At 49.0% G+C, this 253,581-nt stretch overlaps 14 protein-coding genes, 1 long non-coding RNA gene, 1 other non-coding gene and 1 pseudogene across 44 annotated transcripts; 6 read left to right on the forward strand and 11 right to left on the reverse strand.

Moving 5' to 3' along the window:
- Positions 1–1,819: 1,819 nt before the first annotated feature.
- Positions 1,820–20,790, reverse strand: CCDC47 (coiled-coil domain containing 47). Of its 2 annotated transcripts, none has more exons than XM_081576668.1 (13): positions 20,617–20,790; positions 15,226–15,494; positions 14,682–14,789; positions 14,000–14,174; positions 12,288–12,409; positions 11,859–11,924; positions 9,975–10,076; positions 9,660–9,770; positions 8,653–8,738; positions 7,298–7,356; positions 6,887–6,996; positions 6,488–6,655; positions 1,820–3,524 (listed from the first exon to the last, which is right to left on the reverse strand). In XM_081576668.1, the coding sequence occupies exons 2-13, from the start codon at positions 15,487–15,489 to the stop codon at positions 3,444–3,446; spliced, it is 1,452 nt and encodes a 483-aa protein (XP_081432794.1). In that variant the 5' UTR covers positions 15,490–15,494; positions 20,617–20,790; the 3' UTR covers positions 1,820–3,443. The 2 variants fall into 2 exon arrangements, with proteins under 2 accessions (XP_081432794.1, XP_081432795.1); XM_081576669.1 differs by having other exon boundaries at positions 3,096–3,548; positions 6,467–6,655.
- A 630-nt stretch (positions 20,791–21,420) lies between these two features.
- Positions 21,421–56,386, forward strand: DDX42 (DEAD-box helicase 42). Of its 4 annotated transcripts, none has more exons than XM_081576652.1 (18): positions 21,421–23,099; positions 30,326–30,562; positions 32,492–32,642; positions 37,863–37,924; positions 39,246–39,282; positions 40,125–40,274; positions 43,561–43,665; positions 45,127–45,246; positions 46,323–46,499; positions 47,054–47,182; positions 48,073–48,172; positions 48,770–48,817; positions 49,328–49,425; positions 50,564–50,840; positions 51,592–51,818; positions 53,000–53,110; positions 54,224–54,325; positions 54,768–56,386. In XM_081576652.1, the coding sequence occupies exons 2-18, from the start codon at positions 30,342–30,344 to the stop codon at positions 55,494–55,496; spliced, it is 2,844 nt and encodes a 947-aa protein (XP_081432778.1). In that variant the 5' UTR covers positions 21,421–23,099; positions 30,326–30,341; the 3' UTR covers positions 55,497–56,386. The 4 variants fall into 4 exon arrangements, with proteins under 4 accessions (XP_081432778.1, XP_081432777.1, XP_081432780.1 ...); XM_081576651.1 differs by having other exon boundaries at positions 21,421–21,618; XM_081576654.1 differs by lacking the exon at positions 39,246–39,282 and having other exon boundaries at positions 21,421–21,618.
- Positions 56,177–63,992, reverse strand: FTSJ3 (FtsJ RNA 2'-O-methyltransferase 3). The gene is made up of 20 exons (XM_081576655.1): positions 63,766–63,992; positions 63,484–63,589; positions 62,503–62,549; positions 62,300–62,379; positions 61,772–61,871; positions 61,485–61,679; positions 61,289–61,404; positions 61,064–61,168; positions 60,881–60,981; positions 60,565–60,645; positions 60,327–60,473; positions 60,066–60,201; positions 58,737–58,918; positions 58,487–58,601; positions 58,140–58,402; positions 57,814–57,902; positions 57,626–57,725; positions 57,360–57,543; positions 57,181–57,275; positions 56,177–57,098 (listed from the first exon to the last, which is right to left on the reverse strand). The coding sequence occupies exons 1-20, from the start codon at positions 63,830–63,832 to the stop codon at positions 56,906–56,908; spliced, it is 2,502 nt and encodes an 833-aa protein (XP_081432781.1). The 5' UTR covers positions 63,833–63,992; the 3' UTR covers positions 56,177–56,905.
- A 389-nt stretch (positions 63,993–64,381) lies between these two features.
- PSMC5 (proteasome 26S subunit, ATPase 5) lies at positions 64,382–69,027 on the forward strand. Of its 2 annotated transcripts, none has more exons than XM_081576726.1 (12): positions 64,382–64,805; positions 64,971–65,042; positions 66,554–66,623; positions 66,929–67,026; positions 67,193–67,249; positions 67,326–67,556; positions 67,850–67,976; positions 68,060–68,250; positions 68,354–68,452; positions 68,533–68,643; positions 68,735–68,821; positions 68,924–69,027. In XM_081576726.1, the coding sequence occupies exons 2-12, from the start codon at positions 64,971–64,973 to the stop codon at positions 68,975–68,977; spliced, it is 1,197 nt and encodes a 398-aa protein (XP_081432852.1). In that variant the 5' UTR covers positions 64,382–64,805; the 3' UTR covers positions 68,978–69,027. The 2 variants fall into 2 exon arrangements, with proteins under 2 accessions (XP_081432852.1, XP_081432851.1); XM_081576725.1 differs by having other exon boundaries at positions 64,382–64,435.
- Positions 69,028–69,106: 79 nt separating this feature from the next.
- On the reverse strand, positions 69,107–78,458 carry SMARCD2 (SWI/SNF related BAF chromatin remodeling complex subunit D2). 6 transcript variants are annotated; one of them, XM_081576664.1, is made up of 14 exons: positions 78,392–78,458; positions 78,232–78,280; positions 73,651–73,835; positions 73,422–73,464; positions 73,143–73,265; positions 72,252–72,407; positions 71,745–71,840; positions 71,502–71,603; positions 71,193–71,354; positions 70,947–71,044; positions 70,647–70,782; positions 70,352–70,474; positions 70,133–70,234; positions 69,107–70,040 (listed from the first exon to the last, which is right to left on the reverse strand). In XM_081576664.1, exons 1-14 carry the CDS (start codon positions 78,445–78,447, stop codon positions 69,987–69,989), a joined length of 1,485 nt encoding a protein of 494 aa, XP_081432790.1. In that variant the 5' UTR covers positions 78,448–78,458; the 3' UTR covers positions 69,107–69,986. The 6 variants fall into 6 exon arrangements, with proteins under 6 accessions (XP_081432790.1, XP_081432787.1, XP_081432788.1 ...); XM_081576661.1 differs by having other exon boundaries at positions 69,107–69,738; positions 78,232–78,458; XM_081576662.1 differs by having other exon boundaries at positions 78,232–78,458.
- A 9,409-nt stretch (positions 78,459–87,867) lies between these two features.
- On the forward strand, positions 87,868–96,197 carry LOC145541123 (intercellular adhesion molecule 5-like). Its single transcript, XM_081576729.1, has 6 exons — positions 87,868–87,965; positions 91,068–91,334; positions 92,203–92,523; positions 93,581–93,850; positions 94,488–94,730; positions 94,924–96,197. The coding sequence occupies exons 2-6, from the start codon at positions 91,139–91,141 to the stop codon at positions 95,196–95,198; spliced, it is 1,305 nt and encodes a 434-aa protein (XP_081432855.1). The 5' UTR covers positions 87,868–87,965; positions 91,068–91,138; the 3' UTR covers positions 95,199–96,197.
- A 7,674-nt stretch (positions 96,198–103,871) lies between these two features.
- LOC145541124 (somatotropin) lies at positions 103,872–117,456 on the reverse strand. Of its 5 annotated transcripts, XM_081576730.1 has the most exons (7): positions 117,325–117,456; positions 113,746–113,834; positions 110,534–110,630; positions 105,187–105,347; positions 104,843–104,959; positions 104,452–104,613; positions 103,872–104,177 (listed from the first exon to the last, which is right to left on the reverse strand). In XM_081576730.1, the coding sequence occupies exons 1-7, from the start codon at positions 117,377–117,379 to the stop codon at positions 103,977–103,979; spliced, it is 882 nt and encodes a 293-aa protein (XP_081432856.1). In that variant the 5' UTR covers positions 117,380–117,456; the 3' UTR covers positions 103,872–103,976. The 5 variants fall into 5 exon arrangements, with proteins under 5 accessions (XP_081432856.1, XP_081432858.1, XP_081432860.1 ...); XM_081576732.1 differs by lacking the exons at positions 110,534–110,630; positions 117,325–117,456 and having other exon boundaries at positions 103,873–104,177; positions 104,452–104,616; XM_081576734.1 differs by lacking the exons at positions 110,534–110,630; positions 113,746–113,834; positions 117,325–117,456 and adding an exon at positions 105,597–105,609 and having other exon boundaries at positions 103,873–104,177.
- A 72-nt stretch (positions 117,457–117,528) lies between these two features.
- On the reverse strand, positions 117,529–120,976 carry CD79B (CD79b molecule). 4 transcript variants are annotated; one of them, XM_081576737.1, is made up of 6 exons: positions 120,875–120,976; positions 120,177–120,227; positions 118,898–119,209; positions 118,544–118,662; positions 118,250–118,291; positions 117,529–118,125 (listed from the first exon to the last, which is right to left on the reverse strand). In XM_081576737.1, exons 1-6 carry the CDS (start codon positions 120,939–120,941, stop codon positions 118,027–118,029), a joined length of 690 nt encoding a protein of 229 aa, XP_081432863.1. In that variant the 5' UTR covers positions 120,942–120,976; the 3' UTR covers positions 117,529–118,026. The 4 variants fall into 4 exon arrangements, with proteins under 4 accessions (XP_081432863.1, XP_081432862.1, XP_081432865.1 ...); XM_081576736.1 differs by having other exon boundaries at positions 120,177–120,230; XM_081576739.1 differs by lacking the exon at positions 118,898–119,209.
- Positions 120,977–125,502: 4,526 nt separating this feature from the next.
- SCN4A (sodium voltage-gated channel alpha subunit 4) lies at positions 125,503–178,112 on the reverse strand. Of its 3 annotated transcripts, none has more exons than XM_081576742.1 (25): positions 177,840–178,112; positions 158,656–159,379; positions 158,448–158,566; positions 158,209–158,298; positions 157,796–157,924; positions 157,239–157,330; positions 154,686–155,000; positions 152,931–152,994; positions 152,551–152,692; positions 150,827–151,036; positions 150,067–150,220; positions 147,726–147,964; positions 145,576–145,749; positions 144,382–144,738; positions 137,300–137,788; positions 135,529–135,661; positions 134,698–134,852; positions 134,014–134,187; positions 133,778–133,900; positions 132,050–132,328; positions 131,701–131,754; positions 131,359–131,500; positions 130,725–130,822; positions 129,798–130,068; positions 125,503–128,783 (listed from the first exon to the last, which is right to left on the reverse strand). In XM_081576742.1, the coding sequence occupies exons 2-25, from the start codon at positions 158,926–158,928 to the stop codon at positions 127,558–127,560; spliced, it is 5,502 nt and encodes a 1,833-aa protein (XP_081432868.1). In that variant the 5' UTR covers positions 158,929–159,379; positions 177,840–178,112; the 3' UTR covers positions 125,503–127,557. The 3 variants fall into 3 exon arrangements, with proteins under 3 accessions (XP_081432868.1, XP_081432866.1, XP_081432869.1); XM_081576740.1 differs by having other exon boundaries at positions 158,656–159,328; positions 177,840–177,954; XM_081576743.1 differs by having other exon boundaries at positions 158,209–158,289; positions 158,435–158,566; positions 158,656–159,328; positions 177,840–177,918.
- On the forward strand, positions 175,093–180,931 carry LOC145541128 (uncharacterized). Of its 2 annotated transcripts, XR_014078790.1 has the most exons (3): positions 175,093–175,306; positions 179,651–179,749; positions 180,178–180,931. It is a non-coding gene; the product is annotated as an uncharacterized LOC145541128 (long non-coding RNA). The 2 variants fall into 2 exon arrangements; XR_014078789.1 differs by lacking the exon at positions 179,651–179,749.
- A 4,485-nt stretch (positions 180,932–185,416) lies between these two features.
- Positions 185,417–189,197, forward strand: PRR29 (proline rich 29). 5 transcript variants are annotated; one of them, XM_081576750.1, is made up of 6 exons: positions 185,417–185,504; positions 185,765–185,840; positions 186,021–186,127; positions 188,136–188,347; positions 188,506–188,576; positions 188,767–189,197. In XM_081576750.1, exons 1-6 carry the CDS (start codon positions 185,445–185,447, stop codon positions 188,790–188,792), a joined length of 552 nt encoding a protein of 183 aa, XP_081432876.1. In that variant the 5' UTR covers positions 185,417–185,444; the 3' UTR covers positions 188,793–189,197. The 5 variants fall into 5 exon arrangements, with proteins under 5 accessions (XP_081432876.1, XP_081432874.1, XP_081432878.1 ...); XM_081576748.1 differs by having other exon boundaries at positions 188,506–188,587; positions 188,767–189,014; XM_081576752.1 differs by lacking the exon at positions 188,136–188,347 and having other exon boundaries at positions 185,417–185,556; positions 188,506–188,587.
- On the reverse strand, positions 189,193–201,293 carry LOC145541129 (intercellular adhesion molecule 2-like). Of its 3 annotated transcripts, none has more exons than XM_081576744.1 (5): positions 201,168–201,293; positions 193,898–194,173; positions 192,161–192,418; positions 190,610–190,930; positions 189,193–189,938 (listed from the first exon to the last, which is right to left on the reverse strand). In XM_081576744.1, the coding sequence occupies exons 2-5, from the start codon at positions 193,956–193,958 to the stop codon at positions 189,751–189,753; spliced, it is 828 nt and encodes a 275-aa protein (XP_081432870.1). In that variant the 5' UTR covers positions 193,959–194,173; positions 201,168–201,293; the 3' UTR covers positions 189,193–189,750. The 3 variants fall into 3 exon arrangements, with proteins under 3 accessions (XP_081432870.1, XP_081432871.1, XP_081432872.1); XM_081576745.1 differs by having other exon boundaries at positions 192,161–192,461; XM_081576746.1 differs by lacking the exon at positions 201,168–201,293 and having other exon boundaries at positions 192,161–192,461; positions 193,898–194,247.
- On the forward strand, positions 198,740–198,812 carry TRNAV-UAC (transfer RNA valine (anticodon UAC)). The gene has a single exon. It is a non-coding gene; the product is annotated as a tRNA-Val (tRNA).
- Positions 201,294–203,151: 1,858 nt separating the features above from the next.
- Positions 203,152–213,548, reverse strand: LOC145541130 (intercellular adhesion molecule 2-like). The gene is made up of 6 exons (XM_081576747.1): positions 213,435–213,548; positions 209,787–209,890; positions 208,051–208,308; positions 206,503–206,823; positions 205,481–205,562; positions 203,152–204,069 (listed from the first exon to the last, which is right to left on the reverse strand). The coding sequence occupies exons 2-6, from the start codon at positions 209,857–209,859 to the stop codon at positions 204,042–204,044; spliced, it is 762 nt and encodes a 253-aa protein (XP_081432873.1). The 5' UTR covers positions 209,860–209,890; positions 213,435–213,548; the 3' UTR covers positions 203,152–204,041.
- A 3,845-nt stretch (positions 213,549–217,393) lies between these two features.
- LOC145541132 (intercellular adhesion molecule 2-like) lies at positions 217,394–226,605 on the reverse strand. Its single transcript, XM_081576754.1, has 5 exons — positions 226,513–226,605; positions 222,874–223,138; positions 221,135–221,392; positions 219,585–219,905; positions 217,394–218,933 (listed from the first exon to the last, which is right to left on the reverse strand). The coding sequence occupies exons 2-5, from the start codon at positions 223,109–223,111 to the stop codon at positions 218,818–218,820; spliced, it is 933 nt and encodes a 310-aa protein (XP_081432880.1). The 5' UTR covers positions 223,112–223,138; positions 226,513–226,605; the 3' UTR covers positions 217,394–218,817.
- A 2,160-nt stretch (positions 226,606–228,765) lies between these two features.
- Positions 228,766–238,515, reverse strand: LOC145541135 (intercellular adhesion molecule 2-like; annotated as a pseudogene). Its single transcript, XR_014078791.1, has 5 exons — positions 238,398–238,515; positions 234,750–235,025; positions 233,016–233,272; positions 231,466–231,786; positions 228,766–230,621 (listed from the first exon to the last, which is right to left on the reverse strand). The product of XR_014078791.1 is annotated as an intercellular adhesion molecule 2-like (transcript).
- A 1,861-nt stretch (positions 238,516–240,376) lies between these two features.
- LOC145541133 (intercellular adhesion molecule 2-like) lies at positions 240,377–249,981 on the reverse strand. 2 transcript variants are annotated; one of them, XM_081576755.1, is made up of 5 exons: positions 249,868–249,981; positions 246,211–246,485; positions 244,476–244,733; positions 242,931–243,251; positions 240,377–242,269 (listed from the first exon to the last, which is right to left on the reverse strand). In XM_081576755.1, exons 2-5 carry the CDS (start codon positions 246,446–246,448, stop codon positions 242,082–242,084), a joined length of 1,005 nt encoding a protein of 334 aa, XP_081432881.1. In that variant the 5' UTR covers positions 246,449–246,485; positions 249,868–249,981; the 3' UTR covers positions 240,377–242,081. The 2 variants fall into 2 exon arrangements, with proteins under 2 accessions (XP_081432881.1, XP_081432882.1); XM_081576756.1 differs by lacking the exon at positions 249,868–249,981 and adding an exon at positions 247,545–247,585 and having other exon boundaries at positions 246,211–246,475.
- Positions 249,982–253,581: the final 3,600 nt, after the last annotated feature.

Raw genomic sequence — 253,581 nt, forward strand, 5'->3', positions numbered from 1 at the left:
AGAGACTTGTTACAGCACTATGACAGCACCTGGGTCGCAACCCACAAACCCAGAACTCTTTCCTGAAGCAGAAAACTGGCTTCAATTCTAGCTTTGTTTCAACCTTGGTAAGTAATATAAGTACATGCAAGAAAAAGGCAAAAGAAAGCTATTTAAGCATTAAGGTTGAAAATGTGATAGGAAAGCAAAGTTGATACAATAACCTAAATACTTACATGGAACTAAATACTTTAAAAGGCCTGGGTGTCTTTTAAAGAAATAAAAGTAACGCTATTTGGAAAAGCAAATAGATGGAATTAAAGAGGACAATTAATTTTAAAAGGTGAAAATAAAACCCAGTAATAGCCTTTAAAAGCAATACAGTAATAGACATGAAGTTCTTCTTTTTAGGGGGAAAAAAAAACACATAAAACCTTTTTCTGAAATTTGTGTCACTTCTCAGGTCACAGCTGAGATGATGACATTCAACTTGCACTAAGATAAAGCCATCACACTTACCCAAATGCAAACAAATCTTTGGCCCATCACCGAATTCCAGAAACTAAGAAAAGCAGTATTTTTCACTATTGTTTTAGCAGTCTGTAATAGAAGCCACTCTTACCAGTGTAACTGTCTCCTCTCTCTTATCTCTTTTCAAATCATTTAAAATGAGTAGAGGCCAGAACTTAAAAAGAAGCTGGAATGATAAAGTACAGTATTTCGCCTCTTGCACCAAAACCAATAGGTCCTTGTACAACACGGCTCTAAATAATCTTCCTATTTCCAATTCCTATTGGATGGGTGGAATGAGAATACCAATTGTCCCATTGAAAGAAAAGTTTCACATTGGTGCCTGACAAGGAGTTTCTATCATTAAGGAAACAGAATTGTAAACTACCCACCCCCCACCCCAATAAACTGTCATGTTTTGTGTAGACACACGTTATATCTATAACTTAGAGAACTCGGAAAGGATCTGCTTGGTTTCCACTGAGAGAAAGAAAAGCAAAACAGAATAAAGCAAAAATACACCACTTGGAGAATCAACCTAGATGATACACTTTTATAGTGCTATCATTTACAGGAGAATTTTGCACGTATTACCTCTTAGTGTTGACCTACATGTGAGGCAGGTAGAGAAAATAATTACTATCCTTACTTTGTAGAAGGAAGAACGAGACTCAAAGAGGTTAGTGACTTACCCAAAGTCAAAGGATTAGTAACTGGTTTTGCTGGCACTAAAAGCCAAGTCTTTATCTTCTAGTCCAGCACATGTTGTGGTACTGCTAAATGCCCAGGCAATGCAGACAAGATTGGAGGGCTTAGTGGTTTTCTAACATGTGACAGTCAACAACATTCTCCTTTCTTTGTCCTCTCAGTCACAGGAGAGACAATGGTGTCTTAACTTTAGTGGGGGACTTTGGGGGAGAAGCTTATTAATAGGGCTCTAAAAATAGAAAACATTCTATAAACAACTGGTGGGAATTAGGAGGAGGGTCCAGTGGTTAGGACTCCATGCTTTTGCTGCCAAGGGCATGGGTCTGATTCCCAGTTGGGGAACTAAGATCCTGCAAACCGCGTAGCAAGGCCAAGAAACAAAAACAAACTCCAAAACCAAAACCTGCTAACAATTACAGGGAAGCCTGGTGTGCTGTAGTCCATGGGATCACAAAGAGCTGGACATGATTTAGCAACTAAACAACAAAAGAATTATTGTCAGTGCCAACTCTTTTGAGGGAAAAGCATTTCAGTGCTGACTTTTACTGAACAAGAAGGACATTCCTATGGGCTTATACTCTTGTAGGGAAACCCCAGAAAAGTAAAGGCGGCACTCTGAGACTTTTGTCAATTAGTTTAATATATGTCCATAGTAGTTCATATTAATGCTTAAATTACAAAATTAGCTGCCATGGTCCAAATGAGTGGGACTTTAAGAAAGCTTTTATTAATCAAAAGATAGCTAAGCATATCAACTTTGATTTCTAAAATGCAGGTTAAAGGTTTGTAAAACAAGGCTAATTTGAGAATTATAAAGCATTAAAGTAATTAAACTTTATCTTATTTTTGTTATCTTTAATAACTTAATTTCATGAACTGTTAAAAAAAAATATTACATTTGCATCTCCCAGCTTACACATTTCTGCATTGACCTACAGAAAAACCCATGTGGAGAGTTTCCATGCAGTTACAAAGGCAGCAGCACATGCTGTTTTCACAGCAACTTGTTATTGCCTCAGAACACACCGGCACATAAAGCATCAACAAAAAATACCCACCCACCCCTCTCCCACAAAAAACCCAACCCTGTCCCAGCCCCAGCAAAAATTACCTGGTACAAGCAGTGACTTAAAAAAATGCTTTCTTAGTAGGAAGCATTTATAAAATGCAGAGATCTGAACAAGCTAACTGCTCGTGCAGAACAGATGGGCCTCTCCCCCAAGAGTTCCTTCCTCAAGAGGCAGGAAGAACTCTCTATAGTTTAGGAAAGCTCATGTTGAAAAGTGTATTTATGCATATTCATGGCTACTTCTTTAAAGAAATATACCCAGCCTCAACTGTGGAAGAAATAAAAGCACAAGAAGCACAGGGACACAGCCATAACAGAGTACAGAGTTTCTCCATGAACATCCGGCAGGTTGCAGCAACCAAGGAGAAAGTTTGTTGACTTCACGCAGACCACTGATCTCACCTAGGCGAAGCAGGTAATTTTTCATGCATTTGTTACTCAGGAAAACATACAGCCACTTAAAATACAGCATTCACATTGTCATGAGCTCATTGTATCAGGTAAGGAGAAAACCGTGCTCCTATTCTTCCTACCCCTAGAAGTTTCCATGTACATGTAAGTATCCTAAAGCCTACAGATATCCTATGATACTGTCATAAGCACCTCCCACCTATAAACATATACTGAACTAGACTGTTGAGTCCCTGAAATTTTAATACCACATACAGTGTTCAAAATTTTTTTTTTCACAAGTTTAATGTAGACACAGAAGAGAACACCAAGAAATGTTTATTGTATAATTCCAATTGTTATTTGTGGAATTGCGGTTTATAGTCAATCTTCATAGCCATTTCATTTGCCTAGCTTAAACAAAAAAGCAACAATCTAATCATATATCTATAAATTTAATGATATTTCTTCAAATATCAAGCACTAAAAGTACTGATGATTCATGTTATAATTTTTTAAATGTTTTAAAACTACACAGATTTCATATATCAGTCCTTTTATAAAATAATCAAAATAATTTGATTATCTGGAAGAAAATGACTGAAACAGACTCCTTCCAATATATCTATAACCTCTGTAAAACTCCAAGCCAAAACAGAACAGGTGATGAAATAAGGATTTCTCAGTCACTGGGAAACTTTAAGATGAGAAATGAACTGGTAGCTTTTGTTTCCTGTGAAGTTTGAACTTAAAGGTGGCATCAGGACTTAGCTCTCTGGGATGGCTATTACATGGCTTTCACTTTGATTTGTTTCATCTTCATTTGCTTCTTCTCCAATTTCTTTTGCTCACGTCTCAAAGCAGCTTCCTAAAGAGAAAGAGGGAATCCAAACTAAGATTTAAGTACTTGTTAAAAAAAAAGTCAGAACTGAATAATGCCTATACTGTTTAGGCTAACACCACAAATAACATTTCAGAAGATAGTTATAAGAATTGCTAATACGTATGTTGGTTAATGAAAATTAACTTGAAGTAAAGGTAACTAAAATCTTTAGAGCGAAATTAGACAGTACACTTATGCAGACTTTGTTATTCTGATTTTTCCCAAATACAAGAAACAGTAGTCCAACTTTCATCATAACATATGTATCCGCAAAGGATTTGTATTTCAGTTCAGAAAACCTTACGATCTTGTTTGATTGGGTTATTAATTATAAATCTCTTATTGGCATAGCCTTTACACTGGAGCCCAACACCTTTCAATCCATAATGTCTGATTGAGAATTTTTATCATATTTTTATTTAGGAATTAGGAGTATGCTTGAGTGTGTGCTCAGTCACTTCAGTTGTGTCCGACTCCTTGTGACCCTATGGACTGTAGCCCGCCGGGCTCCTCTGTCCATGAGATTTCCTAGGCAAGAATACTAGAGTGTGTTACCATGCCCTTCTCCAGGGGATCTTCCTGACCCAGGGATTGAACCGATGTCTCTTGAGTCTCCTGCACTGGCAGGTAGGCTCTTTACCACTAGTGCCACCTGGGAAGCCCCAATATCTGTGTATATGTTTCTCTATATTTTTCATCTTAAATATGGAACAAAACAAAACAAGCAAAGCTCCACCAGCAGTGGCAAAAAAGTCAAGATCATATGTATACATGAGCCATTCAAGTCAGAAATTCATTACAGGATTTTTTTTTTTTGGTGGGGGAGGGGGGTAAGTCCTTTCCCATTATTTGTAGATTATTATTAATAATAATAATTATTATTATTAATAATAAGATCATTGGATCTTCTCACAAGATACCTAGGCCTAGATATTACAAAGTGATGGTTCTAAAAAACACATGGTTTATACCGACAAGCAACTTAACAATCTGACTTAAGTTCTGTGCCCCCCTTTATCTTAAGCCTATTGTAGTTTCAAACCCTAGAAATATTTGGAGAACTTTTTTTTTTTCATAGAAAAATGAAAGGCATTATCTATTAATGAGTCCATGTAGATTCTTCCTGTGTATCTATTAAAAGCCAATTATATTTATAAAGAAGATTGTACAAACACAGAGCTCTATTTTCAGGGGAAAAATACCCATCAACTAAACCAAACCAAATCAAACAAAAAATGATAAGAAAAGATAGGATGAGAGGAGGCCTGTGGTATTCTGGTCACTTCACTCGATGGCATGACTCTTACTGGCAACTCAAGTACCACATGAGGGCTCACTTTTTCTTGGCAGCTCGCCTCCTACACTTCCAAGTATTTTCTTCAATCCTTGAGGTTATTCTCATTAAAATTCACGTTTCCCAGGACTCTGTTTTTCTCTTTTTTTGACTAGCATTTACAAGGTTTAAAATTTTAGAGCTGGACTATGGCATCCTCACAAAATATGAGAACATGCTAATGTTTGAAACACAACATACTACAACCTAAAAACAGACATTTCTCCAAAGAGGACATACAGATGGCCAACAAACACATGAAAAGATGCTCAACATCACTCATTATTAGAGAAATGCAAATCAAACCTACAATGAAGTATCACCTCACACTGGTAAAAATGGCCATCATGAAAAAATCTACAAATAATAAATGCTGGACAGGGTGTGGAGAAAAGGGAACCCTCACGTACTGTTGGTGGGAACGTAGATTGATACAGTCACTACGGAGAACAGTATGGAGATTCCTTAAAAATCTAGGAATAAAACTACCATATGGCCCAGCAATCCCACTACTGGGCATATACCCTGAGAAAACCAAAACTGAAAAAAAAATGTACCCCAATGTTCATTGCAGCAGTATTTACAATAGCTAGTACATGGAAGCAACCTAGATGTCCATTAACAGATGAATGGATAAAGAAATTATGGTACATATATACAATGGAATATCACTCAGCCATAAAAAGGAAAGCAATTGAGTTAGTTCTAGTGAGGTAGATGAACCTAGACTCTGTCATACAGAGAGAAGTCGGAAAAAAAAAATTTCATATATTAACACATATATATGGAATCCAGAAATATAGCACTGACAAACCTAATTTCAGGGCTGGATAGAGACACAGACATAGAGAACAGGCTTTGGACATAGCAGGGTAAGGAGAAGGTGGGGCAAATTGAGAGAGTAGCACTGAAACACATACATTATTGTATGTGAAATAGGCAGCTAGTGGGAAGTTGCTGTATAACACAGGGAGCTGAAGGTGGTACTCTGGGACATCCTGGCAGGGTGGGATGGGGGTGAGGGAGGCTCAAGAGGGAGGGGACATATGTATACTTCTGGCTGATTCATGTTGTTGTATGGAAGAAGCCAACATGATACTGTAAAACAATTATCCTCCAATTAAACATAAATTTTTAAAAATCCTAAAAAAAAAGCTTAAGTTTGAGATTCTAGTTGTGTACAAAATAGAAAACAAAATACAAATAAAAAATATTAGAATTCTCTAATCTATAATCAAAATAGAAATTTTATAAAATAAGTTTATTTGGACCATAGGTGCATGTATTGGCGTCTATTAAAATTCCTAATTTGTTTCTACCTCAGTACGTGTTTGGCCTGAAAGATGATAGTGGAACTTTCAGAAAGGGCTTGTGCTGGGAACAGAATAATTCATATCATTCACCAGGATCAAGACTCAATCTAACATGGTTTGAACAGGGAAGATTATTCCTCCTTTTTTTTTTTTATAGCGCTAACTGTCCCAAATGCTGAGAAAATGCTAAGCTTTTAGCCTGTGCACATTCCTACACAGAATTACATTTAACAGCCAATATGGCGCCAACAGGCATCCCCTTATAAATGTTTTACGCCAGCAATAAGAAAAGTCTGTCTTACCTCCAGCCTGCGCTGCTTCTCAGGATCCTCCTCATTCATGATTCGCTCCTTCTCGGCTCTCTTCTTCTCCTCCCGCCGAGACTGGGCTGCCTCCTGTCTCTGCACGTGTGTCAGCTTCAAGAAGTTCTCCTCCACTCGAGCTCGGTTCTTGTCTGCTTTTTGTTTGCCCTTTCCCCAGGAAACAAAGCAATTCATCAGAAATCCATTTCAGTCCAGCAGAAACAAAATCCCATTCAGTATTCTTTCATAAAACCACTCCCACCAAGCAGTTTCAAGCCAGCTAGCAAAGATAAAATCAGTGAAATAAGCAAAAGATTACCCCCTCCTCCCCGCTGCCTCCCAACAGGGGGAGGGCCCAACAAAAAGAGGCTCTAACTTATAATAAAAATAAAGTCTTACTTCTCTGTTGAGTCGGAACTTTTTGGCTTTATCAATAGAATAAATCACCATGTTCATCAGGGGTAGTAAAGCCTCCATATCCTTTGGGTAAGTGTTACCTGAGCCGGGCACTGGAAAACAAAACCATTTTCTTACTGAGTTAATGGTAGCATTCAGACTTCTGGTATTAGCTGTTTCTTTTTATATTAATAGGCTCCTTTCTCCAAGTTTCTTAGGCAGCTAAAATGCAGCAGAAAATAGAAATTAAAATATATAAAAGGATCTCTTATTGAAGAAACCTAATAACCAAGATGCTGGCATGGGGTTAGTTCTAATGTAGTGTTTTATTACTGTCCTTTAGAAAGAAACGATTCTCTCCTTAAGATCATCTCATAGAAAACAAAGAACTCAGACAGGATGCAGAACACTTACCATTAAATGTAAACAATAGTGTCCTCTTAGTGTCAGGCAGCTTTAAAGGCTGACCCTCCCTGTCATAAAAGAAAAGGCTATTTAGAAAGAACATAGGAGAGAGACTTTCCATGCATTTAAGTCACACAATTCACTTAGATGAACAGATACCTGCAAATAATCAGCACAGTATTTGTCTTGGCATCCCCAAGTCAAATACAATCTCAGAGACCAAAGGCGCTTTACAGGTCATCTGGTCCTCCCGTCTATCTGATGGATGCATTCCTAAGTGATCTTTATCCTATCCTTGAACACCTCCAGTGATGTCCCCTCCAGGCAGGATATATTCCATCTCACCTGGGGAGCCAGAAATGAGCCTATATTTAAGTATGAGGCCCATATTTTAAAACCTTTTTATTTTGATGGATTTTTAAGTTTTATTTCCAACTCTTTATCTATCTTCCTATAAGGAACGCTATTGTTTTTGAGTCAGGATCAGAATAAATTTAGAAATAATCTACTTAACATATAATAATTTAGTTCTGACTCACCAAAGATTCCTCTTGTAATCTTTGACTTTCAACCTTCCATACCCCCACCCCATATAAGATGCTCCATGAATCCACAATGTGATACTTTGCCCACAGTATTATTATTGAGTTGAGCAAGGTAAGGATGATGTAATGCTATCTAGAGGCATAAGCAATTTTGATTATCTTGGTGATTTTGACACAAAACTAAAATCCAAACTGGCTTTTTAACTGTACTCAACTCCACAGTCCTTAGCCAAAAATTTAGGTCAGAACCAATTCTACACCAAGGGTAAACTTAAATGTGCTCTCCTGAGACAAGGTATGAAATCAAACAACAAATTTAAGTCCTGAATATGTATGTCTGAACAATGTTTTTATAAAGCCAGAAACTTTGCAAGCATTAAGGGTGTCTGATAATATACTAGGAAGAATATATTCACCCAACCATTAAAGAAAGAAGCCAGAAAAGGCTATGAATTACAAAATGCTTACATTTGCAATCAATCAAACACAAGTCAGACATCACAGATTCACATCATAAATTAAAAAAAAAAACCCTAGACTATAAAAGACAGAGATTACTAGTTGTATTTTCTTAGTACCAGCCCTTCTGTAAGATTCTCCATTACCTCACTGAGTGGGTGATGTGTACATGCAGTGATACATGCAAACAGAGGGGGCTTATTTGATTGTTTCCCATAGGTTTTCAATTACCTTCACGATGCATGCAGTCAAAGCAAAGGAAAACTCATTTGGGAAGGGTAATTGCAGAAGCACCTTGCAGGTATTTCAACACAGAAAGCTAGTGAAGAAAACTGATCAATATTTTTATCTCATACGTACTCTTGCATAATTTTTGGACCAGAGAACTGGTCTGAAAAATGAATGGATTCAATCTTGTCAGCATAGTGTGTAAGAAAGTGAAGCATCTGAAATAAAGAAAATTATTTTTTTTAAAGTAGGTTTGATGCAACTCCCTTTTTTCATAAAGATATTCATTCTTTAATCCTCCTTACTTTTGCACAATGTCATGAAGCCTAAAGCTTTACAATGAAACTAGTACCTTTTTTAGTCACACCAATGATCAAGTCTTCCTACTGAGCAGCTGAAAATTTATCCAAAATAATGTTCAAAATACAAATGAAAAAAGCAACCATACCCCACCCCCCAAAAAAAGAAAGAAAAATACGAATGAAAGCATGAACATAAAATCTAAACTATTTTCAGGGATTCTTCACAACCATGTTACCCAGAACTTACATTTAGAACTGTCTTTCAGCTATCTTATATTTTTATGATAGTAAGATGTGCTGCTACCATATACGACCAAGAGAAAAAAAATAGTTTATTTTATTTATTTATTTGGCTGTGTCGAGTCTTAATTGCTGCATGCAGTATCTTTAGTTTTGGCGTGTGGGATCTAGTTCCCTGACCAGGGATTGAAGTCAGGCCCCCTGGGGATTGGGAGCACAAAGTCTTAGCCACTGGACCACCAGGGAAATCCCTATACCCATTTTCTATTCTAACTGAAACTTAAAAAAAAAAAAGGCACTAAATGACATGGTGATAAGGATTAAAGTTGTAGTTCCTTTCCAAAAAGCCTGCATGCCATTAGCAATCCTAGGGACAACTGATTCTTGGTTTAGAGAGAACTTCTTGGCTAATAAAATTGCCTTTTTGACAAGTGACTCTAGTGTTAAAGGAAAGTTGTTTTTTTTTTTTTAAAGGAAAGTATTTTAATGGTTGTGTGGGAAAGGAAGATAAAATGGTGAATTTGTACAGTGTAACTTTCAGGGAGAGGGCCCTGTACATGACCAAGGTCTGCAAATGTATGTTTCTGTTGTCTTTACCTTTGTGTCCATCATTCCGTCTGTGACTTCTCCCATCTCTGACAGGATGGCCAAGGAGTCAGGCAGTCCATATTTTGCTCCTGACTTAGGTTTGTCACTACAAAACTCACTCTAGAGGAAAAAGTGGTTGAAAGTAAGACATGATATTTTATTATGCACAGGAACTTCTTTTCTCAAGAGAACAGGTACTGATCTGTTTCAAAGTGATAACAACTGTTCAAGTTATATAATTATCTTATGCCCTGAAGTTGAACTTTTATGTAATAAAGAGGCATAGTTTCTACATATTATTTGAGTTAGAAGAACCTGACATACCAGATCCTGCATTTCTTTCTGTAGTCGCACCAAGGCTTTCCGAGTACCAACAGCAAACACGTAGGTATCCATGTCTTCATCATTCATAGTTACTTTTATTTGCTTAAAAAAAAACAAAGAAACCTCACCTATTAGGCTCTATGATAGGCAGATTTCTAAGACAGCCTCCAAGATTGCTGTCGACTGCCACATCCTCCCCTTGAATATGAGCATGACTTGGGAATGTGGTATTATTGCTCCCATGATATTGTGTTACTTGGAAGATGGTCCCTAATCAGCCGACTCTGAGTTAATCAAAAGGGACACCACCACCCCCCCGCCCCGCCCAGGTGGACTGAAATAATCAAGGGAGTCCTCAGAAGGGACTGGGCCCCACTTGAAGAAAAAGTCCAAGTGTGAAAGGGCAATGGGGCAGGGGGGTAGGGGTGGGAGCCGGACAACATGGCAAGTGCCTGAGAATGGCCTCGAGGAGCTAAGAATGGTTCCTAGCAACAACTAGCAGGAAAATGGGAACCTACAACCACAGGGAGCTGAATTCTGCCGAAGCCTGAATGGCCCTGGGAAGAGGGGCCTAAGCTCCAGACGCACGGAAGCTCTGTGCGTCACCCCACCCCCATGCCTTGCCCCACACCTCTCTTCCATTTGGCTGTTTCAAACTTCATCCTTTACAATAAGCTGGCAAGTGTAAAGTGTTTTCTTGAGTTCTGTGAGCTATTCCAGCAAATTATTGACTCTGAGGGGAGGGCTGTGGGAACTCTATAGATTTATAGCTGGGCAATCAGACGTCTGGTGGCCTGGGACCTGCAACTGGCATCTGAAGTGTGGGCAATCTTGTGGGTCTGAGACCTTTAACTTATGGATCTGGCACTAACTCCAGGTAGACAGCATCAGAACTAAACTGAATTACTGGCCACCCCGCTGGCATCTGGAGAGTCAGAGAACTGGTTGCTAGTGTTGGAAACACCCCAGAAGCAAGTTAAACAGTTTTTAATACTCTACATTGGACCAGAGAGATAACGTTATAAACCTGAAGAGTCTGGTATGATAAAACATGGTTCTGTTTCTTTTATTAACTCTTTCTTTAAAAGTTTAGGTCAAAATTTACCAGTATATATGAGGATGAAGGAAATGTTAATGGAGGGAGATATGGCAAAGATCCAACAAGACGGCAGCTGCTAAAGAAAAGGTTTTCTACCCTTTGATCACTGAGGGGAAACTACACAAAGTAACACCTTAAGCAGAACCCTCCTGATAAAAGGGCTTAAAAATATAAAGAACTTCATGTTTGCTGAGGTTGTTTATCAGTGCAGGGGGAAAAATAAAAAAACAAAAAAAAACAAAAAAAGGTAAAAGGCTGCCTGGCTCAGAGGAAAAGCAAAGATTAAATCTACCTCAGGAAAGAACTAAAACTGATTAACACAACACAATAAAGAATAATTTCTACGAAAAAGATGCTGAAGATGCAGCAAAACTTCCTCCTTTGAGTTTTAATTGATGAGGCTCTAAAAATGTGTGGATTAAATCATCTGTGGCCATATTAGAAAAGTTATATAAACAAACAGGTTTGCAGCAACAACAAAAAAAAGAGCTCTTAAATAACAATTGAGTTTCAGTCCAATAAAAATATACAAAATATTGTATATTACTGATACAGCCCTTCTTAACCAGATATTATTTGTAGCTCTTGGGTCACCCCCGCACCCCCAGCTGCAGCTGCACATTGAGTGGAAGATGATCTGTCTAAACGGAAAAGGTTCCACTACGGAGGGGACAATGGATACCAGTTGTCACAAAGTCCAAATATAATCCAGGCAAGAAATGGAACAAGCTCTAAAACGTGAAGAAGCCAATCTGTACAGAGAAAACCAGGGGACGAATACCTACCACTTGATCACTCACTGGCCTCATCATCCGGGCCAGGACATTGAGTAAGTCCTGCCTCTTGAGGAACTAGAAAACAAGAAAAAAGAAACCCAAAAGAACCATTGCAACTTCTACTTGCTATAAAAAGGGAACTCACATGCTTCATAAAATATACGCTACATTAGCCAGTCAGTAAAAAGACAATACTTAGTTATTTGTTTGCACAGATTGCACGATCTTAGCTCCCTGACCAGGGACTGGACCCAGGCCCCCTGCAGTGGAAACATGGAGCCCTAACCACCGGACCCCCAGGTAATTCCCCAAAGATGATTTTTAGATCTCATTTTAAGTCAAGCATGAAGAAACCGAGACACTGAACTCACAGGCTTTGAGATCACGCTGGAAAAAATGACAGGAATACATACACTGCACCGGAAGTTCCCCACTTACCCTCAGCTGGATAAGCATCCCCTCACAGCACACCCGGCCAGAACACCACAGGTTGTAAATGTGCTCATTCTCCTGGTTCAGCTTTCCTGTGCTGGTGGCTTCCTTGTTGGTTCCATCATCCCCTGGGGGTAAAACCACTTACCATGATCTGCTGGAAATGTTGGGCCTAATCACCACACTCTCTTCTACTCTGACCCCGACATGACAGTAACTTTAGATGAGCAATACTTTGCTATCTTACAGAACTCTCCTTTACACATAGATTACAAGAGATGGGCATTATTCCTTTTACTTCTTACTGTCGCCATTAAAAAATTATGGATCTAGCATTACTTGTGTGTCCTTATCAGTTAATAACACCCAGCTTGGAGTATAACTATCTCAAGAATAGGTACAAAAAGGAACAAAGTCAATTTAAATGTCTGCCAAAGGTTTTTTAAAAAGAAAAAACAAAAAACAAAACCTATGTACTGAATAAAAAATATCAGGAATACTAACCAGTCAGCACTCCCTCATTGTGTCTCCTTTCAGTTAACTTTATCCAAGTTTGCTTTCTCAGCAGCAAAATAAAAGTGGTATTGAGAGTTGTATTTTAGAGCTAGTGTGTGTTAAAGTGTTAGTCACTCAGTCATCTCTGACTCTTTGTGACCCCATGGACTGTAGCCCACCAGGCTCCTCTGTCCACAGAGTTTTCCAGGCAAGAATACTGGAATGGGTTGCCATTTCCTTCTCCAATTTTAGAACTAAAAAAGCTCAAATTCTAGTCATTTCCTCTGTTCATTTAATTCATTAAGTGTACCAAAAAATGTGTCCAACCTTACAAGGTAAAGCAGACTGCTACACCAACTAAAAACACACCAGAGGAAGTGAAGACATTAAAGGCTGCTTGTCTTTTTCCTAATTTCCAGGTCAAAAAGTTCTGAAAGAGCATACTATTGTGGAGAGCATGGATTTTGGAAGTAGGTAGACTAGGTTCTAACATATCATGGTGCAACTGAATAGCTTAGACAAGTTTTAACATCTCTGGACTTCAGTTCCCTCTTTAGGAAAATAGAAACTGTATCCAACTGACAATTTTGTTCTAAAGATTAAATAAGAAACAATGCATGCAAAGCACTCAGGAAACATAATACACAGTCCCACTAAAGAGCAGAAGAGATGGATACATGCTTACTATCAAAGGGAAATAAAGTGTTTAAAGCCAAACAAAGGTGAAGGTGGGTGAGTCCACCTTACCCCCTACACCACACAATGACAGGGCCTCCTCTAAGGGACTCCAGTGTACACCTCTGCATGCATGCATGCATGCTAAGTACACCTCTGCAGTGGATCTCAAACCAAAGTGCCTAAAACCTTAAGGAATTCTGAAGGACTTCTAAAAGATGAATTGAAAGCATTTCACAAGCTACCAAAAATGTCAAAACTCTTTGCTGTTGGCTAGATTTTTATCAACTTATTTTGATAACACTGATTATCTCAATTCTATCTGAAGCTGCATAGCAAATGATGAATAACAAAAGATGAGAAAACTACTTCATAAATGCAATGTACTCATTATGCAAAATCTAACAAAAAAGGGATCCTTGAGAGAGGAAAAAAAGCATCCTCTTCACAGTGCAGGAAAGCAGTTAAATGCTGACACTGACAGCAATAAGCAGTTCTTACCACACAGTTTTCAAGCAGATGGCTAGACCTGTATTAGCTTAACTTACCTACTAAGGTAAAGTTGCTCTCCAAAAGATCCCTGTGAGTGTTAAACCAGGCCTGAGCAAGGCGACTGTTTTTATTCTTCCCGATGATATAATTCATGATGTAGGCAAGCAGACCAGTCACCATCAAAATCTCTAGATAATAACTCTCCCAACTGTTCTGGAGGTGTGCAGGAACCTGAGGAAGGACAGTCATTCCATTTAATGGTGCCTGAGGCTTTGAAGGACAAAGTTAACCCATGGGATGAAGGAGAAGGAGAATATCCATACATGGAAGTGGATACTTTAGATAACTGTCACTGAATATGGTTATACTTTGAAAAATAGGCCCACTTCAGTGTTCCAGGTCATTTTTGTAAAAGATTCTTTAGGGAAATCTGAGGATAATCAAACGGGATGAAAAGCTAGAAACCCCTCTGTATTTATCTTGATTCTGAGCCCCATAACCCAAATAAACTCAAAGCCTATCCTCTTCATCCCTTGGTAAATAAAACTAGGAAGGCTAAAATAAAAACAAAGGGGTTGCTTCTCTATGCACAGTGTTATCAGAGGAACTGATGTCAAACTCTTTCACGGCTCCCAGGATTACATCAACACCAGCTGCATGTCACTAATTATATTTCTGAGATTAATGACAGCAAGATATTTTGTTTGTCTGTTTGGGATTCAAAATCTATATACCTACATCAACAATTGTTATTGGGTCTTTACTCTTGCTAGAAGAAGTATCTGGTTTGTCTTCATAACCTTCAAATTCTTCATCATCATATGGTTCACTCTCGGTATCTCCCTCCTACAAAAACGAGGCACAATCTGTTTCCCCCATAAATGTCACGGGCAATTTTATCTCATTTTTACAGGCAACATTTGTAGACGAAAACAGAACATGAAAACAGCAAGCACAGGACACAGAGATATGACATATTTTAAACAAATGACAACTCTCCATGCATTTGAACCATGGGTTCTAAATGACACAATTTCCATCCACCCACACACCAATACACATCTAGCCCACTCCTTCCCCCATCCGGGCTTTCCATAGAGGAGAAAAACACAATTCATTCTTTGTTGAATATAAAAGGTGGCAACAAACCACAAACATTTACAAGAGCTCCACCTGCTGAAGAAAAACAAACATACCAGAGAGTAAAGGTCTCCCTAAGTGCTAGTTACACCATGTCCCATCCTTCCAATTTCCCGAGAAATCAGTGAAAAAGCAGCTTTACCTGGGTATCTGCATCTTCAAAGTCTCCTTCTTGGCTTTCATCCTGCCCTTCCAACTCCACAGTGGTCTCATCTTCATCATCTTCAGTGGTGATCACCCGCTGAGGAGATTCGGTGACAGAATCTTCTGCAACATCCTCAAATTCAGCAAAGTCATTATCATCATACTCTACGATGTCTTCCTCATCCTCAAAATCATCAAACTTGGCTTCAGAGACACTCCCAAATATCAAAAGGACAACACAGAAAGCATGGAAGCCTTTCATGGCACCTTAAAAATGAGTCAAAAAAAAAAAAAAAGACAAAACCAAAAAACCCTTAATGGATTGCTTTTCTACATATACTGATCACATTTTGTAAATAGTTAAAAAATAAATCTAAGATTCTCCCACTCTTCTTATTGAATACTACTCATTTCATATAGCATTATATAAACAACAAGAAGGTGAGGCTCAAGAGGCCTGGGTTCTAGTCTGGGGTCTCTCACTAGTTATCTGTAAAATTTTGGACAAGTCATTTAATTCCTTTAGGTTGGGTTTCCAATTATGCTGTGTATTCAGGAAGCATTTTTTTGAGTGTCTATAAAAAGTTTTATATAGAAACTGGGAATAGGAATAATAAAAGAATGAGATGCAACTATTTATTAGTTGTAATAAAAATAATAAACAGAAAAGCTCTTCAGTGTTAAATCAACTTTATATGCGCAAATCATCATCACCATCAAAGCAAATGCTTACGACACAAAGTGCTATGCACTGTCCTAAAGGCTTTACAAAGAGCAACTAATTTAATCCTCTTAACAACCCTCTGAAGGAAGCAGCTTTATTAACAGGCCTATTTCATATAATGAAATCTGACTGGCAACAAAAATGTGCCAAATGATATGAAAATATGAAGGATAATGAAATCATCTTACCAAATGTGTAAGGTTTTACAAAAAAGGGGAGTGCTTGTGAGGCAGAGTTTGAATAGTAGCTAGATTTCAACCACCAAATCTATTTAGGGTGTATTTCTAGTCCTCTCTTTTTATCTAAATACCAGCCCTACATCACCAAATGTCTAACAGACACGTCCACTTTGAAGCCTTACAAACTTTTTCTGTATAGTGTAATAAATATCAGGTAGTAAATATCATGGGCTTTGTGGGCCACATACCTATCTCTGTTGAATATTCTTCTTTTTTAAAAAAACAACCCTTTAAAAATGCAAAAACAATTCTTAGTTTGCAGACTGTACAGACAGCCTGCCTCTCAGGCTGCATTCTGACCCTGCCCAAAAGTCATCTCAAAATCAACAGGCACCTGAATTTCTCTATTTTGATATTAGTATCAATCCCATATTTCTAGTTCTTACTTTTTGAAAAGAGCAAGATACCTAATTTCTCATCTTCTTTTCCCTTTGAAATCTAACCAATCACCAATTTCTGGTGTTTCCTTCTTAGATTCCCAAAGCTACCATGATAACCCAAGTTATCACCACCTACTCAAGAAGTACAGTATTATCCTAAATCGTCTTCCCTGTCTCAACTCTCTCCCTACTTCTCTCTAAAAACTACCATTATTCTTCTCGGACATGACTGTTGTTTTATAAGGATTCAATAATCAACGAAGGCTAACCAGTTCCTGTAGAATAACATAAAAACCCCCCTGGCTTTCACTGCTTTTCATAAAATACTCCTACCAAAGCAAATCAAACATACTGTCAACGAGCACAATCACTGTTTCAGATGCCAAGAGAATCTAGCTTTAAGGATATGTGTTACAGCATGAAAGGAAAAATCTGAAACTGGCTAAACCATGCATATATACAAAAACAAGCTTACTTTTTGTTCATTAATGAATGAAGTTAGAACCCAACCCATGTTGTTTTAGAAGCAAACACTCAAACAGAAAGGTCTGGAAGGTTACACATACATCTACATATAAATAGTAGTTATTAAGTATGATAGGAGTATAGGCATTCTGCATGATTTTTCTAATTTTTCTATGATGTTTTTGTAATAAAATGTTCTTTACAAAATAAAAGGATAGTTCTCACACTCAAGAAAAGGCACTGTAATGTGAGGAACAGCTATAGCACAGAGGCAGGAAGCAGCACATTTTAGCAGTCTGGAAAGACAGAACATTGGGTTTGCAGACCCAAATGGGATAAAGGAGGCTAAACAGGCCAGCACAGGCCAGATCGTGATGATGTTCCTATTTAGTGGCTAAGTCGTGTCTGACTCTCTTGCGACCCCATGGACTGTAGTCCACCAGGCTTCTCCATCCATGGGATTTCCCAGGCAAGAATACTGGAGTGAGTTGTCATTTCCTTTTCCAGGGGATGCTCTAACCTGGGGAATGAACCTGAGTCTCTCGTGTTGGCAGGCCAATTCTTTACCACTGAGCCACCAGGAAAGCCCAAGAACATGATCGTTCTTATTTAAACACCACACTAAGACGTGTGGATAACGAGAATCAACTAAAGGATTTAAGTAACAGAGTGCCACAATCAGATCTGCAATTTCACCCTGACAGCTCATACACAGGTGAATCAGAGATGGGCACTTGAGGTGAGAAAAACTGGAAGTGGCTGAGATAGACAGAAGATAAACTATGACTGAACTGGCAGTGGTATTGGGAATGAACAGGAAATAGATTTGACAGGTATTTAAAAACTATATTTGTCAATATAAAGGGACTGAACATAAAGAATGTGGGAAAGGAAGATCTTGGGTGATTCCAAGTTTTGGCTTGATTAACGGCTGGACCAAGCCGTCCTTGAGAAAAAGAACAACAAAGGAGGAAAAAAAAATGGGGGGAAGACAATAAATTAAATTTAGTACCAGCTGAAAGGTTTGGAGTGTTTTCAAGCAGGATGTTAAATGATTAACATTTATCTCTTAATTTTCACAATCCCAAAAGGTATTATAACTTGTTTTACAAAAGAAGAAAAGGAAGCAGTTTGAAATATAAGCCTGGAGTTCAAAATATGAGCCTAAGTTGGAAATAAGATGGTGTGAGAATGGATCAGATCCCCAGAGAATATGAAGAGTTAGATTTTTTTAAAAAGCGCCAAAACATCTTGAAACAAATCATAACAGCTAAGAGGCGGGCGTAGTAGGCAGAATTAGAATGGGAAACGAAGGAATGGATGGAGAAAAAGAGACTTTGCTTCAAGTGCTATCATATTACAGAAGCCAAAGGAGAAACACATCTCTAAGGAAACAGAGGTTGGTTTCAATTGCAGCAGAAAGTTCAAGTAAAATATGGACCAAAAATTTCCAAATGTTAATGAGGAAGTCATTTTGCAACTGCAAGGAAGTGGTACAGGATGCAGGGAGCTGAGCACTAAGAGTGAATGGGTGGCAAAAGGGAGTACAGACTAATCTCTCAAGGTGCTCGGGCATCATGGATATTCTGTATCTCATATTTACAACACCATAAATTCATAAAGGAAATTGGTTCAATATCAAAGGCTATTGCCCAATACCCTCCAACTCATGGCTACTCAAGCAATATTCTTAGAATCGGACGAAGTTCATAAATTTTGAAAGGCACAAATGATTTGAGAAATGCCACCAAGGATAGGTCAATGCTCTATCCTTTCCAACATTTGATCTTTGATGTTAGCACCAGGGGACATTTTACAGGAAAACACAGGTGCCTTCTTGACAACAGTCTCGAAGAGGTTTGTGGTGTGTCTCCACACACTCTTCAGCTTCATGGGCAAAAGTGGAAGAAGGATGAAAAGGAGCACCTATGTTAGTGGAGTTAGATTTGCTTTAAAACATCAGCTCTGGGCTTCCTTGGTGGCTCAGTGGTAAAGAATCCACCTGCCAATGCAGGAGACATGGGTTCAATTCCTTATCCGGGAAGGTCCCACATGCCTTGGAGTAACTAAGCCAGTGCAGCACAACTACTGAGCCTGTGATCTAGAGCCTGGAAACTGCAACTACTGAAGCCCACAGGTCCTAGAGCTTGTGCTTGGCAACAAGAGAAGCCACCGCAATGAGAAGCCCAAGCACCGCAAGCAGAGAAAAGCCCTCCCAGTATCCAAGACCCAGCAGAGCCAAAAATAAATAAATAAATAAATAAAATTAAAAGCAAAACAAAACATCAGCTCTACCATTTGCCAGCTGTAAGATCTTGGGCTAACTACTTAAATCCCTGTTTCCCAGGTACAAAAAAGGGATGTCCATTCACTCCATGCCTCGTAGGGCTACAGTGGATGTGACAGGAGATAGGTGCTTGGCACATGTAAGGCCCGCAATAAATAGCAGTTCCCATTACTTCCTTCCACTGTGCCTTATGAACGCCCTGTAAGATGCAAAAATGCTTCATCTTTAGTATTTCCCTTTTAGATCTACGTTTGAAACTTTTCCAATTAGAGAAGCAAATACAGGTTAACACTGGCACAGTCAGCCTGACTGCCTGCCTGCCAAAAAGTCTGTGAATTTCCACTTAGAATGTTTACACCACAAAAGCACTTCTAAGATAACTCAGCACTGTAACAGAGCCCCTTTAAGGGTATTTAGGTTAAAATTATCCAAGCCATCTGTGCCTTGGCCTTCAGTCTCAGAAGTCTCTCTGCAGGCACCTGTCAACTCATTTCTCAAATGCACAAACCCTGCCAGAGGGGCAGACTCAAGACTCCCTGGACAGGGCACACCGGCAGTGACAAGTCCTGCCTGATTTCTTCTCCTAGCTTATTCGGCAGTCTCAGCGGTTGGTTTAGTCGCTAAGTCCTGTCCGACTCTTTGCAACCCCATGGACTGTAGCGCCAGACCCTTCTGCCCATGGGATTTCCCAGGCAAGAATACTGGAGTGGGCTGTGGTTGGGTCAGGACTTAAAAACGAAAGATGAGTGTTAAGTGTGGAAATCATTCCTTGTTGGGATTTTAGGGTGCGCCTTTCTGACAATGGCCAGACCCTAAAGCTTCTGGGGATCATGGAAACATTCCAGCTTGTCTCCTTCCAAACGCTGGATAAAAATGTCTTATGTTAGAAACCTGCAAAGAAGATTCAACATCGAGGTTGCTGTTTCTGTTAAACCAGCTGGGTCTAGTCTCTCCCCAACACGGAGAATCAGTTCTCTGCTCCATTATTCCTGCTGCACGCTCCAACTTTGCTCTGCGGGTTGGCATTTGCTCAGAGTTCTGGAAGTTGCCCAAAACCGTTAAAGTCACCCGAAAAGAACTCCCAACAGAAAACAGGGACTTGGGGTGGACAAAGTTTGGTATGTTCTTGAGAAAATCGGGAAAGGCGAGAAGGCGCGGGAACCGAAGGATGTCACCAAAAGGCTGGACTTAGGGGTTGGACTGGGAATAGGGACCCGGGTAGGCCACGCAACTCAGCGTCACCGCTTGGCCCGGCCCGGCCCCACCGACCAGCGCGTCACGGCCCGCGCCCTACCTGCACCGGGGGCTAGAACCCGTTCCACTGCTCCTGAGGCCGCCACCTCTATCCCGCCTGCCTCCGGTCCCGGCCACCACCTGCCGGGTCACCGCGATCTCACTGCCCCCCGACGCCTCTAGGACACAACCTGAGCAGGCAGCTCAGTCACGCCGCGCCACTCTTCACGTAGTCTCCGCCAACCGTTACGTAGAATGCGTGAGGCCGGCCCGCGCCTGCGCGCGGCGCGGGGCCGGGACATAGCCCTGGGGACTGCGCGAGACCGCCAACTCCCCAGCCCCGCTGAGGCGAGGTGGGGCGGCCGGGAGAATTACATAAGCACCGCCCCTGGGCCGGAGCTGCCGGCGCCTGTCCCAGTGCTCTCCGCTAGGGTTCAGTCTAGTTGTCATCACGCTGAACCCGTGCTCCGGAAGTTAAAAGTCACCATGCTCTACAAGACCACGTGTCCAGGGGCACGCGGAGAAATGTCGCCCAGGTCGTATTTGCTAAGCAGCCGAGTTTAGGGAATCGGCAATTTCATGTGGATGGGTTTTCCACTCGAGCCCCTTTTGGGGGATTTTTTTTTTTTTTTTTGGTGCTCCCTGCCACTACTACTTTCTTCACTCCCAGACCCACTCCCTATACGGGCCATGAACACTCCTCATTCAGCAACAGTGGCTGTAAGGGTCTGAGGCGTCTGTGAGGTATCCGGGAGCCTTAACGCCCAGAGCCCGCGGCGCCTTCCGGGAGCCGTAGACCAGGCTCCGCCCCTCGGCCCGCGCTCTCCGCACTGCGCATGTCCGGTTTTGTTCCCAACCCCCCTCCGTCAGCAACGGGCCAAGAGGCGGTGGCGGAGGCGGCGGCGGCGGCGGCGGCGGCGGCGGCGGCAGCAGCGAAGGGGGCGGAGAGGGAGGAGCGCGGCGGGACGGGGCCTGGACCGCGCGTACTTCGGGCCGTGAGGTTCTCTCCGCGTCGGCGGTAGTAACAGCTGCCTCTGCAGCCACAGCAGCAGGTTTGCGCGAGGTGGGTCTGGACGCGGGGCCGTAACCCCTTGGGGGCACCCCAGGCAACTGCGGGGCCTAGTGAGGGCCAGGGAACCGCGGCCTCTGTTAACAAAGAGTCGGCGGAGCTTCCAGGAAGCCGAGGCGCAGGGGCCCGGGGAGGGGTAGGAGTGCGGGACTGAGGAGTCGAGGAGCCTTTCGAAGCCTCGTCGCCCTCCTCCGGCTCCCGCTTCTCCCACAACTCTTAATGAGGCCCAGTTGGCGGCTTTCCGGAGGCGGCGCTCGCCCGTCCGGGAAGGGATTCGCAGGGTGCTGGGCTTCGGGAGGCATAGCCACGGGGAGGATTCTGGCCCGAGCCAGCAGCAGTTAGCAGATGCTAGTCTCCAGATCGGGGGACCTGCCAGGCCAAAGTTGCCAAATCTGAAGACAGTGAAAGGTATAGTCGGTGATCTTTGTGTAGCTTTGAGTGTATCTGTGACTAGCGTCAGCCTCCTCACAAAACTTTTCTGCGGCCTACTAAAGAGCCTTTCTGATGTGGGTAAATAATTTATATGGAGTTGCAAGCTTACGCACCAATAATATAAGGAAGAACAATCATACTAGTCGAGAGTTCGGGGGAATCGTAGCTTTCTTATCATCTTAGCGGAAGCTTTGCCCCCTCATCCCTTTAGGCGGTCGTTCAGATTCCTCTGGCTTCCCATACATTTTATTTTTTTGTGAATGATCTTTGTATATATCTATTTTCTGTATACACGCCACCGAACTCCTACAGAGCAGAGATTCTGTTTTAATTCACTTTAACTTTCCAGACCCAAGCCCAGTGGAAGGTCTTTCAGACCAAAATTCATTTTTAGACTTTAAGTGGTGAAGGAAAAAAAAAATGTATGTTGTATTTTCCTGTACCCAGACGGGTCATACTATGGTCTAATCTGCAGTTCATTCACTCAAGAAATATTTTTGTTGATAACTTCTGTGTGCCTGTTCCCTACCAGTGTTCTTGGTTTGTGACCTGACCCTCATGAAACTTGGTAGTGAGGGGAAGAGAGAAAACAAATATATAAATTATACTATATGTTAGAAGATGATTAATGCCTTAGGTGAAAAAAATAAAGCTGAAGAGAGGAATGGGGAAATGTTGCATTTTTAAACAAGCATGGTCAGGGAAGTGTTTACAGACAAGCTGATGTTTAAGCAGACTAGATAAGGAGGTGAGGGAGTGAGCCCAGCTAGTTTCTGGAGGAGTGATCCTTCCAGGCAGAGGAACCAGCAAGTTTAGACCTTGAAGAGGACAATGCCGGCTTGTTAGAGGAACAATTAGAAGACCAGCATGCTTGGAGTACTGTGAGCAAAAGGAGGGATTATTAGAGATAAGGTCAGGGAAGAACTAGAGGAACAAGGCGTTGTGGGGAGCACACCAAACAACCAGGACCTCTTAGGTTGTTGTGAAGATTTCACTTTTCTTCTGCCTGAGATGGAAACTGAAGAGTTTTGAGCAGGGGAATGGTAAGATCTGATCTACACTGTTAATAATTTAGTGCAATTTGTGGAAGAGTACAGTTCTTTATGTTTTAGTTTTATCAGATCTTTATGTAATCAGCTCTTAGTTTCTTTAAGCCAGCAGAGAGAAAAGAGATGCTTCTAAAACAAGTGTAATCTAGCATTTACTTATTTTGGCTTTAGAAGAATGTGTTGAAATTCTTGGGTTTTGTACAGAGTCTTGCTGAAGAATCGGATTTATAGTGTGTGAGTTATTCTCAAGGCAGATTATTAGAGTAGATGGCGATCAACTGTCACTAGAAATTTTTCTCCTACTCCAAAAACACAATGTTAATGATAATGAAAAAGTAACGTGGTTTTATAATCAGTTGTTTTTAGTCCACTATTTTTAAAGTCATTTATATCTTATTTTCCACCATTTCTCAAAACATAAACTAGCTAAATTATCTTCCTTATGTTCCTACACTTATTCAAATTTCCTAGACTTTGCTGTTTCTAGCTTTCCTCCCTTTTTAGCTTTCCTCTTTCTTGCATCATACTTCTCTACTCAGCTTACATCTTTCCATGTAAAAAAACCTCATCTTCTGGGTTCTAGCTCTCTTTTGAAGCCTGTCCCCATTTGTCAACTTGTAGTGATCTCTGACATCTTCAGTGTCATGTGGCACCAAGGTATGGAATCTGTAAGTTGAAAGAAACCTGAGAAGTCTTAACTTGATATTCTCCATTTACCAATGGAGAGATTGATTTCTGGAGAAACAATAATAATGATAAACATGGTAGCTAATACACATTGTGCACCATTTGCCAAGCTTTGTTCCAAGTGCATTTTTGTATGTGAATTCAGTTTTTCACACCAACCCTATGAAGTAGGTGATAGTCGCACCATTTCATAGATGAGGAAAGTAAGGCCAGAGAAGCTGACTAACTTCCATGAAGTTCGCATCAAGTTAGTTGGCAAAGCCAGTGTTTAAACATAGGCAGCTTGGCTCCATGGTCTGTGCTGTTTTACTGTGCTGTTAAAATTTTCTACTAAATCACATTTTAATGCCTAAAACAGTAGCAAGCAGGTATTGATACTTTATACTGTCCTTAATTTTTCTCGGTGGCCAGGTTGTGAATCTCCCTAGGTCTCCGATATGTTGAATAAACATGAATGATGAGTGTATTCTCTGGCAAACAAAGGAGAGAAAAAATGAATAAGCCTGCTTTTTTACCCATAGAGCTTGTAACATGGAGCTGGAGAGAGAAAAAAAGAACACAGATAGTTTTGAATAGATGTTGGGTGTTTTAAGATGAGAACGGGAGTTTGATGAAGGAAGTAGCTTTTCTCTGAGGAATCACATTTATGTCATAGTTCTAGGAGTTAGTATTTGAGACGGGATTTGAAGGATAGGACTTTGGCAGATAGATATAAAATGAGAGATCTGGTGGGAACGGAATGCAGGTAGAGGGAAGAGCATTCACTAGAATGCATGTAAAGCAGTTGATTGCCACAACGGAGAGTCTCATTCCAGCCTGATTGAGTAACTGGAGAGCTGTTAAATTGAAGGGAATGACAGGATCAGAAGTGTATGGCCAGAAGGTGAGGGGCCAGGGTCTGGAGAAACCCCGAAGGAGGTTTGAGTACTCACCTCCTTTGAGTGTGACTTTCCCTAGTTCCAAAATATTAACAAACACCTGCCAAAAGAGGTGGGAATTCTTATTTTCTCTTATTGCTATTTATTTCTGACCCACTGTTAACTTCATTTAATACTTTACCTCATAGGGCTATTCTTGTAGGTTAAGGGAAGGAAGAGATGTTATCCCTTGATGCTGGGCACATAACAGAAAGTGATTATTGGTCTATATAAAACATGTTTATTTCTGAGACCCAACTCACATTGTTTTCTTTAAAGCAAATGCTCATACATTTTGTTTATGGTTCTATTAGCTAATTCTTTTCAAACTAAATGTTTTATAACTGTTGTAAAATAACATGAAAAATCGAAACCATTTTCAAGTGGACAGTTCATGGGTGTTAAGTACGTCCACATTGTTTTGCTACCATCAGCACCATGGTGTCCACAGAACTTCTTTCATGTTAGAAAACTGAAACTCTCCTCCCTTTAAGCAATAACTCCCCATCCTCTCTCCTCCTAATTCCTGGCAACCACCCTTCTACTTTGTCTCTGAGTTTGACTAAGTACCTCATGTAAGAGGAATCATACCATATTTGTCCTTTTGTGACTGCCTTATTTCTTTTATTTATTTTTGGCTATACTAGGTCTTCGTTGCTGTGTCTAGGCTTTCTTTCGTTTCTCTAATAGCAAGGGCTACTTTCTAGTTGTGTGTGGGTTTCTCATTGCGATGACTTCTCTTGTTGTGGTTCCCAGGTTCTAGGCACAAGGGCTTACTTGCCTCAGGGCATGTGGAATCTTCCCAGACCTGGGATCAAACCTGTGTCCCCTGCATTGGCAGGTGGATTCTTATCCTCTGTACGACCAGGAAAGTCCAGCTTATTTCCTTAACTGATGTCCTCAGGTCTCATCCATGTTGTAACATGTGTCAGAATTTTCTTCCTTTTTACGTCTGAGTACTACTGCTATATATTTATCTTGCCACATTTAGTTATCCATCCATCTGTGGACACTTGGGTTGCTTCCACCTTTTGTCTTGTGAATAATGCTGCTTGGAACATGGGTGTAACAAATGTCTGTCCCTGTTTTCAGTTCTTTTGGGTATATACTCAGTAGAGGAAGTGCTGTATCATATAGTTCTATGGTTAGTTTTTTAAGAAACCACTATAAAGGGAGCTTTGAGAAGACCCATGAATGGTGGACTACATTAATTTATTAATATCCTCACTATGTTTTGACTTCCTTATTATCTATTGAGTAGATTTCTCTTCTCCAGTGTTTGCCTAAAGAATGCAAATTACTTTTCATAGACTTACAACCTAAGCAGAGGAGGGCTCATTAAAAAAAAAAAAAATGATAAAACCAAATAGAGATTAGCTTGGCCATCTTGTGATTCTTATACCTGCTACAGTCCCTCAGACCTCTGATTGTTAAGGACCTGTAGCCATACACATGGACTAATAGTAGGAAACTATTCAAGAAAGTCAAAATCAGTGGTGTCTGAGGATGACCTGGCTTAGATTTCATCAGGACAGCTGGTTGGCTAGATAGCAAGGCTTGTAATAATAAGAGATGATGGATTTCACAGATAACTGGGGTGAATTTTGAAGAGCCTGATATTTATCCATTCAACGAAAAATTTTTGAGTACTGTATACACCAGGCATTAAGGATACTATGTTGGACAAAACAAGAAAGTCCTTGCCCACGTGGCGCTGACATTCTAGTCAGTGGGTTGTAGAAAGCACAGTTGTTTGGCATTGCTGGAGGCAGTTAATTGGGGAACATGGGCAGTGTGACCTAGATCACACTAGTGAAAGGTGTGGGGGGACTTAAGGGTTCTCAGCCTTTTGGTTGACCCACATCATGGAAGAGTTAAAGTATTGCATATTTTTAAGCTGTTAAGCAACTCTCACCTGCCCAAGGTCACGCTGCTTGCCTGTCTGCAGAAGTTGAATTTTTAAAACCAAGTATTTGATTTATTTCTCTTGTAATTTGAGCCCTTTGGTTATTTAGTAGGGCTAATTTATGCCCATCCTTTTCTCCTGTTCTCAGCCTAGGGGGAAGTGTTATTTACTCCTTGTTTAAGGTTTTGATCTTTTCTCTTCAGCTCTCGGCCACACCTTGTTCCTGTGATTTTTCCTGTCATCCTAAATCTTCAGTTTTTCTATTTGTGTTGGCCTTTCCTAGCATATAAACATGGTGACATGTCTTCCTTAAACAAAAAGCAAAATTCCTCTAGTTAACACCTCACACTCTCTTTCACATTGGTAAATGGCCTAGAAAGTAATCTGTACTCCTCTTGGCCTTGTCTTCAGCCTCTACCCCTTACCGATCATCACTTAACTTTTTCCCTACTGCTTCAACAGGGGCTTTTCAGTTCTTACCCCACCTGTCTCCTCTTTTGTTATTAACATTGGACGTTTCTTTCTGCCTGTAAAACTTCTCACCATCTATGTCGCTGTTCTCTGCTTTACCCACCCACCCCCGCTCTTTGTCAAGTTTTCACGTGAGCTTCTCTTTCCCTGACCCTTCCGAAGTATGGACCTCTGCTAAGATCGTCTCACCTCTTTTCTCGCTCTCTGCCCTCTGTCTTCTGACTTATCTACATCAGTAACCTCAAATGCGAATATCTCATGTGGGACCTATAACTCCTGCACAGATCTCTCTCTGCAGTTACAGACCTTACTTGCCAGCTCTGCTCCCATAGGTACTGTGAACTGATCTCACTTTCTACCTGCTTCTCCACCTGTGACTTTTCTGGGTTTCCATCTCTGTTAATGGCACCATCATTCATCCAATCTGTAAAAGCCAGAACCCTCCAAAATTATTCTAGACTCTTCCTTCCTCCTCAGCTTCCACGTCTGATTTGGTCATTCTCCCCAGTTGATTCTTCCTCATAAATACCTCGGTAAAACATCAGATCTACACCCCACCCTTCCTCATAGCCACTTCCTTAGTTTTGTAGTACCTTGATGTGGTATATCTGTATTTTTATAATAATGTCCTAACCACTTTCCTTGTGTCCAACTTTTCGTGCCATCTCTCATCTCATCTCTCTAAAATGGTAATCCAAAACATATCCCCTTTTTTTGCTTAAAATTAATGATTCCTTACAGCTGGCAGAGTATATTTTTGTATGGTGTATTCTTAGCATAGTATACCAACCCTATATCTGGGCCCTGTTTGTCTTTCTGAACATGTGCCCTGCAACTTTCCCAAATGTCCTAGAGAACTCTAGCTGCACTGAAATATTTCCTGTCCTCTGTGGTAGCATTTACAGTGCCTTTGATCCAAAATTCCCTCTCTGACACTTCTTCCCTGGTCTAATGCCTCTTCAGGTTTAAAAAATTAACACCAGTGTCATCTCCAGAAAAACTGCCTTGTCCCCCATTCATGGTAGATTGAGTACTCTTCTCCTGGGCCATCGATGAATGCACTTTGTGTAATACCTCTACACATCATTTCTTTTTGTAAGCTGCCTAAAACTACACTGAATTCCTTGAGAATGGGACTGTAGATTTCATCGATAAATGCCCAGCACCCAGTACAATGAACTTTCTCAACAGGCTTTCAATAAGCCATGAGATTGTTCATGTAATTCTTAAAATATACCAACGTTTGTTTTTTCCATCCTTTATCTACCTATTTCAATGGATTATTTATTATTAGCCTTTTATTCATTATATACACAAGGAAAATGGATAAAATTCAGAATCCATAATTTAATGGCTTAATTATTATTAGCCTCTTATTATGCATTATATACACTAGGAAAAAGGTTAAAATTCAGAATCTGTAATTTTTGTTGCTTAGGAACAGCTCTTGGAAAGCCAGGCTCACAGATTGGTTAAACAGTACTCTCAGATGCTAAAATTTTCTGGCTTGTAAATCTTCTAACTAAATATCGTCTCACTAGAATTATGTTGATTCCTCTTAAGGGATTCCAGAAGAAGGCAGGAAATGGTCTTAATTATGTTTGAGTAAGCTATTACTTATTAAGTGCTCACTCTAACCGTGAATATTTTCTATGAAAGGTCCCAAATGAGTAAAGACAGTCCCTGCCTGGAACTAAGGGTAGAGATTGACATAGCATAAATCAAATTTAATACTAAACAGACTGAACTAAGTACTGTGTAACAGTGGTAAAACAAAACCGGTGAGCGGGGCATAGACCCAGAAGAGCAGAGCATATTGTTCCTGTTCCCGGTCACTTCAGCAGGGCCATCATACCAAGCAGTTTTTGGAACTCTTTTCACATTGACTTCAGAGTCTTTTATAAACATTAAACTTCTCTTATTAATGGTAAACTTTAATACAGAGGAAAAAAAAGTAAAAATCAAGTAATTGGTATTAACATTTTGATAAACAGCCCTCCAGCTATCTTGGTACAGGTAATCTTTTTACAGCTAGGTACAGCTATCTAGGTACAGCTATAGGTACCTAGTAATCTGGTACAGCTATCTTTTTACATTGAATCATACCACCTACCTTGTTTTATGCCCTTATCATGTTACTCAGTGTATAATGAAACTTAAAATGTACCTTCCCCTTTGATAAACAGTTGTGTTTTAAAAAAATTGAGCCTAAGGAAATAACTAAGAGTATGGACAAAGATACATGATATGTTTCACAACTTAAAAAAAAAAACAGAAGTAGAGAAATGTATTTATTGACATAGATAGTCGTGTATCATAAAGTGAAGAAATTAGTAAAACAATATGTACAGTATGGTTTCAGTTTTGATCTTAAATTTGTGCGTATGTATACACATGCATAGAAAAAATAGCAAAATATATCAACAAAATTGTGTATCTGGGAGAGGAGTTTCAGGTGGTATTAAATTTTGTTCTTTTTTGCTTTCTGAGTTTTCTGCTATTCTGTGAAACTTAGGTAACTTGTGTCATTAAAAAATGGTTTTTTGAAACCAAGGCTAATAAGATAAAAAGTTTTATTTTTCAATGAGTTTGATTGATGCTCAGGAAATTTCTTTGTAATCTTTAACAGTAGGCTAACTGAATAAGATATTCAACTGGCAATCAAATCTTTTTGAAGGGTATGATATTAAATACTGAATTCCTGTTCTGGTTGAGATCTCAGTAAAATGAATTATGATGTCTTCCATGTTTCAGAACATGTGACCGTTTCAGGAGGAGAGGAAGGGAACCCAAGAGGGAGGGGTGTGTATGTGTGTGTAAAATTATGACGGATTCCCGGAGAGAAAGGGGTCTCAAGATGGAGGGGTGTGTGTGTGTATGTGTGTGTAAAATTATGATTGATTCCCGTTGTTGTACAGCAGAAACCAGCGATTTTGTGTACAACTTTACACAAAATTGTAAAGCAGTTTCCCCCAATTAAAAAATGTGTATCAGAAAAAAAGAAAATGTGACCTTTATTAAGGTTAGTATATTGCATATCTGAAGTCCAAAGTTAAAATTTTTTTAATTGAAGTATATTGATTTACAGTGTTGTGCCAATCTTTTTTGTACCAAAATTAAAATTTTAATTGAGAGGCAAATGTTTAAAATTGTAGGTAAAGGTTAAAAGAGACATAAACATCAGTGGGCTGTTCACTTTATATAAAGTTAAATTTGTATGTGTGTCTTGTTCCTAACAGATCAGTCACTGACACCATGAACTGGAATAAAGGTGGCCCCGGCACTAAGAGGGGCTTTGGCTTTGGAGGTTTTGCCATCAGTGCTGGAAAGAAGGAGGAACCGAAGCTCCCACAACAGTCCCATAGTGCCTTTGGGGCAACCAGCTCTTCTTCTGGCTTTGGAAAGTCGGCTCCACCACAGCTCCCTTCTTTCTACAAAATTGGTTCTAAACGGGCCAACTTCGATGAAGAAAATGCGTAAGTGGTAATAATATCTGGTAATTTAGCAAGGTTAGGGTTTGAGATATTCATTCCATCAAAAAAACTGAAGCAAAGAAACCATTTGTTTCTCAAATAATAACATGACTTCTTAAATTGGATATCTCACTGAATTGCATTGTTCCTAACAAGTTAAATTGTTAAGTTCACTCATTCATAAGGAATGTAATACTTGGGTGGTCCTTTATTTTTCCTTGTTCCAAAACAGATTTGAGGCCATTGAAACCTAAATATGGCTAAAGTGTTTTATTTAAAATTAAATTATATAATTTACATGGCTTTTGATGGTCTTTACTGAAGTTTTTTATTTACACCATAGAAGTTGTTTGGAGAAGGAAATGGCACCCCACTCCAGTATTCTTGCCTGGAGAATCCCAGGGACAGGGGAGCCTGGTGGGCTGCCATGTATGGGGTCACACAGAGTCAGACACGACTGAAGCGACTTAGCAGCAGCAGCAGAAGTTGTTTGGTAAACACAGGCAGTTGTCAGAACTGGTAGAGACATAGTTTGACTCAACACCAAAGTCCTTAAAACTGTTAAACTGTTGTGTTGTAACATCTTATAGTGGTAGGAAAATCTCAGATTTTTGCTTACAGTTCTCAGGAACAGTATTTACCAGTTACTTTTTCTAACTTGATTGTCTAATAAGGTGATTGTTGAAAAGCTGGAGTTTGAAAGTTTTTGAAAGTTTGAGCTCTAATTCTTTACAGATTTTAAGTTTTTTTTTTTTTTTTTTGCCAGGTCTAAAGAAATCTTGTACTGCTATTATTTCTATCCTGGTCGTTACTGTTGAGCTTTTTTTTTTTTTTTTTAATCCTCAAGATCACAGATTTTAAAGTATTTAGCAGCATTTTAAAAAATTGGTATATTATTTAGCAATTAAGTTCATAAGTAAGTGTTTAAGATTCAGCAATGTCCAGGATCATTATTCTAGAGAGCAGTTTACCAGCTCAGGGATACACTAAATGAAACCACCGTATAAATAAATATGCATTTGTGTGTGTGTGTGTGTGTGTGTGTGTAGCACATAAGAATGGTTAGAGGTTTTAAAATGAAGACTTGAAATGCTTTGAAGTTTAGGCTGTAGTTTTGATCTCTTTAATATTCTGTTGTATTACTCTTTCATTTAATTCTGAGGTAAGCTTTAAACAGTGTTTTGTTTTAGTGTATAGCTATATGGATATTCTTTTCTGGGCTATCTGTTAGAGGGAAAGTGGTACTTTTCCCAGATGTCAAGTTGTTTTCTGAACACTTAACATAGTATGGTGAGAAAGTGTAGTTCTTGTACAATGTTATATAAGTTTTGAGTGTACAACAGAGTGATTCACAATTTTTAAAGGTTATACTCCTTTTATAGTTATAAAATATTGGCTGTATTCCTGAGCATTTATTTTCAATTCTAGAAGTTTTTTTGTTGGTTCTCAGAAAATAGCCCAGAACTTTTTAAGAAAATCTCTAGCCTTACGAATTTAATCTCTTAAAGTTTTTCAAGGGTCGTGAAGAATAAACTCAGTTCAGTTCAGTTCAGTCGCTCAGTCGTGTCCGACTCTTTGTGACCCCTTTGATATTTCATACGAGTATTTTTTCCATAGCATATGCTTTAATATTTGCTGTATCTATTCAACAGTGATATGCAGTTGATAATTTTGTACTGGAAGCTCATCCCTTTTGACAGAACTGGAAATGTAATTTTTAACAGATACTACTGAAATGGAGAATCTGCTGTGGTTTTTTTGCAGTATTAGAATTTGGCGTATATCAAGTGATACTTAATAATTAGGTCCTAAGCCAAAGAACCAAAATCTCTTAATGGTAACATATACCATAATAAAAATTTTGTTAAATGAAAGATTCACCCACCCCCAAATTAAACATTCACTTTATCAATTGTGCATCTTAATTTTCAGATATTTTGAAGATGAGGAAGAAGATTCTAGCAACGTTGATTTACCTTACATTCCTGCTGAGAACTCACCTACCCGCCAGCAATTCCATTCCAAGCCAGTAGACTCTGACAGTGATGATGATCCCTTAGAGGCATTCATGGCTGAAGTGGAGGCAAGTATCAACTCTGTTACGTTAACATTTTTAGCAATTAGAAACAGGTCAAATTAACCTAGTGCTTTAGTCCTCAGACAGAAATTGTTTATTGGCCCTTTGTTGAGAGAATTTTGCCCTTGTATTCCATAGTTTCTTAAATGTACTTCCATGGCCCTGTAGCATTTTCAGAGATGATTGGTGCCTAGGAATTTGAACTGTAACCCTTGAACATAGTGGCTCAAGTGTGTGTGTGTGTGTGGTGTGTTTTATTTTAATAGTCTTGGTATAGTCTTGAATGAATATTATCTTATTCAGTCTAGCTTTTATTGAATACATATTTATGTAAGGTAATTAAGGGATTTGCTAAAATTACAGATTCTGTATTCAGTACTTTTAATGTTTATTTCTTTTTTATCCATGTTCGTGACCTTACTGTAGAAATTGAAACTTATGACCTCTTCCTCCTTAAAACTCTTCTCACTGGGCTTTTTTGTGATTTTGTGTTTTGTTCTTTTCTCCCATGTCTCTGACTTTTCTATTTAATTACTTTGTATTATGAAAAATTTCACACACATAAAGTAGAGTAATAAGATGAGTTCCCATATACCCTTCACCCTGCTTTGTCAGGTAACACTTTGGCCAATCTTTAGTCATCTGACACCTCCTACCCCCTTTTACATTATTTAAAGTAAATCTCCGACATATCATTTCATCTGTTGGTATTTCTATGTCTTTAACTCTTAAAAAACAACTACCATATGATTACACCAAAAAAAAAAAATCCTTACGTAGCCATGTGACTGTTATCTGTCATTCTTGTGATTCTCTTCCAGTTTCTCATATGATGATTCGCCTACAGTTATCTATACTATTGTGCTATCTTCAGGCTTTATACATTCCTTAGTGACCTCACCCACTTCCAAAATTAACTTCTGTGTGAATAAATTAATATATTTAGTTCCATAGACTCTCTTTAGTTTCAGCTCTGCTTTTCCAGAAACATATTAGCCATTTTTATATGTGTGCGTCCCCCTGGTCCCTGTAACTTTTTTTTTTGGCCCCAATGATAACACAGCTTGTGGAATTTTAGTCTGTTAACCTAGGATTGAGCCCTGGCTTTCCACAGTGAAAACACAGAGTCCTAACCACTGGACTGCCAGAAAATTCCCACATTGGCTTTAATTTCTTCCTTTAAAAAGCCCCTCTCTTTTATTCAATTTTATATTTACAGTGTTGTGTTAATTTCCTGTGTACAGCAAAAAGTGACTCATTAAATGACTGAAAAATTCCATGTGCATAGCAGTCTGGCGGGCTATAGTCCATAGGGCCATAAAGAGTCAGATGCGACTGAGCATAGCACACAGCACATATACTCGTCAAAGATACTGGCCTATACTTCTATTTTTTTGGTAGTGTCTTTGTCTCGTTTTGGTTTCAGGGTGATAGTGGCTTCATAGAATGTCTTCAGGAGTGTTCCTTCCTCTTCACTCTTTTGGAAGAGTTCGGGAAGGATCAGTGTAAGTTCTTTGTATATTCGGTAGAATTCCCCAGTGAAGCTACCTGGTCCTGGACTTCTGTTTGTAGGGAGTTTTTAAATTATAGATTATATTTAATTTCTAGTGTTTTGGTCTGTTCAAGTTACCTGTTTCTTTTTCATTCAGTTTTGGTGGGCTGTATGTTTCTAGAAAGTTGTCCCATTTCTTCTAGGTTGTTGAGTTTGTTGGCATCTAGTTGTTCATAGTATTCTCTTATGGCTTTTTTGTTGTTGTTATTAGTTGTGATTTCTTCTCTCATTTCTTATTTGGGCTTTCTCTCTTTTTTTTTTTCTTTTTTGCTGTGTGGTATGTGGGATCTTAGTTCCCTGACCAGGGATGGAACCTGTGCCCCCTGTATTGGAAGGCAGAGTCTTAGCTACTGGACTGCCGGGAAGTCCCCTCTTTTTTTTTTTCTAGTAACTGATCAAGCATGTTCATGACTTGCTTCATTTGTTCCTCAGAATAACAAAGGTAAATAAGCAGAAAAACTACATAAAACTTCTTAACTAATAAAAAAACTGAACCCTAAGATAATTCAAATCACTTCTCCAAACCACATTGGTACTGTGTGGCAGAGCTGGGATGCAAATTTAATTTTTCTTGCTTAGTAGTCCTGAGAACTAGCTCTTGTCCAGAACCTAGTGCTGCCTTCCTCTCATCATCTGCCAGGTTCTGTCAGTCTTTACAGTATCTCTTGCATCTGTTTCTGTTTCCATTATGGTCATCTTCCCCTCTCCCTTAACTCTCACCTGATCTAAATTAATTCTTTCCCTTCTTTAGGCTCTCTGCTCTCCTGTTCATGTAGTATACAGCTACAGAGGAATTGGACCGAAGCATGTTTCTTGTCATATTACTCCTCTTGCTCAGAAACTGTCACTTCATTGTTTATGAAGTAAAGTCCTTCTAGATTCCTCAGTTACTTGTTACCTGAAGTCTTCAGCCAGAATTCATCTCTCCTCTAAGGAAGTAGGGGAGAAAAAGAATCCAGTAAAGATGTGTTTTTGTTTGGTGTAAACGATGCTTTTTAAACATAGGAGCCAGCATTTTTAAGATCCGGAGATTTTTGTCCAAAAGATCAGTCTCCTGAAAAGTGAAAAATGTGGCAAGACTAGGACTGCATTCTTGTGTGGCAAAAAAACAGGCTGTTGCTGACAAAGTAACTGCCTACTTTGGGCAAGGCAAGCTTTTTCTACTTCGCCCATCAGTCCCTATTGTCTTCTTGACACTGAGGCCATTGCTTAGAGCCTTTTACCATCATATTTTTGTTGTGATTTTCTTATAGCGGAGTAGTTTTCCTGAGCGTGGGTCTGTTGTCAAATATCCAAAAATAAAACTCAGGGCTATGTGTTAAAAGAAAAATTAGAGCATGCTTCTTTAGAATATTCAGGGCTTCTTCTGGTGGCTCAGTGACAAAGAATCTACCTGCCAAGCAAGAGATGAGGATTTGATTCCTGGGTCAGGCAGATCCGCTGGAGAGTGAAATAGCAACCCACTCCAGTATTCTGGCCTGGGAAATCCCATGGACTGAGAAGCCTGGAGGGCTACAGTCCATGGGGTCACAAAAGAGTCGGACACAACTTAGCAGCTAAACAAAAACAACTTACTAAAATGCAAGCAAAGCATGTGTGTGTCAGAAGAATAGAACTTTCCTTATCTTGGCTCACTTCATTCATTGTGAAATTGCTACCCGTTGAGTATTTTGGGTTTCTCACCTTTGATTTAGAATAAATCACTTTCCGAAGAACGTATACCTAAAAAGTAGCAGAGCCAGGATTCTACTCCAAAGCCCATGTTCTTTTTGCTGTATCATTCAGCATCTGAGTTCTTGTGTTGTGTATTTCTGCATAATGCTTACCAGAACTACTCAGAACATACCTGTGCTTTGCAAGATGGTAGCAATTTTGTAAATACAGTGTGTTAGGTGATTCTCTCTAGAAGTAAAGGCAATGGATAGATGGTTTGTTTTGCTTGAGATGTCATATACATATTGGTTTAGGTTTTTTTTTTAATCTTCTTGATATATGGATATTTCCCAAAGGGCTGTGTTTCTCATTATTTTTTCAGATCCCTAGTGATGAATTAGGATAAAAATCAACCCTTGGTTTTTGAAGTTTAAATTTAGATTTAATTTTTGGTAGTGCAAGCTGGCATAGCCCTTTTTGAGTAGGAGTATCCAAGAATGGTCCAAATTTTCTTGCTTGGAATTTCAAGTAGTTGAAGCTGTTTGGAGGTTAAATCTTTTTGATTTAGCATCATTCTTCCAGTTATTTTTTGCTGTAGTATCCAAAGGCATTTTGCTGATTTTCGGACAGAGAGATTGGATATTATCTGATCTTGGGGAGAGTGTTGTTACCACGGTATTGCATTAATCCAAATCAAAGAAGTCAGAAAAACTCACATTGCTTTACAACAAGAAACAGTTATGCAGAATGTGTTTCAACCTTGGCGAAAAGTAGTTAATTCTTCTACCCTTGATTTTCACGTGTATAAAGCAAAAAATTAATTTAAATCAATAATTATCAATTTGCTGTATAAAAATTACCTATGAAAAATGGAAAAACTACATGTATTTAAGTCCACCCCAAAGGGTTCTGATTTAGTAGATTTATTTGTTGTTTTTCACTCTCTAAGTCATGTCTGACTTTGCAGCCCCTGGACTACAGCATGCCAGACTCGCCGTCCTTCACTGTCTCCTGGAGTTTGCTCAAACTCATGTCCTTTGTCAGTGATGCTGTCTGTCCAACCATCTCATTCTCTGTTGCCCCCTTCTCCTGCCCTCAGCTTTTCCCAGCATCAAGGTCTTTTCCAGTGAGTCAGCTTTTCCCATCATGTGGCCAAAGTATAGAAGATTCAGCATCAGTCCTTCCAATGAATATTCAGGGTTGGTTTCCAGTAGGATTGATTGGTAGTCTTGGAATCCAAGGGACTCTTAAGAGTCTTCCCAGCACCACAGTTCAGAACACCAGTTCTTGGGTGCTCAGCCTTCTTCATGGTCCAGCTCTCACATCTGTACCTGACTATGGGAAAAGCCATAGTTTTGACTATACGGACCTTTGTTGGCAAGATGATGTCTTTGCTTTTTAATATGCTGTGTAGGTTGGTCATAGCTTTCCTTCCAGGGAACAAGCGTCTTTTATTTCATGGCTGCAGTTTATTTAGTGCAAGGTTTTTCAACCTAAGGGCATTTAGGGCTGGGTAATTCTTTGGTGGGCTGTCCTGTGCATTGTAAGATGTTTAGAGGCATCTATGGCCTTCTCCCACTGGATGTTAGTAACAGCTCCCCCCACCCCAAGTTGTGCCAACCAAAAAACGTCTCCTGATATTGCCAGATGTCCACGGGGGATAGAATCACCCAAGGCTCAAAACCACCTTTCTAGAGCCAGATACAGAAATTGGCATTTTTTACTAGCCCCTTTGGTAATTATATCATTAACTCTTTAAAAAAAAAGTGATCAAGCATTTTTGCTAATTTTTCCATACATGGTATATTTGCAGATAAAACCTATGGAATCTGCATATATAGTCAAGTTTTTAGAACATGGATTTTCTCTTTAAAAAATAATTTGATTGCATCAAAGTGCAGTTGTCAAAATGCATAGCTAAAACTGTGATGGTGCTTGTTTGAATCTAAAAATTCTTTATAAAGAAATTTTCCTTTCAGTGTTTTTAGTTGGTGATTCCATACGGCCTTTTGTTTCATTAGGATCAGGCGGCTAGAGACATGAAGAGGCTTGAAGAAAAGGACAAGGAAAGAAAAAACGTAAAGTAAGTTGTTTTCTTCTCCTTCAGAAAGGTTACATGAAAATTGCTACATTATTGCAAAGCCTGTTCCCCCAAAGTTTATAAAGAAAAATTAAACTACACAAATGTCCTGACTTAAAGTTATTACCTTAAATAATATTTCTGTAGGTAATAGAGATGACTGCATTTGCAGTAATTAAAAAGCATTCTTTTTGGTATTCAACTGTAAATAGTTTTTAGTAAACCACAAGAGTGAATTACACAGGGAAGCAAGAGAGCATCATTACTAGTTTGGGTTCATTTTTCTGAGTTTTGTCCCCATAACTAATATAAGATAGGTGTATGTGTATGTGATTAATTTTTAAGATGTAACAGTAATTATATACAAAAACTATGTATATTACTGATGATAAAACCTGATTTGAGGGTGACATGCTTTAGCAACTAGTCAGAGCTTGAAATACTTTATTTTCTAGGAAAGAGAATTCTCCTCTTTCCTTTGCTGAATATACTTTTCTTAAGGCTTTTGCTACCAAGCACAGGAAGGCAGGTTGGATTTTTCCCTCTACTTGGCAGTCAGCGCTCAGCCCCTCCCCAAGGTTCCTGTGCCCGATGAAGGGTCTGCGTCTCTGGGGTGCTTATCGTGTGTTGTGTTCCCTTCCAGCTACCCTCCACTGGTGGTGTTGCTTGCCTTAGGAGTAGCAAGTGCTCTAGGGTAGGCAGAAAGTCTGATTAAAAAGCAATGGTTGTGGGAATTAAGCAACTATACTTTTCATAGTTGCTGAGAGATGCAAGTGGTGAAGGTCCACTTCTCCACTTGAACTGTTTTAGTCCCAGATTTTAAAAAGAGTTGATGTAGTTTTTCTCTCTGTCCCTGAGGATTTTGGCTGAATGCAGTTACTCAGAGCTACAAACTCTGGGGCACATTAAGACAGTTGAGACCATCTTTAGTGTATACCAAATACAGGTGTTCTTGTTTCTGTTTTTAACACAAAATCCTTTTCACAACTGCACTGTGTTTGTTGTGTGGGATATACAAGGCTAGGGCCCTTGGGTAGCTCTCTTCCCAAGTTTTTACTCCCTATATTCTTGTTAGTATTGATATATTTGATGTTTCTAGGGGTACTACATCATCCCATTCAAAAGAAATGCAAACTGCAGCTTATAGTGTGAAATCAGACATACACGGTGGATGGATGGCTTCCAGTGTGCTTACTGTTGCTTTGTTATTGTTAGTGTTGAGAGTTCCTGTCCTGTATGGAATTCAACACTAATGTGCTATAAGTATGGAGCTGGGTATGTGGAACATTTGCAGGGAAGTTTGTTTCTCCGCTTGTTTTTCCAGGGGTATTCGAGATGACATTGAAGAGGAAGATGACCAAGTGAGTTCCTATGCAGTATTTCTATCTTTTACTTTCACCCCACAAAGTCTGTCCTGGGGACAAGCTAGAGCTTGTCTTCACTGAAATGGCCATTCCTGACGTTCAGCAGGGAATGTCATTTGACTTGCTCCTTTTCTACCTGTGTGACCAGTTGGTAATATAAAGATTCATGTGGCTTTCCCCCATGTTGAAGATGGAAATTTTGGTCAAGTACGATATCAAAAACAAAGATGAGCTTACTCAGTGTGATTTTTTTTTTTAATCCAAAATTAATGTTTATTCTGATAAATCAAGAAGTAGAATAGTGTGGAATCTACAGACGACCTCTAGTACCACCTAACCTTGACCTGTTTCTAAGGGTTCTGTTTGTGATTCTTGTGTTTCAAGGTGGAACATTCGTTAAATGACAGTCCTTTAATATTTTTTTTCCCCATTCAGTTATGGGATGGAGAGAAGGGACCCAGAGTGAGCCGTTTCTAGGTTGGTGACCCTTCTAATCAGTGTCAGCTTCCAAACTTGGATTGGTAAAGCCACAGCATGTGTTCCACAGCTCTCAGCAGGGTAGGTGGTAGACACTCCACCCCAGGAAGGCTGTGTAACAGACAGTTTTATAAGTCTTCTGTTAAGCAAGCTAAATCACTTTATGATAGTAACTGTCTCATTTCCTCTGATTGTCCCTCTGAATACTGCTATTGTTAAAGGAATCATTGCTAGTAAGAGTCTTGTCTTACTGGGTAGGTATGTAAACTGTGCAGTCATCTGGTACGCTGTGCGCACTAATTACAGGAGCGAAAATGTTCTGTTATACTTGGGTATGATTATGATCTTGTGCTTTCCTGCAGGAAGCTTATTTTCGGTACATGGCAGAGAATCCAACTGCTGGTGTGGTTCAAGAGGAGGAGGAAGATAATTTGGAATATGATAGTGATGGAAATCCAATTGCACCTTCCAAAAAAATCATTGATCCTCTTCCTCCCATTGATCATTCAGAGGTACAGTATTTCTTGCTGAATTTGACTCTTCTTTCAAGCTGATGCAGTTTTCTTCAGCTTTAATATTTAGGTTTTCCCAATATCAAGAGTACTCTTGATTAGTACTCCTTATTATGTCATGAGAATATTTCTTTGGGATTTTGTCATATTTGCCAAGTGATTGAATCAGAAGGTGACTGAATGGCTGAGACTTTGTAGCCTGTACTAGTCAAGGTACAGCTGAGTCTCTTGCTCACATTCAGTTTTAGGTGAAGAATTTTTTTCAAGCAATTGTACTTGTTTTCCATACCATCACTTACCATCTTCCTTTCACTATGGGTCCCTGGGCCTGCATTTGCTTTTTAATTGCTGTAAATCTTTACTATATCTCCCAGATCTGGGGCAGATGAAAGGCTGTTCTTAAATCAGGAAAAGGAAATGAGGATATCAGTGTACTCACTTGGGGGAAAAAAATCAGTATTTCATCCAGGTTAATATCAGACTAGAGCTTGCATACCCTAGTGATTCTAGATCTAGAGCAGTGGTTTTCAAAGTGTGGTCCAAGGACACCTAGAAGGATCTTTTCACGTAGTCTACAGAGGCTAAAGAATTTTCATGGTAATGCTAAGATTATTTGTCTTCTTCACTGCGTCAGCATTTGCACTGATGACTAAAAGCAATGCTGACCCATTAGCCTGAATCAAGACAGTGGTACCACTTGTTACAGTAGTCACTGCATTCTTCCCTGCATGACTATCACAGTACCAAAAATAAAAGCCAGCTTCACTTAAGAATATCCTTGATGAAACAGTAAAAATTATTTAATCTTGACTCTTACATTACTCTTATATTCCATGTGACAAAATGGGAAAGGGCAGATAAACATTTTTATTACATGGCAAGATATGACAGTTGTCTCAAGGAAAGACGCTTAGGTGTTCAAGTTGTGAACTGAGCTAGCTGCTTTTTTTCATAGAACACCATTTTCACTTGAGAAAATGAATGACACATCAAGGAAAAGTGTCTCTTGTCAATGATAGAAACTCAAAGTTTTCAGGCAGAAATTAGAATTTGGGAAACTGTATTCATCACAGTGAGTTTGACAGCTTTCTCCCTTCCAAGTACTAACCAGGCCCGACCCTGCTTAGCTTCCAAGATAAGACACGATTGGGTGCTTTCAGGGTGATGGCTATAGGCGACAGCTTTCTAATACTTAAAGTCTGTTGATAACCAGCCATGAAATGTGTATTTTTTTAATTACATAGTGAAATGTTTCAGATGATCTTCAAGCCGTCTCAGTGAACCAGTATTTTCAGATAGCCAATACGTGATGTTACAGAATTGTGCATGAGTAAAGGCTCCATTCCAAGTGCAGGATAGACCCATGAATTACAGTGATACAAAGTGTGAAAGTTCATCTATATGGTTTTGGATTACCCAATGAAAACAACCTTTAAGAAATGTGCACTTGTCAAGGTTGAGTGTAGTGTCAAGAGTAAAAGTCCGCAAGCATCTGAAAAGTTATTAAGAAATACTCTGTTCCCTTTTCCAACTACATATATTTGGGAGGCCAGGTTTTCTTCTTTGACTTTAATCAGAACAACACATTGCAGCAGTTTGAATGCAGTAGGAAATATAAGATTTGGAAAAATGTGAAACAGTATTATAAAGTTATCTTTATTAAAGCATATATGTTAAAGTGTCATGGGGTTTGTTATTTTAACATGAATTATAAATTTAAAATTTTTCATGTTTTTAATACAATAACACTGCTGCTGCTAAGTCACTTCAGTCGTGTCCGACTCTGTGCGACCCCATAGACTGCAGCCCACCAGGCTCCGCCGTCCCTGGGATTCTCCAGGCAAGAATACTGGAGTGGGTTGCCATTTCCTTCTCCAGTGCATGAAAGGGAAAAGTGAAAGTGAAGTCGCTCAGTCGTGTCCGACTCTTAGCGACCCCAGGGACTGTAGCCTACGAGGCTCCTCCGTCCATGGGATTCTCCAGGCAAGAGTACTGGAGTGGAGTGCCATTGCCTTCTCCGACAATAACACTAGATATAACCATTTTTTAAATAAAATCTCATTGTATTTCTGTTAAGTGTAAAGGGTACCTGAGACCAAAAAGTTTGAGAGCTACTGGACTAGAGTGTGGGTTGTATTCAATTTTTAAAATTTTCCTTTTGTGCAGCTGTCACCACTTAAGGAGCTGGCATTTTACATGTGGCAAATGAAGCTAAATAAATGAAATTTATCTAGGAGGCTGCATCCGTGATAAAGAGTGAAAATATAATAAGGAAAAAAACACAAGTATTTGAAATAGTTGTCTAATAAAATATTTGAGATACTTGACAGAGTCCTCAAGCTTCATCCTGCCTGGAGTGTATCCCATAGTTGTCCTAATGTAATGAGAAGTCTCCCAGGAGAGACCAGAAATGAAGAAAGAATACCTTTTCTTCACATTCTTCTTTTTTTTTCCTCTTATTTGGAAACCAAAAAAAAAGTGTGTGTGTAAAAAAACTTAGATATTTGTAGATTTTTGTGAATAAAGACAAAAATTGTTACCCTCATGGAGCTTCTGTTTTGATAAGAGAACTGAAGAAAAGGGTTTGGTGCAGCATTGTGGGGAGTGTAATAAAGGTCCTGTTAATAATGCTAAAGGAGAACTTAGTTCTTTCTCTTTGTTGATAGTACCATAGAACAATAATTAATTTTAAGCTGTATCTAGAATTATGAAATTTTTGACCACCTATCAAAGGCTTACGTTCTCCTTAAAAAATAAACAGATTTATTATAGACATATCATGTCAGAAAGAGAATCATTTAGCCAGATTTATATATGGTAATATGCTAGTATTTTGTATTCTTAGTACAGTAAGCTATGAGAGGAGTAGCAGAAATGACTTATTCCCTCTTTGGAACTGGAAATGCCCAACAGTACATTTTTTTAAAGTTAACATAAACATTTCCATGTTTTTGAAAAGAAGGGAACTCCTTAGAAATACTATCAGAGGCCTAGATCTAGGTGAACAGCTGACTGCAAAGCATATTTACATGTTACAGGGTAGAATATCTGAGTCCTTTGGCATTAGAGATTCCTTAGTCTGCATCGAGGCTGTTCAAACAGGAATGGGAAAAAGTTCTGGTTGTACTTGCAGGATTTGTGTCATGAATAAGTGAATTCCTTTTTTCTCTCTAGCTGGTTATGGCTTTACTTGTATAGTATTTGTGAAAGGTGATTTTGCATTAAAATCAAACTTACGGGATTGAATCTTGAATTCTAGACTAACTTTGAATAATTGGACCTGCAGATTGACTATCCACCATTTGAGAAAAATTTTTACAATGAACATGAAGAGATAACCAACCTCACCCCACAGCAGCTAATAGATCTCCGGCATAAGCTCAACCTTCGGGTAAGTCAGCTATTAAGGCAGAGATTCATATTAATGCTAATTAGTCCAGGGTTAGTATCATTGCTTATCTATATTGAAATAATCTTGAATTTCTTCTCCAACAGTCCCTGAACTGTCTTTGATAGAGTAATAATCAGACCCCTTGGACTCTTGTGTCTTGATTTTGTTTTTTTAGTTTTATAGCTATTTTAGGATAGGATTTTTTTTTATTTGATGTATACGCATGAGTGCTATGTGTGTGTGTTCAGTCAACTTTGTGTAGTTTTTTTTTTTAACTGTGTGTTGTGTTGGAACAATAGGTCATATGACCTTAAAACTAATCAGTAAGTGTTTCTGATTGCCATGAGAGCAGTGTGCTAATTAAGAACTGTGTTGGGTGGGCTAAAGGCAAGTGGTCCCCATCTTTAGGAAGAAGAGACAAGATTAACTGATGTGAACAATATGGGAAGTCTTAAAATATTTCAAGATTACGATGCACTTGCTTTTCACATTATATACAGCACAGTTTTTTAATTAGGTGAAGAAATTAACAACTTTACGAAATATGCATGCACTAATATCAGAATAATAGTTTTAAACTGTCCACTAAAAAGCTTTGGGTTGTACATTGGCCACATTTGTTTAAGGTGCTGCTAGATATTAAGTGAAACACACAGGTAATACAATGATGTCTGTGCTGGTGTGGACAACTTTCTGGCCGTACCAGTTGCTACGTGATGTTTGAACTTGTTTCCTGAGGGGTAGGTGGTTGAGTGGTTTTGTGTGTGTGTACATACTTAGTCTGTTTTCTAAGAAGTACCCCTTTAAAAAAAACTTCTAAATGAAACGCTGATTGGAAATATCAGTATCACCCCAGAAGCATTGAAAGCTTAGCACTGTTAGAGTCAGCATGGAGGTCGAGGCCCATTTTTCACCTGGGTACCATTCAGACAGATGTTTTCAGTGTCTGCATCAGCACTAAGCAGGACACTGTCTCTTCAGGCATGACTGAGATTGGAGACATAGATGATATCTTTATAACCAGTGGGTTATAGATGTGTCTGAATTTGGAGCTCATTTGTACTCTTATTTCAAGAGTAAATTTTATTTTTTCTACCACTTGGTTAATAGTTATACACATGGAAAAAATATATTGACTTTTTCCAGTTTTTTGAACATGACTTTTTATTTTTTATGAGAAAATTAATTGTGATTGAAGAGATTCAAGGCCCATAATCATTTAAAATAACATGACCATTATCTCAGAAATATTTATTTTGGAGTTTTTTTAATGTGAGATTTAGGTCCGTTACTATTTAAATTTTACTTTTTCACACATTGTAAGCTATTAGGTATAGACTTAGGTTTTCACTTCTTCATATTCCAGCTAAACACTGGAGAGCTACAGGTAAATACTGTTGACCTTCTAGTGCTATTTATTTTGAAATTCAAGTCATTCCTGCAAGTCATCTTTATCTCTAGGTTTCTGGTGCTGCACCTCCTAGACCAGGAAGTAGTTTTGCTCATTTTGGGTTTGATGAACAACTTATGCACCAGATTCGGAAATCTGAGTACACACAGCCCACTCCAATACAGTGCCAGGTAAGTAAATATGGGTCACAAAGAGTTGGACATGACTGAACGACTGAAGTGAACTGAAGTAAATATAATGAAAGAAAACTGAAGTAGAATGACATTGTGATCTTTTTTTAAAAAACTGACAAAGCAATAAAACACTTTAATACAGAACTGTATTGACATGGATAGAACTTTTGAAACCTTTAAAAATTAAAAAAAAAAGAAAAAGCAGAAGTGAATATTTTACAACTCTTAAGTTACTGACTGCTATCACCTTCTGATGGACCACATTCTGTCCATGGAATGTGAATCTCTCTAAATAAACTGCTTTCACTTCACTATGGCTTGCTTTTGAATTCTTCCCTGTGCAAAAGCCAAGGGCCCTCACTTGGTGACCTGTCTTAGGAACTTAACTGAGACCTAGGACATGAGGTGGTCTTCTCCCCTTCATCACTGTTCTTTGATTATAAAAATGTAGCCCACTCTGTTCTCGGGGCAGAACCCTGTTATCTGACCACTTGTATCTTTCTCTAGTGTGCTGTATTAATCTACTTCTTACCTATTTTAAAAAGTTGCTAAAGGACTAAGAAGTGTTCTTTTGTGTCTGATAAATGTCTTGAAAATATGATCTGAAGAAAACTGTTCATTAAGCCTAAACTAAACAAAGTTTGTGTGTGGAGAAATTTAGTACTGTCAATTAAGAGGATTCCTTTGTCCATGGCCTGAAACTTCTCATTTATAACTGAAAGTAATAGCTTCTGTTTCCCACTTATAAATGGATTTTATTCTTTTCCACACAGTTCAGCATGTGGATGAGACATTCTATACCTTCACGGCAAGGGGGGACAAATTTTTTTTTAATTTTAGCAATGATAATGTTTCCTACAAATGAAGTTAATGGGAATCCAGATGTTTCATTCCCCCCCACCCCCCCACCAGGTATTTCTTGTTATTCCATAACCAATGTGCATAGCCTAGGACATTTTTGTCCCATTGGAAATAAATGTCATTGTTAGTCATCTACCCTTTCTCAAGGTGGCCTTCAATTCATCTTTAAAATTGAAAGTTTAGAGTGGATACTACTTCTCTTTTTCCTCTAGGGTGTACCTGTGGCATTAAGTGGTAGAGACATGATTGGTATTGCCAAAACAGGCAGTGGGAAAACTGCAGCCTTTATCTGGCCCATGTTGATTCATATAATGGACCAGAAAGAATTGGAACCAGGTGATGGACCAATTGCAGTGATTGTGTGTCCCACTAGGGAGCTCTGCCAGCAGGTATGTGCTTTATGTAGAGTGCCCCCTTCCTTATATCAACTAATGAGGACTAATCAACTGGGTAGAATCACCAGGAAACTTTTTTTTTTAACAGTTGTGTGAAATACAAAATTTACCATTTTAACCATTTCTAAGTGTACAGTTCAGTGGCATTAAGTAGATTCACATTGTTGTGCTCTCAGGAAACTTCCAGAAAGTACCACATGTTATGTATTTTGTATATAACCAATTGATTTGGGAACTGGATTGTAAGCTCCTAGTGTTTTCCTCCTAGGTTACTTCATTTTGTTCGGTGAAGGGCAATAACAGGGTCAGGAAGAAAAGTGAAAAAGAATAATCACAACAAGATTTTAGATATCCTGTTAAGATGTGATAATGGTACTCTGTTCATATTTTTTATGAATAAAATTGTGTTTGTATTTTCTGGCTTTTGATTTTCTATTGACATCTCATTTTGTGTGTTTTTCATAACTCCTTTTTGGACTGTGGCAGAGGTATTTATACGTTAGTGTCACAGAGGTATTTGTTCATATGTCATTATGTTACCTTTGTAGATCCATGCAGAATGTAAGCGGTTTGGGAAAGCATACAATCTTCGATCGGTGGCTGTGTATGGAGGAGGGAGCATGTGGGAGCAGGCCAAGGCCCTTCAAGAAGGTGCAGAGATTGTTGTTTGTACACCAGTAAGTATGACTTGGGTTTGAATAGCTTATCAGCGTCTCTCGGTATGGAAAAAATGTCAGTTGTTGGAGGGCATCTCCCCTGAAATGTGGTGAAGCAGGGTTGAGAATACTCTGAGGCAATGATAGCTTGTGGCTTTGGTTTAATTTTGGTTGCTAGACTAAAATAGCAGTCTAGTAAGATTCTTTATGTGCTACAAATTTCTATCTGCATCAGAGTTTTTCTTAACCCTGTCCTGGAAAATGGATCCATGCCTATGGAGAGCCTAAGTTCAGAGTATGGTCAAAACTGCCTTGAAGATTGTAGTTTAAACATTAAGACCCATCAGTAAGGCTTTAATTTTGGTCATTTCAGAAAGCCTCACAAAAAATGGTTCTCACCATCTTTCTACAGTTTAAATCACAGTTAATGTAAAGGAAGAACCCAGTGAGTTTTCAGGTTTTCTGTTCTTTTTGAGCGCCATAGTGCATAAAATCCAAGGCTGTCAGACTAGTGTATATTGCAGTCTGAAACTGGAGTGTTATCATTTTTGCCGGGAGCAGAACTCTAGAAAGTTCTTGTAAATACATTTAATTAAACAGCCCTCAACATTGGCAGGTCTCCCTGTGGGATCCACCAACCAAGGATTGAAAATATTCAGGGGAAAAAAAAGTCCAGAAAGCAAACTTGAATTTTCCGTATGTTGGCAACTGTATGTAGCATTTACATTGTGTGTTATAAGTAATGTAGAGATGGTTTAAAATATACAGGAAGGTATACATAGATTGTATGTGCAAATACTGCTTAATTTTGTTTAAGGGACTTGAGCTTCCTCACGGGGGATGAGGCTGGAACCAGTGTCCAGCAGATACTGGGATGACTTGACTTACTGTTCATTTTCTGGCTCTCATAGGGTCGACTGATTGATCATGTGAAGAAGAAAGCTACCAACCTTCAGAGAGTCTCCTACCTTGTGTTTGATGAGGCAGATCGAATGTTTGACATGGGGTTTGGTATGCTCTGAATACCAGATTCTTCTGTCTCTGTATTAATGACACTAGTTTCTTCCATGTCTTTCTAGACTTAATTTTTTCTCTGTGTGACAAGCTAAAAATACTCCTGGGTAGGGTTGGACCATAGAGATAGAGCTAAGACATTAGCTATTTTTAGGAGTTCTTTCAGGAAAAGTATGTTAGGCTTAACTGGGTTGAGGACATTTGAAAGTGCCTGTGAATATAGGGAGAATATTCTAGGCTTTATTTTTATTCATTTGCCTTTGATTGTGGACGTCAAGGTCTGTGTTATTTGGGAGGTAGGTGTCTTATCCTTCAAGGCCTTTGCTTTCCTGTCCTCTTTGACTTAACCAGTTGTGTGAAAATTCTGAATAACTGTCTTTGTTGGTTGGAACACCACTGAGCCTAACCCAGCTAGGTGTTGGGCTAAGTGTTTCTGAGTTTCACACTGAGTGATAGGTCTGGGAGTTCCAGAACTTCCTTAATTCTTATAATGTCTTTATAGAAAGATTTTTCCTATTAATAAAATGACTTTCCAGGTATCCCAAACTGTCACACAGAGTTATAACACTGATTTTATTCTTCTACTTCTTTCAGAGTACCAGGTGCGGTCCATAGCAAGTCATGTCCGTCCTGACAGACAGAGTATGTATGAAACAGTTTCCTCAAGCCACATTTGTACTCAGAGTAAACGCCTATTTATTTTATAACTCACACTTATGGCAGTAAAAATAATCATGTTTGTACTGGTAAGGAACCATAAAGGGGAAGATAATGACAATTTATCTGAGCTAGACAGGACCTTAGAGATCACCAGATAGAACGCACTTATTTTTACAGATTCTCAAGACTGAGAATTTAATGATGTGCCACACAGTTCATAACGTTTTATCACTGGCTAGAGGCAATACACAGTGCAGATCTGCTGACTTGAAGTCAAGAGCCTTTTTTGAACCATAGTGACAGCAACATCTGCCTTAACTGAAAATGTGTAAAATTAAAAGGAGGGTAATTTTTTTTTTTCCTTAGTGAATTAATTTTTAAACTTAAGGGGGCTTTCGTTTTTCCAAAACTGAGCCGTGAATGTCAGTAGGAAGCTTAGTGGGTATTCAAAAAAGAAATGATGCTGTTTCTTTAACATAGTTTACCTTTTAGCTCTCTTATTCAGTGCAACTTTTCGGAAAAAGATTGAAAAGCTGGCCAGAGACATCCTGATTGACCCCATTCGTGTGGTGCAGGGAGATATTGGAGAGGTAAGCCTGAGCAGGGCAGATGGAGTCCCAGTGGGTTATTTTTCACACTGGTGACATGGATTTCATTTCTCACTATTGAGAGAAAAAACATTACGCACTTACAGATGAGGCACCGTGTTTCAAATTTGCTTTGAAAGCACAAGGGTTGGGGGCAATAGGTGGAATATGTTTGGCAAAACGTTAATAATTGTTGAAGTCTGGTGATGGTTACATGGGAGTTGATTTTGTTCATTTTATTCATTTTGAATGTTGAAATTTTTTCCACAGTAAAAGGTTTCTTTTAAAAAATTTATTTCGGGGAAAAAGCAAGTCTTGTCTGAAAGATGCTGGTCGGTTTGCATGGAAGTAACATCTTCAGTGATTGTGGGAGGTGGCCTGCACAGTGTGGAGTGGGGAGACTTGAAAGGCCTGTTGAATTACGTTTTTGTTTTCCTCACCTGTACATATGCCCTATGTGGAAAATTTCTCTGAATTGTGGTTTGGAAATCAAATAAGGCAGCCCTGAGAATTCCTTAATGTGCTTATTATGCTAGTAAAGTTCTGTGCAGTTAGCTTTTAAACATTGTCCACTTTTGATTGCTGAGTGCCTTCTATATGTGGGTATGAATTGTACTAGGAGCTCTTACTCTATTGGGAATAATCTGAATAGGCATGTAGAAAAGTATTGCGGAGCATTGGGGCTTAGAGATTATTTAGATATATGTACACATGTCAGCAGAGGGCTTCCCAGGTGGCACAGTGGTAAAGAACGCGCCTGCCAAGGCGAGAGATGCAGGAGATGCGGGTTCAATCCGGGATTGGGAAGATCCCTTGGAGAAGGAAATGACAACCCACTGCAGTATTCTTGCCTGGGAAATCCCAAGGACAGAGGATTCTGGTGGACTACAGTCTGTGGGGTCGCAAAGAGTCAGAAACGACTGAGCATGCACGCACACACATACATCAGGGGAGGTGGAGAGCGCTGTGATTTGAGAAGGGATATAAAATTTGAGTTGCACTTGACTTGCTGAAGGAAAGCCCAAGGATACGGGGGATTATTCATGGTTCTTCTAGACACAGGTGGAAAGTGTGGTGTCAGGTTCTTACTCAGGTGCACTGTGGCACAAACGTTGCCATCATCTTTTTCATTTCTTTTCAGGCAAATGAAGATGTGACTCAGATTGTGGAGATTCTCCATTCTGGACCTAGTAAATGGAACTGGCTCACCCGGCGTCTAGTGGAGTTTACCTCTTCAGGGAGTGTCCTCCTGTTTGTTACTAAGAAAGCCAATGCTGAAGAGCTGGCCAATAACCTTAAGCAGGAGGGTCATAATCTTGGCCTGCTCCATGGTGACATGGATCAGAGTGAAAGAAACAAGGTTATTTCAGACTTTAAGAAAAAGGACATCCCCGTCCTAGTGGCCACAGACGTTGCAGGTAGGGTATGCATTTCCCCAGTAACCCTTGGTTCCTATATTGTATGGGTTGCTCCGTCTGGCTATGTAGACCTGTAATATCTGAAGAGGCCAGTTGAAGGCACTCTGCTGGCCTGGCTGTGCACGCCCTATGAGGCAGCAGTTCCGAGCATGGTGATCACGGTCTGGAACTCTTGAGTACCACTTTCCACTTAATATTCCTCTCTGAAAAAAAAGAATCCCTGCTGTTGGAAGATACTTGAGGATGAAATTGTTAACACAGTTAACATCGTAGGCTGTGTCCCTGAATATAGTAGATATCTTAGTTTGATGATGTAGTTTGACATATTTCACTCAAGATCAGAAAAAAATTTTGAAGTGTGATTTTTGAGTTTGTTCTGATGAGTTTTAATAGCTACACGTAAAAACTTGGTATTTTCTCCCAGAAAGGTGATCACTTCTCAGCCTCAAGACACATTTGATGTTGGTTGTAAATTTTTTTTTTTCCCAACGTATTTCTGGTCAAGAGAGAGGCCACGGCAGGTTACTGGTAGTAGAAGATAGACGTCCCTACACACTAAGTTTACCCAGTGTTGTAGAATCTATAATAGTAGCGTTCCTTTTAGAAGGGTGGCTCACGTACCTATATCTCAGCACATCAAACCATGTGCTTTGCTTAGATAAGAGGAATGCGTCTTCTTAGGCGGTAAGCATTTTGGGTGACTTTGGTGTTTTGACTTCTGATAAAGAGTAAAAGAATTTGTTTATTTCAGCCCGTGGTCTGGACATCCCTTCAATTAAGACTGTCATTAACTATGATGTGGCACGAGATATTGACACCCATACTCATAGGATTGGCCGCACAGGACGAGCGGGTGAGAAGGGCGTGGCCTATACCTTGCTGACACCCAAGGACAGCAATTTTGCTGGTGACCTTGTCCGGAACTTGGAAGGAGCCAATCAGCATGTTTCCAAGGAGCTCCTAGATCTGGCCATGCAGGTGAGGGACTGGACGCACTTCAGTGAAAAAACTTCAGTATGCCAGAGACAGGTAACATAGAAACATGACAGTAAAGCTGGGCAGGCAGCACTTACAAAGTATAGGTTGGTATTGTAGGACATTAAAACTCATCTGATTTGCCTTCTCATTCTCTCAGCAACATACAAGTTGAAAAGCTATTCCTTTCTTGTGCTAAAATCTGTCCCTTAAATTTCTTCCTTCTTGCCATTTATCACACTTGTGAGCAATTTTACTGTCAAAGTTACTATTCCCCTCACTGCCCTTTCCCCAGTTTTTTCTATTGGGGGCTAAAAATGTATGATGTCTTTTTAAAAAAAGCATTTCACTACTTCTCAGACCTTTGACTACACCTTGTTGATCCAAAACTGAGTGACGCATTCTGCTGAATTAAATCTTGAGTCATCTTGATACACACAGTTCCCAAATTGCCAATGTGTTGGGGATACATGTTCTGATAGTAGAGACTTCTGTGTTTTTCAGATTCATAGGTCAGCCTACGGAGCTGTTCACCCATAAAGCAGTTGTACTGTGGTACTACTGCCCATGCTTCCCACCCTGGGAGTAAAGGACCAGCATTTCAGGGGAGAGTAGAGTGATGTTTCCTTCCCTCTCCTGGAGAGCCAGTCCTAAACTAAGTTTTTGAACCAGATATATTTTGTCTTTGGCATTTTCCTACATCTCATTGTGCTTCAGGCTTTCTGTGCTCTCAGATTGATCAGCTTCTCTGGTCAGCACCTTGCCGCCTTTCAAGTACTTTTGACTGTAACTTGTGATAGTCAGATAAAGCTCTAAGCTCCCTCAGAGATGTTTCATATAGATTGTCTAAGAAATAGAAAATAAATTCATTTTCCACGAGGAAGTTAGAAATGGCCAGAAGAACTGCTCTGCATTTGAGGTGTATTATAATCATTTCCCTTCCTGGAAGCTCTGAAGGAAGAAAGGAGCAGTAAAAGGAAGCCTTAGCTAAACGCTGCTGACAAATCTGATGGATTAAGCTACCAAAAGGAAGCTAATCTGTGATTCCTGTGAACAGTTCCTCCTTTGCTATAGATACATTGGCTAAAGATTCTCCCTCCCGTTTAGTTTCCTCTTTGACTTTGTTCTCTTCCTCTGGGTGCCTCTTCCTCCCATGACTTAACTTTGAATTGTGTTTGCTGCAGAATGCCTGGTTTCGGAAATCCCGCTTCAAAGGAGGGAAGGGGAAAAAGCTGAACATTGGTGGAGGAGGCCTGGGCTACCGGGAGCGGCCTGGCCTTGGCTCTGAGAACTCGGTGAGTCCAGACTACAGCAGTGTCCTTCAGACTGGTCCTGCGTCTTTCATGACATTAGGACTGTTCTCATTTACCTGAGTCTCAGTGAGTTCAGAACGCTGTGATCTGCTGACTTGAGTCAGTACAGTGCTGGTTCTTAACGTGACTTTATAGTAAAGAAGTAACTGTGTGTCCTTGACTGACTAGGTGTGCTCAGGAAATCAGTGTAGATTAGCATTGGTTCTCAAAGTGTGGTCCCTGGACCTGCAGCAAATGCAGTCTCATGGCCCACCCTAGACCTGGTGAATCAGACTCTGGAGGTGGGGCCTAGTGGTCTTTCTACTTGCCCTCCAGCATTGGCCTCGATCCAGAGGGTCCCTCTATAATTCAGCTGTATCTTGTAACTAAACGCACAAACAATACTATACTCTCTGGGAAATTGGTTCAGATACGAGAGCTAATTTTTCTCACAAACCAAGTAACAAAAGCTCCCCCTGCCTGGCTTTCTTAACTTTTCTTGTCACTTTGATTCTTAAGCCAAGGAAGAAGGCTATCAGTCTACGTGTCTGGATCACTGTAGTGAACTTGATGTCTTGGTGAAGTAGTCTGTCCCCGTGTTACAGTGATGCTGCTGCTATGGATCATGCAGGTGATAGTGGTGATACCGAGCACTTAGTATGTGCCCAGCCAGTTCAAGCAGCCATACGTGTTAACTCAGGCTTCACAGTCACTCAGAGTAAATACAGCTGATACACCGAGGCACCCAGGGTTACACTGTGGGAAGCGTTGAAGCTGAGGTTAAGACTTGTCAGGGTTTGGGTGTAGAGCCTGAGCAGTTATGTATGTGCTGCGCTGCCTTGTGGCCTTTTCAGCTCTAACATAATTTTTACAGTTACATAAAGGTCATGTTTATGGCTATAAATAATACCAGGCGATCAGCTTTGGGCATAATCTGACCGCATTTCTGATTGTTAGGGTGGGTTCTCAGAAATAGAATTAAGGGGTTGAAAGGCATAAAAAAAAATCCCACACCTATTTCACCTCCCTCTTGAGTTTCCAGCATATTGAGGCCCTTCTGTGGCAGTGGGCTTCCATACTTACTCTTCCTTTCTCATGAGTGTGTGTATTTTTTAGGACCGAGGAAGTAACAACAATGTAATGAGCAATTATGAGGCCTACAAGCCCTCCACGGGAGCCATGGGAGACCGGCTGACGGCAATGAAAGCAGCTTTCCAGGTGTGAAATCAAGCACTCGGGGCAGTGGTGAGGGGCCCTGATCTTCCTGAGATGGTAGCTGGCCTCGTAGACTAGATGCTGGATTTCCCGAGGGCCTTCCCCCATTTTCAGTTCTGAATATCGGCTTAACTGCAGCTTACCTAGCGCTGCAGGTGTAGAGGCTGGACAAACCCCTGTTGCCGGTCGTCTCCTTCAGGCATGCTCAGGGCCCTCGTCCTACGACGGTATCGGTGTTCCCTCCCTGTTCTAACAACCATCAAGGTGCCAAGGCTCTTGTAATCTGGTTGAGAGTGATTGCCGTTTTTTGGCTAAGTAAGACAGGTTTGGTTCTGTGTCTCTTGTGCCCTGAACTGCCCCCCATCCTTCTGTACCTCGTTAGCCAGCTGGGCCATTAGGTGTCTTAAACTTACTGTCTCACCCACTGCTGTTGTCTCTCTCTTAGTCACAGTACAAGAGTCACTTCGTTGCTGCCAGTTTAAGCAACCAGAAGGCTGGAAGCTCTGCGGCTGGGGCAAGTGGATGGACTAGTGCAGGGAGCTTGAATTCAGTTCCAACTAATTCAGCCCAGCAGGGCCACAGCAGTCCTGACAGCCCCATTGCCAGCGCCACAAAGGGTATCCCAGGCTTTGGCAGTACTGGGAACCTCAGCAGTGCCCCAGTGACCTACCCTTCTGCCGGAGCTCCGGGGGTCAACAACACAGCTTCAGGGAGTAACAGCCGAGAAGGGACTGGGGGTGGCAATGGGAAAAGAGAGCGATACACTGAGAACCGGGGTGGAAGTCGTCACAGTCATGGAGAGAGTGGCAATCGGCATGGCGATAGCCCACGTCACGGAGATGGGGGTCGCCATGGAGATGGGGGTCGCCATGGAGATGTATACCGCTACCCAGAGAGCAGCAGCCGCCACGCTGACAACCGCCGTCATGCTGATGGTCATCCTCATGGAGAGAACAGGCATGGAGCAGGCGGAGGCCGACACGGGGAGAGCCGGGGTGCCAATGACGGTCGGAATGGTGAAAGCAGGAAGGAAAGTTGTAATCGTGAAGGCAAGATGGACCCCAAGGTGGACAGCCCCAAGGTGGACAAGATGGACAGCAAGACGGATAAGACTCCTGATGGTTTTGCTGTCCCTGAGCCACCCAAGCGCAAGAAAAGTCGATGGGACAGTTAGAGGGTATGTGCTGAAGTGTGAAATCCAATTGTCTTTAATTTTATTTTTAGATTTGGTAACTAGGTGTCTCAGGGCTGGGTTGGGGCCCAAGGTATAAAGACCCTGGGCCCTTAGTGCACAGCTGGAGTTTGGAGACGTGACCCATTCACCTAGGGAACGTTTCAGGTATTTTCTTGGGAAGCTGCTTTCGTCTTAGAAGCAGCCAGAGTCGGCAGCTTCTTTTGGCTCTGGGTGAGTGTCACGAGGGTCAGTTAAGGATACCTTGGGAGAAGGGGCCTTACAGGGCACAAAACTCACTCTAGGTTTATATTGTATGTAGTGCATATTTTTTACTAAAATGTCACCTTAAAAACATCTACAAATTTTTCTGTGGCCAGGCAGTCCTCATTTGAGGCTGGATTGATTCTGCAGATCAGTCCTTGGAGGTGTTGTGGATGTGCTCTGAAGCGCTTCCAAACCTCTGCAGGGGAGGTGGGGGGAGGGAGGGGCCTGATTCTACGTGAGAGTTGATGCTCAGGTTTCCCAGCCAGGTTTGTGTCCAGCCCTGAGACAGGAAGCAGCAGCCTGCCAGACCCAGAGTCCCTGCAGCTGAGGGGTAAAGACGATCCTGGAAACAGGACTGCTCTGGGCCTAAACTGTTACTAAATTTAAAATGAAAAAAACAAAAACCCAACAACAGCTTTTAAAGTGTCTTCTATTTCATTGTATTTTTTTTAAACTTGCCACAATGGTAGAAAAATCTTTTGCTGAAATGATTTTGATGATTTTTGTTTTATCTTGTTTATAAAAGGAAAAGAAATATACATACTTCAAATTTTGTGACTTTGTGAAGGTTTCTTTAAGATGTGCATTCCTTTCTGCTTGCTCTAGTAAATGTTTTACTATTGGGACCTGTGGATTGCTTGTCATTTCTACTTCACCATGAGTTGGAACATACAAATATGATTTACAACAGTGCACAGGGTGTGCACACCCAGCTGTTTTGGAGCTATCAAGTTCCCAGGAACCGAGCTGTCAGAAAAGACATCCATCCTCCTGGTTTTATTCAGATGATAATGGGGGAAGACTTGAGAGAACCACTTGCCCAGGCATAGACTGCAGTGACTGCCACTGTAGTATGGAACTCCCCTTATGATTTAAAAGTGGTGAGACTTCTTGCCCAGTGCCCCACGTCCTTCACAGAAGGGTTGTGGGCTCTGATAGCACCGACAGGGCATTTTTAGCGGGGCTTTGATGGGAGCCCTTTCTTCCAGTCAGTATGATACCCACCCCTCACTGCCCAGCACCACAAGAGTGCAGGTAGCTGGAACCTGTCTTGGCAAGGGCAGGGCTGGCACCAAGGAGGCCAGAAGGGGCACTGAATCCCTCCTCATCCTCACACAGTCCCTCGGAGACCCTGGTGGCCCTGCTCATTTCCGCTTGTGCTTTTTCTTCTGCTCCTTCCTCTGCTGTGCTCTTTGGTCCTTCTTCATCCTCGAATCCACCACCTTGAAGTGACCTCTGACCCCAGCTGGCCGGCGCACTTTGCGGCCCACACCTTTTTTGGCTACAACATAGGTGACCTGGCGTTTCTCCTTTCCAAGCCCGGCTTTCTTGTAGAGACTGTAAGTGGAAGACACAGGTTAGAGGCTTCCTGCTGCTCCCTGATTCCATGTACCTTTGTGGGTGACCCCTGGCCCCTCACCTCCGAAGCTGTGCCACTTTCTCCCGTTCTGAGATGTCCACTGTGTTAACCACAGCTTCTGCCTTCTTCTTAGTCTGCTCCAGCTTCTTGAGCATCTGTCAGGGGACCTCACAGTCAGGCCAACCTCTTCTCCTACTCCTGCCCAGCCCACCCAGCACGTCAGGCAGCCCCATGCTCACCCTCCGTTTCTTCCTGGCCTTGGCCTCAGCCACTTTCTTGATGGGCCGTGCATTGATTTCCCGCCAGCGTTTCCGGTAGTGTTCCACTTCCTTCTTATCGACAGGCAACTGTCGTATCCTGTGCTGCTTTTCCTCCTGCACAAACCAGTCTGGAAGCTCCCCCTCGTCCTCATTGAATGTGTACCTAGATGGAGAGACCACCAGATCAGGCTTATCACAGAAACCATCCCTCCCAGGTCGATTCTCATGACTTCCTGACCCCTCACCGGCTGAAGGAGTCATCTATGAGGTCTCTCCTGGCTTTTTTGGAAGAGGCAATCACCGCACCTAGAGCAAGGCCTTCAGGGTCCAGGATCCGATGTTTCACTAGGGAGGGAAGCAGAAAGTCACAGCTCAGCCCCCAACACCCACATCTCCAGGTGGCCTTCCAGCCCACCCCGTGCAGAGCTCTCACCTGGGTCCTTGATAGGCACCACCTCAAACCCATCGTCGTCGTCTGACTTAGGCCCGCGGCCTCGCTTTGTCCCGCGCTGTGATTTCCAGCTGTGGAAGAGGGGAAGGATGTGCACCCACGTCCCACGGTAACCCATGCCACCCAGACCCAACCCTAGTTCTTAGTTAAAACTGCCTGGGGAACTTCCAGAAACCTTGCCCCTCAGGCCGTACTGCAGATCACTTAAGCCAGAACCATCTGTATTTAGTTCTCCATCTCCAGCTTACAGAGGATGGGTCAGAACCACTGCTGCTCCTTGAGCCCCTCTGTCAGCTGCCACCACTCACCTCTCCTCATCCTCGCTGCTGCTGTCGCTGTCGGAGCTGCCATCGCTCTCTTCCTCTCCAGGCCCAGGGGCGACCTGTGACCCCTTAGGAGCCCCCACCCCCTTAGGGGCCTCACTCTGGCACGGGGGAGGCTTGCTTTCAGTCTCCTCACTGGAAGGTGGTGGCCGTGGAGGCTGCCCCTTGCGACGGCTCTCATACAACAGCTGGGCCTGACTGATCTCCAGGGCCTCGTCGGCGTCGTCCTCAATCCCGCTGAAGCCGTCCTGTGATGGGGGAATCGTCAGGCACCCCTCTCTCCCCCAGGGAACGCCAGCCCTGGTCTGTCTCAGCCCCCAGCCTCTGTTTACCTTGGAGAACCACAGGCTGGCCTGTTCTTCCTGCAGCACCGCCTTTTCCTCCAGTGGTACCAACAGTGGATTCTCTTCCTCCTCTTTATCATCTTCCACCTCAGCAAATCGTACACTGGAGCCCCAGGGTAAGTGGGTGGGTCCGTGCCCTGGAGGGCTTGCTGCCCCCACTGCCACTGGGGACCTGAGCTGAGGGTGCCCTACAGACACCGTCCCAGACACGCCCCTGACACACACACACACTCCTTACCACTTTGGGTCCTTTAGACTTGGAGGTTCTTTGACTCCTGCCAGCTCCTCCGGATCCAGGTCACTATCCAGAGATGCATCGTCGTCGTCCTCGCCATCTGATATGTAGATGTCATCTCTTGGCAGTTCCGACAAAAATGTGTCTGCAGCACTCATGTCCCCCTGTGTTACCTCCTCTAACAACTGGAGAGCAACAGAAACGGAGGTCGAGGGCACTGACAAGGAACATACTGCTGTATTCCTCCCTGTTCATCACCTTCGTTTATTCTCAGCAACATTAGAAAAAACACTGTGGCAAGGACATTATCTCCTTTTATAGACAGGGAGGTGATGGGGTTAACTGTTTAAAACACCCCATTGTAGGCCACGTCACTCAGCAGTCTCTTCAACAGTAGAAGGAACAGGTTTATGGAAAAGTACCCCATGGCCTAACTGGTGTCATACTTTTAAAATATTTTAAAATCACTGGTTTTCAAATTACTCAGAGGCACCTTATCACTGGAGAATATCTGTAACTGTTGTTTCCATTGAATAAAGGAGTCCATGCAACATACGTCTAACAGGAAGAATTGTTTTACTTATAAACCAGTTGTCAACTCCAAAATCTGTTCTCATGGCAAAGATAGCTACTATTGCCTGAATTATACACCAGGAATCGCACCTAACCATCTTTGTTTTATTCCTTCCTAACACCCTAGTAGGTAGTTTCTGTTACCATGTTTTACAGATGAGGAGACAGGCAAAGCATGCGTAAGTGGTGGTCCGCTCCAGGACCACTGTGCTCTCTGGCTCCCGTACGATGTGACCCAGCTGTTACCTTTATACACAAGAACCACAGAAGCTCATTTTATTTGTAATGCTGCTTTCACCAGGAAAAGCAGACTCTCGAGCATTCAGCAGAAAGCACTGTCCAACAGCCTGGTGCTGACTTGGTCTCAGTGAACTGAACAACACTGTGCCCCACCTCCCTGAGGGGAACCCCCAAACATATGCGCTGGTAACCCAGGCACCCTGGTGCATCACCTATCACCTAATCTGGCAACAAGAGCCTTGTGGTTCTGATACTCTAGTTCTACAAGGATTAAATCTGTACCACACTCACAAAGCTTCCCTACTCTACCATTATTTTAGGCATATGTCCCCTCCTGCTCTTTGAAATACAAGGCTCTTGTTTTTTCCCAGCCTCCCCTCCCCAAGTCATTTATGGGTGAGGACAGCAACCACGAGCCATGACCGTTCAGCGTACTGAACCAAAGGCCTCCAGGGCCCCCACCTCCAAACGCCCACACTGGTCCTCCCCGTCTCCTGCGTGGGCCCCACCCCGCCTCACCTGGTGACCCCGGATGGTACGCAGGGAGAACATGCCAGTCTCCCCCTCGTCTGCGATGGAAACCCCGGGAAGATCCATCTTCAGCTCCACGCGCTCCCGCTGCTTCCTCTGCTCGCGCAGCAGCTTCTTCTTCTTCCTGAGGGGCCGGGTTGAGGAGTCACAGCTGCCCAGCTCTGGAGATTCCCCAGCCAGGCCTTCACACTCTCCCACATCTTCACCCACCGAGGGACTCGGCCGTGGTGGTCCCCCAGCTCCCCTCACCTCTTTAATTCTGCCACCTCCTGGGCCTTCATCTCCGCCAGGGTCCGGTTCAGCTGCTCCTCCTCCTCCTCCTCCTGAGATGGCTGCTGCCCAGTCCCGGCTGCGGACTCCTCCTCTTCTCCTTCCTCTTCCTCCCCGGAGCTGAGGCTGACACAAGTGTCCCAGGAGCTGGTTATCTCCCCGGACACCTCCCGCCAACACCCGCTTAGCGCCTGCCCTGGCTTAGCTCCCTCCTCACCTGATGTCCAGCGCCTTTGCTTGCTCTTTCAGCTTCTTGGCCACGTATCGCCGAAGCTTCGTCCTCCAGTTCAGTAGGGACCTGCCTCAGAAATACCATTCCTGACCCTACTGTCTCCCTCTGTCCCAACCTCCTCCTGGTTTAGGTCCACATCCCAAACCTCACGTGTGAGCCACGTAAGTCCGAGGACTCAGGCCCCCACTCCGGACTTCCACCACAGCAGCATCCTGTTCCCCAAGATCCAGCGTCATGTCCCTCCCAGGACTCCCCACCGCATTCGGGGCTCCCAGAACTTCCGCCCATTCCCAGCACGAACCTCAGCTCCTTGCGCCCCAGAACTTTGATGTCCTGACAGCACATCCGTATGTCCTCGGTGGTGGCTGGATGCTGTGCCAGCTCTTCGTCGTCTAGTGAGATCTGTTTGGGGGGGAGAGGGGTGGGGAGATGCTCAGGCCCTGCTTCCGGGGCTCCCCCACAGCCCTCGAGTCTGGGGACTCACTTCACTGGCTTTGGAGAGGAAGTCAACAGGGTTGGCAGCTCGGAGGAAGTCAGTAACGGAGGTTCGGTGATAGAGAGTGAGGTCACCCTCAGCATAGCCTTCAGCCTTAAGAAGGGAAATAACGAAGGTTGAGCATTCAGTCCCTTCCGGGGTGTCTGTAGGACCCACCAGGCCCAACCTCCCCCAAGTTCCAGGACCTGAGAGTGGCCCCACTCCCCTACACACCTTTGGCTTCTTCTTAGTCACCAATTCTGTAACAGTCTTAGCCTGAACTTCAACTTCCTTGAAGGCAAATTTGGGGTCAAAGAATTTACTGTCAACCTTGTCAGGAGCCAGGAAACCTAAGGCAATAGGATTCATGAGCAAGTGTGCTTTGGTAGGTAGGAGACTGAATCAAGAGAACAAAGGAAGTTACACCTACCCTGGCAGACTACAAAGATCTCCGCAGATTCATGACGAGAGGCTTGGGGCTTGGTGGCCTGGACACGGCGGAAGAGCTGCTGAAAGATCCACAGTAAGGGCTGATAGTCACGAGAACGGAAAACCTTTGTGATGAAGCAGCCACCACGGCCCAGAAAGTCACAAGCCAAACGCAGAGCCATCAGCGTCAAATGGGCTGTGGGAGAGAGACGGTAAGCTGAGGACCTCTGCAGCCTGAGAGGGCATGCCCGCCTCCACCCTTATCTCCATGTCCTCCGACCCCAGCACCTTGTGAGTAAGCATCATGGGCCCAGCTAGCCCCGACATTGGGGGCCCCATCATTGAGCACAACATCAACTTTCCAGGTTTTCAGCTCCTTCCTTAGGGCCTACAGAGAAGGAAAAGATTACCGCAACTGAAATACAGACATGGCTATGAACAGAATCACTGGTTTAGCCATCTGTCCACCCAATCATTTGTTGAGTGCCCGCCACAGGCCAATTCCTGTGCTGTGGACAGGGGATACAACGATAAGGAAACCTATCTGTCATCATGGAGCTTAGTCTACTAGAGAACCTGCTGGAAAGGATTTCATGGAAATCTCTGCACTTCCTCCAACTCCAAAGACCTCTTTCCCGAATAAACAAAGGCTGGATGGACCCACCGTCTTTTGGGCCTTGTCATAGAGACAATGTGTGGGCACTGCTTAGGGCATGGTAAACAGGAAAAATGTGCCTTCAGGGGATCAGGGTGGGAAGAGGGATGGATGCAGATGTCTACATATAAAAAGGACAGGAAAAGGGAGGTTCCTATTACCTGCCTACAGCGTTCAGTTGTGATGTCCTCCTGGAGTGTCACCACATTGGGAAGAGGCTTGATTGGGACCAGATCCACTCCTGGAAGAAAAGAAAGCAGAGGATTCCAAAAGGCTGCCTCAAGCAGGGAGGAAGGAAATGCATAACCACAGTGTCTCACTCTCGCACCCCCCTGGAACACCTAAGAGACCACGGGTCACTCACCCACAATAAGGCTGGATACAGGCATAAACTTGGCAGCCACTTGCAGCCTATAAAAGAGAAGTAAAGATTAAAATACCCTCGGTCACCCCTCCCCCTCCCTAGACAATCTGATCTCCCACCCCTAGTGTTGGGAGTCTCTGGGACCTGGGACCTTTTGCTGCAGTGTTTGCAGTTGAACAAACAATTCCTCAAGTAATAAAATACAAACAAACCACAAATGACTAAAAATAACTGTATGCATGCCCAGCTGGGGTGAATTTTGGACAAGAAGATACAAAAAGACCAAAAAACAAACAAACAAATCCACTGCCACTTATGAAGAGCTAGGAGCAAAAGCAGGGCCCTGCACTTGCCCACGACACTCACCATCACCAAAGGGGTGAGCAAACCACCTAAGCTACTCCTAAGGCTAGGCTCCTAGATACACAGCAACCCTCACCCCATATAAAGAATCAGCTCACACCCTCTTTGGGAGCTAGCAAGCAAGGGAACTTGTTACTTGTTCTCATGCCCTCCTGCTGCAGCAGGGGCCCCAACAAAGCTTTGCCTGAATTTCCTGTCTGGCCTCTAATCAATTTCTATTGATTGGGGAAGGCAAAAAACCCTGGTCTGGGAAAGATTGAAGGCAGAAGGGGATGACAGATGATAATTGGATGGCATCACCAACTCAATGGACCTAAGTCTGAGCAAGCTCCAGGAGTTGGTGACAGACAGGGAGGCCGGGTGTGCAGAAGTCCACGGGGTCGCAAAGAGTCAGACACGACTGAGCAACTGAATGGAACTGAAGAACCCTAGTCAGTACCAGCCAAACATATGTACACGTTCCAAATCTTCCCTCCTGAAGCTTAAAGTTCTGGGGAGTACAGAAATTTGAGACTGGTATTACTGTATCTCTCCCGCCACTCAACGCCCTTCTCAGTCATCCAAGGCTGGAACCCAGAAAGTTTCCATAAGGAACGTCAGATGCCAGGTGTTACCCACCATCCACCCGGTGCAGCGCACAGGTCCAGCAATGCTCGGGCTTTTTGCAGAAATTGAAAGCGGCGATTCAGCTGGATCAGCTTGAAAGCAGAGCGGGACCGATAACCTGGAGGCGGCGACAAAATACTGTAACAAGGTCTGCGAAGCGCTTTCCCAACAGGATTTCTGCGGCCTCCCGACCCACTACCCCTTCTGCGGAAGAGAAACTCAGTATTCGGAAAGCGGGGCGAGCCGACCGAGGTCGGTGGCTCGCCTGCTCTGACAGCACGAACCCTGACTCACCGGTCTCCTTCGCCAAGTGATAGAACTTGTCTCGTCGGCTCTTCCCGACTTTGCCCTTTTTGCCCATGGTGTAACGTGGGGGCACCACTTAATCAGGAGAGAAAGCAGAAGTTGGAACGTCTCTTTCCGGAGCACTAGATTCCGCTTTCCGTTTTTCACTCGCCGTCGCGGAGACACTCAAGAGTCTTACTCGACACCACTCACTGGTAGCCAGCACCGTCTTCTCCACCCTGGAGCGGCACATGTGGGCAGCAAACGTACTTCCGCTTCCGCTTGCGTCGCTCGCGTCCCGGCTCCAAGTTTTCCGCCATTTAGAGCGTGGCCACTAATCTTTTCTCTGTAATCCTTCCCCAGGTTTTATAAGTTGGAAGCTGGCACCAGGAGAAATGGCGCAAAAACCGAATTTCTAGAGAGTAACTTTAGCAGTTCTGTGCCTTTTACACCAAAGATCCTGACCTCGCGTACCCCCTCACGGCCCTTGCTATTTGTTACCGTCCGTCCTCACACCCCGCCCATTGACCCGGAACTGTTCTCTGCCCGAGTCTTTGGTTTCCCGCACCACCACTCCCAACCCACGCCGAGGGCCGGCTTTGCGCCTGCGCGCCAAAGTAGCTCTGATGCCGGCGGTTTCCGCGGAAGAGGGAAGATGGCGCTTGACGGACCAGAGCAGGTATGGCGGCGGCGGCCGGGCGGGGACCGGGGCTGGATGCGAAGCAGGTGCGATCCGAGGTGGGCAGCCGGCCGGGGCCAGAGGGTGAGGGGAGTCCGGGGGGGCAGGGGGCCAATCTAGACTGGGCCCTGCCTGGGACCGGATCTGCTGTGTCAGCGCCGCCCGCGGCGGGTCACTGCAGGGCCGGGAGTGGAAGACTGGGTGGAAGCCGATTGAGTGAGGAGCGGTGAGAGCAGTGGGAGCGGGAACCCACCCTTGCGGTAGTCGGGGGGCCCGTGCTCCCAGCTGGCTGCTCCTGTACCAATAGCATCTCGGGTTTGTGAAGCGTTCCCGGTGCGCCGTTTCTTGATCCTCCTGAAAGTCTTAAGAGGTAGGCAACGTTCTCATTCAGTTTTAGTTTAGTCTTAAGGAAATGGTTGTGAAGAGGTGGAGTGAGGGATGAGAACACAAATCTTAAATCTCCGAAATCAACGTGGAAGTAGCTTTATCCCTTGGATGTTTAGCCTTTTGGTTAATAATTACACTGTGTCCCCAGATGGAGCTGGAAGAGGGGAAGGCAGGCAGTGGACTCCGCCAATATTATCTGTCAAAGATTGAAGAACTCCAGGTAAGAACAGACTTCAGCGGTCCAGAGGGAGCTAGAAGGGGGATGAGCGGATCTCTACAAATCCATGTAATTCCACTGGGGGCGCAGTGGAAATAGTAGTATTGATAACAAGTTAATAGTATAAAGTATATGAAATTAACCGTCTCGTGTTCCCCTCAAATCCCACCTTTTTGAAGATAATTAATATTCACAGCTTCTTACACATCTTCAAGAGTCAAATTTTAACATAAAAGTACCCCCCAGCCAAAAGTGGTTCGTTTTAGAAGCCCGAATGAGACAGTTTCTCATGAAGGGAAGACATAGGGTCAGGAAATGACATTTATCAGAGAAGGGTTGGGACAGAGTGAGAGAAGACAGAATTGAGGAGTCTGGAAAATGCTGATTCCATGGGACTGAATGAAAAGAAACTGAACAGCCCAGTGCTCTAGCCTAGAGAAGCAGCAAGGACCACAGAAATAAGGAAAATAACGCAAATTGGATGGAGGCGAGCCACAAGGGAAAATTCTGAACTTCAGGTACATTTGTGGGTATCGTATTTGGCTTGTCATTTTTGAAATGCTTTACCTGTGTGACAAAGGTCCATATAGTCAAAGCTGTAGTTTTTCCAGTAGTCACGTACAGATGTGAGAGTTGAACCATAAAGAAAGCTGAGCACTGAAGAATTGATGCTTTTGAATTGTGGTGCTGGGGAAACTCTTGAGAGTCCCTTGGACAGCAGGGAGATCAAACCAGTCAATCCTAAAGGAAATCAACCCTGAATATTCATTGGAAGGACTGATGCTGAAGCTCTAATACTTTCGTGACCCGATGTGAAGGGTCAGCTCATTGGGAAAGACCCTGATGCTGGGAAAGACTGAGGGAAAGAGGAGAAGAGGTGACAGAGGATGAGATGGTTGGATAGCATCACTGCCTCAGTAGACATGAATTTGAGCAAACTCCAGGAGATCGTGAAAGACAGGAAAGTCTGGTGTGCTGCAGTCCAAGGAGTCACAAAGAGTCAGACACGAGTTAGTGACTGAACAACAACAACGTGTGCTTTCATTTGTTCCTCATATTAATCCTGAAAAGAGCCAGGGTAGGGGTGCTATACCCACTTGCAGTTTGGTAACAGATCTAGACCTTTCTCATGGTTTTCATTGGCTTTACTCAGCTGATGATTGCCAGCACTTCGGTTGGAACTTAGGATTCTGACTCAGAAATCTTCCCTCAATACCCAAGTTCCCACTCTGAGAAACTGTGGATCAGCTGTTACCTTGTCTGCATTAGGGTTTGTTATTCCTAGACCGGTATTAGACAAGCAGCTCCCCCCCCACCCCGCCCCCCCGTGGTTGTCCTACACTCAGAGGCACTCTTGGGGGACAGGGTAAAGGTTAAAGTCATACTGGAGAATCTGAAAGGGGAATGCAGGTGCCCTGTGCTTTCCTCACTCAGCTCATGTCAGCCTATGAGGGTCTTGGCCAAGATTTTAATCTCCTCCTGTTTTCCACCCTTTGCTTCTTGTTCTCCAATAGCTGATTGTGAATGACAAGAGCCAAAATCTCCGGAGGCTACAGGCACAGAGGAATGAGCTTAATGCAAAAGGTGACGGGGGGGAGATGGGAGGGCTGCATGGAGGCAGTTGGTGTGAGGTCTGAGTGTTCAGTCTCCTTGAAGCGAGTCTTCACCTAAGTGCCCATTGCTTCTCCCAATCCAAGGTGATGCTCTGTTCACCTGCACATCTCTCTCCTGAGTTTCATTGTAATCTCCTTAAAGACGTGAATCTTGACTTTCTTTTTGAGTCCCTTCCTTCAAAACTTTAAAATGGTGTTTAGTTCATGCATGTTGAGTCGAGTCACGGGGGAGGGACATCAGAATCTGAGTGATCATGGTGTCTGCTTCCCACCTAGTTCGCCTGTTGCGGGAGGAGCTGCAGCTGCTGCAGGAACAGGGCTCCTACGTGGGGGAAGTAGTCCGGGCCATGGATAAGAAGAAAGTGCTGGTCAAGGTAAAGGCAGCAGGACCCCCGGCACCAACCGCCTGCCTCTGCATTCCCGTACCTTTGTGCACCGTGAGGACATTGTTCTCACCCTAGTGTAAGACTCATGGGTCTTCTGGGTGAGGTTGGTGATTTGGTAACTGTCGGGGACAGTCACGCACCCTTGTTTCTCTAGGTACATCCTGAGGGCAAGTTTGTCGTCGACGTGGACAAGAACATCGACATCAATGATGTGAGTGCAGCCTGGGAGGTGGGGTTGGGGGTCAGCTCTCACGACACCACTTCCTGAACTTCTGTCCCTTGCCCAGGTGACACCCAATTGCCGGGTGGCCCTCAGAAATGATAGCTACACTCTGCACAAGATCCTGCCCAACAAGGTGGATCCGCTGGTATCCCTAATGATGGTGGAGAAGGTGCCAGACTCAACTTACGAGATGATTGGTGGACTGGACAAGCAGATCAAGGAGATAAAAGAAGTGATTGAGCTGCCTGTGAAGCATCCTGAGCTGTTTGAAGCACTGGGCATCGCGCAGCCCAAGGTAAGCAGGGCTTCTGTGCGAGGGCCATGCTGCTACTGTACACCTGCCCCAGCCAGGTAGACTGGAGCTTGCTTCCACTGGTCCTCCTCACCCAGGGGCTGGGGGAAGAGATGCTACCAGGCCATCGAATGGTTTGGGTGTAAGTCCAGAAGGGACTTTGACGTTCACTTTTTTATTTCTAGCATGGGATCCCTCTAACGTGGGATCTAGCACGGTGCAAACACTCAATAAATATTCCTTGAATGAAACATGGGGGCCAGCTTCCTTCCCTGAGCCCCACCCTTGCTTTCTAGGGGGTACTGCTGTACGGACCCCCGGGCACGGGGAAGACACTGCTAGCCCGGGCCGTGGCGCATCATACAGACTGCACCTTCATTCGTGTCTCTGGCTCTGAATTGGTACAGAAGTTCATCGGGGAAGGTAACTGGTCAGAAACATGAAAACTAAGGAGGGGAGGGGGTGGAGCTCATTAGCTCGTTCACACTCGCTTGGCCTCCGCACAGGGGCGCGGATGGTGAGGGAGCTGTTTGTCATGGCCCGAGAACATGCTCCGTCTATCATCTTCATGGATGAAATTGACTCCATTGGCTCCTCGAGGCTGGAGGGGGGCTCTGGAGGGGACAGTGAAGTCCAACGCACTATGCTGGAGCTGCTCAACCAGCTGGATGGCTTTGAGGCCACCAAGAATATCAAGGTACAGTGGGGTCGGCTGGGGGAAGGACCAAGGGAAGGCCCTGGGTGAGGGGCTGCCTGCCTTAGGAAGGGCTTAGCTGATGCCACCTGCTTTGTCCACACAGGTTATCATGGCAACTAATAGGATTGACATCCTAGACTCAGCGCTGCTCCGCCCAGGGCGCATAGACAGAAAAATTGAATTCCCACCCCCCAACGAGGAGGTTTGTAATAAGCAGCACTGGCAGTGGCCCCAGCTGTGGGGGTAGGCCTTGGGCTCAGGCTTTTCCTCTCCCATCGTTAGGCCCGGCTGGACATTTTGAAGATCCATTCTCGGAAAATGAACCTGACCCGGGGGATCAACCTGAGAAAAATTGCTGAGCTCATGCCAGGAGCGTCAGGGGCTGAAGTGAAGGTAACAGAGGAGTGCCCAAGGGAACGGGGGCAGAGGCAGGAAGCACTGGGTTCAGGGCACAGCAGCAGCTCCGCCTTCTTTCCCTGCTCAGGGCGTGTGTACTGAGGCTGGCATGTATGCACTGCGGGAGCGCCGAGTCCATGTCACGCAGGAGGACTTTGAGATGGCAGTAGCTAAGGTACAGGGCCACACCTTTCTGCCTTTGCCGGTGGTGGCTCTGGAGCAGTGGGGTCAGGCACATGTTCACTGGGTCTCTAACTCAAATGCTGTCTCTCTCCAGGTCATGCAAAAGGACAGTGAGAAAAACATGTCCATTAAGAAACTATGGAAGTGAGGCGGATGTCCTTTGTGTGGATCCCTCAAATAAAGCACTGCTGGTCAAGACCTTGAGGACTTGAGTCTGTTAATCAGTGGACTTGAGTCTGTTAATCAGTGGCCGCGCTGTTCAATCACCAGGTCTGGGTACCACCAATAAACAAAGATTTATTTGGAAATTTCCAAATCTGCCAGAAGTGGCATTTGCCAAGCCCTCGGCCCACCCTCCTTACCAGGCTCCAAAGGGCAACAACAGTCCTCCCTATCTCCCACTGCCCTCCACCAAGCACACACACACCCATGCCTCGGGCCACATCAGAGAATTAGGGTGCCCTCTCCCTAGGAGTGTTACCCTGGGCCCAAGAACCGGGGTGGCAGCCCTCTGGCATTGCAGGAGATGATGGCGGCCAGGGCCGCTTGCATAGACTGAGGAAAGAAAATAAGGAGAGACCCCCAAGTAGGGCTCCCTGAAAACCCCCAACGCACCCCCATAAAAAAAGTGGCTCCCGCATAGAAAATCCTGCTCCACAAATAGTGCAAATAACCCGAAGGAAAGGAAATTACCAGCAGCAAGGCTGGGCTGGTAGGAATGGCAAAGAACTTTGGTTTGGAAAGGCTGGGAAGAGGGAGCCGTGCCCCTCTTCCTCGCCCAGCTCCCTGGAGCCAGCATGGACACTCACCCTAAGGGGGTCTGTAAACAAGCAAAGCCAGGGGCCTTTGGTTCCGAAAGGTCTCGGTTACAATGTCAAAGCAGAGCCTCCAGGTCCTTCTCAGGCCTGCCTGCAGGGAGCACAGGAGGCCTCTCTTGTGAACCCAGTTAAAGCCAATGTGTAAGTAATAACGCTTTGAGGACCAAGCAACAAGGAATCCTATCACTACACTTAAGAAACTAAAGCCGGGGAGCTGAGAGTGACTGGAGATGCCCCTCACCCCCTCGTTATCCTACATGTCTGCGCCCCAGAGGGTGGTCCCCTTCCAGGCTGAGGAGGGCGTGGCTCCAGGCTGGGAAGAAAGGGGTCCCTGAGCAGTTAGGTCAGGCGGATTCCCAGCACCTGTTCCAGTTCCTGCCTTCGCTGCTGCACCTGGAGGACGGACAGACCAGCGGCTCAGGCCTGGTTGCCCACCCAGCCCCTCTGGTGTGCCCTCCAGTTAAGCCAGGGCAGAGCCACCTCACCTTGGCAAAGATGTGCCTCCCCACTGCTTCCTGGGCCCAGGGCTGGTGGTAGAAAGCTGCTCGTCTCTCCTCCTCTGGGTTCCCAATCACATCAGTGATGATCTGTAGAGCACCAGGGGGAGAGCTGAACGCTATTCCCACCCCTGAGCCGAAGAACAGTGCTGGGGGCAGAACCCCTAGAGCTTAACGTGGGATCACCCTCAGGAAAAAGGGGCACACCTTGAGGTCCCGGCGCTGGGAACGGAGCCACTCTTGGATGAAGTCCTGGGGGTCAGTGCTAAAACTGAGCATGAAATCCCTCTGGGTCTTCAGCTGGTTGATGGACTCAATGGTCTCGTGGATCTGGGCAAAGGGGTACATGTGTCAGACTGGCTCCCACCCCTACAAGGTCTGCTTCCAGCCCCAATCCCAAAGGACTCAGGTCCCATCCCAAGGTGCGATATAAATGGAAATGCCCGACACCTGCCCATGCTCACTGGGGGCCCAGAAGAGGCTGGGGAGGTTGAGGGCCCACCTTGACATCAAGGGAGGCGATCTCCTGTTGATTGGTGGTAGAGGCCAGAAAATTGCTCATCTGGGCCTTGAGCGGGTCATCCACCTCCACGTCAATGTCGTAGCAGGCTGTCTTCTTCTGGTCGTTAGGGTCCACGCTACAGAGCACATGGGAGAGGGAGCTACTTCCCTCCCACCCGCCTGGGCCAAACCACACACACCCAGGGAGCAAGAAACCAAACATGCTGCTTCGCTTTGCCTTTAATTCAAATCAAAGGTAAACTGCCCTGAGAGCAGCCTTCCTCCCCCTCTTCCCGTTTACCTGATGACGTGGTTGATGACAATGGGGTCTGGATGCTGCAGCAACCCCGCCAGCTTCATGGGAATCTCAGAGAAACGGAGTCGGCCGCAGCTGAAGATCTGGGAAGAGCGCCAAAGGGTTGGTGACGCCCTGGCAGGCACACGGGGAAGTGGACCGTCCCGGGGCGGTGTGGAGAACGTGGCCAAGGACAAGCCATGGTGGGGCTGTGGAGCCGGGAGATAAGAGGGGGGCGGTGTCCCTGCTAACCTGGCGGAAGTAGCGGTTGCAGTTGATGTACTCGCGCTCGTGGCCGTCCTGCAGCTGGTTGTGTTTGATGTAGAGCCACAGGGCTTGCATGATGGCAGCCCTCGTCTGAGTGTGCACCCCCAGCAGCCTCGCCAGGCGGGGGTCCAGCTTGTACTGGGGGGGCTGGGATGGCCAGACAGGAGTCAGAGAAGGAAAAAAAAAACCAAAGTTGACTAGGGCAGGGACAGGAAGGGTTTACAATAAGCACCTGCCCCCAGCCCCAGACGGGAGTCCCCGTGACCCCAGATGAGGCCTCAGAGCACTTGTCACCTGATGATCCAGCATGAGCAGGAGGGTGCACTTGACGTTCAGGTCTCCGGGCCGTTTCACCTGGAAACCGTCTGTCTCCTGGGTGGTGGGCATCCGGTGCCACTGGCAGGAGGAAGGGGAGTCAAGCTCATCACCAAAGGGGTGGGCAAGAACATATGCACCTGGTCCTGCAAGGGGACTGAGGCCGTTTCTCTGCCCACCTGGCGCTCACCTTGTGCCCCCGAACCCCAGGCCCGCGCTCACCTCCACCAGGTGGTTGTCAGGCCCGTACAGTTCCTTGTCCAGCTCAATGACGAGGCTCTTAAAGAATGAAGAAAACTTCCTCTTCTGTTTACTAGGCTGGGGAAGTAAAGGGGGTGAGACAGGGGTGCCGCTGAGGGCTCAAGCCTAAGCCACATACTGAGCCCCAAACAGAGGAATATTGTTTCAGTCCTAGAGCTCAGGGTACTGAGGATTCTCAGGCCCTGAAAGAAGCGGGAAAAGTGAGACCTGAGGCACGGAAAGGGGCCCTAGGCAGCCCCACTGTCAGCCAGTAAAGGACCGGAATTAGCAAGGGCACCCTTTCCTCAGGACACTCTATTGCCATCTGCTGGAAAAGCGTTGCAACAACCACACAAACCTCCCACCTCTTGACTGGGAGCTGGGTCCTCTCCCTCCAGCAGGATGACCCCGGAAGTGCCCAAGTGTCTGGCCCAAGTCTGAAACCCACACAGACCACTGCCCCTCCAGACACCTCCTCCCCCAACTCACATCGTCCAGCAGTTTTCCCTCTACTCGGAGCTCCCAGGAAGCCACCTTGTCCCCTGCAGGGGTTCCTCCGGGGGTCCCTGTGGTTCCTGCACTGTCACCTTCTGCCTTGCTGGGACTGAATGTATTGGAAATATAGATCCGCAGCTTTCGTTTTTGCTAAAGAAAGACAACAGGTTAACTAGACAGGGACCAGCTGCTACCCAATCTTCCCATCTAAACTCATTTCACACCCATACAGAGTGCTGTGGGCCAGGTCCCTAGTGAGGCCCTTGGAACTGGGTGAGGAAATCTCATCCTTGACCTTCAAGGGATTCACAATTTTATGGGGAAACAGATGCAATACCAACAGGTCCAAGACAAGGGGATCGGTGGTGTGACAGATACACAGAGGATGCTATCAGAAGTCGCTGGCTCATAGTTTAAGTGAAACTCAAACACCCATCATGGCCACAGAACATCGTCTCCTGGAAAGCCTCCACCATTCAAGGAACTGTTCTCTAGATAAAACTTCTCCAGGGATGGGGAAGAAGACAGAAACTCTCCTTATCTACCCTCCAGCTTTGCCTTTCAAACTTCTGACCATGATGTACAATATTAATGTTTTAAATCATGATCCAGGATCTGCACATATATGCAAATATATGAAACAAAAATGTCATAATTCCTTTGCTACTGTGAAGAATTACCATTTCTACAATCCTAATGTTCCATTAAAAACATATTGGCCCCACCACATTAAAGTGAATTCGTGCTCAATGGGCTGTATCCTACAGTGTGAAACATCCCGCTCTAGCTAGTCCATCAGAGAACCCCACTTGGCCCCTGGAAAACAAGGCCAGGGAGAGGCAGAGAAGCTTGGTGAGGCCCAGGAGCAGCTGGGGCTGCACTCACCGTCAGAGGCTTTTTGATGGCCTCCTGGATCTCCATCCGCTTTCGAGCAATGGTCTGGTCCAGCTTCCGTTCAAAAGCCAAGAGGTCCATATACGCCTGAGACTCTGGGACAAGCTCCCGGATCTGGAGGTGGGGAGGGAGCAGGGATCAGCTTGTTTCAGCTGCAGCTCTGGCTCCTTCCTCGCTTCCTCCCTTGCCCCAGGGTGAGGGGAAACTGAGTCCACCCTCAGCCAACCAGCCCCTGGGTGGGCCTCCTAGGCCCTCTCCCAACATACTCACTCGCTGAGGTAGAACTTTATCTGCCATCTTCCTCCTCTTTAACCTGAGAAGACAGAAACCCAATGAAGAGGTCAATGGTCCAAAGGACCTCCCCACCTCTCCAGTCCCCAGGACCTTCCCAAGACAACCAGGAGTCTTCCTCAGTCATTGCAGCCCTTAAGACACAAGGAAACCCTCTGTTACTGCCAGAGCTACTTTAGACAGGGTGGAAGAAACAGAATGGTCTTACCCCCGGCGCTGGGCAGGCATCGGGGGCTGGGCCTGAGGCACGAGCAGGCGTTTTCGGAATGGGTCCATCATGGTGGGTGGCATGCCAGGTCGAAGTGGAGCAGCTGTGCCAAAGGGGGAGCCGGCAGGGGGTCCCACCTGCAAGCCAGCCATGGGCATCCTGCTCCCTGGGGACATGCCAGGCCGCTGGGGGAAGTGAGCCAATGGGGGTGCATAGGTCAGGGGTGGGGCCCAACGGGGCCCGTAACCCATTCCTTCCATCCCTCTCCGCAGCCGGGTCCCGTCCTGAGCAGCACACGGCGGGGCCGCAGAGCCCGGGCAGGAGTGCCAGGAACAAAGGGGAGCAGGCGCCTGAGAGCAGAAGTGTAAACCACACCTGCCCCGCCCCCTTCAACCGCCCTGGCAGCCGTGCCAGCGAATGAAGCCTGCAGAGCCCAGGGGGTGGGAGGAGAACCCTGCCTTCAGGGAGAAGGGCCTGGGGGAGTTTTGCAGGGCCCATCGCCACTTGCAACTACCTTCTGGCCCTAGCAACACTCTGCCTGGCTCCCTGGACCAGCCGGCCTCAAGGCTCTCAGACGGTCCCACAGAGCACTCCATCCTCTCCTCCCCCAGCTTGAGGCAGAAGCCAGGGGCAGTGTCGTAGCCAGGCGGTGGGCTGTGGCTGTGATGCAAGCAGGCTGATGGGGCACAGCCCCAATGCCCATCCCCGATCGCTGGCCTGGTGGTGTGGCTGAGCAGGGAACAGCAGTCCAACAGGCTGGCAGGCCCATGGGCAGCAGCACCCCAGGTGAGCAAGCTGCAACAGGATGGCTTGGAGCCTGTCCCGACGGGTGGGGGCGGCCTCAGGCAGAGTACACAGACCATCTGGTCACCATATGGCCCCTACTCACCACCCAGAACTGGACCCTTCTCTCACCTCCCTGCTGCCCAGCCCCCAACCCCTAGGCCTGAAGACCCCAAGGGGAAGCTGTGGCTCCCCAGTGGCCTGCGGAAGGGAGAGCAGCTGGCACCTGGCCTCTGCCTGTGGTCTGCGCACCACCTGGTGGCTGGGGCTGGCTTGGCAATGCCAAGCTGAAGAATGGAGATAAGATTAGCCTGGGATGCAAGGATCAAAGTCTTAGGATCAGCAGAGGAAGCTGGGTGGGAGGTGGCTTCTTTGGAAGCCTGCAGAAGGGATTTCCCACAGAGGTCCGGCTCCCCAACATTACTGTGGAGCCCACTGGGGAGAAGCCCCCGCCCCCTTCCTCGTGGCTGCTGCTGCCTGCAAGGCCTGTTTGGCAGCTCTGCCTCGCACACACTGTCCCTGGCAGCTTCACAGGGCTGGCCCCAGGGCCCAGATTATGCAACCAGCACAACCAGCCAACCAAGCCAGGCTGGGTGGGGATTCACACCAAATCAAAGGACCCCTGCCCCCCCCCCTTTTCCCCACCAGCATCACAGAGATGAGATGAGATTCCTACTCCAACTCTTCATCCAGCACTCATTCCACGTTCTCACCAAGGAGGGTCAGATTCTTGACCAGAGGCAGACACAGAGAAAAACATGAGAAACACGACCCAAAGATGGGGGAGGGGAAAAAGAGTGGGGTGGGAAAGAAGCGTTTGGGAGGATGGGGTTCAATGTGGGGGGCTCTGTCTAGGACCTTTGGAGTCCTGCCACAAGTCTTCTCATCAGGAAGAGACACATCTGAGCTGTTGAGAGACAAAGACAGCCTGCTTCTCTGATTTAATGAGCCACAGCTACACAGCTAGAAATGCTAGAAAAAAACTCAGGGTAGCCACAGCTGAGAGCCTGGCCCCCTCGCACCCTAGACCTAGTGTTTCCCACCAGTGCCTGAGCTGAGGGGGTGGAACGACTGAGGCAGGGAACCCGCAGAGCGGGAGGTCTTCAGCACCACGCGGCCGCCTAGGCAGGTGCTCCCGGAACAGGAAGTTCCCAAACCAGGCGGCACAAGCTGGGCCTGGAGGAGGCCTGCGAGGCCCCCCGGCTCGCCCAGGGCCCCAGGCTTCTCCCGAGGGGGGAAGGGGCCCAGGGAAAGGCGGCTTATAGTTCCTGCAGTCCCAGCTCAGCCTGGCCAGGCTCCATACCTGGGCTCTGAAGCACCAGTAATTCCTTCTCTTCTAAAAAACAACCCAAGAGTTAAAAAAAAAAAAAAAGCACAGAGCCCTGATCTCTTAGGCTCCCTGACCCCTTTCCTGCAGCAGGACTAGGGAGGCCTGGCTCCACGCCCTGAGCCTCAGAAGTGAGCAGTAACCTCCTCTCCCTCAGCCCAGCACAGTCCATGTCCTCAGCCGGACTCTGGCTCCATCACCCAGGACAGCAGGGGTGGGAGGCCAGGCTGATGTTGCCGCCTCCAGTCTGGACCCTGGTGCCTCTGAAGGCTGGGCCTAAGGACCAAGGAGAAGAGAACCTACCTCTGCAGACATAGAAAATATCTTCAACTCTCTGGCGTGAACCCAGCAATCTGTGTTCTTTGCGGGGGGGCGGGGGGGAGGGGGGAGCGGTGTGGTGGTTTTTTTTTTTTAATATTTTGTTTTCTTTAAGCTCCTTAGTAGACCGTGACCCACAGCTTGAAACACTCCGTAAGGAGGTGGGGTCATCACTTCCCTTCCACCACTAAGCTCCCCTATTTGCCCCACGTGGGCTTAAGAGCCTTGCTCCTCCAGCTCACCTCACACTCCCCAGCAGAGACACACCCCCTGCTCCTCAGATCTCAAGTCCCTTCTCCCAGAAGTCACATAACTGGACTTGGAAAGAGGCCACACAGGATCCTCCTTGAAGTCAGCAGAAGTGAACTGGGTCCTCCCTCCCCCTACATCTATCTTTACTTCTGCACCCCTCCCCCATACACGTACACACATCCCCCTTCCCTGGAAGAGGAGGAGGAGAAGACATGAGAAGCCGGCAGGGAAGCCCAGGGAAGCAGAGGCTCAGTGCCTTCCTCAAGGTCCCCACTCCTAGAAGCCTGGGGTACCCAGCCAGTTAGCTCAGCCTTGCCACCAGTCCAAGGCCACTCCCTCCAAATCACTCTGGAATCCATCCTCTCAGGGTTTTCCCCAGGCTTAGGAAATTACAAAGGCTCCTATCTGGTCCTTGGAGCCTTCCCCGGGGCCAACGGCCCCCAGGGAGGCTCCTCAGCTAACTCACCTAAGAGCTGGAATGACAGACACAGGGATCCCTCAGTGACACCATGGGCCCATGAATCCCTCAGAGTGAGAGCAAGATGGGAAAGATGAATCCCAGCTGGAGTCTTGGGGACCAGGTCTGTCTCTGTCAATACCCAGATCCTTGGTTTTCTTTAGAGGGAAGAGGGAACGTGAGGAGCAAGAAGGAAAAATCACTGTCCCAGGGAAGCATCTCACCACAAAGTGGGGACCCAGGCCTCCTACTCTATGAGGATCCACATGGGGGACCTCTACCTGGGGGCGAGAGGTAGAGACATGAAAATCTCCCAGCTGCCCTGAGAGCTGAGCAAGATGTCAGTGTCAAGTGCTGGGTCACACAGACTAGGATATGTCGTTGTTTAGAACCTAAAGGCTAATTAAAAGTGGAGAGGAGGGCGGGAAAAAAGATGAGGGCAATTCCCAAGCATTCTGGGGCAACCAGAAACAATGAACTTGGGGACTGGTAAGCCCCACCCCCAGTGTCAGGCTGAGTTCCTCACACACTGACCCCACAGCCTCTCAATGGCCTTTGAAGCTGCAACCCGAGAAGTCTTCTGCAAAGCCAAACCCAGAAGGGATCAGACAGAACCCTTTGAAGCAACTCTCTGCAGGCTCCTCCAGCCCCAGACCAGCAGTACTCAGTGGAGCCTCTCTGTTCCTCCAGACTAATCAACTCCTGGACACTATGACACCAGGCAGAAAGCCAGAAAGTCTGTCCAGAATGGTCTGGGCTTTCCTCCTTCCTCAGGCCTGTCCACCACCCTCTCTGATCTAACCCAGAGGCATCCCTGTGTGAAGGTGCCAGGGCCTGGCCCAGGAGTAGATTCCCCTTGCAGGGGCTACAATCCCCATCCTCTGCCTTCTGTGTCCGTGGGAAGCCAGGCCCTTCTTCCTCCTCCTTAGCAGCTGGGAGCCATCTCAGACACGCTAAAACTCTGCCAGTTCCCAACCAGAGGGAGAAAAAAAAAAACCCAGAGCAGACTTGGAGTAGGATCAAGACCAATGCAGGGTAACCCAGCTTTCTCAATGAGGGCTCTTTCCCAAAACTTTCTCATCACTTCCCAGGACCCCTTGCCCGATAATCTACACTAGATTTCTCATTCCACCCGTCTACAACTCACTAGCTTCAACTACGCCTCCATCTCTCAGTTACTCAGAATCCCTGTTCCAAGGAAGACCCCCAGACGCTCCCAAATGCTTCAAACCCTCCACCCGAGTCGCTCTTACCTTCTCCCTCAAATCCTCTACCACCACCTGGCTGAGCCCGAGGGTCCCTGGCCTTGCCCCCCACCGTGCCCCGTGAAATCCGCATGCAGAGCCTCTGTGCCCCCTATTCAGGAGGCTGCCCCAGGGCCCTCACTCGAGGCCCCCTGCCCCGGGCGTGCTCGCGGCGCCGCCCGCCCATCCGCCCTCCTCACCTGGTACTGCGCCGCGGGGCCCGCGGGGCCCATGGGGCGGAAGGCGGCGGCCCCGGGGCCCCCCACGCCTCCAGCCGGCCCGGGCCCCCTGAGCGCCGGTCCGGGCAGCATGCCGGGTCCCGCTGGCGGAGGCGGCGCTCCCAGGGCCGCGGCAACCGCGCCGCCGCCAGGGCTCAGCGGGGGCAGCGGGAACCCGCCCGCGCCACGGCCCGACATCGCTCCGTCCCGTCCGGCGGTGTCTTGATCCGGACTCCGGGCTCCGCGCTGAGTTCGCTCCGCACTCCGTGCTCCGGGACTTTCCGATCTAAATTCCGGGTTCTGGGGTTTGTTGATCCGGATTCCGGGCTTTCCTAATCCAAGTTCGCGAGTTCCTCAGAAACCCACTTTGGGGCAGGGCCGATCCTGATTCCGGTCCTGCCCGGAAAATTCCGGATCCGGGATCTGCTACGGGCCAGCAGCCTCCCCGGGCCTCCGGAGGTTTGGCCGCCTGCGTCCAGTTACCCAGAGGCGGTAACTAACTCCCTGCCCCGCCTAACCCAGCCCAGCACTAAGCCCTGCCTATACGCAGTCGCCCAATGAGAGGATGTCTCCTCAAATCCCGCCCCTCGCTAGACCCGCCCCCAACAGGCACCGCCCCTAACCGCCGGCCCCCGAAGCCCCGCCCACATCCCTAGGGTCGACCCTCCACCGGAGGGGCGGGAGCGGAAGCTGCACACGGAAATGCTGGGGGGGTGGGAGGGGTGGTCAGGGGTCGAAGGTCAGGAGGTAAGAGTACGGTGTAAGAGTAGTTGCTGATTTCTCCTCGGTGCAGCCGAATCCCCGAGGTACCGGGTCACGCTCCCTGAAAATAGTTTTGTCCTCGTTTCTACGTTTTTAGCATTAAAGACAACGAGCTGCTCTCTACGCCAGAGCAGCTGCCAACTTGACTTTAAAAGCCAGAGCTGCCAACGGACTTGGCTGCTCCGGACCCGTGTGTGAAGGGTTGAATCGGCCAAGCGCCGAGTTCTTATCGCATATTTTGAATGTGCCTCTGCCTCCCATTAAGGAAGCCTAGTAATACTTTACTCCACAGGAGATGTTTCTAGGCAAAGGAATTTTGCGTTCCGAGAACCCTCCTAGAGTTAAATAAGGTCTTTCTCCAAGATTTATAGCGACTTTCAAAAGTTCGGTACCTTTTCAGAAATCAGCCCTACGTCGGAGGTACTCAGAAGTGCTTCAGCCTTGCCAGGTGTTCTGTGATTTTCTCTCCATGTTACAGACCAGTGCTCCTCAAACTCTAAGAAGCATAAGAAACACCTGGGCTTTTGTTTAAAATACAGACTGTGATTCTGTAAGCTTGCGTTCTAGGCTAGGGATCAAGATTCTGCGTTCCTAGCAAGCTCTCAAGCAGTGCTGTTGCTACTCAGTACTCTTTGGAGTACCGAAGATAAGACTTTTTCATTATATAAATTGTTTTATGTTTTCATCCCCAACCAAGTCTTGCACCAAAGCACCCCAGATCCTGTTCATAGTGCAACCCTTTTTGATTAGTTCTGCCCATCTCTACTTCCTGGTATCTTTATCCTTCAGTGATTGACCCTGCTGTTGCTGCTGCAGCTCTCCTGTCTTCTCAGAGATCCCTCTCCTTTTTCTCCCTAAAAGTGGGTTACCTGCGAGTCAAACCACTGGAATTGTTCCACCAGGGCCCCTACCCACCACTGCAAAGTGGGTAAAGAATTCTTGACAATGCAGTTGCTGTCCATTTCAGCCCTTGCAAGCTGCTACAGCAACAGCAGTTCCAGAGGAAGTAGTAGGGGTGAATTCCCTGGGGAGCTATTCCAAACTATTCCTGCCAAGCCACCCCCCTACACATACACACACACAACCACTGGATCCCTGTGCTGTATTTAAAGACCTCCCAGGTAATTCTGGTACAACCCTCTGTGTATGTGTAAACAAGTGAATGATCTTTAAGTTCCACGAGATAAAATGGTAACGTCAGCAATGAGTTAATTGCTGTGAAAAAATTTCCTCAAGGTTTTAAGGGGGAAACAGATACCTAAGACATGGTAGAAATTGAGAAAGATTTCCTAGAGAGTAGGCAGAGAATAGCTAACATTTATTAAGCATTTCGGAGAAGGCAGTGGCAACCCACTCCAGTGTTCTTGCCTGGAGAATCCCAGGGACAGGGGAGCCTGGTGGGCTGCCATCTGTGGGGTCGCACAGAGTCGGACACGACTGAAGCGACTTAGCAGCAGCAGCATTAAGCACTTACTACACATTACCTCATTTAATCCCTACAATGTATATAATGTAAATACTACTTTAAACTCTGTTTTAGAAATCAAGGCAGAGAGATTCAGTTACTTGCGTGTTCTTCCTGTGATGGTGCTGATATTCAAATCTGGTTCTAATCTGGCCTGAGAATCCACAATCCAGGCACTTACCCACTGTATTATGATTTCTTATTGGTAGTTGTTATTGCTCTATTACCTCTGGTCTGTTATTACTTGCAGAGAAACAGTGCTTCTACATTCGTGTCTTCCATCACCTTCACTAGTGGGTTTTAAACCCACTGGGGTCCTTTGGGTTTCTCAGCGCTCTTGTGGAGAGCTGAGAGTGAGGTTGAGAGGGCTGAGCTAGGAGTTCCTCCCTTGTTCCACCTCCATATCCCTGCTGTAACCAAGGAGCTCTACTTTTATTGTTTTTTTATGTTGAGTGACCTCTTTGGCAGAAAAGGTTCCTAAAATGTTAAAAGCCAATGGCTTACAGAAGAGTCTGTAAACATGGCACAATCGACTCTTTATTCTCTCTCCTCCTCCTATCTCTATAGCTTTATTGCCCACCAATATCCCATGAATTCTACCATCAAACCACACTGAACCTGCCCTTCCCTGAACATGCCTTTCATGCTGTGGTTCTTCTATGACATCACTAAAATGTAAGCTCGTTTGAAGTGGGGACTTTTTCGCTGCTGTGTCCCCACTGCCTGGAACTATAGCTGGCATAGAATAAAGTACTCAATATATATTTATTAAGTGAATAAGGGTTCTTCCCCAGTTCCCTGCTATGCAAGAATCTGTTTATTCTTCAAGACCAGCTCAAATGTCACTGCCTCTGGAAGTCTCTGTCATTTCCGATCCCCACCCACCAACTGCCATTGTCAATTTGCTATTCTCCTTTCTGTTTTCCACAGCGCTCTAAATCTAAGAGTACTCATCCTGTTGTGCTGTGACTGTTTTGGGGGGCTCTGTCTCCATCTACACACTCCTGCAGTGTGAACTCCAGGACCGTGCAGAAACAATGCCTGCTCAGGAAATAACTCTGATAAAAGTTACCTCTGCTTCTGCATCCCAGAACTCTGTTTCAAGTTGTTTCCAATCAGGAGGTAATCCGTCAGGACAGAAGGTTAAAACTAGCTTAACCATAACAGTTCTGAAGGCAGGAGGAGAAGGGGATGACAGAGGATGAGATGGTTGGATGGCATCACCAATTCCATGGGCATGAGTTTGAGAAAGTTCCGGGAGATGGTGAAGGACAGATAAGCCTGGCATGCTCCAGTTCATGGGGTCACAAAGAGTTGGATATGACTGAGTGACTGAACAACAATCATAACAGTTAACTTTGACTCTCAAATCTTTCTTGAGCTTTACACTCTCACTCCCTTGGACTTATTGTATTGATTATGACCCTCCACCTGAATTCCTGGATTTTTCTTTGTTTACTCCCTACTCAGATCTTATTCCTTACCATGACTCTGATGGGTCGCCAAGGTTGATTCATTTCATACTAACTCCTGATGTTTAACCCTTAATCTATAAGCTCTTCTGATTCTGGTTAAGGATATATTGATCCTAACTAGCTATTTAGCCTCTATTAACAAGTTGCCCTGAGTCAGGTATTGCCAGTCCCAGGAATAAAAAGCAGGTAAGGGAGAAAGGGGGGGGGGTGTGTTTCCCAGGTGGCTCATTGCTGAAGAGTCTGCCAACAATGCAGGAGATGCAGTTTCAATCCCTGGATTGGAAAGATCCCCAAGGAAATGGCAACCTACTCCAGTATTCTTGCCTGGGAAATCCCATGGACAGAGGAGCCTGGTGGGCTACAGTCCATGGAGTCACAAAAGAGTCAGACATGACCTAGCAACTAATCAACAACAAAAGGAAGAGAGAGAGTCTTGAGGGATCAGGGAGGCAGCAGATTTGGAGAACGCAGAAATCAAGTAAAAAAGTAGTCAAATGAGAGATACAGGTACAGAAAAGGATAGTTCTCTAGCTGGGCTTTCTTCAGCTTTTGTCAGGTTCAGACCTGCTGCTTCTATAACCCAGCCCCATGACCATGAACTACCTGGACCAAAGCAATTCTACATCTGAAGGAATGACTTCTCCCCTTCCCTAGGAAAGCACCATTCATAAAAAGAAAGGGTGGGCTGGAGTGAGCTCACTTGCCAAAATTCAGTTCATTAAGTGATCATTTTATAAAATTATCAGAACTTTAAAAACGAAATTTTTATATGATACAGCCATTTTTATTACATGGGATTATATAAACAGCCTTAAACATGTTGAAGCTTAAAATTTTAACTGAAGAAATGAAAGTTAAGGATGATATGCTGCTGAGGAACTAGAAAAAGCATAGTAAAAATATAAGCATATGACAATATAGAAAATGACATTCAAAAGTACCTGAAAAAAATAAGTAGCTGAAAAAAATTCTGCCAAATATAAGTGCTTAAATTTTTATTTCTCACAAGCAGTGATTAGGATGTTGACTTGGTAGCACTTTGCAGAAAGAGTTAACATAAATGAGCAAAACTATTCAAAACCACAAACGAGAAATGAGGGAGGCTTGAAGAGGTTACTGTGATAGAGCTTATGAACTAGCCTTACATTTGATATGCATTAACCAGGAAAATGAATTTGTAAAGGACCAAAAAGAAAAAACAAAACAGTGAACATGCTAAAAATCAGGTAAAGCAACAGAAGCATCACATCACTAATACATTTCGCTAGAAATCACACACTAAGGTAATGTATAAAAAAATCCTGGAAAAATAACATTCTCACATGAAACTGAAATTTGTTTACTAATACTGAAAAAAATTAAGAGTTTTAAAGTAGGATATTAAATATTTCTTTGTGCTAAGTCACTTCAGTTGTGTCCTATTCTTTGCGACCCTATGGACTGTAGCCGGCCAGGCTCTTCTATTTATGGGATTCTCCAGGAAAGAATAGAGTGGGTTGCCATGCCCTCCTCCAGGGAATCTTTCTGACCCAGGGATCAAACCCGAGTCTCTTATGTCTCAGGCACTGGCAGGCAGGTTCTTTACCACTAGCACCACCTGGGAAGCCCCAAATATTTCTATAATGACTTTAAAAAGTTTTGTTGAAATATGATTGGCAATCAACTGCGCATATTTAAATTGCACAGTTTGATAAATTTTGATATATACTCTTTTCATAAACTCTTTAAAAATACTTATTTTTTAAAAAACTTATTTATTTAGTTGCACCAGGTGTTAATTGTGGCACAGGGGATCTTCGATCTTTGTTGCCTCATGCAAACTCTTTAGTTGTGGCATGTGAACTCTTAGTTGCAACATGTGGGATCTAATCCCCAACCAGGGATTGAACCCAGGGTCCCTGCATTAGGAACGCAGAGTCTTAGCCACTGGACTACCAGGAAAGTCCCTATTTTCATAAACTCTTTAAGTTATTCTACAACTTCAGACAAATGAAATATTTCTTAAAATATTCCCATGGAAATAAAATAGAAACCTATCAATTAAAACTTCTCAGAAATCCCCAAACGCTTTTAAAACTAGCCTGTACAATAGTAATTGTTGGGAATTTTATGAAGAGGTACAAGAAACACTTTTTTGAAAAACAGTGTTAGGGGTCATCCCCATTTTGGTCTTCTGAGTCATCTGGGGTTACGATAAGTTGAAGGTATGTGTCTGACAAGCAACAAATCTTCCACTCTCTTCTACTGATAGAGGATGCCAAGGGTGGGGATGACCCACCAAGCTTGTTGCCTAAAAGAGAGTGGTGGTGATATCTTTTCTGGACAGATCCAAATTATCATCCTCACCCCTACCTTTGCTGACAACGGATGAAGAAGCAGAAGGAAAATGGAAAGCAGTCAAAGGGGCTGGCATCATAAAACTAGAAGTCTCCTGAAGGAGTTATGTCACACCTCCCCACAAAGAAAATTAAGGTATGAAATCACCACTCTTCACAGACTCCTAGCTCACTCAATTACTAAATATTCATTTAGTGCATGCTATGTGCAATCATTGTTCTGTGTGCTAAGGAGACAGCAATAAATAAGATAGATGAAAATCATGCCCTCATGTTTTGACACAAGATTCTAGAGAGAGGAATTCCTTAGTGGTACAGTGGATAAGAATTCACTTGCCAATGCAGGGGACATAGGTTTGATCCTTGGTCTGGGAAGATCCCACAAAGATTCCACATGCCACAGAGCAACTAAGCCAATGCACCACAACTACTGAGCCCTCTCTCTAGAGCCCTCAAGTCACAACTACTGAGCCCATTCACCACAACTAATGAAGCCTATGTGCCCGAGAGCCCATGCTCTGAAATGAGAAGCTACCACAACGAGAAGCCCACGCACAATGAAGAGTAACTGCAACTGGAGAAAGCCCTGGTGCAGCAATAAAGACCCAGCACAAACAAACCAAAAAATAAATTATAAAAAAAGATTCTAGAGAGAAAATGATAAACAGATAAACAAATAGATATATACGGTGGTGTACTAGTGAATGTTTACCAACCATTTATCAGAAAAACAAAATCAAACCTGTAATTTTTAACCTCTGACAATTTCAGTGATATATATATATATATATACACACACATACACTTATATGCTGGTCAGGAAGCAACAGTTAGAACTGGACATGGAACAACAGACTGGTTCCAAATAGGAAAAGGAGTATGTCAAGGCTGTATATTGTCACCCTGCTTATTTAACTTATATGCAGAATATATCATGAAAAACGCTGGGCTGGATGAAGCACAAGCAGGAATCAAGATTGGCGAGGGAAATATCAATAATCTCAGATATGCAGATGACACCACCCTTATGGCAGAAAGTGAAGAAGAACTAAAGAGTCTCTTGATGAAAGTGAAAGAGGAGAGTGAAAAAGTTGGCTTAAAGCTCAACATTCAGAAAACTAAGGTCATGGCATCTGGTCCCATCACTTCATGGCAAATAGATGGGGAAACAATGGAAACAGTGACAGACTATTTTCTTGGGCTCCAAAATCACTGCAGATGGTGACTGCAGCCATGATATTAAAAGACGCTTACTGCTTGGAAGAAAAGTTATGACCAACCTAGATAGCATATTAAAAAGCAGAGACATTATTTTGCCAACAAAGGTCCGTCTAGTTAAGGCTATGGTTTTCCAGCGGTCATGTACGGATGTGACAGTTGGACTATAAAGAAAGCTGAGCGCTGAAGAATAGATGTTTTTGAACTGTGGTGTTGGAGAAGACTCTTGAGAGTCCCTTGGACTGCAACGAGATCCAACTAGTCCATCCTAAAGGAGATCAGTCCTGAGTGTTCATTGGAAGGACTGATGTTGAAGCTGAAACTCCAAAACTCCAGTACTCCAATACTGATGCAAAGAGCTGACTCATTTGAAAAGACCCTGATGCTGGGAAAGATTGAGGGCAGGAGGAGAAGGGGACGACAGAGGATGAGATGGTTGGATGGCACCACCGACTCAATGGACATGAGTTTGAGTAAACTCCAGGAGTTGGCAATGGCCAGGGAGGCCTGGCGTGCTGCAGTCCATGGGGTCGCAAAGAATGGGACACAACTGAGCGGCTGAACTGAACTGATACTTACATATATATATACTTCCACCATTATAATAAACCATAATGGAAAAGAATATGAAAAAGAATATACATATAGTTTATTCTCCATACATGACTATGAATATATCCAGAAACTGCTGCTGCTGCTGCTGCTAAGTCACTTCAGTCGTGTCCGACTCTGTGCAACCCCACAGATGGCAGCCCACCAGGCTCCCCCGTCCCTGGGATTCTCCAGGCAAGAACACTGGAGTGGGTTGCCATTTCCTTCTCCAGTGCATGAAAGGGAAAAGTGAAAGTGAAGTCGCTCAGTCGTGTCCTACTCTTAGTGACCCCATGGACTGCAGCCTACCAGGCCCCTCCGTCCATGGAATTTTCCAGGCAAAAGTACTGGAGTGGGGTGCCATTGCCTTCTCCATATCCAAAAACTAACACATTGTAAATCAACTATACTTCGATTAAAGAGTTTTTGGTTTTCAGGTAACCAGACAACATCACTAAATGCAGACTTTGGAAGAGAACAGTTCACCCTTTAAGTTGGTTACTGGATATTTAGCTCAAAGTCAGGTAGTGATAAGCAGTATAAAGAAAAATAAAACTTGGCAGTTTTAGAGTAATCAAGAAAGGCCTTTCTGAGACGGGAAAAGGAAAAAACTGATGACCATTTATTGCACACTGATTTTTAGTGTCAAAAACAGTGGTAGGCACTTTCATATAAACAAACTAAATGCCATTCCTGTTGGCAGAGGAGGACACTGTAAGTTATCTACATTTCCCATAGTCCTAAAGCTAATAAGACATTCATAGACAAAACTGTTTAACCCCAAAGCTTCTAGTCTATCCAACATTCTCCCTCAAACTGTGAGTAGGGAAGGAGAGGAGGCAGTGGTACTAGGGTACTAGACAAGCAAGCACTCCAACACACCTTCCAAATCTTCAAATTTCACTTCATCTAGAAACTCAGCCCACGACTCAGGAACAGACCAGCGGTTACAGGAGAGCCAGAGCCCCCAAAGGACGCCGAAGCAAATGGCCTAATTTCGGCTCAGGGAAAGGGTTTTGAGACATGACCCTCTGGAGACGTTTGACGTGGAAGTTGACAAAAGGGTCTCAGGGCGAAAAGAGGCAACAAAGTAGGATTTATTAGCTCACCCCAGTTATTATGGCTTATTGATAGGCCCTGAGCGGGGCAGGGTGGGGAGCAAGGGCGCACGCCGTAAGTGAGGTAGGAAGTAAGGCCTGAACCGCTAGTTCTCTCAAGCGTGTTGCTTCTGTATGGGAAGCAGGCTACAGAAACGAGGGCAGACAATGGCAGGGCATCCCTTTCCCAGTCCACCCAGAAAGAGCCGGGAAGAGTTCCAGTTAGACTTAGTGCGAGTCACTAACTGAGACCCAACCCCAAGCCCACACTGAGGCCCAAGGCAGGAACAAAGCTGCGCGCGCAGCCCACTCCCGCGCGGCAGTTTCACGTGTTCAGGCCGCACCACCCCCTCGAACAGGCAGGGGTGCCTACAATTCCTTGTTTTCCTTATAGAGCCATTATTTGCTACAACCACCACTACCTTTTGTTTTCACGTTATTTTATGCAATAAGCATTACGTTGAGTCAAATATGTGCTCTCTGCCAAGCAGGATACAGGCAACCCTACTCTCATCTTCTCCGTAACCCCCTCCGGTCGTCTTAGCTTCCTGCCCGCCCCCCCTTGCCTCAGCCAACCCTCGCTAAGCTTTTGCGCAAACGTCACGAGTTTCTAGGCAGAAGAGGCAAATCCTCCGGCTGGGAGCGTCTTCTTGCGCCCCCGCCCGGCAGTGCCTACCAAATGGTCTGAGCGCGTGGCCGGCTCTTGAAGGCGTAGCAGGCGAAGCCGCGGAGCGGATAGAGGAGCGGCTGGAGCAGCGAGCAGCGGCCTTCAGTGAGATTTTAGGTCTTGTTTTCTTAGTTTAGATTGCTGCCGGGGTCTCCACCCTGCTTTCCTGTCAAATCTGTGGGCGTCTGATCTCTTGGCGGGCTTTGGCTCCTCACGTTCCGGAATTGTTGAGGAGCATTCATTGAAGTATGTTCCCCACATAGTTAAATGTTTAAAATACTGTCCGCTTTTAAAGGTCTTCAGGGCCTGTGGGGCAGTACACACGCTTCTCGGGAAACTCCATCTGAGGCAGAACTGACCTTTATACTCTATCTGAACGATGGGCACAGCTCCTCACTCATATATTTGTCAATATTTTATTTAGTTCGTTCATTCATTTTATAGTCGTTGAACGTCTGTAACCGTTCTGGGTGGTTGGCATCCATCAGTGAAAAAGGCCCTGCTCTCAGAGGGGCCTTACAGTCCAGGCCAGAAGTAGACCAGACTCCCAGGCCTAACGGATAAGGAGTGTGTTAGAAGGTGGTGCTGCTGAGGGAGAAGATGGCAGCCGAATCGTCCGAGGGTGTGCTGGGATACGGCCTTGGAAGCTCGGGGTTGTGAGCCTTGTTGCAAAGATACATTGAACTGAGTGAAGCAGTGTTCAGGGAGGAAAAAGTGAATTCCAGGCAGAGGCGAGAGACAGTGATCAAAGAGTAGGATGTGACTCAATCTGTATAAGAAACTGCAAATACCCTTGGGATGTAAATAGATAGTAAGCATCCCAAACTTGGGAGGGAAGTCCAGTTCAGCCACACTGCCAAAGGCATCCAACATCCCTGAAACCCTGCACTGGAAGGGCGGAGTTCTAACCACTGGACCAGGGAAGTCCCGCCCACCATTCTCCTTGCACCCTTTCAGTGGCTGGAGTACCTGCCTGTTGTACTCCCTCCCAGTAGCGCCCAGCAGAGTATATTGTTATTTGTATTTACTTTTGTCTTTCCCACTAACTCCCAGGAATTCTTATGTAATAGGATAAATCTTGGTAACTTCAACACCTTGCTACAAGCCTGGCTCAATAATTGTTGCAGAAAGAATGTGTGAATATAAATATAAGTAGTCCCAATTGGGGATTTTGTACTTTTTTCACAGAACTGTTATTACTCAAAACTCTTGTTCTGAGATTTCCTTCACAGTCTGCTGCTGCTAAGTCACTTCAGTCGTGTCCGACTCTGTGCGACCCCATAGACGGCAGCCCACCAGGCTCCGCCGTCCCTGGGATTTTCCAGGCAAGAATACTGGAGTGGGTTGCCATTTCCTTCTCCAGTGCATGAAGGGGAAAAGTGAAAGTGAAGTTGCTCAGTCGTCCGACTCTTAGCGACCCCATGGACTGTAGCCTACCAGGCTCCTCCATCCATGGGATTTTCCAGGCAAGAGTACTGAAGTGGGGTGCCATTGCCTTCTCCGTCACAGTCTGAGGTTACTTTATTATCTCTTTCGTGATAGATCTTCCTTTGAAAGAGACGTTAAGTCACTCAGAGTTAAGTTTGGGGAATAAGATGAGTGAATAATATCACTTTTGCACAAAGAATAATAGAATAGCTTAATAAAAAGACTGATTTTTCTTATGTATCTTAAAATCCAGTTCTAGATCACTTTCCAAAAAAGTTTTGAATAATGGTGTCGTTACTGGATTAAGTTTATAGCCTGCAGAAGTGATTGTTTTGAATGGTAGCGTTTACTTGGGAGGGTAAATTTTGATATGCCTATTGTTTTATGTGTGAATAAAAGAGACCAAAAAAACCCTCTTTCAGACCAGCATACAGGTAATAGTAGTCTTGTACAAAACCTAATGTATGAAAAAATGCAGAATTATAGGGCTGTCATTCGTTTATGGAATACACATGATATGCTAGATACTGCGCTAGGTGCTGCAGAAGCAAGGTAATAAAATGATCTTTTGTTCTTAAGGAATTCCTAGTACAGTTATGATTACCTCATTAAAATAACCCACTGAGGTGAAGTACATTTTAAGGTAGATAGCTTCAGAAATCACTTTTGGAATCAAGTGTACAGATAATGTGTAATAAGTAAGGGAGTATGAAGTGAAATAGCATTAGTCAGGAAATTCCTTTCTTAAAAGAAATTAGCTCGAATTGGATTTTGAAAGAAACACTTGGTATATAGATTGGCAGAGAAAAGAAGTGGACATTTAAGACTTGACTCAGCCAAAGTGTAATCCAAGTGTTGCTTGGTGAGCCTGGAGGCAGATCAGAAAGATGGATTATTTTGAGAGATATTTCATGAAGCCTGATGAAACATTTCTCCCAGAAGAGAACAAGGCTCTAGTGAACGTGTTTTCTTGATTGAGGGTCACTTTCCACTGGACAGTGCCAGATAAACACTGCCAAGTTTCATCTCTCTAAACCTCATTTTTCATATTTCCATGCTGACAGCCATTTTCTATTGACTCAAATAGAAGCAAACATGTAAACAGATAAGTGCAATACAAACTTATACAGGAATCTCACTGAATCTAATACCCCTTCGTTATTTCCCATATTTTCCTGTGTCTTTTTGCTGTGCACATAAACCAGACTGAAATGAATACATGAAAGAATTTCGTTTAATACAACCACAGCATTGATACTCTTGCTGCAGTTTCTCCAGACCATGTAGGTTTTCAGGAAAGGAGGTAACTTTTAACAGTATCAAAGAAAGAATTTCCTACTTCCTTTTCCTCTTTATTTGGTCATTTTCTCCAGCATTGCTGCCTTCTTTCTTCCTCTCCAGCTTTTGGCCCTTCTCATAAGGATGGAAATGCTACTGTTTGGTGTCTGGGCCCTGCTGGCCTTGATCCCTGGCCCAGGTGAGGCTCTTTGGGAAGGTTTCTTTAGCATCTATGGGCATGATTTTTAGCAACGCCATAGTTTCCGTAGGGACACTAATGGAGAAATCAATCCCCAAAAGATGACGAGAGGGGTAATGGTGGTAGAGTCGGGATTCTAACTTGTCCTTTCAGGGCCCTTTTCTTGTCCTGTCCCTCGTTCCTGTTTATTCAGAGTGGGTTTCCTATTCTCTAACCTGTAGATAGGTAGATTAGGCTCTGTATTCTCTTTAAGTCTTGTGGTCCTCACCTGAGACTTTGGCATGTGTGGTTGATCTTTACAGGAGCTGCAGAAGAGCGATTTGAGGTTTCTGTTTGGCCAGATCAGGCCCTTGTAAAGTATGGACAGTCCCTTATGGTCAACTGCAGCACTACCTGTCCAGACCCAGGACCCGGTGGAATTGAAACTTTATTAAAGAAAACTCAGGTGGGCAAAGGGCTTCAGTGGAAGGAGTTTCTGCTGGAAGATGTCACACAGAATTCCATCCTGCAGTGCTTCTTCTCTTGTGCAGGGATCCAAAAGGACATAAACCTTGGCATCACTGTGTACCGTAAGTGGAGCTGAGGGCTGGGGAGGAAGGGAAGCGTGGGGGAACATGACTACTATGCCTTATACAGGGAATCATTAGAAAGAGAATTTCTTTTAGGGGAGAGAATTGGGGCCTTTACTAAAGATTTTTGTCATACTATAGGGATTCTCAAGCCAATTGTTTCTGTTTCCCTTTGGTGTAGGCTTTTAAATTAGGAGCAGACCATAGAGTGCATCCTGGCATCTGGGCTTGAGAATATGTTCAGATACAGAAGGCATATGATAATGATGCTGATTTGTAAATTACCAAAAAAGTGTAAAATTAGTGTTGAATTGTCACAAATTCTTAGAATAAATAGGGATTAGAGAAAAGAGGGTCTTTGTAGGCTGGGGTAGTTGGAGAAGTCTCCACAGAAAAGGAGGCTCTTAAACTTCACCCCTGCATATGGTTAGGATTTGAAGTGATGGGAATGGGTAAGGAGAATCTTTCAGGTGAGCAAGTAGCATTGGCAGACATGTAGCCATGAGTGACCTCTGGGGTTGGAGCTTGGTTAGCTATGGTGGAGTCTTCATGTGATGCTCAGGAACTTCTCAGGTGGTGCTCACACCTCTGAAGCACTTCTGGTAAGAGAGAAAAGCTCTCCAGAATGGCAGCAGCAGTCAAAGCAAGGGGCCCCTCAGCAGTCACAGGTTTTGGCTATGACATTAACCCCCTTCGATGGGAAGAAGAAGCCTAACTCATCTCATCCAGGGCAGAGAGCTGATGCTGTTCATCAGATGGTTTAAGAGTAGCAGTCCTACCTTCTATCACAGGCTTCCTGTCCTTTTACTCTTTCTCTCTGGAGAGGTGAGTATCTTTCTCTCATCGAACCTACCTCTTTGTCTTAAAGAGCCACCAGAGCAGGTGATCGTGGAGCTGCAGCCTGCGTGGGTGGCCGTGGATGAAGCTTTCACAGTGACATGTCATGTGCCCAGTGTCACACCCCTGGAGAACCTCACCCTTACCCTTCTCCAGGATAACCAAGAACTACACCGAAAGAATTTTAGGAGCTTAGCTATGGCTTCCCAAAGAGCTGAGGTCACCATCAATGTCAAAGCCCAAAGGGAGGATGACAGGTGCAATTTCTCCTGCCATGCAGAACTGGACCTGAATTCACATGGTGGGGGGCTCTTTCACCGCAACTCAGCCCTCCAGGTACTCCAAATCTTTGGTGAGTCAGAGCACAGGTGTGGAGGGACTCCTGGGGCTCATTTTCCTCATCTTACCTTGGCCTTTAGGACTCATTTCCCATAGGGTTTAGGATGCGGGTGGAAGGGTAATTGAGCTCCTTTACTTGAGTTTTAAACTCATTGTGGGGAACAAAGAGCTTTTAGCCCCACTCCCTACATTGTGGGGTCTTATACGATTTACCATGGCATTTCTCCTTTCTTCCCTTCTCCTCATTTCTTGGCAGAATTTTCTCAGAGCCCCCAAATCTGGGTCTCTTCACTTCTGGAGGTTGGGATGGCAGAAACGGTGAGCTGTGAGGTGGCTAGGGTATTCCCAGCCGAAGAGGTAATGATCCACATGTTCCTGGGAGACCAGGAGCTTAGCCCCTTGCTCTTCTGGGAAGGAGACACAATATAGGCCAATGCCACCGTTCAGGCCATGGAGGTTGGGGATCAGGAGCTGTCTTGCCTTACATCTCTGGGTCCAAAGGAACAGAAAACAAGCCAGCCAGTGCATGTTTATAGTAAGTGACCTGCCTCTTCCCTTCCCTTGAAGGTTCTCTGCCATTGAAAACTTCCATAGTAAAGGCTTAGTTATTCAGCTACAGGTATTCCCATGAACCTTTGCTCAGTATACTCCAAAGTGAACACTGGTCTTCACCTTTCTCAGATAAGTGCAGGGATGCATTGAGGTAGTAGTTCTATCCAGCCTCACCCTGTTTCCTTAGACCGTCCTACTGACAGAGTGATTATGGACGCTTGAACTTAGTTCTAGATACAGTGATTTGAGGTGAGAAAGAAATCTGTAAGATGAAAAGACATCCTGTTCTCCTTGCCACAGATGCACAGCCAAATAGGCTCACGTGGCATTTGTTATGGAGAAGCTCTCAAATTTCCAAAACCATCTCATTGCTCCTGCCAGTCAGCATCGAAGCAGTAATGGTATCCAAAGCCTTTCCCTTCTTGTCTGCCTACCCGAGAGGTACCACCAGCAGCTGAGTACAGAAGTCGCTACCAGTTTGAGAAATATGTTTGATTCTCTTTTTCCTTTCCTTACAGGCTTCCCTCCACCAATCCTGGAGATAGAAGAAATGTACCCATTGGCAGGGACAGAAATTAACGTGACCTGCTTGGGGCATATATTAACATCCCCCAGCCCTACTCTGCGGCTTCAGGGAGCCCCAGATCTTCTTGCGCCTGGGGAGCCTGCCTGGCTTTCACTCACTCCCAGGGAGGAGAATGATAGCCGGAATTTATCCTGTGAGGCCTCTTTGGAGGTTCAGGGTCAGCGGTTGAGCAAAACCACTGTGATCCAACTCCATGTCTTGTGTGAGTAGAAGCCTGATCTTTCTTGTCAAAACACGGATTATTAGTCTCGTATTTCCAGAGATCTTAGCCAATAGCTTCATTGTTAGAGTTGCCACGTTTTTCTCATTAAAAAAGAAAATCAAAGGAAAAAATAAAAAGTAAAGCTCTGCAAGCTTACCTTACCCACGGGAAAGTGAGTAGAGAGGAACCTGGGGGAACTGGGAACAAAAGAGAAAGTGATCAGACTGAGGGCCAAAGGCTGAGAACGTAGGGAGTAAAAACAGCTGGAGCCTGTGCTGAGGAGGGTGATTTCTCCATGAAAACTTGTATTTTGAAAAATCCTTGTCTCTGGGTTCACGCCTATCCATGTTCTCCCTCACAGAGAAGCAAAGATGAGGAGCAGGGACCCCAGGACCACCACTGAGCAAGCTCATTTAGTATTAACCCATTAAAATGCCCTGTCGCATCTCAGATTCATCCAAGGAGGAAAAAGTGTAGTTCAAAGCAGGGAACTGATGGTCCTCCCCTTGGGAAAGGAAGCTGTTGGGTGGAGGGGACACATCATTTGGGTTAGGGGAAGAAGAGGGAGCTAATGCATGATGGTTATGAGGAAACGTGGCACCCTGAACTGACTCCTCTGGGGACTCTCCTTTTCCAGACAAGCCACGATTGGAGGAATCTAGTTGCCCTGGCAACCAGACCTGGCTGGAAGGGATGGAGCAGAGGCTTGCCTGTGTCCCAAAGGGAAACCCGACACCAGTCTTGATGTGTACCTGGAATGGAACAGTCTTTGACCTTGAAGTACCACAGAAGGCAACCCAGAACTACTCTAGAACCTACTGCTGCACAGCCACCAACCAGCTGGGCTCTGTCAGCAAAGACGTTGCGGTCCTTGTTGAAGGTGACTGAGGCTCCCCTGCTGCCAGACCCAGGGTGGAAATCCCTCAAGGGATTGGGATTCTTAAACAGGGAGATGAGAAAGATCTCAGTGGGCTGGGGAGGGTGAGGCTGACACATAAGCCTGGTGGGCTGAGGCAGGGTGATTCTCCTGCCTGCTAACCCTCCCAGTTCTTTTGTCTTCTGTGCTTCGGCAGGACTGGATGAAGGAGTCAGTTGCACCATCTTCGTGATTATTATTGTCGCCCTTGACATGGGTGTGATCACTGTAGCACTGTATCTAAGCTATCAGCCCTGCACAATGGAGAGGAGGAAATTGCCCTATAGGCAGAAGGAGAAGAACAAAGAGGAAAGCCAGTTTGCTGTTCAACAAGCAAAAAAGCACAATGACCCTAATTGTTTATTAGAAAATTACTTGGTTGAAGGCAATCTCTACCACTGGGGTTTCCTAAGGGAGGGAAGGAGGGGGTAGAAGAGAAAGGGAGACATTATCTTCTGTTCTGTGGCCCCACAGAGCAGTATTTCTGGTCCTCACATCCTGTGGATCCAATCCAACCACAAGCCCAACTCCTGTAAGAATCCAGTCCCAGTGTTAACTAGTGAGCGGGCCTTTTGCTCCTTGGGTGTTCTTCATCAGTCCACTCTCAGATTCAGAAAAGAAGTGCCTTGTCATCCCCATTCCCACTGCCCTTTGCTCCCAAACATCAGATGGAAGAGGTAGCCAGAAATATCTTTGAAATACAGTGCATTTCTCATGGTTTCCTCATGACTAAATGGGAACCAACTTCTTAGTCTAGGGACCAGAGTTTGAAGATAGTCAGTACCCAGCAAAGGGCTAGGAATCAAAAGCCAGTTCCCACCTACATATTACACATTCTGGGCTCCCCTAATGGGGAGTTCTGGAATACTGGCTCCAGAGCTGAGCTTGCTAACATCATTAAGGCTCAGTGGCTAGTTAGGCTTCAACTCCTAACCATCTGTTGTGTGCCCTAGAGGAGTATACAGATCATAAGGAATTCCACATTGGGTCAGACAAGCAGCTTTCCTAGCCCCGTGTTCTGTCCCTGAAGTGGAAGGCAGAGTTCCTCCTTGAAACTGGGCTCTAAACATCTCTGAATTACTCTTTAGTAATCCATTATGGAGTAAATCATCTGAGTTCATATTAAACATATTTTTTTTTACCTGTACAATCTCTTAGGGTGGAATCCCAATGTTTATTCTTCTTTTCCACATAGAAGTATATACTTTTATATGTCTGCAAACTGTCCTTTAGGCTTTAGGAGGACTCCTCGTATGACAGTGTTCACCATATGGTTGAGCTTCCTTTTCTGTTCATTGGAAAGATTATATTCAACCCTTAGAGAAGACATAAAGATTTCTAAAACCAGATCTTTTCTCCCAAATCAGTTATGTATGGGTCATTGAAGTGTTGGATATGATAAAAATAAAAGTGATTTTATGTTATCTGAAAGTAGTTTTCTTCTGTGTGCGAAAGTTTTTATTAAGTCACATAGTTGCACTTTGAGTAAAATTTCTAAGAAAAGAATGTTCATAGCATAACCAGCCAGCCCAAGGCAGGTGGTGCAGTAGTTCAGGAAGTAGCATTTTTGACTTGCCTTCAAAACTAAAGTTCAGACTTCCAGATAGAGGGCCACAGCCTTCCCCAAATTGGAAACACCACCTAGAAAGAATACAGCAACAAGCATTAAAGTAAAAATAGTCTCCTTCTTCCCAGACCTTCCCTGAGTCTGAGCTGTGGGATTAGGTATAAAATAATCCTTTGGTTTTAATACACACAAAGCAGCGGGGATACACTGGTGAACAAAGCCCTGTCCCTGCCGCTAGAAGCTAGAGCTTGTCAATGGCAAAGCACAGTCCTGTGAATGGGGACGCACAGACCCTTGGGAGAACACCTAATTCAGGATCAAGGAAGGCTTCCGGGGGGAGCTGGGAAATACCTTGTTTGAATTTGTGCAACAGCAACCCTCCAAATGACCTCCACTTCCATTTTTCTAATTAGTAGGCACTGCTCTGTGATCGTGTGAGTAATAGCAATTATCCACTTTTCTGAATTGAGCGCTTGGGGAAGTAAGTTAGAAAACAAATTCGAGAAAAGAGTACAGAGTTACATCATCCAGGAATCTTTACCCACTTCGGTGTCTTGGCATCAGCTGCGTCAGGTCTGTAGCTGTCATGTGCGAACCCCACCTCTGGAGGCCAGAGCTCCATGGAACAGTGAATCCTCAACAGGAGGGAGGAAAGGGTCTTTCAGGCTCTTTGGTCCACCTTAGCTTGGAGGCTTAGCCTGCTCCTGCCTTTGCTTCTCACTGCCACGTGGTGTCACTGTTGACAGCATCCTACCCAGCCCATACAGAGCCAGAGTCCTGGTGGGCTGCCACTGATCCTCCCGGGAGGATGATCTACTGTTCAGGGCTTGATCCAGCTTAGGGGACACCTTGCATGGGGTTCTTAGAGCAGGGTGCTTTGGATGGTTTGTTCCCTAAGTCTCCCCAGATTTGGGTAGGTTCTTCCCCTTGTAGAGCCAGAACTTCTATTTCCTTTCTCTCCCCAGAAGAGGTGGTCCCTCCTAGTCAATTCTTAAAACACAAAGGATCTTACATTTCTTTTCCGGAACAATTGAGCTCTGCTCACCCAGCTAAAGGCAGTGTCTCCAGGAGACCCACTCCCTGAAAGGTTTTGATCATACTCCTTTTCTGAAAATAGAGCAACTGCAGTTGTTCTGATTTTCTCCAGGTAAAGAGCTACCTTTAATACTCCAAAAGTTTATCCTCTTAGAAAAGTCAAGGCGACTTTCTTTTAGACCTGAGAAAACATAAATCTTCATGGGATAATAATAACATTTACGTAGTATACAACTATATTTGGAAAGAAATGACTTAGTACTTATAAATACACTAGCATGGTGTCATATATGTGTATTTACAAGTATTAGTTTGTACTATGTAATGATGGTGATAATCATAATAAACTGAAAGCAAGAATCAGAAATCCATGACAACCACTGATAATGTGTATGAGCAAAAGTCATACACATCATCAATACTTCCTTACTCTTTTTTTTCCACTGTATCCTCTCTTCCTCTTTTTCTACTCTGTTTTTTTTCCTCTCCTTTTTCCTTTTTTTTTTAAGTTTATGTTCCCTAAGATTTAGGACTACTGGTAGGATGACCAGTTGTCCCAGTTTGCATAGAGCTGAGAGGTTCCTGGGACATGGGTCTTTTGACGCTAAAATTGGGAAAGTCTCATACAAACTGGGAAGAGCTGTTCATTCTAATACTGGTATCCCTCAAAATGTTTCTCAGCTTTGCCAGGGCATTCTGAATCAAAGAAGTCACAAAGCAATATCATTTTTGCTTATCCCAGAAGCCCAGGGCCTGTAAATCTGAGGAGCATTCATGAAAAAAGGGGAAAGGGTCAGTTCTCTCAAATGTGTATAAAAGGACAAAGCTCATTGTATGTATTTCAGGAATAATGATGGAAAAAATTCAGGATGGACATTTCAGGTTAAACTTAAAAGATTAAATGAAGTCAGAAAAGCATTATTCCAAAGGGTCTAGAATTACTGGAGCTCTGTCTATTGAATTCTTTCTTATGCACGTCTCACTAATCTTATCGTAGAGAAGTTGTTTTCATTAGAAATATTTTAAAAATTTTAAAATTATGCATTAGGATGTAATATACAACATAGTGACTATATTTAATACTGTATTGCATATTTGAAAGTTGCTAAGAGAATGGATCTTAAAAGTTCTCATAGTGACTATATTTAATACTGTATTGCATATTTGAAAGTTGCTAAGAGAATGGATCTTAAAAGTTCTCATCACAGGACTTCCCTGGGGGTCCAGTGGTTAGGAGTTCACCATCCAAAGCAGGAAATGTGGGTTTGATCCCTGGTTGGGTAGCTAAGATCCCACATGTCTAGGGGTCAAAATACCAAAACATAAAACAGAAGCAATATTTTTACAAATTCAATTAAGACTTTGAAAATGATCCATATAAAAAAAAATCTTCAAAAAAGTTCTCATCACAGGAAAAAAAATTTTGTAATCATGTATGCTGACAGATATTAGCTAGACTTACTGTGGTGATCACTTCACAATATATACAAATATGAGATCATTATATGAAACATACATATAGCTTATGTATTAAAAAATATATAAACCAATACATTATATGAAACTAATACAATGTTTTATGTCAATTATACATCAATGTGAAGATTTAAATTGAGGTAAAATACACATAACATTTACCGCACACTCATATTGTTGTGTAACTCATCCCCAGAACTTGTTTTCATTTTGCAAAACTAAAATTCTGTTAAGCAGCTCCCTGTTGACCCTCCTCCCAGCCCCTGGTAACCAGCATTGTACTTTCTGTCTCTACGAATTTGACTAAGTACTTCATATGCGAGGACTCATCCAATATTTGTCTTTTTGCTCCTGGCTAATTAGAACTTTTAAAATTGACTGGTTATGGAGCTTCCCTGATGGTCCAGCCTTCCAGTGTAGGGGGTGCGAGTCTGATACCTGGTCAGGGAGCCAAGATCCCACACGCCTTGTGGTCTACAAACCAAAACATGAAACAGAAGGAATATTGTAACAAATTCAATAAAGACTTTAAAAATGATTTTAAAAAAAAACCTTAAAAACTTAAATAGAAAATAAAATTAACTGGCTAGAACTGGAAACAGAAAGCACCAAAACTGGCCCAGGTCTCTCATCTCCTTTTGTTCCTTTTTACCAAGCGCACATATGGACATGTGCAATTCGTCTTTGTGGTCCCAGCTCAGTGATTCTCAGCTTTCTCACTCGGGGAGAATTTAAAAATTCTCTTGTCCAGATCCCACCCCCAGATCCTTTAAAATTAGAATCACAGGGAATGAAGGCTACTGCAAACATCCCAGGCATTTCTAATTTGCATTCAAGATTGCCATCCAGTGCCTAGCTGGAGAGCTGAAAGGCAGATGTGTGTGTGTGCTGTGTGCTTAGTTGTTTAGCTGTTTGCAACTCTTTGCAACCCCATGGACTTCAGCCCGTCAGGTTCCTCTGTCCATGGAGATTCTCCAGGCAAGAATACTGGAGTGGGTTGCCATGCCCTCCTCCAGGGGATCTTCCCAACCCAGGGATCGAGACCAGGTCTCCCGAATTGCAGTCGGATTCTTCATCATCTGAGTCACCAGGGAAGCAGATGAGTAGCTGGCAAATCAGAGAGTTTAGGGAAGATGATCTTCAAGGTCTCTTTTAAAAAAAAAATGTTATTTATTTATTTATGGCTGCACTGGGTGTTCCTTGCTGCACGGGCCTTTCTCTAGGTTTGGTGAACAGGGGCTACTGTCCGTTGTGTTGTTCCGGCTTCTCCTTGCAGTGGCTTCTCTTGCGGAGCACAGGCTCTAGGAGCGCAGGTTGAGTAGTTGCAGCTCCCAGGCCCTAGTAAGTGCAGCGGACTTCCAGTAGTTGGAACATTTGGGCTCGTCAAGTTCTTTTTAAATTCAAAAATTTTGCAAAATCAACTAGCATCTTTGTAATTCTCAACCAGCAGTGGTTGAGTTGCTTCAGCTAGGCTTAGAAGGAGATGAACCAAAGCTGTCTGGAGTGTGGCTCCCCCTACACTTTACTGCTGTCTTGACAAGCCCACTGTCCTGTCCTCCTCTTTCCCACCCCATGGACTGTAGCCCACCAAGCTCCTCTGTACATGGAATTTCCCAGGCAAGAACACCGGAGTGGGGTGCCATTTCCTACTCCAGGGGATCCCCAACCCAGGGATCGAACCCAGGTCTCTTGTGTCTACCTGTGTTATCAGGCGGGTTCTTTACCTCTATCGCCACCCAGGAAGACACATAGGGGCCTCTTTACCGGTGGCTGTAACACCCCTCTCCTGCCACATTCATTCAACACATACTTCATAATATGGCTCACTTTCCCTTTAAAACACTTAAATACTGGAGTGGGTTGCCACGCCCTCCTCCAGGGGATCTTCCTGACCCAGGGATTGAACCCATGTCTTCTGTGACTCTTGCATTGCAGGTGGATTCTTTACCATTGAGCCACCAGGGAAGCCCCTGTGAGGCCCTCCTAAATCCAAAATTCTGTGATTTTTATTTATTTATTTTGGATGCACTGGGTCTTAGTTGTGGCATGTGGGATCTTTTTAGTTGCAGCATGTGGGATCTAGTTCCCTGACCAGGGATCAAACCCAGGCCCCCTGCATTTGGAGCTTGGGGTATTAGCCACTGAACCACCAAGGAAGTCCCCAAAAGTCCATGATTTTAAAGTCAGACAATTAAAGATTGACCTGAAGCAGAGGGATGGTTTCTGAGCTAAGAAATGGAGTTCCAGAGTTCTGATTATTCCAACTTTCAACCACTCCCCAAGTATATTTACATTAATTACTAAATGTAAGATATCCCAAGTGAATACACATGTGTCCCACTTGGAAGAAAATTCATTACAGCATGTAAAAACTTTCTAAAAGCTTTTTAGGAAAATTTGCTGATTATTTTCATTGTAAAAGAATTATTGATTTTGTAACATCATGTTTTATAAATATGGATAGAAATAACAAAATGTAAGAGAAAAAAAGGAGAGATAAATTAATCTGCAATTTTAGTTGGAGATTTTAAAATTCATTTTTCAGTACTTAAGGAAGTAAATAGGCTTCCTCCCCGAAAATCGTCTTTGTTGTTAATTTCTTAATTTTCAGTAGAGGACATCCTCCATATTAATTCAATTGTTGTTAAATGCTTTGATGCTTGTTTTATGTTCCTGAAATACTTGGGAATTAAGCAACATAATTTTAAATTGCCATAGTCAAAGAAGAAATCCCAAAGAAATTTGGAAAATATTTGAACTCGAGGATAATGAAATCACATAATATCAAAATTTGTAGCGTGTAGCTAAAGCACTGATTAAAGGAAAACTTATACCTTTAAATCTTATATCTGAAAAGAATAAAGCTCTAAAGTTAGTAATCTAAAAATCCACTTAAAGAATATAGGCTTTTAAGGAAGAAAACTTAGAGTGAGTAGTGAAGTAGAAATAATAAAGATATGAGCAAAATTTAACGGATAAAAATAAAATTTAACAGAAAATAGAGTTACTTTGAACATCTAAGCAATTTAATTTACAGATCACTAGTTACTTAGCCAAGGTGCTTGGGTGACTAAAAACTTTAAAACTGCCCTTTGAAGTGTATTTATAAAGAAAAAAGAAAGAAACATTCAAGTTGCCATTAGGGAAACAGAATGTGATTCAATAACGAGCATTTAAACATTCCTTTGGAAAAACACAGAGCACCCCACAGTTGCATGCAAAAATAGCTGAAGCTTCTTGAGTGCTGTAATGTGTCAATCGCTTTAGAGACCTCATTTCATTTACTCCTCACCCAAGCCATATAAGGCAATACATTATTATCTCTATTTTGTAGGTGAGCAAACTGGGTCTCAGGCAGGTTACGTCATTTCTTCCTGAGCATAAGTTCAAGTCCAAGTCTTTCTGATTCTTTCCCTTATTCCCAGTTATCCCAATCCATTCCTCTAATAACAAATTGCTCACTGACAGCTTGAAGAGCAAATGTGTTTGGGTTAAATTTTGCCCTTAAAATGTTTTCAATATGAATTAGTTGCCAACGTTTAAACATTCAATTGTACATGAAAGTCTGCATACCCTGTCTGTCTCGAAGAATCAGAAGGTCTGGCAGCCCTGCACCTAAGCTTTTTTCTAAAAAAAAATTTATTTGTTTGGCTGAGTCAGGTTGCAGCACTTGGGATCTTTAATTTCAGCATAAGGAATCTAGTTCCCCAACCAGGGGTTGAACCTGGGCTCCCTCCATTGGGAGCACAGACCCTTACACCAGGGAAGGGAACCACCAGGGAAGTCCCCTGAGGTCTTTTTACAAAAAAAAATATATTTAGTTTTGGCTGTGCTGGGTGTGGTTGCTGCAAGAGGGTTTTCTCTAGTTGCAGCGAGTGAGGACTACTCTGCTTTCTAGCTGTGAGCAGGCTTCTCATTGAGGTGGTTTCTCTTGCTGCAGAGCGCAGGCTCTAGGCACGAGGGCTTCGGTAGTTGTGATGTACAGGCTTTGTTGCCCTGAGGCATGTGAAATCTTCCCAGCTCAGGGATCGAACCCATGTCCCCTGCATTGGCAGGTGGATTCTCAACTACTGGACCACCAGGAAAGTCCTCCTGCAGTCCTGAATGCAGGACAAGGCAATGTAACAAGGCTGGATGGACCGCATCCTTAGCTGGGGCCTGAGTCCTTTAGGCTGCCCTGGTTACCACCCCTCTGTGCTGTATCCTTCACAAGCAGGCTAAGGGCCGGTTGCTATTCCTCCCTTCACATGCAGCCCTTGCCACTTGTGTATATAACCTACCTGGCACCTGTTGGCACTGAATTTGTAACCCGTCATTTAGAATTGGGTTTCCCAGGTGGCGCTAGTGGTAAAGAACCTGCCTGTCAATGCAGGAGACATAAGAGATGCTAGTTCAATCCCTGGGTTGGGAAGATCCCCTGGAAGAGGAAATGGAAACCCACTCCAGTACTCTTGCCCGGAGAATCCCATGGACAGAGGAGCCTGGCGGGCTGCAGTCCATGGGGTCACAAAGAGCTGGACACAACTGAGTGACTAACACACACACATTTCCCAAATGGGTAGTTGGGCTGAGCCGGTAGTCACCTTAAAATTTCTGCACAAAACTAATTCTACGATTTCTCTCATTACTTCCTCATGTGCTGGAGGCATTTTCTCTACTTCTGTACTTAATAGCCTATCTTGCTTTCATTTCTTCCCACTCTTGGGGGCTCGGTTTGGTTTGGTGGTGCTGATGAGGGAGGGAGAAACCGCTCCAAGTACATTAGCGGGTGAGATTGAAGGCGGAGCCCTTCTGAGCTATGAGTGTCCTATGAGTGGGGCTGTAACTAAGGACCAGGGGCGTGGACAGGGTGTGTCACAGAGAAGGGATGTGCCTGCTTCTTTCTGGCCCAGGAGGAACCGGGTCAATTATTCAGCATCTGGGTACCCAGAGAGCCCACAGGATCCCTGCTGTTGTCTTCCCAATCCTCCCCCTTGCTGTCCTGCCCCACTCCAACCCCCCAGAATAGAATGACACCTACTCAAACAATGTGATGCAACCTCATTTTATTAGGAAAGGACAGTGGGCACTGGAGTGGCACCTTCCAGGGTCTAGGAAGGCACAGGAGAGGGGTAACAACAGATGGCTGGCAACTAGAAGGCGCAGCTGGCCTCCCCGAAGCGGCGACACTTCATGACCCGCAGGTACGTCTCTGTCTTGTGCAGGTCCTTCCGGAAGCAGGAGAGCAGCCCGTAGTTCTTGAGCAGCGCGTCGTCACTGCGCATGTTCGTGTCAAATTTGTCATAGGTCTGCTTGAGGATCTGCCCAGCCCGGGGGGTGCCATCTTCCAGCTCCTGCCAAGGGAGGAAGAGACAGAGAGGCCGAAGAGCCCTCAAGAGCGGCTTCCTCCTGCCCGCTCCATTTTCCACCCTCCCCTCTAGGCTTGGAGAAGGGCGAGGAGGGAGGACTTAAAAGGGGAAAACGTTTCTCCTGGGTCAAGGCTGGACTGCTAGAGAGAGAGCAGGTTTCTCTCTCCCCCACCCCACGTGCGTTCCCCACCCCTGGGCTAAGCCAGGAGAGGGCGGGCATGGCCCCCAGCGTGGAAGGGACCCACAACGCCATCCTCACCCGCATCAGGGCCAGGATGCCTTCTTCCAGGTCCTTCAGCTTCTCATAGACGCGGTCCGAGGTGCCAAACACCAGGCTGTTGCTGAAGACTCTGCTGAGGAACTGCAGGGGTCCGAGCCACGACTGGATGAGGAGCAGTGAGATGCGAAGCAGCTCCAAGTCCTGCTGGCAGATGGGTGGTCGGTGGGTGCTGCGGGCTCGGGGCGGCCCTGCAAGGTCGGCCTCTGCCGGAGGACCTCCTGCCACCACCACCAACCGTCATCCTCCACTGCCATCCAACACCCTCTGCCACCTCGGGGAGAAGGCCGCCCCAGGCCCAGTGTGGAAAGCTGGGGCAGCCTACTTAGGATGAAGGAGGTCCCCTGCTCCTCGGTCCTAGGTGGCCACTCACTGATTTCTGCTGGGCCTCGTTCTTGCCCGTGGGGGCCGGGATGGTTTCGGAGAAGCAGAAGGCAACCTGGGTGTTCTGGATGGAGTATCTCTGTCCCTCTGGGATGTAGGTGCGCTCCTGGGGGAAGAACACACCCACCCAGGTCTAAGTTGGTGCGCGGTTCCCCTCACTGCCTTATTTGAAACCCTCCCCACCCCACACAGCCCCATTTCTGCTCCCCTGACCGCATCCTCATTTGGATAAAATACCTCTGAGCTCCTCAGTTTCCTCCCACTATGTGGAGGGGGCGCGGATTCACCCCTTCCTGCCTCCCCACCCCTAGGATGCATCCCTGGGGAGCTTACAAACTCTTTGAAGGTGTCAGCAGCCAGCTGATGCAGGTGCTGAGCCCGGAGCACAGCGTTGGCAAACAGGCCGGACAAGGACATGGCTGGGAAGGCGCCCACCATCTGAGTCCAGGGCAGGCAGAGCAGGGCGAAGGCCAGGAGCAGGGAGGTCCGGGGGCCTAGGGAGAGACCAGGAGGGCCGTGACAGAGGGGCCCAGGGAGCTAGACACCTGATCTCTTGCCAGCCCCCACCTGCCCTTCCCTCCAGGGACTGAGAACATTTAAAACTTGGCCAAACGTCTGAGTGTAGATACCTATGTTCACATTCAGAAGCCCTAAAACCCAGAGCTGTGTCCCCATCCATCAGCAGGCCCCCCACATCACCCCTTTAGGACACGTTAAGCTGGAGGGGATTTTAGCGAGCTTACCTGCAGCCATCATAGCTGGTGAGCTGTCCACAGGACCCTGAGTCGTCTGGTGAACTGGGTCCTTGGATCCTGGAATTGGTCCCTGCTGGGCCCTTTTTATACCCTTCTCTCTCTCCCTTTCCCTCCACCTGTGCGCTCTATACATTTATGCAAGGACCACTGGTAGCCTGTGCTAATGGATAATTTAGAACGTCCTCTCACTCATCCTGTTCCTGTTCCTTCTCTGGGGTCATGTACCCCAGGCTTGTCATCATCCCCTCCTCCTCCACTGCCACCAGCCTGAGGGCTGTGCACACAAGGTCTCAGCTTGAGAGACCGCGCCATTGGTTTTCTTTTTAAGCGGGAAGTAGCAGAAGCGAATGGGCTTCCCAAGTGGCTCAGCGGTAAAAATATCTGGCTGCCAATGCAGGAGACTCAGGTTTGATCCCTGGGTCAGAAAGATTCCCTGGAGAAGAGAATGGCAACACACCCCCAGTATTCTTGCCTAGAAAATCCCAAGGGCAGGGGGGCCTGGCGGGCAACAGTCTCAGTTCAGTTCAGTTCAGTTGCTCAGTCGTGTCTGACTCCTTGCAACCCCAGGAATATAGCACACCAGGCTTCCCTATCCATCACCAACTCCCAGAACTTGCTCAAACTCATGTCCATTGAGTGAATGATGCCACCAACCGTCTCACCCTCTGTCGTCCCCTTCTCCTGCCCTCAATCTTTCCCAGGACCAGGGTCTTTTCCAATGAGTCAGTTTTTCGCATCAGGTGGCCAAAGTATTGGAGTTTCAGCTTCAGCATCAGTCCTTCCAATGAATATTCAGAACTGATTTCCTTTAGGATTGACTGGTTTGATCTCCTTGCAGTCCAAGGGACTCTCAAGAGTCGTCTCCAACACCACAGTTCAAAAACGCTTCTTTTGAACTTCGGCGCTCGGCTTTCTTTATAGTCCAACTCTCACATCCATACACGACTACTGGAAAAACCATAGCTTGGATTAGATGGACCTTTGTTGGCAAAGTAATGTCTCTACTTTTTAGTATGCTGTCAAGGTTGGTCATAGATTTTCTTCCAAGGAGAAAGCATCTTTTAATTTCATGGCTGCAGTCACAATCTGCAGTGATTTTGGAGCCCCGCAAAATAAAGTCTCTCACTGTTTCCTCATCTATTTGCCATGAAGTGATGGGACCAGATGCCATGATCTTCGTTTTTTGAATGTTGAGTTTTAAGCCAACTTTTTCACTATCCTCCTCACGTTTAGTTCTTCTTTGCTTTCTGCCATAAGGGTGGTGTCATCTGCATATCTGAGGTTACTGACTTTTCTCCCAGCAAACTTGATTTCAGTTTGTGCTTCATCCAGCCCGGCATTTCTCATGATGTACTCTGCACATAAGCTAAATAAGCAGGGTGACAATATACAGCCTTGACATACTCCTTTCCCAATTTGGAACCAGTTGGTTGTTCCATGTCTGGTTCTAACTGTTGCTTCTTGACCTGCATACAGATTTCTCAGTAGGCAGGTAAAGTGATCTGGTATTTCCATCTCTTGAAGAATTTCTGACAATTTGTTGTGATCCACACAGTCAAAAGCTTTGGTGTAGTCAATAAAGCAGATGTTTTTTTTCTGGAACTCTCTTGCTTTTTCGATGATCCAACAGATGTTGGCAATCTGATCTCTGGTTCCACTGCCTTTTATGAATTCAGCTTGAACATCTGAAAGTTCATGGTTCATGTACAGTTGAAGCCTGGCTTGGAGAATTTTGAGCATTACTTTGCTACCGTGTGAGATGAGTGCAATTGTGCCGTAGTTTGAACATTCTTTGGCATTGCCTTTCTTTCGGAACTGACCTTTTCCAGTCCTGTGGCCACTGCTGAGTTTTTCAAATTTGCTGGCATATTGAGTGCAGCACTTTAAAGCATCATCTTTTAGGATTTGAAATAGCTCAACTGGAATTCCATCACCTCCACTAGCTTTATTTGTAGTGATACTTTCTAAGGCCCACTTGACTTCGCATTCCAGGATGTCTGACTCTAGGTGAGTGATCACACCATCATGGTTATCTGGGTCATGAAGCTTTTTTTTTGTATAGCTCTTCTGTGTATTCTTGCCACCTCTTCTTATTATCGTCTTCTTCTGTTAGGTCCATACCATTTCTGTCCTTTATTGTGCTGGTCTTTGCATAAAATGTTCCCTCCATATCTCTAATTGTTGAAGAGATCTCTTTCCTATTCTATTATTTTCCTCTATTTCTTTGCATGGATCACTGAGGAAGGTTTTCTTATTGCTATTCTTTGGAACTCTGCATTCAATGGGTATATCTTTCCTTTTCTCCTTTGCCTTTAGCTTCTCTTCTTCTCTCAGCTAAGGCCTCCTCAGACAACCATTTTGCCTTTTTGCATTTCTTTTTCTTGGGGATGGTCTTGATCCCTGCCTCCTGTACAATGTTATGAACCTCTGTCCATAGTTCTTCAGGCACTCTGTCTATCAGATCTAATCCTTTGAATCTATTTGTCACTTCCACTGTATAATCGTAAGGGATTTGATTTAGGTCATATCTGAATGGTCTAGTGGTTTTCCCTACTTTCTTCAATTTAAGTCTGAATTTGGCAATAAGGTGTTCATGATCTGAGCCACAGTCAGTTCCCAGTCTTGTTTTTGCTGACTGTTTGGAGCTTCTCCATCTTTGGCTGCAAAGAATATAATCAATCTGATTTCAGTATTGACCATCTGGTGATGTCCATGTGTAGAGTCTTCTCTTGTGTTGTTGGAAGAGGGTGTTTGCTATGACCAGTGTGTTCCCTTGGCAAAACTCTGTTAGCTTTTGCCCTGCTTCATTTTGTACTCCAAGGCCAAATTTTCCTGTTACTCCAGGAAACAGCCTTGTCTAACTCATGAACCACAGCCTTGTCTAACTCAGTGAAACTATAAGCTATGCTGTGTAGGGACACCCAAGACAAACAGGTGGAGAGTTCTGACAAAAATGTGGTCCACTGGAGAAGGGAATGGCAAACCACTTCTGTATTCTTGCCTTGAGAACCCCATGAACAGTATGAAAATTCAAAAAGATATGACTCTGAACAATGAGCTCCCCAGGTCAGTAGGTGCCCAATATGCTACTGGAGAAGAGTGGAGAAATAACTCCAGAAAGCAAGAAGAGACGGAGCCAAGGCGAAAATGGCACCCAGTTGTGGATGTGACTGGTGATGGAAGTAAAGTCCGATGCTGTAAAGAACAATATTGCATAGGAACCTGGAATGTTAGGTCCATGAATCAAGGTAAATTGGAAGTGGTCAAACAGGAGATGGCAAGAGTAAGCATCGACATTTTAGATATTAGTGAAAAATGGACTGGAATGGGTGAGTTTAATTCAGATCACAATTAAGTCTACTACTGTGGGCAAGAATCCCTTAGAAGAAATTCAGTAGCCCTCATAGTCAATAAAAGAGTCAGAAATGCAGTACTCGGGTGCAATCTCAAAAATGACAGAATGATCTCTGTTTGTTTCTAAGGCAACCCATTCAATATCACAGTAATCCAAGTCTATGCCCCGACCAGGAATGCTGAAGAAGCTGAAGTTGAACGGTTCTGTGAAGACCTACAAGACCTTCTAGAATTAACACTCAAAAAAGATGTCCTTTTTATCATAGGGGCTACAGTCTATGGGGTCGCAAAAGAGTCGGTCCCACGACTGAGCTACTAAACAGCAACAAGCAGAAGGAAGTATCCTGAGCCCAGGCACAGCTCTGGCAGGATGTCATTGTGGGCTTGTTCCCCAGGGTGGGGAGGGCCCGAGCTGGTCCCCTGAAGGAAGTGGCATCTCAGGATGGATGTACCTTGAGAGCTATGTGGATGCTTCCTCACTCTCTACCCACTTCCTCCTCCCTGAAATGCTCCTTTCCATCCACCAGAGAGAATCTGTGTTTGGGGAAAGGGAGCCAAGGATGGCAATAGATTCTGGGGTTTCTGGGCACAAGTTCCTCCTTCGCTCCATCACCTTCCTCCTGCCACCTGATCCAGACTGAGGTGGATGCAGTGCTAACAGTGACCGTTAGAGGGCTTCAGCCCCACATGTCCCTTTTCCTGACCGTCCCCGCTCTGGCAGGTGGGTGGGGGCAAAGGACAGAAACTTGAGACATTGCCCCTACTCCTCGGCTGTGCTGCAGAAATCCCAGGAACAGACATTGCCCACGAGTGCTTGCTCCTGTAGCCCTGTTACTGTCAGAGAATCTCAGTTGGAAGAGCCCTTGAAGGCTTGAGTCCCACCCCCGGCACTGGAGCATAGCATCCTGAAAAATTGCTCTCTCTAGTCATTGTAGTCTCCTCCCAGTCTTTCTCCTCATCCTTTTAGTATCTGTATAGAGCTTATCAGGCTGTAAAAAGCATGCCCATGCAGTCCCACATTAGACCTTAAGGACCATCTTGTGAAGGAGGTATGGTTATCACCCCATTTTACAGAGGGGGAGACTGAGGCTCAAAGCGGTATACTTACAAGAGCTACCTCAGCCAAGACAGCAAATCTCCAAACGCTTACTCTTCTCATGTTGCACCACTCCAGGTCCATCCTTCAAAGCAGACTGAGTGGACGCCACTCTGTTTTTAGCTTCCTGATCACAAGGATCCTGCCTCTAGTCACAAGAGTCTCTTTGCCTCATTTTGTCCTCCCTTCAGAGCTTGTTTGTCATTTTCCAGGTGAGACCGGCCCAGAGACACGGGATGTGTGGCAGAGACCACACAGCAGGGCAACGCCCGCGTCAGGAAGGCTAGAACTACAAACTTCTTGCCTCCCAGTGCCCAGAGCTGAGGCTGTTTCAGCCTCCAGAAGTCACCAGCATCAAACTGTCCCCAAGGATAAGAGCAGGAAAGAACATATTCCCCTCCATTGAAAGCTTCCACCCCTTGAGTCTAAATACATTTAGCGCTTGACCCTGTGGGAAAGCAAGAAAGAAGCAAACCTTTTTCGAGGTGGTTGGTGACAGTGTTGCCAACCAGTGTTGAAGAGTTACAACCTCCTGGTCCAGAACTTGAGGGCTTGCACCTTGTGATCTCCCCCTTTTAAGACCAGAAGATAGAGATCTGTTTTTTTCCCATTATTCCTGAACCATCACCCAACTGTGCCCCTGATTCTTTATCTGCTACCAAGGGCACTGGGACCTGTGGGAACTGTCCCAGGCTCAACTGTAGGAGGACCAGAGGGGAGTGTTACGAAAGAAACAGTCTCTGGGACTTCCCTGGTGGTCCAGTGACTAAGACTCCATGCTCCCAATGCAGGGGGCCTGGGTTCAACCCTTGGTTGGGGAGCTCCATCCCACATGCTGCAACTAAAGATTCTGCATGCTGCAACTACGACTCCGTGCAGCAAAATAAATGAAAGAAATCTATTTAAAGAAAGAAAGAAAGAAACCGGCTCTGATGAAGGTGGGGCCACAGGAAAACTGTGTGCTCAGTCACACAGTCATGTCTGGTTCTTTGCGACTCTATGGACTATAGCCCGCTCATCTCCTCTGTCCATGGGATTTCCCAGGCAAGAATACTAGAGTGGGTTGCCATTTCCCATTCCAGGGGATCTTCCCACCCCAAGGATCGAACCCACGTCTCCTGCATTGGCAGGTGGGTTCTTTACTGCTGTGCCGCCTGGGAAGCTCACAGGAAAAGAGAGGACGCCCCTTTCCTCTACTTCCGGTGCCACCAAAGGGGAGGAGCCAGGCGGAAAGTGGGGAAGGGTCTCCGAGCCCCACACAGCATTTTACCTCTTCTGCCACTTCTTCCTTCTAGGTCACCTGGGGGAGGGGACACTGAGGTGGAAGCTCCCATGACGGGCTTCTAGCTAATACTGGGGGGACTAGTATGTGAGTTGTGAACCACAGGAGAAGCCTCAGGCCTCCCCTAGGACTGAGGGTACAGGAGCCTGAGTTGAGGGTTGCTTGAGAGCCACACAAGTGCGGAGTGGTGACTCCAGGCAGATGACTGCCAAGGACCGTTGGGACCGGTCAGAGCAGGGGAGTGTCTCCTCTCCCCAACCCGCTTCTGGTTGGCCCACAGAATCCTGGGGACCCCTGGGATATACCTTTCTCAGAACTGGAAGGTGTGGGGGTGGATACTGGCGAGCCTCCTCTCTATAAATTCTTTTTCAGGATCTCTAGTGATGAAGACACACACGTAAGTCATTGCTGGTAGAAGATAAATTTTGAATTAGACTTTGGATTTTCCTGCCCATGCTAGGGAGTCACTCACTCTTTCTTGGGGCATGACCTGGGGCCAGATCCCCAGCTTCTCCAGTTTCAGAGACTGCCAGGAAATGGCCTCTGCATGGTGGCCAGTGGGGAGAGGCTGTGATCAGCATCTCCAGGGCCAGGCCCATAGGGTTAGAGATGAATTCCCCCATCATCTTGGAATCCATGAATTTCAGCGTGTTTGGTAGCCCTTCATATTTTCAGATTCGATCATCTCTGGGGTTCTCTGTACCCATCATGGATACTCACAGATTTACTCTTGATCTGATTGTTAGTCGCTCAGTCATGTCTGACTCTTTGCAACCCCATGGACTGTAGCCCACCCGACTCCTCTGTCTGTGGAATTCTCCAGGCAAGAATACTGGAGTGGGTTGCTATTTCCTCCTCCAGCAAATCTTCCCGACCCAGGGATCAAACCCGGGTCTCCTGCGTTGCAGGCAGATTCTTTCTGTCTGAACCTCCAGGGAAGCCCACTCTTGATCTGAAGGTGGCCTCTTTCAGGTTTCAAGAACCCCTCCAAGGTTCAAGTCCACATGTCTTGGGGCCATCTCATTATTTAGAGTCATACTTGCCCTAGTCTTCGAGAGATCCACAAAGGGACCGGAGGTAGCCCTCTCCATTTCCCTCTTGTCATTTGAGGTCCATGCTTCCCATCTCTAGTTCTGTTCAGCCTTCCTTGAGTCCAGAGGCTGGGATTGCCCCCAGGATATGCACCACTTCTTCTTTGATTCCAGCACAAGTCTGATGGCTGAGTGGATCACAGCTCATTGGGTCAACGTCTTTAAGAAAGTTATGTGGGGATTCCCAAAGGCTTCTCCAGGGGAATGTGCGTAAGGCCAACATTTCTGAGCACTTTCCATATGCCAGGCGCTGTACTGAGTGATGTGGGGAGGATTGTATGAGGATATATCCTTCATACAAGGATACTCAGGCTCAGAGATAAGCAGTTTTCCTGGAGTCTCTCAGCTCCTAAGTGATAGCAGCCCAAGGTTCCAGTCTTTCACGGTGCCAAGCTCTTTAGAAACCTCACCTAGGAAAAATGGTGGTGCTGCTGGCCATGGACAGAACTATCCTTAGCGCAGAGCTGGCAGGGCGGGATCAAGTCCCCACTCAGAAAATGTTCAATAGGACTTCCCTGGCAATCCAAGTGGTTCAGTTCAGTTCAGTTCAGTTGCTCAGTCATGTCTGACCCAGTGGTTAAGACTCCCTGTTTCCAGTGCAGGGGATGTGGGTTTGATCCCTGGCCAAAGAAGATCCCACATGCCGTGTGGCATGGCCAAAAAGAAAAAGATGTTCAAGAAGCTTCAAGCCCAGAATGAGGTCCACAGGTACAGGCACCAAGAAAAGCAGCAGAGAAAAAACAACCTGATGCAGCCTGATTTAATGAACAAGTCACATCACCCTTCACATTTGTGTTGCACGTTTCAGCGTACATCACATTTTCACTTCCTTTATCTCATCAGACCCTTGGGTTTGCCAGAGGATTCAAGCATGGAGGAAGGGCCCAGGAGGGCTCTGGAGTGGGGGTGGGGAGGATGAGGGCCGGCACCCCTGTGAGCTGATGGAGGTGTTGTTTACAGTGGGTGAGGATCTCTGAACAATCTAGAAGTGCAAAACAATCTACTTCGCTGGACCTACTGGGTAATTTCACTTTGGGGATGACTCCCCAGGGAGACAAGCCCATTGAGAATGAAGTAGTAAGTACTGGGGTGTGTCCAGCAGCTGTGGGAAGTCTGAGGTGCTTTCCTGATTGGTGCTGTCAACTGGAAATAACCTCTGCCTCCTTCTACCTTATTCTGTGGTTGTTTGTGAACATCTTATTCCCCTTAGGGGAAGGTAAGCTCTTTGAGGCTGGATTCATACCTTTCATCCCTTCATTCATTCACTCATTCTCTTCTTTGTACATTAACCAATTGAATAACCAGTTGCCGTACCTTCCATGTGCCAGGCATCCATGTACCTGGCAGATGGGCAGACTTCGATAAACAGAGGACATCATCTTTTCTCTGCTGGAGTTTATGGTCTATGGGAAAGAGAGACAACAGCAAACAAATAAATACCTAACAGTAACATGTATCCAGAAATTTCACATTGTGAAAACTACCATGAAAGAAAGAGCTAAGAGGTGAGAGTATAGCTCTGGGGAGAGGGGAGGGACTTGGCAGCTGGAACCATATTCCCAGGCCCAGGAAACTCAACAAGCATCTGCTGAGTGGATTGAATGGACGGAAGGACAGTGTCAAGGAAAGAAACTCAAATATCCCCCCGGCCAGGAATGGCCAGGCAGGCCACGCTGTGTCTGTAGAATGAACTTCGCATAACAAGTGTGGAAAAAATGATAACGTGGGATCTTGCAACACACAGCAATACACACCTGAACAAATTCAAATGTAAAAAGGGGACGGGGTGGCATGCATATGCTGAGGGCAAGCACACAGATGTTCAGTAGACCCACAGCTTGCAGAACCTGAGCCCCAAACGGGACCTCACGAGGCGTCTGGCCGCCCACTCCTGCCACGTGAGAAAGTGATCTTAGGGCCGAAGAGAACAACGTCTTTTATTATTATTGTTTGAAAAGTGCATTAGGATCTGTATTAATGTGTTTTAACACACTACACTCTGAATTCAGGGTTTCAGGCTTGCTGTTTTGTGTTCTCTGTGGAGTCAGCTAAGTTTCCAAGTAAAGGCTCTGGGCTGGGAGAGGGCCGCCGAGGTCTCCCCAATGGACGGGCTGTGCTGGTTTTGGTTTTTGTTTGTATCTGAGTCAATAGTGGTTCCCGAGGATGCCATGACCAGGTGCAGCAGCGTGGAGAGCAGAGACAAATCCAGAAACTTTGCAGTTGTGTGGACTCTGAATCTAGCTGCTGAGGTTGCCTGCGGAGAGCAGAACACAGCCATGCAGGAGTGCTGAGCCTCCCACCCCCACTCCCCCAGGGCTGAGAATGGGGATGAAGCTGTCTCCTTCCAGGGTTATGCTGGGGAAAGATCATGTAAATGAATACGCAGGCGCTCCATAAAATCTTACTGGCAGTGAAGAGATGCTCCATATATAAAAATCTGGGGGACCCAGTGAGAGAATCTGATTCCTGTTTTGTATTTTGGATGTGGTGGTGGTTATTCAAATCTGTACACGTGCTAAAATTCACGACAAGAAAACTTTTTTTCCTGCTGGAAAAACACCCAAACCCTCTGGCCAGAGCGCCCCTGGCCTAGCAGCACCTGCAGACAGGGGGCCGGAAGTCAAGCTAAAATGGAGGAGGAACCAGCTTGTGCTTCCACCAGGCTCCCGGGGGACTGGGCTGGATTCCCCCAGTGGGCAGCGGGGCATGTGCCCACAAAGGGGGCCTCGGACTGCATTCTGGGAGGAGGAAGGCTGAGGATTGGCTCGACATCCGGGCCTCTTAGGAAGGAGTGGGGCCTTCGGGACTCATGAACAAGGGAACACATTTGGAGATGGTTCCCCAGGACAAAGCTGTCCCAGGGTTCTCTCCCGATGGCCCTCCTCCTCCTCCTCTGGCTCAAAGCCTCTGAGCTGCAAAGTCGTTCAGGGGAGGCAGCTGTGATGTAGTGGAAAGAATGCCACACTTGGAGTCTGAAGGTCTGTGTGTGACTTGTGGCCAATTATGGTAATCGTCTCCCTGGGCCTCGATTTCCCCTTTTGTAAAGTAGGGATGAAGCTGTCCCCTTCCAGGGTTATGCTGGGGAAAGATCATGTAAATGAATACGCAGGCACTCCATGAAATCTTATTGGAAGTGAAGAGATGCTCCATATATAAAAATCTGGGGGACCCAGTGAGAGAATCTGATTCCTGTTTTGTATTTTCAATGTGGTGGTGGTTATTCAAATCTGTACACATGCTAAAATTCACGACAAGAAAACTTTACTGTAGGATAATTTTCTAAAAACCAGCATCTGGTTCAACTTCTTTCCTTTGGACAAGTTTATGATTCCGATTTTGTAGAAAAAGCAACTGAGATCTGAAATAATTATCACTTCCACCAGCATCACTCATCTTTGTTTCTACTGCCTGTCAGTTCTGGGGGCCAGGGCCCCATAGGACAGACATGGGGACACCCATAGTGTAAAAGCCTCTAAAACAGAAGAACAGGACATCGAGGGTTTCTACATCGAAACCATGAAATCAGTGCACTTTAGGGGTGTCTGGTGGACAAGGCAGTCCTCCCTGCTTAGATGACTCTCTGTCAACAGTACCTCAAAGCATTAGGAAAACAGATATTCAAAGATATTTAATTGTCTTTCAAAAAAAGCCAAGGCCTCCCAGACTGAGGGCAGCCCCGAGCAGGGGGAGACCCTGCCTGGGGGGAGAAGTGAAGACTCCCTCCCACCCCCAGCCGGCTGCCCAGGGTCCCTGGTGGAGGTCGAGGACAGAATTAGCCCCACTATGCAAAGCAGCAGGAGAGGAAGAGCTCCAGTTCAGTGGAGGCAGATGCCAAAACAAGTGCGTTTCCTCTGGCAGCCTAGAGCCCAGGGAGGGAGGAGGCCCGGCCAGGCCCAGCCCCGGCCTGGCTCAGTGTGGTCACCGCTGATCAAAGCAGAGATGGACCTTTACCCCAGGTGTGGGGTCCTTGCCTGCCTCACCTGCAATTCCAGGTGGAGTTGTTCTCACTCATCCCTCCCTATGCTGACCTTGATTCTCCAGTTAAACTGGCAGCTCCCTGAGGGCAGGGGTTTCTCCCACCTGAATCCAGAGCGTAAGTGGCAAATCCAGAGCATGGTCGCCCCAAGGTCAACAGGAAGTGGAGCTCAGCCTGGCTCTGCACACAGAGGTTCACTGCACTTCAGCTCCCAGCCCTGAGCTGCTCCTAGTCATTCCCGCAGTAGGCGGGCTGGGGATTGTTTTGCCTCTGATGTTAGCCAAAAAGTCTGAAAGGGTTACCTGGCTAAGAATCCCCAGGCTTCCCCACCACAAGGCCTCTTGATTTAGGAATCTCTCTTGCATAGCTCTGGGTCAAATGAAAAAAATATATATATATATACATATATATATATATATATATATATCTCCAGCGTCTCATACTTTAATGTTTGACCCAAATCATATCCATACCTATACATATATTGGATGACAAAGAACAATTTTTGACTGTGAAAAGTTAAAGTCAAAGTTCGTAAGAAAAAATATATATACGTATCTCCAGGCTTGGTGGAGGGCAGGAGGTGTATAGTAGAGGCAGGGAAAGCCCTGCCCTCAAGGAGCTTCTAGTTTAACTGGAGAACGAGGCCAAGACGGGCAACGCAAAGTTGTAGCTACACCAGAGCTGTGGAGGCCGGCGTCCAAACAGGGATCAGGCAGGGGCTGGGATGTTTTGGGAAGGCTTCCTGTAGGTGGAGGACCTTGAAGGACAAGAGGACTGGGGTGGGTGGGGGACGGTAGCTCCTCTAGGGCTGAGACCCTTGAGTCCCGAGAGCAGGACTCAAGCGCTGCTTGTCAGCTGAAGAGGAGGCAGGACGTGGGCATCCCCACCAAGGAGAAGGACCAGTCCAGTCAGACCTTCTCTGCTGTTCGGGGCCCTGCTAGCGTCAGAGCAGGGAAAGAAAGCGGACATGATCACAGGTCCTAACCGGACCCTCAGAGAGAACCGGGCATGAGCTGAGCCGGACTTCCCCGCCCCCAGGCCTGCGGGTGCCCAAACGTTTGTGACCAAACAGATCCCCTCATCCACCCCAGAACCATAGATGTCACAAGCCTGTGTGTGGTTTCTCAAGACACACTGTTTATTCCACGGGGGAAAGGGCTCAAGGCCAGCAGCCCCCTGGGGTGGGGGAGGGCGGGAGAGAGCAGGAGAGAATGGGAGAGGGACGAAGCTCTCGCGGCCCGTCTGCGGCCGCTCGGGGTGGGCCGTGACCCTGCCCCCGCTCTCCAGAGAAGCCGGGCGCTCTGAGTCCACTTGCAGGTTCCAGGCAAGTCTCTGCCTCCCTGTCCTTCACAGGGCATGGACCCCCCACATAGCACCCCTGGAAGGCGGGGTCCAGTCTAGCCCCCGAGGGCCCCCTTGCTCCTAATCACTGCCCTGCAGCCCTTCTGCGCCAGTCCCTTTGGTGAGAGATGGGGACCAAGGGCTGGAGGGGCAGGTGGGTCTGGTGGGCCCTCTTTGGAGGCTGATGGAGGTCCAGGGAAAAGGGGGGGACGGCTCTGAAGCAGTCATTGAGGGCCCAGTGGGCTGTGCCCAGGAGTGTGGGGAGGGCCGGCCCCTCACTCCTGGCCTGGGTGCTCACCCACCGACCACTTCACCTCCCCTGTCCGCAGAGTCACTATGTCTTCGTAAGTGGCAGTCTGGTCAATGTCCAGGCCCTGGAGAGATGAAACGGAGCTCAGGCCTTGAACACTCCCCTGGCCGCACACCGATGGTGCCTCTGACTGCCCTCCTCGGCCCTCAGAGCTTCCAGGGATACGGGGAGTCCACCTTGCCCCTTACCTCATAGGTGTGATCCTCCTCCATCCCAGCCTTGCTGTCATCCTGGCGGGGGAGGGATGGAGAGCAGAGTGTTAGCTTCCCCCACCCCATCCACTGCTGGGCCAGGCTGGGGAGGGCCAGGGAGATTGGCCTCGGGTGAAGGGTCAAAGATCAAGGGTTAAGGGCCAAGATTGAGGTGTGCTCTGTGAGAACAGCTGATGAATAAGGGAGTGATTGAATGGGTGGGTCAGTGGGTGGGCTTTGGGCCTGGGGATACGGAGATCCTGCCAGTGTCTGGCCGGCCCCCACGGTCACCTTGTCCAGCAGCAGGAAGATGGGCACGATGATGAAGAGGATGATGAGCAAGGTCTGGATCATGATGATGCCGTCTTTCAGCGTGTTCCGCCGCTTCAGCTGGGCCAAAGTGCTGAACCCTGGGAGGAGGTGGGGTGGAGGCGGTGAGGCTGGGTGGGATGGGTCCCTGCTTCGGGCCTGGACCCCTCAGGACCTGCTTCTCCGCGGCTCTCCCAGGTGCCCGGGGTCACAGCCATCCCACACTGTGTGACCCTCCCTCCTGCTGGTGGAGGGCTGGGGTGGGGTGGGTGTTGGCGGGGCTTCAGGAGCACCCCATGCTCTCCCCGGCTGGTGAAGGGGAGGGCCCGCACACACCCATGACCCGGAGCTCAGTGCCACAGCCGTGCTCTGTCTTCAGGGTCCCCTTGTTGCACTTCTGCTGGCAGAAGTAGATGCCATTGTCCTGAAACTGGACGCCCAGGATGGTGAGAATGGCCTTGGAGTTGTTAAGGGTCTGGGAGATGCGGCCCTGATCCAAGGGAACTTTTATGAGCTCTGAGTCCGGCTTCGGCTTCCGGAACCAGATCACGTCGCCCATATCCTCCAGGTAGCACCTGATCTCCACTGTGGAGCCCCGTTTCTTGGCCATGAAACGTGGGTGCTGCCAGATCCGGGAACAAGTGTTTCCTGTGGGTGTCAGGGCTGGGATCAAAACCCTGCTCCTTGCCTTCTGGACCACCGGCCCGACCGCGGCCTCCCCACCCCGCCAACCATGGCCCCTGTCCTTGGCAGCGCTGACCCCTGGCTTGGCCTCCTGTCTTGTCCTTGCTTCTCAGAGTGTGGGACAGTCATGAGGCGGAGGCGTAAGGGAACTGAGCCATGTGAGGAGCCGCAGGCCAAACCGCTGGACCCCGCCCCTTCCTGATGGCCCACTCTCCCCATTTGATTTTCCTTTAGAAGGGCCTGGAACCTTCCAATGCCTTTCCATGCCCATTATAGCAGCCTGATGCAGGCCTCACCCTCTGAGGCCAGAGGGCCCCCAGGACAGCCTCTCACCTGGCCTGGTGCTCTCACCTCTCCCTGCCCTGGGCTACCCACACCAGCCCTCAATCCTCAGGGGGACTCCGCAAATCCTCAGCCTCAGTCAAGGCTCCCATGTCAATCCGCTGCCCATGTCTCTCTTGTCACTCCTTCCGTATGGCCCTGCTCCTCTTTTTATTCCTACACCTGTCTCAGCTTGCCACGCTCCCCACCACCCATCTGCCCCAGGAAGCCTCCCTCCTGCTTGGTCCCCAGTCAGGGGTGCCCTAGGAACCCCTAAGCCCCTGCAGCCTTTCGGGGGCCCCCGAGGTTGCAGGCTCCTGCCGGGGCTAAGCCCAACTCCCCAGCCAGACCTGCGTCCCCAGTGGGATCCCCTCCTCCCTGATCGTTGGGACTCATGTTTGACGTGCGTGACCTTGGAGGAGTAGGGGTTGGAGGAACTTTAGAGCCAGGTCTTACAGAGGGAGACAGACCCTCAGGAGGCCTGGGGATGGATAGGGAGAACCCGAGGGGGCCAGGGTGCCAGGGCGACCATGGGGCAGCTCACAGACAGTGACCCCCGCGTTGGACACAGACATACTTGCTCCCAGAAGGTTCAGGGGAAGTTGCTGACCTTTGGGATCCCGGAGCAGGTCCTCTGTTTTGGCCGCCAGCACCGTCTCACCTGCTGGGTGGGAGGAAGTGGGCGGGGCTGGTCCCTCGGAGTTGGCTGCCCCGCCCCTGCATTTCCAGACCCACTTCCTCCCCCCAGGACATCAGCTCCAAGACTCCTGCCCTGGAGAAACTGGAGCGGGATGGGGTCACCAGAGGATCTGATTCCCAGCCCCGCTTCTGCCCTCCGCCTTTGAGCGGGCTCCTGATGAGGCGAGAGGGAAGAAGTCACGCCTGGAGGGCTCTACCGCCTTCCAGATCCAGACCCAGGCGCCCTCTGGGCAACAGGCCTGTCCCAGGTCTGGTGGGGTCAGCCTCTCCACTGCCTCCCCCACTCAGTGCCCTGCAGCGCCTGGGGGTGAACTGCCCTCTCTCCTTTCTTACTCCCCGGCCTAGCTCTTCTCCGAGGTCAGAGCCACCAGCCCCTCACCCCCAGTTCAGTCCGACCCCCTTCGGGCTGGAGAAGGGCTGGGGCCGCAGACTCCAGAGCCCACCAGCCCCCTCAGCCTGGCTGATTCCCACAGACCCGGTCCCCAGGGCTGTCAGAGGGAGACAGGAGGCAGCAAAAGTGAGAGACGGAAGGAGGAGGAGGCGAGAGCAGGAGACAGCATCAGTGGAAAGAAGCGAAACGAGGGGGCCTCTGGGCCCCTCGAGCAGTACCTGAAAGGAGCAGCAGCCCCAGCACCAGCCAGTTGTTGAGCCCGGGAATCAATGCCGGCCCCGACATGCTCACCCTGTCTCCAGTCCCAAGCCTCTGACAACGGAGGCTCCTGGGGGAAAACGTGTAACTGCCTGGGCTGCAGTCTGCCTCCTCCCCGCCTCTTCCCCACCAGGCCCCTTCCTGCCATGCAAATTGGGACCCAGGGGAGGCACCAGCTCTCTGGGGACCCTGGGGGAGGGCAGACTCTCTTGTCAGCTGTGCTGCTAAGACCCAAGGGTCACCCTGGCTCGGGCACTACGGCTGGGGTCCACGGTGGACGCCCCTGGGAGGCAGGGGCCCCTGAGGCCCCATCCCAACCCCCAAGGTCACGTCTTGGGGCCCGTTGGCCTCGCAGTCCAGAGTCCCAGGCACTTAACTGAATCCAGATGGGTCCTGTGGATGGATGTGGGCACAGCCCTTTCACCCCGGACCAAGTTACACCCTTCAGTAAGAGGGGCACCCAGGAAGGATGGGGTAGGAGTGCTGGGGGGATAGCTATGGACCCAGAGCCCAGCCTCTTGGCTGGAGTGCAGGTGGCCACGTTGGCAGTTGATGAAGGTTTGACTTTGTTTAGGAAGGGAGCCACAGATGCTCTTGAGCAAGAACAGGCCAAGAGCGGCAGCCACTTGGGAGAAAATTTAGTCCTGGCTCTGGTGAGAGGCCCCTCCTCCCTCACTTGGTGGGAGAGTTTGCTGGAACTGCCAAAGACGGTGGACTTAGGTGTTGATGGCTTAGAGAAAACCCACCACTTAGCAATCAGTGGACTCTCAGGGCACAGAAGTGTTATTCACAGCTCCAGGGGCCTGGAGTGGAAGACAAGAGGCTGGTCTGGGGGAGCTTGCAAGTTCTGAAACAGAAAGTCTCTCTGGCTTTTTCTCATTCGTCAGCAGAGTGGTGGATGGAACCACAGAGTCTAGGAGCTTGTCTAAGCTGAGCTATGTGCCCCTGCCTCTGGATCAGACACAGCCCTCATCCCTTGGGGTCTCGGTGGGGAGATGCCCTTGTGCAGTGCACAACTTGCACAGCTGCCCATGGCAGACATGCATCCCTCAGCCCCACAGCTGAGTTCTTGAGTTTTAGGTATTATGGCACCTTCTTTACTCTCTCTTAGCCCCTTGCTCTCTCTCTTCCTTCACCCCCCAGGAGGGGAAAGAAGATGCTGAATCCTGTGTCCTCTGCTCATATCTCATTCTCTTCACCACTCGCTAGTTTTCAAAAACCCTATGCTGCTGGCAGGTCTGAGTTCTGGGAGACATGGACCCACCACCCAGGCCAGGGTTGCTGGTGAAGAAAGCAGAGGTCTGAGTGCTGGCCCCTTCAGTCCCGGGCATAGGCCTCACCTGGTACAGTGGCACCCCCACCCCCCACGCAAGGAGCACAGGTTGGGACCGGAGCTGTGGGAAGTGGGGACAGGGGAGTTCATGTTCCATCCAAGAAACAGCTGTTCCCGGCAGTCCCAGATGTTCTTGCTGGTTCCAGATGTTCCAAACAAAGAGAAAAACATTTCTCTGAAAAGGTGTCAGATGTTCCATTCTCAGAACAAACAGCCCAGGAATATAAACATCACCTGAGGTCAGCATGGGGACCACGGGCCCCTGGTGCTGGTGGGGGTGGTTGGAGACTCCCGCAGAGGAATAGGGGGAAATCCAGGGGTCTCTTCCTTTAGCCAAGCACCTCCTGGTGATGGAGGACTTGGTTAGCTTTGGGGCTGGTAGCCCCTAAAGTTGGGAGGAAGGTGGGAAAAGGTTGGGGCACACCCATGTGTGTGTATGTGTGTGTGTGCATGTAGCTGCCAACACGGGTGTGCTGCTGAGTTGTAGGGTGTGAGGCTGTTTGGGAGCTGGTCTGTGGCCCAGGGTGCCTCTGGGGGGCCATGGAAGTTGGGGGCACAGTGGGTACCCCCCAAACATACACACATGTCTGCATCTCCTGTGGGCAGCAATGCAGATGTGTCCTTTGGACCTCATTCCCATTCATGCCAGGCAGGGATCTGTGTTCAGGAGGGGGTGGGGGCCCCACCATCTGCAGGGTTATTTGTTGCAGGTGGGGCCGTGCTGTTCCCTTCGCAGTGACGACAGCACCGGGCTCCTTCCAAGGCTTGTGATGCTTTTTCTTTCCCGGAACAGGAGGCCTCATAAGCCCACCTCCGCCTCTGCCCCCGGCTGCCCTGGGCCATACACCCCGACATCTGGCAGCTCCCACCCCACTTTTCCAGGAAGGCAGCATCAAAACAAGAGATGGGGGTGTAGGGAGAATGGACAAGGAGCTTGGGGTTTGGGAAAGCAAGAGGGCAGGGACCCCCAGCATCCCCGGGAAGTGGGGGGAGGGCAGAGCCTCAGTTTGGAAAGAGCGACCTCTGCCCCTCCCCTAGCCCTTCCTCCCTCGCTGAGGGCTCAGAAGGATGCGGGTTTGAGTAGCTACTGAGCGCGCACGCCTAGAGCCCGGGCTCTGCAACAAGAGGAGCCGCTGCAATGAGAAACCTGTGACCTGTGACGAGGAGTACCGGCTGCTTGCCACAGCTAGAGAAAGCCCTTGCACAGCAACGAAGACCCAGCACAGCCCGAAATAAATAGATAAATAAGAGAAACCAAGCCAAGTCACAGAACATATATCTGAAAACAAATAAAAGGAGAAGGCCGGTTTGACTCCTAACTCTGCAGTACACCAGCCAGGAAGCCTCCCCCAGTTACCTGGCAGTTCTCGACAAAGGGTGGTCCTGCCCCACACTGAGAGCCCTGGAAGTGCTCCAGGGCCGAGGGATTGAACCGAACCCAGCTCTTCTGTATTGCAGGTGGATTCTTTACCATCTGAGCTACCAAGGAAGCCCTTCCAGGGCCATGGAGGTTTAGTTGCTAAGTCGTGTCCGATTCTTTGCGACTCCATGTACTATAGCCCGCCACGTTCCTCTGGCCATGGGGTTCTCCAGGCAAGAATACTGGAGTGGGTTGCCATTTCCTTCTCCAGGAGATCTTCCTGACCCAGGAACTGAACCCGGGTCTCCTTCATTTCAGGCAGATTCTTTACTGACTGAGCTATAATGGAAGCCCCCTCCTGGGCCGTGGCCATGGTCAGATGACCAGTGGACACCACTGGCATTCCTGGGCCAGGGGCAGCAAAAACACAGCAGTGGGAGGGGCAGAATTTCCCTGCCTCACCTGCCAACAGCACCCCAATTAAGCAACACCCATTCTTAAACTCTCAGCGACCAAGTTTCCTCCTTTAGGCAAAATACAAATAACTGTAATAAAACCTTCTTTGTGTGTGCTCAGGGCCTTAGTTGTGTTGGACTCTTTGAGGCCCCCTGGACTGTAATCTGCCAAGCTTCTCTGTCCATGGGTTTTCCCAAGCAAGAATACCAGAGAGGGGTTGCCATTTCCTCCTCAAGGGGATCTTCCTGACCCAAGGATCGAACCTGTGTCTCCTGCATTAGCAGGTAGATTCTTTACCACCGAGCCACCTGTTCTTTGCAGGGCAGCCGTGAGCCTTGAAGGGACTCTTGTATCTGAAGTGCATGGTGACGTAGGTGGAAGCACAGTCCACCCTCAGGAAGATGGTGAGTAGCACTGATAACTAGCGGAGGGACATGGTTCTGAATAGGAAACTCGGTTACGTTTATCACCCAGGATTTTACCTTTTTCTTCCACTATTCAAGGCTCAGGGGAAACATAGTTCAGGGTACTCTCAAGCTCTCCTGTCCTTGAGGACAGAGAGAGCCCCAACTGAGGTTTGGAGAAACTTAAAGTGGGAAGGAGCTTTCCCGACCTCTGAGAAGGGGTTCAGCACCCCCATGGGGGCTCAGAGAACCCTGCTGGCACCCCACCTCCGTAAGCAAAGACATCCACAGGGTGGGAAGGAGCTCGAAGACATGGCTGAGGGAGGTTGGGGTGGCTCGTGGGTGCCCCTCCCCAGTCCCCAGGGGGGCCATGTAACCTCAGGACTCAGGAAAAGGGGATACAGAGATCTTGAAAGGGACTAAGTATTTACTAGTTTAGAGAAATACAGTCCTGGCTGTCAGAAAGCAAAATTAAATCTAAACTTATATTTTGCTCACTGGGATTGTGGCCCGAGCTCACTACATAATATTTGTCTTTGTCATAGCTCCATGGGATGCTGGGTCCTCTGAGGTCAGAGGCAGCATCCTGGGGGGGATTGGGCCTCAGGAAAGGCAAGGGCCACACCGTGGACCCACAGGCCTCGGGTGAGGCAGAAAAGTGATGGGGGCTTCCAGGGAGGCGGGTCTGGGCACGTGGGTCCCAACACCTATTTCCTGGGTGCTGTTGCAGGCAGGGAGAGGCAGGGTGGTGCTGCCTGTTAGGGGGGCAGGCAGGGGTGAGGGAACGCCTCCTGACCTTATCTGGCCTCTTGGACACCAGCTACGAGGCTGGGTTCCAGCCTCCTTTCGGAGAGGGCAGGAGACAGCCAGACTGAGCCAGAGGAGGGAGCTGGGGCCCTTCTTATACTGCCCTCCCCAATTCCTGGCAGCTCCCCAAGGCTTCCCCACTTGTTTTTAATCCCCCCAGCCCTTCTTGTCTCCCTCAGCTCCCGTCGACGTCCACACACAGAGGCACAGAAGGAAAAAGCGTACCCGTCCGAGGCACCGGGAGGTTTATTATAAGAACTGTACAAAGGAGCCTTCTGCTGGCCTGGCTTGGGCCTGTTCCCACCCGGACAAGGTGCAATGGCCGTGGGTCTGCAGGGGGAGGAGGCCTGGACCCCGTTCAGCCATGCTGGCTCTGCACCCGGCCCAGTGGAGAGAGTTCAGTCCAATGGAGGCTGAGGCTCTGGGGCCACACTCGTCTGGGCCCCAAGGAAGAGGAAGGAAAGGAGGTGGGCAGGGTGCTGGTCAGAGAGGAGGCTGACCCCTGGAGGAACTTCTGAAGAAAGAGCTGGAACTGCTGCAAGAAGAGAAGGAAGGAGCAGGGGCCTCCTTCTAGAGAGGACCAAGGCGGGGCCAGGGAGCAGGGCTGGGCAGTTGGTGTGAGGAAGAGAAGCAGAGAAGGCAGAAGGGTGGCCTCACGGCAGTGAGAGAAAGGAATGCCCGGGCAGAGCGGCCGGGAGGCTGGCAAGCGGGGCAGACAGAAAGGAAGGCTCCGGCCAGTGGGCGTGCACACAAGCAAACACACGCACACATGTTGTTTGGAGGTTTTGCTGCTTCCTGAGTTTTAATCAAACTGTTCACGAGAAACAAGAAAAAGAAGAGGAACTAAGTGCAATGGGGGTGGGGTGGGGGGCTCAATGTGCAAACCTTACCACATGTGTTCACACTCACATACACACTCACAGCACAGGGACACTCCCACGGACTGGCCGACAGAGAAGACACACGCATACACACTGGTTAAGCACTCCAGGGTACGCTGACACATTCACACGGATATACACATGGACAAATGCATGTGCAGGTTCTATGGGACACAGTGGTTCACAGACTCACACGCACACACACAGGTGAGTAAATCCAGTGACCCCGAGCTGGCATCTCACCCCCTCCTCCAAGCTCGGCCTCTCTCTATTCTCGGGAGCCCAGATCAGTGGTGCCATCCAGAAGCACTGCGCAGCTTCCAGTGGCCAGAAGTTGGAAGCTTGGGCCTGAGCCAGGTGAGCGGTGCCCACCTCAGTGTTGAAGTCTCGAACATGAGCTCAGCTAGAACATTCTTAGGATCACTTTGAGGAGGGGAGAAAGGATGAGGCAAGAGGAAGAGAAGGGTGTGGCGGGGGGTGAGGAGGGGACCCTGGGGCTGGGGAGGCTGCCAGGAGCCCAAGTGGTGCTGAAGGAGGAGGGAGGAAGGCAGGGGGAGGGAGGGAATCTTCTTCCCAAGCCCCAGGGTCCCCGACCCCACCCGAGATCTGGGTGCTCAGGCCAAGGAAGCCTCCAGTGGAGCGATACACTGGTGGGATCCAACCCATGCTACCCACCCCATCGTGCTTTCTAGAGAAAGATAATTCCCAAGGGGAATCTTCCCTTCTGCTCTTCTCCCAGGGGCCAGCCAGGGAGCCAGGGGGCCTGGACAATGGATGAATCGGGAAAGGATTCAGGGGCCACAACCCAGCCCAATGTCTCAGCATCCAGTGGCCCCCGCCCCCCCACCACTGGGTATGTGGAGCCATTTCTGAACCAGGGATGTTTTCCTTTTCCAGAGAATTCCTGAGCAGGCAAGGTGAGCTGCATTCCAGAGGCCAGACAGGGTGGCAGGCCCTGGGCTCAGGTGTCTGCTCTCACTGAGGTTAAGACTTCCTTGTCCCAGAGGGAACTGGAGGCCTGAGCTACTGTCTGCGGAGAGGTCAATAGTCCTTAAGACTCTGGGGGCAGGAGGGCAGCCAATCCCTCCATCACAGGCTGGCTCCTCCCAAGGGGGGAGCAGAGACTCTGATGTTCTGACCTCCCCCAGGGCCATGAGGAGGGCAGCAGAGCCCACGAGGAGGTAAGAGCAACTTGAAGGTAAATATCGCAGAGGCAGCAGCCTTGGCCCAGAGTGGAGACTTCAGGTACAATTCCCCCTTTCCATGGCCTGGGTGACAGCCCAGCATGGACAAAGCCTGTCCCCAACAGGGAGCTAGGTCAGTCCTGGACGCAGAGCCCTAGCTCCCTCAGCGGCAGGCACCGAGGAGGTGCTTCGGGGCTGTGCCACCTCACCACCACCTGCTAGACGAGAGACTCTTTGACCCCTGGGCGCACCGTCTGCCCCGGGGGTGGGGCGGGAGGGAGGGGTGCGTCGGAGGGGCTGATGGGCCTGAGCCCCATGGCAGGTCCGGGGTCCCCTGTGGAGCCCCTCTCCTCCCCCTTGCTTGGCACACCGCTGTTCCCGTTGTCGGGGCTGTACATCTTGCTCATGGTGTCGGCGATCAGCCCCTCCTTCTCGGGGGCCCTGTCCCTGCTGCCGTCATGGTTGTGGCGGTACATGTAGGAGGCCTGCTTCACAGAGCGCTGCAGCAGATGCCGGCGGTAGGCCCTCTGGATCTTGATGGCACACACTTCCTCGTGCTTCCTCTTGAGGGTGGTGGTGATGGGCTCGTAGGAGACCTTGGAGGGGTTGGCGGCCATGAACTTCTCCTCCATGGTCTCCTTGAGGGCGTCCATCTCCCCGGAGTCTCCCAGAACCTCTTTGGTCAGGGCAAAGAGGATGTCCAGGCAGTGGATCTTGTCCCCTGGCACCATGGGCAGGTCCAGTGTGATGAGCTTGATCTTGTTGGGCTTGGCAATCCTCAGCGGCTCCTGCAGGGTGTCCACGAAGTCAGAGAGGCGGCTGTAGTCGATGAACTGCGTGGCGTCGGGGTCAAACTTCTCCCATGTCTCATAGAACATCTCAAAGTCGTCCTCCCCGAGAGGCTCGCTGCTCTCCTCCGTGGCCACGTTGAAGTTCTCCAGGATGATGGCGATGTACATGTTGACCACGATGAGGAAGGAAATGATGATGTAGCTGCAGAAGAAGCAGATGCCAATGGAGGGGTTGCCGCAGTCGCCCCGGACGCTGGTGCCGGGGTTCTCCAGGTTGGGGTCACAGTCGGGGGGCCCGCTGTTGAGGATGGGGTTGAGGAGCCCGTCCCAGCCGGCTGACGTGGTGATCTCGAAGAGGCAGATGATGCTGTTGCCGAAGGTCTCAAAGTTAAACATGTCGTCGATGCCTGACTCCTTCTTGACGTAGGCGAAGTTGGACATGCCGAAGATGGAGTAGATGAACATGACCAGGAAGAGGAGGAGGCCGATGTTGAAGAGGGCAGGCAGCGACATCATGAGCGCGAAGAGCAGCGTCCGGATGCCCTTGGCCCCGCGGATCAGCCGCAGGACCCGCCCGATCCGCGCCAGGCGGATCACACGGAACAGCGTGGGTGACACGAAGTATTTCTGGATCAGGTCAGAGAGTGCCAGGCCTGCAGGGAGGAAGTGGCGAGGAAGCACTGCTGCCCTGGGGTGGGCGGCAGGGTCGGGGAGCAGGGGGTAGGCGCGGCTCCACGGGACATGGAGCGCTGGTCTCGTCTACCCCAGGAAGGAGCAGTAGAAATTCATGGCTCAGTGCACAGCCCAAGCGGCCTGACCCGTTAGACTCTCCCAGGGCTCTTAGGGCCCCGGGCTCCATCTCTGGCCCGACGCAGCCAGGTGGAGGTGGGATGAGCCAAAGTGGATGGTGGGGTGGGGGGTAAGGCCCATTGCCAAGGCTGTTCACAGATGTCATGGATGAGAGGGAGGGGGAGAACAGCTTTGGGTGTGTGACTATGGGCATGTCACCTACCTGGTTTGTGACTCAGTTTCCTCATCTGTAAGATGGAGGTGACAACAGTCCCAGTCTCAGGACATTTGTTAGGAACAATTACTGAGCTAATACTATGAAGTGCATGGCTTAGTGTCAGGCAAACTGTAAGTGATGGATAAATGATAGCTAGTTACTGTCATAATTACACACACCTCTCCTGTGTGTAAGGCTCCTAGAACCATCTTCTTCTTTTTTTAAAGTTTATTTATTTGGCTGAGATGGGTCTTAGTTGCGACATGTGGGATCTTTAGATGTGGCATGCAGGATCTAGTTTCCTAACCAGGGATCAAACCTGGGCCCCCTGCATCAGGAGTGCAGAGTCTTAGCCACAGGGCCACCAAGGAAGTCCTGGAACCATCTTATGTTTTTCCCGAAGCACGTGGGCACCTGAATATGCATCTTCAGGTCAGGTGAATGTTTCTGGAGCTGTAGTCATGGGTGCACAGGTAACAGGCTGCCTGGGAACCCACTGTATGTGCCTCTGTGCATTTAGTGTAGACACGGGGTGCATACGCATGTGTGTGTGTGTGTGTGTGTAAAAGCATACCAAGTGCATGACCAGGTGTGCATGTGGACACCAGGAGGGGGACTCCGGGCCTTCCCGAGTGACTCAGCCCAGCCTGGCCCTGCTCACCCACAATGGACAGGATGACAACCACGAAGTCAAAGATGTTCCAGCCGACGGTGAAGTAGTACTGGCGCAAGGCCAGCATCTTGAGCACGCACTCGCCGGTGAAGATGATGATGAAGACCATGTTGATGTTGTACAGGATGTCCACCTTGAGCTGGCTCTGGTCGTCCGTCTCCACCATCATGGTGACCATGTTGAGGCAAATGAGGATCATGATCGTGATGTCGAATGCCTGCTTTGTCACCAGGTCGTACACCATGCCCTGGATCTTGTTCTACAGCAGGGGTGGGAGTGCGGGGAGGCGGGCGGGTGGGCGTGGGGGGCAGTGGTCAGAGCAGGACGTGGGCCGGCAAGAGATGCGAGAGGACACGACACAAGAGTGCGGGGGTGGGGAGAGAAAGAGAGAGAAAGACGACATTAGGGCCTGTGGTGGAGTCGGCCAGGGCCGGGGGAGGTGGGGAGACCCATGGCAACGGGCCATTCTGTGGGGTCTGTGGGCCTCCTTCCTCTCTCTGGGAACTTCCTGCCGAATTAAGGGCCCTCAGCAACCCCTCATCCTTCTCCTGAAGTGGTTACTCACTGGGGGAGCTGTCTGGACATCGTCTTCCTCCCCTCTCCAGGGGCCCTTGCCCCCAGAGGCCACCAGCTAAGGAGCTGAATGGACACTGGGGGCGCTGTGCAGGGTTGGGCAAGGGGTAAACCGGTGACGAGTTTATCAGGCTGCTGCTGCCTGTACATGAAGTGTGTGGTTATGGAGAGGTGCCCCTCCTAGCAGCGGGGCCCAACCTTCCGGCAGGGGGCCCCAGCCTCACACCGGGGACACAGCCTGGTGGGCAGAGAGCAGGCTGCCTTTTGCGTTCCCCCTTACAGGGCCCCCTTGGGCAGGAGCCTCATATGGGCTATAGGGGGTGGGGCCCAGAGGGCTGGTACCTGGGGCCGGGGAATTGGCTTCTGAGGCTTCTTGGAGCCAAGCTTCTTCATGGCGTTATAGTATTTCTTCTGTTCCTCGGTCATGAAGATGTCTTTCCCTCCAAAGTACAATGGGATGGGGCCCGTAAGGTTGGAGAGTCCCCCTTCTCAGCTTCTAGGACTCCCTACCTCAGACATCATCTGTAAAGCACACCCCCATCCCAGCAGGGGGGCCAGGTGGGAAGCGGGAAGGAGCCCTGCCTGGAGGGCCAGAGATAGGGGTTGAAGGAGGCAGGGAAGGGAGACAGAGGGGTCCAGAGAAGGGGGATAGGTGGGTGACCGATAGAGGGAAGGGGCCAGCGCAGCCCTCACAGCCCATTTTGGGCCACCTTCCATCAGTATTTCACTGGGTCCTCAGAATGAGCCAGCAAAGCAGGCAGCATGACCCTCATTTTGTACAGAAGGAAACCAAGGTTCACAGTGGCCCCGTCACTGGTTCAAGGTCACCTGGTGAGACTGGAACCCAGGCTCACTGCCTCGATCAGGCGCGCAGACAGCGTTTGTGACCATACGAAGGAAGGAGTGGAACATACAAAGGGGGTGGGAGGAGGGAGCCCAGCAAGGGGAGGACCCAGGGGGAAGGCGGGCTAGATACTCATCTTCTTCTTCTGCTGGTTGAAGTTGTCGATGATGACGCCAATGAAGAGGTTGAGGGTGAAGAAGGAGCCGAAGATGATGAAGATAACGAAATAGAGGTACATGTAGAGGTTCACCTCGTACTGCGGCTGCTCTTCCTTCTGTAGCGGTCACAGGACAGGGGCGGGTGTGTGGGGTGGGCTGGGGGCACACGCTGCCTGCTCCCTGTCCCACTGTGGGCCCATTCACCCACAGGCGGTGGGGTCTTGGGGGCTCCTGAGGAGGCGGCGTGGGGTGGGGATGGATCTGAGTCCTCTCCCCTGGCTCACTCACCAGCCACATCTCGGGGACCCCCACTCACCTCCCGGGAGTCCACAGCAGCATACATGATGTCCATCCAGCCCTTGAAGGTGGCCTGCGAGAGTGTGGTTGGGTGTGAGGGGAGCGGCTGCTCCCTGCTTCCTCCATCCATGAGTTTCCCTGCCCGCCCCCGCGTGGTCCACCCCAGAAGCTGCCTGCTCTGAGTCCCACTGGGCAGGCGTCAAATACAGACCATCAAAATACAGACAGGTATGGACACGACCTCTGGGTCCTCCAACCCTGGAAGCAGGTGGGAGGTTCCCTAACGAGGAGTGGCTGTGGGCTCAGTCCCAATGAGATTCTGGGGGCACCTCCATCCCCGCCTCATGCAGGGGCTGCACGACACTCACCACCTGCAAGAGCGAGAGGTAGCCCAGACCCACATTGTCGTAGTTGACCTTGACGTTGAGCCAGCGGACCTGGCCCGTGTGCATCAGGCTCTCGCACTCGGATTTGTTGTTGACCTCGGTGATGTCGAACCTCTCGGAGGTGGTGGTGTTGATGCAGTAGTAGAACTTGCCGGCAAACAGGTTGACGCCCATGATGCTGAAGATGAGCCAGAAGATGAGGCAGACAAGCAGCACGTTCATGATGGAGGGGATGGCTCCCAGGAGGGCATTCACCACCACCTGGGGGGCCGGAGGTGGGGAGGAGGGAGTCACAGTCAGATCCTCTCCCAGGCAGCAGGGTAGGGGGCATCACCCAGTCTCCTCTGGGAGAGGGCTCCCTACCCAAACCAACTAGGGGACCAGGCAGGGAAGGCTTCCTGGATGAGGGCTGATCTGAATGAACCGAGGCCTGCAGGAGAAGTCTACTGGGCTTTTTGTGGGGGTAGGGGATGGTGGGAGCAGGGAGCAGGGGTAGGGGGTTGCCGGCCTGGTGGCTGAAGAGGGCTCTCTGCTTCGCTGGAGCCAACAGCCCAGGGTAGGGGGCTGGGCTTCTCTGGAAGCAGCCCGGCCACGGGTCACCAGGCAGGAGACAAACACTCTTTCCTCGGCCCCCATAGGAAACTCAGTCCCCGTGACCTGGCCCCCCGGCTCATCTGCTCACAGGATTAGAGAAAAAGACCCAGAAAAGAAGCCAATGGGGCCTTTGAAAGCAGCAGGAACCTTGGGGACTGGAGTGCTGTGCCCGGCCAGCCCTGGCCACACAGGCTAACCTCATTGTTTCCAGCTGAGCTGAATCTAAGAATTAACCTGTTTTCAAGGAGAAGTGGTTTCATGACCTCCAGACAAACCGAGTGGTGTAAGCCCGGTGATGCCCAGGGCAATTCTATTCCTGGCTGGCGCACCAACCAGCTGTGCGGCCATGGCCAGGTCATTTTCCCTCAGTGGGAAAGGGTCCCTGACTGGGCCAGGCTCTTGTATGGGAGACCCCAGGCTGAGTGCCCTGCCAACCGGCAACCATCTGCTTCATGGAAGTCTGTCCCCCCCGGAACAGGCCTTGCTCTTAACAGAACCCCTACTTCCACCCTTGGCCGGGGAAGTCCCCTTGGTCTTGCCCGAACCCTGTATTTACCTGTCACTTCCTCCCTCAAGGGCCTGAGGGAAGGATGGGTAGGCTCGGAGCCCTGGGAGGCCCCAGTCTGAGGCTGGGGAGAGTCACCTATAAACCCACAGAGCTTTCCTTCCTCTCCTCCTGCCTGGGTGCCCTCAGGCCCCTCCTGGGAGCGGCTGCAGCCTCTGCTGCCCCCTAGTGGTGGCAGAGAGGAGTGAAGGAGGGGACTGAGGGCAGAAATGGGCACCTGCTGGTGTGTGGGGGAGCCTTTTCTTGTTGTTGTCGCTCAGTCGCTCAGTTGTGTCCGACTCTCTGTGACCTCACGGACGGTAGCCCGCCAGGCTGGTCTGTCCTCCACCACCTCCCGGAGTTTGCTCAAATTCATGTCCATTGAGTCAGTGATGCTATCTAACCATCTCATCCTCTGCCGCCCCCTTCTCCTTTTGCCTTCAATTGCCTGGGGGCCCACCAAACCTGGACTCCCGGTGGCGGCTGGAGTACAGACACGCCCCCAGCCCCCTTCCAAGCTGTGGCTGCTCCCCCAGTCCTTAGCCCTACTCACAGTCCCCCTCGGCACCCACCCTCATGCCCTCGAATCGAGACAGTGCCCTCAGGGGGCGCAGGGCCCGCAGTGTCCGCAGGGATTTGATGGGTCCCAGCTCCGAGTAGCCCAGCCAGTTGGCCACCAGGCTGATGATGGAGACCTGCAAACGGGAGGGCGGGTGGTCAGAGAGAGCGGGGCCTTGGCCCCAAGGAGGGCCTCCGGATCTGGCTCCGGAGCTGGCGGTGGGGCTGGGTGCGAGTGGGGCAGACTCACGTCCACGATGAGGAAGTCAAGCCAGCACCAGGCATTGGTGAAGTACACCTTGAAGCCGTAGGCCACCCACTTGAGCAGCATCTCCAGGATGAAGACGTAGGTGAAGACCTTGTCGGCGTATTCCAGGATGGTGCGGATGACTCGCCGCTGCTCAATGTGGATGTCCTCGAAGGCCTGGGGGCACCAGCAGGCGGGTGGCCAGGGCCCCGAGGCTGAGGCAGCAGCCACATCCCTAGGGTCGCCGGTTCCCAGGGATCTGGCACCGGGGTCAGGTGGAGGGGCAGACTCCCCGCGCCCATCATGGGGGTAAGTGGGGGAGTTCCTGGTGGAGGGAAGCCCCTCAGCTCCCCTTCCCCAGACCTAATGATAGGAATGCTCACTAACCTGCAGGGGGGCTCGCTGTGACACAGGCTGGCCCCCCCAACCCCACATTCCCTTCCCACCTGCTCCCTGGTCAGGACCTGCCAGCCAGGGAGGCACACAGGGTCAGAGCCCATCTGCCTCTTTGTGAAAATGAGCACAGTCTGCCACACACCCTGTAAGCACTGGTGAGTTCTTCAGGGCTCTCTGGGTTCGGGCCTGTCCAGCAAGTGTCCCTCCCATGGTGTGGAAAGGAGGGAGCCCTGGGATGGCCTCCTTCCAGCAGGGCCCCTGCCCCTGCCCGGCCCCCAGGGCAGTGCCTACCAAGGCCCCGCTGCTGAGCAGGATCATGAAGACAATGAAGGTCTCGAACCAGTTGTGCTCGACGATCTTGAAGCAGGCCCTGCGGAGGGTCCACCACTTCTTCCCTCGACCCTGGGAGATGTCCACGTAGAGGAAGGGAAAACGCTGCACGCAGGCTGGGGAGGGAGGGTGGCAGAGGCACCCATCATGGGCTGCCTGAGGAGCATGGTCAGCCCGTTTCCACCTCCCCCCACTTCCCAGGATGTGCCCTCTCCCCACCCGGACTGCATATAGAGACTCGCCAGAGAATAGGGGTGCAGGCCACCCCCGCAGGTTCCACGGCTGTCAGCGGTCCCCATCCTCCCCCACATCCCCCAGGAAGCCTTCACTCTGCACAGCCCAAACACTCTGGGCAAAGAATGTTCCTGAAGGGCCAGGCAGGCCTCTCTCTGGAAGACGAAGCTGAGGAGGACAGCCTTAGAGAAGCCAGTGCTGAGCGCCAGCTTCGTGCCGGCTTTACTCAGGGCTCTACAGGGATTCTGTGCAGTAGCCCATGGGCTCCTGGGACTGCCACCCATGGCACTCACGCAGCAGGGGTCAGTAGGGGGCGGGGGCTCAGAGGCATCTGCGCTGACACCCCTTCCCGGGGTCGCATTCTCCCGGGTGCGGAAGGGCAGGGCACCATTGGAGGAAAAAGGCCCTGCCTGCTTTTGGTGACTCGCCTGTCCCCAAGCCGTCCTCAAGGAGATGGTGAGCTGAGGCTGAGGCTGTGGCTCGCCTCAGGCCCTGGCCTGGCCTTCCCCTTCCAGGGTCTGCGGGCTGGGGGAGGCAGCCAGGCGGGCTGGCCCTCACCCTCGGTGAAGCACTCCTCCGGCTGCTCCCCATCGGGGTTCTCCTCGGCCTGTTCCTCGGGGTCGTCCTCGGGGGGCTTGTAGTCGGCAGTGCTGCAGACGGAGGAGTTCCCATCTAGGGGCTGCAGCGGCTTCTGCAGAGACCACAGGGTCACGTGACCTCTGGGTCCTCCGACCAGGTGGGGCAGAGAGGGTCCAGGTGGGATCCCTGAGAGGAGGGCCCAGAAGGGAGAAGGGAAAGCGGAGGGGCGGGTGTGGAGCAGACTCATTCACAGACTTGTTCATTCATTCAGCCCTGGATTGTGGAGCCTGCACTGGGGTCTGTGCAGAAGAACCCAGGCCTTGGCCCTGACCTTGGGGCACTTGGGTTTGAAGAGGCACAGAGATGCTGGCTAGGGAGGGAAGGGGTCAGGATGGAGCAAGGTTCGAGCCTTCCTACGCTCTGTTCAGCTGAGGAATCCAGGAAGGATGGAGGAATCCAGAAAGAGTGGAGTGGGGGGGCTGGTACTCCAGCCTGGCCGGACCTCCCTCATCTCCTCCTGGCCCAGCCTCCACTCCTCAAGGGGCCCCCTTCATGGCTGGGGTGAGGCCCCTGAAAAGGAAAATGGAGAGGGTGGCGGGTGGGGCCAGGGGGCAGCTGTCAGAATGGTGGCCAGAAAGGGAGGGCCTGGTGCTCAGTTGACAGAAAGGGAAACTGAGGTTCGGGGCTTTAGGTCGGGCAGGGGTCCCGCTGAACCACTGGCCCTGCCTGTGTCCCCCACCTCCCACAGCCCCTCAGGAGCCGTGCCTGCCCCCTCCAGAGTCCCCAACGCCTTGGCCCGGCTGCTGTCCGGCCCTCCTCCACCCCCACTCCTCATACCGAGGTTGGTGCCACGTTTCCCAGGGTATTTATAGCTTGGCAGGCGCTCGGATCCCTGGTAAGTTAGCATGCCACGTATTTGGGGGGAATAAGGAGTCAAAGCTTTCAGGGCAAAGTTTATTCAGGCTCTGGTGCCTGCTGGGCCCACGCTGCCAGGGTCGGGGGTAGGCGGGGGGCCCTGCCCTAGCTTACGTGCTGATCCTTCGCCTGATGGAGCTGGAGGGTGGACGAGGGCTCAGCCTGAACTTCTGGGGGCAACCGTCAGGGCCTCCCCAACCCTCACAGGGGAGAGGCAGGGGGTGGGCGTCAGGGCTCCAGCTGAGGCTGGGGCCCAGCTCTCCAGTTCTCCTTCAGCTCCACCCCACTGGACCCCTGACCCCCTCTCCTCAGAGTCCCCAGCCCAGACCTGGCACTCTGGCCCAGCTTGGAAGTTGGGACAACCCCACCACCACCACCACCATGTGGGGTCTACAGAGAAATAGATGATAATAGCAAGAACTTGGTACCGGCTTCTTAACCCCAGGGAAGGGTTAAGAGAGGCCCTTTGGGCTCCAGCCCTGGATTTAGGCTTCTCGGGTGAGAACATGCTATCTCACAGCGCCACCTGCTGGTGAGAGGGGACCCAGGAGGAGCTACGGGGCAGGAGTGCACCGAGAGGCCTAGGGTGTTAAGACAGGCGGAGCGGGTCATAATAACGGTATTTATAACAGTCACCATTCACAGGGATGCTCTGCACACAGCATCTCATCGAATGCTCACAGTAACACCACAAAGTAGGTACCATTACCCCACCTTACAGATCGAGAAACTGAGGCTTGAAGAGGATTTGTGCCATGCTCAAGGTCACACACAAACGTAGAGTCGTGTCTGTCTGACTCCCGACCCCTGGATCCGGGCCTTGCTCCGGGCTTACCTTGACATCCTCAGGCTCGGAGAAAGTGTCAGTCTCCTCCTCTGTGGGCATCTCCAGGTCAGACTCCTCGGAGGCGATGGGCACGTGGATGGTCAGGTAGGGGTTGTTGATGAAGTTGAGGTGGTCCAACTCAATGCTGGGGGGAGGGCCATCAGCCAGGCCCATGTGGTTCAGGATGTGGTTGTCCTTCTTGAGGTCCTTGCCATCCTCCTCGGGCGGAGGCTCCTTCTTCTCGTCCTCAGGGGCACTTTCCGGAGCCTCACCGGCCTCCCCAGCCTCGCCAATGCTCCCGAGGCTGAGCATGATAACCTTGGGGCTCAGGACCTTGCCGTGCAGAAGCCCCACAAGGAAGGCTTTGGTGAAGCCGATGCCCCACTTGATGCGAGCGATGGCAATCTGTAGGTTGTTCATCTCGCCATCCTCGTCCGAGGCCGCCAGGCTGTCAGCACTGAAGGAGCTGAGCAGCAGGGCCAAGAACAGGTTCAAGACCTGGAGAGCAGGGAGTAAGGGGGAGCCTGAGCTTAGCTGCAGGGCCCCAAGGGTGCCACCTTCAGTCCTCAGGCCTCTAAGTCAGACCTACCTCATGGTGGGCATTAAAGAGGGGCGTCATCTGAGAGAGGGCTTCCCTGGTAGCTCAGATGGTAAAGAATCTGCCTGCAATGCAGTAGACCTGGGTTTAATCCCTGGGTTGGGAAGATTCCCTGGAGAAGGGAATGGCTACCCACTCTAGTATTCTTGTCTGGAGAATTCCATGGACAGAGGAGCCCGGTGGGCCACAGTCCTTGGGGTTGCAAGGAGTTGGACACGACTGAGCGACTGAACAGCACTAAGCTAACAGTACACCTAACAGAACCCTCAAAACTGCTCTTGGAGCAAGGAGCGCTCCTGTCATACTGACTTTACAGATAAGGAAACTGAGGCTTGGGCACACGAGAGGACTCTGCTGACCAAGGCGGAGGCAGGGTTTGAGGAGGCCCGCTGGGTGACAGGGGCTCTTCCATGACTCTGTCCTCCATTTCCCCTGCTAGAGGATGCAGATCAAAAACTAGGGTTCATGTCTCCAAGCTTCCAGGACTTATTGGGAGCCTGAAAACGTTGAGCCTTTCTCTTGTCTTATAAGTGGGACTTTTAATAGTCCAAGGGCTCCTGGTACGACGCTTTTCGACCCCATGCACTGTAGCCAGCCCGACTCCTATGGCCATGTGGTTCTCCAGGCAAGAATACTGGACTGGACTGGGTTGCCATTTCCTCCTCCAGGAGATCTTCCTGACCCAGGGATCGAACGCACGTCTCCTGCATCTCCTACGTTGGCATGTGGATTCTTTACCACCGGCGCCACCTGGAGCTCCCTGTACTCAGATGTATGACCCTGGTTGCTGTGGAAGGACGTGTGATCTCCCTCGGCTCACTCGCTTTTCTTCCCCTGGGGTTCCCTGCTCTACTGGCACTCTTCACTTATTCCCACTGAAAGGGACGTAAGAAGCTACTGGTCTACCTCCCTCAGCTTTATTTTTTGGTGTATTTACTGAGCCCCTCCCACTATGTGCAGGAATGACTGGCCTCAGTTTGCTCCCAGCCTAGAGACAGACATTCGATCAGACGATTATAACACAGTGGGTTTACACATAGAGACTGGGGTTCACAGGCTTTGAACCCATACCGCTTGGCTTTGAACCCCAGGTGATTAGCTGTGTGTCCTGAGGCAAGTCCTATTGCTGCCCCGTGCCTTGGTTTCCTTATCTGTACAATGGCGATGATTCCAGTACCTACCTCCTCGCATTGTTGTTGTGAGGATTGAAAGGTCAATACAAGTAGGGCGCACAGTAGGCACTCAAAATGTGTCAGCTGTTATGTGTGCAGTAATAGGTTTTACACAGTAGAGGGAGGAGTGCGATGAACTCTGAGGCCAGCTCAGCATTTTATGAATGAGGAGCCTGAGTTCTCCCAGAGAGGTGGAGTGACTTGCCTGAGGACACACAGCACATTCAGAACTAGAATCCAGGTTGCCTGTCTTTGCACAACTTTGTGTGTGTGTGTGTGTGTGTGTGTGCGCGCGCGCGCTCAGTCATATCCAACTCTTTGCAATCCCATGGACCGTAGCCTGCCAGGCTCCTCTATCCGTGGAATTTCCCATGCAAAAATACTGGAGTGGGTTGCCATTTCCTACTGCACGGGATATTCCTGACCCAGAGATCAAACCCAAGTCTCTTGCATCTCCTGCATTGGCAGGTGGATTCTTTACTACTGACACTACCTGCAAAGCCCTGCACAACTTTAGAGGACATCATTTATTTAGACTACAGTGTGAATGGCCACCCCAGAGGTTGTGCAGTGCAGTGGCCCTGCCTTCCACCAGCCCGCCTCCCAGGACAGTGAGGAGGAAGGAGCAGCCTGACTGAGGAGGGGGAGGTCCTGGCTCCTGTCAACCAGAGGCAGGTCTTATTCTGGGGGCCTCAGGGTGGGACTGAGTGTGTGACTGGACATAAAAGTAGTAGAGTCAACTGCACTATGCCATTTTCTACAGGATTTGAGTATCCTCAGATTTTGATATCTGCAAGGGGTCTTGGGGGCTTCCCTGGTGGCTCAGATGGTAAAGGATCTGCCTGCAATGCAGGAAACCCAGGTTCGATCCCTGGGTTGGGAAGATCCCCTGGAGAAGGGAATGGCTACCCACCCCAATATTCTTGCCTGGAGAATTCCATGGACAGAGGAGCCTGGCGGGCTACTGTCCATGGGGTCAACACGACTGAGCAGGGGGTCTTGGAACCAATTCCCTGAGTGACCAGGGGAGGACCATACATGTGAATCTGTCTGGCTTTCATCAGTGTCCTCTAAGGTCTTTTTGTCGTTGTCTTAACTATCATGTTGACATATCTTTAAAATAAATATAGGGAGGGAGGTTCAAGAGGGAGGGGATATATGTATACTTAAAGCTGATTCACGTTGTCATATGGAAGAAACCAATGCAACATTGTAAAGCAATTATCCTCCAGTTAAAAATGAATAAATATGAACTGGAGCAGAAAAAATTTTAAAAATATATGTACCTATTACGTATTGTTCATCTTCTCTCTCTGGGGCAATGTGCTGGAGGATTTGCTCCGTCACCACGCCTTTCGGCTACTCTCCTGCCTTCGCCCCCCACCACAATGTATGGGTCTTTCTTTCCCTCTCTGGGGGGAGGTGTCCAGTTGCCAGAAATGCATCTGAGATGGGAATTAGCTGCTCTCTGGATCAGCAGGGTTTGCACACGGCTCCTGCCTGGGACAGAAATAGCCACCCCAGGCAAGGCATGGGGGGTGGGTTAAATTAGGGAAGGGGGATGGACATCAGGTTCCCCAGGGGTGGGCTCCGACGGGTGGGTTCCCTATGACCTGGTCATTTCCTCTTCTTCACCCCCAAGGAAGTACCTGAGTGCCATGAACCTTGGGGACCTGGGTCCCCACCCTCCCTGGCAGGGCGCCCCATGCCCTCTGGCAGACACTTGCTTCCATGAGGCCTGGGAGGGTGGTAGGCGGGGCCAGTGCCCAAGGAGCTGGCAGCGCGCCTCCCCGGGCCGCTCGGCTCCCTTTGAGCAAAGTGGGAGAGCTGCAGAGCTGGGCCTGAGAAGGGTGTCAGGGTGTGTGTGTGTGTGTGTGTGTGTGTGTGTGTGCAGAGCTGGGCCTGAGAAGGGTGTCAGGGTGTATGTGTGTGTGTGTGTGTGTGTGTGTGTGTGTGTGTGTGTGTGTGATGGGAGGCGTGGGGGCACACACAGAGGCAGTGCCGTGCAGTGGTTCTGGATTCTGGGACCTGACTGCTTGGGTTCAAATTCTGCACAGATTACTAAGGAACCCCCCTGAGCCTCTGCTTTCTTGTCTACAACATAGAGATAAGAGCACATCCCTGGGACCTCCCTGGTGGTCTAATGCTTAAGACTCCAAGCTCCCAATTCAGGCGGCCTGGGTTTGATCCCTGGTCAGGGAACTAGGTCCCACATGATGCAACTAAGAGTTCACATGCCATAGCTAAAGATCACGCATGCCTCAAGGAAGATGAAAGATTCTGTGTGTCGCAACTGGGGCCCAACACAGACAATTAAAATTAAATATTATTAAATATTTTAATATTAAAAACAAAACAAAGTCCGGCACATACACCATGGAGGCTGGTGAGCATTAAGAGATCAATACCTGGGGGCTTCCCTGGGTGGCTCAGTGGTAAATAATCCACCTCCCAGCGCAGGAGACGTGGGTTCAATCCCTGATCCGGGAAGATCCCATATGCCTCAGAGGGACTAAGCCCATGCACCACAACTATTGAGCCTGGGCTCTAGAGCCCAGGAGCCACAATTCCTGAGCCTATGTGCTGCAATTTTCGAAGCCTGAGTGTCCTACAGTCTGAGCTCTGCAACAAGAGAAGCCTTTGCAATGAGAAGCTCACACATTGTGATGAAGAGTAGCCTCTGCTCGCCATAACTAGAGAAAAGCCCTTGGAGCAATGAAGACCCAGCAAAGCCAAAAATAAATAAATAAATACAATTTTTAAAAAGAGAGAGATCAATACCCGGAAAGTGCTCGGAATGCTGTATGAGCATGAATAGAGGTCGGTTGTCACCACCAGTACTCTGATGCTAACTCATCATTAGTATCACTAACGATGATACTGATGCTATTGTTGTTGGAAGTACATAGACTCAGTTCCTAGTCCAGGCTCAGTTTCACACTAGCTGTGTGCTTCTGGGCTGTGCCTCCTGGGAGCACAGAGCCAACATTACCTGCCTCACGGGGTTGTCAAGAGCATTAGGGATAATACACGTAAAGCCCCTGGCACAGGAACTGGCGCATGGCAGGAGCCCAATGCCTGGCGTGTGACGCCAGGTGGTGGCGGGTATGGAATCCACCACTGCTCCCTGAATGCCTGTAACTTTTGAACTCCCCTGGTCTTGTGGGCCAAGCACATTGCTGAGCACTTCGACGTGTGTGGTGTAATCCTTCTGACCACCCAGCAGAGTAGTCACTACCCCTCCATTGCCATTTTCCAGATGAGAAAAACTGAGGCCAGAGAGAGTGTAAATAACTTGCTCAAAGTTTCCCAGCCAGAAAGTGGCAAAGTAGGGGCCTGAAATGTTTTTGAGTTTACACGTACACAGAAACCACTGCGACCCTTATAGTCACTCCCAGGCCCCTTAAACTTGCCCTCACAAACTTCTATTCAGAGCCTGCAACCCCCCTATCACGAATCCTGCCCCAAAGTCCTGCTGGGGCATTTCCTTTACTCTCCCTGCTCCCTAAGACCCCCTCCCAGGAGCAGTCAGCCTGGGTTCTGCTGTCTGGCTGTCCCTGGGGGGGCTCGGGACCCCATCCCAGCGTCCCCTCCTCGGTCGCGGGGACTCCCCCGGCCGCCGGTCCGCCCCTGCCCCCAGTCGGAGCTCAGCGTTATCTGAGAAGCGCTGACGGAGCAGCTCAAGGATTCCACAGGCGTTTGCGGAACGTGGGGACGTGCGTCTTCCCACCCCTTGTTGCCCAGGGTAGCGTCGGCCCCCGCCCGGGGGCAGCCGGGCACAGCTCTCCTGGCAGGACTGACCCCGCCCCGAGGAGCAGGGTCGGCAGGGTAAGGAGAGACGCCTCCCTCCGGCCCCGGCCACAGAAATTCTGATCAGCTGGACCACGACCTCACATCCCATTTCCCCTGGGCCCCTGTACCTCCTTCCCTCCTCCAGCGCCCCACCCAGAAAGTGGCAGGATGGATGCAGTTCAGGCCATCTCCGCATCCTCCCAACACCCGGGCCCTGATTCCCAGGAGCAGACGGTGAGAGGGGAGGAGAACAAAAGGGCCAGGAGTTCCTGGTACCGACCCCACACTGCGCCTTCTTCCCTCACGGTCAATCCTCCCAGCCACCCCCTGAGGCAGGGGTCCCCAACCTCTGTGATCTAATGCCTGATGATCTGAGGGGGAGCTGATGTAATAATAATAATAGAAATAGAGTGTTAAGTGTTAGTGGCTCAGTTGTGTCCGACTCTTTTGCGACCCCATAGACTGTAGCCCGCCAGCCTCCTCTGTCCGTGGAATTCTCCAGGCAAGAATACTGGAGTGGGTAGCCATTCCCTTCTCCAGGGGATCTTCCTGACCCAGGGCTCAAACCTATGTCTCCTGCGTTGCAGGTGGATTCTTTACCGTCTGAATCACCAGAAATAAAATGCACAATAAATGCAGCGTGCTTGAATCATCTCAAAACCATCCCCTACCCCACGCCAGTCCGTGGAAAACTTGTCTTCCATGAAACTGGTCCCTGGTGCCAAAACAGTTGGGCGCCGCTGCCCTGAGGGGTCTACCATTTTTCTTCCATGTGGAGTTAGAGAACCCAGCCGACCAGAGAGCAGTGATTCGTTCAAGGTCACACAGATGGCGAAGGAGCTGGGACTGGAATGCGAGTCAGTCTGACTCCAGTTATCATGTTACTTTACCCAAAACACTAGGTCTCAACTACTTGCAGTGTGGTCCCTGGACCAGCAGCAATGACATCACTGCTGCTTATTATAGCTCATTAGAAACGCAGATATGGGGGGCCTGGCTCAGAGCTGCCTCTTCTGACTCTGAGGGGCTGGGACTGGGAATCTAGGTTTTGAGAAACTCCCAGGAGTTTTGAAGCAGGTTAAAATTTGAGAGCCACTGGGTTAAACCATACAAAACTGCCATCTTGGGTCAGGGGAGGAAGAAAACAATCACGTGTCAGCGATTTTACACAACACAGTTTCATAGGAAAAGAACCCTTCAACAACAGCCCGATTTAAGGGAAATAAAGGCACGGATGGGCTTCTCTGGTGGCTCAGTGGTAAAAAAAAAAAAAAATCCTCCTGCCAATGCAGGATTTGATCCCTGGGTCAGGAAGATGCCCTAGAGAAGGAAATGGCAACCCACTCCAGTATTCTTGCCTGGGAAATCCCATGGACAGAGGAGCCTGGTGGGCTACAGCCCATAGGGTCACAAAAGAGTCAGACACAACTTAGCAACTAAACAACAACAACAACAAAGGCACGGACATGCCCTGGACACTTGGATTTTCTGGACAAAGGTATGGGAGCCACCCAGTCAGCCTCACTCACCACCAGGTTGCCGATGACCATGACCATGAGGAAGACAGTGAGGCACATGGCCTGACCGGCCACCTCCATGCAGTCCCACATAGTCTCGATCCACTCCCCACACAGGATGCGGAAGACGATGAGGAAGGAGTGGAAGAAGTCGTGCATGTGCCAGCGGGGCAGGTTGCAGTCCGCGGCGATCTTGCACACGCACTCCTTGTAGCTCTTGCCAAACAGCTGCATGCCCACCACGGCGAAGATGAACACAATGATGGCCAGCACCAGCGTCAGGTTGCCCAGCGCCCCCACCGAGTTGCCGATGATCTTGATAAGCATGTTCAGCGTTGGCCATGACTTGGCCAGCTTGAAGACCCTCAGCTGCCGGGCAGGGGGAATGCAGGGGTTGGTGAGACCCAGGGACTCCTGGCCCAACCCCGAGGCAGCCATGACCAGGGATTGAACCCAGACCCTTGGCACTGAGAGCGCAGAGTCCTACCCACTGGACCACCAGGGGTTTCCCAGAAAGAACTCTTTTGAACGGCTCCAGCTCCTACCCCCTGAGGGATATGGGGCCTCAGTTTACCTCTCTGTTAAATAGGAATGCTCACATCCTACCACCTCATCCTCTTCACATGATCAAAAGAAAGAGTCCTCATCTCTCACATATAAAAGCTAAAACATTTACAAGCGAAATAAAATCTCAGGATTTGCTTTAAGATACTCCCCCATAAAAAGTAGGGGGGACAGATAAAACAAGAACTACAGGATGTTGATGGCCATTGGAGCCAGGTGAAAGGTACACAGAATTGCATCTTACTTTCTCTATATTTTTGTGGATCCATGAAATGTCCCTACGAGGTGGTGAAAAGGATGCTAATTCAGAGTCCCAATCCCGCTACTGATGAACTTCCTGAGCCTCAGTTTTCAGGTCTGCAATATGGGCTGAAGTCCCTGCCCCACTGCCCCCCAAGTTCACTTAGGAGTCAAGTCCAAATGGCAGCTCCTGGGCTGTCATTCTGGTCTCTCTGTGTGATAAGGGGGAGGGCACCTTTCTTCCTTTTGCCAGTAAGAAAGGTTCTGAGAGGCAGAGGGGTGCACACTAGGACAGAGGGGCCTCCTTTCCAGCCCTCTGGCTTCTTGGGGGTTTATTCTTATGTCCTCCGAGCATCCACACCCCACACCCTCCCTCAGCCCCGGTCCCGGGGCCTCACGCACCAGACGGAAGGAACGGAGCACCGAGAGCCCCTGCACATTGGCCAGGCCCAGCTCCACCAGGCTGAGGGTGACGATGATACTGTCGAAGATGTTCCAGCCCTGCTGGAAGTACTCGTAGGGGTCCATGGCAATGAGCTTCAGCACCATCTCAGCCGTGAAGATGCCTGTGAAGACCTGCGGGGGGTGGGGTGTGCAGAGCCTCAGGGGCACAGGGCCTCCAAAGTCTCCCACCCGACTCTTCAACCTCCAGGCAGAGCCTTCGAGGCCAGAGGAGAGGGTGACAGAGCCCCAAGGGGGCGGGCAGAGGTACCCATGGCCCACAGGTGTGTGTGAGTGAGTGAGGAGCTGAACAGCCATGCCACTGGGCAGAGTGGGTACCGCTCGGAGACCGGGGCCCATCTCTTCCTGGTCTTGTGACTGTGGGACTGTCATTTGACTTCCTAGGGGTCTCAACCCACTCATAATGATATTCGACACTCGTAGAGCATTCTGTGTTTCACGTTATGGCCTCATCAGTATCCTGATCTCCATGAAGCTGGGAGGGATGATCACCACGTTCATCCCAGAGAAGAGAGACTGAGGCTCCAAGAAGTCAGTGGCAAGCTCTTGGTCACGCTGCCCATATGGGGTCAGGTCTCAAACCTAGGTCTTGGGGTGCTTAGCTCAGTTTCCTGTCTCTACACCATACAGCCTCTCTACCCTGGTTGACACGGGCTGGGGGAGGTGTGGTCCCAGGACCCAGAAAATCTTGGCGGATTCGGAAATCTGAGGGGGGGGTCAGACAGGAGGTGAAGTTGAGGATCAGTGAGAACCAGAGCTGATCCCCCACAATCCTGGACTTGTCTGAGGGCTTCAGAGCCCCTAAAAGCTCCCTGGGCAAGGTCCCCGCCCTCCTGCCAGGCACCAGCTGCCCCGGGTCCACAGCCTGCCCGGGCACATGCAGAGCCCCGCCCAGGAGTTGTCCCTAACAATAGCAGGTGCCCAGACGGCAGCACAGTGTGGGCAGGGGGTGGGCAGGCGGCGGGCCGGGCCCATCACGCACACCCCAGCAGCTGCGCGCCGAGTCCAGAGCCCGCCCTTGCCCCTCCAGCCCAGCCTGGCCACGGCTGCCTCAGGCATCTCCATGGGGTAGATGTGCCTGGCTCATGGGCTGGGGCCAGGGTCTGATCGTGGGCTGGAGAGTCTAGGGTCTGATTTCCATGCTGCCCACCCCAGCTTCGTCCTGCTCCAGGCCCCACATCTTAACTCTCCCTGGGCTCCCCTCACTCTCAGGGTGGGAGAAGCATCTAGCCCATTGGCCACCCTAGACTGATTGAGAAGGGAATTGGGAAGGGTGGGGCCGGGCTGGAGGAGGAGGCGTCGGCTTTTTCCCTTTGTCAGGCTCCACCGGGGCTGGCAATGAGGTGATAATGCTCCTAATGGGCAGGGATAAGCAGGCGGATCAGTGTGTGTCAACAATAGTGGAGCAGAAAGGGCTGAGAGGGGAGCTGGCCTGGTCGTACTGGAGAAATGGAACGGGCAGGGGGCCTCAGGGCTGGGGGATGATGCTCTGGGCCCTTCAGGGTGAGCTGGGGCCTCTTGGGCCTGGGTGCTCATGGCTCTACATCCTATCTTCTGGGTCCCTTGGTCTCTCTTAGGCCCCCGGGCTATGTCACTTCAGTCATGGCCGACTCTTTGCGACCCTGTGGACCAGAACCCTCCAGGCTCCGCTGTCCGTGGGATTCTCCAGGCAAGAACACTGGAGTGGGTTGCCATGCCCTCCTCCAGGGGCCCACAACAACCTCTGAAAGTGGAGAGACTTGCCATCCAGTACTTCACTCCCCACCCCCAAGCTCCCAATCCCCCCATCTCTGCCTCCAGGGCATGACCTGGACTCCAGAGCCCCTGGAGTCCTGATCTTAAGAAGTCAAGCACCTCATCCCCCCTCTCTCTGCCCCCAAATACCCCAAAACCCAAATTCCATGGATCACCCCGTGTACCTCCCCTGGTACATCAACTCATGTCCCTGGATGCCCATATGCTGGGAAAATAACCCTAGCCTGTCTCTTTATGCCCCCAATCGTGCCCCTCATTCCACACAGCCCGTGGGCCCTGTGGCCCCTCTCCTGTCCTGCCCAGTAAGGACCACCTCTCCCTCTTCCCCTCCGTACCAGGTTGCCCACGTTGAGCACACTGTCAAAGTGTTCTGTCATCGGGTAATGCTCCATGGCCATGAAGAGGGTGTTGAGCACGATGCAGATGGTGATGCCCAGGTCCACGAAGGGGTCCATGACGATCAGGTGGACGATCTTCTTGAACTTCACCCACGGGGTGCAGCAGTTCCATATGAGCACTTTATGGGAACATTTGTACCACCACGGTGGGCACTTCTGGTGGGCCTCTTCCAGCTCTGAAAACAGACAGCAGATGAGGACCCGCCCCCTTACCTGCTCCTTCCTCCACCTCCAACTTTGAGCCCACCTTTCAAGCCCCGCCCCTCAGAGCACCATACCTCAAGCCCCGCCTCTCAGTGGGTCACCCTCAAGACCCACCCCTCTAGACCCCGCCCACACGGCCCCACCCTCAGTGCTCCGGGCCCCCAATGACCAGTCCCTTGAAACTGAAGGTGTTAGTTGCTCAGTAGTATCCGACTCTTTGAGAGTTCATGGGCTGTAGCCGGCCAGGCTCCTCTGTCCATGGGATTTTCCAGGCAAGAATACTGGAGTGGGTTGCCATTCCCTTCTCCAGGGGATTTTCCCGACCCAGGGATCGAACCCAGGTCTCCTGCATCGCAGGCAGATTCTTTACTGTCTGAGCCCCATAAAGAACCATGCCCTCAGAAGCCTTACCCCAGGTCCCTTCTCCCAATGCTCTACTTCAACTCTACCTTTCCAGCACACAATCCCCCTATGTGCCATAGGGTGACTTCCATCCACTACCTATGGCCCAGGGCTGCGATCCCGGCTGGGGAGGGGGCCCGAGGGCCTCAGGGAGAGGTGGGAGGCCACTGCAGAAGGTTAGGTCTCAGTTCCAACTGTTGCTGGCCAGAGCCTCTTAGGAGCAGTTGGAATCCTCCCCGGGGGCTCTGCCTCCCACTGCTGGCTCCTCCAGACCGGACCCTACCAGTCCTTCCCCACCAGGGTAGCTTCCTGGAAACACGCCCTGTTCCTGCCCCTCCAGCTCTAAGCCCCTGGGGCTCTGTCAGGCCCATGGATATGCTACAACTCCTCCAGGTCTTCCAGGACTCTGGTGCCCATGGGAGTTCTCAGCCAGGGCGTGATCTCATTTAATCCACGAAAAATGTATGAGGTAATAATATTAGTGCCTCCATGTCATCGATGAGGAAAGGGAACTGGAGTCAGGGGCTGTCCCATAGACATGTAGGTTTGAGGGCATGAATGGGATGCTCCAGGGAGGGGATGGCTGAGCCTCTCCCCCATCCAGCAATTAGTAAACCGGACCTCTCAAAGGCTGCAGGTTCTGACAGTAACATCCCCACTCCCAACCCAGGTGTTACTGCAGGTGCCTCAAACTGTGTCTGAGGTCCCAAACTTCCCACAGTGGTCCCAGCAAGGGCAGTGTTGAGTGACCTCCTTGGCTGGCTCTGCCCAGCATCCCCTGGGGTGTTCTCTGGCAGGGCACAGACACCTGGATGCCTTTCAGGCAAGGTCAGCTGGGATGGGGCCCTCTAGAGGTTTGCAAAGTCCTCCAAGTCCTTCCTGACAAAAGACAAGACACCCGGGGAGGGGACCTGATCCTTCTGATGTCAGATTTCCCTGCATCTTCCTTTCCTGCATCATTTCCTCCTCCTCCCTCCCTCTCATCCCTCCACACACCTGTGTCTCTTCCCATTCATTAATCTTTCAGCCCACCTACCCATCCATCAAACCATCTGTCCATCCATCCACCCATGCATCCATCCATTCACCTACCCATCCACTCACTCATCCATCCACTCACCCATCCATCCACCCAGCTCCCACCCACTATCTGTCTATCTATCCATCCATCCTTCCAACCATCCATCCATCCATCCATCCATCCATCCATCCACCCATGGGTAGGTCTACCCACCTCTCCTTGTTACCTTAACCTAGTCTCCTGAGGCCTGGGGGGCAGCATGGGGTTTTTTGAGGGGGGTCTGTGGCTCTATCTGGGCAGAGTTTGACTTTGACCTTTAGCTTTTACCCAGAAGATATTTGCGGAACAGGATCTCCAGTTTCCGGAACATTGGGCCTTCCTGGTTAGTATTCTTATCCTGTCCTTTCCCGTTGCCTTGGCAGCCCACAGGCCTCCCGGAAGCCCCCAGTTCCCGCCGCAGCCTGGCCTTGTGGCCAGAATTGGGCCAGGTTAAGCCGGGACTATATTTATCACGGCCATTTCTTCGATGCCAATATTAAGTTACTGTCCTGAAGCTGGGCCCAGCCAGGCCCTCCCTGCTCCCACTCCAGGAGCACGAGTGGCCCGATGGGCAGGATGGGCAGGACCGGTCTGAGGATGCTGGCCACTCACCTCCCATGGCATCGGAAATTCCGCTCTCCGTGCCGCAGCTTGGCCTTGGAGGCCCCTTCTCCCCTGCCGATGGGTCCAGGCTGCCGTTGCAGTCTTTGCTGTGTGCTGGGTCCCCGTCCACCTCCCCACCTTCCAGAGCCTGGACGGCCTTGGCCTGTGGACCAGCAAGGGTGATGTACATAAAGTCCATCGCCAAGCCATGGGAATGGACTCTCAGAGCTTCTTCCTGAGTCTTTCAGGCTGGGGACCCCTCTTTCTGGCCTGCACCCAGTCTACTGCAATAGGGGCAGTTGGCAATGGGATGACAGGGTAGGGACCAAAGTGACTGAGGACCCTCATCCCTGAAGACCCTTCCTTCTCTGAAGCCTTGACTGACCCTACACTTCATGAGATGATGGGTAAATGCACAGCTGCTCCCTGGGACCTCATCAGCACCCACCCTTCCCTCAGCCTGGACCCAGACACTGCCCATAAAAAATCATAAAACCATAGGTATTTGAACTGGAAGGCTACTTCAGGTTTAACTACTCCATACTCCTGGTTATGTATGGGGAAACTGAGGCACTGAGCTACGAAATACTCTTTCTACTGCCTGGGTGCCTCCCACCCCACCAAACCTCTAGCCTGAGCCTTCTGCTCCCCGTCCACTGTCTTGCAGCCCCCACCCCACGCCTCCTCCTGCCCCTCAGCCTGCCCTGGGTACCCAGGCTGAGGGGCAGGGAGACCCTTGGATCTTCCCCCCATCTCCCTGAGTCCATACCTTCTCCAGCTCCTCCTGCTGTTTTTTGAATTTCTCCAGCATCTGCTGAAACTCCTCTTCTTTCTCCTGATCCTCGGCCAGGGTGGCCTCGTTCTGCTCAGCATAGGCCATGGCCACCACGGCCAGGATCAGGTTGATGAGGTAGAAGGAGCCCAGGAAAATGATGACCACGAAAAAGATCATGTAGGTCTTGCCCGCTGCTCGAAGGGTCTAGGAGTGAGGGCGGGGGAGGAAGTGTCACGTGGTGCCCTGCCTGCTTTCACGCAGGGCCCCCCTCCATACAACCATTGCCCAGAGAGGCAGACAGGAAGGATCCCTCACAGAGCCTGGAAGTTTGAGGGCTTTTGAGGCAAGTTATGGCTTCCCAGGTGGCACCAGTGGTAAAGAACCTGCCTGCCAGTGCAGGAGACATAAGAGATGTGGGTTCGATCCCTAAGTCAGGAAGATCCCCTGGAGGAGGAAATGGCAGCTCACTCTAGTATTCTTGCCTGGAGAATCCCATGGACAGAGGATCCTGGAGGGTTACAGCCCATGGGGTCCCAAGAAGTCGGACACGACGGAAGTGACTTAGCATGCACACACACAGATAATTATGTCATCTGCAAATAGAGACAGCTTTCTATCTTCTTCTATGGCCACCCTTGACAGGTTAAACCACATTCTTGGGCATTTCAAAATATGAACTTGGGACCCAGACCTTCCTGGTCTCCTGACTCAGAGAGCCCAGACATCTTGAGATCAGAGACCCAGGATAAAAATTGGTGAATGTGGGCTTTGGGGTCAGCTTGAATCCTAGTTTCCCCATAGTGCCTGGCATCTAGTAAGAGCTCAGCAAATAGAAGCTATTATTGTTATGATTATTACTGTGATTTATTTATTTTGGGCTGTGCTGGGTCTCTGTTGCTGCACACCGGCTTTCTCTGGTTGGGAAGAGCTGGGGTTACTCTAGCTGTAGTGCACAGGCGTCTCATCGTGGTGGATTCTCTTGTCTCAGAGCGTGGGCTTTAGAGCATGGGGTCAATAGTCATGGTGCATGGGCTTGGTTGCCCCATGGCTTGTGGAACCTTCCTGGACCAGGGATCAAACCCATGTCCCCTGCATGGCCAGGTGGACTTGTCTTCTTTTTCTGAATATTTATTTGTTTGGCTGTGCCAGGTCTTAGTTGGGGCTTTTTTCTTTTACTTTAAAATTAGTATTTATTTTTCATTGAAGGATCATTGCTTTACAATATTATGCTGGTTTCTGCCATACATCAACATGAATCAGCCATAGGCGTACATAGCAGGCGGATTCTTAACCACTGGACCACCAGGGAAGTCCTATTAGTATTATTATTAACATTGTCAATGTTAGAAACATCACCAGGGACTGGAAGGCACTGTTCTCCAGACTCAACCTGCCCACCTGCAAACTGTGGAAGGTAAATAATTCTGGGCAGAGCTGGCATCTAAGCAACCCTACTGGTTACTGTGAGGAGGCCTGGGAGTCTGTGCTGAGCTCAGATCTCAGCTCCTGAGCAAATGAGGAAAAGGAAGAAAAGGCTGGGGCTCAGATCTGGGCAGGTACCTAATGTCAGAGGTGCCAAGAACCCATATGTAGGGCCACTGAGGGGGTCCCATGGAGGGGATGGCTTTGTTTGGGGTCCTGCCAAGCCCCGAGGAGGCCATGGAGATGGAGGGAGGTGGGGCTTCGGGGCTGCGGGGCAGGGCAAGGGGCCGCTGTACCAGCTGGAAGAGGTTTTCCCAATAGTCCTGCGTCATGAGGCGGAAGAGAGCCAGGAAGGCCCAGCTGAAGGTGTCGTAGCTGGTGTAGCCGTAGTTGGGGTTCCGCCCGGCCTTGATGCACTCGTAACCCTCAGGGCAATGCCTGCGGACAGGATGGGGACTGGTTTTAGGGAGAAAGGGGAGTTCCAGCTAGGGGCCACATGGGGGGCACTCCGAGAAAAAAACATCCTTTAATCTTGTCTGCATCCTGAAAACATGCTCACGAGTTGTCTTGACACCTCCATCCACCCCAGGTTCTCAACCCCAATCATCCCCCATCTTCTGACAACCCTGGGGCCACTTTTTCCCGCTCACCCCCCACCCTCTTGGGTGTCACTCACCCAGCATCGCTGCTGTTCCCACACAGCAGGGCGTCGTGGGAGCCCTCCAGGAAATAGAAGTTCCCTTTGGGAGTCAGAGATCACAAAGAAAACATGTCGTCGCATGGGCACTGTGGGCACAGCACCCATTGCACACCTGTGGACACATCCGTGTGGGCCCCAGGCACCACCACAAGGATGCTCTCGGGGCACTCCTTCCCTCTCCTTGTTTTAAAAAAAATAATTTTTATTGGAGTATAGTTGCTTTAGGTGTGTTAGCTTCCCCTGTAGAGCAAAATGAATCAGCCACACGCACACATACATATATATCCATTGCCACATATATACTCCATATATATGCGGAGTCCCTTTTGGACTTCTTTCCCATTAAGATCACCACAGTGCATTCAGTAGCGTTCCCTGTGCTATATGGGCTTCCCTGGTAAAAAACCTGCCTGCAATGCGGGAGACCTGGGTTCGATCCCTGGGTTGAGAAGATCCCCTGGAGAAGGGAAAGGCTACCCACTCCAGTATTCTGGCCTGGAGAATTCCGTGGAGTTAGTCCATGGGGTCGCAAAGAGTCAGACACAACTGAGCGACTTTCACTTTCACCTGAGTGATACAGCATGTTTTCACTAGCTATCTATTTTCTTCCTTCTCCTTTAAGGGCAGCTCTAAGTCCTAAGCTCTCTGGGTAGATACATTTTACTGTCAGCACAGTGCCTTGTATGGGGTATAGTGGGGGTACCGAGGGAGATGGGGGGGACATGCATGTGTGTGCCTGGGGCTACCACGTACCTGAGCAGGACCCCCAATGGAGGGGTGAGTAGGGGGCTAGAATCCAGGATGCCAGGTTGAAGAAGGTGGCATTTCTAAGCTGGCGTTTCCATGTCCATTTTCTAAGCTGCCAGGAGGCACCGTGTGGACTAGTAGTGGCTTCATGAGAACGCTGTCTTGTGTGTGTGCACCTGTGAAGTCTGGGTATGTGAACAGGATGTGGGTGCCTGCTGCTGGCCCTGCCAGGACGATGGAGGAGAACAAGGAGCCCACACATAGGGATTGTTGCTTTTCCTAGCAAAAGCTTTAGGATTTTCCAAACAATTTGGTGTTTGCTGTTACCCTTGTTTGCTGTAAACTCTTTGAGAGGGTAACCATTGTTGTTTAGTTGCCAAGGTGGGTTCGACTCTTTTGCAACCCCATGGATTGTAGCCCGCCAGGTTCCTCTGTCCATGGGATTTCCCAGGCAAGAATATTGGAGAGGATTGTCATTTCCTTCTCCAGGGGTCTTCCTGACCCAGGGATCAAACCCAGGTCTCCTGCATCGGCAGGTAGATTCTTAACCACTGAGCCACCAGGGAAGCTTGAGAGAAGTATTGTGGTCTTTATTTTATAGGTAAAGATTCTGAGGGTCAGGAAGATGAAGTGACTTGTCAGAGGTTACCTGAGCTGTTAAGTGATGGTTTTACACTCAGGTCTTCCCCATGATCTTTTTTGAAAAAAAAATTAATTATGTATTTGCCCACGTGGGGTCTTAGCACATGAGACCTTCATTGCAATATGCTGGATTTTTAGTTGCAGCATGAGAACTCTTAGTTGGGGCATGTGGGATCTAGTTCCCCCAACCAGGGATCGAACCCAGGCCCCCTGTGTTGGGAGCATGGAGTTTTAGCCACTGGACCACCCAGGAAGTCCCTTCCTCATGTTCTTTATCTCACACAAGGGGCTGCCAATGGGGCTAGGAAAGACCTCACTGGCCTCCCCACCCTCCCTTCTTACCTTCATCATTGATGTAGGCATCCCAGTCAAAGCTATAGTTGCTGGCCCAGCTCTCCTGGCCATTCCAAGTGGTGTTGCTGTACCAGGTGTCATTGCCGTACCAGGTGTCGTTGCCGTACCAGGTGTCGTTGCCGTACCACGAGCTGTTGGTGTCATTGAAGGGTGGGGGCCAGCGCACACACTTCTGCCGCAGGTTTCCCATGAAAAGCTGCAGCCCCACCAGGGCAAAGACGCTCAGGCAGAAGACAGTGAGGATCATCACATCCGAGAGCTTTTTCACTGACTGGATCAGGGCCCCCACAATGGTCTTCAGCCCTGATCACAGAGAGTGGGAGAACGTGGCAGGGGGTAACTCACTGACTCAGCCCCTCTGAGCCTCTGCCTGCTCCATCTCCTTCCAGCCTTGGCTTGCTTGGGGTGCTAGTTCCCTGAAGCCTTCCCAAATTAGCCCCATCCATCTCTGATTACAACCTCCATCTTGGGCCTTCTAATGGCCACCGAATCTATGGACTATGAAGACTCCACACACAAGGTGTTGCCTAACACAGGAGAGCAACACTCAGGCACACAGTGTAACTTAATAAATGTCACTAAGTCAGGGCTCCCAAAGTGTTCACAGAACACTAATCTCACAAGCTGCGCCCTTCATGAAAGGGGTTCAATCGTGTTTTTGGAAGGCTGAACTCTGTAGCACTTCCATAGTTGCTCAGTAATAAAAAAAACCTGCCTGCCAATGAAGGAGATGTGGGTTCGATCCCTGGGTCAGGAAGATCCCCTTGAGGAGGGCATGGCAGCTACTCCAGTATTCTTGCCTGGAGAATCCCATGGATAGAGGAGCCTGGTGGGCTACATACAGTCCATAGGGTTGCAAAGAGTCAGACACCACTTAGCGACTCAACAACAACAACCAACCCTGTAGTACCCTTCCGGAGGGTCCTTATGTAGATTATCCTATCAGAGGCTCGGAAAAGTTCTACAGAAACAAAAACTTTTTAATATCATGTTTCAGCTTATTTCACACAGAACCCTTTCTCTTTTAGCCTGTTAACACCCAAGGAAGAGCAGGGTTCACTCTGAGAAGCTCTAGGCTGACTTTGCAATATCACTGCATTCTGCTCCTCTGAACCGGCAAAGGCATAGCCAGATCGTATGGAATTTCAGGCTCAGATTCCATCATTTATGGAAGAACCATAACTTCTTCCTTCGGCCTAATCAGGGTGTCTCTCACTTCAATATTTGTTTATTTCCTTTTCTTATCCTGGTATGAAGACAGATGCTCAGCAGCTTCAATCATAAAAGCCTTCCGAGCTCTGAGGATGCTGGAAGCGTGGCACTGAGGGCAGGTATTGTGGCCTTGACTCAGCGGCTAACATGCCCTGTTGCCTTCAGTAAACTCTTCTCTCCGGGGGTCCCTCCTTCCTCAACTGCAATTCACAAGGGCTTTGGACTAGAGAAAACTAAGGTACTTCCTATCACTAAGTTGTAACAACTTCCCTGTCTCCCAGAGCCTGTTCTCTGTGCCTTTCTTATCATCTTTCTCTCCTTTTGGAGAAGGAAATGGCAATCCACTCCAGTATTCTTGCCTAGAGAACTCCATGGACAGACGAGCCTGGCAGGCTACAGTCCATGGGGTCCCAAAGAGTTGGACATGACTGAGCGACTACACTTCTCTCCTTTAATAAACCTTCTTCAGTTTCTTCAAATGCTTTTCTGAGGGTCTGGATGATCCAGATTCTATTTATTTTATGCTTCTCGATGCATTACTTTGGAACTGCCCTGGTCTCGTGGCTCAGTGGGTATGTGGTGTGTTCCGTCACTGAGTCTCTCTGTGTCTCTCAGGTGGGGCTCTCCGCTCTGCCCAGTCTCTTTATTTTATTTAAAACATGAACCCTCTGCCAGGGCTTCCCTGGTAGCTCAGTTGGTAAAGAATTCCCCTGCAATGTGGGAGACCCAGTTTCGATCCCTGGGTGGGGAAGATCCTCTGGAGAAGGAAATGGTAACCCGCTCCAGTATTCTTGCCTGGAGAATCCCACGGACAGAGAAGCCTGGTGGGCTACAGTGCATGGGGTTGCCAAGAGTTGAACACGACTTAGGGACTAAACCACCACCACCTCCCAGTGCCAGGCATGGCTTGAAGCACCTTATTGCTATCAAGGCTTTGAATTCTCATAATAACTGAGTGAGCAGTACTGTCATTATTCACAGTTAACAGATATGGAAACTGAAGCAGACAGGGTAGCCGTTTAACCAAGGTCAAAGTCAGGAAGTGGTAGAGATGGGAATTGAACCCAGGCAGTCTGGCTCCAGAGTTTGTGCTCTAACCACCTTGCTATGCAGCCTCTCAAAGGCTATCCTCCCACCCGGGGTCTCTTCTTCTCCCTGTAGATACACAGAAACCCCCACTCTGTGTCCAGGCTTTGAAGTGGATGCTACACCACCTGGGAGGGTTATGACCCTGGGTCAGGCTCTCAGAACTTGAGTGCCCCATTCCAGGCAGGGGCCACGGGGCAGGCCAGCTAGCTCAGGCCGAGGGTCCCTGCTCCTCCCCTGTACCTGGGATGACCGTGATGGTTTTCAGGGCCCGTAGCACCCGGAAGGTTCTCAGCGCTGAGATGTTGCCCAAGTCCACAAATTCCGTCAGGTACCTGGATGGGGGTTGGGGGCGAGGGCTGTGTCAGAGCAAAGGCCAGTGATGGGGCAGAACGAGGCCCAGAACAAGGAATCCTTGTATTTGGGGTTACCGTGGAGATGCAAGGGGACAGGTCAGGGACCGCAGGCTCCTATCGGGGCCTGAGAGGTGGGAAAGACGTGCAGGGGCTTTGCTGAGGAGTGGGAGGGTGGCAAGGGTAGCCCAGCTCTCTCAGTGGGTGGGGGCCTGGTGGCCCGGGTCGTATGTACTGTGTGGAGGGGCACCCAGACAGACAGCCTCCAAGTCAGACCCTGAGAGTGACAGCTCCTGGAAAGGTGCAGCCCACTGTCCGCACGCCGGACCACAGCCCTGCAGCCCAGCCTCGGAGGGTCACCCAGCCCACTGAGCTGCCCTCTCCGAGGCCTGGCCCCCTCCCCTCCCTCGCATCAGCCTCCAGACGCCCCCAGGGGCCCCTGCTCACGCCATCATGATGACACTGAAGTCCAGCCAGTTCCAGGGATCCCGGAGGAATGTAAATTTATCGATGCAGAAGCCTCGGGCCAGGATCTTGATGAGGGACTCGAAGGTGTAGATCCCTGTGAAGGTGTACCTGGTGGAGAGAGGGCGGGCCAGGGCCAGGCGTGTCACACCTGGGCCAGGATGTGGGCGGCAGAGGCAGGCCTTCTGGGAGGGAGGGCGCAGAAATGACATATGGCACCCAGGGGGCTGAGGACATCAGTGAGAGTGACGGTGTGTGCCACTCTGGGGACTTAGGGTACCGATGGAGTGACAGGGACGGTGTTTGTTTCCCTGGAACACAGAGCCGTGGTCACTTGGGGCATCCTCTGAGCGGAGACATTGGGGAATCAGGAGAAATGGGGGCAGGGCACTTACTCCACGTGCTTGGACCAGGAAGGCGGGTCACTCATGGTCATGAACACGCAGTTGGTCAGGATGGTGATCATAATGAACATGCTGAACAGCGTTGGGGGGAGGGTCAAGGAAAGTGAGGGAGCAGGTGGGGAGGAGAGGAGGACAGAGGGCCTCCTCGCCCAGAGCGCCCCGTTCTTGCCCATTCCTGACCCCTGCCTGCCTTTCCCCACCCCCGCACTCGCCCCACTCCGCCAGGATATGCGTGGATGAGCACCTTGATGGCGCAGCGTCTGACGATGCTGAAGGGGCTCAGGAGGTAGAGAGCAGGCGTGGCTGAGAAGCGGAAGATGGATTTGCCCTTGTTGAGCACAATGAAGGTCTGCGGCAGGGAGAGAACTGTGAGGCCTGGGACAGGCAGACAGATGGACCAGGGACAGACAGGTGGAGGGAGGCCTCCCCAGCGCAGACCTTCTTGTCGCTGTAGTACGGATCCAGATCCTCCAGAGGGATGCCGATGACCTCCGGCGGGGGGTCCCCGTAGATGAGCGGCAGGTTCTTGCCAGCCTCCAGGTCGCTGCGCGGCTTCTGCTCGAGCTCCTCGATCTCCATCTGCTTGTTCCGCAACTGCCGGGCCTCCTCCTCCAACACCCGGCGCTCTATGGCTGCCAGGGACTCCCGGGTGAAGGGGCGTAGGCTCTCGGGGCCCAGAGGCACCACCGTGGGCAGAGACGCGTTGGCCATCTTCGCATCCTGGGCTCAGGGGCCAGCAGGGCGGCGGGCAGCCGGGGCAGCTGCAGCGTGCAGCCCCCGGGGTGCTGGGCGGCCACCCCGCCCTGGGCCTGCGGTCCCGCTACTCACCTCCCGCCTGCCCCGGGGCCAGGGCGGGCAGGTTGGGGAGCAGGCGCTGTCGGAACTGGAGGGTGTGCCTGCGGGGCCCTGGTGCTGCTGTTGCACAGATGCTGGACACAGAGCATCACCCCCAGGAGCCCTGCACCACACTTGCCCCAGGAGGGGGTTGGCTCCCTCTCTGCACTGACAGAAAACCAACCAGGTCCTCTTCTCCCTCAGGGACTTGTGGTCAATGCCCCCGTGCCTTCAACCGCCTCCTGGGCCCGAGTTCTGGGAACTGTGTGGCTTCAGCCTACGGGGAACAGAGAAAACCACAGCTGGCTATGCCCCCGTGACCTCGATCCTGCAGTGAGACAGAAAGGAGTCCGATGTGAGATGTGAGGGTAGACCCAGAGGATGGGCCGAAGTGAGGGGCCCGGTGGGGTCAGCCTTATGCAGGAATGGCAAAGGGATTTCATCTTGAGGGCTGACATGGATCAGCTGCTCTTGGCTGCCTGGAGATGTGGGCAAAGACCATGTGGGCTAGAGACAGACTCGGTGCAAGGAGACTGCTGGGATTGATTAGTGATGTCTGCCAGGGGCGAGCATGCAGTGTACCTACCACTGTTCACCATGTCTGGCATGGAGGGAGGAGACAAGGAAGATGTGTGAACATGCAGCGCCTTGTCCTGAGCTTTGGGGAGGTGTGATGTTGGGTGGGGAGCGGGAAGAAGGAAGATTCCCAGCCTCTGGGGAGAGTCCCAACAGCTTCCTCCTCCACAACCCATGGGATCTAACCTATGGGCAGGAAGGGGGAACTGGAGCAAGAAAATGCAAGATGTGTGTGTGGGGCCGCATCAGGAGAGCCTGCAGGTGCTAACATGGAAGAGGACACACAGGTAAGGTCCTGGGGAGAAAGAGATGGACGGTTTCAATGGCAGGGGCAGGACTGGAGCTCCCAAGGACTGCTTTTGGCTGGTGGTCCCTGTATGAGCCGGGCAGATACAGGGGTGCCTACCAGGAGCTCTGGAGGCCCATGAGACCTACACACTGTGTCTCCTGGCCGGTCCCTTGGTTGCTACGACTATCCCCCTCCCCCAAAGCCTTCCTGAGCCTGATCTTTGTGGAAGGGAGGTGGTGGGTCACTTATGGCGAAGGCCCTGGGGAATGACCCACATCAGGAGACGGATGCAGGGACACTTCAGCCACCTGGTCACACACAGCCCTCCCAAAGCCCCCACGCACAGAGGCCCCAGAGACACCCAGGGCTACACCGGAGGGCAGCTCTGTCACTGCGGGCCCAGACGCCCAAGCAGTGCTCAGGCCAGTGCGGGCACTTCCTCAGGCTTGGTCAACAGGTGGGGAGGGTGGCCTGGGGAGTGGCCGGAACCATTGGGCAGAGCTGGCCACGCCCCCCGGCCTGACTGCCCAGCTGCTCCCTCCCATCACCCTGGGAGTCGTGTTTCCACAGGGATGACTTTGCTCATTCCTGCCCACCCCGTCCCTCAGCTGCTCATCAGCCCTGTCGTGTGTGGGGGAGTGTGTGTGCATGGACACGCACGTGTGCACTCGTGCACACACACAAGTGCACACGCCCAGCTTGAAACCGCTCCTCACACTGACCGCATAGTTGTACCCACCACTTGCCACACACCTTCTCTCCTTCATCCCCATCACTGGTCCCACTTATGTGTCTGAACAGAAGACACTGACCTGCCAGATGGCCCTGAAGAGACCATGGCCAATGAGCACGCTCCCAGTTCATGGGCCCCACTTGGCACAATTCTCTGGCCTGATGCTGCCCCCTCCCTCCTTTGCAGGATCCCAAGTAAAGGAGATCAAACCAATCAATCCTAAAGGAAATCAACCCTGAATATTCACTGGAAGGACTGACGCTGAAGCTGAAGCTCCAGTACTTTGGCCACCTGACGTGAAGAGCCGACTCGTCGGAAAAGATCCTGATGCTGGGAAAGATTGAGGGCAGGAGGAGAAGAGGGCAACAGAGGATGAGATGGTTGGATGGCACCACCGACTCAATGGACCTGAGTTTGAGCAAAGTTCAGGAGATAGTGAAGGACAGGAAAGCCTGGTGTGCTGCAGTTCATGGGGTCACAAAGAGTCAGACACAACTGAGAGACTGAACAACAACAAAGTGGGATAACAGAAAACCACAGACAAACAGTCCAGCTTGGGCCCCAGCACCGGTGGAAACTGCTGGCCAGAGTCACCAGAGCCCCCAGCAGTCAGACCTGGTGGTCTCTATGTAGCTGACCCTCCCTCGAGCATCTCCCGGCCATAGCCTCTCCTTCTTTTTTGATATTTATTTATTTTTGCCTGGTCTTTTGAAATATTTGTTTGTGCGGCATGCACAGTCTTTAGTTGTGGCATGTGGGATCTAGTTTCCTATGCGTGCGTGCTCAGTTGCTCAGTCATATCTGACTCATTGGGACCCTATGGACTGTAGCCTGCCAGGCTCCTCTGTCCATGGGACTATCCAGGCAAGAATCCTGGAGTGGGTCGCCATTTCCTCCTTCAGGGGATCTTCCTGACCCAAGGATCGAACCCACGTCTCCTGCATCTCCTGCATTGGCAGGCGGATTCTTTACCATTGAGGCACCTGGGAAGCCCTGACCAGAGATGGAACCCAGGCCCCCTGCATTGGGAGTGCAGAGCCTTAGCCACTGGACCAGCAGGGGAGTCCCCACAGCCTTTGTTCTTGAGAGAAGAATGCGGCCTCCCAATCAGGCCGCTCTCTCTACATCTGCTCTGTGAGCTCTTCCTTCCTGTCCCGGAAGATGCTGCTTCTCCAAGGCCTGGTCTGCAGCCCTGTTTTGGGTTTTGTTTTTCACAGCAGGCACCTCTCCCTGTGCCCTTCTCCTCTGCCCCGGGAACAGTCACCATCCCCCTCCTTTCATGGTTTCTGTTCACACTCTTTGCAGTGGCCCCAGGAGAGGTCAGGTCATGGCTCCCCTTCATGTGTAGCCTCCACAGCTCTTAGGTCAATGGTGATTCATGCCCTGCTTGTATGATGGGTGTCTGTCTCCCCCACCAGAATCCTCAGAGACCAGGGCTTGGCGTCACCCTGAACTGGTGCCTGGCACATTGGCATAGGACCCGCACAGCTAGCCTGGCACCTCCTCCTGCCGTCCCCTAGCTGGCCCCCAGTGGACACTTCATCCCTCCCTTTGAAATTTGCACTTGGTCCTAAATTCCCCCCTTCCTCCTCCCCTCTTCACCAGCCCTGGAGCCACTTTGCATCTGGATGTTGTGTTATATGAGTGAGTGGATGCCCTCCTTGGCTAGGCCAGTGGAGGCAACGGTTTTGGTTGGTGATGGCCAAAAGCATCCCAGTGGCACATCTGGTCAGTTCCCAACCTCGCTGAGGCTCCCTCCCAGCATCTACCTGTGTCTCCAATCTGCAGGTGCTTCATCACCCCTCACCCACTCATTCAAAACAGCCTCCCATCTGCCTTCCTGCCTCCCACATGGCTCCCCTCCAATCCACCATCCCCATTTCTTTTTTAAAAAAAATATTTTAATTTATTTATTTGGCTGCCTTGGGTCTTAGTTGCAGTGTGAGGGATCTTTAGCTGTGGCCTGTGGGATCGAGTTTCCTGACCAGAGATCAAACCCGGGCCCCCTGCATTGGGAGAGTGAAGTCTTAACCACTGGACCATCAGGGAAGTCTCTACCCCCATTTCTAAAGTCACAAATCTGTTCAGGTCACCCTCTGCTTAATCCTTCGCTGGATTAATAATGCATCCATAACCAACAAGGGCCTGCTATAAAGCACAGGGAACTCTGCTCAATGTTATGTGGCAGCCTGGATGGAACGGGAGTTTGGGGGAGAATGGATACATGTATATGTATGGGTGAGTCCCTTTGCTGTTCACCTGAAACTATCACAACATTGTTAATTGGCTAGACCCAATACATAATAAAAAGTTTATTTAAAAGTGCATCTGCATTCCTCCTTGTGGCTCCCCAGGCCCTCCATGATCCGATCCCTATCTCGTCACCCAGTCCTTCTCTACATGCACCCCCCTTCTGGCCATGCTACCTCCACTTTCACAAATGGACCACACTGTTTTTCACTGAAGCCCATGCCTCTTGAAGCACTCCTTCTTTTTGCTACCCTGGAGAGCTTTAATTTGTCCTTCCAGGCTCAACCTACACTCGAACCACCACCTCCAGGAAGCCTTCCCTGGTAACCCTGGCTGAGTGGATTTCTCCTTCGGATCACCTGTGTGCCTGATGCTGAAGAAAAGTTTATCAAATAAATGAATGAGAGGGCTCTTCCACCTGAGTTATCTTTCCTTCGAGTCCACTCTGAACTTAAACCGTGAACAGAAACTGGATCTCCTTTGATATGGCTGCTTTGAGCACTCCCCTCCCCCACCTCCTACTACTCAGCTCAAGTGCTGGGTTGTGTAATCCTTGAGCTTCTCCTTGTCTTCTGCCCTTGACCCTGAGATTTCTCCCTCTCCATCAGCCCCTCAGACTTCACCTCCCTCCTTTTCCAGCCTCAGTTACAAGATCCACTATCATAATCCCTCCCTTGAAAATACTGTTGGGGGACCAAAGATTCTGTGCTTGGAATCCTTCCAGACTTCTCCCTGTGTACCTTTTCATTTGGCTCTTCATTTTTACCATTTATTATCCTTTATAATAAAATGCTTTTGAATTGTGGCATTGGAGAAGACTCTTGAGAGTCCCTTGGATGGCAAGGAGATCACACCAGTCAATCCTAAAGGAAATCAACCCTGAATATGCATTGGAAGAACTAATGCTGAAGCTGAAACTCAAATACTTTGGCTACCTGATGTGAAAAGCTGACTCATTCGAAAAGATTGAGGGCAAGAGGAGAAGGGGGCAACAGAGGATAAGATGGTTGGATGCTATCATTGCCTCCATGGACAGGAGATAGTGAAGGACAGGGAAGCCTAGTGCACTGCAGTCCATGGGGTCGAAAAGAGCCGGGCACAACTTAGCGATTGAACAACAATAAAATGCTTACACTATAATAGTAAAAAATATACTCTTAGGGGACTTCCCTGGCAGTCCTGTTTAAAAAAAAAAAAAAGAGAGAAAGAAAAGAAAATATCCTTAAGTATAGCTTTCTCTCTCCTTCCACCCCTCACCAGGGGAAACCTGCATCCACCTGGTAGCCCAGCTATGCTCTGCCTGAGTCAGGCCCTGAGCTTCTGGGCGCCGCCGCCGCCAAGGCAGGACCTGGCTGGGTTCACATTGCCTTTGTGATTATAAACTCCAGGTTTGCCCTGAGTGCCATCCTCTAAGTATAGGTTTTCCTGTGAGTCTCACTTTTCTTCTTTGAGAACTATTTTATGCTTTCTCTTCTTTCCTCCAACTAACCCCCACCCCATCCTCCCCACAATGCTCCCAGCTGATGACTTGGTCTCAGTCTTCACGCACAGGATCCATCACACACAGTCAAACCAATGGAGCTATCGTCACTGCCTGCCCCTTCCTCCTCCATCCTACTAACAGAAGAAGAGGCAAGACCAGGACTTCCGCTTTGGCTTGGGCCCCTCACTCCATTTGCCTTCCCAAGGACCTCCTTCTCTAGGTACCTCTCTCTCTCCCACCACCAGCCCCTTCCTCTCAGTGACCAGGCTTTCCCATCTTCAAAATAATGGTAGTGGTGACGAAAAGTACCCTCCTGCCTCCACGCCTCCCTTCCTTCTTTTTAAAAAGATATTTTATTTTTATTGATTTATCTGGCTGCACCGGATCTTAGCTGAGGCACGAGGATCTTCAATCTTCGTTGTGGCAGATGGAATTTTTTTTCTTTTTTTTTAGTTGTGGCATGCAGGATCTTAAAGTCTTGGCATGTGGTATCTAATTCCCTGACCAGGGATGCAACCCAGGTCCCCTGCATTGGGAGTACGGAGTCTTAGCTGCTGGACCCCAAGGGAACTCTCACCTCCCTTAACTCTCACCTCCCTTCACTCTCGCTCTATATTTCTGTCTCTCTTCATGGACGAGCTTCTTGGAAAGTGTCTACACCAGCTGTCTTTACTTCCTTACCTTTTATTCCCTCTCCAACCCACTCCAACCTGGCGTGTGTCACCTCCCCCACTCCACGGAAGTGGCTTTTGTCAAGTCACTAACAGTCTCAATGCTGCCAAGTCTGCTGCACACGTTTCTGTCTTCACCTCCCTCAACCTCTTAGAAACATTCAACCCAGTTGGCCGTGGCCTGCTTCTGGGCAGGCTGTACCCACTCAGCCTCCATGACAGCTCACCCATGCTTTACTTCCTGCTTCTCTGGCTGTTCCTTCTCAATGTCCTTTGTGTTTGTTCCTGTTCCTCTCCCCAGGGCTCTGTCTGGGTCTGGATGGCATCATTTCTATGACTGTAGATAGTGTTACAGGAGTATGGTAACTCTCTCCTCTGAACTCTAGACTGAAATACTCAACTGGCTACTGGACCCCACTATGTGGATAACAATAGGCATACAACGAACAGCATCTGGAATGAACATTTGCCCAAGAACCTGTTTATAGCAGAGGGAACTCTGCTCAATAATATGTAACAACCTAATGGGAAAAGAATTTGAGAAAGAAGAGATACATGTATATGTATGATGAATCAGTTTGCTGTACACCCGAAACTAACATAACATTGTAAATCAAGTATGTTGTTGCGTTTAGTCCCTAAGTCCTATCTGACACTTTTGCAACTTCATGGACTACAGCTTGCCAGGCTCCTCTGTCCATGGGATTTCCCAGGCAAGAATACTGGAGTGGGTTGCCATTTACTTCTCCAGCAGATCCTCTGACCCAGGGATCGAATCCCCATCTCCTGTATTGGCAGGTGGATTCTTTACCACTGAGCCATAAGGGAAGCCCCAAATCAACTATACTCCAATATAAAATAAAAAGAGAACAGAAATATATTCTCAAAACAAACAAGTAGATAATCCAATAAAAAATGGACAGAAGATCTAAATAGACATTTCTCCCAAGAAGACATATAGGTGACCAAAATGTACATGAAAAAGTATTCAACATCACTAATTATTAGAGAAATGCAAATCAAAAGTACAAAGAGGTATCACTTCACTGGTCAGGATGACCATCATCAAAAAGTCTAGATAATTAACTCTGAAGAGGGTGTGGAGAAAAAGGTGTCCTACTACACTGTCGGTGGGAATGTAAACTGGTACAGCCACTATGGAGAACAGGTTCCACTCCCTTAAGGGGTTACAGCCAACTATTAAGCTTGAGGACACAGTCCACCCAAGACTGGCCTCATTTCTGATATCAATTGCAAGATCAGGGTCTTATTCACTCTCTGCCTCCACCCAGGAGATGGTACCACCATCTGTCCAAGCCTCAAATTTGTCCAAATCAAAAGCTGAGATGTCTTTGTGAATTATTCTCCCTCATCTCTACATTCAGCCTGTCCAAAGTTCTATTAATACCATCTCCAAAATACATATAACCTCGATTTCCCCCCACCCATCCCGGTCCGTATCACAACATTTTCTTGCAGTAGCTGCCTGCTTTGCCCCTGCCCTCTCCAAACCAGTCCTATAAAGCAGTGGGTGCTGGTTTATGTAAACATTTAAAATACATATTTTATTTATGTATCTGTGCCAGGTCTTAGTTGCGACATGCAGGATCTTCTATCTTTGTTGTGGCAGGATCATTAGTTGTGGCCTGTGGGATCTAGCTCCCTGATCAGTGATCCAATCTGGGCCCCCTGCCTTGGGAACATAGGATCTTAGCCAGTGGATCACCAGAGAGGTCCCAGCGGGTACTGTTTTAAAAACAAGAAACTAATCATATTGTTTCTCCTGCTTAAATTTCTCCAATAATGTCCTATTGTGCTTAGAATAAAACCTAAACTTCTTTCAGTGGCCTCCAAGGCCCTGGTGATCCAGCCCCTATCTGTACCTCTTCACCTTTGTCTGCTGATCTGTTCTCCCTGCCCACTCTACCCCAGTCCTTCCGGCCTCCTTCCTGCTTCTTGACCACTGAACTCACGCCTGCCTTTGGACCTTAGCTCTCTCTGGAGCTCTTGTCTCCTATCTCTTCACATGGCTCTTCCTGCACACTTTCCCATCAAACCTCTAATGTCCCTTCTCCAAGAGGATTTCTCCTCCTCAACTCTCTGTCCTAGTCCCTTGTACTTTCCTTGACACTATTTATCATAATTTGTAATCATTTGTTTATTGGCCTAATGTATTTGTCTGTTTCCTTCACCAGACCAAAATGCCGAGAGAGCAGGAACTCTGTCTGTCCAGATCACCACAGCTGGTCCCAGGCCTGGGCACTTGGCAGACACTCAGTGAGTGAATGAGGCCTTGGATATAGATCTTTCTGGGAATAAGATGGATTCTGATAGGTTTCATCCATCCGTCCTCCCACTCCCCATCCATCCATCCATCCACACACCCATCCATCCATTCATTGTGTTCATAAGTCAGAAGCTGAGCTAGCCCCGAGTAGGACACAAAAATGCACCAGCTATGCATCCTGCCTTCCAAGAGTTGATAGCTGGGGAGACATGGACACAGAAGCTATGATATGAGGAGACAGAGATGTCCGCCCTAAAGAAGGAAACAGAAACTAACACAACATTATAAAGCAATTATATTCCAATAAAGATAAATAACTAAAGAAGGGAGTTGATTGTGCTACGGGAGTTCAGGTGGCTGAGTGGTAACTTCCAGACCAGGGAAAGGAAAGATGTGCCGTTTCAGTTGAGTCACAAAGGATGAGGAAGTTGTGGGCGCAGGGAAGTGAAGGGGAAGGACACTCCAGGAAGAAGGGACAGCCAGAGCAAATACAGAAACAGGAGCTAGGGAGCTACGCTGTGTCAGTCTTTGGAGGGTTTGGAATCTGTTTAAGGGCTTTTTTAAAAAAAAAATTATTTATTTCTGTTTGCACTGGGTCTTTGTTGCTGTGCAGGCTTTTCTCTAGCTGTGGTTGAGTGGGGCCTACTCCCTAGTTGTGGTGAGCAGGCTTCTCATTGCGGTGGCTTCCCTTGTCGTGGAACATGGGCTCTAGGGCATGTGGGCTTCGGTAGTTGCAGCACATGGGCTCAGTAGTCACGGCTCCTGGGTTCTAGAGCACAGGTTCAGTAGTTGTGAGAGCATGGGCTTAGTTGCCTCGCGGCATGTGGGATCTCCCTGGAGCAGGGATTGAACCCATGTCTCCTGCATTGACTGGGGGATTCTTTACCATTGAGCCACCAGGGAAGCCCAGTTTATGGGCTTTGGGGGAAGTGGGCTGGGTAGCTAGGCCAGAGCCTTGAAGACCACATCTGGGAATCTGGACTTCATCCCCCTGGTTTGGAGAGCCCCTTCCAGGGGTGCTGGGCTGCTTACATTGGCCAGCGTGTATGTGCCCCTGCTCACCCTAACAGTGTGTCTAGAATAGAGGGATAAGCTGTGCTGTTTGCAGTGGCACCAGTGGAGAATGAAAGGATGTCTGGGGTGTATGCACGGCGACTTTCTGGCAGGGACAAGCACTGATAATGTCCCATGTCAGTGGGTTGGGTGTCTTGCAGGCAGATCGCCACATGGCCCCTCAAGTCACAGCCTGGAGTAAAGGGAGCCATGTGACAGCTCAAACCCTCCTTCCACCAGCCACAGGATCAGTCTCTGGCTTCCATCTCAGAGATGTGGTGTTTGAGGGCCTGGGGGAACCTCTTCTCAAGGAAAATTTTTCAATATTTATTTTAGCTTATTATTTTTTTGGCTGTGCCAGGTCTTAGTTGCAACACTCGGCCTCTCTGATCTTTGTTGCCGCTTTAGTTGAGGCATGTGGGATCTAGTTCCCTGACCAGGGGTCGAACCTGTGTCCCCTGCATTGGGAGTGTGGAGTCTTAGCCACTGGACCATCAGCCAGTGCCCCTCCCCTTCTCCCGTCCTCACATCCCCCCACTGAATTTAAGAATTTTAGATCTGCAAGGACCAGAGACATGGAGTCCAACTCCCTCATTCTGCAGATGGGGAAAATGAGGCCTTGAAAGGAGCAGTAACTCCCCACCCCCCAGACCACACATTTATTCCTTTAACAAACATTTCCTGAGCATCCATTCTATGCTGGGCTCTGTTTGGGGAGCCAGGGATACAGGAGTGGTGAAGTCCCTGTCCTCACTGAGCTTGCATTCCCGAGGGAGAAGGCAGATAATAAATAGGGAAGCAAATAAGATAATTTTAGAGAATGATAAATGAAAGGCTGAGCCAAGACTAAAACCCTGTTCCGCGGGCAGCAGAACTCAGTTAGGAAGTGAGAAGCTCCGTCGGAAACTGCGTCAAAACGGAAGTTTGGGCAGAAGTCAGGGTTAAAGTCTTGGGAACCTGGAGGCAAGGGGTGTGAAAGGAAGGGTCCAGAGTCAGGGAGCCAGGCTAGGGCCAGCTGTCCATGGGCAGGGAGCCGAGGGGGAGGGCGCTGGAGGGCGAGGCAGCTCTTCTCTGGAGCAGGTCTAGCCCTGCATCGTCTCCCTCTGTGGGGCTGCCAGATCGGAACACCCAGTTCCAGATATAGTCTGACCACAAAGAGAGAGAGGCCTTTTCTCCTTGGCCTGGACACCCGTTGTGTTCATTCATCCCAAAATGGCATTTACATTTTCAGCAGCCCACTTACAAGGGGAGTTTACAGACACCCCTGGAGTTTTCATCATGAACTGTGGTCATATCAGAGTTTCACCATCCTGTAATCATGCAACTGAGTTTTCTCTTTTAAATCCAGGTGGAGCTCAACAAAATATTAGCAAATCAACTCCAACAGCATAGAAAAAGGACTATGCTCTACAACCAAAGGGGATTTATCCCAGGTATGCAGCACAGATTCAACACTAGAAAATCAGTTAATTTTTATAATTATTTATTTATTTGGCTCTGCTGGGTTTTAGTTGCAAAATGCCAAATCTTTTTTTTTTTTTTAGTTGTGGCATGCAAACACTTAGTTGTGTCATGTGGGTTCTAGTTCCCTGACCAGGGATGTAACTGGGCTGCCTGCATTGGGAGCACAGAGTCTTAGCCACTGTGCTAAGAAAATTAGCACAGAAAAGTTCTGAAAATCAATTAATGTTAATCTGTCATATCAACAGGCTGAAGAAAAATCCTATGGTCATATCAATGAATATAGAAAATGAATTTGACAAAATCCAACACCCATTCACAATAAAACTCTCAGCAAACTAGGAATAGAAGAGGACTTCCTCAACCTGATAGAGAACATTTTTGTAAAAAATCCTACAGCTGACATAATACTTAATGGCGAGAAACTAGAACTTCCCCCACTAAGATCAGGAACAAAGAAAGAATGTCACCTCTCTCCACTCCTTTTCAATATCATACGAAGTTCTAGCTAATGCAATAAGACAAGAAAAGGAAATAAAACTTACACTGATCAGGAAGGAAGAAATAAAATTGTCTTTGTTAACAGATGACATGATTGTCTTTGTACAAAACCCAAAAGAATCAACCAAAAACAAAACAAACAAACAAACCCCCTCTTGGAACTAATAATGATTATAGCAGAATTTCAGGATGTAATAAGGTTAATATAAATTCAGGTGGTGTTGTTTAGTCACTAAGTCATGTCCAACTTTTTTGAGACCCCATGGACTGTAGCGCCACCAGGCTCCTCTGTCCGTGTGATTTCCCAGGCAAGACTACTGGAATGGGTTGCAATTTCCTTCTCCAGGGTATCTTCCCGACCTAGGGATTGAACCTGTGTCTCCTGCATTGGCAGGAGGATTCTTTACCACTCAGCCACCTGGGAAGCCCAAATTCAGGTGTAGGATTTTCCATCTACCTCCACTTAAGTTCCTGTCATTCATTGCACCTCTTGACCTGCAATCTTTTGTAAAATCTTGATTCTCCCCCCTCAGTTCAAGACCAATCCCTCATAGCTGAGTGCCTACGATCCTAATTGTTCCAAATTACTGGCCAAACAAAACTCATGACAGACATCCCCACCTCCTGCCACTATATGCTTCTAGAACCTTCTCTCTTGGGACACCAAGCTTCCAAGGAGGGTCCTTCAAACCACCTAGCTGCGCTGAAATGGCCTGAAACCCCCCAAGGAGCCTCAGCCATGCCCTGCCAGCTTGAGATGTAACAGCTGCTTTGGGAAACTCCTGGAAGACAGAATGGATGAGACCTGCCCCTCACAGCCTTCCCACTCACTCTAGGGCACATTTCTTAGGATGCAGAGATGGTGGATGACTTGCTGGCCTTGCTCAGTCACCATCTCTCTTGCCAACCAAGCATGCCCTTCATCTCTAGTAAAGCTGCAGTCCAGGCTCAGGCTGTTTCTCTCTGGACTGAGAGCAAAATTACCCAGAGCTGCAGCCAATCCTCAAGCTTCACCTGCAGTGATGGCTCAGACTCAGGACTTTTTGGGAGGCTGAAACAGATCAAACTTTCTCTGTCCTGGCCAAAGACAGCACTGGGCATCCTGGTGGCCTACTTCCCAAATTCCTGCATTTCTGCTGTGGCCCAGCACCAAGAATGCAAAATGGATCCCTACCTCCTGTCCCCCTAGCTGTAAATCTCAAATCACAGCTTTTTCTCAGCCGGGACAGGCTGAGGGTAGGAATGGGAAGGGGGTAGCTGTGGTGTTTCTCTGACAGAACTTCGGGCCTCGGCCTTCGGAGACCAGGGGCCTGGAGGAAGTCACCCCAGATGGCCCTCCTCTCCTGGTGTGACACTCTCTGTGGAGGAAATCTGCTCCAAGAGGTCTTGGAGGGCAGCCTGGAGCCTAATGCAGAAACCTCTGGACACTCAGGAGCTACGAGAGTTCCGGAAACCCTCAGAGTCACACGGGGGTGGGGGGTGGGGAAGGGGTTACCCTGGGCAAGGGGTGGGCTAACGCTGATGACATTTTGCACTTGGGGCTCACTGGGTTGAAACAAGCCTCCCTTTTTCAGGCACCTTATTTAACCAGCCTGATGATTTGTCCTGCCTATGGGGAGAAAATGATCGTAGTGTGGCCACATTTATTTTCCACTTACTGTTCACTCGAGATGGGCTTCCCAGGAATGGGTTTTCCCTACCAAGTGAAGTGAAAGTGAAAGTCGCTCAGTTGTGTCTGACTCTTTGCAACCCCAGGGACTATAGTCCATGGAATTCTCCAGGCCAAATTTTGGAGTGGGTAACCTTTCCCTTCTCCAGGTGACCTTCCCAACCCAGGGATTAAACCCAGGGCTCCAGCATTGCAAGCTGGATTCTTTACCAGCTGAGCCACAAAGGAAGCCCAAGAATACTGGAGTGGGTAGCCTATCCCTTCTCCAGGGGATCTTCCTAACCCAGGGATCGAACCAGAGTCTCCTGCATTTCAGGCGGATTCTTTACCAACTGAGCTATGAGGGAAGCCCCTCCCCTCTCAAGACTGAGTCTTAAAGGAATTGATCTTATCTCCAGGTGTAAATTCCAGGCCTCATCAGCATCAGCATGGGGAAGATTCTATTTGGAGTGGGAGGGGGTTGGTTCCTCTGACCCCCAAACCTGTCATCCTGATCATGTCATCCTGACATGTGTGGGCTTGAGAGGTGGAGGCCCAAGAATTATTTTTTTTCTTTATTTCATTGAAGTTAGTTGACTTAGTGTTTCAGATGCCCAGCAAGGTGATTCAGTTATAATATACACCTATCATTTGCCAGATTATTTTCCATTATAGGTTTTTACAAGATATTGACTATAGTTCCCTGTGCTAGACAGTAAGGCTTTGTTGCTTGTTGTATATCTATTTTTTTAAAAAAATTAGAAATCTAGCACTGAGAATTGTTTCTTGATCCAAAGCAGTCATCCGTATGTTCATTTGGTGTTTAACGCATGCCAGGCACTGTCCCAAGTGCTTCGCATTCATCATCCCAGCTAATAAGTGGCAGAGCCAGGATTCGAATGTGGCTCTCCTCCGGCCAAATCCACGTGCCTGCTACTACAAGCACACCTCCCTCTGGCTCGCCCAGTGGGGGATGGTGCTCAGCACGGCTGCCCTCCCCCAGCCCAGGGCACGCCCAGGTTGCAGTCCCATCCAGTTTCTCCCTGGGCTGGCCTGATCCTCACCTGTCTGTCCTCTTCAAAGGACAGACCAGAGTCCTCGGGCCAAGCCCCTGAAAGGCGTGGACTGGGGTGGGCATCTGGCAAGCCCTGGCAGGCCCCAGGCTCAGGCTTCCCGGGGCCTCATGTTGGGAGTTGGGAGTGGTGGGGACTAAGGGCCCCCACCGGCAGTTTGGTAAAGAGCCTTTGTCAAGGTTTGGTTTTTCATTTGCACCAATCACCTCTAAAATACCCTCCCAACTTCCTCAGCAGCCAGCCTGCTCCTACACAAACACACACACACACTCGCTAACTCACTCACTCGTTGCTTCTATGAGTCATTTCCCAGCTGCTCTAAAGGATGGGGAGGCTAATTAGTTCCACCCAGGCCTGGGGCTTCCTGCCCTTCCCTGGCTCTCTCAAAAGTGCCCCCAAGCATGGTGACGGGGGCTCCACGGATGGTCCCGCTCCAACTTGTGTGTGCACAGCCTCATCTACACACATATCCAGAGTCACCTTGACCATCCTCAGGCAGACCCACCCCTGCACACAGGGCTGCCTCCCCTCACCCTGTGGGCTCCCACCTAGGTCAGTCCCTGGAGCTGCCGGCCTCTGTTCTCTCTGCCACACACCCTCCCCACTCCCAGACCATGGCTGCCAGGCCTTTTTCGTGCCTTAGGTCTACCCAGAGGGTGAGAAGAGGATGGTTCAAAACTGATGCTGAGCCTGGAGAGTTCCAGGGCCAATCTAGCCCCTCTTCCCTCCATCAATTCCTAAGCATCTGGGTAGCCTGGGCTTTGACCCCTCTCACCCCACACTTGGGCTCTAGGTCCCTGCCGGGCTCAGGGAATTGGACGAGGAGCGTTAGGAAGAGCAGCCCGCAGAACCTGAGCCTATAACCTAAACCCCCAAGGAAGGCTGATGGACCGTCCCGCCCCTTCAGCAGCTTGGCTTTGCCACTTAGAGAACTTGGTTCAACCCCAGAAACTGCTCCAGGGATGTTTTCTCACCAGTGATCCTGTGCAAGATCCTTCTCCCAAATTAGGCCAATCAAGAAGTTAACAAACCTCAAAACAGACAAGAGTACCTGCAGCTCTTACTAAAATGTGAGCCTAGGGTAGGGGGAGGCTCGGCTTTGTCCTTTTACTCTCACAGCCCTTAAGGCAATACCTGTAATCCACGCACTCTCATAAGGGGAGCTCTACGGTCCGTATGATAAAAGCATCTCTTGATAGGAAAAAACCCACCTCCTCCCAGCTATGTAGGGTACCCAGAGCTAGACAGGGTCTAATGCTTCCTGCCAGGCACCCCCACCTTGTAGCTTATTCGCCCCTTCTGTTACTCCCAACCCCCCAACAAGGAGACATTTATTTCAGAGTCATAACCTGATAACAAGCGTAATAATGAATTCCTAGTTAACACTTACATACTTGCCAAGCACTATGCTGGGCACCTCACATGCAATGAGCTCATGTAATCCTGACATGATCCTATTGTTATTATTCCATTTGGCAGATGAGCAAACGGAGGCACAGAGAGGATAAGAAAGTTGCCAGGTGTTATTTATGTAGTAAACTGGGACTGGAAACCTGACCTCCAGGGCTCTCGGAAGAGACCCTGGCTCTGAACCACTAAGGTATATCATCACCCCAGTGTCTAAACTGGGCCATGACCTTCTAGCACCTATGGGGGTGGAGGAGGGGCTGGCACCTGGTTTCACAAACCAGTTCAAAACAGAGTGGGGTCTGGTGACTCTTGTGGTTTTTGCATTGTGCATTTCTGCTAGGCCTCCCAGCAGAGGGCAGGGAGGCCTGCAGGGGGTAGGGGCAGCCTGCCCTTTGAGGGGCACCGAGGCTCCCCTGCCACCCCCTCTGCCCAGTGGGGTCCTCGAGCCCCTCCCACTCCTCTGGCTGTTCCATTCCCTGCCCCCCCTCCCGCCACACACACACAAGGGCTGCTGACTGAAAACTGCAGGGAATAAAAATAGCTGTGCTGACGAGGCAGAATGGGGGCCAGAGTACATGAAAGGCCTGGGGCTGGGGTGGTGGAGGTGGAGAGACCCTGGGATTCCCCAGCCCCGCGAGCACCTTCCAATGGAGCCCTGGGGAGCCTAGGCCTGTTCCTGCCACTGCAGAGTTGGGGACCCCTAGGGATGCCCCTGGGGACCCACTGCTCCCAGGGTCTCGGGGGTGAGCTCTGCCCCAGGGAGTAGGGGCCGTGGCTACTGTGGACAGAATCCTGGCCCCTCACCAGCCGTGTGCCCCAGGTAAGTGACAGGACCCTCTGAACCTGAGCCTTCCCTCTAAGAGGACTCGAGGGACAGAGGTTTGTGTAACGTGGACTGGGGTTGTTGACACCCTCTCCTCTTCCCCTGCCTTCTCTCTGCCTGCTCTCCGAGGCCCCTGGGCTCAGATTTTTCACTTCCCTTCTATGCATCTCTCTCCTGTCACCTGGAGAGAGTGAGCCTTCCCACTCTGGTCTGGAGGGTCCAATCCCTTCTCTCCTTGCTGCCTTGCCTCCCCCAAGAGCCTTCTCTAAACCCACCCCTTCCTGCTATCACCCATGCTTCTCTCTGTTCTGGTGGCCAGAGTTGCCCCCAAAGGCAGAGACTTTGTCAGGATCACCTCCAGCATCTGGCCAGGAGTTCAATGCCTTCAGCATCAGCTTCCCCTCCCCTGGGCCTGGGTGGGTCGGGGCAGGGAAGCCAGCTGGGCAGACTTTGACACTCAGGCCAGCCTAGAGCTGGAGGCGACCCTGAGTCCTGAGCCTCCACCCTATGCAGGTCCCAATGCAAAAATGACAAGGAAGACAGGCAGGGATAAGACCACCTAGGAAGGACTCTTAAGTATCTTCCCCAAACCCCTCCCATCCCGTGAGAGCTGCCTGGCATGAAGATGGGGGTGGGCCTTGGGTTATGTGTGGGCCCCCTGCATCATCCCACACAGGGGATGTGGCTCCAAATACTAGTGCAGTGGCTACAACCATCCACACCACTGGCCACGAGCAGGGGACTGGGGATGACCCTGGAAGAAGCTGGAAGGTCCTGGGAGAACCAGCCCTCTGACACCCGTCCCCAACCCTAGCTCTGCACACCTGGGTTCAGTCACTGCCACCCCAGATGAGTGACAACAAGGCTCACCTCTGGTTCCGTCCCGACATCTGTCAGCCTCCTCCCCTCTCCACTAGACAGACATGGAAACTGGTCTCTAGCTGCCCTCCCCAAGCTGGCTCATCTTTAGGGGCTGAATTAAATGGCCTTCAAGCCTTCCCAGGTGGCTCAGCAGTAAAGAACCTGCCTGCAATGCAGGAGATACAGGAGACACAGGTTCAATCCCTGGGTTGGGAAGATCCCCTGGAGGAAGGCATCACAACCTACTCTAGTATTCTTGCCTGGAGAATCCCATGGACAGAGGAACCTGGTGGGCTACAGTCCCTGTGGTCGCAGAGTCGCACATGACTGAGCAACAATTAAATCACATCAAGGCTCCCCTGGGCTCTAGCCTTCCCGGGCTCTGGGGCAGGCGCCCGCAGAAGGCAGTATAGGTCAGAGGCGGACCTGTCTAGTCTCCACCTGGAAAGCCATCTCCCCACAGTGGGGTGTCACAAGCTCTCATCAGGACCTGGACCCCTGCCCTGACATCATGCCCTGAGCAGGGTGAGGGGCACTGGGACACAGTACCTAACGGGGTGAGTGGGAAGGGGCTCAGTCCCCCCTGCCCCTACCAGTGCATTCTCAGAAGCCTCAAGCCTTCCCACCCCACCCCCCTCCCCAGGCCTTCTAGATGGGGCATCTTCGATCTTTTGAACAAACTCCCCCCAACACACACAAAACATACCTCCCTTCAGCTCCATGAGCTTCCAAAAACACCTTCTCCCATCTCTGCTTAGACCGTTAGGCCTTCTCGGCCAGCCCCTGCCCATGCTCCCTCCCAGCGTCCTGGGTGCCCTGCTCTGCCAACGAGGAGGGGGGCTGTGCCCCGCCTTGGCACTGCACCCCTGCCCCGCCCCTCTTCCAGCCCCCTCACCCCAGCTCCAGTCTCCTTCTGAGTCCCCCAGAGACCCTTCAGTGCGGCGGCCCCATGAGGGATGCCCCTCGCCCCGGACTTTCTGGCTCCCTGTCCCCACACCCCCTCCACTAAGAGGGGCTGCTTCTCTGCCCTCCTCCTCCTCGGTTTCTCCAGGAGAGCCCAAGTGTGCCCCGGGGCAGGGAGAGGCAGGGGCAGCGGGCAGAGTCCGGCCGGCCTCTCAGCCCGAGATGTGTCCTCTGCTGGCATCTCGCAGATTCCCGTTCCAGCAGAGCAAAGGAGCCGCCGCCACCCCCCAGCCGGCCTCCCGCTCTCCTCCCCGCCAGCCCTGCCTTCTGGGCCACTGCGATCAGGCCGAGCCGAGTCACTGCTCTGGCCCCTCCACCCTCCTCCCCTGAGAAACTCAGTCCCGTCTCTGTCCCTTGGGTCACCCCGTCCGGAGCCGAGCCTTAGCCCCTGGGCCTTCTGTGAGCAGGACGACGACCCTGGCTGAGGGCAGGGCCTGCCGGCCAGACAGGGGCACAGGACAACAGGGCAGAGAGAGGCAAGCACAGGAATCCAGCCGGGGTCACGGCACAAGGAGCTTGGGTAGGGTGGCCGCGGAGCAGGGCCCGGCGTGGGCAGGAGGACAGCGGTGCCCGGAGCAAAGTGGTGACTTCCTCGGAGCCAGGCTGGGCTGGGGGCCAGGGCGCCGGGCCCCTGGGGGTGGCCTGCCCTCGGGGTGCCCGGCCCGCGGGGCACGGAGGGGGGCGTGGAGGGGGGTGCGATACTCACTGTTGGACGGGAGCAGACGAGCCCAGAGCGGCATGCCCACCTCGGGCTGGGGCTGGGACTCTGGGGGACTTGGCCGGGGGGCCGGCCGGCGGGGACAGCTGCTGCTGCTGATGTCACAGGGTCATGAGTGAAACCTGAGGACCCGGCCAATCTTCAGGTGGGAGCCTGGGCCGCGCTTCCCTCACGGGTGCCCAGGGCTCGGCTTAGGACTGCCTGGGCTGGGGGGCCACTGACCCGGAGTGTGACACACTCAACACGTCCGTCCACTCTCTCACACACATACGCACACAAGCCCACTGGGGCATGTGTCTGAGCCCACAGGCTCATTCTCATACAGGACTCTCCTTTCACACTCATTCCCAGAAGCACTCCCAGGGCACACACTGGCTGGCACACTCTGTACACACTCATGGCTGCATTCCCCCCTGCCCACTGTCACACTCATACATGCTCAGCCGGACATGTAAACTATACCCTTCACATAGTCACACAAATGCTTCCACTGCGTGTCACACTCATTCAAATGCACACCTGCTACTCACAGCTCCCACGCTCACAGCAGGTTTATGCACATATGTGTATTATTACACGCATGTAGCCACATGCACTCTCCTGCTCAGATGAGCACAGATGTTGCATATCCCCAACGCTATAGTTGTATCAAGTGTGTACACACACCACAGTCATGCCCATGCGTTTGGGCATTTCAGGCATGTTACTTATATCCGGGCATTTGTCTGTGCCCACATAACATGCTTCCATTCACATGTACATGGGGCCACCTATATGTACCTATGGTCATTATATTTTTTTAAAATATGGATTTTATTTATTTATTTGATTGCACAGGATCTTAGCTGTGGCATGTGGAATCTAGTTTCTTGACCAGGGAAGGAACCTGGGTCCCTTACATTTCCCAATGTGTGGAGTGTTTTGCCACTGGACCACCAGGCAAACCCCTGGTCACGAGGTTTTAATCAAGTGTATGTCTGTCTGTATACGCACACCCACACCTCACACCCATGAACTCCTCCCCCTAGCACAGCTGTTTAGCTGGACCACACAGCAGTCTTGAGGGTCATTTCTCTACCAACACTCCCCCACCCCACTGACTAGACATCTGTCCCTCAAAAGTTGGGGAGGGGGTGGGGTGAGGGGAGGGATGAGGTTAGTTTAGCCCCCCTCCCCCACTTCCACTCTGGGGCTGTGGTGACCTCTAGTGGAGGTGTCGAGAAATGACCCATCTCTTGTTTCTCATTAGCTCCTGCCCTGGGGGCGAACAAGAGACTCTCTGAGTGAATCCAGAGTAACTGTCCCCCAGAACGTTCCCCAGTCTCCCATACCCCTCACTGCCACTGATTTTTCTGGCAGCAGAGCTCTGTCTGAGCTGAGCCCAGGCCACAGTGACCTTTGCAAGGGGCATAGGGAAGCCGGGGGAACGGTCACCCTCGGTCCTGGGAGCTGGCCCCATGGCGCCTCTCCTCCCAGGGGCTCTCTGTGGTTCCAGCTTCAGCATAGTCCAGCCCCTCCCTTAGGGGCCAGGCCTGGCTGTGGTCTGAGCAGTTCCTGCTATGCCCAGACTTCGAACATCTCCTCCCAGTGAGTCATTCACACCCGCAGAGGCGTGTCTTTAGACCTTGGTGTTTTCCCTGCAAAGTTCTTTATCCTGCTTTGCTCACTGACCTGACAACCATTTTCCATGCGGTTGTATTGCTAATGTAGTCCAGTGTCTGCTGGCCCCAACTTCTTCTTTGCTTCTTCTGGCATTCAGAGAAAACATGAGATTTTATCTCATATCCTTCCTTCCCAAGTTGTCTCCCTGAAACTGCTCCTCGGGGGTCCCTCTCGTCACTCCCAGTCCTGATGCAGCTCCAATTTGCTTTGCTGCTGGCCACCGTCTGGAATTCCTGGTCAGTGTTCCCTTGATAGCACACTGCTCCCTGTCTGTGGGCACTGGAGGGGAGGTGGTGGGAGGCAGCTGTCATTCCCAATTATGGCTCTGCCCTTGAGGTCTCTGCCTTGCCACTTCCCAAAGCTCTATGGAGTCAGACTTTCTTTAATGAGGAATTGAAGTTATTGAAGAGAATTATAGTACATAAGGCAGCAGGGTTGTATGCATTTGGTTGTATGGGTTGTGCACTGCACAATTCTGGGAACCAATCACATCTATAGTCGTTATAGATTAGTATATTTAAGATGATAATTTTCTAGCAGATGGTGGCAAAATATCTCGAGGAAGGGGCTAATTTTTCTGATTTGCACAAGGTGCCATTTGGATTAGGGTTGGGGCTCATGGGAAAACAAAAGCTGTGTGTTAAATATGACTTTTTTCCCACAGCCCGAGGGGAATGCATACCTCTCTATTGATAGCAATGTTCTTCCTTTCTTTGGGGAACTGCTCCTCCCCAACTCCAAATATGTGATTCTGGATGAGCTGCTGATTACAGGACAGCCACCTTGCCCTGGCCACAGAGATGGACATTGTCACCTAGGTCTGGCCAATCCTCTTGGCCACAGTGGTTGGTCCAAAAGCTGAATATGTGACTCGATAGGGCCAATCAAAGGTCCATATAGTCAAAGCTATGGTTCTTCCAGTAGTCATGTAGGGATATGTGAGTTGGACCATAAAGAAGGCTGAGCACTGAAGAATTGATGCTTTCGAACTGTGGTGTTGGAGAAGACTGTTGACAGTCCCTTGGACTGCAAGGAGATCAAACCAGTCAATCCTAAAGGAAACCAACTCTGAATATTCTTTGGAAGGACTGATGCTGAAGCTGAAGCTCCAACACTTTGGCCACCTGATGAAAAGAGCTGACTCGTTGGAAAAGACTCTGATGCTGAGAAAGGTTGAGGGCAGGAGGAGAAGGAGATGACAGAGGACCAGATGGTTGGATGGCATCACCGACTCAATGGTGATGAGCAAGCTCTGGGAGATGGTGAAGGACAGGGAAGCCTGGCGTGCTGCAGTCCCTGGGATCGCAAAGAGTCGGACACAGCTGAGTGACTGAACAACAAGGGCCAGTGATAGTCCTTCCTGGGGATTTATATGTATACAAAAGAAAGATCAATACAAAAGAAAGATCTTCTCTCTCTCCGTGGGATTCTCTAAGTTTGTCTAGAGTAACTGAAGCACATCTGAAGGTGCCCGGGGTACGTCTCTCACAAGTGAAAGAGTTTATTTATAGGAAGGGGGGACACCATGCAGAGAGAGGGGGACAAAGAGGGTGGATTAGAGGAACTGGAAGACACCTGAGTCAGTTACACTACGAACCAACTCCATCACTGTTCTGTATCACACGAGCCCAAAAATGTTCCTTTTATTTAAACTGGTTTAGGTTGAACTTCAGTTGCCCACAAGCCAAAGAATTCTGCACACTAGAATCCCCTTGCAGAAAATCTCATCCTGACCCACAGGAATTGGCCCCCGGCACATCCTGTCCCACCTCCCACATCTTGGCCTGAGCAGTCAATTTCTTCCCTGAGTCATTCGGTCAAGGGTGACTTCCTGGGAATTTGGCAAGTGCTCCCCCATGGTTGGCGGCACCCCAATTCCAGGGAGCCCAGAAGGGGAGGATTCTGAACTCCATATCATAGCTCTCTTCTGGTGGGGTGAGACCTTGAAACTGTGTCCCCAGCACACAGCATCCCAATCCCACCAGTGTGACCTATGTGGGTGTTAAGACACTTCAGTTGTGTCTGACTCTTTGTGACCCCATGGACTGTAGCCCTCCAGGCTCCTCTGTCCCAGAATACTGGAGTGGGTTGCTGTGCCCTCCTCCAGGGGATCTTCCCCATCCAGGGATCAAACCTGTGTCTCTTATGTCTCCTGCATTGGCAGGTGGGCTCTTTACCACTAGCGCCACCTGGGAAGCCTGATCTACATGTTTATAAGTCCCCAAAGTACCACCAGGGGCCTTTGGATAACTTCCCCCCCGGCCCACCCACCACACACACACACACATGCATGCATCTCACAAGGATAACCGCAATTTGTAGAAATAGCAGAGTTGGAGCCTCTAAGAAGAAAAATGGAATTTCTTTACTGTTACAATTTCAAGACTTCTGTCCACAAATCCATTAGTCTTGTAATTCTGCAAAGTGGTATTTAACACCTCTCCTTCAACCGTCATATTCTAATTCCTTCCAACTTGTGCCTCTTTAGGAACTGGGCCCTCCCAAAAGAGCCTGCCACTAGGTCAATTTCTGTCCACGTGGCACCTCCTCATCTGTACTGAAAAGAAACACGGACATTTCCAGTTAAATTCTTTTTTTTTATTATTAATTAATTATTTGGCTGTGTGCCTCTGTAGTAAGGGCCCATGGGCTCAGTTGCTCAGTGCTGTGTTGGATCTTAGTTCCCTGAACAGGGATTGAGCCCATGTCCCCTACATTGGCAAGTGGGACCACCAGGGAAGTCCCTCTGCTTGAATTGTTAAAAGGACCCTTGTCTCTCCATTTCCATCTGAGAAAGAGAGGAGGGAGCCATGTTTTCCCATCCCATGGTTTTTAATGGCTGCACACTCTTCCTTGGAGTGAATTGCCTCCATTTACATAACCACTTCCCTATTACTGGATATTGGGTAACGTTCAACTTTCAGCTCTTAAAAATAACATTGCAATGGACACATTTGAGAAGGAATCTTTTTTCCATGTCTAGCTTATTGCCAGGAATAGATTTACCAAGGCAATGGGGAGGACTTTTGGTACATGTTGTCTTGGGACATTTTTAAAAAAACAACAACACAAAACTGAAGGTGTAAATAAGAGTCCCCATTGAGAAGAAAAGGAAAGGGACTATGTGGAATGTTCAACACCCCAGACAAAATAATAGTAGGCAGAGTGAATAGTCAGGAAGTCAACTCCATTGTTGCACTGATAATAGTGCTGCCAGAGAAGTGTGTGGTTTTCCCATTATTCAAAGAGCAAGGGCTTCAGTTTCCTTTGTCAATGAACTCTAATTGGACACCAGAACCAGATTGTTTGAATCTTAGCCCTGTCTTCCAAAATACAAGCAGTCTCACACAAGATTAACATACAGTCTTACATGTGAGGTATCAAACTGATCACTCTTCCTGCCTCTCTTCCACAGCCCCCTCCAGCCCACCCTGGGCTTCCTTTACAGAGAAGGAAGGTGGCCTCCTTGCTGGCCTCCCTGCCTCCAGCTTTGCCTCAGTTTAATCCACGGACCTTTATACTCCCAGACGAATGTTTTTCAATGTCTACTTTGGTATTTCTCATCATGGGACACAAATGCATCAGATAGCTACTAGAATAGATTTCCCCCAGAGTTAGCAGCAGCTTGGGCAGAAGACATGGAAAAAGTGGGAGACCGGTGTCTTAGTTTGAATTCTCCCCAAAGCAGAGCCTGAAACAAGGACTTGGGAGCAAGCAGTTCATTTGGAGGGCGATCCCAGGAGGCACGGTGAGGGGGTGGAGAAGCGGGGAGCCTGGCAGGGGTGGGCCGCCCTGACAGCTTCTCTATAATTGCCCCCCTCTCTCTCCCTCTTTCCTTCTCCCTCTTTTCCTCCCTCTTTCGTTCTCTCTCTGCACACACACATGCACATAGATACATATGGTTTTTCAAACAAAAATAAGATCTTACGCCACTTTCTGATTGCCTTGCTCGATTCTGTTGGACATTGTTCCACACCAATTAGACATATTTTGTACCAAAATTGTCAATGGTGGAACAAGTATTCCACCGGGAAGACACATCCCATCAGACATCTATTCTTTCTAATTCTGGGTGATGTAAACACAGATACGATAAACAAGATAAATCTTCCTAAAACATAGCTATGTACACGTCATCCGCTTATTTCTCTCCTGCAAAACACACCAAGAATTTCCCATTACCCATATGGCAAAGCCTCACTTCTATAACTTAGCCATGGAGTCTGACCTGGGTCTGCCTGGAACGTCTCTCCGCCCAGCTCCCCTCACCCCGCCAGGCGGTTTGAGCCACTGGATCTTTCCAGGTCCTGTCGGTTCCTGCATCTATGCCTTTGCTCTGGCTGTGTCCCCAGCTTGGGCTGCCCTGTCCCATCCATTGGCCCCATTATAAGGGTCTCCACTTCCTTCAAAACTCCATCCTTCAGCAACTGAGTCCTCTCTTTTTCATGATCCTTTCTCATATGGTTCACTCATAGAGGGCTTTGCACAGGTTACACTGTGCCCTCCTCTTTCACTTCCTAACAGTGAACCAGCAAGGATACACCGCTGTGCCTGGAGTGCTCAGAAGGAGCACACACAGGCACCTCCTGGGCACAAGGCCTGGTTCCCTCTTTCTACCTGGAATGAGGGTGGGCCTGGGACCACAGTGCCCCATCTCAGCTTGGTTATGGCTGTTGAAGCCACAAGACCCCTGGGGACAGCTAACGCACTGCCCACAGTACCCCATCTCCCAGAGACAGGGATGAAGGTACAGAGGAGGAGGTGCGAATGGCCTTTCTGGTTCTAGACATCAGGACTGCTGGGAAGGGGAACAGAACAGAAGTGGAGGGTGGGGGAAGGGCAACTCCAGGGTGCTAATCCCAGCTTCCTGTCTGGATTTTCTTCGACTGCTGCTCAGGGCCTATCTTAGGATGGTCACAGCTGCCGAAATAGATCTGTCCCTTCACCTGTTCTTAAGCAAAGACCTTGATAACTTCCTGTCCAAAGAATGCATGCTTTGGTAATTTTTTAAGAATAAGGGACAATAATGGGGGCACTGATGTTAAACTCCCCACTCTCCACTTCTTTGGAGAAGTGGCTCACCTTGACCAGGGACCAGGGAGCAAACAGGGGCCAGCCTTTTCCGCCAACTTGGTCAGTGTTTCCTTCCATGGTCTGCTCCAGAAGCCTCTCTTGGCCTGCAGGCCGGCCTTCTGATTCAGAGTGTGCGTCTGTGCTCAGTCGTATCTGACTCTTTGCAACACCCATGGTCGGCAGCCTGCCAGACTCCTCTGTCCATGGGGTTGTCTGGGCAAGAATACTGGAGTGGGTTGCCATGCCCTTCTCCAGGGCATCTTCCCAACCCAGGGATCAAACCTGCGTCTCCTCCCTCTCCTGCACTGCAGGTGGATTCTCTACCGCTGAGCCTGGGAGCAAGAGATGTGGAGCAAACCCCCTGCCCTCCTTACTCACCTGCCCCTTGCCTCCAAGCCTACTGCAGTATAATTCTCTATTCCTAACTCATCATCCTAGTCAATTGGGCTCCGGCCCGAAAACCAAGTGTCAGAGGTGGGGTGGGCCTCCCCAGTCACTCATTTATGCATTCAACAAACATTCCCCGACCCCCTTCTCCACCTCCCAGCCCACTCCCCCGGCCTGGTGCTGGGGATGCCCAAGGGTGTGAGATACAGCGTAGGATGAGATGCGATGTCCAGAGAGCCCCAGAGCAGGGGTTTGGATGTGGAGATCTGGGAGAGAGTCGGGCCTCCGGAGCTGTGGGGTGAGGATCCCCGAGAACCCCTCCTCCGCAGAGTTGGAGAGAGCAGAGCAGGAGGCGGGGACTTAGGGCGAAAGCCCAGGGCACCAGAGCGCAGGCGGGACCTGCGCATGCGTGGGAGGAGACTTTGGCGTCCTCCCGCGTCGTCAGGGTAACCCTGATCCCCGCAGCTGGCCATGGCCTCAGGGACTGGAGGGAGCTGGAGTCATCCCCCAGCACCGACTGCAGCGCCGATGGTGAAGGCTGAGTCAGGGAGCGGAGCCTGCCTTTATCTGGAAGACCTTGAGGGCAGGCGAGGGTGGGGGGCTGAGCTGGGGAAATGTTCCTGGAGGTTCGAAACCCTGCAGTGGGTGGTGAGGAGAGAGACCCCAGCCGGAGAGGAAGAGACTTGACAGAGAACTGGGGGGCCGTGGGAGCGCAGAGGGGAGAAGCTCCTGCAGGTTTAGGGGCCCCCCACCCCTTCCCCACCTGCCTGACTGAACCCCCCTCCCCCCAGCCCTGGGTGACCATTCTGCAGCCCCTCCCGTGGACCATCCCACCTCCATCCCCGCAGCCAGGCCGCGTGAAGGAAGGTGAGACTCCAGAGTTCCCCATTTTGTACCCTGCTCTGCCCAGCACATTCTCTGGGCGCCGCACCTACCCACCCACCCACCCATCCACTCCCGGGACAGGACGCTGGGGAGATGACCCTGGCGTCGCCGGCAAGGGCAGGGGAAGGGCTGGCGGGGATCTGCTGAACTCCGGTCCCCTAGATCTGCTGGAGCTGATGATGCTACAGAACGTTCAGATGAACCAGCTGTTTCTGAGTGGCCAGGTGGCAGCGGCGCTGAACCAGGGGCTCTCCTGGACTCACCCGCAGGTGCGTTGCCTGGGGGTGGGTGTGGACTACCAGAGCTGCCCACCTGCAGGGACAGAGGTGGGCAACCATTTGGGGTTCCCTCTATCTTGAGGGAAAAAAAGAAAATCAGGCGACAGAGGAGGCAAAAGCTTCTCTGTTTGGCATCTATTATGTGCCAGATGGCCATGTCATTCTCCATGGAGTAGAGGTAGGGAGTCCCAAAATCCAGACCACTCAGGTCTTGTGTTCAAAGATCCCCTGCAGTGCATCCCCCGCCGGACTCCCAGGGACACAGAGGCTCCGCTGAACCCTGGGACTATAGGGTACCTGATAAATTACTAGGGGCTCAATTGCTTTTGTTGAACAAGTGACCGAATAAATGCATGACTATGAATACAAGGCATCTTTGGCTGTGACTGGTACAAATTGTGAGGGCCACCTTGTTGGGGCTCCTTGGAAGAGCATGTGGCCTTAGAACCAGCCCTTAAAAGCCAGGTAGAGGAATTCCCTGGTGGTCCAATGTTAGGACTACGAGCTTCCACTGCTGGAGAGCCCGGTGTTCAATCCCTGGTCAGGGAACTAAGATCCCAGAAGCCTCTTTGTGGGGCCAAAAAGAAAAAAAAAAAGCCAGGTAGGGTTCTGATGCTTGAAGGAGGTGAGGGGTGTACAGTTCACCATCTAGGTGAATAGCGGCAAAGTCAGAGACAGAATGGAGGAAACCTTTTGTACTTGTGTGTGTGTGTGTGTGTGTGTGTGTTGGGGAAGGGGTATATGGGAGGAGCTCTAAGGAGGAGCCTTATTTAGCGGGTGATAGGCACCCTGAGAGGTCTGGAGGAGTGCCACCTGGGTGGAGAGAGGATGCCAATCAGCTTGGAGGGAGCAGAGAGGGGGTTCAGGGAGGGGCTGGTCAGAGGCAGAGGGAGGCCCTGAGGAGCTGCTGCCATCCCATCCCTTCACCCCTCCCCTGCCAGCCCTGGAGGAGGGGGTGGCCCTGGGGATGAGCACCCCACCTCAACAGGGGCATAAGTGGATCAGGGACTGGGGCTCGAGATGGGCTGGGACCCGGAACTCTTTACAGAAGTGCTTGCACCTGGACTAACCATCAGTGGAAAACAAAGGAACTAAAAATAACTGCAGGCATGCGCAGCTGGGGCAATTATAAACAATAAGCTACAAAAAGTTCACAAATCAACTGCCGTTTCTGAGCTTCAGGGAGCAAAAGAAGGGTACTGCACAGGATCCCTGCACATGGCACCACCTAAGCCACCCCTCCAACCCAACCCACCCATCAGCCCTCACTCTCCCCCTGTTTAAGGAACCAACCCACTCTTCTTGGGGAGGGAGCTTGGGTACCCGATGACTCTCATTCTCACTCCCTGGTGCAGCTTGAGTCCCAGTGTATTCTCGGCCTGAATTCCTTGGCTGGCTTCTTATCAAAATCTATTGATTAAAGAGTCATATCTGACTCTTTGTGAAAAGAGTCGTATCTGACCCTTTGTGACACCATGGACTGTACAGTCCATGGAATTCTTCAGGCCAGAATACTGGAGTGGGTAGCCGTTCCCTTCTCCAGGGAATATTCCCAACTCAGGGATCGAATCCAGGTCTCCCACACTGCAGGCGGAATCTTGACCAGCTGAGCCACCAGGGAAGCCCGAGAATACTGGAGTGGGTAGCCTATCCCTTGTCCATCAAAGAGTCCAGTGACCCTGAATCGGTAACATGGTGGGGCCAGCGGGACTCCTGGGCCCAGCTCTGGGGCCATACTTGGATCCCTCCAGTCCCTGCTTGGCCACTTAGGGGCTGGGTAATCTTAGAAAACCAGCTTAACCTGTGAGCCTCAGTTTTCCCACCTGCAGAATAAGGAATAAATGTCTCCAAAGTGCTTTGCTTGCTTGTCTTAAATGTTCAAAAAACAGGAGCTATTTTGAGCTGTGTATCTGAGGAAATAATTCAGAGGAATGGAGGACCAGGGGCAGGGAGAGTCTGACGCTGTATCGTCTCCCCTTCCGTCTTGCACAATCCCCAGGTCTCCCTGGAGGTTCCACAGGAGGAGGAGACTGAACCCCAGGAGGAGGGGCCTCTGGTTTTCCACCACCACTACCTGCCCTGCCTGATGCCTGCCCTGGGCCCCCTGCTCCCCTGGCCAGGCCCTCTCCTTTCCCCTCCCCTACACCAGCCCCACGTGCAGGATTCAGCCCAGATTCAGCACCACCCTCATGCGTCTGGAAAAAGGGGGGTGTAAGTGAGGCTGGGGGTCTGGGTGCTGCCAGGGCTTTTGTTCTGGGGCTGTAAGAGCTGGCCAGGGTCTGTGGGTGGGGTGGGGAGACTTGTGGGTGAAACTGCAGAGACCACTCTGAGAACTCTGATGGGGGCTTTCTTTCTCTTCCCCATCTCAGGAGAGTGGTGCCCCCACCCCCACCTCCCAGTGCCACAGGAACTGTGGGTGCAGATGTACCTCCAGCTTCAGGTAGGGACCAGGTGGGTGGTCAGCAGGGCCCAAGCTAAGGGGTGGGTCCAAAGGCTGGGAGGGCCATGTGCCCTGAAGTGGGGGACGTATCCTATTGTTATCACTACAGACAGCGGGTCTGTCCCGTTAACCCTTACTTGGGGTCCACTGAGGCAGGGGGCAGTCACGGTGAGGGTGCTTCTCCCCCCAGACTACTACGATGCCGAGAGCCTATAATGAGGAGAGACAGCAGCCCTGGGGCCCACACCAGCTTCATCGCCCAGCTGCAAACAGCCCTGGAGCCCCCGTGTTCCTCTCGTGCCTGCCAACCACTTTCTACCCATGGCAACACTTCTTACCTTCCCATCCCTAACCAGGCCCTCTCCCCAGGGTGAATGAGTCCCATCTCCACCACACGGAGACCTTGAACCAACCTGATCTCTGATCCGGGTGAGAGCCCCTTAGAGCCCCGTCCAAGCCCCAGAAGCCACATGAAAGGCCAACCCTGTCCCATTAATTGCTGCCCCGGCTGGCAGAGGCCTGGGAGACAGAGCCCTCCCTCGACCTCCTCCTCTCCCCCTCTCTCTGGATGACCTGCAGGGTCATCCATTTGGCCGAATAACAGAACTGGAGGTAAGAGGCGAGGACTGCTTTTCATTCCATGGCTCTGCAAAGGCCCAGAGTGGCGGGGGAGGCCTTGCGGGGAGGCTCCTGGAGCCAAGCCATTGGGGCCCCCACACTCACCCCTGGACGCTGGCTCTGTTGGCAGAAGAGAGAAGTCAGAGCCATGTCCTGGAGGGCCACGTGGGAACAGAGGGTCTCCCTGCCCCTCTGGGCCAGGGCGTGGCTGCCCACCCTCCCTCAGGAGGAAGGAGTCACTCAGGGGCCGATGAGGGTGGGTGCCTGGTGCCCGGGTGGGTCAGCCTGGGGGCACAGCAGGGCCTGGGTTTGCTGGGGCTCAGGAAGGCCTCTGAAGGAGAGGGCGGAGCAAGGCTGAGGAGACATGTGGAGACACAAGTTCAGGCAGGCCTGATGGCTCCTCTTCCTGGCCGTTCCCAGGAGGAGACACGAGGCACAGGGTTGAGTCCGGCTGTTTGTATTCAGGCTGTTTGTCATGGGCCCTCAGCCAGGCCTGGACCGCAGCCTAAGGAGCCACACTGAGTTCCAGTGGCCGCCACGACAGTGGCCACACTGCTCACATAGGCTGTGCCCGGTGGCTCCCGATCAGCCTCCTCCAAGTGGCCTGCACACGATAGTTACCTGTCCGCCCACGGAGCCACTTATGGCTGAAGACAAAGCACAGGAGGACGGATGTCACAAACAAGAGCAGCAGCACTATCACGATCGCGATGATGATCACCATCTGGTTGTTGGGCACGGGCTCTGGAGAGAGAAGGGGTAGAGGTCACAGAAGTCCTCTGGTCCTAAGTACCAGGCCCAGGGGGGGCAGCCATCCACCCGTCACCCACCCCCCCACCCCTGGGCATCCAGCTGTCATTCTGCAGTGCAGGAATGGGTGGCAAACGGTGTTATCACTAGAGGGAATGAGAGCTGGGGTCCAGGCCACCAGCCGGCCTATGTGAGACCATGAGGGCAGATGCACTCAGATGGTCCCCTTGCCATGCGCTGCCAGACATCATGGTCAGGACTGTGGCGTGGTCCCAGCCAAGCCCCTCCCTGGGCAGAGATGAGGGAGCTTCTGTCAAACTCTCTGAAGACAAAGAGGATCTTGGCCATCTAGAGTCACAGAAGAGCAGGGCTCCAGGGGACCTTAGGGGTCAGTCAGGTCAAATTTATCATTGCAGATAGGGGTCAAGGCCAGAGAGAGGAGCTTGACTTGGTTAAGATCACCCAGCTCTCTCATGGCCAGGAACTGGCATCCAAGCTGGGAACTCCCCAGGAGCTCCCGGGAACCCCAGGGATCAAGTGTCATGTCCCCGAGTGCCGACCCCGAGTGCCGCCCCTGAGCTGGCAGAGGGTGGGGCGAAGGCGTTTTCATCCCTGAGGGGCTGAAAGTGAATGTCCCTGCTCCTGATCTGTGGGCTCCCCCTCACCTTTGACTTCAAGCCTCTGGGGATCTGAGACCCTGTGGACCAGGCCACCGCCGTGAGAGCGCAGGTCCATCTGGGCCTCGCACGAGAAGTTATAATAGCCGTCTTCCCTGTGAGCTGTGGTGTTATGGGTGACCACGGCTTCTTGGGGGGAAAGGGCTGTCCCCACAAAAGTCTGATTGCACAAGATCTCATTACCACGGAGCAGGGTGAGAGTGAGGCATTCCTGGGGTGCCACAGCGGGGACCCTGCACTTGATGGTGAACGGTGTCCCTATGACCACTGAGGTGGGCGACAGCGTCAGCAGCACTTGCTTTGGAGGGTCTGCAGGAAAGCAAAAGGGAGGTCTGGTGAGGCTGGCGGTGCAGCTCCGGCAGGCCCCACCCAGCCCAGACCATCCCCTGTGACGACAGTGTTTTCAGGAAGTGGGCTGGGGCTGGAAGGAGGGAGCAGTTCAGGGTGAAGGATGTCCTGGGTGGTAGTTTCAGGGACATGATGACGTCTGGAATGGACAAGAAATAAGGTGACCTGGTGTCTACAAAGAAAAGATTCAGAATCTGTTCAGTCAGCTAGAGAGATAAAAGTTTTGGTTGTGTCTCTTTCCTCTCCATAAATTCAATAGAAATTGCAAAAATTAAAAAGTTGCATAGTTTCGTTGAGAGAGGCTTAGAAGGAAGGACTCACTGGAAGGGGGCCATGAATTGTGAGATTCTTCAGAGGCAGGGCCTAGAGTCAGAGCTGCCTTGATTTTCAGAATCAGGTTTAGAGCTATCTCTATCCCTTAGGTATTAAACTCAATGGTACCCTAGTTCCTTTAAAAAAACGAATTTCTTTGGTTGTGGCAGGTCTTTCTTAGTTGTGTTATGTGGGATCTAGTTCCCTGACCAGTGATCAAACCCAGGTCCCCTGCATTGGGAGTGCATAGTCTCAGCCACTGAACCATCAGGATATCTCCCTGGGTTCATGTTTGAACTAGAATATCTAGCCTCCATTACCTCAGGATAATATGGTAGATGTAGGACATCTTTCTACTCATTTGATCCACTGATGATAGTTCTGAGCGATACCCTGGGTGCTGAGCTTCTGAGAGAAATCCGGTCTCGCCATGGTCTCCGTGGCCCGTGGGCAGGTGTGTATGTGTGTGACGGTCACACATTTGCAAAGGTCCCTCAGGGGAAGATAAGAGCACGACCTTCTCTCCAGGAGGTGAATAGATTACTGGAGAGTGTGCCAGCCCTCCTGATGGGGTCCCTGTTGCTTGTCACGGGATGTGGGGTGTTCTGGTGATGAGGGTGCTCCCCAGCTGGGAGGAGACTGTGGGAAACGACTTTTAGATTTGTCTCAACCTTGCTTGGGGTATCTGCCTCTGAGGAAATCTCAAAATCCCGGTTGCTGGCAGGGTTCAAGGAGGCCACGGGAGGGTATGAGCAGATTCGGAGCCTGTTGCCTGGATCCAGGAGCCCAGGGAGGTGGGGGTCATAGGAGAGGGCCCAGGAGCAGAGACAGCGCAGCTCTGTGTGGGTTTGCAGAGCAGGGCCCGTGGGAGACACTCACGGAACACGGTGATGCTGAAAACCTTCGTCGTCTGCTTGCCAGCACAGGTGAAAGTGCACAGAAGCTCCTCATCCTTGGAGACGTTGAAGACCTTGAATAGCTTCCACTGAGGCTGGCTCTCGAGGAGTGTCTTGTTTAGGTCTGTCTCCAGACCAAGTTTCTTGGGGTCCGGACAACTGGCAGTACAATTAATTAACTGAGAATCTCCAGACCCCACCATCAGGTGCTCTGGCTCCTCCGACACCTTCTCACCAGACCCTGGAAGGACAGAACACACTGGGCAGCAGACACCCCCGCTGCCCTGCCCGGTGGAGCTGCCATTGGTGGGCACTCTGATCAAGGGGTCCTGTTCCTCTCTCCTTGTTCAGACATTACTGCCTCTGGTCTAGACCAAGGGGGCTGCCCCCTAGTTGTCTCCCTGCCCCTGACCGCTCTTCCCGCTTGTCAACTCCAGGTAAGCCTTCCTCATGCACATCTTTATCCCCATGTAGATTATAATCGAACTTCGCCCCCCAGCCCAAATGACCCCTCCTCTGCTCAAGCCTCCCTGAAATGGAGGTGGATCCTGTCCTCTCAGGCCCCATGGCCATGAGTTCGGCTCCTCCCTCACTCCTTCCCTCTCTTCTGCAAATCCTTGTAGAACACCGGCTGTGTGGCAGGCACCATTCTAGGCTCTAGGGAGCCATCAGAGACAGAAGAAGACCAAGGCTTCCCTTTGTGGAGCTCACACTACCGCGAAGGACACAGAGGAACAAACAAGCGAACTAGCCAGCCTGTCATTGGTGGAGAGTGCCTGGGAAAGGACATAGGGAGTGGGGTGGGGCTGCCACGAGCAATGCTGTGCTCAGGTTTCATGGAAACACTGACATTTGAGGAAAGGAAGAAGGAAATGGGGGGAGCTTGGCTGCCAGGTATCTGCAGAGGGCAGAAAACCACCAGCGCCAAGACGCTGGAGGAGAAGACACGAGGATGGCTGGAGCCCAGTAAGGAAGAAGCCCAAGAATCGGACCTGATCTTGGCCAGCTGGACCTGTGCTGTGTCCTGTGTTTCTGCCAGCAACACCCACACGCCCCCACCTAGCCCTCAGCTGGGGAAAGAGAAAGGTTCTGTAGGGAGAGAGAGAGATCTGCATTTGAATCCCGCGTTTGCCATCTCTGTGGCCTTGGGCAAAGTGCTTCCCTTTTCTGAGCCTCAGTTTCTCCATCTGTCAAATGGGCTAGTCATCCCTTTCAGGCATGGTTGTCATGAAAGCACCTGAGATGCTTTCCAAAACAGAGTGCTCAGCACCTGGAGGCATTCTCCTTCACCGTCCCCAGGACCTCGCAGAAGGGGTTTCGTTTTCACTTTGATGGTCAACGGAAGACGACGCCCTCCACTGACTTCTGCTGTCCACTGGGTCACCTCTGAAGACCACCTGGGATGTGCCCTCACTTTCCCTAGAGCCCCAGCCTCCCTCCGTCTCCCCATCAGTCTCCACTACTTGCCACATCCACACACCCTGAAGTTATGGAGCCTGTTCAACCCAAAGTGTGAAGGCCAGGTCCCCCATCTGCTGCCCCGGGGCCATGGGGTCCTGGGGAAACCAGGCTTCAACAGCATCCAGCATCTGTGGGGGCACCCACTGTGCTCAAATCCTCAGCGACTTCAGGACCAGGACCCCCTTCTCCACACAACACCAGGGGAACAGGCGCCCTAACCTCTGCCTGACACGCACCCAATCTAGAGCCCCAGGCTCACCTCGGCAGCAGAGCAGCGAGAGAACGGCTGTGAGCGCTCCCCAGCCACCTAAAGGGGACATCTCCAGTGGCGTCCGCAGGCTCACAGGAACAGCTGAGGACTGGTTGCAGAGAGGTGAAGGGCGCCGGTCAGGGAGGTGGCTGGGGAGGACTTGCAGTTGTGGTCCGGAACCCCCAGGCTTCTGTCAGCTGATGACCGTATTTCCTCTCATTATCTGAGTGGTCCTGCGGAGGCCACATGGAAGGCCAGCTCCAAGGGCAACAGGTCTGCAAGAAGCTGGGCAGAGGAAGCCAGGAGTCAGCTGATAAGCGGGACATAACCTAGTCCTCCTGGCACACTCCTGTGAGGGGGGGGGCGGGCACCCGGGGCTCATGTGTGTGCACACAGGACAGTCAGCGCTACACGCCCCAAATCTGGGGAACCCCGAATCCCACAGGACACAGTATTGGGGTCAACAAGGGAGGGACTTTCCAAGTTGGAAAGAGGGTTGGGAGGCGATCGCTGGACGTTCTCCTCTGTTCTCTGCCCCTCCCCCTTTAGATTTCTGGTGATGCACAGGGTCCCCAGGCACTTTCCTGTCTCTTTTCTTAGCTAAACGTGATTTCACGTTACTAAGACAAAGAGGAAGGAAAACGAAAGTAGCATTTCATCGATGCCTATTCTCTGTTAGGGACTAAATTAAGGTTTTAATACATTGTCTCATTATCGCCCCAAATCTACCAATTTTGATTGTGCATCTGAGGACGTTCAGGGGTCAGGTGAATTAATAACTTGCCTAAATCACAAAAGATATTAGGTGATGGAACTGAGGTGAGAATTTAGGAATGAAGAGTGGTTGGTTGCAGAATTGGTGGTTGCCAGGGATTAAAGGGAGGGAGAAATGGACAGAAAGAGCAGAGAGGATATTCAGGACGGAGAAACTGCTCTGTTTGCTACGACAATGGTGCATAGGTGTCAGTACACATTTGTCCAAACCCACAGAAGGTACACACCAAGACCGAACCGTAATGTCACCGGCGGTCTTTAGGTGATAATGACGTGTCAATGCAGATTTGTCAGTCATAACAGATGGACCACTCTGGTGGGGGATGTTGATAACAGGAGAGGCTGTGCATGTGTGGGGACAGGAGGTATGTGGCAAGTCTCTACTTCCCCTAAGTTTTGCTGTAAGCCTAAAGCTGCTCTTCTAAAAAGAAATCTACTAAAAAAAAAAAAAGAGATAGTGGAGGACAGAGGAGCCTGGTGTGTTATAGTCCACGGGGTTGAAAAGAGTCGACACGACTTAGAGACTGAAAAACAACAGAAAAACAGCTCAAACACACCACCTTGGAACGCAACCTTCTTGGTTAGGATTCTTGTCAGCTATGGATTGTTGCTGAAAATGCAGGCTTTTATGACTTCCCTGGGGTTCAGTCGTTAAGACTCTTTGCTTCCACACCGTGGGCAAGTATTTGATCCCTGATCATGGAACTAACATTCCATATGTGCATTCCATATGCATGTGGCATGGCCAAAAATAAAGAAAATGCAGGTTTTTAAACTCAGTTTTTAGCAGGTTTAGAGGAAGTCATGGTCACAGTCCTTTCTAAATTCTCATGTCAGATTACATTTTAATAATATGTATGTATTTACTTGGCTGCACCAAGTCTTAGTTCTGGCATGTGGGATCTAGTTCCCTGACCAGGGATGGAACCCAGGCCCCATGCATTGGGAGCTCGAAGTCTTTAGCCCCTGGACCCCCAGGGAGGTTCCTGAGATTACACTTGAAAAATATTTAAACACAAAACCCAGTTCTACATTTTTTATGAGACACATCCGATGAGTAAGAATGTGGAATGGTTGACAGTGGAAGAATGAAAAAAGAAATACCAGGCAAAAGCTAACCAAAAGAAAAGCCGGGAAAGGTCTATTCATATCAAAGAAAAAGGAATTGAAGACAAAAATATTTATTAGGGATACAATGAGTACCTAGATTAAACGGTCAATTCATACAGAAATTATAATTGTTGTAAACTTGTAAGCACTTAGCTTCAAGGAACAACAAAGAGATAAAACCATCATCATAGCAAGAAATTTTAATACAACATCTCTCTATCATGAATAATGAAACAAATGTGAAAAGATGCTCAACATCATTAATCATGAGGGAAAGGCTCATCAAAACCACAATGAAATATCACCCCAGCACTATCAGAATGGTTATCATCAAAGACAACAAATGAAGAACATTGGCAAGGGTGTGGAGAAAAGGGAACCCTAGTGTACTCTTGTTGGGAAAGTAAATTGGTGCGAATGCTGTGGAGAAAAGTGTGGAGGTGCCTCAAAAAATGAAAAATAGAACTGTCGTATGATCCAGCAATTTCACTTCTGGATATTCTCCTGAAAAAAACAAAAGCACTAATTCGATGACATATATGTGCACCAATGTTCACTGTGGCATCATTTACAATAGGCAACATGTGAAAGCCACCTGAATGTTCATCCATAGATGCATGAATAAATATGTGTTTGGTATAACTACACAACAGAATATTATTCAGCCATAAAGAATGAAATCTTGCCATTTTCGACATGGACGGACCTAGAGGGTATTATACCAAGTGCAATGACTCAGTCAGAGAAAGACAAATACCCTATGATCTCACATATATGCAGAATCTGAAAAACAAAACAAACAAAACCAAAAACAGGCTCCTAGATATACAGAACAAAGGGTTGGTTGCTGGAGGTGAAGGGGCTGAGAGGGGTCCAAAATAGATGAATGGGATTAAGAGGTAGAAAGCACCAATTATAAAGTAAGCCACAGGGATGTAATACAGCATAAGGAATATGGTCAGTAATACTGTAATAACTTTGTATGGAAACAGGTAATGCTAGACTTATTGTGGTGATAATTTCATAATGTGTGCAAATACCAAACCTCTGTGTAGAACACCTGAAGGTTACATAATACTGTATATTATAAGCCAATCTAAAAATTTAAAATAATGTATCTTGCAATTCACAAAAGAAGAAGATGACCTATTTATAGAAACAGAAAGTAGAACAGTGGTTGCCATGGCCTGGGGCCAGGGGAAATGGTGAGTTATTTGTTTAACGGGTATAGACTTTCAGTTTTGTAACATAAAAAAGTTTCAAGATCCATTGTGAAACAATGTGAATGTAACACAACCAAATGTACATTTAAAAACAGTTAAGTGGTGAATTTTGTGTTAGGTGTATTTTGCCATAATTGAAAATTAATTTACACAGCATTGTAAATCTTCAATAAGCTTAAAGATTAAAAACTTATAAAAATTAAAAACTTATAAGTCATTTATGCCAAGAAATATGAAACCAAGTAGACCAAATCTTAGCAAAAGTGGAACCTACCTAACTTGATTGAAGAAGAAATAAAAAGCCTGAATAATTCTACAACTATTAAAGAAATTACATCCATAATTTGAAATCTTTCCACAAAGAAAATATCAAGTCTAGATAGCATTACAGAAGTTTAAGTAGGGATAATTCTAATCTTACAAAAACTTTCTGAGAATGAAAATAGCAGGAACACGCTCTCTTTCTAAGAGGCCAGTGTAACCTTAATACCAAAATGAGACAAGAATAGGATGAAATAGGAAAATTAGAAGCAATGTCACTCATGAATACAAATGCAAAATACAAGTACAAACAGACCACATCTAGCCACGTATTAAAAATATTAGACATCATATCCAAGTTAGGCTTAGCTATGAAAAGTTGGTCGCATGATAGAAGAGAAAGCTGCAAATGTCATTTATTATTGTTGGGAATAGTCAACTTTGGTGCTTTATGTCACATTACTTCGGCCCTCCTCTGAAATAAGCTGCATTTACAGCAGATAATTTCCTGCAACCTGAGACTCGCCTTATGCTCATGACCCCACCTCAAGTTTCCTTTTTGCTGTTTTGCCTCAGGGTCTTCAATGCTTTAGGAGTCACTTAGCTGCCTGCCAGTGTTTCCTAGAAGCCGAGTGTCAAGTTTCCTAACAGGAAACCCTCAACCAACCAGAGGCCAAAAGCTAGTAGAAATATGCTCCAGCCTCTTTCCTTTGGGGAGGCAATTCTAGCGAGCATCCTGTAGACCTATCAGAGATTAGGAAAGGCCTGAACTCCCTTTGCTCACACCTGCAACATCGGTTGTACATCTTCTATTGGCTTTCTCTCCTTCCCTGTTTCAGTCTTCTTGTTCCTTCACTCCCTACTTCCTGGCCTCAATAGTTAAGGAATCTATCTGAAATAATCTACCTGAACTGAAGTCCTTGTTGCAGGCTCTACTTTGAAGGAGTTCAAACTAAAAACTTACGTTACAGATTTAAGAAGAAAAAACATATGATCATCTTAACAGATGTAGAAAAAAAACATGATGATATTCAATATTCTTTCATGATAAAAGCTCTTAGAAGACTAGAAGGAACTATCCTTAACATGATAAAGGAAACTTAGAAAACATTTGCACACGTACTATTATTTTCTTAACATCTGTATTATTTTTTTAAGAGTAAACCTTAGGAGCATTTCCTTTAAAATCTGGAACCAAACAAGGATACCCACTATCTTTGCTTCTATGTTAACATTTTACCAGAGGTCCTAGACAATATAGTAAGAGAAGAAAAAGAAATGAAAGGCCTAGGGATGGGAAAAGAGCAAAATCATCAGTATTTTCATATGATATGGTTGCCTAGGTAGAACATTCAAATGAATGATCAGACAAATGATTCAAAATAATCAGAGATTTTAGCAAGACAGCTAGCTGTAAGATCAGTATGCAAAAAGAAATTGCCTTTGTATAGAACAGTAACATACAAAACTGTAATTTAGGACTTCCCTGGTGGTCCAGTGGTTAAGACTCTGCACTTACACTGCAGGGGCCACAGGTTTGATTCCTGGTCAGGGAAGTTCTGCATGAAGTATCCAAGGAAAAAAGTAGCTTAAAAAGCACACTATGTATAGTAGCAAAAAGACAGAAATAATACATAGACAGAAACAAAAAGATAGCAGAATATAAGATCTATAGTAAGCAAGTTATAAAACACTATCGAAAGACATTAAACACAATTTAAATAAATGTAGAACCAGCCCATGTTCATGACTAAGGGATTCAATATTATAATAAGGACAATTCTCTTCCTGTAGATTTAATGCAATTCCAATAGATCCGAATAAGGGATTTCATGGAAAATGATGATTCTAAACCTTATTATGGAAAGGACAAAAGGACCAAGACACCCCTGAAGAAGAATAAAATGAGGGGATTTGCTCTGCTAGATATTAAGACTTACTATAATATATAATTTTTGTGTAGATGTAGGCAAATAAACCAATGGAACGATAAAGTGCCCAGAAATAGTCTTGTGTGAAACTCACACACCTGGCAAAAATGGCACTGTAGATCACCAGGTGGAAGAAGGATATATAAATGAATGATGTTTGATCAACTGGTTAACTATATGGAGAAAACAGACGTGAAATGTATCCCTACATTGCTCCCTTCATTGGGAGGGATGTATCCCTTCATTCCTCACATGGAATGAAGAAATCAATTCTACCTAATTTAAAGATTTACATGTAAAAGAACACTTTTAAAACTTTTATAAGAATATATATACTTAGTCACTCAGTCGTGTCCAACTCTGTGACCCAGTGGACTGTAGACTGCCAGGCTCCACTGTCCATGGGAATTCCCAGGCAAGAATACTGGAGTGGGTTGCCATTTCCTACTTCAGGAGATCTTCCTGACCCAGGGGTCAAACATGGCTCCTGCAGTGGCTCCTGCATTGCAGGCAAATTCTTTACCTGCTGAGCCACCGGGGGGAAATCCGTAAGAAAAGATAGGAGAGTATTTTTACGTCCTTGGGGCAAGGAAGGATTTCCTAAGCAAGACCTCAAGATCACCACTGCTAGAATAAACAACTGATAATTTTGAGTATATTAAAGACATGATGAACATTTCAAAGAAAACAAAATGTCTCAACTAATGAAAAGATGCTTTTACTCAGTAAGAGCAAGGGAAATTAAAACCATAATGGGGAACCACTTTATATCTATAGATTGGCAGAAGTTAAGAAAGTCGACAAGACCAACTTTTGGAGAGGCTGTGGGTCAATATATTGCTGGTGAGAGTGTATCTTGGTTCTCTGAGAAATAATCAGGGATTATCTTCTAATGCTGAATAGTGTTACTCCCTATAACCCACACTTCCACCCTTAGATACATGCCCTAGAGAAACTCTTGCACTAAGAACCAGAAGACCTGTCCCATTCTTGCTATCTATGACCCTGAGCAAGTCACTTTAATCTCTCTGTGCCTCAGTTTTCTCTTCTGTAAAATGGGATTAACCATAGCACATTCTTTATGGGAATGGTGTGTGGATTAAACTAATTAAATGACAATATTTAAAAGTATTCAAAACAGTAGTGGCACACAGTATATGTTATATAACTACTTCATAAAATGAAAATTAATGCATATGTGATAAAGCACTAAACTGCGTATGTGATAAAGCACTAAACTAAAAAAAGAATCAAGAGAACAGTAAAAACAGACTTTGGGAGGGTGGTTATTTATGTCTGGGTGGGAGGTGAGTAGCACAGTAGTTAGATGGAAAGTTTAGTGGTAGTTCATCCTTGGGGTGAGTGTTGGGTTCAGGGATGTTCATTGTATTATCTTACTGTACAATACACATGCATGTTACATAGATGTGTTCATTATGTGTCACATATTAAATTTTACAAAAAGAATACAAAGGGAAAAGAGAAATTCATACATATATAGAAAGAAGAGGCTCCTTGGAAGTAAGAGCCACAGGATAGGAAAGTCCCTTCTAACCAGGTAGGACTTCATTGAATAGGATTCATCAGGAACCTTGGGTGTGACCCCAAGAGGCTAAGGACTATACTTGTCCCCTAAGCATCAGCTCTAAGCTCAGTCCAGATGACCTGGACCCCCATGGGCCATGGTGAGAAGGCAGCTCCACGCTTCTAAGACGGTTGTGTGGTTGACAGAGCAGGAGAGGAAGAGAAAGGACAAAACTAGGAAATAACCACAAAGCAATAGGCGATTGGACTCAGAGAGATGGCTTACATGAGCTCCTCATGCAACAACCAACCAGCTGGAGGAAATTTCGTAGCAACTCCAGCCCCTGGGCTTATGAGGAAACAGGGAGGGAAAGAAGAAGAACTCAAATGTTGACTGACAATCTGTCCCAAGCCCTGTCTACTCTGCCAAGAGGGAAGCCGGGAGCATCACCTTACCTGTATCAGCAAACGGGTGCTGTTGTGATGAGTAAACAGGGTGGCCAAGGTCCAGCTTCCAGCAGCCGTTATTCCCTGGGCTGCTGCTGGTTCAAGTGTTGCCTGGTTTTTGGCTGATTTCCCTTCTCAGAAGTCATATGCTTCCTGTCCCAGCTCTGTCCTCATACTAACATCACTTTCAGTTTATTACCACTTCTTTTAAACCCCAGTAAATATATACCGGGGCTTCCCAGGCGGCTCATTGTTTAAGGATCCGCCTGCCAATGTGGGAGCCGATTCCTGAGTCAGGAAGATCCCGTGGAGAATGAAATGACACCCCACTCTAGTATTCTTGCCCGGGAAATCTCATGGACAGGGGATTCTGGCAGGGTACAGTACATGGGGTCCCAAAGAGTCGGACACGACTGAGCATGCACGCATGCATGCAAGGGACCAAGACAGTTGAGGTCACAGATGCTGAAGATCCCCTGATTGGGGATCTTAGTTCCTCAACCAGGAATTAAGCTTGGGTCATGGCAGTGAAACTGCTACTAATCACTGGACCAGCAGGGAATTCCCTCTGCACCCTTTCTTTGGATTTCTGGTTTCTGTGCTGCTGGGGCTCTTTGATGAAAAAGACAGATCCAGGATGAGCCACCCACTGAACCCCTGCAGGAGGCTTGTCAACATCAGGGAGCAAGGTCTTCCCTGAATTTGATATGCCCAACCACCCTGTGGTTCTTCTACTTACAACTAAGAACCATTGTGTTCTGAGATCTCTTCACATATGCCACTTCACCTAACAATTAAAAAAACACCCTCCCCTGCAGAGTAGCTTTGTACAAACAGGCAGAGTTTCAGAGCTGGGTGCTAGGCAGCCAGCTGGGCTCACCCACAAGCAGAGGTTTTGCTCTCACAGGCCTGCCCCGCCGTGCCTACCACTGAAAGTCCTGGCTTAGCAAAGACACAAATTAGATCATGTCTGGGACCAAGACAGGGCTTTCCCAGTGGCCAAGTGGTGAAGAGTCCCCCTGCCAATGCAGGAGATGCACGAGGCTGAGGTTCGATCACTGGGTCAGAAAGATCCCCCAAAGGAGGGAATGGCAACCCATTCCATATTCTTGCCTGGAGAATCCCATGGACAGATAAGCCTGGCGGGCTACAGTTCATGGGGTTGCAAAAAGTCATACAAGTCTGAAGCGACTGAGCACAGCACGGAAAGGGCCAGGGGCAGGGAGAGTCTGACACTGTGTCCCCTTCCATGTACACAGTCCTCAGGTCTCCCTGGAGGGTCAACAGGAGGAGGAGTCGGAACCCCAGGAGGAGGGGCCTCTGGTTTTCCACCATCACTACCTGCCCTGCCCAGTGCCTGGCCTGAGCCCCCTGCTCCCCTGGCCAGTCTCTCTCCTTCCCCTCCCCTACAGCAACCCTGCTTGCAGGTCTGACCGCGGTTCAGCACCACCATCCAGCATCTGAGAAAAGGGGAGCATCAGTGAGCCTGGGGGTCTGGGTGCTGTCAGCGCCTTGCCCTGGGGTTGAAAGAGGTAGCCAGGGGTCAGGGGTGGTGTGGGGAGACCTGTGGGTGAAATTGCTGAGGCCACTCCAGGAACTCTGATGGGGGATCACTTTTCTCTTCTCCATCTCAGCAGAGCCGTGCCCCAACCCCACGCACCAGTGCCACGGGAACTGTGGGTGCAGATGTATCCTGGGCTTCAGGTAAGGACCAGGTGGGTGGTCAGCAGGGCCCAGGCCAAGGGATAGATGGGAATGCTGGAAGGGCCACGTGCCCTAGGGCGGTGGGGGGCGGTCCTATTATCATCAGCAGAGACGAGGGTTCTGTCCCCCTAACTTACCTTCCTTGGGGTCCACTGAGGCAGGGGGCAGTCATGGTGAGGGTGCTTCTCCCCCCAGACTACCGATAGCTTACAGTGAACGGTGTCCGACTCGTGATCTCCCAAGAAGATTTAGCTTAGGTACCAGAGACCAGGCTTGATCACTCAATAGCTTTTGTGTAGCAGAGTTTTATTAAAGTAGGAAAAGGACAGAGAAAGCTTCTGACACAGACATCAGAAGGGGAATGGAGAATGCCCCCCTTGCTAGTGTTAGCAAGGAGTTATATACTTTGTAAATTAGTTATTACAATAAGTCAAAAGAATGTCTTTAGGTTGTTAAGGTCTTACTAGACCCACTCCCATAATTTACATTTTAAAATAACAGGATTAGCCCAAAGGTTTTCAGGAAGGAGAAACTGTCCTCAAGCAGGATACATTGTTGTTATATAATCCTCAGTACAGAGTTTAAACTGAGTTCTTTGTTGTAATCATCAGTTCCTGGGCTTAAAGAAAAAAGCATCTTATGTGACTAAGGGTTTCCCTTATAGCTCAGTTGGGAAAGAATCTGCCTGCAATGCGGGAGACCTGGGTTCAATTCCTCGGTCAGGAAGATCCCCTGGAGAAGGAAATGGCAACCCATTCCAGTATTCTTGCTTCTTGAGTGGAGAATCTCATGGACAGAGGACCCTGGCGGGCTACAGTCCATGAGGTCCCGAGAGTTGGACACGGCTTAGTGACTAAACCACCAACACCATGTGACTAAGACTAAGGAATGCAGAGAGAAAAAGATGTTTGTTCTTTCCTCCTCCTTGAGAATTTCAGGGCCCTTGTTCCTCCTCCTTGGGGAACCCAGACTTCTTATCAAGCTGCCTAGGAATTGACTCTCTCACTACTACTGAAGAAGGAATTCCTGGGGCCTGGACCCCATCTTAGGCCTTTTGGTGCTGATCATGCTTGGCCACCTCTCTAATGGACTCTGAACTCTGTGCCTAGTGCCTGTGAAAACGACAATAGAAGGATAAGACCCCCTCCGGACAGGGGAACCTTGAAGATCGTATCCAGGTTACTCATCGCCTAAGACAAAACATACACTAATCACCCCTGTCTCTCGACAGGCTGTAAATTTTTCTGTACCTATGGGAGTGTAACCTCGGGCTTATTGATTATTGGCCAATTGTTTAACTGTTTGAACACATAACACCTAAATGATGAGATTATTGTGATTGTATTTACCCTTCCTTTGTTTATGTAAGTCTCAAGGAATTTGGGGTGGTGAGTTCAGACACATACACATGGGGTATAAAAGATTTTCACAAATGCAAGTCCGGGTCCTTGGCTAAGAGGAGACTCTGCCTTGGGCCCACCGGCGTAATAAACTGCCCTCCATTACCTGCATTGTCCTTCTGAGTGAGTTTGTTTCCCGAAACACATGGCTATAACACTACGATGTTGAGAGCCTCATGATATGAGAACAGACAGCAGCCCTGGGCCCACACCAGCTAGATCATGGAGCTGCACACAGCCCTGGAGCCCCCGTGTCCCTCTCATGCCGGCCAACCCCTTTCTACCCCTGGCAACACTTCCTATCCTCCCATCTCCAACGAGGCCCTCTCTCGGGTGAATGAGGCCCGTCTCTACCACACGGAGACCTTGAACCAACCTGATCTCTGATCCGGGTGAGAGCCCCTAAGAGCCCCGTCCAGGCCCCAGAAGCCACATGAAAGGCCAACCCTGTCCCATTGATCGCTGCCCCCGCTGGGAGATGGAGCCCTCCCTCGACCTCCTCCTCTCCCCCCTGTCTCTGGATGACCAGGACTTCGGGCTCTCCATTAGGCCGAATAACAGAACTGGAGGTAAGAGGCGAGGACTGCTTTTCATTCCATGGCTCTCCGAAGGCCCAGAGTGGCGGGGGAGGCCTTGCGAGGAGGTTCCCGGAGCCAAGCCACAGGGGCCCCCACACTCACCCCTGGACGCTGGCTCTGTTGGCAGAAGAGAGAAGTCAGAGCCATGTCCTGGAGGGCCACGTGGGAACAGAGGGTCTCTCTGCCCCTCTGGGCCAGGGCGTTGCTGCCCACCCTCCTGCAGGAGGAAGGAGTCACGCAGGGGCTGATGAGAGTGGGTGCCTTGTGCTCGGGCGGGTCAGCCTGGGGGCACAGCAGGGCCTGGGTTTGCTGGGGCTCAGGAACGCCTCTGACGGAGAGGACGGAGGGAGGCTGAGGAGACCTGTGGAGCCAGAAGTTCAGGCAGGCCTGGTGGCTCCCCTTCCTGGCCGTTCCCAGGAGGAGACACGAGGCACAGGGTTGAGTCCGGCTGTTTGTATTGAGGCTGTTTGTCATGGGCCCTCAGCCAGGCCTGGACCGCAGCCGAAGGAGCCACGCTGAGTTCCAGTGGCCGCCATGACAGTGGCCACGCTGCTCACATAGGCTGTGCCCGGTGGCTCCGTCTCAGCCTTTCTAAGCAGCTGGCACACAGTTGTTACCTGTCTCCCGGCAGTACCTCCACAGGAAGACGGATGTCACAAACAAGAAAAGCGCCACTATCACGATCCCGATGATGATCACCGTCTGGTTGTTGGGCTCGGGCTCTGGGGAGAGAAGGGGTAGAGGTCACCGAAGTCCTCCCGTCCTAGATGCCAGGCCGAAGGGGGCAGCTATCCACCTGACACCCACCCCCCCACCCCTGGGAAGGGAAGGGGTAGAGGTCACAGAAGTCCTCGCGTCCTAGATACCAGGCCCAAGGGGGCAGCTATCCACCCGTCACCCACCACCCAACCCCTGGGGAGGGAAGGGGTAGAGGTCACAGAAGTCCTCTCGTCCTAGATGCCAGGCCCAAGGGGGGCAGTCATCCACCCGTCACCCACCCCCGCACCCCTGGGGAGGGAAGGGGTTGAGGTCAGAGAATTCCTCCGTACTAGATGCCAGGGCCAAGGGGGGCAGCCAGCTACCCGTCACACACACCCCCACCCCTGGGCATCCAGCTGTCAGTCTGCAGTGCAGGGATGGGTGGCAAACGGTGTTATCACTAGAGGGAAGGAGAGCCGGGGTCCAGGCCACCAGCTGGCCTCTGTGAGACCATGAGGGCAGATGCACTCAGATGGTTCCTTGCCATGGTCTGGACCTCATGGTCAGGACTGTGGCCTGGTCCCGGCCAAGCCCCTCCCTGGGCAGAGATGAGGGAGCTTCTGTCAAACTCTCTGAAGACAAAGAGGATCTTGGACATCTAGAGTCACAGAAGAACAGGGCTCCAGGGGATCTTAGGGGTCAGTCAGGTCAAATTTATCTTTGCAGAGAGGGGTCAAGGCCAGAGAGAGGAGCTTGACTTGGTTAAGGTCACCCAGCTCACTCATGGCCAGGAACTGGCATCCAAGCTGGGAACTCGCAAGGAGCTCCCGGGAACCCCAGGGATCAAGTGTCATTTCCCCGAGTGCCGTCCCTGAGCTGGCAGAGGGTGGGGCGAAGGCGTTTTCTTCCCCTGAGGGGCTGAAACTGAATGTCCCTGCTCCTGATCTATGGGCTCCCTCTCACCTTTGACATCAAGCCTCTGGGGATCTGAGACCCTGTGGACCAGGCCACCTCCGCGAGAGCGCAGGTCCATCTGGGCCTCGCACGAGAAATTATAGTAGCCGTCTTCCCTGTGAGCTGTGGTGTGATGGGTGACCAAGGCTTCTTGGGGGGAAAGGGTTGTCCCCACAAAGGTCTGATTGCACAAGATCTCAGTACCACGGAGCAGGGTGAGAGTGAGGCATTCCTGGGGTGCCACAGCGGGGACCCTACACTCGATGGTGAACGGTGTCCCTATGACCACTGAGGTGGGCGACAGCGTCAGCAGCACTTGCTTTGGAGGGTCTGCAGGAAAGCGGAATGGAGGTCTGGTGAGGCTGGGGGTGCAGCTCCGGCAGGCCCCACCCAGCCCAGACCATCCCCTGTGACGACAGTGTTCTCAGGAAGTAGCCTGGGGCTGGAAGGAGGAAGCAGTTCAGGTGAAGGATGTCCTGGGTGGTACTTTCAGGGACATGATGACTTCTGAAATGGACATGAAAGGAGGTGACCTGGAATCTACAGAGAAAAGGTTCAGAATCTGTTCAGTCAACTAGAAAGATAAAAGTTTTGGTTGTGTCTCTTTCCTCTCCATAAATTCAATAGAAACTTCAAAAATTAAACTGTTGGACAGTTTTGTTGAGAGAGATTAAGAAGGGAGGACTCTCTGGAACGAGGCCATGAATTCTTCATGATTCTTCAGAGGCAGGGCCTAGAGTCAGAGCTGCCTTGATTTTTAGAATCAGGTTTAGAGTTATCTCTATCCTTAGCTATTAAACTCTATGGTACCCTAGTTCCTTTAAAAAACAATTTCTTTGGTTTTCTCAGGTCTTTCTTAGTGGTGGTATATGAGATCTAGTTCCCTGACCAGGGATCAAACCTGGGTCCCCTGCATTGGGAGTGCATAGTCTTAGCCACTGGACCATCAGGACATCTCTGTGGGTTCATTTTTGAACTAGAATATCTAGCCTACATTACCTCAGGATAGTATGGTAGATTGAGGACATCTTTCTACTCATTTGATCCACTGATGATAGTTCTGAGCGATATCCTGGGAGCCGAGCTTCCAAGAGAAACGCGGTCTCTCCATGGTCTCCGTGGCCCGTGGGCAGGTGTGTATGTGTGTGATGGTCACACATTTGCAAAGGGCCCTCAGGGGGAGATAAGAGCACAACCTTCTCTCCAGGAGGTGAATGGATTACTGGAGAGTGTGCTAGCCCTCCTAATGGGGTCCCTGTTGCTTGTCATCGGATGTGGGTTGTTCTGGTGATGGGGGTGCTCCCCAGCTGGGAGGAGACGGTGGGAAACGACTTTTAGATTTGTCTAAACCTTGCCTGGGTGTCTGCTTCTGAGCAAATCTCAAAATCTCGGTTGCTGGCAGGGTTCAAGGAGGCCAGGGGAGGGTGTGAGCAGATTCTGAGCCTGTTGCCTGGATCCAGGAGCCCAGAGAGGTGGGGGCCATAGGAGAGGGCCCAGGAGCAGAGACAGCGCAGCTCTGTGTGGGTTTGCAGAGCAGGGCCCGTGGGAGACACTCACAGAACACGGTGATGCTGAAAACTTTCAACGTCTGCTTGCCGGCGCAGGTGAAACTGCACAGGAGCTCCTCATCCTTGGAGATGTTGAAGACCTTGAATAGCTTCCACTGAGACTGGCTCTCAAGGAGAGTCTTGTTTAGGTGTGTCTCCAGACCAAGTTTCTTGGGGTCTGGACAACTGGCAGTACAATTAATGAACTGAGAATCTCCAGACCTCACCATCAGGTGCTCCGGCTCCTTGAACAACTTCTCACCAGACCCTGGAAGGACAGAACACATTGGGCAGCAGACACCCCCGCTGACCTGCCCGGTGGAGTTGCCCATGGTGGGCACTCTGATCAAGGGGTCCCTTCTGCTCCTCTCTCCTTGTTCAGACATTATTGCCTCTGGTCTAGACCAAGGGGGCTGTGCCCTAGTTGTCTCCCTGCCCCTGACCGCTCTTCCCGCTTGTCAACTCCAGGTGAGCCTTCCTCATGCACATCTTCTATCCCCATGGAGATTATAATCGAATTTCGCCCCGCAGCCCAAATGACCCCTCCTCTGCTAAAGCCTCCCTGAAATGGAGGGGGATCATGTCTTCTCAGGCCCCGTGTCCATGAGTTCGGTTCCTCCCTCACTCCTTCCCTCTCTTCTGCAAATCCTTGTAGAACACCGGCTGTGTGGCAGGCACCATTCTAGGCTCTGGGGAGCCATCAGAGACAGAAGAAGACCAAGGCTTCCCCTTGTGGAGCTCACACTGCCGCGAAGGACACAGAGGAACTAACAAGTGAACAAACCTGTCATTGGTGGAGAGTGCCTGGGAAAGGACATAGGGAGTGGGGTGGGGCTGCCACGTGCAATGCTGTGCTCAGGTTTCATGGCAACACTGACATCTGAGGAAAGGAGGAAGGAAATGGGGGGAGCTTGGCTGCCAGGTATCTGCAGAGGTCAGAAAACCATCGGAGCCAAGACCCTGGCGGAGAAGACACCAGGATGCCTGGAGCTCAGTAAGGAAGAAGGCCATGAATCTCAACTGATCCAGCCAGCTGGGCCTGTGCTGTGTCCTGTGTTTCTGTCAGCAACACCCACTCGCCCCCACCTAGCCCTCAGCTGGGGAAAGAGAAAGGTTCTGTAGGGAGAGAGAGAGATCTGCATTTGAATCCCGCGTTTGGCAACTCTGTGGCCTTGGCAAAGTGCTTCCCTTTCTGAGCCTCAGTTTCTCCATCTGTCAAATGGCCTAGTAGTCCCTTTCGGGCATGGTTGTCATGAAAGCACCTGAGAGGATTTCCAAACCAGAGTGCTCAGCACCTGGAGGCATTCTCCTTCACCGTCCCCTGGACAACGCAGAAGGGGCTTCGTTTTCACTTTGATGGTCAGTGGAAGATGACGCCCTCCACTGACCTCTGCTGTCCACTGGGTCACCTCTGAAGACCAGCTGGGACGTGCCCTCACTTTCCCTTGAGCCACAGCCTCCCTCTATCTCCCCATCAGTCTCCACTACTTGCCACATCCACACACCCTGAAGTTATGGAGCCTGTTCAACCCAAAGTGTGAAGGCCAGGTTCCCCATCTGCTGCCCCGGGGTCATGGGGTCCTGGGGAAACCAGGCTTGCATAGCATCCCGCACCCTTGGGGGCTGCTGCTCTGCTCAAAGCCTCAGCGACTTCGGGACCAGGACCCCCTGTCTCCACACAACACCAGGGGAACAGGCGCCCTAACCTCTGGCTGACATGCACCCAGTCTAGAGCCCCAGGCTCACCTCGGCAGCAGAGCAGCGAGAGAAAGGCTGTGAGAGCTGCCCAGCAACCTAAATGGGACATCTTGTGTGCCATCCGCAGGCTCACAGGAACAGCTGAGGACTGCCTGCAGAGAGATGAAGGGCGCCGGTCAGGGAGGCGGCCGGGGAGGACTTGTCGCTGCAGTCCGGAACCCCCAGCCTTCTGTCAGCTGATGACCGTATTTCCTCTCATTATCTGAGTGGTCTTGGGGAGGCCACATGGAAAGCCAGCTCCAAGGGCAACAGGTCTGCAAGAAGCTGGGCAGAGGAAGCCAGGAGTCAGCTGATAAGCGGGACATAACCTAGTCCTCCTAGCACACTGCTGTGAGGGGTGGGGCAGGCACCCGGGGCTCATGTGTGTGTGATATGTATGCACGCAGGACAGTCACCGCTACATGCCCCAAATCTGGGGAACCCCGAATCTCACAGGGCACAGTATTGGGGTCAACAAGGGAGGGACTTTCCAAGTTGGAAAGAGGGTTGGGAGGCTATCGCTGGACGTTCTGCTCTGTCCTCTGCCCCTCCCCCTGTAGATTTCTGGTGATGCACAGGGTCCCCAGGCACTTTCCTGTCTCTTTTCTTAGCTAAATGTGATTTCATGTTGCTAAGACAAGGAGGAAGGAAAAGGAATCTAACATTTCATTGATGCCTATTCTCTGTTAGGGACTAAATTAAGGTTTTAATACATTGTCTCATTATCGCCCCAAATCTACCAATTTTCATTGTGCATCTGAGGAAGTTCAGGGCTCAGGTGAATTAATAGCTTGCCTGAATCACAAAGATATTAGGTGATGGAACTGAGGTGAGAATTTAGGAATGAAGAGTGGTTGGTTGGAGAATTGGTAGTTGCCAGGGATTAAATGGAGGGAGAAATGGACAGAAATTGCAGAGAGGATATTCAGGAAGGAGAAACTGCTCTGTTTGCTACGACAATGGTGCATAGGTGTCAGTACACATTTGTCCAAACCCACAGAAGGTACACACCAAGACCGAACCGTAATGTCAACGGGGGTCTTTGGGTGATAATGACGTGTCAATGCAGGTTTGTCAATCATAACAAATGGACCACTCTGGTGGGGGATGCTGAGAACAGGAGAGGCTGTGCATTTGTGGGGAGAGGAGATATGTGGCAAGTCTCTACTTCCCCTAAGTTTTGCTGTAAGCCTAAAGCTGCTCTTCTAAAAATAAATCTACTAAAAAAAAAATGGAGATAGTGGAGGACAGAGGAGCCTGGTATGTTATAGTCCATGGAGGTGAAAAGAGTCGACACGACTTAGAGACTGAAAAACAACAGAAAAACAGCTCAAACACACCACCTTGGAAGGCAACCTTCTTGATTAGTATTCTTGTCAGCTATGGATTGTTGCTGAAAATGCAGGCTTTTATAACTTCCTTGCGGTTCCAGTCGTTAAGACTCTTTGCTTCCACATCATGGGCAAGTGTTTGATCCCTGGTCATGGAACAAAGATTCCATATGCATATTCCATATGCGTGTGGCATGGCCAAATATAAAGAAAATGAAGGTTTTTAAACTCAGTTTTTAGCAGGTTTAGAGGAAGTCATGGTCACAGTCCTTTCTAAATTCTCATGTCAGATTACATTTTAATAATATGTATGTATTTACTTGGCTGCACCAAGTCTTAGTTCTGGCATGTGGGATCTAGTTCCGTTGCCAGGGATGGAACCCAGGCCCCATGCATTGGGAGCTCGAAATCTTAGCCCCTGGACCACCAGGGAGGTTCCTCAGATTACACTTCAAAAATATTTAAGCACAAAACCCAGTTCTACATTATTTATGAGACACATCCGATGAGTAAGTGTGTGGAATGGTGGACAGTTGAAAAATGAAAAAAGATATACCAGGCAAAAGCTAACCAAAAGAAAAGCTGGGAAAGGTCTATTCATATCAAAGAAAAAGGAATTGAAGACAAAAATATTTATTAGGGATACAATGAGTACCTAGATTAAACGGTCAATTCATACAGAAATTATAATTTTTGTAAACTTCTAAGCACGTAGCTTGAAGGAACAACAAAGAGATAAAACCATCATCATAGCAAGAAATTTTAATACAACATCTCTCTATCATGAATAATGAAGCAAATGCAAAAAGATCTCAACATCATTAATCATGAGGGAAAGTCACATCAAAGCCACAATGAGATATCACCCCGCCACTGTCAGAATGGTGATCATCAAAGACAACAAATAAAAACATTGGCAAAGTTGTGGAGAAGAGGGAGCCCTCGTGTACTCTCGGTGGGATTGTAAATTCGTGCAAATGCTGTGGGGAAAAGTGTGGAGGTGCCTGAAAAAATGAAAAATAGAACTGCCGTATGATCCAGCAATTTCAATTCTGGGTAATCTCCTGAAGAAAACAAAAGCGACATATATGCACACCAGTGTTCACTGTGGCAGCATTTACAATAGCCAACATGCGAAAGCCAACTGAATGTTCATCCATAGATGCATGAATAAAGATGTGGTTGGTAAAAGTACACAACGGAATATTATTCAGCGACAAAGAATGAAATATTGCCATTTTTGACAACATGGATGGACCTAGAGGGTATTATACCCTCTGTTACACCCTATAACCCACAATTCCACCGTTAGATATATGCATTAGAGAAACTCTTGCCCTAAGAACCGGAAACCTGTCCCGTTCTTCCTATCTCTATGACACTGAGCAAGTCATTTTAATCTCTCTGGGCCTCAGTTTTCTCTTCTGTAAAATGGGATTAACCATAGCACATTCCTTATGGGAATGGTGTGTGGATTAAACTAATTAAATGACAATATTTATAAGTGTTGAAAACAGCAGCTGGCACACAGAATATGTTATATAACTATTTCATAAAATGAAAATAAATGTATGTGATAAGGCACTAAATTAAAAATATCAAGAGAACAATAGAAACAGACTTTGGGAGGGTGGTTATCTATGTCTGGGTGGGAGGTGAGTAGCACAGTAGGTAGATGGAAAGTTTAGTGGTAGTTCATCTTTGGGTTGAGTGTTGGGTTCAGGGCTGTTCATTGTATTATCTTACTGTACAATACACAGGCATGTTACGTAGATGTGTTCATTATGTGTCACATAGTAAATTTTCCAAAAGAATACAAAGGGAAAAGAGAAATTCCTACATATCTAGAAAGAAGAGGCTCCTTGAGACTATGAGCCAGAGAGTAGGAAAATCCCTTCTAACCACATAGGACTTCATTGAATAGGATTCATCAGGAACCTTGGGTGTGACCCCAAGAGGCTAAGGACTATACTTGTCCCCTAAGCGTCAGCTCTGAGCTCAGTCCAGATGACCTGGACCCACGTGAGCCTTGGTGGGAAGGCAGCCCCACGCTTCTAAGATGGTTGTGTGGTTGACAGAGCAGGAGAGGAAGAGAAAGGACAAAACCAGGAAATAACCACAAAGCAATAGGCTGTTGGACTCAGAGAGATGGCTGACATGAGCTCCTCATGCAACAACCAAGCAGCTGGAAGAAATTTTGTAGCAACACCAGTCCCTGGGCTTATGGGGAGGCAGGGAGAGAGAGAACAAGAACTCAAGTGTTGACTGAAAATCTATCCCAAGCACCTTCCATCTGCCAAGAGGGAAGCCGGGAGCATCTCCTTACCTGTATCAGCTAACAGGTGTTGTGATGGGGAAGCAGGGTGGCCGGGGTCCAGCCTCCAGCAGCCGTTGTTCCCTGGGTTGCTGCTGGTTCAACGACTGTCGTCTGGTTTTGACTGATTTCCCCTCTCAGAAGTCACGTGCTTCCTGTCCCAGCTCTGACCTCATACTAACATCACTTTCAGTTTATTACCGCTTGCTCTAAAACCTGGTAAATATATACTGGGGCTTCCCAGGTGGCTTCTCGGTGAAGAATCCACCTGCCCATGTGGAGCCGATTCCTGATCCAGGAAGATCCCCTGGAGAATGAAATGACACCCCACTGCAGTATTCTTGCCCGGGAAATCTCATGGACAGAGGAATCTGGCGGGGTACAGTGCATGGGGTCCCAAAGAGTGGGACATGACTGAGCATGCATGCTTGCATGCAAGGGACCAAGACAGTTGAGGCCATAGATGCTGAAGATCCCCTGGTTGGGGATCTTAGTTCCTCAACCAGGAATGAAGCTTGGGTCATGGCTGTGAAACTGCTATTAATCACTGGACCAGCAGGGAATTCCCTCTGCACCCTTTCTTTGGATTTCTGGTTTCTGTGCTGCTGGGGGTCTTTGATGAACAAGACACATTCAGGATGAGCTGCCCACTGAACCCCTGCAGGAGGCTTGTCAACATCAGGGAGCAAGGTCTTCCCTGTATTTGACATGTCCAACCACCCTGTGGTTCTTCTACTTACAACTAAGAATGATTGTGTTCTGAGATCTCTTCACATATGCCACTTCACCTAACAATTAAAAAAAAAACCCTCCCCTGCAGAGTAGCTTTCTACAAACAGGCAGAGTTTCAGACCTGGGTGCTAGGCAGCCAGCTGGGCTCACCCACAAGCAGAGGTTTTGCTCTCACAGGCCTGCCGCTCCGAGCCTACCAATGAAAGTCCTGGCTTAGCAAAGACACAAATTAGATCATGTCTGGGACCAAGACAGGGCTTTCCCAGTGGCCAAGTGGTGAAGAGTCCCCCTGCCAATGCAGGAGATGCAGGAGGCTCAGGTTCGATCACTGGGTCAGAAAGATCCCCCAAAGGAGGGAATGGCAACCCATTCCATATTCTTGCCTGGAGAATCCCATGGACAGACAAGCCTGGCGAGCTACAGTTCATGGGGTTACAAAGTGTCGGACAGACTGAAGCGCCTGAGCACAGCACGGAAAGGGCCAGGGGCAGGGAGAGTCTGACACTGTGTCCCCTTCCATGTGCACAGTCCCCAGGTCTCCCTGGAGGGTTAACAGGAGGAGGAGGTGGAACCCCAGGAGGAGGGGCCTCTGGTTTTCCACCATCACTACCTGTCCTGCCCAGTGCCTGGCCTGAGCCCCCTGCTCCCCAGGCCAGGCCCTCTCCATCCCCTCCCCTACAGCAACCAAGCTTGCAGGACTTGACCACGGTTCAGCACCACCATCCAGCATCTGAGAAAAGGGAAGCTTCAGTGAGCCTGGGGGTCTGGGTGCTGTCAGGGCCTTGCCCTGGGGTTGAAAGAGGTAGCCAGGGGCCAGGGGTGGTGTGGGGAGACCTGTGGGTGAAATTGCTGAGGCCACCCCAGGAACTCTGATGGGGGATCACTTTTCTCTTCTCCATCTCAGGAGAGCCGTGCCCCCACACCCACGCACCAGTGCCGCGGGAACTGTGGGTGCAGATGTATCCTGGCCTTCAGGTAGGGACTGGGTGCGTGGTCAGCAGCGCCCAGGCCAAGGGATAGATGGGAATGCTGGAAGGGCCACGTGCCCTAGGGCAGTGGGGGTCGGTCCTATTATCATCAGCACAGACGAGGGTTCTGTCCCCTTAACTTTTCTTTCTTGGGGTCCACTGAGGCAGGGGGCAGTCATGGTGAGGGTGCTTCTCCCCCCAGACTACCGATAGCTTACAGTGAACGGTGTCAGACTCGTGATCTCCCAAGAAGATTTAGCTTAGGTACCAGAGACCAGGCTTGATCGTTGATCACTCAAGAGCTTTTGTGTAGCAGAGTTTTATTAAAGTAGGAAAAGGACAGAGAAAGCTTCTGACACAGACATCAGAAGGGGAATGGAGAGTGCCCCCCTCGCTAGTGTCAGCAAGGGAGTTATATGCTTTGTAAATTAGTTATTACAATAAATCAAAAGAATGTCTTTAGGTAGTAAAGATGTTACTAGACCCACTCCCATAATTTACATTTTAAAATAACAGGATTAGCCCAGAGGTTTTCAGGAAGGAGAAACTGTCCTCAAGCAGAATACATTGTTGTTATATAATCCTCAGTACAGAGTTTAAACTGAGTTGTTTGTTGTAATCATCAGTTGCTGGGCTTAAAGAAAAAAGCATTTTATGTGACTAAGAGTTTCCCTTATAGCTCAGTTGGGAAAGAATCTGCCTGCAATGCGGGAGACCTGGGTTCGATTCCTGGGTCCGGAAGATCCCCTGGAGAAGGAAATGGCAACCCATTCCAGTATTCTTGCTTCTTGAGTGGAGAATCTCATGGACAGAGGAGCCTCGCGGGCTACAGTCCACGAGGTCGCAAGAGTCGGACACGACTTAGCGACTAAACCACCAACACCATGTGACTAAGACTAAGGAATGCAGAGAGAAAAAGATGTTTGTTCTTTCCTCTTCCTTGAGAATTTCAGGGCCCTTGTTCCTCCTCCTTGGGGAACCCAGACTTCTTATCAAGCTGCCTAGGAATTGACTCTCTCACTACTACTGAAGAAGGAATTCCTGGGGCCTGGACCCCATCTTAGGCCTTTTGGTGCTGATCATGCTCGGCCACCTCTCTAATGGACTCTGAACTCTGTGCCTAGTGCCTGTGAAAACGACAATAGAAGGATAAGACCCCCTCCGGACAGGGTAACCTTGAAGATCGTATCCAGGTTACTCATCGCCTAAGACAAAACATACACTAATCACCCCTGTCTCTCGACAGGCTGTAAATTTTTCTGTACCTATGGGAGTGTAACCTCGGGCTTATTGATTATTGGCCAATTGTTTAACTGTTTGAACACATAACACCTAAATGATGAGATTATTGTGATTGTATTTACCCTTCCTTTGTTTATGTAAGTCTCAAGGAATTTGGGGTGGTGAGTTCGGATACGTACACATGGGGTATAAAAGATTTTCACAAATGCAAGTCGGGGTCCTTGGCTAAGAGGAGACTCTGCCTTGGGCCCGCCGGTGTAATAAACTGCCCTCCATTACCTGCATTGTCCTTCTGAGTGAGTTTGTTTCCCAAAACGCGTGGCTATAACACTACGATGTTGAGAGCCTCATGATATGAGAACAGACTGCAGCCCTGGGGCCCACACCGGCTAGATCACGGAGCTGCACACAGCCCTGGAGCCCCCGTGTCCCTCTCTTGCCTGCCAACACCTTTCTACCCCTGGCAACACTTCCTAACCTCCCATCCCCAACCACGCCCTCTCCCCGGGGAGAATGAGCCCTGTCTCCACCACATGGAGATCTTGAACCAGCCTGATCTCTGATCCGGGTGAGAGCCCCTTAGAGCCCCTTCCAAGCCCCAGAAGCCACATGAAAGGCCAACCCTGTCCCATTGATCACTGCCCTGGCTGCCACAGGCCTGGGAGATGGAGCCCTCCCTCGACCTCCTCCTCTCCCCGTCTCTGGATGACCAGGGCTGCGGGGTCTCCATTTGGCCCAATAGCAGAACTGGAGGTAAGAGGCGAGGACTGCTTTTGATTCCATGGCCCTCTAAAGGCCCAGAGTGGTGGGGGAGGCCTTGCAGGGAGGCTCCCGGAGCCAAGCCTTTGGGGCCCCTACACTTACCCCTGGACGCTGGCTCTGTTGGCAGAAGAGAGAAGTCAGAGCCATGTCCTGGAGGGCCACGTGGGAACAGAGGGTCTCTCTGCCCTGCCGGAGTCCTGCTCCAGCTGGTCCAGGGTTCCCTCAGGATGGACGGCGTAGGCGATGCGAATGAGAAGACACAGTGAGTCTCGGTGTTTCCAAGTGTCTCCTGACTTTACTGTTTTCAAGACAGCTTTTATATCTTTAGTGGTACATAGAACAAATGTGAAGTGTAGAGTCATACCAAATCAGTTTAATGGGTCAACAGTGTTGACCCTTATCGACACCGTTTGCCTACCTTAGTTCATTTCGTTTACATCATCTTCTGGCCTCGGGGCCTGCTAACATCTTGTGACTCTTTATTGATAAGGGTTGATCAGCCAGAACACTTTTGTATCAAGCACAGCAGGAAAGTTTCATCAACAGAAAGTTTCAAGGTAAAACCTGTTTTCGGTAATCTATCCTATGCCTTGAGCTTAACAGAAAAGGATGTGGTTCCATAAATCATAGAACAGCAAGCTGAAGGTCAGCTCTAAGTAAGAATCATCAGTTAAATCAACAATTGTTTTATTATTTGTATTAAAGCTAAACTTCTATTTATATAAATCTCTAACTATTATGCTTTCATTATATAGGCTAAATACATTAAGAGCAAAAACATAGTGAGTAAATATAGACTAAGTAACAGTTTTATAAAGCAATATTTCTTATATTTCCTAATAAGCATTTTGTCCTATAAAGGGTTCTGTGCCCATTGGGGCTTTCTGTGCGGAGCCTCTCAATACTGTTTTATTGTTAAGGAGCAGTCATGCACATGAGCTCCAAAGGCACAGGCACACTTGTTAAACAGACTAAAATGCTAGCAAGGGAAGTTTAGATTAAATACTCGATATCCAAGATAATCTAATATGGTGCCACCATTCCGGGGCCTTGTCGATTAAGGTTTTAAACTGATCTATTTGGGAAGAGACCACGAAAGGCCTTCTACCTAAGTCACAGAAAATAAGAAGAGGTTTATTATAGCAAGCATCAGAAAGAGAGATATCATCTTTGAGATGAGCGCTGAAGCAGCCTTCCGAGAATCCCTGAGGCCAGAGTTGCTCTGCTCATCAGATCTTTATCCTCATTGACTCTGTGATGGGTGGGATCTTCTGAGCTGGCTCCCCACGTGCCTGCCCAACCTCCCTCAGGAGGAAGCAGTCACTCAGGGGCCGATGACGGTGGGTGCCTGGTGCCCGGGCGGGTCAGCCTGGGGGCACAGCAGGGCCTGCGTTTGCTGGGGCTCAGGAATGCCTCTGAAGGAGAGGGCGGAGCTAGGCTGAGTAGACATGTGGAGACAAAAGTTCAGGCAGGCCTGGTGACTCCTCTTCCTGGCCGTTCCCAGGAGGAGACACAAGGCACAGGTTTGAGTACAGCTGTTTCTATTGAGGCTGTTTGTCATGGGCCCTCAGCCAGGCCTGGACCGCAGCCTAAGGAGCCACACTGAGTTCCAGCGGCCGCTAGACATAGGCCGCTGCTCACATAGGCTGTGCCCGGTGGCTCCGTCTCAGCCTCTTCTAAGCGGCCGGCACTCAGTTGTAACCTGTCTCCCGGCAGTACCTCCACAGGTGGATGGATATCAAAACCAAGAGCAGTGCCCCTATCCCGATCCCGATGATGATCACCGTCTGGTTGTTGGGCTCAGGCTCTGAGGAGAGAAGTGGTAGAGGTCACAGAAGTCCTCCGGTCTAGACGCCAGGCCCAAGGGGGAGCCATGTACCCGTCCCCCACCACGCACCCCTGGGCATCCAGCTGTCAGTCTGCAGTGCAGGGATGGGTGGCAAACGGTGTTATCACTAGAGGGAAGGAGGACCAGGGTCCAGGCCACCAGCCGGCCTCCGTGAGACCATGAGGGCAGATGCACTCAGATGGTCCCCTTGCCATGTGCTGCCAGACCTCATGCTCAGGACTGTGGCGTGGTCCCGGCCAAGCCTTTTCCTGACGAGAGATGAGGGAGCTTCTGCCAAACGCTCTGAAGACAAAGAGGATCTTGGCCATCTAGATTCACAAAAGAGCAGGGCTCCAGGGGACCTTAGGGGTCAGTCAGGTCAAATTTATCTTTGCAGAGAGGGGTCAAGGCCAGAGAGAGGAGCTTGACTTGGTTAATTTCACCCTGCTCTCTCATGGCCAGGAATTGGCATCCAAGCTGGGAACTCGCAAGGAGCCCCCGGGACCCCAGGGATCAAGTGTCATGTCCCCGAGTGCCGCCCCTGAGCTGGCAGAGTGGGGCGAAGGCGTTTTCTTCCCTGAGGGGCTGAAAGTGAACGTCCCTGCTCCTGCTCTGTGGGCTCCCCCTCACCTTTGACTTCAAGCCTCTGGGGATCTGAGACTCTGCGGACCAGGCCACCGCCGCGGGAGCGCAGGTCCATCTGGGCCTCGCACGAGAAGTTATAGTAGCCGTCTTCCCTGTGAGCTGTAGTGTGATGGGTGACCACGGCTTCTTGGGGGAAGTGGGTTGTCCCCACAAAGGTCTGATTGCACAAGATCTCAGTACCGCGGAGCAGGGTGAGAGTGAGGCATTCCTGGGGTGCCACAGCGGGGACCCTGCACTCGATGGTGAACGGTGTTCCTATGACCACTGAGGTGGGCGATAGCGTCAGCAGCACTTGCTTTGGAGGGTCTGCAGGAAAGCGGAATAGAGGTCTGGTGAGGCTGGGGGTGCAGCTCCGGCAGGCCCCACCCAGCCCAGACCATCCCGTGTGACGACAGTGTTCTCAGGAAGTAGCCTGGGGCTGGAAGGAGGAAGCAGTTCAGGGTGAAGGATGTCCTGGGTGGTAGTTTCAGGGACATGATGACGTCTGGAATGAACAAGAAAGGAGTTGCCCTGGTGTTCATAAAGTAAAGGTTCAGAATCTCTTCAGTCAGCTAGAAAGATAAAAGTTTTGGCTGTGTCTCTTTCCTCTCCATAAATTCAATAGAAATTTCAAAAATTAAACAGTTGGATAGTTTTGTTGACAGAGACTTAGAAGGAAGGACTGAGTGGAACGGGGCCATGAACTGTGAGATTCTTCAGAGGCTGGGCCTAGAGTCAGAGCTGCCTTAACTTTCAGAACCAGGTTTACAGCTATCTGTATCACAAAGCTGTTAAACTCGATGGTACCCTAGTTCCTTTTAAAAAAAAAATTTCTTTGGTTGTGTCAGGTCTTTCTTAGTTGTGGTATGTGGGATCTAGTTCCCTGACCAGGGATCAGACCTGGGTCCCCTGCATTGGGAGTGCATAGTCTTAGCCAATGGGCCAGCTGAACATCTCCCTGGGTTCATGTTTGAACTAGAATATCTAGCCTCCATTACCTCAGGATAATATCGTAGATTGAGGACATCTTTCTACTCATTTTTTTCCATGGATGATAGTTCTGAGTGATACGCTGGGTGCCGAGCTTCTGAGAGAAACCCGGTCTCTCCCTGGTCTCCGTGGCCCATGGGCAGGTGTGCATGTGTGTGACGGTCACACATTTTCAAAGGGCCCTCAGGGGGATATAAGACCAGGACCTTCTCTCAAGGAGGTGAATGGATTACTGGAGAGTGTGGCAGCCCTCCTGATTGGGTCGCTGTTTCTTCTCACGGGATGTGGGTTGTTCTGGTGATGGGGGTGCTCCCCAGCTGGGAGGAAACTGTAGGAAACAACTTTTAGATTTGTCTCAACCTTGCTTGGATTGTCTGCCTCAGAGCAAATCACAAATTCCCGGTTGCTGGCAGGGTCCAAGGAGGCCAGGCGAGGGTGTGAGCAGATTCAGAGCCTGTGGCCTGGATCCAGGAACCCAGGGAGGTGGGGGCCATAGGAGAGTGCCCAGGAGCAGAGACAGCGCAGCTCTGTGTGGATTTCAGAGCAGACCCGTGGGTGACACTCACAGAACACGGTGATGCGGAAAACTTCCGTCGTCTGCTTGTCGGTGCAGGTGAAACTGCACAGGAGCTCCTCATCCTTGGAGAAGTTGAAGACCTTGAATAGCTTCCACCGATCCTGGCTCTTGAGGAGACTCTTGCTTAGGTCTGTCTCCAGACCAAGTTTCTTGGAGTCCGTACAGCTGGCTGTACAATTAATGAACTGATAATCTCCAGACCCCACAATCAGGCGCTCTGGCTTCTCGAACAACTTGTCACCAGAACCTGGAAGGACACCACACATTGGGCAGCAGACACCCCCGCTGCCTGCCTGGTGGAGCTGCCCATGGTGGGCACCCTGATCAACGGGTGCCTTCTGCTCCGCTCTCCTTCTTCAGACATTACTTCCTCTGGTCTAGACCAAGGGGGCTGCGCCCTAGTTGTCTCCCTGCCCCTGACCGCTCTTCCAGCGTGTCAACTCCAGGTGAGCCTTCCTCATGCACATCTTCTATCCCCATGGAGATTATAATCGAACTTCGCCCCCCAGCCCAAATGACCCCTCCTCTGCTCAAGCCTCCCTGAAATGGAGGGGGATCCTGTCCTCTCAGGCCCCATGGCCATGAGTTCGGCTCGTCCCTCACTCCTTCCCTCTCTGCTGCAAATCCGTGTAGAACACCGGCTGTGTGGCAGGCACCATTCTAGGCTCTGGGGAGCCATCAGAGACAGAAGAAGACCAAGGCTTCCCTTTGTGGAGCTCACACTGCCGCGAAGGACACAGAGGCACAAACAAGCGAACTACCAAGCCTGTCATTGGTGGAGAGTGCCTGGAAAGGAAATAGGGAGTGGGGTGGGGCTGCCACGAGCAATGCTGTGCTCAGGTATTATGGAAACACTGACATTTGAGGAAAGAAGAAAGGAAATGGGGGGAGCTTGGCTGCCTGGTACCTGCAGAGGGCAGATAACCACTACTGCCAAGACCCTGGCTGAGAAGACACCAGGATTGCTGGAGCCCAGTAAGGAAGAAGGCCAAGAAGCTGACCTGATCTAGGCCAGCTGCGCCTGTGCTGTGTCCTGTGTTTCTGCCAGCAACACCCACTTGCCCCCACCTAGCCCTCAGCTGGGGAAAGAGAAAGGTTCTGTAGGGAGAGAGAGAAATCTGCATTTGAATCCCGCGTTTGCCATCTCTATGGCCTTGGGCAAAGTGCTTTCCTTTTCTGAGCCTCAGTTTCTCCATCTGTCAAATGGGCTAGTAATCCCTTTCAGGCATGCTTCTCATGAAAGCACCTGAGAGGATTTCCAAACCAGAGTGCTCAGCACCTGGAGGCATTCTCCTTCACCGACCCCTGGACCACACAGAAGGGGCTTCGTTTTCAATTTATGTTCAGCAGAAGACGACGCCCTCCACTGATTTCTGCTGTCCACTGGGTCACTTCTAAAGACCAGCTGGGACGTGCCCTCCCTTTCCCTTGAGCCCCAGCCTCCCTTAGTCTCCCCATCAGTCTCCACTACTTGCCACATCCACACACCCTGAAGTTATGCAGCCTGTTCAACCCAAAGTGTGAAGGCCAGGTCCCCCATCTGCTGCCCCGGGGTCATGGGGTCCTGGGGAAACCAGGCTTGCATAGGATCCTGCACCCGTGGGGGCAGCCGCTGTGCTCAAAGCCTCAGCGACTTCAGGACCAGGACCCCCTTCTCCACACAACACCAGGGGAACAGGTGCCCTAACCTTTGGCTGACACGCACCCAGTCTAGAGCCCCAGGCTCACCTCTGCAGCAGAGCAGCGAGAGAACGGCTGTTAGCGTTCCCCAGCCACCTAAAGGGGACATCTCAAGTGGCGTCCGCAGGCTCACAGGAACAGCTGAGGACTGGTTGCAGAGAGGTGAAGGGCGCCGGTCAGGGAGGCGGCCGGGGAGGACTTGCAGTTGCGGTCCGAAACCCCAGCCTTCTGTCAGCTGATGACCGTATTTCTTCTCATTATCTGAGTGGTGCTGGGGTGGCCACATGGAAGGCCCCCTCCGAGGGCAACAGGTCTGCAAGAAGTTGGGCAGAGGAAGCCAGGAGTCAGCTGATAAGCAGGACACAACCTAGTCCTCCTGGCACACTCCTGTGAGGAGTGGGGTGGGCACCCGGGGCTCATGTGTGTGTGATGTGTGTGCACACAGGACAGTCACTGCTACAAGCCCCAAATCTGGGGAACCCCGAATCTCACAAGACACAATATGGGGGTCAACAAGGGAGAGACTTTCCAAGTTGGAAAGAGGGTTGGGAGGCGATTGCTGGACATTCTCCTCTGTCCTCTGTCCCTCCCCCTTTAGATTTCTGGTGATGCACAGGGTCCTCAGGCACTTTCCTGTCTCTTTTCTTAGCTATTTCCTGTCTCTTTTCTTAGCTAAATGTGATTTCGCGTTGCTAAGAGGAAGAGGAAGGAAAAGGAAAGTAGCATTTCATCGATGCTTATTCTCTGTTAGGGAGTAAATTAAGGTTTTAATACATTGTCTCATTATCGCCCCAAATCTACCAATTTTGATTGTGCATCTGAGGAAGTTTAGGGCTCAGGTGAATTAATAACTTGCCTAAATCACAAAGATATTAGGTGATGGAACTGAGGTGAGAATTTAGGAATGAAGAGTGGTTGGTTGGAGAATTAGTGGTTGCCAGGGGTTAAAGGGAGGGAGGAATGGACAGAAAGTGCAGAGAGGATATTTAGGACGGAGAAACTGCTCTGTTTGCTATGACAATGGTGCATAGGGGTCAGCACACATTTGTCCAAACCCACAGAAGGTACACACCAAGACCGAACCGTAATGTCACTGGCGGTCTTTGAGTGATAATGACGTTTCAATGCAGGTTCGTCTATCATAACAGATGGACCACTCTGGTGGGGGATGTTGATAACAGGAGACGCTGTGCATGTGTGGGGACAGGAGGTATGTGGCAAGTCTCTACTTCCCCTAAGTTTTGCTGTAAGCCTAAAGCTGCTCTTCTAAAACGAAATCTACTAAAGAAAACCACAAATGGAGGTAGTGGAGGACAGAGGAGCCTGGTGTGTTATAGTCCGTGGAGGTGAAAAGAGTCGACACGACTTAGAGACTGAAAAACAACAGAAAAATAGCTCAAACACACCACCTTGGAAGGCAAACTTCTTGGTTAGGATTCTTGTAGCTGTGGATTGTTACTGAAAATGCAGACTTTTATTACCTCCCTAGGGTTCCAGCCGTTAAGAGTCTTTGCTTCCACATCGTGGGCAAGTGTTTGATCCCTGCGCGTGGATCAAACATTCTGTATGCATATTCCATATGCGTGTGGCATGGCCAAATATAAAGAAAATGCAGGTTTTTAAACTCAGTTTTTAGCAGGTTTAGAGGAAGTCATTTCTAAATTTTTATCTCAAATTATATTTTTAAAATATATATTTATTTGGCTGCACCAAGTCTTAGTTGTGGCATGTGAGATCTAGTTCCCTGACCGGGGATGGAACCCAGGCCCCATGTGTTGGGAGCTCGACGTCTTAGCACCTGGACCCACAGGGAGGTTCCTCAGATTACAGTTTAGAAATATTTAAACACAAACCCAGTTCTACATTGTTTATGAGACACATCCGATTAGTAAGAGTGTGGAATGTTTGACAGTCGAAAAATGAAAAATGATATACCAGGCAAAAGCTAACCAAAAGAAAAGCTGGGAAAGGTCTATTCATATCAAAGAAAAAGCAATTTTAAGACAAAAAGTATTTATTAGGGATACAATGAGTACCTAGAATAAACGGTCAATTCACACAGAAATTATAATTGTTGTAAACTTGTTAGCACTTAGCTTGAAGGAACAACAAAGAGATAAAACCATCATCATAGCAAGAAATTTTAATACAACGTCTCTTTATCATGAATAATGAAGCAAATGTGAAATGATGTTCAACATCGTTAATCATGAGGGAAAGTCACATCAAAGCCACAATGAGATATCACGCCACCACTGTCAGAATGGTGATCATCAAAGACAACAAATAAAAACATTGGCAAGGGTGTGGAGAAAAGGGAACCCTCGTGTTCTCTTGGTGGGATTGCAAGTTGGTGCAAATGCTGTGGAGAAATGTGTGGAGGTGCCTAAAAAAATGAAAAAGAGAACTGCCGTATGATCCAGCAATTTCAATTCTGGGTATTCTTCTGAAAAAAACAAAAGCACTAATTCAACGACATATATGCACACCAGTGTTCACTGTGGCATCATTTACAATAGCCAACACGCGAAAGCTACCTGAATGTTCATCCATAGAGGCATGAATAAAGATGTGGTTGGTATAAGTACACAACGGAATATTATTCAGCCACAAAGAATGAAATATTGCCATTTTTGACAACATGGATGGACCTAGAGGGTACTATACCCTCTGTTATACCCTATAACCCACAATTCCACCCTTAGATATATGCCCAAGACAAACTCTTGCACTAAGAACCAGAAAGCTGTCCCGTTCTTCCTATCTCCATGACCCTGAGCAAGTCATTTTACTCTGTCTGGGCCTTAGTTTTCTCTTCTGTAAAATGGGATTAACCATAGCACATTCCTCATGGGAATGGTGTGTGGACTGAACTAATTAAATGACAATATTTGAAAGTGTTCAAAACAGCAGCTGGCACACAGAATATGTTATATAACTATTTCATAAAATGAAAATAAATGCATGTGATAAGGCACTAAGTTAAAAATATCAAGAGAACAGTAAAAACAGACTTTGGGAGGGTGGTTACCTATGTCTGGGTGGGAGGTGAGTAGCACAGTAGGTAGATGGAAAGTTCAGTGGTAGTTCATCCTTGGGTTGAGTGTTGGGTTCAGGGCTGTTCATTATATTATCTTACTGTACAATGCACATGTATGTTACATAGATGTGTTTATTATGTGTCATATATTAAATTTTACAAAAAGAATACAAAGGGAAAGGAGAAATTCCTACATATCTAGAAAGAAGAGGCTCCTTGGAAGTATGAGCCGCAGGGTAGGAAAGTCCCTTCTAAACAGGTAGGACTTCATTGAATAGGATTCATCAGGATGCTTTGTCCCCCAAGCATCAGCTCTGAGCTCAGTCCAGATGACCTGGACCCACGTGGGCCATGGTGGGAAGGCAGCCCCACGCTTCTAAGATGGTTGTGTGGTTGACACAGCAGGAGAGGAAGAGAAAGGAAAAAACCAGGAAATAACCACAAAGCAATAGGCTGTTGGACTCAGAGAGATGGCTGACATGAGCTCCTCATGCAACAACCAACCAGCTGGAGGAAATTTTCTAGCAACTCCAGCCCCTGGGCTTAGGGGAGACAGGGAGAGAAAGAATAAGAACTCAAGTGTTGACTGACAATCTATCCCTAACCTTTTCCATCTGCCAAGAGGGAAGCCGGGAGCATCACCTTACCTGTATCAGTTAAAAGGTGTTGCTGTGATGGGGAAGCAGGGTGGCCGGGGTCCAGGCTCCTGCAGCCGTTGTTCCCTGCGTTGTTGCTGGTTCAAAAAGTCCCGCCTGGTTTTTTACTGATTTCGCTTCTCAGAAGTCACGTGCTTTCTGTCCCAGCTCTGACCATACTAATATCACTTTCAGGTAATTACCTCTTGCTGTAAACCCCGGTAAATATATACTGGGGCGTCCCAGGTGGCTTATCGGTAAAGAATCCACCTGCCAATGTGGAGTCGATTCCTGAGTCAGGAAGATCCCCTGGAGAATGAAATGTCACCCCACTGCAGTATTCTTGCCTGAGAAAGCTCATGGACAGAGGAATCTGGCGGGGTACAGGGCATGGGGTCCCAAAGAGTGGGACATGACTGAGCATGTATGCATGCATGCAAGGGACCAACACAATTGAGACCACAGATGCTGAAGACCCCCTGGTTGGGGATCTTAGTTCCTCAACCAGGAATTAAGCTTGGGTCATGACAGTGAAACTGTTACTAATCACTGAACCAGCAGGGAATTCCCTCTGCACACTTTCTTCTGATTTGTGGTTTCTGTGCTGCTGGGAGTCTTTGCTGAACATGACAGATCCAGGATGAGCCACCCACTGAACCCCTGCAGGAAGCTTGTCAACATCAGGGAGCAAGGTCTTCCCTGTATTTGACATGCCCAACCACCCTGTGGTTCTTCTGCTTACAACTAAGAACCACTGTGTTCTGAGATCTCTTCACATATGCCACTTCACCTAACAATTAAAAAAACACCCTCCCCTGCAGAGTAGCTTTGTACAAACAGGCAGAGTTTCAGAGCTGGGTGCTAGGCAGCCAGCTGGGCTCACCCACAAGTAGAGCTTTTGCTCTCACAGGCCTGCCCCTCCGTGCCTGTCACTAAAAGTCCTGGCTTAGCTGCTGCTGCTGCCAAGTCGATTCAGTCTTGTCTGACTCTGTGAGACCGCATAGACGTTAGCCCACCAGGCTCCCTTGTCCCTGGGATTCTCCAGGCAAGAACACTGGAGTGGGTTGCCATTTCCTTCTCCAATGAATGAAAGTGAAAAGTGAAAGTGAAGTCACTCAGTCGTTTCTGACTCTTCGCGACCCCATGCACTGCAGCCTACCAGGCTCCTCTGTCCAAGGGATTTTCCTGCCAAGAATACTGGAGTGGGCTGCCACTTGGCAAAGACACAAATTAGATCATGTCTGGGACCAAGACAGGGCTTTCCCAGTGGCCAAGTGGTGAAGAGTCCCCCTGCCAATGCAGGAGATGCAGGAGGCTCAGGTTCGATCACTGGATCAGAAAGATCCCCCAAAGGAGGGAATGGCAACCCATTCCATATTCTTGCCTGGAGAATCCCATGGACAGACAAGCCTGGCGAGCTACAGTTCATGGGGTTACAAAGAGTCGGACAGACTGAAGCGCCTGAGCACAGCACGGAAAGGGCCAGGGGCAGGGAGAGTCTGACACTGTGTCCCCTTCCATGTGCACAGTCCCCAGGTCTCCCTGGAGGGTTAACAGGAGGAGGAGGTGGAACCCCAGGAGGAGGGGCCTCTGGTTTTCCACCATCACTACCTGTCCTGCCCAGTGCCTGGCCTGAGCCCCCTGCTCCCCAGGCCAGGCCCTCTCCATCCCCTCCCCTACAGCAACCAAGCTTGCAGGACTTGACCACGGTTCAGCACCACCATCCAGCATCTGAGAAAAGGGAGGCTTCAGTGAGCCTGGGGGTCTGGGTGCTGTCAGGGCCTTGCCCTGGGGTTGAAAGAGGTAGCCAGGGGCCAGGGGTGGTGTGGGGAGACCTGTGGGTGAAATTGCTGACGCCACCCTAGGAACTCTGATGGGGGATCACTTTTCTCTTCTCCATCTCTGCAGAGCCGTGCCCCCACGCCCAAGCACCAGTGCCATGGGAACTGTGGGTGCAGATGTATCCTGGGCTTCAGGTAGGGACCGGGTGGGTGGTCAGCAGGGCCTAGGCCAAAGGATAGATGGGAATGCTGGAAGGGCCACGTGCCCTAGGGCGGTGGGGGGCGGTCCTATTATCATCAGCACAGACGAGGGTTATGTCCCTTTAACTTATCTTCCTTGGGGTCCACTGAGGCAGGGGGCAGTCATGGTGAGGGTGCTTCTCCACCCAGACTACCGATAGCTTACAGTGAACGGTGTCTGACTCGTGATCTCCCAAGAAGATTTAGCTTAGGTACCAGAGACCAGGCTTGATCACTCAAGAGCTTTTGTGTAGCAGAGATTTATTAAAGTAGGAAAAGGACAGAGAAAGCTTCTGACACAGACATCAGAAGGGGAATGGAGAGTGCCCCCCTTGCTAGTGTTAGCAAGGGAGTTATATACTTTGTAAATTAGTTATTACAATAAATCAAAAGAATGTCTTTAGGTTGTAAAGATCTTACTAGACCCACTCCCATAATTTACATTTTAAAATAACAGGATTAGCCCAAAGGTTTTCAGGAAGGAGAAACTCTCCTCAAGCAGGATACATTGTTGTTATATAATCCTCAGTACAGAGTTTAAACTGAGTTGTTTGTTTTTATCATCAGTTCCTGGGCTTAAAGAAAAAAGCATTTTATGTGACTAAGGGTTTCCGTTATAGCTCAGTTGGGAAAGAATCTGCCTGGAATGCAGGAGACCTGGGTTCAATTCCTGGGTCAGGAAGATCCCCTGGAGAAGGAAATGGCAACCCATTCCAGTATTCTTGTTCTTGAGTGGAGAATCTCGTGGACAGAGGAGCCTGGCGGCTACAGTCCATGAGGTCGCAAGAGTCGGACCACCAACACCATTTGACTAAGACTAAGGAATGCAAAGAAAAAAAGATGTTTGCTCTTTCCTCTTTCTTGAGAATTTGAGGCTCCTCGTTCCTCCTCCTTGGGGAACCCAGACTTCTTATCAAGCTGCCTAGGAATTGACTCTCTCACTACTACGATGTTGAGAGCCTCATGATATGAGAACAGACATCAGCCTTGGGGCCCACGCCAGCTAGATCACGGAGCTGCACACAGTCCTGGAACGCCCGTGTCCCTCTGGTGCCTGCCCACCCCTTTCTACCCATGGCAACCATTCCTACCCTCCCATCCCCAAACAGGCCCTCTCCCTGGGGTGAATGAGTCCCGTCTCCACCACACGGAGACCATGAACCAACCTGATCTCTGATCCAGGGGAGAGCACGTTAGAGCCCTGTCCAGGCCCCAGAAGCCACATGAAAGGCCAACCCTGTCCCATTGATCCCTGCCCCGGCTGGCAGAGGCCTGGGAGACGGAACCCTGCCTCGACCTCCTCCTCTCCCACTCTCTCTGGATGACCAGGGCTGGAGGGTCTCCATTTGTCCGAATAATACAACTGGAGGTAAGAGGCAAGGACTGCTTTTGATTCCATGGCTCTCCGAAGGCCCTGAGTGGCTGGGGTGGCCTTGCGAGGAGGTTCCCGGAGCCAAGCCACTGGGGCCCCCATACTCACCCCTGGACGCTGGCTCTGTTGGCAGAAGAGAGAAGTCAGAGCCATGTCCTGGAGGGCCACGTGGGAACAGAGGGTCTCTCTGCCCCTCTGGGCCAGGGCGTGGCTGCCCACCCTCCCTCAGGAGGAAGGAGTCACTCAGGGGCCGATGAGGGTGGGTGCCTGGTGCCCGGGTGGGTCAGCCTGGGGGCACAGCAGGGCCTGGGTTTGCTGGGGCTCAGGAAGGCCTCTGAAGCAGAGGGTGGAGCGAGGCTGAGGAGACCTGTGTCGACAGAAGTTCGGGCAGGCCTGGTGGCTCCCCTTCCTGGCCGTTCCCAGGAGGAGACACGAGGCACAGGCTTGAATCCGGCTGTTTGTACTGAGGCTGTTTGTCATGGGCCCTCAGCCAGGCCTGGACCGCAGCCTAAGGAGCCACACTGAGTTCCAGTGGCCGCCATGACAGTGGCCACGCTGCTCACACAGGCTGTGCCCGGTGGCTCCGTCTCAGCCTTTCTAAGCAGCTGGCACACAGTTGTTACCTGTCTCCTGGCAGTACCTCCACAGGAGGATGGATGTAACAAACAAGAGCAGTGCCCCTATCACGATCGCGATGATGATCACCGTCTGGTTGTCGGGCATCGGCTCTGGGGAGAGAAGGGGTAGAGGTCACAAAAGTCCTCTCATCCTAGATGCCAGGCCCGAGGGGGACAGCCATCCACCCGTCACCCACCCCCCAACCCCTGGGAAGGGAAGGGGTAGAGGTCACAGAAGTCCTCTCGTCCTAGATGCCAGGCCCAAGGGGGCAGCCATCCACCCGTCACCCACACCCGCACCCCTGGGGAGGGAAGGAATTGAGGTCAGAGAAGTCCTCTTGTCCTAGATGCCAGGCCCAAGGGGGGCAGCCAGCTACCCGTCACACACACCCCCATCCCTGGGCATCAGCTGTCAGTCTGCAGTGCAGGGATGGGTGGCAAACGGTGTTATCACTAGAGGGAAGGAGAGCCGGGGTCCAGGCCACCAGCCGGCCTCTGTGAGACCATGAGGGCAGATACACTCAGATGGTTCCTTGCCATGGTCTGGACCTCATGGTCAGGACTGTGGCGTGGTCCCGGCCAAGCCCCTCCCTGGGCAGAGATGAGGGAGATTCTGTCAAACTCTCTGAAGACAAAGAGGATCTTGGCCATCTAGAGTCACAGAAGAGCAGGGCGCCAGGGGATCTTAGGGGTCAGTCAGGTCAAATTTATCTTTGCAGACAGGGGTCAAGGCCAGAGAGAGGAGCTTGACTTGGTTAAGGGCACCCAGCTCACTCATGGCCAGGAATTGGCATCCAAGCTGGGAACTCGCAAGGAGCCCCCGGGAACCCCAGGGATCAAGTGTCATTTCTCCAAGTGCCTCCCCTGAGCTGGCAGAGGGTGGGGCGAAGGCGTTTTCTTCCCTGAGGGGCTGAAAGTGAATGTCCCTGCTCCTGATCTATGGGCTCCCTCTCACCTTTGACTTCAAGCCTCTGGGGATCCGAGACCCTTTGGATCAAGCCACCGCCGCGAGAGCGCAGGTCCATCTGGGCCTCGCACGAGAAGTTATAGTAGCCATCTTCCCTGTGAGCTGTGGTGTTATGGATGACCACGGCTTCTTGGGGGGAAAGGGTTGTCCCCACAAAGATCTGATTGCACAAGATCTCCGTACCACGGAGCAGGGTGAGAGTGAGGCATTCCTGGGGTGCCACAGCGGGGACCCTGCACTCGATGGTGAACATTGTCCCTATGGCCACTGAGGTGGGCGACAGCGTCAGCAGCACTTGCTTTGGAGGGTCTGCAGGAAAGCGGAATGGAGGTCTGGTGAGGCTGGGGGTGCAGCTCCGGCAGGCCCTACCCAGCCCAGACCATCCCCTGTGACGACAGTGTTCTCAGGAAGTGGGCTGTGGCTGGAAGGAGGAAGCAGTTCAGGTGAAGGATGTCCTGGGTGGTACTTTCAGGGACATGATGACTTCTGAAATGGACATGAAAGGAGGTGACCTGGAATCTACAGAGAAAAGGTTCAGAATCTGTTCAGTCAACTAGAAAGGTAAAAGTTTTGGTTGTGTCTCTTTCCTCTCCATAAATTCAGTAGAAACTTCAAAAATTAAACTGTTGGACAGTTTTGTTGAGAGAGATTTAGAAGGGAGGACTCTCTGGAACGAGGCCATAAATTCTTCATGATTCTTCAGAGGCAGGGCCTAGAGTCAGAGCTGCCTTGATTTTTAGAATCAAGTTTAGAGCTATCTCTATCCCTTAGGTATTAAACTCAATGGTACCCTAGTTCCTTTAAAAAACAATTTCTTTGGTTTTCTCAGGTCTTTCTTAGTGGTGGTATATCGGATCTAGTTCCCTGACCAGGGATCAAACCCGGGTCCCCTGCATTGGGAGTGCATAGTCTTAGCCACTGGACCATCAGGACATCTCCGTGGGTTCATTTTTGAACGAAAATATCTAGCCTCCATTACCTCAGGATAATATGGTAGATGTAGGACATCTTTCTACTTATTTGATCCACTGATGATAGTTCCGAGCGATATCCTGGGAGCCGAGCTTCCAAGAGAAACCCGATCTCTCCATGGTCTCCGTGGCCCGTGGGCAGGTGTGTATGTGTGTGATGGTCACACATTTGCAAAGGGCCCTCAGGGGGAGATAAGAGCACAATCTTCTCTCCAGGAGGTGAATGGATTACTGGAGAGTGTGCCAGCCCTCCTAATGGGGTCCCTGTTGCTTGTCATTGGATGTGGGTTGTTCTGGTGATGGGGGTGCTCCCCAGCTGGGAGGAGACGGCGGGAAACGACTTATAGATTTGTCTAAACCTTGCCTGGGTTGTCTGCCTCTGAGGAAATCTCAAAATCACGGTTGCTGGCAGGGTTCAAGGAGGCCAGGGGAGGGTGTGAGCAGATTCTGAGCCTGTTGCCTGGATCCAGGAGCCCAGAGAGGTGGGGGCCATAGGAGAGGGCCCAGGAGCAGAGACAGCGCAGCTCTGTGTGGGTTTGCAGAGCAAGGCCAGTGGGAGACACTCACAGAACACGGTGATGCTGAAAACTTTCAACCTCTGCTTGCCGGCGCAGGTGAAACTGCACAGGAGATCGTCATCCTTGGAGATGTTGAAGACCTTGAATAGCTTCCACTGAGCCTGGCTCTCGAGGAGTGTCTTGTTTAGGTCTGTCTCCAGACCAAGTTTCTTGGGGTCCGGACGCTGACTGTACAATTAATTAACTGAGAATCTCCAGACCCCACAATCAGGCCCTCTGGCTTCTCGAACACGTTCTCAGCAGACCCTGGAAGGACAGAACACACTGGGCAGCAGATACCCCCGCTGCCTGCCTGGTGGAGCTGCCCATGGTGGTCACTCTGATCAAGGGGTCCCTTCTGCTCCTCTCTCCTTGTTCAGACATTACTGCCTCTGGTCTAGACCAAGGGGGCTGCGCCCTAGTTGTCTCCCTGCCCCTGACCGCTCTTCCCGCTTGTCAACTCCAGGTAAGCCTTCCTCATGCATATCTTCTATCCCCACGGAGATTATAATCGAACTTCACCCCCCAGCCCAAATGACCCCTCCTCTGCTCAAGCCTCCCTGAAATGGAGGGGGATCCTGTCCTCTCAGGCCCCATGGCCATGAGTTCGGCTCCTCCCTCACTCCTTCCCTCTCTTCTGCAAATCCTTGTAGAACACCGGCTGTGTGGCAGGCACCATTCTAGGCTCTGGGGAGCCATCAGAGACAGAAGAAGACCAAGGCTTCCCCTTGTGGAGCTCACACTGCCGCGAAGGACACAGAGGAACTAACAAGTGAACAAACCTGTCATTGGTGGAAAGTGCCTGGGAAAGGACATAGGGAGTAGGGTGGGGCTGCCACGTGCAATGCTGTGCTCAGGTTTCATGGCAACACTGACATCTGAGGAAAGGAGGAAGGAAATGGGGGGAGCTTGGCTGCCAGGTATCTGCAGAGGTCAGAAAACCATCGGAGCCAAGACCCTGGCCGAGAAGACACCAGGATGCCTGGAGCTCAGTAAGGAAGAAGGCCATGAATCTTAACTGATCCAGCCAGCTGGGCCTGTGCTGTGTCCTGTGTTTCTGTCAGCAACACCCACTCGCCCCCACCTAGCCCTCAGCTGGGGAAAGAGAAAGGTTCTGTAGGGAGAGAGAGAGATCTGCATTTGAATCCCGCGTTTGGCAACTCTGTGGCCTTGGCAAAGTGCTTCCCTTTCTGAGCCTCAGTTTCTCCATCTGTCAAATGGCCTAGTAGTCCCTTTCGGGCATGGTTGTCATGAAAGCACCTGAGAGGATTTCCAAACCAGAGTGCTCAGCACCTGGAGGCATTCTCCTTCACCGTCCCCTGGACAACGCAGAAGGGGCTTCGTTTTCACTTTGATGGTCAGTGGAAGATGACGCCCTCCACTGACCTCTGCTGTCCACTGGGTCACCTCTGAAGACCAGCTGGGACGTGCCCTCACTTTCCCTTGAGCCACAGCCTCCCTCTGTCTCCCCATCAGTCTCCACTACTTGCCACATCCACACACCCTGAAGTTATGGAGCCTGTTCAACCCAAAGTGTGAAGGCCAGGTTCCCCATCTGCTGCCCCGGGGTCATGGGGTCCTGGGGAAACCAGGCTTGCATAGCATCTCGCACCCTTGGGGGCTGCTGCTCTGCTCAAAGCCTCAGCGACTTCGGGACCAGGACCCCCTGTCTCCACACAACACCAGGGGAACAGGCGCCCTAACCTCTGGCTGACATGCACCCAGTCTAGAGCCCCAGGCTCACCTCGGCAGCAGAGCAGCGAGAGAAAGGCTGTGAGAGCTGCCCAGCAACCTAAATGGGACATCTTGTGTGCCATCCGCAGGCTCACAGGAACAGCTGAGGACTGCCTGCAGAGAGATGAAGGGCGCCGGTCAGGGAGGCGGCCGGGGAGGACTTGTCGCTGCAGTCCGGAACCCCCAGCCTTCTGTCAGCTGATGACCGTATTTCCTCTCATTATCTGAGTGGTCTTGGGGAGGCCACATGGAAAGCCAGCTCCAAGGGCAACAGGTCTGCAAGAAGCTGGGCAGAGGAAGCCAGGAGTCAGCTGATAAGCGGGACATAACCTAGTCCTCCTAGCACACTGCTGTGAGGGGTGGGGCAGGCACCCGGGGCTCATGTGTGTGTGATATGTATGCACGCAGGACAGTCACCGCTACATGCCCCAAATCTGGGGAACCCCGAATCTCACAGGGCACAGTATTGGGGTCAACAAGGGAGGGACTTTCCAAGTTGGAAAGAGGGTTGGGAGGCTATCGCTGGACGTTCTGCTCTGTCCTCTGCCCCTCCCCCTGTAGATTTCTGGTGATGCACAGGGTCCCCAGGCACTTTCCTGTCTCTTTTCTTAGCTAAATGTGATTTCATGTTGCTAAGACAAGGAGGAAGGAAAAGGAATCTAGCATTTCATTGATGCCTATTCTCTGTTAGGGACTAAATTAAGGTTTTAATACATTGTCTCATTATCGCCCCAAATCTACCAATTTTCATTGTGCATCTGAGGAAGTTCAGGGCTCAGGTGAATTAATAGCTTGCCTGAATCACAAAGATATTAGGTGATGGAACTGAGGTGAGAATTTAGGAATGAAGAGTGGTTGGTTGGAGAATTAGTGGTTGCCAGGGATTAAAGGGAGGGAGAAATGGACAGAAATTTCAGAGAGGATATTCAGGACGGAGAAACTGTTCTGTTTGCTACGACAATGGTGCATAGGTGTCAGTACACATTTGTCCAAACCCACAGAAGGTACACACCAAGACCGAACCGTAATGTCAACGGGGGTCTTTGGGTGATAATGACGTGTCAATGCAGGTTTGTCAATCATAACAAATGGACCACTCTGGTGGGGGATGCTGAGAACAGGAGAGGCTGTGCATTTGTGGGCAGAGGAGATATGTGGTAAGTCTCTACTTCCCCTAAGTTTTGCTGTAAGCCTAAAGCTGCTCTTCTAAAAAGAAATCTACTAAAAAAAAAATGGAGATAGTGGAGGACAGAGGAGCCTGGTATGTTATAGTCCATGGAGGTGAAAAGAGTCGACACGACTTAGAGACTGAAAAACAACAGAAAAACAGCTCAAACACACCACCTTGGAAGGCAACCTTCTTGATTAGTATTCTTGTCAGCTATGGATTGTTGCTGAAAATGCAGGCTTTTATGACTTCCTTGCGGTTCCAGTCGTTAAGACTCTTTGCTTCCACATCATAGGCAAGTGTTTGATCCCTGGTCATGGAACAAACATTCCATATGCATATTCCATATGCGTGTGGCATGGCCAAATATAAAGAAAATGAAGGTTTTTAAACTCAGTTTTTAGCAGGTTTAGAGGAAGTCATGGTCACAGTCCTTTCTAAATTCTCATGTCAGATTACATTTTAATAATATGTATGTATTTACTTGGCTGCACCAAGTCTTAGTTCTGGCATGTGGGATCTAGTTCCGTTGCCAGGGATGGAACCCAGGCCCCATGCATTGGGAGCTCGAAATCTTAGCCCCTGGACCACCAGGGAGGTTCCTCAGATTACACTTCAAAAATATTTAAGCACAAAACCCAGTTCTACATTATTTATGAGACACATCCGATGAGTAAGTGTGTGGAATGGTGGACAGTTGAAAAATGAAAAAAGATATACCAGGCAAAAGCTAACCAAAAGAAAAGCTGGGAAAGGTCTATTCATATCAAAGAAAAAGGAATTGAAGACAAAAATATTTATTAGGGATACAATGAGTACCTAGATTAAACGGTCAATTCATACAGAAATTATAATTTTTGTAAACTTCTAAGCACTTAGCTTGAAGGAACAACAAAGAGATAAAACCATCATCATAGCAAGAAATTTTAATACAACATCTCTCTATCATGAATAATGAAGCAAATGCAAAAAGATCTCAACATCATTAATCATGAGGGAAAGTCACATCAAAGCCACAATGAGATATCACCCCGCCACTGTCAGAATGGTGATCATTAAAGACAACAAATAAAAACATTGGCAAAGTTGTGGAGAAGAGGGAGCCCTCGTGTACTCTCGGTGGGATTGTAAATTCGTGCAAATGCTGTGGAGAAAAGTGTGGAGGTGCCTGAAAAAATGAAAAATAGAACTGCCGTATGATCCAGCAATTTCAATTCTGGGTAATCTCCTGAAGAAAACAAAAGCGACATATATGCACACCAGTGTTCACTGTGGCAGCATTTACAATAGCCAACATGCGAAAGCCAACTGAATGTTCATCCATAGATGCATGAATAAAGATGTGGTTGGTAAAAGTACACAACGGAATATTATTCAGCGACAAAGAATGAAATATTGCCATTTTTGACAACATGGATGGACCTAGAGGGTATTATACCCTCTGTTACACCCTATAACCCACAATTCCACCGTTAGATATATGCATTAGAGAAACTCTTGCCCTAAGAACCGGAAACCTGTCCCGTTCTTCCTATCTCTATGACACTGAGCAAGTCATTTTAATCTCTCTGGGCCTCAGTTTTCTCTTCTGTAAAATGGGATTAACCATAGCACATTCCTTATGGGAATGATGTGTGGATTAAACTAATTAAATGACAATATTTATAAGTGTTGAAAACAGCAGCTGGCACACAGAATATGTTATATAACTATTTCATAAAATGAAAATAAATGTATGTGATAAGGCACTAAATTAAAAATATCAAGAGAACAGTAAAAACAGACTTTGGGAGGGTGGTTATCTATGTCTGGGTGGGAGGTGAGTAGCACAGTAGGTAGATGGAAAGTTTAGTGGTAGTTCATCTTTGGGTTGAGTGTTGGGTTCAGGGCTGTTCATTGTATTATCTTACTGTACAATACACAGGTATGTTACGTAGATGTGTTCATTATGTGTCACATAGTAAATTTTCCAAAAGAATACAAAGGGAAAAGAGAAATTCCTACATATCTAGAAAGAAGAGGCTCCTTGAGACTATGAGCCAGAGAGTAGGAAAATCCCTTCTAACCACATAGGACTTCATTGAATAGGATTCATCAGGAACCTTGGGTGTGACCCCAAGAGGCTAAGGACTATACTTGTCCCCTAAGCGTCAGCTCTGAGCTCAGTCCAGATGACCTGGACCCACGTGAGCCTTGGTGGGAAGGCAGCCCCACGCTTCTAAGATGGTTGTGTGGTTGACAGAGCAGGAGAGGAAGAGAAAGGACAAAACCAGGAAATAACCACAAAGCAATAGGCTGTTGGACTCAGAGAGATGGCTGACATGAGCTCCTCATGCAACAACCAAGCAGCTGGAAGAAATTTTGTAGCAACACCAGTCCCTGGGCTTATGGGGAGGCAGGGGGAGAAAGAACAAGAACTCAAGTGTTGCCTGAAAATCTATCCCAAGCCCTTTCCATCTGCCAAGAGGGAAGCCGGGAGCATCACCTTACCTGTATCAGCTAACAGGTGGTGCTGTGATGGGGAAGAAGGGTGGCCAGGGTCCAGCCTCCCGCAGCCGTTGTTCCCTGGGTTGCTGCTGGTTCAACGAGTGTCACCTGGTTTTTGACTGATTTCCCTTCTCAGAAGTCACGTGCTTCCTGTCCCAGCTCTGACCTCATACTAACATCACTTTCAGTTTATTACTCTTGCTTGAAACCCCGGTAAATATATACTGCGGCGTCCCAGGTGGCTTATCGGTGAAGAATCCACCTGCCCATGTGGCAGCCGTTTCCTGAGTCAGGAAGATCCCCTGGAGAGAGAAATGGCACCCCACTCCAGTACTCTTGCCCGGGAAATCCCATGGACAGAGGAATCTGGTGGGGTATAGTGCATGGGGTCCCAAAGAGTTGGACATGGCTGAGCATGCACGCATGCATGCAAGGGACCAAGTCAGTTGAGGTCACAGATGCTGAAGATCCCCTGGTTGGGGATCTTAGTTCCCCAACCAGGAATTAAGCTTGGGTCATGGCAGTGAAACTGCTACTAATCACTGGTCCAGCAGGGAATACCCTCTGCACCCTTTCTTTGGATTTGTGGTTTCTGTGCTGCTTGGGTCTTTGATGAACAAGACATATCCAGGATGAGCCGCCCACTGAACCCCTGCAGGAGGCTTGTCAACATCAGGGAGCAAGGTCTTCCCTGAATTTGACATGCCCAACCACCCTGTGGTTTTCTACTTACAACTAAGAACGACTGTGTTCTGAGATCTCTTCACATATGCCAATTCACCTAACAATTAAAAAAAACCTTCCCCTACAAAGTAGCTTTGTACAAACAGGCAGAGTTTCAGAGCTGGGTGCTAGGCAGCCAGCTGGGCTCACCCACAATCAGAGGTTTTGCTCTCACAGGCCTGCCCCTCTTTGCCCACCACTGAAAGTACTGGGTTAGCAAAGATCACAAATTATACCTTGGTCTAGGACCAAGACAGGGCTTTCCCAGTGGCCAAGTGGTAACGACTTCCCCTGCCAATGCAGGAGATGCACGAGGCTCAGGTTCGATCACTGGGTCAGAAAGATCCCCCAAAGGAGGGAATGGCAACCCATTCCATATTCTTGCCTGGAGAATCCCATGGACAGATAAGCCTGGCGGGCTACAGTTCATGGGGTTGCAAAGAGTCGGACAGACTGAAGCAACTGAGCACAGCACGGAAAGGGCCAGGGGCAGGGAGAATCTGACACTGTGTCCCCTTCCATGTGCACAGTCCCCAGGTCTCCCTGGAGGGTCAACAGGAGGAGGAGTTGGAACCCCAGGAGGAAGGGCCTCCGGTTTTCCACCATCACTACCTGCCCTGCCCAGTGTCTGGCCTGAGCCCCCTGCTTCCCTGGCCAGGCCCTCTTCTTCCCCTCCCCTACAGCAACCCTGCATGCAGGACTTGACCACGGTTCAGCACCACCATCCAGCATCTGAGAAAAGGGAGGCTTCAGTGATCCTCGGGGTCTGGGTGCTGTCAGGGCCTTGCCCTGAGGTTGAAAGAGGTAGCCAGGGGTCAGGGGTGGTGTGGGGAGACCTGTGGGTGAAATTGCTGTGGCCACCCTAGGAACTCTGATGGGGGATCTCTTTCCTCTTCTCCATCTCAGTAGAGCCGTGCCCTCACCCCCATGCACCAGTTCCACGGGCACTGTGGGTGCAGATGTATCCTGGGCTTCAGGTGGGACCGGGTGGGTGGTCAGCAGGGCCCAGGCCAAGGGATAGATGGGAATGCTGGAAGGGCCACGTGCCCTAGGGCGGTGGGGGGCGGTCCTATTATCATCAGCACAGACAAGGGTTCTGTCCCCTTATCTTCCTTGGGGTCCACTGAGGCAGGGGGCAGTCATGGTGAGGGTGCTTCTCCCCCAGACTACCGATAGCTTACAGTGAACGGTGTCAGATTCATGATCTCCCAAGAAGATTTAGCTCAGGTACTAGAGACCAGGCTTGATCACTCAGGAGCTTTTGTGTAGCAGAGTTTTATTAAAGTAGGAAAAGGACAGAGAAAGCTTCTGACACAGACATCAGAAGGGGAATGGAGAGTGCCCCCCTCGCTAGTGTTACCAAGGGAGTTATATACTTTGTAAATTAGTTATTACAATAAATCAAAAGAATGTCTTTATGTTGTAAAGATCTTACTAGACCCACTCCCATAATTTACATTTTAAAATAACAGGATTAGCCCAAAGGTTTTCAGGAAGGAGAAACTGTCCTCAAGCAGGATACATTGTTATTATATAATCCTCAGTACAGAATTTAAACTGAGTTGTTTGTTGTAATCATCAGTTCCTGGACTTAAAGAAAAAAGCGTTTTATGTGACTAAGGGTTTCCGTTATAGCTCAGTTGGGAAAGAATCAGCCTGCAATGGGGGAGACCTGGGTTCAGTTCCTGGGTCAGGAAGATCCCCTGGAGAAGGAAATGGCAACCCATTCCAGTATTCTTGCTTCTTGAGTGGAGAATCTCATGGAGAGAGGAGCCTGGGGGGCTACAGTCCATGAGGTCACAAGAGTCGGACACGGCTTAACGAGTAAACCACCAACACCATGTGACTAAGACTAAGCAATGCAGAGAGAAAAAGATGTTTGTTCTTTCCTCCTCCTTGAGAACTTCAGGCCCCTCACTCCTCCACCTTGGGGAACCCAGACTTCTTATCAAGCTGCCTAGGAATTGACTCTCTCACTACTACGATGTTGAGAGCCTCATGATATGAGAACAGACAGCAGCCCTGGGGCCCACACCAGCTAGATCACGGAGCTGTACACAGCCCTGGAGCCCCCGTGTTCCTCTCGTGCCTGCCAACCACTTTGTACCCATGGCAACACTTCCTACCCTCCCATCCCCAACCAGGCCCTCTCCCCGGGGTGACTGAGTCCCGTCTCCACCACACGGAGACCTTGAGCCAACCTGATCTCTGATCCGGGTGAGAGCCCCTTAGAGCCCCGTCCAGGCCCCAGAAGACACATGAAAGGCCAACCCTGTCCCATTGATCGCTGCCCCGGCTGGCAGAGGCTTGGGAGACGGAGCCCTCCCTCGACCTCCTCCTCTACCCCTCTCTCTGGATGACCAGGGCTGTAGGGTCTCCATTTGGTCCAATAACGGAAAATGATATAAGAGGCGAGGACTGCTTTTGATTCCATGGCTCTCCGAAGGCCCAGAGTGGCGGGGGAGGCCTTGCGGGGTGGTTCCCGGAGCCAAGCCATTGGCGCCCCCACACTCACCCCTGGTTGCTGTCTCTGTTGGCAGAAGAGAGAAGTCAGAGCCATGTCCTGGAGGGCCACATGGGAAGAGAGGGTCTCCCTGCCCCTCTGGGCCAGGGCGTGGCTGCCCACCCTCCCTCAGGAGGAAGGAGTCACTCAGGGGCCGATGACAGTGGGTGCCTGGTGCCCGGGTGGGTCAGCCTGGGGCACAGCAGGGCCTGGATTTGCTTGGGCTCAGGAAGGCCTCTGAAGGAGAGGGCGGAGAGAGGCTGAGGAGACCTGTGGAACCAGAAGTTCGGGCAGGCCTGGTGGCTCCCCTTCCTGGCCGTTCCCAGGAGGAGACACGAGGCACAGGGTTGAGTTCGGCTGTTTGTATTGAGGCTGTTTGTCATGGGCCCTCAGCCAGGCCTGGACCGCAGCCTAAGGAGCCACACTGAGTTCCGTGGCCGCCACGACAGTGGCCACGCTGCTCACATAGGCTGTGCCCAGTGACTCTCGATCAGCCTCTTCTGAGCGGCCTGCACACGATAATGATCGGTCCGACTCCGGAGCCACTTATGGCTGAAGTAAAAGCGCAGGAGGACTAATGTCCCAAAAAAGAGCAGCAGCACTATCACAATCGCGATGATGATCACCATCTGGTTGTTGGGCACGGGCTCTGGGGAGAGTAGAGGTTGAGGTCACAGAAGTCCTCTCGTCCTAGATGCCAGGCCCAAGGGGGTCAGCCATCTACCTGTCACCCACCCCCGCACCCCTGGGCATCCAGCTGTCAGTCTGCAGTGCAGGGATGGGTGGCAAACGGTGTTATCACTAGAGGGAAGGAGGACCAGGGTCCAGGCCACCAGCCAGCCTCTGTGAGACCATGAGGGCAGATGCACTCAGATGGTCCCCTTGCCATGCGCTGCCAGACCTCATGCTCAGGACTCTGGCGAGGTCCAGGCTAAGCCCCTCCCTGGGCAGAGATGAGGGAGCTTCTGCCAAACTCTCTGAAGACAAAGAGCATCTTGGCCGTCGATTGTCACGGAAGAGAAGGGCTCCAGGGGACCTTAGGGGTCATTCAGGTCAAATTTATCTTTGCAGAGAGGGGGTCAAGGCCAGAGAGAGGAGCTTGACTTGGTTAAGGTCACCCAGCTCACTCATGGCCACGTAATTGGCATCCAAGATGGGAACTCGCCAGGAGCTCCCGGGAACCCCAGGGATCAAGTGTAGTTTCCCCGAGTGCCGTCCCTGAGCTGGCAGAGGGTGGGGCGAAGGCGTTTTTTTCCCCTGAGGGGCAGCAAATGAATGTCCCTCCTCCTGATCTGCGGGCTCCCCCTCACCTTTGACTTCAAGCCTCTGGAGATCTGAGACCCTGTGGACCAGGCCACCGCCGCGAGAGCGCAGGTCCATCTGGGCCTCGCACGAGAAATTATAGTAGCCGTCTTCCCTGTGAGCTGTGGTGTGATGGGTGACCAAGGCTTCTTGGGGGGAAAGGGTTGTCCCCACAAAGGTCTGATTGCACAAGATCTCATTACCGCGGAGCAGGGTGAGAGTGAGGCATTCCTGGGGTGCCACGGCAGGGACCCTGCACTTGATGGCGAACGGTGTCCCTATGACCACTGAGGTGGGCGACAGCGTCAGCAGCACTTGCTTTGGAGGGTCTGCAGGAAAGCGGAAGGGAGGTCTGGAGAGGCTGGGGGTGCAGCTCCGGCAGGCCCCACCCAGCCCAGACCATCCCCTGTGACGACGGTGTTCTCAGGAAGTGGGCTGGGGCTGGAAGGAGGAAGCAGTTCAGGGTGAAGGATGTCCTGGGTGGTAGTTTCAGGGACATGATGACTTCTGGAATGGACAAGAAGGAGGTGACCTGGAGTCAACAGAGAAAAGATTCAGAATCTGTTCAGTCAGCTAGAAAGGTAAAAGTTTTGGTTGTGTCTCTTTGCTCTCCATAAATTCAATAGAAATTTCAAAAAGTAAACAGTTGGATAGTTTTGTTGAGAGAGACTTAGAAGGAAGTACTCAGTGGAACGGGGCCAAGAATTGTGAGATTCTTCAGAGGCGGGGCCTAGAGTCAGAGCTGCCTTGATTTTCAGAATCAGGTTTAGAGCTATCTCTATCCCTTAGCTATTAAACTCGATGGTACCCTAGTTCCTTTAAAAGAAAATTTCTTTGGTTGTGTCAGGTCTTTCTTAGTTGTGGTATGTGGGATCTAGTTCCCTGACCAGGGATCAAACCCGGGTCCCCTGCATTGGGAGTGCATAGTCTTAGCCACTGGACCACCAGGACATCTCCCTGGGTTCATGTTTGAACTAGAATATCTAGCCTCCATTACCTCAGGATAATATGGTAGATGTAGGACATCTTTCTACTCATTTGATCCACTGATGATAGTTCTGAGAGATACCCTGGTGCCGAGCTTCTGAGAGTAACCTGGTCTCTCCATGGTCTCCGAGGCCCGTGGGCAGGTGTGTATCTGTGTGACGGTCACACATTTGCAAAGGGCCCTCAGGGGGAGATAAGACCAGGACCTCCTCTCCAGGAGGTGAATGGATTACTGGAGAGTGTGCCAGCCCTCCTGATGGGGTCCCTGTTGCTTGTCATCGGATGTGGGTTGTTCTGCTAATGGGGGTGCTCCCCAGCTGGGGGGAGACGGTCGAAAACGACTTTTAGACTTGTCCAAACCTTGCTTGGGTTGTCTGCCTCTGAGCAAATCTCAAAATTCCGGTTGCTGGCAGAGTTCAAGGAGGCCAGGCGAGACTGTGAGCAGATTCTGAGCCTGTTGCCTGGATCCAGGAGCCCAGGGAGGTGGGGGCCATAGGAGAGGGCCCAGGAGCAGAGACAGCACAGGTGTGTGGGTTTGCAGACCAGGCCCTGTGGATGACACTTACAGAACACGGTGCTGCGGAAAACTTCCGTCGTCTGCTTGTCGGTGCAGGTAAAACTGCACAGGAGCTCCTCATCCTTGGAGATGTTGAAGACCTTGAATAGCTTCCACTGAGGCTGGCTCTCGAGGAGAGTCTTGTTTAGGTCTGTCTTCAGACCAAGTTTCTTGGGGTCCGTACAACTGGCAGTACAATTAATGAACTGAGAATCTCCAGACCCCACCATCAGGTGCTCTGGCTCCACGGACACCTTCTCACCAGACCCTGGAAGGGCAGAACACACTGGGCAGCAGACACCCCCGCTGCCCTTCCCGGTGGAGCTGCCCATGGTGGGCACTCTGATCAAGGGGTCCCTTCAGCTCCTCTCTCCTTGTTCAGACATTACTGCCTCTGGTCTAGACCAAGGGGGCTGTGCCCTAGTTGTCTCCCTGCCCCTGATCGCTCTGCCCGCTTGTCAACTCCAGGTGAGACTTCCTCATGCACATCTTCTATCCCCATGGAGATTATAATCGAACTTCGCCCCCCAGCCCAAATGACCCCTCCTCTGCTCAAGCCTCCCTGAAATGGAGGTGGATTCTGTCCTCTCAGGCCCCATGGCCATGAGTTCGGCTCCTCCCTCACTCCTTCCCTCTCTTCTGCAAATCATTGTAGAACACTGGCTGTGTGGCAGGCACAATTCTAGGCTCTGGGGAGCCATCAGAGACAGAAGAAGACCAAGGCTTCCCCTTGTGGAGCTCACACTGCCGCCAAGGACACAGAGTAACTAACAAGCGAACTAACCTGTCATTGGTGGAGAGTGCCTGGGAAAGGACATAGGGAGTGGGGTGGGGCTGCCACGTGCAATGCTGTGCTCAGGTTTCATGGAAACACTGACATTTGAGGAAAGGAGGAAGGAAATGGGGGGAGCTTGGCTGCCAGGTATCTGTAGAGGGCAGAAAACCACCAGCGCAAAGACCCTGGAGGAGAAGACACGAGGATGGCTGGAGCCCAGTAAGGAAGAAGGCCAAGAATCTGACCTGATCTCGGCCAGCTGGGCCTGTGCTGTGTCCTGTGTTTCTACCAGCAACACCCACACACCCCCACCTAGCCCTCAGCTGGGGAAAGAGAAAGGTTCTGTAGGGAGAGAGAGAGATCTGCATTTGAATCCCGCGTTTGCCATCTCTGCGGTCTTGGGCAAAGTGCTTCCCTCCTGAGCCTCAGTTTCTCCATCTGTCAAATGGGCTAGTCATCCCTTTCAGGCATGGTTGTCATGAAAGCACCTGAGATGCTTTCCAAAACAGAGTGCTCAGCACCTGGAGGCATTCTCCTTCACCGAACCCTGGACCACGCAGAAGGGGCTTCGTTTTCACTTTGATGGTCAGCGGAAGACGACGCTCTCCACTGACGTCTGCTGTCTACTGGGTCACCTCTGAAGACCAGCTGGGACGTGCCCTCACATTCCCTTGAGCCCCAGCCTCCCTTCGTCTCCCCATCAGTCTCCACTACTTGCCACATCTACACAGCCTGAAGTTATGGAGCCTGTTCAACCCAAAGTGTGAAGGCCAGGTCCCCCATCTGCTGCCCTGGGGTCATGGGGTCCTGGGGAAACCAGGCTTGCATAGCATCCCGCACCCATGGGGGCAGCCGCTGTGCTCAAATCCTCAGCGACTTCGGGACCAGGACCCCTTTCTCCACACAACACCAGGGGAACAGCGCCCTAACCTCTGCCTCACACGCACCCAGTCTAGAGCCCCAGGCTCACCTCGGCAGCAGAGAAGCGAGAGAACGGCTGTGAGCGCTCCCCAGCCACCTAAAGGGGACATCTCGAGTGGTGTCCACAGGCTCAGAGGAACAGCTGAGGACTGGTTGCAGAGAGGTGAAGGGCGCTGGTCACGGAGGCGGCCCGTGAGGACTTGCCCCTGCGTTCTGGAACCCCAGCCTTCTGTCAGCTGATGACTGTATTTCCTCTCATTATCTGAATGGTCCTGCGGAGGCCACATGGAAGGCCAGCTCCAAGGGCAACAGGTCTGCAAGAAGCTTGGCAGAAGAAGCCAGGAGTCAGCTGATAAGCGGGACATAACCTAGTCCTCCTGGCACACTCCTGTGAGGGGTGGGGCGGGCACCCGGGGCTCATGTGTGTGTGATATGTGTGCACACAGGACAGTCAGCGCTACACGCCCCAAATCTGGGGAACCCCGAATCCCACAGGACACACTATTGGGGTCAACAAGGGAGGGACTTTCCAAGTTGGAAAGAGGGTTGGGAGGCGATCGCTGGACGTTCTCCTCTGTCCTCTGCCCCTCCCCCTGTAGATTTCTGGTGATGCACAGGGTCCCCAGGCACTTTCCTGTCTCTTTTCTTAGCTAAACGTGATTTCACGTTACTAAGACAAAGAGGAAGGAAAACGAAAGTAGCATTTCATCGATGCCTATTCTCTGTTAGGGACTAAATTAAGGTTTTAATACATTGTCTCATTATCGCCCCAATCTACCAATTTTGATTGTGCATCTGAGGAAGTTCAGGGGTCAGGTGAACTAATAACTTGCCTAAATCACAAAGATATTAGGTGATGGAACTGAGGTGAGAATTTAGGAATGAAGACTGGTTGATTTCAGAATTGGTGGTTGCCAGGGATTAAAGGGAGGGAGAAATGGACAGAAATTTCAGAGAGGATATTCAGGACGGAGAAACTGCTCTGTTTGCTACGACAGTGGTGCATAGGTGTCAGTACACATTTGTCCAAACCCACAGAAGGTACACACCAAGACTGAACCGTAATGTCACTGGCGGTCTTTAGGTGATAATGACCTGTCAATGCAGGTTTGTCTATTATAACAAATGGACCACTCTGGTGGGGGATGTTGATAACAGGACATGCTGTACATGTGTGGGGAGAGGAGATATGCGGCAAGTCTCTATTTCCCCTAAGTTTTGCTGTAAGCCTAAAGCTGCTCTTCTAAAAAGAAATCTACTAAAAAAAAAAAAAAGAGATAGTAGAGGACAGAGGAGCCTGGTGTGTTATAGTCCATGGGGTTGAAAAGAGTCAACACGACTTAGAGACTGAAAAACAACAGAAAAACAGCTCAAACACACCACCTTGGAAGGCAACCTTCTTGATTAGGATTCTTGTCAGCTATGGATTGTTGTGAAAATGCAGGCTTTTATGAGTTCCCAGGGGTTCCAGTCGTTAAGGCTCTTTGCTTCCACATAATGGGCAAGTGTTTGATCCCTGGTTATGGAACTAACATTCCATATGCGCATTCCATATGCGTGTAGCAAGGCCAAATATAAAGAAAATGCAGGTTTTTAAACTCAGTTTTTAGCAGGTTTAGAGGAAGTCATGGTCACAGTCCTTTCTAAATTCTCATGTCACATTACATTTTAATAATATGTATATATTTACTTGGCTGCACCAAGTCTTAGTTGTGGCATCTGAGATCTAGTTCCCTGACCGGGGATGGAACCCAGACCCCATGCATTGGGAGCTCGAAGTCTTGGCACCTGGACTACCAGGGAGGTTCCCCAGATTACACTTTAAAAATATTTAAACACAAAACCCAGTTCTACATTATTTATGAGACACATCTGATGAGTAAGAGTGTGGAATGGTTGACAGTCGAAGAATGAAAAATGATATACCAGGCAAAAGCTAACCAAAAGAAAAGCCGGGAAAGGTCTATTCATATCAAAGAAAAAGGAATTGAAGACAAAAATATTTATTAGGGATACAGTGAGTACCTAAATTAAACAGTCAATTCATACAGAAATTATAATTGTTGTAAACTTGTAAGCACTTAGCTTGAAGGAGCAACAAAGAGATAAAACCATCATCATAGCAAGATATTTTAATACAACATCTCTCTATCATGAATAATGAAGCAAATGTGAAAAGATGCTCAACATCATTAATCATGAGGGAAAGTCACATCAAAGCCACAATGAGATATCACCCAGCCACTGTCAGAATGGTTCTCATCAAAGACAACAAATAAAAACATTGGCAAGGGTGTGGAGAAAAGGGAGCCCTCGTGTACCCTTGGTGGGATTCTAAATTGGTGCAAATGCTGTGGAGAAAAGTGTGGAGATGCCTGAAAAAATGAAAAATAGAACTGCCGTATGATCCAGCAATTTCAATTCTGGGTATTCTCCTCAAGAAAACAAAAGCACTAATTCAACAACATATATGCACACCAGTGTTCACTGTGGCATCATTTACAATAGCCAACATGTGAAAGCCACCTGAATGTTCATCCATAGACGCATGAATAAAGATGTGGTTGGTATAAGTACACAACGGAATATTATTCAGCCATAAAGAATGAAATATTGCCATTTTTGACAACATGGATGGACCTAGAGGGTATTATACCCTCTGTTACACCCTATAACCCACAATTCCACCCTTAGATATATGCCCTAGAGAAACTCTTGCACTAAGAACCAGAAACCCGTCCCGATCTTCCTATCTCTATGACACTGAGCCAGTCATTTTAACCTCTCTGGGCATCAGTTTTCTCTTCTGTAAAATGGGATTAACCATAGCACATTCCTCATGGGAATGGTGTGTGGAGTAAACTAATTAAATGACAATATTTAAAAGTGTTCAAAACAGCAGCTGGCACACAGAATATGTTATATAACTATTAAATAAAATGAAAATAAATGCATGTGATAAAGCACTAAATTAAAAATATCAAGAGAACAGTAGAAACAGACTTTGGGAGGGTAGATATTTATGTCTGGGTGGGAGGTAATTAGCATAGTAGGCAGATGGAAAGTTTAGTGGTAGTAAATCCTTGGGTTGAGTGTTGGGTTCAGGGATGTTCATTGTAATATCTCACTGTACAATGCACATGCATGTTACATAGATGTGTTCATTATGTGTCACATATTAAATTTTACAAAAAGAATACAAAGGGAAAAAGGAAATTCCTACATATCTAGAAAGAAGAGGCTCCTTGAGACTATGAGCCAGAGAGTAGGAAAGTCCCTTCTAACCAGGTAGGACTTCACTGAATCGGATTCATCAGGAACCTTGGGTGTGACCCCAAGAGGCTAAGGACTATACTTGTCCCCTAAGCATCAGCTCTGAGCTCAGTCCAGATAACCTGGACCCACGTGGGCCATGGTGGGAAGGCAGCCCCACGCTTCTAAGACGGTTGTGTGGTTGACAGAGCAGAAGAGGAAGAGAAACGACAAAAACAGGAAATAACCACAGAGCTGTTGGACTCAGAGAGATGGCTGACGAGAGTGAGCTCCTCATGCAACGATCAACCAGCTGGAAGAAATTTTGTAGCAACTCCAGCCCCTGGGCTTATGGGGAGGCAGGGAGAGAGAGAACAAGAACTCAAGTGTTGACTGACAATCTATCCCAAGCACCTTCCATTTGCCAAGAGGGAAGCCGGGAGCATCTCCTTACCTGTATCAGCTAACAGGTGTTGTGATGGGGAAGCAGGGTGGCCGGGGTCCAGCCTCCAGCAGCCGTTGTTCCCTGGGTTGCTGCTGGTTCAACGACTGTCGTCTGGTTTTGACTGATTTCCCCTCTCAGAAGTCACGTGCTTCCTGTCCCAGCTCTGACCTCATACTAACATCACTTTCAGTTTATTACCGCTTGCTCTAAAACCTGGTAAATATATACTGGGGCTTCCCAGGTGGCTTCTGGGTGAAGAATCCACCTGCCCATGTGGAGCCGATTCCTGATCCAGGAAGATCCCCTGGAGAATGAAATGACACCCCACTCCAGTATTCTTGCCCGGGAAATCTCATGGACAGAGGAATCTGGCGGGGTACAGTGCATGGGGTCCCAAAGAGTGGGACACGACTGAGCATGCATGCATGCATGCAAGGGACCAAGAAAGTTGAGGCCATAGATGCTGAAGATCCCCTGGTTGGGGATCTTAGTTCCTCAACCAGGAATGAAGCTTGGGTCATGGCAGTGAAACTGCTACTAATCACTGGACCAGCAGGGAATTCCCTCTGCACCCTTTCTTTGGATTTCTGGTTTCTGTGCTGCTGGGGGTCTTTGATGAACAAGACACATCAGGATGAGCCGCCCACTGAATCCCTGCAGGAGGCTTGTCAACATCAGGGAGCAAGGTCTTCCCTGTATTTGACATGCCCAACCACCCTGTGGTTCTTCTACTTACAACTAAGAACCATTGTGTCCTGAGATCTCTTCACATATGCCACTTCACCTAACAATTAAAAAAAAAACCCTCCCCTGCAGAGTAGCTTTCTAGAAACAGGCAGAGTTTCAGAGCTGGGTGCTAGGCAGCCAGCTGGGCTCACCCACAAGCAGAGGTTTTGCTCTCACAGGCCTGCCGCTCCGTGCCTACCACTGAAAGTCCTGGCTTAGCAAAGACACAAATTAGATCAAGTCTGGGACCAAGACAGGGCTTTCCCAGTGGCCAAGTGGTGAAGAGTCCCCCTGCCAATGCAGGAGATGCAGGAGGCTGAGGTTCGAAGACTCAGAAAGATCAGAAAGATCCCCCAAAGGAGGGAATGGCAACCCATTCCATATTCTTGCCTGGAGAATCCCATGGACATATAACCCTGGCAGGCTACATTTCATGGGGTTGCAAAGAGTCGGACAGACTGAAGCAACTGAGCACAGCACGGAAAGGGCCAGGGGCAGGGAGAGTCTGACACTGTGTCCCCTTCCATATGCACAGTCCCCAGGTCTCCCTGGAGGGTCAACAGGAGGAGGAGTCGGAACCCCAGGAGGAGGGGCCTGTGGTTTTCCACCATCACTACCTGCCTTGCCCAGTGCCTGGCCTGAGCCCCCTGCTCTCCTGGCCACGCCGTCTCCTTCCCCTCCCCTACAGCAACCCTGCTTGCAGGACTTAACCACGGTTCAGCACCACCATCCAGCATCTGAGAAAAGGGGAGCTTCAGTGAGCCTGGGGGTCTGGGTGCTGTCAGGGCCTTGCCCTGGGGTTGAAAGAGGTAGCCAGGGGTCAGGGGTGGTGTGGAGAGACCTGTGGGTGAAATTGCTGACGCCACCCCAGGAACTCTGATGGGGGATCACTTTTCTCTTCTCCATCTCAGGAGAGCCGTGCCCCCACACCCACGCACCAGTGCCGCGGGAACTGTGGGTGCAGATGTATCCTGGGCTTCAGGTAGGGACTGGGTACGTGGTCAGCAGGGCCCAGGCCAAGGGATAGATGGGAATGCTGGAAGGGCCACGTGCCCTAGGGCGGTGGGGGGCGGTCCTATTATCATCAGCACAGACGAGGGTTCTGTCCCCTTAACTTTTCTTTCTTGGGGTCCACTGAGGCAGGGGGCAGTCATGGTGAGGGTGCTTCTCCCCCCAGACTACCGATAGCTTACAGTGAACGGTGTCAGACTCGTGATCTCCCAAGAAGATTTAGCTTAGGTACCAGAGACCAGGCTTGATCGTTGATCACTCAAGAGCTTTTGTGTAGCAGAGTTTTATTAAAGTAGGAAAAGGACATAGAAAGCTTCTGACACACACATCAGAAGGGGAATGGAGAGTGCCCCCCTCGCTAGTGTCAGCAAGGGAGTTATATGCTTTGTAAATTAGTTATTACAATAAATCAAAAGAATGTCTTTAGGTAGTAAAGATGTTACTAGACCCACTCCCATAATTTACATTTTAAAATAACAGGATTAGCCCAAATGTTTTCAGGAAGGAGAAACTGTCCTCAAGCAGAATACATTGTTGTTATATAATCCTCAGTACAGAGTTTAAACTGAGTTGTTTGTTGTAATCATCAGTTGCTGGGCTTAAAGAAAAAAGCATTTTATGTGACTAAGAGTTTCCCTTATAGCTCAGTTGGGAAAGAATCTGCCTGCAATGCGGGAGACCTGGGTTCGATTCCTGGGTCCGGAAGATCCCCTGGAGAAGGAAATGGCAACCCATTCCAGTATTCTTGCTTCTTGAGTGGAGAATCTCATGGACAGAGGAGCCTCGCGGGCTACAGTCCATGAGGTCGCAAGAGTCGGACACGACTTAGCGACTAAACCACCAACACCATGTGACTAAGACTAAGGAATGCAGAGAGAAAAAGATGTTTGTTCTTTCCTCTTCCTTGAGAATTTCAGGCCCCTTGTTCCTCCTCCTTGGGGAACCCAGACTTCTTATCAAGCTGCCTAGGAATTGACTCTCTCACTACTACTGAAGAAGGAATTCCTGGGGCCTGGACCCCATCTTAGGCCTTTTGGTGCTGATCATGCTCGGCCACCTCTCTAATGGACTCTGAACTCTGTGCCTAGTGCCTGTGAAAACGACAATAGAAGGATAAGACCCCCTCCGGACAGGGGAACCTTGAAGATCGTATCCAGGTTACTCATCGCCTAAGACAAAACATACACTAATCACCCCTGTCTCTCGACAGGCTGTAAATTTTTCTGTACCTATGGGAGTGTAACCTCGGGCTTATTGATTATTGGCCAATTGTTTAACTGTTTGAACACATAACACCTAAATGATGAGATTATTGTGATTGTATTTACCCTTCCTTTGTTTATGTAAGTCTCAAGGAATTTGGGGTGGTGAGTTCGGATACGTACACATGGGGTATAAAAGATTTTCACAAATGCTGGCCGGGGTCCTTGGCTAAGAGGAGACTCTGCCTTGGGCCCGCCGGTGTAATAAACTGCCCTCCATTACCTGCATTGTCCTTCTGAGTGAGTTTGTTTCCCAAAACGCGTGGCTATAACACTACGATGTTGAGAGCCTCATGATATGAGAACAGACTGCAGCCCTGGGGCCCACACCGGCTAGATCACGGAGCTGCACACAGCCCTGGAGCCCCCGTGTCCCTCTCTTGCCTGCCAACACCTTTCTACCCCTATCAACACTTCCTACCCTCCCATCCCCAACCACGCCCTCTCCCCGGGGAGAATGAGCCCCATCTCCACCACATGGAGATCTTGAACCAACCTGATCTCTGATCCGGGTGAGAGCCCCTTAGAGCCCCTTCCAAGCCCCAGAAGCCACATGAAAGGCCAACCCTGTCCCATTGATCACTGCCCTGGCTGCCACAGGCCTGGGAGATGGAGCCCTCCCTCGACCTCCTCCTCTCCCCGTCTCTGGATGACCAGGGCTGCGGGGTCTCCATTTGGCCCAATAGCAGAACTGGAGGTAAGAGGCGAGGACTGCTTTTGATTC

This window comes from Giraffa tippelskirchi, chromosome 3, assembly GCF_054371585.1.
Source record: "Giraffa tippelskirchi isolate mGirTip1 chromosome 3, T2T-mGirTip1v1.2.pri, whole genome shotgun sequence".
Lineage (NCBI taxonomy): Eukaryota > Metazoa > Chordata > Mammalia > Artiodactyla > Giraffidae > Giraffa > Giraffa tippelskirchi.

Excerpts from the sequence above, each read along its gene's own strand:
- CCDC47 (XM_081576668.1), bottom strand. The coding sequence starts at position 15,489 with ATGAAAGGCTTCCATGCTTTCTGTGTTGTCCTTTTGATATTTGGGAGT. Across the intron at positions 11,925-12,287 it reads GGATGCTTATCCAGCTGAGG|TTCCTCAAGAGGCAGGACTT; the intron begins GTAAGTGGGGAA and ends CTTGTTTTCTAG. Across the intron at positions 3,525-6,487 it reads AGAAGCAGCGCAGGCTGGAG|GAAGCTGCTTTGAGACGTGA; the intron begins GTAAGACAGACT and ends CTTTCTCTTTAG.
- DDX42 (XM_081576652.1), top strand. The coding sequence starts at position 30,342 with ATGAACTGGAATAAAGGTGGCCCCGGCACTAAGAGGGGCTTTGGCTTT. Across the intron at positions 30,563-32,491 it reads AACTTCGATGAAGAAAATGC|ATATTTTGAAGATGAGGAAG; the intron begins GTAAGTGGTAAT and ends CTTAATTTTCAG. Across the intron at positions 54,326-54,767 it reads CAATGAAAGCAGCTTTCCAG|TCACAGTACAAGAGTCACTT; the intron begins GTGTGAAATCAA and ends TCTCTCTCTTAG.
- FTSJ3 (XM_081576655.1), bottom strand. The coding sequence starts at position 63,832 with ATGGGCAAAAAGGGCAAAGTCGGGAAGAGCCGACGAGACAAGTTCTAT. Across the intron at positions 60,982-61,063 it reads TCCTCTCCAAAGCCAGTGAA|ATCTCACTAGACGACGAAGA; the intron begins GTGAGTCCCCAG and ends CCCCCCAAACAG. Across the intron at positions 58,919-60,065 it reads GTACCATCCGGGGTCACCAG|TTGTTAGAGGAGGTAACACA; the intron begins GTGAGGCGGGGT and ends GTTGCTCTCCAG.
- PSMC5 (XM_081576725.1), top strand. The coding sequence starts at position 64,412 with ATGGCGCTTGACGGACCAGAGCAG. Across the intron at positions 66,624-66,928 it reads GAATGAGCTTAATGCAAAAG|TTCGCCTGTTGCGGGAGGAG; the intron begins GTGACGGGGGGG and ends CTTCCCACCTAG. Across the intron at positions 68,644-68,734 it reads CGTCAGGGGCTGAAGTGAAG|GGCGTGTGTACTGAGGCTGG; the intron begins GTAACAGAGGAG and ends TTCCCTGCTCAG.
- SMARCD2 (XM_081576661.1), bottom strand. The coding sequence starts at position 78,447 with ATGTCGGGCCGTGGCGCGGGCGGGTTCCCGCTGCCCCCGCTGAGCCCT. Across the intron at positions 73,266-73,421 it reads ATAAAGTTCTACCTCAGCGA|ATCCGGGAGCTTGTCCCAGA; the intron begins GTGAGTATGTTG and ends CCCCACCTCCAG. Across the intron at positions 71,841-72,251 it reads AGGGAAAACTGCTGGACGAT|CCTAGTAAACAGAAGAGGAA; the intron begins GTGAGTTGGGGG and ends TTACTTCCCCAG.
- LOC145541123 (XM_081576729.1), top strand. The coding sequence starts at position 91,139 with ATGGTCAACTGCAGCACTACCTGTCCAGACCCAGGACCCGGTGGAATT. Across the intron at positions 91,335-92,202 it reads CCTTGGCATCACTGTGTACC|AGCCACCAGAGCAGGTGATC; the intron begins GTAAGTGGAGCT and ends TTTGTCTTAAAG. Across the intron at positions 93,851-94,487 it reads GATCCAACTCCATGTCTTGT|ACAAGCCACGATTGGAGGAA; the intron begins GTGAGTAGAAGC and ends CTCCTTTTCCAG.
- LOC145541124 (XM_081576730.1), bottom strand. The coding sequence starts at position 117,379 with ATGTCCGCTTTCTTTCCCTGCTCTGACGCTAGCAGGGCCCCGAACAGC. Across the intron at positions 113,835-117,324 it reads GGCCCCGAACAGCAGAGAAG|ACCATAAACTCCAGCAGAGA; the intron begins GTCTGACTGGAC and ends TCTTTCCCATAG. Across the intron at positions 104,614-104,842 it reads ACGAGGCCCAGCAGAAATCA|GACTTGGAGCTGCTTCGCAT; the intron begins GTGAGTGGCCAC and ends ATCTGCCAGCAG.
- CD79B (XM_081576736.1), bottom strand. The coding sequence starts at position 120,941 with ATGTCGGGGCCGGCATTGATTCCCGGGCTCAACAACTGGCTGGTGCTG. Across the intron at positions 120,231-120,874 it reads GGGGCTGCTGCTCCTTTCAG|CAGGTGAGACGGTGCTGGCG; the intron begins GTACTGCTCGAG and ends CCTCCCACCCAG. Across the intron at positions 118,663-118,897 it reads CACTGAGCTCCGGGTCATGG|GGTTCAGCACTTTGGCCCAG; the intron begins GTGTGTGCGGGC and ends ACCTCCTCCCAG.
- SCN4A (XM_081576742.1), bottom strand. The coding sequence starts at position 158,928 with ATGGCCAACGCGTCTCTGCCCACGGTGGTGCCTCTGGGCCCCGAGAGC. Across the intron at positions 134,188-134,697 it reads TGCTCAGCAGCGGGGCCTTG|GCCTTCGAGGACATCCACAT; the intron begins GTAGGCACTGCC and ends TGGTGCCCCCAG. Across the intron at positions 130,823-131,358 it reads CCAGCAGAAGAAGAAGATGA|GGAAAGACATCTTCATGACC; the intron begins GTATCTAGCCCG and ends TGTACTTTGGAG.
- PRR29 (XM_081576748.1), top strand. The coding sequence starts at position 185,445 with ATGGCCTCAGGGACTGGAGGGAGCTGGAGTCATCCCCCAGCACCGACT. Across the intron at positions 186,128-188,135 it reads TCTCCTGGACTCACCCGCAG|GTCTCCCTGGAGGTTCCACA; the intron begins GTGCGTTGCCTG and ends CACAATCCCCAG. Across the intron at positions 188,588-188,766 it reads CAGCTTCAGGTAGGGACCAG|ACTACTACGATGCCGAGAGC; the intron begins GTGGGTGGTCAG and ends TTCTCCCCCCAG.
- LOC145541129 (XM_081576744.1), bottom strand. The coding sequence starts at position 193,958 with ATGTCCCCTTTAGGTGGCTGGGGAGCGCTCACAGCCGTTCTCTCGCTG. Across the intron at positions 192,419-193,897 it reads CTCGCTGCTCTGCTGCCGAG|GGTCTGGTGAGAAGGTGTCG; the intron begins GTGAGCCTGGGG and ends CTGTCCTTCCAG. Across the intron at positions 189,939-190,609 it reads CCAGAGGCTTGAAGTCAAAG|AGCCCGTGCCCAACAACCAG; the intron begins GTGAGGGGGAGC and ends TTCTCTCTCCAG.
- LOC145541130 (XM_081576747.1), bottom strand. The coding sequence starts at position 209,859 with ATGGCACACAAGATGTCCCATTTAGGTTGCTGGGCAGCTCTCACAGCC. Across the intron at positions 208,309-209,786 it reads CTCGCTGCTCTGCTGCCGAG|GGTCTGGTGAGAAGTTGTTC; the intron begins GTGAGCCTGGGG and ends CTGTCCTTCCAG. Across the intron at positions 204,070-205,480 it reads TTTGTGACATCCGTCTTCCT|TGTATGTTTTGTCTTAGGCG; the intron begins GTGGAGGTACTG and ends AGGGGTGATTAG.
- LOC145541132 (XM_081576754.1), bottom strand. The coding sequence starts at position 223,111 with ATGTGGCCACCCCAGCACCACTCAGATAATGAGAAGAAATACGGTCAT. Across the intron at positions 221,393-222,873 it reads CTCGCTGCTCTGCTGCAGAG|GTTCTGGTGACAAGTTGTTC; the intron begins GTGAGCCTGGGG and ends GTGTCCTTCCAG. Across the intron at positions 219,906-221,134 it reads TTTCCGCATCACCGTGTTCT|ACCCTCCAAAGCAAGTGCTG; the intron begins GTGAGTGTCACC and ends GCTTTCCTGCAG.
- LOC145541133 (XM_081576755.1), bottom strand. The coding sequence starts at position 246,448 with ATGTGGCCTCCGCAGGACCATTCAGATAATGAGAGGAAATACAGTCAT. Across the intron at positions 244,734-246,210 it reads CTCGCTTCTCTGCTGCCGAG|GGTCTGGTGAGAAGGTGTCC; the intron begins GTGAGCCTGGGG and ends CTGCCCTTCCAG. Across the intron at positions 243,252-244,475 it reads TTTCCGCAGCACCGTGTTCT|ACCCTCCAAAGCAAGTGCTG; the intron begins GTAAGTGTCATC and ends GCTTTCCTGCAG.